The sequence below is a fragment of the Triturus cristatus genome, chromosome 10 (genome assembly GCF_964204655.1).
Source record: "Triturus cristatus chromosome 10, aTriCri1.1, whole genome shotgun sequence".
Taxonomy (NCBI): domain Eukaryota; kingdom Metazoa; phylum Chordata; class Amphibia; order Caudata; family Salamandridae; genus Triturus; species Triturus cristatus.
This window is the reverse complement of record NC_140593.1, coordinates 219,149,820-219,438,177: the sequence shown is the minus strand read 5'-3', so window position 1 is coordinate 219,438,177 and position 288,358 is coordinate 219,149,820.

Sequence of the window (288,358 nt, the reverse complement as noted above, 5' to 3'; positions counted from 1 at the left end):
ATGCAGCACACATGGAAAGATAAAATAAGGAGGAGACATAATTAGATTTCTTCTTGTTCAGCCTTTGTTGGTAGGCGCACCATTTTGGCACAAAATCAAGTTTACAAGTCTTTTTAAATCTGGGTTAGCGTCAAAATACATCGGTGGATGCATGGGAACATCCATGCTTCAACTATGTCATGCCTACCCTATGTAGAGTATTGCAAGACATCACTTTGTGCTGCTTTGTGTTACTTTTTCTATACTAAACCACGCAAAGTGGCTTTACATGGCTCAGTAAATGGCAAAAATGATTTTGAAGGCTGTGACACAAAGGTGACGCAACCGCAAGCCAAAATCTTAGTAAATATGGGCCAAGGTTTTATTATGGAAGCATGCCTGGGGCGAAAAATACTTGGAAATGCATTAAAATCACTCTTTCACAAAAAAGAGAAAAGGATCCACCACCCTTCCTACATACACCTCTTCCAAAATCTTTCTTTGGCAATGTAATGCTATGCTGGGACACACCTTTGATTTTTAGCGTGGAGAAGGTAGTTTATTAAATTGGCTAGTATGTGAAACCCATCTCTGAAACCATAATAAAGAGTTTGAGGGTCCTGTGTCTTGTAATATCCCCCCAAATGGCGTGTCAGGACATGTAAACAGATGGAAGATACTGCTCTGGTTATCAAAGGCTGCATCATAATCTGGTTTTGCTGACTATTCTCTCGCGAGACCAGTCTCCTGAAATCTTAATCTGGTTGTTCAGTGGGTGAACAGGATTTCTGGGCTGCTGGTGTTAAACTAATGAGGTTTTGCCTGATTGTTGGACTTCCCAAATTTCTTTAGACATTTATCTTCGGAGTGCCTTTACCCACTGCGGAGGCAGCAGATGTGCTTGAATTTACAAGAGGCCCTTTTGTACATTCTTTCTCGTTGGATTACCAACATGTACTTTTCTTCTCTCCCCTGTCTATCAGTCCAAGGTTCGATTTTTCAATGTATATACTTATGTTATTCTATGTTTGTAGCGTCACATGCTCAGTTGGTGTAGGGCACTATCTTCGGTGCCTTTGCTTACATGCATATAGCACTATTTTTTTTTTTTTTTTTTGCAGAGTTTTTTATAGCGCAAACTTGACCCGAATCCAATCAGGTATCAGATCGCTTTACATAGCACCAGTTACGTTACATGAGGACACACATTCATTTATTTTTGTTAGGCACAGGGAGATTAAGGTGCCGATCACGATCCGGTAAAAACCGGGTACGATCCTTCGGACGGAGCATATTCTCCGTCCGACGCGTACCCGGTCGTCAAAATATACAAAATGGAATTACGATTCGCACGGAAACACCATTTCCGTACGAATCGTACAAAACCCCGACCGACGAAAATAAACATACAAATGTGATCCGGGAAAGCGCCGACGTGACGTCGGGACGCACGCCTGCCATTCACGAACCAGGAATCACGATTCGCACCGACGTCATCCCGCACGGTGAATATTTTCCGGCTGCCAAAAACTGCTGGGAAATCAGGGCGACGCGAACAAGGAGTACCTGTACGCGACGGACAGACATGGACCCGAACCTACGTGTCATCCCGGCCCTCATAGCAGTCGACCTCCTCTACAGGTTCCGACGCAGACGCCGCAGAAGGTCAGAACAACAAAGGGAGGGGGGAAAGGGGGGGGGCAGGATCAGGGGCAGGCCACAAAACCCCACCAAAGTCACACAGCACACATGCCCTGGACATACCTGACCCCCAGGCCCTGGTCACTACGAGGGGGTGGGGCGTGTCCAGCAAAGCCAGCGTCCGCCACAACTGAAGTGCTTGACGACGCAAACCGGCAACACAACAATACAGGTACGTCCTGTACCCACGCCTTAAGAGCGTGGGTACGAGTCGTACCACGCCCACACCTACGTCATCCCAACAATGGCGGGACGGCTGTACCCACGTGGCAAAGGCCTGGGTACGGCCCGCACAAGCATCACATAGCGTGGGGACGGATATGTACGGACCGTACCCTCACCCCCGTATGCATGGAGTGTACCCCCAACCCCAACAGTGTAAGTACGACCCGTACCCTCACCCGCGTACGTATGGAGCGTACCCCCACCCCAACAGTGTAAGTACGACCCGTACCCTCACCCGCGTATGTATGGAGCGTACCCCCCACCCCAACAGTGTAAGTACGACCCGTACCCTCACCCGCGTACGTATGGAGCATATCCCCTACCCCAACAGTGTAAGTACGACCCGTACCCTCACCCGCATACGTATGGAGCGTACCCCCCACCCCAACAGTGTAAGTACGACCCGTACCCTTACCCGCGTACGTATGGAGCGTACCCTCACCCCAACAGTGTAAGTACGACCCGTACCCTCACCCGCGTACGTATGGAGCGTACCCCCACCCCAACAGTGTATGTACGGACCCTACCCCCACCCCAACCGTGTAAGTACAACCCGTACCCTCACCCGCGTACGTATGGATCGCACCCCCACCCCAACAGTGTATGTACGGACCGTACCCCCAACCGTGTATGTACGGACCCTACCCCCACCTCGTATGCATGGAGCGAACCCACACCCGTGTATGTTCTAAGCGTACATATCCTGAAATAGGAGGGGTGTGTGCAGAGTCCTCCCAGCAGTGCCCAGACGCAGGAGGGGTGGGTGCAGAGTCCTCCCAGCAGTGCCCAGAGACAGGAGGGGTGTGTGCCTATCACTCCCAGCAGTGCCCAGAGACAGGAGAGGTGGGTGCAGAGTCCTCCCAGCAGTGCCCAGAGACAGGAGGGGTGGGTGCAGAGTCCTCCCAGCAGTGCCCAGAGACAGGAGGGGTGGGTGCCTATCACTCCCAGCAGTGTCCAGAGACAGGAGGGGTGGGTGCAGAGTCCTCCCAGCAGTGCCCATAGACAGGAGGGGTGTGTGCCTATCACTCCCAGCAGTGCCCAGAGACAGGAGGGGTGGGTGCAGAGTCCTCCCAGCAGTGCCCAGAGACAGGAGGGGTGGGTGCCTATCACTCCCAGCAGTGCCCAGAGACAGGGGGGTGGGTGCAGAGTCCTCCCAGCAGTGCCCAGAGACAGGAGGGGTGGGTGCAGAGTCCTCCCAGCAGTGCCCATAGACAGGAGGGGTGGATGCAGAGTCCTCCCAGCATTGCCCATGGAAAAAAATAAGGGTGGAGTACCCACAGATCAAATTGCCACAATTGTCAGTCAGGTGCACAAAGACCCTGCAGTACATGTAACACATGTGTGCGAGGCTGGGAGTACACACATGCATACAGCCTAAAAGGGGACATGTCCACATGAAGTCATGTCAACAGACTACATACACAAGTACAGTGATCACCAAGGATGCCACGAATGATGCAGGTGGAGACATCGCTCTGCATGCATGGCCAAAGTTGAAGGGGTCCGTCACACACCCAGCTAATGTAGACACAGCTCAGCGCTAAATATTGGGAACACCCTGCAGGGAAGATGTCAGGGTACACAGAGGAAGGAATACACCTTGGGACAATTTCACCATGCAGTAACTGCTTACATGAACAGAGAAACCTAGCTAACTCCTTGTGCTGGCACACAGATACCAGGGTCCCCCCTATGACCAGCACACTACTACATTTCCCACACACCCAACACATGATCACCACCCAAAATCATGTAGCAGCCCCACCAACAGCAACACCACAAAAGCAGTAGTGTTCTAAGGAAAAAAAAGGCTTTATTCAGCATTTCCAAATAATGTGTGTGTGGATCAAGTTCAATATTTACAAAGTCCATAGGGCAGTCCATGAGTCACAGCTGGATGGGGGACACAGTGGGACGCGTGTCCCCTAGCTTGCCTGCACAGTCAGACTCCTTCGTCTTCCACAGCGGGGAGGGCATCATGTGGGAGGGAAGGACCAGGCACCGCAGGGACATGAAGGCGAAGGATAGGCGTTGTGGGTGCAGGGATGGAGGACTCTTCCACAGGGGGTGGGGCAGGGCCAAAGGCGGAGGCCAGGATGTCGCTGCACACCTTAGCAAGGTCCTCCAGCGTCTCCCCTGCACCCGAAGGAACCACAGGCCCCAAGGAGGAGGGTGGGCGGAGGGATGGGTCACAGCGTCACTGGGGGAGGGTGTGGACAGGGGGGGGGGGACTCAACCACCCTGACCGGGGACTCCCTTGACTGCTTGCGGGGTGGTGTCACAGTGGGGCTCAGGGACAGAGCGGCCATGAAGGAGTACTTGCCGGATATGTGGCCAGGAGAGCTGAGGGGAGGGGATTTGGAGGGAGTGGATTGGGTGGAATGCGGACTCCCACTCTGACTGCATGACTTACGTTTGCCCCCCGACCCAGTGGGTGTGCCTACTTCACCCTGTGTCTGCGTGCCAGGAGGTGTGCGTATGACCTTCCCTGCTGGTGTGGTGCCTGTGTCTGTTGTGGTGGGTGCATGCTGACGTCTGGGTGTACCTGGGACAGGCATGGGAGTGGGAAGTGTGGATGGGGCAGGGGTAGGGGGTGGGATGTAGCGCTGCAGGATACCCACTGCTGCAGTCAGTGTCGAGTCTATGGACCTCAGCAACTGGCGTTGGTCAGCCTGCGATGAAAAAATGCCCTCCAAGTATGCCTCCATGTTGTGCAGCACTTGGCTGTGGCCATGGAGGACATTAAGGATCGCAGCCTGACCAACCTGCAACTGCCGCTGGATGTCCACAGACTCGGCATTGGCGGCAGCAGTGGAGACAGGGGCAGGGGGTGCGGTGCCTGGCAGGAAGGAGACATGTGGTGACCGGGCACTCTGGGAAGGGACACGAACAAGTGGGAGGCGGCGGGGTGCGATGTTGTGCCACCGTCAGCTGCTGGTGCAGCCTCCGCCCACTCGGAGAGATCATCCTCGGACCCGTCAGCTTCATATTCAGTCGTGCCAGTGGACAGGTCCTCGGCCTCACTCTCCTCCGCCTCAGTACCACTCAATGTGCCAGCCACGATGTCAACGCTGGCACTGGTGCTCGGTCCCTCCGCTCCGTCTGTTCTCATGTCTCCCTCCGTGTCCCCCGACGATGCTGTGGGCAAGGTGAAGAGACAGCAATTAATCACACACCTGTATACATATGTCACATGAGTCCAATCTACATAGGTTACAGTGCATAGCCTGCAAAGAAAGATCAGGAACATCTACAAAACAAGGTACAGATGTAGGGCATGCAACACACAGTTGGTTGACCCACCATGCCAATGAAAATCCATGGAGAGCATGACACAATAGCAAATGACATGAAATGGAGTTTTATATCAAAAAAGAGTGGATCACTTGAACCTGTTATCCAGGGTTTGGTGGTTATTCGGCCGTTCCTTAAAAAACCCTCATTCACGTTTTTAGGTGGATTGTCTGGCGGTATATCTTGGTTCTCCGCCTCGATAACGTGACTGCATCATCATCGGGTTTAGTGTTGTGCTACCTCCACCTGGAGGAAAACCACTGGATATTACAGTAGCGATCAGAGATCAAAAATGGACAGAGTGCTCATGTGTCGTGAAGTAGTGAAAGTTAAAAAAGGATGTTTTCTCATGCTACCTAGACTTTAGTCTTTATTGTTGTCTGGTGCGTGGAAAAAGAATAAAAATAGGGGAAATTGTACAGAAAGGGCAGTTAATGTGTCCGCTGTACAATCAGTCCAATAGGTGGGTCGACATGTTTCAGCTCTTTCGTGCCCAGCAGGGTCAGGTGAGCTTTCATCAGGACCAGGGGGTGTTATCTTAAAGAAGGATATTGTCCACTTTAAAAGTGAGGAGTTCGGAATATTTTTCACTGATCTCCTAATAAAAGGTTAGTACCTTAAAAGCTCCGATTTAGGGCTTGTATCAAGCAGGAAGACAGCGTCAGCACAAGTCGTGCAGAGCGGAAATCCCGCCCGACTACGCTGCCATTCTTCCTGAGAAGCCCTAAATCGGAGCTACAGGCGTGTGTACGGTCCGTACCACTATGAGTAAGAATACGCGAGAACACCCATAGTGATAGTGAGCGTACAGGCGTGTGTACGGTCCGTCTCACTATGGGTGTTCTGGCGTATGCGTACTCATAGTGATAGTGAGCGTACAGGCGTGTGTACGGTCCGTACCACTGTGAGTACGCATACGCGAGAACACCCATAGTGAGACGGACCGTACACACGCCTGTACGCTCACTATCACTATGGGTGTTCTCGCGTATGCGTACTCATAGTGGTACGGACCGTACACACGCCTGTACGCTCACTATCACTATGAGTACGCATACGCCAGTACACCCATAATGAGACGGACCGTACACACGCCTGTACGCTCACTACCACTATGGGTGTTCTCGCGTATGCGTACTCATAGTGGTACGGACCGTACACACGCCTGTACGCTCACTATCACTATGAGTACGCATACGCCAGAACACCCATAGTGAGACGGACCGTACACACGCCTGTACGCTCACTATCACTATGGGTGTTCTCGCGTATGCGTACTCATAGTGGTACGGACCGTACACACGCCTGTACGCTCACTATCACTATGAGTACGCATACGCCAGAACACCCATAGTGAGACGGACCGTACACACGCCTGTACGCTCACTATCACTATGGGTGTTCTCGCGTATGCGTACTCATAGTGGTACGGACCGTACACACGCCTGTACGCTCACTATCACTATGGGTACACATAAGGCAGCATTCCCATAGTGATAGGGAACGTACACAGGCCCTCTTAGCGAATGTACAGTGCCTTTCACACATCACAGTGGTGACAGGCAGCACACAGGAAGGAATAGGGCTGACATACTTGTCCATGGATGGACATCAAGGCATTGTCTGGGCAGTACTACATGTGTGGGGCACAGGTGTGAAAGGCTGTGATGTGGCACATTACTCCTGAGTGGAGAAGGCACCAGATGTATGATGAGATGTGTACAGATGTTATGTGTGACGGTGCAATGTGTGCCAGGCATGCCCTTAACTCCCTTGACATGTGTGCATGTCGTACTGCACACTTCGGATGAGCGTCACTGGCATGGCACGGTCAACAACACACGCAAGTGTCCCCTGATGCCCGGTACAGGGGTTACCACACCAGACATGTCACTACCCACGGTGCACGATGTGACTATGTCATGTATGTGTGGGGGGTTCCCATTAGGTTGATGTTGGAGCTCCCTCAAAAGCAGCAGCTGTTGCAGCAACCAACATGTGTCTGTGTGTAGATGGACATGGCACACTGTTCCGCACACCAGGCCACATATGGTATCGGATGTGAGGTGCACATGTATGCATGGGACACGGAGTAGCGTAACAAGGACATGTCTGCATCCTCTCTATGAATGTGTGGTGAGTCATCACATGTACACCTTCATGGCAAGGTGTGTGGGCTGTCCTAGTGTAATGTCATGTGACCTGTGGATCTAGTGTTCCACTACCAGTCTCTACAATCGACATCCTGCTTCTGCAGATGTGTGGATGTATGTCACTCCTGTGTTGCGTCTGGCTGTTCACTTACACTGGGACACAGCTAATCCCATGCCATGGCATGTGGAGGTTCACAATCTCCGTGTGTAGCTGGGTCTTGGTAGGAGTGTCACCTGGCAGCCATACGTGTCCAGGGCATGTGGCACATACCTGACTCCATATGTCGCATATGTGTATTGACAGATTAACATGTGCTCAGCACCAAAAAATTGTTGTTGTAGTGCACTCACTCTTCCTTGTCACTTCCAAATTACTGCAGAGCGCCGCCTCTTCCCCGAGCAATTCCGGACTTGGCTGCCATGCGGGAGAATGACTGTATCCGGTGCTACCGCTTCCCCCAACCGTTGATTCTGGAGTTGACGGCGAGGCTGGCACCACACCTGCAACCGCTGCACAGGTATCCTACGGCACTGACACCCAAGCTGAAGGTAATGGCAGCCCTACATTTTCTTGCCACGGGTACCTTTCAAAATACCATAGCTCATGTTGGTGGCATGTCCCAGAGCATGTTTTGCCGTGTGCTGCATGATTTCTTAGAGGCCATGTTGCTTCACCTGGATGAATTCATCCATTTCCCAACCCCTGAAATGTTGACTGGTGTCAAGCGTGGATTCTATGCCCTGGGAGGGATGCCCCATGTCATTGGGTCCATAGATGGGACACATGTGGCTTTGGTACCACCACAGGCACAGGAGGTAGCGTACAGGAATCGCAAGCACTACCACTCCATCAATGCCCTTGTGGTGTGTCTGTCCAACATGGTGATTTCACATGTCTGTGCTCGTTTTCCAGGATCAGCACACGATGCCTACATCATGAGGCGTAGCAGGGTGCCTGAAATGATGACGCAGCTGCGCAACGAACGAGCATGTGTTGTTGGTGGGTACACTCTGTCTGTCCTGTATTTTGCGTAGACTTCCAGCACGACCACTTCTCCTGTCCTACTTATGTCCATGTGCTTTCCATGTAGGGGACGCTGGCTATCCCAACATGCCATGGCTGATCACACCTCTCCGCAACCCCATCACGCCGGCCCAGCTCTGCTACAACACCGCCCATGGCCGGACAAGGCGAGTGATAGAGAGGACATTTGGCCTCCTGAAGAGCCGATTCCAATGCCTCCACAAGACCGGCGGCGCCCTCCCATATGCCCCGGCAAAGGTCTGCAAAATCTTCATGGTCTGCTGCATGCTGCACAACATGGCAGTTGAGAAAGCTGTGCCACTCATCCTGGATCAAGATGATCAGGACCATCCACCCGTGGAGGAGGAAGGGCTTTGCAATGGGGCTAGTGATGTGGAGGATGTGGAGCCGCAAGAGGACATCCGGAGTCGGCTCATACGCGACTTCTTTGCTTAGTGGTGAGTACCAGTGTCTGTGTGTGCACGCATTGGTCCCCGTGTGGCATGTGTTGCGATGTGTGTGTCCATCTGCATGTATGGCACGTGAGTCAGAGGTGTGTGTGGATGTGTCACTGGAGTGATGGTGCCAGTGATGAGTGTATTTCCCCAGTCATAATTGTGACCTGGCATGCTGTCATCCTTACATGTGTCGAGTACATGCACATGCAAGTGGCTGTGCTTTTTGTGGCTGACTTCTTGTGTGTCTCTCGTCCCCAGGTGCTTGCGCATGCCGTCTGCTGGTTGCATTGTTGTGGCACTGCTATTCCTTATGGACACGTCATCGTGTGCTGACTCAGCGTAACACGCACGGACAAGTTTGGAAGTCTCCTTAGGGTAAGGGATGCATCAGGGGTGTATTGGGTGTGGCAGTTGTTTACGATGTATGCACACTGCCCCTGTCGATGTTTGGTTCCTCTGCAGACATGTCGCATCACCATGGTACACATGACATGCAGCTGGGTACACCTGAATAGATGGTCAGACTTGTTGACAGTCATCAGTGATGGGATTGTGGAATGTGATGATGGCATCAATGTGTGTTACACTGCCCTCGGACACATACGGTTTGCATTGGCTTGACATGGTGTGGGACTTCCACATCAGCGGATCAATGGTGTATGGCAGGCTCTCCGTGAGCAGCAGGGGGTGTTTAGCTGTTAGCCGACACTTGTGTGCCAGTTCCATGGCTATCACGCATTTGTGCTGCAGAAGGGGATTGCCAGTGTTGGACCCACATGTTACTCCACTTGACCTGTTCATGTGTACTCCGAGTTGCCTCTGCAATCCCGAATACATGACTAATAAAGGTGTCCCTATGCCTCCAAGGTGCCTCTTCTCAGTCAATGCTGGTGTGTTGCCACGGTGCATCCGGCATGTCTGGCATGGTTTTCCGTGATAGTGGCTATGTGTCTATGTGTCGAGTAGCAAGATGCAAGCTGTTTGTGTGGGATTAGACTGTGTATTGTGCATGATGTCCATGACTGTGTGGGTATTGTGACATGTGCCATCCCCATGCATCCAACGTTGGCCAGGCCACCATTCTCTGCATCCACCTGACTCAAGCTTGCAGGACATGGTTCTGCCACCTGTCCACACATACCTGGGTGCCCCCAGGACACTCCACATGATCCCTGACCTCTGCGCATGGCTGTCGCTGTACTCAATATGTCTGTCGGCACGGTTGTGCGGCCCCCCCCTCAGCTGGTTGGGCCCATCACGGGTGTGTATGGTGCTCCATGTCTGTCTTGCCTAATACAATGTGACCCATGTGTGTCCGGTGCCAGACTCAGGCCCCAGGGTGTGGATGGTTGAAGTCAAATGAGAACTCAGGCATGGTTAGACTTTACAAGACACATGTAAGGTAATAATGCAATCAGTAGGCATCTTCTCTTCATGGTGTGACTTTTTATTTTGGTTGGGGTGGGGGGGGTGTTTGACATGAGGGGCTTTCCGGGTGTGTGGAATCCAAAGTTCACTAGGGGAGTTGGTGTCCTAGCCATTTGAAATCCTCAGAGTCCATGCCACAGTCTTTGTCAACATTGGTCAGACAGTGACCAGCAAGTCCATGTGGCAGAGAATGTCTTTTGATGCTGTGCTGCTGTTGCTCCAGTGGGCCAGGTGCCAGGCCAGGTGTCCTGGGAGATGGTGCTGTTGTGCCGACCCTCACGGTCTTTTCCGTGGACGACCCGCCCTCCTGCGGGGACCCTCAGAAGCAGGCCGTGACGATGTTTGGGATGCTCCAACGGATGTCTCCTCCTCCTCCTCCTGATCCCTCCCTGTGGGTGGTGATGTTCTACGCCTGATGGCACAGGGAGGGTTGCCCATGTTGTCGGCCATCCGACGGAGTGTACTGTGAATTCCCGTGAACACCGTCATGAGCTCAGCCTGTCTGTCCTCCATCCGCCGTTGGTGTTGCAGTAGACAGGCATGTTGCGCCGCATGTTGCTGGGCCTGCTGGGTCTTGATCTCCTCGAGGATGGACACAACCTGGGCCATGCCCGTGGTGTCCTGCCGGTATGTGTCCAGGATGTTTCGGACATGGGAATATACCGGTTCCCCAGCCAACTGGTCAGGCTCGCGCCTCCGCCGTCCTCCACTCCCACCACCCCTGCCCACTTGCACCTGGCCTGCCCTTGTGGGCACATCGGGTCTCCGGGACCCCTGAGGGGTGGCATTGGCATTGTCGCCTGCCTCCTCCTGGGTGCCCGGGACACCGTGTCCCTCCTGGCCAGTCTGGCTGCATTGTGGTGGTGGGGCAGGGATCCTGGGTGTCTCCTGGGATGTGGCAGGAGTGGGGGTGGTGGTTGGCCTAGTTGTACCTGACGCAGGTGCTGCAGGTCGTTGGACACCAGAGGGGCCAGGTTGGTCGGGGTCGGGTTCGTCCACAGAGCGGTGAGAGTCGTCCGTGCCGGTGGCTCTGTCATCCCGCCGAGCCGGGTCCTGTGAGTCTTCCCCCCCAGTGTTGGGGGGTGATCCACGACATTGACCTGTGTGTGAGAGAGACAATGTTAATTTTGTTCCATGCAACATCCATGTTTCATTGGTTTCAAAGTTGGCACATTTCCTCTGGGAATTTGGATATGTCTTGCATTCCACTCACAGTGCACTTGTGCATGGGTATGTCCCTTGGGCACAGCTTTTGCGACTTTACCTATGTGTGGCACAGTCTTACTTGCTGCGTCAATTGTGACTGCAGTCAGCAGTGGAGTGGGCAGGTGTGGCGAGCCATGCATTGGCGCCTTCCGTGTAGCACTGTACGTGGGCACATGGAGTTGTTCCACACACTTATATGATGCAGGTAGCTGTCGTTGTGCTCGTGCACAGGTTGTGACATGGCCCTGTGTTTTGCCATGGTGAAGAGGGGGGGTTCTGGGACTGGCCACCCTTGTCTACATGCACGCAGTCCACCTGCTGACGAGCAGACATTCCCACACACCACAAGGCTGATTTGCTCTCCCTGTGTGTCCCTTTCTCGCTCCCTCTCTGTCCCCCTCTCCCTCCATCTGTGTGTCAGCCTCCTCCCTCTGTCCGTCTCCCTGTGTCTCCCTCCCTCTCTGTCCCCCTCTCCCTCCCTCTGTGTGTCAGCCTCCTCCCTCTGTCCGTCTCCCTGTGTCTCCCTCCCTCTCTGTCCCCCTCTCCCTCCCTCTGTGTGTCAGCCTCCTCCCATTGTCCGTCTCCCTGTGTCTCCCTCCCTCTCTGTCCCCCTCTCCCTCCCTCTGTGTGTCAGCCTCCTCCCTCTGTTCGTCTCCCTGTGTCTCCCTCCCTCTCTGTCCCCCTCTCCCTCCCTCTGTGTGTCACCCTCTGTCACCTCAGCCCAGCTTCCTGGGCTCACACTGTTAGCAGAACTTTGAATGGCCCTTGGATTGTTGATGTGAGTTTGTTTCTGATCTCCAGGCACCCATTGGGTGTAGTGTCTGTGTCTGCACTGCTGCTGTGGTGGTGTGTGCTGCCACTCTTTCACAGTGTTGGCTGTTCATTAGCTGCTGTCATGTGCAAGAACGTGCCGTCACCCCCATGTGTTGATGCAAGGCGTCCGCCATTTGCTGGCAAGTCATTCCTGTGTTGGGACACACTGTTTGTCTGGCTGTGACCTAGGCCATATGGGCAGGGGGCATTGTTGTCTGCTTCTGAGTTGCACTATGTGATTTTTTGGGCCCACCCTCCCGCCATCCGGCTTACCGTGTCATGTGTTGGTGTTTTCTGTGGCCTGTGACTTGACATTGTCCAGCTGGGTGCATGGGGCATGGTGGCGCCAGTGGCATGTGCGTGTTCATGGAGTGTGGTTGAGTCATGCGATAGCTTGGGGTGGTTGCGTGCCTGTTTGTGAGTTTGGTTGTGGATGACGTTCTCCCCATGTGAGGTGAGTTGTTTGTGTACTCACCCGGCTCTCGGAGTCCATCTACTCCATCCACAGCCACCACTGGCAGTATGGCCATCACCCTCTCCTCCCAGGGATGGTAGTGTACGGTTCTGCGGGGCGGCCCTCCTCCAGTGACGTTGGCCTGGTTGTGGTCGTCGGTCATTTTGGCTCGGACCCTCCTCCGCAGATCGTACCACCTGGCTTGGCATTCATGCTTGGTCCTTCTGGTGTCCGCAACAGCATTCACAGCATCGACGATCGTCTGCCACATGGCTGTTTTTGCTGAAATGCTGGTCTGTCTGACCAATGTTCCAAAGAGGTGTGGCTCGACTCTGAGGATTTCATCGACAAGGACCTCCAACTCTCGGCTAGTGAACTTTGGATTCTTGTTAGTGGGCATGGTGAGGGGTGTGGGTGTGGATGGTGGGGGGGGTGTGTGGATGGTTGTGGGTGTGGTTGTGCAGGTGTGTGTGTGAATGTGATGGGGGGTGTTTGTGAAGGTGTGTGTGTGAAGGTGTGCAAGTTTAAGGTGTAGTAAAGGTTCTAGTATGGTGCTGTAGGTTGTCTGTGGGGTCTGGCAGCAGTGAGTCTGTTGCAAAGGCTCATGGTTTGTGTGTGTGGGCCCTTTTTATTGGTCCATTGGTGGGTGTGGCTGTGTTTGAACTTTGGGTGGGTGTGTTATAAGGAGTGGTTGTGTTTTGGGCCTCTGTTTTGGTTTTTGGCAGTTGCAGGTCAGTGAATGTGTTGTTTTAGTGGTTGTTGGACATGTTTTGTGGCTTTGTGCCATTCAAATGGTGTATTCTTGTGTTGTTTTGCTTTGTCCTGGTTGTGTACGTGCGTTTTTAGCGTGTGTACGGTGTGTACATGGGCCATTTTGTTGTACAGTGCTGTCCTTGTGTCTGGCTTGGTACGACTCGTACATGCGCGATGTTGTGTGAAGGTGGTGATGTTGGGGCCTGGGGTGCGCTCCGTACTTAGAATGTTGGGGTGGGGGTACGCTCCATGCATACGCGGGTGGGGGTACGACTCGAATGTACACGGGTGTACATACACGGGGGCACGACACGTACACGGGTGTACATACACGGGGGTACGAGACGTACACGGGTGTATATACACGGGTGGGGGTACGACACGTACACGGGTGTACATACACGGGTGGGGGTACGACTCGAACGTACATGGGTGTATATACACGGGTGGGGGTATGACTCTAACGTACACGGGTGTACATACACGGGGGTACGACACGTACACGGGTGTACATACACGGGTGGGGGTATGACTCGAACGTACACGGGTGTACATACACGGGGGTACGACACGTACTCGGGTGTACATACACGGGGGTACGACACGTACACGGGTGTACATACACGGGGGTCAAGACGTACACGGGTGTACATACACGGGTGGGGGTACGACACATACACGGGTGTACATACACGGGGGTACGACACGTACACGGGTGTACATACACGGGGGGTACGAGACGTACACGGGTGTACATACACGGGTGGGGGTACGACACGTACACGGGTGTACATGCACGGTGGGTGTACGACTCGAACGTACACGGGTGTACATACACGGGGGTACGACACATACACGGGTGTACATACACGGATGGGGGTACGACTTGAACGTACACGGGTGTACATACACGGGTGGGGGTACGACTCTAACGTACACGGGTGTACATACACAGGGGGTACGACACGTACACGGGTGTACATACACGGGTGGGGGTACGACTCGAACGTACACCGGTGTACATACACGGGGGTACGACACGTACACAGGTGTACATACACGGGTAGGGGTGTACATACAGGGGGGTTCGACTCGTACGTACACGGGTGTACATACACGGGTGGGGGTGTACATACACGGGGGTACGACTCGAATGTACGGGGGCTGGGGGGGGGGTCGGCGCGTATGCAGGCACATGTCTCCATGGTTGCTATGGGTGTTCGGTGCGGATGGTGTTTTTTCCATACGGTTGTAACATCGGACGCACGGGATGGATCGTGATTCCGCGGTCGGACTTCACTTTTCACATTTGTACGGTAAATCGTCCGGGGACGTGTCGGACACATTTTCCGACCCGAGGACGTTTGGGGAATGATTCCCAATGCGATTCGTATGGTCTTTTTCCCATGCGAATCGTAATTGGCAGCTTGTACGGCACTTGTACGATTTGTACGGTAAAAAGACCGGATACGAGTCGTGCGGGGAATTTTTTTACCGGATCGTAATCGGCACCTATGTGATTTGCCCAGAATCACAGGATGTTTAGCGTCATTACCGAGACTCCAACCCAGTTCCCCAGGTCCGAGGTCGAGCGCCCTAGCCCTTAGGCCAACTCCTCTCCCTGTCTACGGTTTATTTGTCTATTGATGGATTCCCCAATTCTCTGTATATTAGAAACACCTTGGGTGTAAGACACGTACCCATGACTCCTTGAGAGTCATAGGAAGGGAATGCCACCTTTGTTCGAATGGCATGCTGGTCTTTGTTTCCACAGGGTGTTGGTAGTCGGAATACTCGTTCTTAATAAATACGATTACATTTTTTTACATGAGCCTTCTCCTATTTTTAGACATTGCAAACAGATTATGGTGCCGATTCGGATCCTGGAGAAACCGGGTACGAACCGTCGGTCGGAATGTTTTCTCCGTCCGACTCGTACCCGGGGAAAAAACATTACAAACATGCAAGTACGATTCGCATGGAAACACCATTTCCGTACGAACCGTAAAAAACACCGACCGACGAAAATATCCATACAAATGTGATCCGGGAAAGCGCCGACGTGACGTCGGGACGCATTCCGGCTGCGTTTCACGAACCAGGAAGTACGATTCGAACCGACAGCAGTCCGGACGGCAATATTTTTACGGCACCCAAAAAGTGCCGGAAAAGCTAAGTACGCCGCGATGCCAGCGGAATAGGGGGCCCGGTACGCGCCATACCCCCCCCAGCCCCCGTATGTACGCCCCGAACAACCCTCCCAGCCCCCGCATGTACGCGCCGTACCCCCCCGCCCCCGTATGTACGCCCCGAACACCCCCCCAGCCCCCGCATGTACGCGCCGTACCCCCCCGCTGGGGGTTTGTGCCGTATATACACGGGTGGGGGTACGGTCCGAACCTACACTGGTGTACATACATGGGTGGGGGTACGGTGCGTACCTACACTGGTGTACATACACGGGTGGGGGTACGGTCCGTACCTACACTGGTGTACATACACGGGTGGGGGTACGGTGCGTACCTACACTGGTGTACATACACGGGTGGGGATACGGTCCGTACCTACACTGGTGTACATACACGGGTGGGGGTACAGTGCGTACGTACACGGGTGGGGGTTCGGGGCGTACATGCGGGGGGGGGGGGGTACGGCACGTACATGCGGGGGCTGGGGGGGTACGGCGCGTACATACGGGGGCTGGGGGGGGGGTTTGGCGCGTATGCAGGCATATGTCTTCATGGTTGCTATTGGAGTTCGGTCCGGACGGTGTTTCTTCCATACGGTTGTAAAATCGAAAGGACGGGACTGATCGTACTTGCGCGGTCGGACTTCATTTTTCCGATTCGTACGGTAAATCGTCCGGGGATGTGTCGGACACTTTTTCCGACCCGAGGACGTGTGGGGGAATTTTCCCAATGCGATTCGTATGGACTTTTTCCCATGCGAATCGTACTTGCCAGTTTGTACGGTACTTGTACGATTCGGACGGAAAAAAATCAGGATACGATTCGTACGGGGAAAATTTTTCCAGGATCCGAATCGGCACCTATGTATGGTCCCTGTCTTCCCGCTGTTTTTGGTGTCTTACATTGTTTGGTCTGTTCTGTAGTGCCTTGAAGAAGGTGGTCCGTATTACGGTGTTTAATCGAAACGCGTGTTGGCGCCCCTATAACCTCACTAAACGAGAAGGAAAGATCATTATCCCTATGATGAAATAATTGGAAAACCTTAAACTGTGCTGTATAATTTACTTTTGAATTGTCTTCCAGGCAAATTAACACTATTGTAGTATATTAAAAAAATTATGTGATTATTCGCCCTGCATTTTAGTGTATAGTCTGGTTCCACAAGTCATATTGTTTTTAATGGTTTGTAGTTTTAATGAGTCAGAATGAATGAAGTATGACTGATTGAAGTATGAATGTGATTCCCAAATTTTAGAATGAGTGGAGTGTCGGGTGTCTTGTTATAAAGTACAAATTTGTTTTTCGCATCTTGTATTATGTTCTGGAAATTTAATTGTGCTTTGAATTTTCTAACGATAAAGGATGACAATGATACTGTATACGATAAAATACAGAGGTGCCGATTACGATCCGGTAGAAAAAATCCCCGTGCGACTCGTATCCGGTCTTTTTACCGTACGAATCGTACAAGTTCCGTACGAACTGGCAATCACGATTCGCATGGTAAAAAGTCCATACGAACCGCATTTGGAATCATTCCCCACACGTCCTCGGGTCGGAAAATGTGTCCGACACGTCCTCGGACGATTTACCGTACAAACGTGAAAAGTCAAGTCCGACCGAGGAATCACGATCCCACCCGTGCGTCCGAACTCACAACCGTATGGTAAAAACACCGTCCGCACCGAACTCCCATTGCAACCATGGAGATATGTCCCCGCATACGCGCCAAACACTCCCCCCAGCACCCTTACGTTCGAGTCGTACTCCCCGTTAATGTACACCCCCCCCGTATGTACACCCGTGTACGTGTCGAACCCCCACCCGTGTATGTACACCCCAGTACGTTCGAGTCGTACCCCCACCCCTGTACGTGTCGTACCACCGTGTACCCACACCCCAGTACGTTCGAGTCGTACCCCCACCCCAGTACATGTCGTACCACCGTCTAAGTACACCCCAGTACGTTCGAGTCGTACCCCCACCCCTGTACGTGTCGTACCACCGTGTACCCACACCCCAGTACGTTCGAGTCGTACCCCCACCCCTGTACGTGTCACACCCCCGTGTACCCACACCCCAGTACGTTCGAGACGTACCCCCACCCCTGTACGTGTCGTACCCCCGTGTACCCACACCCCAGTACGTTCGAGTCGTACCCCCACCCCTGTACGTGTCGTACCACCGTCTAAGTACACCCCAGTACGTTCGAGTCGCACCCCCACCCCTGTACGTGTCGTACCACCATGTACCCACACCCCAGTACGTTCGAGTCGTACCCCCACCCCTGTACGTGTCGTACCACCGTCTAAGTACACCCCAGTACGTTCGAGTCGCACCCCCACCCCTGTACGTGTCGTACCACCGTGTACCCACACCCCAGTACGTTCGAGTCGTACCCCCACCCCTGTACGTGTCGTACCCCCGTGTACCCACACCCCAGTACGTTTGAGTCGTACCCCCACCCCTGTACGTGTCGTACCACCGTCTAAGTACACCCCAGTACGTTCGAGTCGCACCCCCACCCCTGTACGTGTCGTACCACCGTGTACCCACACCCCAGTACGTTCGAGTCGTACCCCCACCCCTGTACGTGTCGTACCACCGTCTAAGTACACCCCAGTACGTTTGAGTCGCACCCCCACCCCTGTACGTGTCGTACCACCGTGTACCCACACCCCAGTACGTTCGAGTCGTACCCCCACCCCTGTACGTGTCGTACCCCCGTGTACCCACACCCCAGTACGTTCGAGTCGTACCCCCACCCCTGTACGTGTCGTACCACCGTCTAAGTACACCCCAGTACGTTTGAGTCGCACCCCCACCCCTGTACGTGTTGTACCACCATGTACCCACACCCCAGTACGTTTGAGTCGTACCCCCACCCCTGTACGTGTCGTACCACCGTCTAAGTACACCCCAGTACGTTCGAGTCGCACCCCCACCCCTGTACGTGTCGTACCACCGTGTACCCACACCCCAGTACGTTCGAGTCGTACCCCCACCCCTGTACGTGTCGTACCCCCGTGTACCCACACCCCAGTATGTTCGAGTCGTACCCCCACCCCTGTACGTGTCGTACCACCGTCTAAGTACACCCCAGTACGTTCGAGTCGCACCCCCACCCCTGTACGTGTCGTACCCCCGTGTACCAACACCCCAGTACGTTCGAGTCGTACCCCCACCCTTGTACGTGTCGTACCACCGTCTAAGTACACCCCAGTACGTTCCAGTTGCACCCCCACCACAACCTCCTAAGTACGGAGCGCACCCCATGCCCCAACATCACAACCGCATGTACGAGTCGTGCCAAGCCACACACAAGGACAGCACCGTACAACCAAATGGCCCATCTACACACCGTACACACGCTCAAAACGCACGTACACAACCAGGACAAAACAAAACAACACAAGAATACACTATTCGAATGGCACAAAGCCACTAAACATGGCCAACAAACACTCATAAAACGCACATTCACTGACCTGCAACTGCCAAAAACAAACAGAGGCCCTAAACACCACCACTCCTTATAACACACCCACCCAAACTTCAAACACAGCCACACCCACCAATGGACCAATAAAAAGGGCCCACACACACAAACCATGAGCCTTTGCAACAGACTCACTGCTGCCAGACACCACAGACAACTTACAGCACCTTACTACAAGCTTCACCACACCTTACACTTGCACATCTCCACACAACCACCTTCACAAACACACCCTCATCACATTCACACACACACCTGCACAACCACACCCACACACCCACAACCATCCACACACCCCCCCCCACCATCCACACCCCCCCCACCATCCACACCCACACCCCTCACCATGCCCACTACCAAGAATCCAAAGTTCAGTAACCGAGAGTTGGAGGTTCTTGTCGATGAAATCCTCAGAGTCGAGCCACAGCTCTTTGGAACATTGGTCAGAAACACCAGCATGGCAGCTAAAACAGCCATGTGGCAGACCATCGTCGATGCTGTGAATGCTGTTGCGGACACCAGAAGGACCAGGCAGGAATGCCACAACAGGTGGTACGATCTGCGGAGGAGGGTCCGAGCCAAGAGGCAGGAGGAACACGACCAGGCCAACACCACCGGAGGAGGGCCCTCCCGCAGACCCGTACACTACCAGCCCTGGGAGGAGAGGGTGATGGCCATACTGCCGGTGGAGGCAGTTGAAGGATTAGAAGGACTCCGAGACCCGGGTGAGTACACAAACAACGCACCTCACATGGGGGGAACGGCATCCACAACCAAAATCACTAACAGGCACGCAACCACCCCAAGCCATCGCATGACACAACCACACTCCATGAGCACGCACATGCCACTGCTGCCACCATGCCCCATGCACCCAGCTGGACAATGTCAAGTCACAGGCCACAGAAGACACCAACACATGACACGGTAACCCGGATGGCGGGAGGGTGGGCCCCAAAAATCACATAGTGCAACTCAGAAGCAGACAACAATGCCCTCTGCCCATATGGCCCAGGTCACAGCCAGACAAACAGTGTGTCCCCACACAGGAAAGACTCGCCAGCAAATGGCGGACGCCTTGCATCAACACATGGGGGTGAAGGCACTGTTTTGCACATGACAGCAGCTAATGAACAGCCAACATTGTGAAAGAGTGGCAGCACACACCACCACAGCAGCAGCGCACAGACACACATCACACCCAATGGGTGCCTGGAGATCAGAAACAAACTCACATCAACAAGCCAAGGGCCACTCAAAGATCTGCTAACAGTGTGTGCCCAGGAAGCTGGGCAGTGGTGACAGAGGGTGACACACAGAGGGAGGGAGAGGGGGACAGAGAGGGAGGGAGACGGACAGAGGGAGGAGGCTGACACACGGAGGGAGGGAGAGGGGGACAGAGAGGGAGGGAGAGGGGGACAGAGAGGGAGGGAGAGGGGGACAGAGAGGGGGGCAGAGAGGGAGGGAGAGGGGGACAGAGAGGGAGGGAGAGAGGGACAGAGAGGGAGCGAGACACAGGGAGAGCAAATCAGCCGTGTGGCGTGTGCGAATGTCTGCTCGTCAGCAGGTAGACTGCGTGCATGTAGACAAGGGTGGCCAGTCCCAGAACCCCCCCTCTTCACCATGGCAAGACACAGGGCCATGTCATAACCTGTTCACGAGCACAACGACAGCTACCTGGATCATATAAGTGTGTGGATCCACTCCATGTGCACATGTACAGTGCTACACGGAAGGCGCCAATGCATGGCTCGCCACACCTGCCCACTCCACTGCTGACTGCAGTCACACTTGACGCAGCAAGTAAGACCGTGCCACACATAGTTAAAGGGGCCAAAGTGGTGCCCAAGGGACACACCCATGCACAAGTGCACTGTGAGTGGAATGCAAGACAGATCCCAATTCCAAGAGGAAATGTGCCAACTTTGAAACCAATGAAACATGGATGTTGCATGGACCAAAATTAACATTGTCTCTCTCACACACAGGTCAACGTCGTGGTTCACCCCCCAACACTGGGGGGGAAGACTCACAGGACCCGGATCTGCGGGAGCCCGATCCTACCGGCAGCGACCACTCTCACCACTCTGTGGACGACCCCGACCGGCCTGGCCCCTCTGGTGTCCAACCACCTGCAGCACCTGCGTCAGGTACAACTGTGCCAACCACCACCCCCACTCCTGCCACATCCCAGGAGACACCCAGGATCCCTGCCCCAACACCACAATGCAGCCAGGCTGGCCAGGAGGGACACGGTGTCCCGGGCACCCAGGAGGAGGCAGGCGACAACGCCAATGCCACCCCTCAGGGGTCCCGGAGACCCGATGTACCCACAAGGGCAGGCCAGGTGCAAGTGGGCAGGGGTGTTGGGAGTGGAGGACGGCGGAGGCGCGAGCCTGACCAGTTGGCTGGGGAACCGATATTTGCCCATGTCCGCAACATCATGGACACATACCGGCAGGACACCACGGGCATGGCCCAGGTTGTGGCCACCCTCAATGAGATCAAGGGGACCCTCGATGAGATAAAGACCCAGCAGGCCCAGCAACATGCCTGTCTACTGCAACACCAACGGAGGATGGAGGCCAGACAGGCTGAGCAAGTGACGGCGTTCCAGGGGATTCACGATACACTCCGTCGGATGGCCGACAACATGGCCGACCCTCCCTGTGCCAGAAGGCGGAGAACATCACCACCCACAGGGAGGGATCAGGAGGAGGAGGAGGAAACATCCGATGGAGCATCCCAGACGTCGTCACGGCCTGCTGCTGAGGGTCCCCGCAGGAGGCTGGGTCGTCCACGGAAAGGACCGTGAGGGTCGGCGCTACATCACCAACTCCCAGGACACTGGAGCAACAGCATCACAGCATCAAGAGACATTATCTGCTACATGGCCCTGCTGGTCACTGGCTGACCAATGTTGACAAAGACTGTGAGGATTTCAAATGGCAAGGACACCAACTCCCCTACTGAACTTTGGATTCCAAACTCCCGGAAAGCCCCTCACTTTGTCCCCCCCCCCCCCCATAATAAATCACACTATGAAGAGTAGATGCCTGCTGGTTGCATTATTACCTAACATGTGTCATGTAAAGTCTAAACATGCCTGAGTCATCTTTTGTCTTCAACCATCCACACCCTGGGGCCTGAGTCTGGCACAGGACACATGGGTCACAGTGTATTAGGCAAGACAGACATGGAGCACCATACACACCCGTGATGGGCCCAACCAGCTGAGGGGGTGACCGAACAACCGTGCTGACAGACACATTGAGTACAGCAACAGTCATGCGCAGAGGTCAGGGATCCAGTCCAGTGTCCTGGGGGGCATCCAGGTATGTGTAGACAGGTGGCAGAACCATGTCCTGCAAGCTTGAGTCCGGTGGATGCAGAGAATGGGGTCCTGGACAACGTTGGATGCATGGGGATGGCACATGTCACAATACCCACACAGTCATGGACATCATGCCCAATACACAGTCTCAGCCCACACACACAGCTTGCATCTTGCTACTCGACACATTGACACATAGCCACAATCAGGGAATACCATGCCAGACATGCTGGATGCACCGTGGCAACACACCAGCATTGACTGAGAAGAGGCACCTTGGAGGCATAGGGACACCTTTATTAGTCATGTTTTCGGGATTGCAGAGGCAACTTGAAGTACACATGAACACATCATGTGGAGTAACATGTGGGTCCAACACTGGCACCCCCCTTCTGCAGCACAAATGCGTGTTCGCCATGGAACTGGCACACAAGCGTCGGCTAACAGCTAAACACCCACAGCTGCTCACGGAGAGCCTGCCATACACCATAGATCCGCTGATGTGGAAGTCCCACACCATGTCAAGCCAATGCTAACCGTATGTGTCCGAGGGCAGTGTCACACACATTGATGCCATCATCACAATCCCCTATCCCATCACTGATGACTGTCAACCAGGCAGACCATCTATTCAGGTGTACACAGCTGCATGTCGTGTCCCATGGTGATGCTACATGGCTGCAGAGGAACCAAACATCGACAGGGGCAGTGTGCATACATCGTGAACAACTGCCACACCCAATACACCCCAGATGCATCCCTTACCCTATGGAGACTTCCAAACGTGTCCGTGCCTGTAACGCTGAGTCAGCCCACGATGTCATGTCCATGAGGAATAGCAGTGCCACAACAATGCAAGCAGCAGACGGCATGCACAAGTACCTGGGGAAGTTAGACACACAAATAGTCAGCCACAAAAAGCACAGCCACTTGCATGTGCATTTACTCGACACATGTATGGATGACAACATGCTAGGTCACAATTATGACAGGGGAAATACAACCATCACTGCCACCATCACTCCAGTGACACACCCACACACACCTCTGACTCACGTGCCATACATGCAGGTGGACACACACATCACAACACATGCCACACGGGGACCAATGCGTGCACACTCAGACACTGGTACTCACCACTAAGCAAAGAAGTCGCGTATGAGCCGAGTCCGGATGTCCTCTTGCGGCTCCACATCCTCCACATCACTAGCCCCATTGCCAAGCCCTTCGTCCTCCATGGGTGGATGGTCCTCGTCATGTTGATTCAGGATGAGTGGCACAGCTCTTTCAACTGCCATGTTGTGCAGCATGCAGCAGACCATGAAGATCTTGCAGACCTTCGCCAGGGCATATGGGAGTGCGCCGCCGGTCTTGTGTAGGCACCTGAAACGGCTCTTCAGCAGGCCAAACGTCCTCTCGATCACTCGCCTTGTCCGGCCATGGGCGGTGTTGTAGCGGAGCTGGGCCGGCGTGATGGGGTTGCGGAGAGGTGTGAGCAGCCAAGGCATGTTGGGATAGCCAGCGTCCCCTACATGGGAAGCACATGGACATCGTTAGAAGTGGTGCAGCGGTCGTGCTGGTAGGTTATGCAAAATACAGGACAGACAGACTGTACCCACCAACAACACATGCCCGTTCGTTGCGCAGCTGCATCATCATTTCAGGCATCCTGCTACGCCTCATGATGTAGGCATCGTGTGCTGATCCTGGAAAACGAGCACAGACATGTGAAATCACCATGTTGGCCTGACACACCACAAGGGCATTAATGGAGTGGTAGTGCTTTCGATTGCGGTACGCCACCTCCCGTGCGTGTGGTGGTACCAAAGCTACATGTGTCCCATCTATGGACCCAATGACATGGGGCATCCCTCCCAGGGCATAGAATCCACGCTTGACCGAAGTCATCTGTTCAGGGGTTGGGAACTTGATGAAGTCATCCAGGTGAATCAACATGGCCTCTAAGAAATCATGCAGCACACGGCAGAACATGCTCTGGGACATGCCACCAACATTAGCTATGGTATATTGAAAGGTACCCGTGGCAAGAAAATGTAGGGCAGCCATTACCTTCAGCTGGGGTGTCAGTGCCGTAGGATACCTGTGCTGCGGTTGCAGGTGTGGTGCCAGTCTCGCCGTCAACTCCAGAATCAACGGTTGGGTGAAGCGGTAGAGCCGGATGCTGTCATTCTCCTGCATGGCAGCCAAGTCCAGAATTGGTCGGGCAAGAGGCGGCGCTCTGCAGTAATTTGGAAGTGACAAGGAAGAGTGAGTGCACTACGACAACAAATCATATGTACTGAGCACATGTTAAGCTGTCAATACACATATGCTACATAGGGAGTCAGGTATGTGCTACATGCCCAGGACACGTATGGATGCAAGGTGACACTCCTACCAAGACCCAGCTACACACGGAGATTGAGAACCTCCCCATGCCACGCCATGGGAATAGCTGTGTCCCAGTGCAAGTGAACAGCCAGACGCAAGACAGGAGTGACATACGCCCACACATCAGCAGAAGTAGGATGCCGATTGCAGAGACTGGTAGCGGAACACTAGAGCCACAGGTCACATGACATCACACTAGGACAGCCCACACACCTTGCCATGAAGGTGCACATGTTATGACTCACCACACATTCATTGTGAGGATGCAGACATGTCCTTGTCACGCTACTCCGTGTCCCATGCATACATGTGCACCTCACATCCGATACCACATGTGGCATGGTGTGCAGAACAGTGTGCAATGTCAATCTACACACAGACACATGTTGGTTGCTGCAACGGCTGCAGCTTTTGAGGGTGCTCCAACATCAACCTGATGGGAAGCCCCCACACATACATGACATAGTCACATTGTGCACCGTGGGTAGTGACAAGTCAGGTGTGGTAACCCCTGTACCGGGCATCAGGGGACACTTCCGTGTGTTGGTGTCCGTGCCATGCCAGTGACGCTCACCCCAAGTGTGCAGTACGACATGCACACATGTCAAATGAGTCAAGGGCATGCCTGGCACACATTGCACCATCACACAGTACATCTGTAGACATCTCATCATACATCTGGTGCCTTCTCGACTCAGGAGTCATGTTCCACATCACAGGCCGTCACACCTGTGCCCCACACATGTAGTAATGCACAGACGATGCCTCGATGTCATTTAATGGACAAGTATGTCCATTCATGGACAAGTATGTCCATCCATGGACAAGTATGTCCATCCATGGACAAGTATGTCCGCCCTATCCCTACCTGTGTGCCGCCTGTCACCACTGTGATGTGTGAAAACCACTGTACTGCTGCGAAGAGGGCCTGTTTACGTTACCATTTCACTATGGGAGTGCTGCCGTATGTGTACCCATTGTGATGGCGAGCGTACAGGCATGTGTACGGCCCGTACCACTACGAGTACGCATACGCAAGAACACCCATAGTGGTAGTGCCGTACACACGCCTGTACGCTCCCTATCACTATGGGTGTCCTCGCGTATGCGTACTCGTAGTGGTACGGGCCGTACACACGCCTGTACGCTCCCTATCACTATGGGTGGCGTCGCGTATGCGTACTCCTAGTGGTACGGGCCGTACACACGCCTGTACGCTCCCTATCACTATGGGTGGCGTCGCGTATGCGTACTCCTAGTGGTACGGGCCGTACACACGCCTGTACGCTCCCTATCACTATGGGTGTCCTCGCGTATGCGTACTCGTAGTGGTACGGGCCGTACACACGCCTGTACGCTCCCTATCACTATGGGTGGCGTCGCGTATGCGTACTCCTAGTGGTACGGGCCGTACACACGCCTGTACGCTCCCTATCACTATGGGTGGCGTCGCGTATGCGTACTCCTAGTGGTACGGGCCGTACACACGCCTGTACGCTCCCTATCACTATGGGTGGCGTCGCGTATGCGTACTCCTAGTGGTACGGGCCGTACACACGCCTGTACGCTCCCTATCACTATGGGTGGCGTCGCGTATGCGTACTCCTAGTGGTACGGGCCGTACACACGCCTGTACGCTCCCTATCACTATGGGTGTCCTCGCGTATGCGTACTCGTAGTGGTACGGGCCGTACACACGCCTGTACGCTCCCTATCACTATGGGTGTCCTCGCGTATGCGTACTCGTAGTGGTACGGGCCGTACGCTCCCTATCACTATGGGTGGCGTCGCGTATGCGTACTCCTAGTGGTACGGGCCGTACACACGCCTGTACGCTCCCTATCACTATGGGTGGCGTCGCGTATGCGTACTCCTAGTGGTACGGGCCGTACACACGCCTGTACGCTCCCTATCACTATGGGTGTCCTCGCGTATGCGTACTCGTAGTGGTACGGGCCGTACACACGCCTGTACGCTCACTATCACAACGTGTAGGCATACGCGAGGCCACCCATAGTGATAGGGAGCGTACAGGCGTGTGTACGGCCCGTACCACTACGAGTACGCATACGCGAGGACACCCATAGTGATAGGGAGCATACAGGCGTGTGTACGGCCCGTACCACTAGGAGTACGCATACGCGAGGCCACCCATAGTGATAGGGAGCGTACAGGCGTGTGTACGGCCCGTACCACTAGGAGTACGCATACGCGACGCCACCCATAGTGATAGGGAGCGTACAGGCGTGTGTACGGCCCGTACCACTAGGAGTACGCATACGCGAGGCCACCCATAGTGATAGGGAGCGTACAGGCGTGTGTACGGCCCGTACCACTATGAGTACGCATACGCGAGGCCACCCATAGTGATAGTGAACGTAGGCACGCGTGTACGGGCCGTTGCAATGCATTTGGGGTGCCCTAGGGCCCCGGAACGCACCGTACCTGTGTGTGAAGCTCCAAGTTACATAGGGGACACATGAGGGACAAGTATTAAGGCCTACATGCATGCTGGTTGTCATGGAGACCAAGTTCAAATTTTGAATTTGTTCTGGAAGGTGCACAGCAGAAGTCAGTTGGAATTAATCTACTTTGTTGCAATGTGTTTGGGGGGCTGACATCATGCAGGAGAATGAAACCGATAGAGTACACACAGACTGCTAGGTTTGAAGGGATTGGTGGAAACATAGGATGCAAATGTGAGTGACCAATCACTCTGTACTCCTGTGCATGAGACAGGGCAGAAAGGCAGATATAAGGCAGCCAGGTCCCATGAGGGAGAACTTGCCTGCACATCTTTCAATTCGTCGACCCAGCTGCTGCTACTGATTCCCTGGAACCATGTCAAAGGCTGTGGAGAGGACACAGCCATTCACCCTGGAGGAGAACCTGGCATTGCTGGATGTGATCCTCCCACAGTACCCCCTTCTGTATGGGCGACCAGGGTATCAGGTGAGTGCATAGGCCACTGGCACAGACTGTCCCTTTGTTGTGACTGTGACTTCTGGCATTGTGTCCTGGTGTGACACACATGCTATGTACTGTAGGGGAGGTCCCAGGGGGGGATGCCTGATGTCTCCCAGCCAGAGCATGCTGTGGTGCATGTCTGCTCTCCTCACTTGCATTGTGTTTACTGTGACATTCACTGCATGTGGCATTACACATTGTGCCTGTCCAATCCTCCAGGGTATGGAGCTACTACAGTCCTCCTGTGATTCTGTGGTTACCCCAGTGTGACAGGTGACTGTACCTACAGATGTGTGTTTGTCCACTGTACCTATGCTGAGAGTGTCCACATGATGTGTTCGTCCCCTGGACATATGTGTGTGTAAGTCCAATGTCATTTGTGTGGGTGCATATGTGTAGTGGACCACCCCAGATGCATGAGGCCTGGATATGCCCTGCACATCTCATGTGAGCAGGGAGCAGTGCTGTGTGTCTGACGTGCAGTGCCAGCCCCACACCTGTGAGCCCCCCCGATCTAGTGGCACATGTGCAGTGAGGTTTGTATCTGCATTTGGCAATGGCAGGTGAATGTCCTGTGTCTGTGTACTCTCCTGAGGTGGCGTCAGTGGCCTGTGGCATGTGACTGCTTTGAGGTGCTTGCCAGACACAGGAGGTGTGTGTGCAGAGTCCTCCCAGCAGTGCCCTGAGACAGGAGGGGTGGGTGCAGAGTCCTCCCAGCAGTGCCCTGAGACAGGAGGGGTGGGTGCAGAGTCCTCCCAGCAGTGCCCTGAGACAGGAGGTGTGGGTGCAGAGTCCTCCCAGCAGTACCCTGAGACAGGAGGGGTGGGTGCAGAGTCCTCCCAGCAGTGCCCTGAGACAGGAGGGGTGGGTGCAGAGTCCTCCCAGCAGTGCCCTGAGACAGGAGGTGTGGGTGCAGAGTCCTCCCAGCAGTACCCTGAGACAGGAGGGGTGGGTGCAGAGTCCTCCCAGCAGTGCCCTGAGACAGGAGGTGTGGGTGCAGAGTCCTCCCAGCAGTACCCTGAGACAGGAGGGGTGGGTGCAGAGTCCTCCCAGCAGTACCCTGAGACAGGAGGTGTGGGTGCAGAGTCCTCCCAGCAGTGCCCTGAGACAGGAGGGGTGGGTGCAGAGTCCACCCAGCAGTGCCCTGAGCCAGGAGGGGTGGGTGTGATGCACAGTGTGAGCCTTGATCATTGATTGTGACATTGCCATCATTCCACCTGTGTACCTACAATGGCACGTACTGCTTCTTCCCTCCCCAGAGGATCATGTCCCTATGACAAAGGTGCAATGTGTTGGCTGCATGACATGCCTTGTTGTAACCAGCTAATTTGTTCTCATATGTCTCTCTGTGACATGTGGCTGGTGTATTGATGTGGTGTCACTTGTTCTTCCTCACAGGTAGGCGCCACTGCCAAGGAGCAGATCTGGCTGACCGCCGTCAGTGCCGTGAGGGGTGTGGATGGTCGGAGGCGGAGCCTGTCCCAGGTGAGGAAACGCTGGCAGGATATCCGGTGCTGGACGCGGAGGATCGCACGGGTCCTGCTGGGGGACTCACCTGTGAGCCACAAGAACCGCGGGCGCCGCCGTCTGAGCCACCTCCACAGGCGTGTGCTGCCGGTGGTCTTTCCAGACTTGGAGAGGCGCTTACAGGAGATGCAGCAGCCGGAAGGGGGTAGGTACATGTGTGTTTGTTGTGTGTCACCGGCATTTGTAAGGGCACAGTAGCATGAATTCACTGCCAGGGTTTAAAGGTGCTGTGCAGATCCAGTTTGCCCCAGTATAGCGCTGCGCTCCTGCCACCCTTCCCCTCCTTGCAATGTGTTCCCTGGTCTGTGTGTAGTCACTCCTTCACAAGGTAATGTAGGCTGGCGCTTTGTCCACGAGAACTATGCCTGTAGCATCATGTGTGGGGGTGGTGTGTAACAGGTTTTGGGACCTTGCCTGTGCCCTGTCCAGTTCACTGCATGTGGGTTCCATGTCAGATGGCACTGATGCTGAGTCCAGACATGGGAGTTAGTCTCTCAAGTGTCATGCCTTACAGCGCGCATGTCCTATGTAGTGGCCTGTGACAGGATGTGCATGAGTGTGCGATACGCATAGTGCAGGGATGGTGGCGTGTGTTGCAGTCATTACCATTCAGGAGCATGGAGTTGTGTGGCCACTACTGTCCCCTGGGGCACCTTTTCCTCGGTGTTGTATGTGTCATCCCAAAACGTGGACACTCTCAGTGTCTACAGCGTAGGTTGTGCTCTGTGCCATTGTCCCCTGGCACCATGTATATAGACGTGAAATTTAGTACAGGTGTCCACTGTGCAGCCTGACCTGAATGTCCTTCTTCATACTCACAGTTGCCAGTGCCTGTGTGTCTTGTTATACTCATCTGAGGATGGGCACTGGTACCTCATTATTTGTACAGGCGCACCTTGGGTGTTTGGCGTCCAATCTTGCATTTTGCCTGCCCCTGTGTTTATCACCCAGACTATGAGATGTTGGTGCCACCTGTGTCTCAACAATTTGCCTCGTGTAGGGGGTGGTTGGGGCGGGCAAAGCCCATATATCAAATCCTGATTTCTACTTGCTGGGTCTGGGCAGTGTGTGATGTTTGTCTGGACATACACTCAAGGTGCAGTGACCCAGTCATGTTGGGCATGTTTTCAGCATTACCTATGCAGCATGTGTCTCAAGTTCATGGATATGGTCCCAGGTCATCCCTATTTTCGCCAACGCTGTGTGGTGCAGATGCAGTGCTGGATTGTCCCCAGGGCCTGGGTGCTATGTCAGACTCCGTTTCCTGTCATTTGCTATTGTCTCATGCTCTCCATGGTATTTCAGTGGCATGGTGGCTCAACCAACTGTGTGTTTCATGCCCTACATCGGTACCTTGTTTAGTGGATGTTAGGGATCTTCCTTTTCAGGCTATGCAATGTAACCTATGTAGATTGGACTCATGTGACAGATGTGTACAGGTGTCTGATTAATTTCTGTCTCTCCACCCTGCCCACAGCATCGTCGGGGGACACAGAGGGAGACATGGACACAGACCAGGCGGAGGGACCGAGCGCCAGTGCCAGCCGTGACATCGTGGCTGGCACATTGAGTGGGACAGAGGCGGAGGAGAGTGCGGCCGAGGACCTGTCGACTGGCACGTCAGAATACGAAGCTGACAGGTCCGAGGAGGATGTCTCCGAGTGGGCGGAGGCTGCACCAGCAGCTGACAGCGGAACAACACCTCGCACTGCCCCCTCCGTTCCCATCAGCCGCCTCCCACTTGCTCGTGTCCCTTCCCAGCGTGCCCGGTCACCGCATGTCTCCTTCATGCCAGGCACCGCACCCCCTGCCCCTGTCTCCACTGCTGCCGCCTATGCCGAGTCTGTGGACATCCAGCGGCAGCTGCAGGTTGGTCAGGCTGCGATCCTTAATGTCCTCCATGCCCACGGCCAGACCCTCAACAACATCGAGGCATACTTGGAGGGCATTCATTCATCGCAGGCTGACCAACGCAGCTTGCTGAGGTCGATAGACTCGACACTGACTGCAGCAGTGGGTCTCCTGCAGCGCGACCTCCCACCACCTACCCCTGCCCCATCCACACTTCCCACTCCCATGCCTGTCCCACGTACACCCAGACGTCGGCATGCACCCACATCAACAGACACAGGCACCACACCAGCAGGGAAGGTCCACCGCACTCCTCCTGACACGCACACACAGGGTGAGGTAGGCACACCCACTGGGTCGGGGGGCAAACGTGTGACACGCAGCCAGAGTGGGAGTCCGCATTCCACCCAGTCCACTCCCTCCAAATCCCCTCCCCTCAGCTCTCCTGGCCACCTCTCCCCCAAAGACTCCTTCATGGCCGCTCTGTCCCTGAGCCCCACAGTGACACCACCCCGCAAGCGGTCAAGGAGGTCCCCGGTCAGGGTGCTTGATTCCCCCCCCCTGTCTACACCCTCCCACAGTGGCGCTGCGACCCATCCCTCTGACCCCCCCCCCTCCTTTATTTATTTATTTATTTATGTAGTTTGTAGAGCGCACAGCTACCCCCGAAGGGGTGTCCCGGCGCTAGAACCTGAACCTCCAAAGGAGAGGAGAGGAGCAAGAAGGGGGAATAGCGTAGTAAATCAGAGTCCAGAGAAGAGCCAAGTTTTGAGTCTGGCCCGGAAGATGGATTCGGAGGGACAGAATCTAAGATCGACTGGCAGCGCGTTCCATAGTTTTGCCGCAATGACACTGAACCCTCTGCCACCCATTCTGGATAGTCTGAAGCGGGGAGAAATCAGAAGGCGTAGGTCATTGGATCTCAAAGATCTGATGGAACGGGATATTGAGACACGTTTTTTCAAGTAGTTTGGTCCACGATCGTTGATGGCTCGGTGAGTCAGAGTGAGGATCTTGAACTGGATACGGCTGGCCACAGGTAGCCAGTGCAGTTCCTTACGATATGCGGTTACTGATTGACGGTAGGGAATATTGCCAATCAGTCTGGCCGCCGCATTCTGAACAATCTGCAACCGGTCAATCAGGTATTGGGGAGCACCAGCATAGAGGCTATTAGCATAGTCCAGGTGGGACGTGATGAGGGCATGGGTAACTGTACGGCGGGAGTCCAGAGGGAGATAGGGAAGTATTTTTCTAATCATGCGCAACTTCAGGAAGCAGGCAGAGGTCACTTTATTAATCTGAGTCTTGCATGAGAGGGAGTCGTCAAACTGGAAACCCAGGTTGCGGGCCGAGTGGACGGGAGAGGGAGCGGGATCAAGTGCCGCGGGCCACCACCAGGAGGATGGAATGGAGTTTTTCTGGTTAAAAAACAGCACCTCTGTCTTGTCTGCATTGAGTCTTAGATGGTTTTCAGACATCCAACCACTGATGTTATTGAGGCACAGGCGGAAGTTGGAGAACGCGGAGTCAGAGTGGTCTCTGAAGGAAAACACTAGCTGGGTATCATCAGCATAGGAGACCACCCTGACTCCGTGGGACTCCACCAGGCCGGCCAGTGGGGCAAGATAGATGTTAAAAAACAGAGGGCTGAGGGCAGAGCCCTGTGGCACACCGCAAGACAGGGGTTTTTCCTCCGATTTAAAAGGCCGCAACAATACCCTCTGACTTCTACCTGAGAGGAAGGACTCAATCCAGCTAAAGGCAGTGCCGCCAATGCCAATCTGTTTTAGTCGGTCAAGGAGGATGGGGTGAGAGACCGTATCGAATGCAGCGGACAGGTCGAGGAGGACTAGCATGGCCTCCTCGCCCCTGTCCACGCACTCCCGGATTGTCTCCGATACCTCCAGCAGAGCCGTCTCTGTGCTGTATCCCGCCCGAAATCCAGATTGTGAGTCGTGCAGTAGTGAGTTGCTTTCCAAGTACTCCGTGAGTTGCAACTGCACGGCTTTTTCCAAGACCTTTGCGGGTTTGGGGAGAAGGGAAATGGGGCGGTAGTTGGAGAAGACAGTGGGATCAGCATCTGCCTTTTTTAGAATGGGGATCACCAAGGCTTCCTTCCAAGTGGTAGGGAAAAAGCCATGGTGCAGGGAGGCGTTCCAGATGGTGAGGAGAGAGTCGGCTAACGAGGGGGCCAGCTCACCCATGAGTTTGGCAGGGACAGGGTCAGAGGGTGCACCAGACTTGCAATGAATGAGTAGTCTGATGGCATCCTCCTGGGTGAGTTTATTAAAAGCGAGAAAGGACGGTAAAGCAGGGGGACTTGTGGACGGAGGTCGGGATATTGGCCCTTTAGGGAAGGAGATGCATAGCTTGTTGATTTTTTCAAAGAAGAAGTCCGACAGTCCTTCGCACAGGGTCTGACTAGCTGAGTTCTGAGTGGCCCTGGCCGGAGGATTGATGAAATATTTAACGATGTTGAAGAGGGTTTTTGAAGAGTTTTTGGCCTTGGCAATTTGAAGCGAGAAATAATCTTTCATGGTGATTTTTTTATGTTTGAGAAATTTTTTCAGGGCAGCTTTGTAGGCAAGCTTAGCTTCGGGGTCGTAATTTAGTCTCCACATCCGTTCGAGTGCTTTGCATCTGCTTTTTTCCTCACGGAGAGAGGTGGAGAACCAAGGAGCAGAGGGGCGAGATCTAGTAGAGGCAATGATTTTCTGGGGAGCAATGTGGTCGATAGCATTGATGAGGGCGGTATTAAGCCTGGCGATATTTCCGTCGATATCAGAGGATAGATGATCCATCTGGAAGTGGAATACCGGGTCCAGGGTGGCGCATGTTACTTTGTGCCACTTCCTTCCCAGCTCCTTCCTGGGTGCAGGAGGAACAGATTTCCGGTCTAAGGCCAAAGAAAAGGGGATGAGGTAGTGGTCGGACCACGTAAGGGGGAGGGGAGGGGAGACAGTGATAGAGGAGAATTTGGCGAAAATAAGATCTAAAGTGTGACCAGCCACATGAGTAGGACCGGTGACTAGTTGAGTGAGGTTAAGACTACCCATGATTTCCAGCATATTATTCGCTTTCGCGCACATAGGGTTGTCAACGTGGAGGTTAAAATCACCTAAAACTAAAAAGCATTGATGTTTAAGGGATAGATCAGCCAGCTGGTGGGTGAGAGCGGTAAGAGAAAGGGAAGCAGCAGTGGGGGGGTTGTAGATTAGTGAACCAGCCAGTATAACTGCCGCAGAATCGGATACAGAGAAGTATAGGGCTTCAATTATACCAATGTTGGTAAGTTTGGTGGTGGTCAGCTGAAGATGAGATTTGCAAATGACTGCTAGTCCGCCTCCCGATTGGGGCCTGTGGATCCTTCGGGTGCAGGGGAATCCCTGGAGGACCTTGCAAAGGTGTGTAGTGCCATCCTGGCCTCCGCCTTTGGCCCTGCCCCACCCCCTGTGGTGGAGTCCTCCATCCCTGCACCCACAACGCATACCCTTTGCCCTGATGTCCCTGCGGTGCCTGGTGCTTCCATCCCCCTGATGCCCTCACCCCTGTGGAAGACGACGGCATGTAACTGTGCAGACAAGCTAGGGGACACGCATCCCACTGTGTCCCCCATCCAGCTGAGACTTATTGACTGCCCTATGGGCTTTGTGAATATTTAACTGCCTGCGATCCACGGACACTGTGATCATGCTGAATAAAGCTTTACTTTTTTTTCATTCTGACACTACTGCTATGCTGGTATTGGTGTTGGTGGGGCTGCTACATGGTTTTGGGTGGTGTTTATGTGTTGGGTGTGTGGGAAATGTAGTAGTGGGCTGCTCATTGGGGGGACCCTGGGATCTGTGTGCCATCACAAGGTGTTAGCTAACTTTCTTTGTTCATGTAAGCAGTTACTGCATGGTGCAATTGTCCCAGGGTGTATTCCTCCCTCTGTGTACCCTGATATCTTCCCTGCAGGGTGTTCCCAATATTTAGCGCAGAGCTGTGTCTACATGAGCTGTGTGTGTGACGGAGCCCTTCTACTTTGGCCATGCATGCAGGGCCATGTCTCCACCTGCAACATTCGTGGCATCCTTGGTGATCACTGTACATGTGTATGGAGTCTGTTGACATGAGTTCATGGGGACATGTTCCCTTGTAGGCAGTATGCATGTGTGTACTTCCAGCCTCACACACATGTGTTACACCACTCCTGTCTCAGGGCACTGCTGGGAGGACTCTGCACCCACCCCTCCTGTCTCAGGGCACTGCTGGGAGTGTTAGGCACCCACCCCTCCTGTCTCAGGGCACTGCTGGGAGGACTCTGCACCCACCCCTCCTGTCTCAGGGCACTGCTGGGAGTGTTAGGCACCCACCCCTCCTGTCTCAGGGCACTGCTGGGAGGACTCTGCACCCACCCCTCCTGTCTCAGGGCACTGCTGGGAGGACTCTGCACCCACCCCTCCTGTCTCAGGGCACTGCTGGGAGGACTCAGCACCCACCCCTCCTGTCTCAGGGCACTGCTGGGAGTTTTAGGCACCCACCCCTCCTGTCTCAGGGCACTGCTGGGAGGACTCTGCACCCACCCCTCCTGTCTCAGGGCACTGCTGGGAGTGTTAGGCACCCACCCCTCCTGTCTCAGGGCACTGCTGGGAGGACTCTGCACCCACCCCTCCTGTCTCAGGGCACTGCTGGGAGGACTCTGCACCCACCCCTCCTGTCTCAGGGCACTGCTGGGAGTGTTAGGCACCCACCCCTCCTGTCTCAGGGCACTGCTGGGAGGACTCTGCACCCACCCCTCCTGTCTCAGGGCACTGCTGGGAGTGTTAGGCACCCACCCCTCCTGTCTCAGGGCTCTGCTGGGAGGACTCAGCACCCACCCCTCCTGTCTCAGGGCACTGCTGGGAGGACTCTGCACACACACCTCCTATTTCTGGATATGTACGCTTGGAACATACACGGTGGGGGTACGCTCCATGCATACGCGGGTGAGTGTACGAGTCGTACTTACACTGGTGGGGTGGGGGTGGGCTCCATGCATACGGGGCTGGGGGTACGTGTCCTCCTTACACTGGTGGGGGTGGGGGTACGGTCCGTATGTCCACGGGTGAGGGTACGAGTCGTACTTACACTGTTGGGGTGGGGGTACGCTCCATGCATACGGGGGTGGGGGTACGTGTCGTACTTACACTGGTGGGGGTGGGGGTATGCTCCATGCATACGGGGTGAGGGTACGAGTCGTACTTACACTGTTGGGGTGGGGGTACGCTCCATGCATACGGGGGTGGGGGTACGTGTCGTACTTACACTGTTGGGGTGGGGGTAGGCTCCATGCATACGGGGGTGGGGGTATGTGTTGTACTTACACTGGTGGGGGTGGGGGTACGGTCCGTACGTCCGCGGGTGAGTGTACGAGTCGTACTTACACTGGTGGGGTGGGGGTACGCTCCATGCATACGGGGTGAGGGTACGAGTCGTACTTACACTGTTGGGGTGGGGGTACGCTCCATGCATACGGGGTGAGGGTACGAGTCGTACTTACACTGTTGGGGTGGGGGTAGGCTCCATGCCTACGGGGGTGGGGGTACGTGTCGTACTTACACTGGTGGGGGTGGGGGTACGGTCCGTACGTCCGCGGGTGAGTGTACGAGTCGTACTTACACTGGTGGGGTGGGGGTACGCTCCATGCATACGGGGTGAGGGTACGAGTCGTACTTACACTGTTGGGGTGGGGGTACGCTCCATGCATACGGGGTGAGGGTACGAGTCGTACTTACACTGGTGGGGTGGGGGTAGGCTCCATGCCTACGGGGGTGGGGGTACGTGTCGTACTTACACTGGTGGGGGTGGGGGTACGGTCCGTACGTCCGCGGGTGAGTGTACGAGTCGTACTTACACTGGTGGGGTGGGGGTACGCTCCATGCATACGGGGTGAGGGTACGAGTCGTACCTACACTGTTGGGGTGGGGGTACGCTCCATGCATACGGGGTGAGGGTACGAGTCGTACTTACACTGTTGGGGTGGGGGTACGCTCCATGCATACGGGGTGAGGGTACGAGTCGTACTTACACTGGTGGGGTGGGGGTAGGCTCCATGCCTACGGGGGTGGGGGTACGTGTCGTACTTACACTGGTGGGGGTGGGGGTACGGTCCGTACGTCCGCGGGTGAGTGTACGAGTCGTACTTACACTGGTGGGGTGGGGGTATGCTCCATGCATACGGGGTGAGGGTACGAGTCGTACTTACACTGGTGGGGTGGGGGTGAGCTCCATGCCTACGGGGGTGGGGGTACGGTCCGTACGTCCGCGGGTGAGGGTACGAGTCGTACTTACAGTGGTGGGGTGGGGGTACGCTCCATACGTACGCGGGTGGGGGTAGGGTCCGTACATATCCGTCCCCACGCTATGTGATGCTTGTGCGGGCCGTACCCAGGCCTTTGGCACGTGGGTACGATCCGTCCCGCCATTGTTGGGGTGACGTGGGTGTGGGCGTGGTACGTCTCGTACCCACGCTCTTCAGGCGTGAGTACGGGACGTACCGGTCTGGTTGTGTTGCCGGTTCGCGTGGTGACGGACTTCCGTTGTGGCGGTCGCTGGCTTAGCTGGACACGCCCCCACCCCCTCGTAGTGACCAGGGCATGGGAGTCAGGTATGTCCTGGGCATGTGTGCTGTGTGACTTTGGTGGGGGTTTTGTGGCCTGCCCTGGTCCTGCCACCCCCACCCCACCCCACTTTCCCCCCTCCCTTAGTTATTCTGACCTTCTGCGGCGTCTGCGTCCGAACCTGTAGAGGAGGTCGACTGCTATGAGGGCTGGGATGACACGTAGGTTCGGGTCCATGTCTGTCCGTCGCGTACGGGTCCTCCTTGTTCATGTCGTCCTGTCTGTCCGTCGCGTACTGGTCCTCCTTGATCGCGTCGTCCTGTCTGTCCGTCGCGTACTAGTACTCCTTGATCGCATCGTCCTGTCGCGTACTGGTCCTCCTTGTTCACGTCGTCCTGTCTGTCCGTCGCGTACTGGTGGTCCTTGTTCGCGTCGTCCTGATTTCCCGGCAGTTTTTGGCAGCCGGAAAATATTCACCGTGCGGGATGACGTCGGTGCGAATCGTAATTCCTGGTTCGTGAATGGCAGGCTGCGCGCGTCCCGACGTCACGTCGGCGCTTTCCCGGATCGCATTTGTAGGTTTATTTTGTTCGGTCGGGCTTTTTTACGATTCGTATGGAAATGGTGTTCCCGTGCGAATCGTAATTCCTTGTTTGTAAATTTTGACGACCGGGTACGCGTCGGACGGAGAATATGCTCCGTCCGACGGTTCGTACCCGGTTTTTACCGGATCGTGATCGGCGCCAGAGTGTTACAAAAAGAAAAATTCTCTTCAGTAATAAATGAGTTCATTGTGAAGGTTTTGGCTCGAGTGTGGATTACTATATTTAGTAATAAGAGTTATACCAATATTAATATGTGGAGTGGGCAGCTTTCATTGTGTGTATAGTTAATTAACATGTTCCCAGCCGCAAAAATGTAGTTCAAGTATTTTTGCAGATCCCACACAGCATATGGAACATGAAATCACAAAAAAATCCCCAAAATTTAGCAAAAAGAAGAAAAACATAATTATTAAAAATTCTTCAAAACAACAAACATTGTTTCAGGGAATCAGGGACTACATTTTTTTTAAGGAAAATGCCCAAAAATTCTCATAAAGAGCAGTTCAGTGCAACTGTTGTGCTCCACTAGGGTATCATATACCTTTTAGTCTGTGTTCCCTTGGTACCCTACAACTTGCTCTTTGAATCTCAGGGCAGGACACACTTTAAGACGCCTAACATAAAAGTAGTGACTGTACCCTTTTCTGTTTAACTGTGTTGAATCATGTTATACACAAGGTATTATATGAATAACAAATGCACGGATGGCGGCAGCACTGTCAAATAGTTATGCTAAGTATATCCTCATGATGCCATAATCCTGGTTTTGCTTATTGTAGTTCAGGGACTAAAACATACATTTTGAAGCTCACTGTGCGTGTTTGTTTAGGGAAGCATTTCCTTCAGTCCCGGGGCAGTAACTCGGTACATGGACAGCTGCGATGTCTGCATAAAAACTGCAATTAACATCTTTATTACATTTCAAACGCCAGCAAAATGGCTCTTAAAGCGAAGAAACCAGTGCTGTCAAGTGGTATTACTTATTGGCCACAACTGTGGATTCCAGTAGGGCCAGATCAGCCTTTAACCTTCCAGGTGTCAATAATTTCAGGAGCTGTAAATAATGTAATAGAAACACGTTTTTACCACAACCAGAACATGCAAAGCTTCATTGGGAAACACTAAAACAAATACAAATAATTACTTCAGATCTGCTATAAGGTATTGCGCTGCAGTTCAACCAACAGAATTCGTATTGCACAATCAAGTAATCAATCAATCAATCAATGTACCAATCAGGGTTTGTAAAGCACAGCTACTCACCAGTGAGGGTCTCAAGGCTCAAGGTGTGCTTGCTCCTTATTTGCGGTATTTAAACAAAATATCAAGTTAGAAAAGTCGATTCACACAAATATGGAGTTGTAAATATCGACACACACAAATATCGACAGCAAGTATATTGTGGTCAAGAATATCGGTTTTAAGCTAAGAAATATTGTTAAAAAAAATATAGAAGTCATTAATATCCTTTGCAAAAATATAGTTTTTTAAAATATCGATTTTTAAATTAGTGTTATGTATTTTAGTATATATTTTAAATGTATATGATGTATTTTTTTTGTATACATATAGTTTATGTTTTTAATATATGTGTTACATTTTTTGTAGTTATCAATTTTATTTTATATTAATTGAATTTTGCGTTTTTATTTCTGTAGCAGGTTGTGGATTTATAGGGGAATAGGGTGAGAAGTAATTTAATTATAATAAATTAATGATTATTTTTTATTTATTCAAATTTATTTGAGATTTAATAGTGTTAATTGTATTATTAATTAATTATAAAATGGTCGTTAATTAATATTAAATAATTAATCAGTAATTAATTATAGTAATTGTGTTAAACAAATAGGTGCAGGTTGTGGGGTTTATAGTGGTAAAGGGTGGGAAGTTTTTTTTTTTTTATTAATTAATTAATTAATTGAAAATTAAATATGGTAATCGTGTAATTAATTTTAGGTGCAGGTTGTGGGGTTTATGAGTAAAGGGTGGGAAGTAATTTATGTTTAATTAATTAATAATTCGTTGTTAATTAATATTAATTGGAAATTAAATATGAAAGTTGTGTAATTAATTTTAGGTATGGATTATTGGGATTATGGGGTTTATAGGGGTAAAGGGTGGGAAGTAATTTATGTTTAATTAATAATTAGTTGATCATTAATATTAATTAATTAATCAATAATTAATTAGGGTAATTGTTTATTTTTTGTGTTACTATATAATTAGTTGCTAAAGACTTTGTTTTTTAATTGAAAATACATTTTTATTATGTACTTATTATTTTTACAGTTTAATTTTTGATGTGGGTTGTGGGGATTTTAGGGGTAAAGGATGAGAATTTAATCGATTTTGTATATGTTTTAATTAGTTTTTTAATTAATAATATTTCTTGAATTGATAATTAATCATGTTAATTATGAAAGTAATTTTATTTTAAATTTAAATGTGGGTTGTGAATTGTGTGGTGTTCTAGGATAGGAAATAAAAAAACTAAATATATGCAAAAAATAATGTTTTTGTTTCTAAATAAATTCTAATTAAAAATATTTAGGGCCCCATTACGATGTCCGCCCGCCACCGTAATGGAAAACTGTACTGACCGACAGAGGTGCTGCGGTCCCGCGGGGCCAAATGAAATTATTCTTTTCTCCCCTAAAAACAATTCACTCCCTATCCAATCATGGATCTCTGACTTTAATTCCCTCAATTGCCCACTCTCCTTATCCAAATCAGTTAAATCTCTGGGCATAACCATTGACAACAAGCTAACTCTCAATTCCCATATAAAAAACTCAGCTAAGGGAGCACTTTTCATGCTCCGTCAGCTCAAAAAACATAAAACCCTTCATTCCTGCTGAAGATTTCAAATCAGTAGTCCAATCTCTAGTCCTTTCAAAAATTGGCTACTGCAACGCTATCCTCTCCGGAGCCCCCAAAGTCCACCTTGCCCCCTTCAAAACTATACTCAACCTTCCAGCCAGGCTTATAACAGACTGTAAGCGCTTTGCCGCATCTCTCCTGCCCTTAAAGTCCTTAAATGGCTTCCTCTCGAAGGCAGATTTGCCTACAAAATTGCCTGCATTACACACAAAGCCCTTCATCTAAAGTCGCCGATCTACCTCTCAAGTAAACTTAAAATAGCGGGCTGCTCCCGTCCGTTGAGAAGCACCAACACTCTCCTCCTCGTCCCCCCTCTGCTAAAAAAGAAAGCCTCACAATCTCGTTCCTTCTCTGGTAATGCTCCTAACATCTGGAATGCCCTCCCTACAGATTTCGGCTGTAATCCCTCTTACGTCAGCTTCAAAAAAGATCTCAAACTACACCTGCTTAACAAATATTGGGGCCCTTAAATCTTCTCTTATCTCACGTGCTATACTCTCTCCTTTCTCCCGCCCTCCTAGCTACCCCGCCACACTCTTTGACTTTTCTTGCCCTTCTTCTTCCTTACCCTTTCTCCCCCTTCTCCTCTTCCTTACCTCACCCCTCCAATCCTACATCCCTCCTTTCACACCTAACCTACTCCCTATATACCCTGACCACTGAGCTTACCTCCTGTTGCTGTAAAAAACTTGTAAATTCCTCTGCCACTTTAGTTTGCAATTAATGCTCCTGTTACTTATTTACCAGGGCAAACTATATTTTTAATGTGTTCTCTATATTGATTTTGTCTGAATGCTGCATTTTTTACTGTATTTATTTACTAAACTATGTGCATTTCTTCGAATACCTTGTACAGTATTATCTTCAAACTTATGTAAAGCCCTCTGAAACCCATGGGTGGAGCCAGCGCAATATAAAACCTTTTTAAATAAATATAAAAAAAATTAGGAAGTGACTGTCACCCTGGCGGTCGCATCCCGCATCTGTTAGATTGAGGCTTGCGATGCTGTAAGCAGCACCCACCGCAATGTAAAAGTTGCATGTTGTGCATTGGCATGCACAACGTGACAGGCACCCCACGGTGCCTGCCCCCTTGTGCGTGCCAATGAAGGGGGGGACCATGGGTACCCCCCAAGTGCAGCCACCCACCCCCTCAGGGGCCCGCAACGGGCCCCAAAAGCCATTTACCGGATGCCTTTCCATGGCAGAGTCCCCACCATGGAAAGGCATACGCACCGCATACATCATAATATGGATGGGCACCGCCACCATATTGTGTGCTTTTTCTCATCGGCCGGCAATCCGACCGTCAGAAAAGCGGCGGATGGACTTTCTGTCCGCTGGGGTACTCCTCACCATAGTAATATGGCGGGGGGTAAATTGTGGTGTGATGGCAGGCGGATCGCCACTGCCGGGCCGGCGGTGGCCACCGCCGAACCCAGCGGTGGCGATTTGCCCGCAATACTAATAAGCCCCTTAGTTGTTTGAAAATAATTTTTTATTTTATTCAATATAATATTTGTAGGTATTTGTCATATGTATTTAACATTATAATATGTTTATATTTTTATTAACTTTTTAACATATGTTTTTATTTTATTTTTAATTTGTTTTTTAAATATTTTGTTGTTGTTGATGTTTTGTTTGTTTTTAATTTTGAACTGACTGGAGTCGGAATACTACTTTTTACCCCCCTGCAAGCCAACACTTTCTCTTCTGTGACACTGACTGGAGCAGGAATAGTAATTTTTACCCCTCTGCTATCCAACACTTTCCCTACTGGTGCACTCATCGGAGTGGAAATAGTAATTTTACCCCCGCCGCTATCCAACACTATCCCTACTGTTGCACTCACTGGAGTGGGAATAGTAACTTTTTCCACTCCACTATCCAACACTTTCTCTACTGTTGCACTCATTGGAGTAGGAAAAGTAATTTTTACCCCTCCGCTATCCAACACTTTCCCTACTGTTGCACTCACTGGAGTGGGAATAGTCATTTTTACCCCTCCTCTATCCAACACTTTCCCTACTGTTGCACTGAATGGAGGGGGACTAGTACATTTGAACCCTCCACAATCCAACACTTTCCCCACTGTTTCACTCATTGGAGTCTGAATAGTAATTTTTCCCCCTCCGCTATCCAACACTTTCCCTACTGTTGCACTGACTGGAGTGGGAAATTTAAGTTTAAAGATTTTAACATAGTTTAATGTTTTAGTTTATAATGTTTTTTACTATATTTTATGTTATTTGTGTGTGTGTATATATATATATATATATATATATTTGTTTCATTTTATATAAATTAAAAATTATAAAATTAAATTAAATTAATAGTTTATTAATTTAATTGTCTTGAAGTAAGTATGTATATATAATTATAATTATATATGTGAGTTTAACTTTTTAAAATAAGGTTATTTGTTATATGTGTTTAATGTATATTAAATCTAATGTTTTTTAAATTAATTGTATTATGTAATATATTTAATATTTATTATTTTATTTTATATATATATATTCACTGAAAAAAACATAGGTTTCATGCACGTTCTAGTTAGGAATTGGCATTTAAAAAACCTTAGTAATTCACTGAAAAAACCATAGGTTTCAGGGGCGTTATAGTTAGCTGGACATTTCCCTCCTACAAAACCCTAGAAATTCCCCGTTATAGTTAGTTCAGCTAACTATAACTCGCGCCCCGCAATGCACTGCTGATGACGTCACATATTACATCACTCATGACATGGTCAGTGACATCACTGATGACATCTGAAATGACATCACTGATGACATCACTGATGACGTCATCCATGTGAAAAATTAGTGCATCTTCTCACACCCTTTGATATACTCAATCAAAATTTCAAACGTCCATTCTCAAAATCATAGATACTCCAATACCAATAACTACATATCCACTCATTGACTCTTAGATCTACACACACATCCACTCACTCACCTGTACAGTCACTCATACTTACAGTCACTCAGTACAGGACTATCATATGCATTTATACACCTACATAGACACTCACACACCACCAATCATCCATAGAGGTACTCTCACACCTAGTCAGTAATGCAAATAATTAATCACACTCCCATTTACTCACCTATGCAGTTATACACACACAAGTTCACTTACTCATAAAAATAGTACCACATTTTTACGCTCTTATACAATCACTGATACAAGCACACACTCATCCATACAGCCACTCTCACAATCACACACTCTCACATATACCCACTTATATACTCTTACACACATATATACTGCCTTTCACATATGTAGTTACTCACACATGTACCACTAAGATATATATTCAATCACGAACACACCCATACATACACTCACCCAACCATACAGTCTATCGCAGATGCACTCTTAAAACCATGCACCCATAGATTCACCCACTTACACATGTATGCACAGAGTCACACACACCCCACCCACACAAACACTCAGGCACCCATACAGATACTCAGACAACCAATCAATAACCCATAGAGACACTCATATAGCTATTCACAAAACCATGCAGCCGCTTATACACCAACAGACAGACAGATACAGACATTCACACAGTTTAGTCACTAGTCTGCAGTAAGATACATTTAATGACTCACTTATAGAGTCAATCACGCACCTACTAAATCATCCATTCACACACTTATACACCCACTCATTCTTCCATAGGTTTTTCCCTATATATATATTAAACATATTTAAAATGTACAGAAACACACACTCACTGGATGACGTCATCAGTGATGTCATTTTAGATGTCATCAGTGATGTCATTTTAGATGTCATCAGTGATGTCACTGACCATGTCATGAGTGATGTAATATGTGATGTCATCAGCAGTGCATTGCGGGGGCGCGAGTTCTCGTTAGCTGAACTAACTATAACGGGGGAATTTCTAGGGTTTTGTACGAGGGAAATGTCCAGCTAACTATAACGCCCCTGAAACCTGTGGTTTATTCAGTGAATTACTAAGGTTTTTTAAATGCCAATTCCTAACTATAACGTGCATGAAACCTATGTTTTTTTCAGTGAATTTCAAAGGTTTTTTAAATGCTAATTCCTATCTTTAACTTATCTCTGAAGATTTGGGGCCCGATTCACAGAACTAACTTAAGACAAAATCCTAAACTTACTACCATTTTGGTATTCACAGAAGGCACTTACTCATTTTGGTATTCACAGAAGGCACTTACTCATTTCGGTATTCACAGAAGTTAGGAGTCCTAACTTTAGGACTCCTAAATGCCTTCTGTGAATACCGAAAGTCTTAAAATTAGGATTTTTCTCAGTTTAGTAGTAGTATAGTTAGGACTCCTAACTTTAGGACTCCTAAATACCTTCTGTGAATACCGAAAGTCTTAAAATTAGGATTTTTCTCAATTTAGTAGTCCTAAGTCTAAACTTAGGGCTACTAAATTGAGAAAAATCCTAATTTTAAGACTTTCGGTATTCACAGAAGGCATTTAGGAGTCCTAAAGTTAGGAGTCCTAACTATACTACTACTAAACTGAGAAAAATCCTAATTTTAAGGCTTTCGGTATTCACAGAAGGCATTTAGGAGTCCTAAAGTTAGGAGTCCTAAATTTAGGACTACTAAATTGAGAAAAATCCTAATTTTAAGACTTTCGGTATTCACAGAAGGCATTTAGGAGTCCTAAAGTTAGGAGTCCTAACTATACTACTACTAAACTGAGAAAAATCCTAATTTTAAGACTTTCGGTATTCACAGAAGGCATTTAGGAGTCCTAAAGTTAGGACTCCTAACTTCTGTGAATACCGAAATGAGTAAGTGCCTTCTGTGAATACCAAAATGAGTAAGTGCCTTCTGTGAATACCAAAATGGTAGTAAGTTTAGGATTTTGTCTTAAGTTAGTTCTGTGAATCGGGCCCATCATGTTTAATGATTTTGATTGGATTTCTATATTTTTCAAATTCAGTGTGTCAATTTCATTTTTTTTTTTTAAATACTTTTTTATCATCATTTTTTAAACTTATTTTTTCAATTAATTCTTTTAAAAATTAAAAAATATTATTTGAATTTAACCCCTTCGCTGCCAGGCCTTTTACCCCTCCTGTGCCAAGCCTTTTTTTGGCTATTTGGGGTAATGCACGCTTAGGCCCCTGTAACTTTTTGACCACATTAGGTATCCACGCCAAATTTGCGTCCTTTTCTTCCAACATCATGGGGATTCTAAAGGTACTCAGGGTTTGTGGATTCCCCTGGAGGGGTCACAGAAATGAGCCAAAATACAGCAAAATGTTGGTTTTTTTCGGGAAAATTGGAAAAACGGGCTGCAAATGAAAGCATCTGGGTTTCTCCCTGCAAATGTTATCAAAAAAGGGTTTGTGGGGTTGAATTCACCATTTTCCCAGCTTTTTGGGGATACCAGACTTTTGTCAGAAACCCAACATTTTTTACACAGTTTTGGCATTTTTCTGGAACATAGCCTATTTTTGCTATTTTTTGTGCTTTTGACCTCCTTCCAGTTAATGGCAGAAATGGGTACAAAAGCGATAATGGATCCTGGAAAGCTATACATTTTCGGGAAGAAGACAAAAGTCTGAATTCAGCAAGGGGTCATTTGTGTAGATCCATCAAGGTTTTTTTATAGAAACAAACAGTTAAATATAGGATAAATTGAAAATTAGTTGAAAAAAACAGCCTTTTGTGTCAACGTTTTCACCTATAACTTCTTCTAATTATGACAGCTCTTTGAAAGCAATATACCGTTGCATCTGCTGGACATTACTGGTTGTGGGGATATATAGGACTTGTAGGTTCACCAAGAACCCGACAAGCCCAGAGCCAAAAACTGAGCAGCAACTTGCAATGGTTTTTTATTATGTACCGGGTATATAGTAATTATTCTGTAAAAATGTGTACATGGAAAAATCGGTATGAAAGACACCTAGGTATTTCTGAAATGGGAACAGAATATAGAGTTTAGAAACAGTAGATATTTGCACATTTCTGAAATTGGGAATACTCATACTAGCATGAGAATTATCAGTCATTTTTTAGAATGACTTATTTTTTACACAATGTCTTTCATTTGGAAGGCAGAAATGCATCAAAAGTCAATAGATAATAACAGTTCCTTTACAAATCTGAATTACCCTAAGTCTCCCGATAAAAATGGAAATGGTACCTCACTTGTGTGGGTAGGCATAGTGCCCGCGACAGGAAACGGCGCAAAACGCAACGTGGTCACAACTCAATATCGCAGTGAAAATTTACCCTTTTTTGGCAAAGTGCCTAGCTCTAGTTTTTTAACCCTAGCTCTGCGGGCACCTTGGGAAACCTAGCAAACCTATTCATTTTTTAAAACTAGACACCCAGGGGAATCCAGGATGGGGTGACTTGACTGCCTCCCACCAGGGTCTGTTACCCAGAATCCCTTCCAAACCTAAAAAATTGTCAAAAAAAGCCCATTTTCCCCACATTTCTGTGGTGGAAAGTTCCGGAATCTGTGTGGATCCACAAATTTCCACCCACCCCGCGTTCCCCAAAGTCTTACGAGAAAAACGGTACCTCACTTGTGTGGGTCGGCCTAGTGCCCGCGACAGGAAACAGCGCAAAACGCAACCTGGTCACACCTCAATTTCGCAGTGAAAAATGACCCTTTTTTGGCAAAATGACTAGCTGTAGTTTTTGAACCCTAGCTCTGCGGGCACCTTGGGAAACCTAGCAAACCTATACATTTTTGAAAACTAGACACCCAGGGGAATCTAAGATGGGGTGACTTGACTGCCTCCAACCAGGGTCTGTTACCCAGAATCCCTTGCAAACCTAAAAAATTGTCCAAAAAAACACATCTTCCCCACATTTCTGTCGTGGAAAGTTCTGGAATCTGCGTGGATCCACAAATGTCCACCCACCCTGCGTTCCCCAAAGTCTTACAAGAAAAACGGTACCTCACTTGTGTGGGTCGGCCTAGTGCCCGCGACAGGAAATGGCGCAAAACGCAACGTGGTCACACCACAATTTCGCAATGAAAAATGACCCTTTTATGGCAAAATGTCTAGCTGTAGTTTTTGAACCCTAGCTCTGCGGGCACCTTGGGAAACCTAGCAAACCTATAAATTTTTGAAAACTAGACACCCAGGGGAATCCAGGATGGGGTGACTTGACTGCCTCCCACCAGGGTCTGTTACCCAGAATCCCTTGCAAACCTAAAAAATTGTCAAAAAAACACATTTTCCCCACATTTCTGTAATGGAAAGTTCCGGAATCAGCGTGGATCCACGAATTTCCACCCACCCCGCGTTCCCCAAAGTCTTACGAGAAAAACGGTACCTCACTTGTGTTGGTCGGCCTAGTGCCCGCGACAGGAAACGGCGCAAAACGCAACGTGGTCACACCTCAATTTCGCAGTGAAAAATGACCCTTTTTTGGCAAAATGTCTAGCTGTAGTTTTTGAACCCTAGCTCTGCGGGCACCTTAGGAAACATAGCAAACCTATACATTTTTGAAAACTAGACAGCCAGGGGAATCCAGGATGGGGTAACTTGACTGCCTCCCACCAGGGTCCGTTACCCAGAATCCCTTGCAAACCTAAATTTTTTTTTTTTTAAAAACACATTTTCCCCACATTTCTGTCGTGGAAAGTTCCGGAATCTGCGTGGATCCACGAATTTCCACCCCCCCGCATTCCCCTAAGTCTTACGAGAAAAACGGTACCTCACTTGTGTGGGTCGGCCTAGTGCCCGCGACAGGAAACGGCGCAAAGCGCAACGTGGTCACACCTCAATTTCGCAGGGAAAAATGACCCTTTTTTGGCAAAATGTCTAGCTGTAGTTTTTGAACCCTAGCTCTGCGGGCACCTTAGGAAACATAGCAAACCTATACATTTTTTAAAACTAGACACCCAGGGGAATCCAGGATGGGGTGACTTGACTGCCTCCCACCAGGGTCCGTTATCCAGAATCCCTTGCAAACCTAAAAAATTGTCAAAAAAACCACATTTTCCCCACATTTCTGTCGTGGAAAGTTCCGTAATCTGCGTGGATCCACAAATTTCCACCCACCCCACGTTCCCCAAAGTCTTACGAGAAAAACGGTACCTCACTTGTGTGGGTCGGCCTAGTGCCCGCGACTGGAAACGGCGCAAAACGCAACGTGGTCACACCTCATTTTCGCAGTGAAAAATGACCCTTTTTTGGCAAAATGACTAGCTGTTGTTTTTGAACCCTAGCTCTGCGGGCATCTTGGGAAACCGAGCAAACCTATACATTTTTGAAAACTAGACACCCAGGGGAATCCAGGATGGGGTGACTTCACTGCCTCCCACCAGGGTCTGTTACCCAGAATCCCTTGCAAACCTAAAAAATTGTCCAAAAAAACACATTTTCCCCACATTTCTGTAGTGGAAGGTTCCGGAATCTGTGTGGATCCACAAATTTCCACCCACCCCGCGTTCCCCAAAGTCTTACGAGAAAAACGGTACCTCACTTGTGGGGGTCGGCCTAGTGCCCGCGACAGGAAACGGCGCAAAACGCATCGTGGTCACACCTCAATTTCGCAGTGAAAAATGACCTTTTTTTGGCAAAATGACTAGCTGTAGTTTTTGAACCCTAGCTCTGCGGGCACCTTGGGAAACCTAGCAACCCTATACATTTTTGAAAACTAGACACCCAGGGGAATCCAGGATGGGGTGACTTGACTGCCTCCCACCAGGGTCTGTTACCCAGAATCCCTTGCAAACCTAAAACATAGTAAAAGAAAACACATTTTCCCCACATTTCTGTGGTGGAAAGTTCCGGAATCTGCGTGGATCCACAAATTTCCACCCCCCCACGTTCCCCAAAGTCTTACGAGAAAAGCGGTATCTCACTTGTGTGGTTCGGCCTAGTGCCCGCGACAGGAAACGTCGCAAAACGCATCGTGGTCACACCTCAATTTCGCAGTGAAAAATGACCCTTTTTTGGCAAAATGACTAGCTGTAGTTTTTGAACCCTAGCTCTGAGGGCACCTTGGGAAACCTAGCAAACCTATACATTTTTGAAAACTAGACACCCAGGGCAATCCAGGATGGGGTGACTTGACTGCCTCCCACCAGGGTCTGATACCCAGAATCACTTGCAAACCTAAAAAATTGTCAAAAAAATCACATTTTCCCACATTTCTGTGGTGGAAAGTTCCGGAATCTGCGTGGATCCACACATTTCCACCCACCCCGCATTCCCCAAAGTCTTACGAGAAAAACAGTACCTCACTTGTGTGGGTCGGCCTAGTGCCCGCGACAGGAAACGGCGCAAAACGTAGTGAGGTAACATCAAAATTGCCTATCTCAAAACCACCTGGTTTTGCAAGGGGGGTCACTTGGGTTTTTGGCCCGGTGCTCGGCGGCCATCTATGGAAACATACCAAACCCATACATTTCTGAAAACTAGACACCCGGGGGCTTCCAGGGAGGTCTGGCTTGCGTGGATCCCCCAACGTTTCCTTACCCAGAATCCCCTGCAAACCTCAATTTTAGCTGAAAAAAATCACTTTTTTCACACATTTTTGTGTGGGAAAGTTGTGGCATCACCGGGAGCACTCAAATTTGCCACCTCCCAGCATTCCCCTGGGTCTCCCGGTAAAAATGGTGCCTCACTTGTGTGGGAGGCCCAAGTACCCGCGACAGCCAAGGGCCCAAAACGTAGTGAGGTGACATCAAAATTGCCTATCTCAAAACCACCTGGTTTTCCAAGGGGGGTCACCAGGGTTTTTGGCCCGGTGCTCGGCGGCCATCTAGGGAAACCTACCAAACCCATACATTTCTGAAAACTAGACACCCGGCGGCTTCCAGGGAGGTATGGCTTGCGTTGATCCCCCAACGTTTCCTTACCCAGAATCCCCTGCAAACCTCAATTTTAGCTGAAAAAATCCCTTTTTTCACACATTTTTGTGTGGGAAAGTTATGGCATCACCGGGCTCACTCAAATTTCCCACCACCCAGCATTCCCCTGGGTCTCCCGGTAAAAATGGTGCCTCACTTGTGTGGGAGGCCCAAGTACCCGCGACAGCCAAGGGCCCAAAACGTAGTGAGGTGACATCAAAATTGCCTATCTCAAAACCACCTGGTTTTCCAAGGGGGGTCACCAGGGTTTTTGGCCCGGTGCTGTGCGGCCATCTAGGGAAACCTACCAAACCCATACATTTCTGAAAACTAGACACCCGGGGGCTTCCAGGGAGGTATGGCTTGCGTGGATCCCCCAACGTTTCCTTACCCAGAATGCCCTGCACACCTCAATTTTAGCTGAAAAAATCATTTTTTCACACATTTTTGTGTGGGAAAGTTGTGGCATCACTGGGCTCACTCAAATTTCCCACCTCCCAGCGTTCCCCTGGGTCTCCCGGTAAAAATGGTGCCTCACTTGTGTGGGAGGCGGAAGTACCCGCGACAGGCAAGGGCCCAAACTTTTTTTTGGATAGGCAATGTTGATGTCGCATCACTACGTTTTGGGTCCTTGCCTGTCGCGGGTACTTGGGCCTCCCACACAAGTGAGGCACCATCTTTACCGGGAGACCCAGGGGAATGCTGGGAGGTGGGAAATTTGAGTGAGCCCGGTGATGCCACAACTTTCCCACACAAAAATGTGTGAAAAAAGTGATTTTTTCAGCTAAAATTGAGGTTTGCAGGGGATTCTGGGTAAGGAAACGTTGGGGGATCCACGCAAGCCATACCTCCCTGGAAGCCCCCGGGTGTCTAGTTTTCAGAAATGTATGGGTTTGGTAGGTTTCCCTAGATGGCCGCCGAACACCGGGCCAAAAACGCAGGTGACCCCCCTTGCAAAACCAGGTGGTTTTGAGATAGGCAATTTTGATGTCACCTCACTGCGTTTTGGGCCCTTGCCTGTCGCAGGTACTTGGGCCTCCCACACAAGTGAGGCACCATTTTTATCGGGAGACCCAGGGGATCGCTGGGAGGTGGGAAATTTGAGTGAGCCCAGTGATGCCACAACTTTCCCACACAAAAATGTGTGAAAAAAGTGATTTTTTCAGCTAAAATTGAGGTTTGCAGGGGATTCTGGGTAAGGAAACGTTGGGGGATCCACGCAAGTCATACCTCCCTGGAAGCCCCAGGGTGTCTAGTTTTCAGAAATGTATGGGTTTGGTAGGTTTCCCTTGATGGCCACAGAGCACCGGGCCAAAAACCCAGGTGACCCCCCTTGCAAACCAGGTGGTTTTGAGATAGGCAAAAATGAAGTCACCTCACTACGTTTTGGGCCCTTGCCTGTCGCGGGAACTTGGGCCTCCCACACAAGTGAGGCACGATTTTTACTGGGAGACACAGGGGAACGCTGGGAGTCAGGAAATTTGAGTGAGCCCGGTTATGCCACAACTTTCCCACACAAAAATGTGTGAAAAAGTGATTTTTTCAGCTAAAATTGAGGTTTGCAGGAGATTCTGGGTAAGGAAACGTTGGGGGATCCACGCAAGCCATACCTCCCTGGAAGCCCCCGGGTGTCTAGTTTTTAGAAATGTATGGGTTTGGTAGGTTTCCCTAGATGACCGCAGAGCACCGGGCCAAAAACCCAGGTGACCCCCCTTGCAAAACCAGGTGGTTTTGAGATGGGCAAATTTGATGTCACCTCACTACGTTTTGGGCCCTTGCCTGTCGCGGGAACTTGGGCCTCCCACACAAGTGAGGCACGATTTTTACTGGGAGACACAGGGGAACGCTGGGAGTCAGGAAATTTGAGTGAGCCCGGTGATGCCACAACTTTCCCACACAAAAATGTGTGAAAAAGTGATTTTTTCAGCTAAAATTGAGGTTTGCAGGAGATTCTGGGTAAGGAAACGTTGGGGGATCCACGCAAGCCATACCTCCCTGGAAGCCCCCGGGTGTCTAGTTTTTAGAAATGTATGGGTTTGGTAGGTTTCCCTAGATGACCGCAGAGCACCGGGCCAAAAACCCAGGTGACCCCCCTTGCAAAACCAGGTGGTTTTGAGATGGGCAAATTTGATGTCACCTCACTACGTTTTGGGCCCTAGCCTGTTGCGGGAACTTGGGCCTCCCACACAAGTGAGGCACCATTTTTACCGGGAGACCCAGGGGAACGCTGGGAGGTGGGAAATTTGAGTGAGCCCGGTGATACCACAACTTTCCCACACAAAAATGTGTGAAAAAAGTGATTTTTTCAGCTAAAATTGAGGTTTGCAGGGGATTCTGGGTAAGGAAACTTTGGGGGATCCACACAAGCCATACCTCCCTGGAAGCCCCCAGGTGTCTAGTTTTCAGAAATGTATGGGTTTGGTAGGTTTCCCTGGATGGCCGCAGAGCACCGGGCCAAAAACCCAGGTGACCCCCCTTGCAAAACCAGGTGGTTTTGAGATAGGCAAATTTGAAGTCACCTCACTAAGTTTTGGGCCCTTGCCTGTCACGGGAACTTGGGCCTCCCACACAAGTGAGGCACCATTTTTACCGGGAGACCCAGGGGAACACTGGGAGGTGGGAAATTTGAGTGAGCCCGGTGATGCCACAACTTTCCCTCACAAAAGTGTGTGAAAAAAGTGATTTTTTCAGCTAAAATTGAGGTTTGCAGGGGATTCTGGGTAAAGAAACGTTGGGGGATCCACGCAAGCCATACCTCCCTGGAAGACCCCGGGTGTCTAGTTTTTAGAAATGTATGGGTTTGGTAGGTTTCCCTAGGTGGCCGCAGAGCACCGGGCCAAAAACCCAGGTGACCCCCCTTGCAAAACCAGGTGATTTTGAGATAGGCAAATTTGAAGTCACCTCACTACGTTTTGGGCCCTTGCCTTTTGCGGGAACGTGGGCCTCCCACACAAGTGAGGCACCATTTTTACCGGGAAACCCAGGGGAACGCTGGGAGGTGGGAAATTTGAGTGAGACCGGTGATGCCACAACTTTCCCACACAAAAATGTGTGAAAAAAGTGATTTTTTCAGCTAAAATTGAGGTTTGTAGGGGATTCTGGGTAAGGAAACGGGGGATCCACGCAAGCCATACCTCCCTGGAAGCCCCCGGGTGTCTAGTTTTCAGAAATGTATGGGTTTTGTAGGTTTCCCTAGATGGCCGCAGAGCACCGGGCCAAAAACCCAGGTGACCCCCCTTGCAAAACCAGGTGGTTTTGAGATCGGCAAATTTGAAGTCACCTCACTACGTTTTGGGCCCTTGCCTATCGCGGGAACTTGGGCCTCCCACACAAGTGAGGCACCATTTTTACCGGGAGACCCAGGGGAATGCTGGGAGGTGTGAAATTTGAGTGAGCCCGGTGATGCCACAACTTTCCCACACAAAAATGTGTGAAAAAAGTGATTGTTTCAGCTAAAATTGAGGTTTGCAGGGGATTCTGGGTAAGGAAACGTTGGGGGATCCACGCAAGCCATACCTCCCTGGAAGCCCCCGGGCGTCTAGTTTTTAGAAATGTATGGGTTTGGTAGGTTTCCCTAGATGGCCGCAGAGCACCGGGCCAAAAACCCAGGTGACCCCCCTTGCAAAACCAGGTGGTTTTGAGATAGGCAAATTTGAAGTCACCTCACTACGTTTTGGGCCCTTGCCTGTCGCGGGAACTTGGGCCTCCCACACAAGTGAGGCACCATTTTTACCGGGAGACCCAGGGGAACGCTGGGAGGTGGGAAATTTGAGTGAGCCCAGTGATGCCACAACTTTCCCACACAAAAATGTATGAAAAAAGTGATTTTTTCAGCTAAAATTGAGGTTTGCAGGGGATTCTGGGTAGGGAAACGTTGGGGGATCCACGCAAGCCATACCTCCCTGGAAGCCCCCGGGCGTCTAGTTTTTAGAAATGTATGGGTTTGGTAGGTTTCCCTAGATGGCCGCAGAGCACCGGGCCAAAAACCCAGGTGACCCCCCTTGCAAAACCAGGTGGTCTTGAGATAGGCAAATTTGAAGTCACCTCACTACGTTTTGGGCCCTTGCCTGTCGCGGGAACTTGGGCCTCCCACACAAGTGAGGCACCATTTTTACCGGGAGACCCAGGGGAACGCTGGGAGGTGGGAAATTTGAGTGAGCCCGGTGATGCCACAACTTTCCCACACACAAATGTGTAAAAAAAAAGTAATTTTTTTCAGCTAAAATTGAGGTTTGCAGGGGATTCTGGGTAAGGAAACGTTGGGGGATCCATGCAAGCCATACCTCCCTGGAAGCCCCCGGGTGTCTAGTTTTCAGAAATGTATGGGTTTGGTAGGTTTCCCTAGATGGCCGCCGAGCACAGGCCAAAAAGACAGTTGACCCCCTTGCAAAACCAGATCGTTTTGACATAGTTTGTTTCTACAGCGTGAGAATTTCGGCACAATATTGCAAGGAAAATGTGACAGACATTTTGAGGTTTGCAGGACATTGTGGATAAAATAACTTTTTGGGATTCACAAGAGAGACATCACCATGAACTCCCGTGGGTTTACGACAATATCTACAGTTGGTGGGTTATTCTTACATGGAACATACACCTTGGCAGAGAAACTAAAAAGACAAAGATTCCTGCACAGCCATCTATTCCTTAAACGCACACACATACTGGTTGGATTTGGCACGAGGGCGAGTGATGGTTCAGTATATTAAATTTTATTAACAAGAGATTTCACAAAAATGAAATGCACTGTCAATAATTAAATGGAGAAAAAACTGAACCAATGACTCGCAGCTCGTGAGCTGTAAATCCATGGCAAGGCACCAGCCGCTTTACAGTCCATTCACACACCTTTCATACGTGATACACACAAGACCATTCGCACCACCAGGCACAAAAGCAACACATTACAAAATTCACAAAAGGGACAAGGTACACCCTGCTTCAGAAAGGCAAATATTACTTCACAGCCATCTATTCCTCAAACGCACACACATACTGGTTGGATTTGGCACGAGGGTGAGTGATGGTTCAGTATATACAATTGTATTAGCAAGTGAATTCACAAAAATGAAATGCACTGTTAATAATTGAAAGGGCGAGAAACTGAACCATTGACTCACAGCTCGTGAGCTGTAAAGCCACGACGAGGCACCAACCTCTTTACAGACCATTCATACACCTTTCATACGTGTGAGACATACAAAACCATTCACACCGGCTGCCGCGGGCCCATCACATAACAAAACTCACACCAGCACACAGCGCTATTCAAGGGCCCATCACTTTCACACGCCCACATTCCTGACACAGCAACTACACAAGCTGATGGATTGCGTGGAGTGGCACTCAGCTAGCAGTGTGTGTAGTGACCAGCAGCAAGTCATTACTCACACACCGCCAGCCAAGCACCATTCCACGCACACCGCCAACCAAGTGTCAGTCCACACACACCGCCAACACATTTAGGATTTTTTTTAGACAAAACTAAAAACACAAACAAATCGCAAATCGATACAAATCTACAGACACAAAATCAGAAACTAAATACATTGCACTAATGCCAACCTTGAAACAGAATCAAATTTTTCAAAGAATACAGACCAGGCAGTTCACTTTACCACTCATGAATGCTCCCAAAAATTATTTTGCGTGTGGTATGCTCTAAAACAAGCAGGGACACACAGCCCAGGTTTAGAAGGACAGTCGGGGCAGTACATACGAATCTCCTTCCGCGTACCTCTTCGCCAACAGACTCTGCATCTCCTAGTGGGAAAATCTTTTGCCGGTGTGGGAGGGATGAAATCAGGAAAGTGGCGATCTTTCAATCGAACCACATCCTCCACCACTCCAAATCTAGGAACACTTGAATGTTCCACAACAACAAGGCTAGCTATCACAGAGTGCTGAAACTGAAGAAATGTCAAGTTTGACGCAGGAGAACACTCCTTGAACACAATAAAAGCATTGAAATTTGCTAATTCGAAGAAATGGATGGCCAACTTCTGATACCAAACATAAGCCTTCCGAATAGCAGAGTAAGGTTCCAACCTCTGATCTACTCTGTCAACACCACCCATGTGCTTATTGTAGTCTAGAATGCACACAGGTTTGCGCACTTCAGCAACCTGACCCCAAATAGCCACAGGTGAAGTACTCTCATCATGGATGGTAGTCAGCATGTACACATCCCTCCTGTCCACAAATTTTACAGCTAGTAGTTCATCACTACGCAAGGAACTGCACTGCCCCCTCTGAAGTTTTTTGCAAACAAGCTCTTTCGGATAACCTTTACGCTTAGAGCGGATTGTGCCACATGCAAAAGTGTCCACTTTATACAATTCCTTAAATAATTGCACAGCAGTATAGAAGTTATCAAGGTACAAATGGTGGCCTCTGTTAAACAGTCTTCTAGCAAGATCCCACACAATTTTCTCTGAAACTCCAAAAGTGGACGGACAACCTGGGGGGTCAATAGTAGAATCTCTACCAGTGTACACACGAAAATTAAAAACATATGCTGTCCTACTCTCAGACAACATATACAGCTTAATTCCATAGCGTGCCCTCTTGCTAGGGATGTACTGCCTAAAAACCAAACGGCCCTTGAACAAGACCAAAGACTCATCAATAGATATTTCTTTCCCTGGAGTATTGATCTCAGAAAATCGATCTACAAAGTGATCAAGAACGGGCCGAATCTTAAAAAGACGGTCACAGTCAGGGTGATCTCGTGGCAACGCCATAGAATTATCAACAAAATGCAGCATACGTAGCAAAAGTAAATACCGATTACGAGTCATAACTGCAGGAAATATGGCAGTTGCCAACAAGGGGCTAGTAGACCAATATGAAGCCAAGGTTGGCTTCCTTACCACACCCATCAATAAAGTCAAACCCAAAAACTTCTTAATCTCTTCCAGATATGTGGGAGTCCACCGGGTAGCTCTAGACTGGGGCCTAAGTTTGTCGCTGCTGTCCCTCAAAAACTGTTCAGCATACAAATTTGTCTGCTCAACAATCTCACCCAAAAATACATCATCCATAAACAACTGAAAAAACTGTATAGGCAAAAAGTGTTCACAATCCACAGTACACCCTGCATCACCGCTAAAGGCAGGCAACACCGGCTGCACCATGTTTGGATCAACCCAAAGTCCAGCACTTCCAGTAGGAAGCCTAGCAGCCTCAGACTGCAATCCAGATGCCTCTTGCACCTTCGGCACAGCAGTTTCCTCCTCTAAGACAGGCACTTCATCTGCACTGAGAGTTGCTTCATCCACACCAAGAGTACCTTCATCTGCACTGAGAGTACCTTCATCATCTGATGATTCCATGCTGAGAGAAAACTCACTGCCAGAATCTTCCCCTCCCTCCTCTCCCTCAGACGCACTGTCAGTCTCATAATCATGCTGAGAGGAAGATTCAAGAAGCATACCAACCACCTGTTGAGCAGTCATTCTACGGCTAGCTGTATTGCTTACTAATAAAGGTAACTTGTCAAACAAGTCAACAACAACAAACACTTTGTAAAATAAGTAATAAACAAAAAGCACCATTATCAAAAACTCATATACACTCCAAAACAATACCACTCACTTGCCAGAGGCAGCTAAACTACTCACCACCACCTACTCTGTACAGACACAGTATGGATCAACAATATCCCACTAAAAAAGAAAGAGAAAAGCAATTACACATAAGACTATGCAAAACACATTGCAAAGAATTTCATGCTCAAACCACTAACTAAATATGCCGCCATTATGACATCACTTAAAAAAAAATTCATTCAGACATTACAATATTACTCATTTGGAGTAAATACAACAAAAAAAAATTCTTACCAAAACAATGCAACTACACAAAACTGCAGGAACAACCACTGTCGAAACTGGAATCAGGAATCAAAAGCTTTAGACTAGAATAAAAAGGAGAAAAAAACTTTATTGTCACATATGCATATAATGCTCTAGACCATCACGTACTGCGCAAAATGTGTTACTTGAACCTCCCACTTTCAAGAAGGAAAGATCGATGGCCCAATCCTTTACAAGCAACGCGGCGAGAATCTGGAACTCAGCCTCAGCTCCGGACCACCCCCTCCCTCTTCCCAGTCCTTCAAAACTGACCTCAAAATTCTCCTCCTGCAAAGACACTTCCAAACTTAATTCACACCCTCTCTATTGTCTGAAGGAAGTCTTTACATTATAGGAAATTCTGTTCTCCATCCCCGTAGAAATGCCTTCCCGATGTGTTCCTGTGTTTTGAGTGTCTGCCATTTATTGCACTTTTATACCTCTACTTGTACTTTGTACTCTTTTGTAACTTGCACACATGTCACTTTTCCTCTTGTAACGTATTGTTTGATACCTCTTGTATTTTGTTTGCTTTTGATACATGCACAATTACCACCATTGCCTCATGTAACATAACGTTTGCTCTTGTTTTCAGAGTGTCTGCCATTTATTGCAGTATTTTACCTCATGTGACATCCATCAGAGAGCTGCGTGAATAATTACCTGGTAATCCCCTCAGCACAATGCAAACACCCACCCAATATAGGTACCCAGTGAGGTCACACCGTTCGCATCGCCCTAACCTGCTCAAGGTTCATGTGACCTCAGTGACAGTCACAGTGACTGGATCACTGTTGCTCTAGGGTGTGCTGCTTCGTAGGCCTGCCCGCAAGACTGGAGATGAACTTCAGTATGGATTGTGGTGGACAGGCCTTTAAGGTTAACCCACAATTGACACCACTAGGGTACACCTGCTTGTGCTAAGACATCAAGCCTTCTAAGGTCTAGTGGGGCCTTCTACGGTCTAGCATGGGAATGTGCTCCCTCAGTACAGTGGTGTGGTGGACTGGTCATGAATGCGGAACCCGATTCCCCAGTTCCAAATTCCACAGCTCTGGCCATAGTGCCACATTCCCACTGAACACCATACTTGCCCACTGAGAGAAACTCGCACTGCCTTCAGCTATAACCTAATTGTGCCCGCTATAAACACTTGGATGTGGCTCAATTCAAATTATGCACTTGATAAGAAAAAAAAAAGCACCCACTCATAGGGAATGCAAAGCATGTGAAATGTAAGCAGAAACAACATGGTTACCTAAACGATCTCTTACTAACTATTCAGAAATCAGCGAGTAGTTTCACCTGAAAAGTTATGGACATGACTAGAGGGCCCTGAAGGGAACAGTTTCACTGTCCATTGCTTACATCCTTACAAAACGTAAGCAGTATGGTATAAAAAGACCACATCCATAAACACAGAGCCATGGTACACATTGTGTTTTCCAATCCACCCATCAACCAGGTATTGCAGTACCTCCAGGAATGGTACACTCTCCCAACCTGGAAACAACAATGTTCTTCAAAGAAAGACGAGAAAATGAAAGTAGCACTTCACTGGCAAACTCTGTAAAGTGATGCTGGTGTATTTGGATGTAAAAAAAAACAATCTGGCCACTTTGCAACCCCTCTATCTTGCTATTAGTTAGGTATTTAATTCTCATATAAGAAATTCTATTTCTCTGCATGCTGCTGCACTTTGGATTTGAAAAATTAAAAAGAAGGGCATTTCTTGGCATTTTTGGATCCATTTCACATGGAAGCAACAACAGGCACACACGAACGAAGCCGAGCCTTGTGGCATGCCTGGACATACCAAAGTGCCCCCACCCTAACCCAAACCCACCGATGCAAAAATCATGCTGCCGCACTTTGGATTTGAAAAATTAAAAAGAAGGGCATTTCTCGGCATTTTTGGATCCATTTCACAGGGAAGCAACTAGAAAGACAAGCGTTTTTCAAATTTGGATCCATTTCACAGGGAAGCAACAACAGGCACACACGAACGAAGCCGAGCCTTGTGGCATGCCTGGGCATACCAAAGTGCCCCCACCCTAACCCAAACCCACCGATGCAAAAAAAACCCTCCCCAGCCCCAAAACTTACCTTTACTCTCCGACGCGCAGGAAGCAAATGGCTTCCTGCGCCTCGGAGAGCAAAGGGGAAACCTCCAATGACGTCAGCGCGGCTCGCGCACTGACATCATTGATGACGCGGGGGGAGGCAGGGGAAGGTCTTCCCCTGCCTTCCCAGTAAAAAAAAACCAAAATCGACCAATCACGGGGGGAGCGCCAGCGCTTCCCCCGTGGGTGGGTGCCATGACGAGCTGGACTCGTCATGGGCACAGCGCGACTGTGCTCCATGACGAGTCCAGCTCGTCATGGGCACAGAAGGGGTTAATGGGTTTTTCAAACATATTTGTTTATATTTTTCAAAATATTTTTTTAACTATATGTTCAAAACGTTATTTTATATATTTTGTTTCCATGTTTTTGGATCCGCGCACCCTAAGCGCACCGTTCCCGATCCCTACGCGATAGCATCCACGCATGGTATGCGTTTGGTACGCATCTAGTGCGCGATCGCAATGCGACAGGTACGCGACTCCCAGCCTATACGCGACACGTTTGATGTACGTAACACGACGTTTACGTGCTTCCGCGATGCGTCATCTGCGTCTATGATGCGGTAGGTGCGCAGATCCCGCGAAATATTTAACATTTAAAAAAACATATATATATGTATTTCATGTGAATATTAATTGAAGACAAACTCTAAACTAGTCTTAAAACTAATATATTTTTACATCTAATCCTATAATTTTTTTTAATTCAATTACGCGGATGCGCGCTGGGTGCGTGCTGCGTAAGCGCAGGGTGCGCGGATCCCATGTGACCTGCAAAAAAAGAGATTTGATTGGTTCATTACACTTCCTATTCTAACTATTGAAAGACCCCTCCCATTTCAATCATTCTTTGAGCTTCTTTGGAGGAACATCTCACACCTTAGAACTAGAAGAAACTTTTTGGGGAAGATTTCCACAGCTGCAATTTTTCTGAAGACAATGGCTTCTGCACAGCAGCCACCATCAGAATCAGACCATTCGTCCAATGAGGAATTTGTTGTGGAACCTTCACGCCCAGAAAGATACACCTCTGTGGTGTGGAAATTTTTTTCCTTCCCAGAAGGACAAAATAAAACTAACTCAACTAAAGTGACATGTAAAATATGTCAAAGAGTGCTTTCCAGAGGAGATCCATCAAAACAATACTCTTGTGGGACTGCAAGTATGTTAAAACACCTGAAGACTCTGCATCCCGTGAACCTGGCCAAGCAGGAATGCAGAAGACTCCGACAGCAGCCTCAGCCAGCAGTGGAATGCACTTCTGCAGCATCACCATCAAGCACTCACCCGGACATACGTCCAGAATTTGGAAAACTAAAAATTAGTTGCATTAAATGCAACAAACTACTATGTTACGGCGAGCAGTCAATTGAACTAATCTGCAGAGCGCAGCAAAACCACAAGTGCTAAACTTGTGTTTATTTTTTTTTTGCAGAAGTTGACTGTTTTGTTCCTCCTGTTGTCTTTTTTTTCCTTTTGAAAAAAACAAAAAAATAATTGTTCCAAAAAGTAAAAAAAAATTAAAAACCACAAAAGAAGAAATAAAAAAGTTCTTCTAAGTACTAACTTTCCTGGTTTAAAAAAAGAGCTAAATTTCTTTGTTAGTGTGTGAAAGTTTAGATGAATGTATGTGTAGTACGTAATTGACTGAATTAATGCATTAGTAGCGTATGGTGAATGTATAAGTGCAGAACTATGAGGAAGTGCTGCAGCATCACACAGTAACCTCTTTGACTGCTGTGTGCTGTAGTACTTCCGAAGCACAGGGATGCAACATATGTACATAAATATGTTGCAAATCTATGCTTCTCTCTGCATGGCTGCTTAAACTGCAGCCATGTGGTGACACAGGCACCCTTGCACTATAGTGCAAGGATATCTGTGTCATGTGCTGTTTGTTTTTCTACAGGAAGACACACCTTCCTGCACAAAAACAATAAGAGAATGCATTTTTCTCCTTCAATGTATGCTGAAGATTTCAGCATACATTAAAGATATAAAAATGTGGAGAAATTAAAACAATTCTCCTTGTTGTGCTTTCCTACATCAATTTTTGAATGGTGCAGCATTCACACACATTGACATTTATGATTTCTGATAAATCTAGACATGTGTCTTGTTCTATCAGTATTAAGTGCAATCATGCACAACAACACTTATAGAACACCCTTTCAACACAAAGGTGCCGATTACGATCCGTTAAAAGAAATAACCGTACGACTCGTATCCGTATTTTTTTACGTACGAATTGTACGAGTCCCGTACAACCGGAGAAGTACGATTAGTATGTGAAAAATACATACGAATCACTTCGGGAAAAGTCTATGAGACGTACCCGGACAGTTTTACATACAAATCGTAAAACTGAAGTCCGAGCGCGCAAGTACAATCTGTACCGCCCTTCCGAAATCACAAGCGTATGGAAAACGTTCTGTACGGAGCGAACTTTGTACGAGCCCTACCCTGGGTACACTTGTGCCCGTGGTACGAGTCGTACGGCCCCCCCCAGCCTCCCCCCACCCGTGTATGTCCGTACCATACCCCCCCACCCACGCATGTCTGCACCGTACCCCAGGCGTACCCCAATTCTCGCGTATGTACGGACCGTACATATGCGAGGATTGGGGTACGCCTGGGGTACGGTGCGGACATACGCGGGTGGGGGTACGGTGCAGACATACGCGGGTGGGGGGGTACAGTGCGGACATACGCACCATACATACGCACTGTTGGCCTATGTACGGTGCGTACCCCAACAGCGCGTATGTACGCACCTTACATATGCAATGCTGGGGTACGCACCATACATGATGACACGTACGATGTGGTTGATGGCATATACGTCGCGTACCGGGCCCCCTTTTCATCGTGCATCGCAGCGTACTTAGCTTTTCCAGCACTTTTTGGCTCCCGTAAAAAAATAGCCGTGCGGAGTGCTGTAGGTACGAATCGTACTTGCTGGTCCATAAAACGCTGCCTGACTCCATGCGGACGTCGCGTACGCGCTGTCCAGGATCAGAATAGTAGGTATTTTTTAGCCGTACGGTGTTTTTTACGATTCGTACGGAAATGGTATTTCTGTACGAATCGTACTTGCTGGTTTGTACGGTGGATTTCCCGGGTACGAGTCGTACGGAGCGTATTCGTACCTGGGTTTTACAGGATCGGAATCGGCACCAAAGTGGTGTGCATGCTGAGGTTGAATTTACATGGAGTATAAAAAGTGCACAGAGTGCCTTTTCCTTTCTTTGTAAATATGAAAGAGTATCTTGCACAATAACAATGTTACAAAAAGTGACATATTTCGGTTTTTAAAATTCCTTGCGAATGATAGAAGGTAAGCACAGAGTTTTGTCTGCAAAGATGTTCAAAGAAGAATGATTGAAATAATTGCGGTCCTTCAATAGCTAAAATGGGAAATATTATGAACCCCTCAAATCTCTTTTTTTGCAGGTCACATGATATCTGATTATGGTCAGATTTCAAAACTACATAGGTATAAACAGAGTGTTTTTAGAAACGTGTTTCAACTTTGTAGCTTCTTGCAGACCTCCTCATTCTGCATATTGAGACTTAGTTAAACTTACCTTCACAGTAATAGGAATAAAAAATGGTATACATTTTTTTCAGAATTTCATTCCAATCTAAATTCATATAAATTGCTTATTTTAAAATTTGGATCTGTGAAAGAAAAGGAAAAAAAAATTATAACATGTAATAATACATTTTTTACAACACATCATAATTTCCACAAAGTAATTTGTTTGCCTTTTTTGCTGTTCTCAGAATATATTAAATTTCACTAAAAATAGTGATTTCAATCGTACTCATCACTTAACAGCGGGCAAAAAAAAATCAATCACAAAGATTGTTAAAAAAAAACAACATGCTATTCTCAACAAAATACCACACAAGATACAAATCACAGATATATAAAATGCTTACAGCTAACAACATTTTATAAGTTTAACTTACAAAAACTGTAAATGTTGTCGCTTTAAAATATTCACCAAATCTAAGGATGAATTTTTGGAGGACGCACCACACCCACAACGTTTTCCTTCAGTGGTGTGGAAATTTTTTACTGTTCCAGAGGGTCAAACAAGGACCAATGCCACCTTGGTCACGTGCAAGATTTGCAAAAGAGTTCTGTTGCAAGGGGATCCTAACAAGAAATACTCGTACGGCACGGCAAGTATTATGAAACACCGAAGGACCCTTCATCCAAACAATCTTGCACGAGAAGAGTGCAAACAGATGAGAAACACTCTTGTTCTGTATCTGTAAAAAAGAATCACAAATTAATGTATAATAATACCTTTCACATTTATACTATTCCATTAATGTCCAAACACATTTTATATAAAAACTGAATAAGAAACTATAGCCCTGAACAAGTGTGACGATCGTTAAAACACTACATACTACTTTGAAGCAGTTCATGCCCTAAAGCCTACCTCACTAAAAGACTACATGCTAACTGACTGAATGATTACAGTACTAGAAGGAGACACACTGGGTGAGTGACAGGGTGTTTGCTAGAAGTGTATGAATACTGACAGGGGAATTGAAGGTGTGAAAGACAACTGTGTACGTGATTAGAGGCCTGCATGCATAGTGAATAGGCATTTGAAGCAGTCCATGTGCTAAGGCCTGGCTCACTGCATGAGTACTTGGGTACTGGCTGAATGATTAGAGTACAGCAAGGAGAGTGCCTGGGTGAATTTATAAGTGGTAGGCTTTTGGTGCAGGGAATGGATTAGTACTTGGTACTGAATGGGTCACTAGAGGAGTGCAAATGGAGTGACAGGATGTTTGCTGGACTGTATGGATACTGACTAGGGAATTGAAAGTGTGAAAGACAAGTGTCTAGGTGGTTAGAAGACTGCATGCATAATGGATAGGGGTTTGAAGCAGTCAATGTGCTAAGGCCTGGCTCAGTGCATGAATACTTAGGCACTGACTGAATGATTAGAGTACTGCAAAGAGAGTGTCTTGGTGAATTTATAAGTGTTTGGGTTTTCGCACAGTGAATGGATTAGTACATGGTGCTGAATGGGTCACTAGAGGACTGCAAAGGGAGTTACAGGGTGTTTCCTGGAAGTGTATGGATACTGACTAGGGAATTGAAAATGTGAAAGACAAGTGTATAGTATGTTAGAAGACTGCATGCATACTGCATAGACATTTGAAGCAATCTATGTGGTAATGTATGGTTCACAACATGAGTACTTGGAAACTGACTAAATTATCAGACTACTGCTAGGACAGTGCCTGGGTAAAACTTTTAAATTTTCAGTTCTGGCACAGTGAAGAGAATAGTACATGGTACTGCACGTAAGTGTCAAACCCTGACTCATTTTATCAATGCAAAAGCAAAGAATAGCTTCTAAAGCTACTAAAACTTGACAACATGACGATTTTAAAACAGTTATCTGTCAGCAAATACACTATGTTACCAAATGCTTCTCTCACAATGGTTCCCAAATGCACACAGACTCACAGTGTGATTCTAGACAAGCAACACTATCCCTAGTAGCTTACCAAAACTCATTCACTACTGTGGAAGGGGTAAGGGGACTGCACACAATCTACATATTTCAGTACTGCACTTTAGTGTCAAAGCATGAGTCATTTTATCAATGCATAACCAAATACTGGCTTCTAATGCTACTAAAATTTGACAACATGACAGGTTTTAAAAAAGTTATCTGTCAGAAAATACACAATGTTACCAAATGCTTCTCTCACAGTGGTTCCCAAATGTACACAGACTCACAGTGTGATTCTAGACAACAACCACTATACCTAGGAGTTTACCAAAAATCATTAACTACTGTGGAAGTGGTAAGGGAACTGCACACAATCTACATATTTCAGGACTGCACTTTTGTGTCAAAGCCTAACTCATTTAATCAACGCATAAGCAAAGACTGGCTTCTAATGCTACTAAAACTTGACAACATGACAGGTTTTACAAAAGTTATCTGTCAGAAAATACACGATGTTACCAAATGCTTCTCTACCAGTGGTTCCCAAATACACACTAACTCACAGTGTGATTCTAGACAAGCAGCACTATCCCTAGGAGTTTACCAAAACTCATTCACTACAATGGAAGTGGTAAAGGAACTGCACACAATCTACATATTTCAGGACTGCACTTTTGTGTCAAAGCCTGACTCATTTAATCAAAGCATAAGCAAAAACTATCTTCTAATGCTACTAAAACTTGACAACAAGACAGGTTTTAAAAGAGTTATCTGTCAGCAAATACACGATATTACCACATACTTCTCTCACAGTGGTTCCCAATGCACACAGACTCACAGTGTGATTCTAGACAAGCAACACTATCCCTAGCAGCTTACCAAAACTCATTCACTACTGTGCAAGGAGTAAGGAGACTACACACAATCTACATATTAAAGTACAGAACATTAGTGTCAAAGCATGACTTATTTTATCAATGCATAAGCAAAGACTGGCTTCTAATGCTACTAAAACTTGACAACATGACAGGTTTTAAAACAGTTATCTGTCAGCAAATACACGATGTTACCAAATGCTTCTCTCACAGTGGTTCCCAAATGCACACATACTCATTGTGTGATTCTAGACAAGCAACACTATCCCTTGCACTATACCAAAACACATTTCTTCATCTAGAAGGAGTACTACATTTTAATATAGAAACATAACTCATTTCACAAATTCATAAACAATGACTTATTTCTAATTCTACCAAAATATAAAAACAGCACAGTTATCTGTCTGCAAACACATGAAAAACACAAATGCTTATCACAGAATGGCTTCTACATGCACACACACTGTCAATAAGATTGTAGAGAAAAAAAGTACCCCCTACACTTTAGCAGGAGAAATACATTAGTCTGATTAAAATCAAAATAGTCTACATACATCCCCTCACAATTAAATAACTCACCTTTCAAGTTGTTTTGTAGATTAAGAAGTATATCAGTCACACACCAGATTTTCTTTTACAGAATCTCTGCACTGTGCACCTCTCAGCAAAAACAAAGAATGGAAAAGTTTCCCTTTCATTTTCTACACATATACATGTAAACGTCAAATCACAATCCTTCAAACATAAACTCAAAAGCAAACACACATTTCTGTTGGTTAAACATTTCAACCCATTCCAACTGAAATACATTTCAACCCTTCCCCCAATCTGCCTTCTGCCTGTTACCATAGAAACAGGTCATGGAACACTGCAATGAGCACACAGGTCACAAGTTCAGCACACAATGTTACTAAACAAGACAGCAAGTGTGCTTGACGTTTCAACATATCAGCTTATCATATATAATGTTCCTTACAATCTGTTTTTGTTAACCAATAAGAATCATACCTTTAAAAAACAGAAATATACACCCTACCTTTCAGTGTAGAAAGTAGTCATACAACCAATGATTTCTTGTCTTTTTTCAATTTTTTTTCCCGTGGATCCGCGCACCCAACGCGAGAGAATCCGAGCACCCAACGCGATAGGATGCGCGCACCATGCGTGCATTTTGCCGTTTAAAAAAAAAAAAGGGGGGCCCCAGGGGGTCCTTCTGGGACCCCCTAAGCAGGTCTAGAGCATCAGAGTATTTCCACTCTACCCCCTTTATATGTTTTACACACTTATTCCCCTTGCTTCTTCAGCCTCGCTTCTACCGAGGCAGAAAATGGCCGCCAACAGTTCCTGGTTTCGAATGTAGAAAGACACTCGACAGCCAATTAGCATTCAGTGCGCAATCGGGAGGGTAGGCGCTCGGTTCGGGGAGGATGCGCTTACGGTGCGGGTAGGGTCCACGGATCTTCCCCGGCCATAGATATATTTGTACTTTTAACTCTAATTTTCTCAGAAACGACTGAACTGATTAACACCATTTAAGCACAATCCATGAGTCTGAACTGAGGACTACCTCTTTGCCAAATTTGGTGTCATTCAGTTCAGCGGTTCGGGCTGTAGCTGCAACAACAGATCCTATGGGAAATTGCATGGGGAAAACGCGTTTTGGGACCCCCCTTCTTTCTCGGCCCCCGCTTGACAAATCACCACAAAACTTTCAGGGTAGGAGCGGAGCGGAGCTGGCCAAAAGTTTGGAAAATTTCGCAAGGATACATCAACCGGCGCCAGACTTATTGGGAATAGAATGTTGCAGATTTTCTATGGAAAATAGGTCCTAACTATAACTACCTACTGGCGACCGCCAGTAGATAATACATATATATATATATATATATATATATATATATATATATATATATATATATGTATATATATGTATATATATATATATATATATATATATATATATATATATATATATATATATATATATATATATAAATATATATATATGAGAAACAATATTTTGTACAACTTTATTTTTGACATCGATATTTTTTGTTGTTGATATTTTTGTACTTACCATTATAAATATAGGATGTCGATATTTTTGACATCGATTTTTAAAACTCGATATTGTGGTATGGGGTTATTTTAGGTGTCAATATTCTGTCAGAGAACCCTTTTTTGTAGTGCAGGAGCATGTGTTGTTTATACAGGGCAATATAGTGGTTACCTAGCGCTGGAGCACGCGTGCGCTTCTCGCTCTGCGAGGCTTATTGTGATCGATACACTTTCAGAAGGGGACTTGAAGTCACGCCCCTTCTTCCCATTGGCTTGCGTCATAGTTCAGGCTAAACGCTGGCTTGCTATTGTAAAGGAGGCTTCTTAGTCCCTCCTTGTTATCGCCCTGTCCACTTTTGGCCCCACCCATCCAGACTGGATCCTTTACTTGCGGCATGATACTGTCTCCTTTCCTTTAACTACTGGGTGAGCACTTTCTTTTTGTCATTCCGGCTGCGAAGCGTGAACGCTCTCCGTTGTTCATGCATTTTTGCACCTCCTTTCCCCCGCCCGCAATCTGATGTCCGTGAATTTTCACACCTCCCTACCCCCCGCCCGCACTCAGTGGATTTTCGCACCTCCCGCCTGCACTCCGCAGTCCGTGCATTGTGGTTTGAGTGTCCTTTCAGTGTTTGTGCTTTTTGCACCGTTAAGGTGTAGTTAAAAAAACAGAAAACAACAATGAAGATCACCTTCACAGCTCTTCCAAGCCGTCAATGTCTCACAAATATGCCCAGTGCTAGAGTGAGAAACTGTTTTACTAAAAGGAACGAATATTGGTGTTCAGGCCATATTTATAACAATAAACGATTGCCTGAAAGGAAGCTGGGGGGGCGGTTATTTTCGGAGAAATGCAAATTTGGACAGCCTATTTCAACCACAGGAGGGCCATGTGGAGGATGTCCAGAGCTAACGACTAGAGCGGCCCACTCTGGAGCTGGAGAACCAGGCTTGTCTCGGCGTCGGATCAACATCCTGTGATTCTGGGCAAATCACTTAATCTTCCCTGCCTACCCAAAACACGAATGCGTCCTTGTGTAATGCATCTGGTGCTCATGTAAAGTTCTCAAATACCTTTGGGTCAAGTTAGCTCTGTATAAAACTGCAAAAAAATCTAATAAATGGTGTGTGCACCAATTCCCTGCGCACCTAGTACCAGTTTCTCCTTCTTTTGGAATTTTCACGATTACACGACTATCATGAGTCTTTGTATGGCCTCCAGGGAGCTGTACTATAATAGAACTGTTGCACCATGGCATAGGACAGTTAACACAATTTCAGAATCCTTTCATATTGGGCGTTTAGAATAACCTCAGGGTTGTTTCGTGGTCATTTCTGGCGTTATGAGTGAGGCGGGCAGTAAAATGTATTTTGGGGCAAATCGGGGTGATGTTTGCAGTATATCATACTGTGGTGAAGTAACATTCATTTTTCTGTGAATCAGGGTTGTTTTCGGGGTTGGTGCAGTTACGCTCTTGTCAGAGTATTTTGAGATAAAAGTGGTAGTGTAGTGCAGATAAACTTAGGGTTTGTTTTGGACTATTTTTGACCTTCCAGGGTGCCGTGGTGCAGTTAAATTGATATCAGGACCGTTTTCGGCCATTTTACGTGTTAAAATGTGGTGTGATTTAATTAGATGTATCCCAGTGTGAGGTGGAATCATTTTGTTAGCTTCAAATGGTGCTGTGGGTCAGTTGACATCATTTAATGGATTTGGGGTAAGGTTTGAGGCCAAACTGAGGTATATTGCATCTCAATTAATTTTCAGGTAGTCCAAAGTAATTTTCAGCATTAAAGATGATGGTGTGGAGTTAACTTAATTTCAGGACAATATTGGGTCATTGTAGGTGTACAATTGTGGTGCCACGGGGCTACATTGTTTCTGTTTAATTCGAGGTAGGGTTAGTTGTTAAGGTACAGTGCGGTGCAGCTGCGTTCATTATGTGGTGACTTGGAGCAATTTCAGGCGTAAACTGGCGCTGCTGCGCCGTTGACTCAGTGTCAGGGTGTTTGGGTGTAATGTTAGTTGTTACATGAGTAGTGGGAGCACTTAGATGAAGTGCAAGTTGACTTGTGGCCATCTTAGGCGTTAAAGTGTGGTGTGTTCAATCCAGTTATTACCTGAGAGCTCCCTGGTAATTTTAGGCACCAGGGAGGTGGGCGCTGCAGTTAAATAACTCAAACTGTACTTATGCAAGACATTGTCATTTACAACGCCAATAGCTCTAACATAAGCAAATGCAAGATCTATTGCATTTCCAATGCTTGTCTCTCTTCTTGGCAAAATTACAATAAAAGGTACATTTTGTAGCTGCATTAGAGACATAAAATCAAGAAAATCATATCCTTTGAAATATTATAGAACTGCAATAGCTAGATTTGGAAACAAATGTAGCCTAAACAGAAATTACATACGAACACTGTGTTGCAGTGCACAAAGTGATTGACTCTCACCTTCACAGGAAAGATAATTTTTTCTGGCCTGACTTGACGGTGCAGCTGTCATCAGACAATGATGTGAGCATCCATAGAGAGGGCATTTGGCTTTGTCGACATTTTGGGAGTCAGGAGTGCATGTTTTGATTGGGTAGAAGTTGTGTGCTACCACATAAAAAGTGCTTATCTAAACACAGCTGTGATCATTTTGTTTATTTATCCAGCTGCCTAAGCTTGAATTTTCAGGGACACACACAAGTGATCGTGATGCTATTAAAGGGTCTTAGATAACTATATAATGTATGGTGTTTTTTCTCTAGAAACATCACAGAGGGGAGGAGGGCAGTCAATAACTAGGGAGAGGATGTGGTCTCAAGGTTAGGCTGCAACCTTTGGAACTGGGAAACCAACGTTCGAGCCTCGGGGTCGACTCCACATCCTGTGATTCTGGGCAAATCACTTAGGGCCAGATGTAGGTAATTCCGAAATACCGAGTCCTTAATAGCGAATTTTACCAACTCGATATTAAGAAGTCGGTATTTCCGATGTAGGTAATAAATCGCAAAAAATTACCGAATCAGTAAAAATCGGTAATATTTAGTGATGACGTAAAAATCGCAAAAAAAAAATAGCGATTCCCCATTACTGAATCGGTATCACCGATTCCTTCATACAAATTCGGTAATTAGCGATTCGGTATTTTTAAAAAATCGGAAAATGTTGAATCAGCCAATCCTGTGCTTCCTCTTTACCTCAACCAGGAAGTGGCCACACCCATGCACCTGCACTGATCCTGAAGCTGTGGGAGAGGCAGGGAGCACAGCAAACAACCCAGGAGCTACCCTTCCAAGTTTTGCTGACATCACAGCCAAGATATGGGCAAACAGGAGAGGGAAAAGGAGGCAGGTGAACGCGAGAGGAAACACAAATTTAGGGGTCCATTAGGATGTAGGGCGGTGGGACCACCGCTGCACTGGCGGTGCAGAAAAAATGCCTTTTTCCGCCCGCCTGCAGCGGACATCACGCCCGCCATACTAGTATGGTCAAACATAGGCCGATTTCTGATGGCCGCGGTGCGACGCGCACCGCCATCAAAGTGCGCCCGCCACCGTGGCGGTGGGAGCCAAAGGAGACCCTCCGCCGTGAGGAATGACGTCCGCCCGCTCCACAAATTAGGATGACTCAAGCAAGCAGATGCACCACAGCGGAGACACCGCCCAACCAGAGACGGCGGAAACTCAACAGCGGAGCGCGAAACCAGAGTCCCGATCCACACCACCCGGACACGACCGCAATGGACCCAGCACTACACATCTCTCCGGTGCTGTACCTGCTACATCACCAGGAACTCATGGACCGCCGCAGATGACACAGTAGGTACACAATAACACAACACAACACACAACCCACGGCCTGATACAAGGTCCAAATCCACATCAGACACCCTAGGGGGGACAGGGACACATCTACAAGGGCACTCACACATCACCCACCTGCCACAAAGTCACCCCGCTGCATCCTGGACACACAGCTACCGCCATCATGCAGCAATGTCCTGGTCACGTCACCGCAGCGGCAAACACAAGCAAATACATGCGCACAATGCAGAAGGCAGGGCCAGTGCCAGGCATGGGCAGGGCACAAAGACCACAGGGTCACACCCACTCCCACCACACACTAGCACACCCCATGAAGGCACATGCCATGTGCCCCCCTGTGCACCCCATGCACAGCAACAAGCCAGGGCAATACATACCCTGCACCACACAACAAACAATCATGGAGACACACAATGCAGGAGTGTCTGCACAGGAACACACAACACACAGCACAGTAGCACAGGGCCAGGGAAACACACACTACACCACACTCAGGGAAAAAGCAATGAGGACAAGCAACAAATGAACACACACAAGGAATCAACATCCAAATGGACACACAGCCTGCACAGTCACACATACATATCACAGACTGACACACACACACACACACACACACCACACATGCCAACAGCAATGGAGCACAATAAATAGGGAAACCAAAGTGGGCTGCACTAAAATGGAAGGCCATGGAGACACACAACAAGCATGTGTACATCACATCAACACAAGGAACAGAGCACAACACCCTCACACCATCAAACACACATGGCTGGCACAGTCAGTGAAATCAAACCACAGACAGCTCAGTGCACAACACAAGGAGACAGCAAGGCAAACCATGTATAGGCAAAAGGATGAAAGGATGAAAGGAAGGCCCTGAAGTCAAACTGGTAACAGCCACACATCCATACAACTACTTCACAGGAGTACACCAGCAGCACTACACACAGGGACCATCTACACACCTCAGGACTGACAAACACCAGTAAGAATCTATACACATACCCCCCTCACACCAGTAGCACACAACACCAATGCCAAACACACTGAAGGCTGGCAAAACTTGACAGGCAATACACACACAAACAACCACACACCCTGGGATCAGCCACAAACATCACACACACACACACAGGGATGCCACCACAAATGTGGAAACAAATACAACAGACAAATACATAACCCAACAGAAACACACACACATCCACAACAACAACAACAGACATGCCCTGTGCAGCTAAACTGGGGAAAGGCAATGGGAGCACAGGCACAACAGGAGTGCACAACCTCATCACTCAGGAACAATGCACAACATACCACAACACACACAAGAAGTGCACCATCACAGAACAACACAGCCACAGCAAACAAACAACAGATGCACAGGCAGAACAATCACATTGCAAACATAGCACGACATCAGGGGATGCACACCATTCAATCACAAGGCAACATACACACACTGCACTGCATGCACAACAAGCTGTGTGTGAACACCAAGCATGCCAGACACACACAGACATCAGTGACAGAACAGCAACCCACACAACACCATACAGCACAGCACAAAGACAACAGCACACCCAGGAAGTGAAGCAATAACACAAAAAACACACATACATCCAACACAACACCCAATAGATGCACAAGCCTGGGACACAAAGGTGGAAACAACTTGACCACAGGACTAGTCAGCACACACAGTTGAACTGCATAGCAGCAACCATGACTGACAAACAGCACCAGAACATCACACATGACCCATTTGGGAAATGCACTGAGTGACACATGACCCTGGACAAAGAACTGCACCACAAAGCAAAGTGGCACAAATGAAGTCATGGGGAGGCACACACACATACAAACCAAGGGGACAGCTCACACCAAAGTGAAGTGTACTGCATGTCAGTAGGGGACATGGCAGGAGTGTACAATACACAAAGAGAGGGAGTGCAGGCCCACAATGGGTAGGCAGCTGAAGCACAGATAGGGGATGGCATGACAAAACACACAACATGCCACACTGGAGGAAATAAGGCACCATGGGACAGCAAGTCATGAGAAAACACAACCACAATGGCAGTGTGGAGCAGCAGGTCTGCACAGACCCCACAAACAGCCACCAGACACATGGATGTGCAACAAAACACAACACTGAATTGCCAGTAACACCCTCTGCATACTCACAAGTGACAAAAACAACAAGTAGGAGTCAGACAGAACTGCAAGGACACACCAACACACTGCACAGTGCACATCATACAACTCACACATGGGCATACAACCACATCCACAGGGATGAACAATCAAAACAACAGGCACACAACTCCTGGGTGACACATGTGTGTAGTTGACATTGCATAGGCATGCACACATCAACACTCCCCACGAACTCACCCCTTCACACTGCACACTACCTAGCTATCCAAGAGCACACATGGAAAGTAAGCCATGGGACTAGGATGACTAGCCATCACAAGATGACCACACACATACACCACTGGGCACACATATAGGAAGAACACACACATGATGACCCTGGACAGCCTGCCTGCAATACTGTGTGCAGAAACCCAGCCTGTGCTGGCAGTGCCCCCCAACCTGACATGTGTACAATAGAGCCAACATGAACTAATCAAGTAAATGACTACTGCTAACCATTCGAAATTGACACCATTGCTACCACAAGTATCTAGGCCAAGAAGAACTGAAGACCCTGTCATCCCTGAAAGAAAGAGAGCAAGTGAGCCCAACCATTGACCATGTTGAAGTGCCACACAGACCATGTGGCACAGTAAACCATTTACACACAGCAAAATAACTTTATTCAGTAAGGACACTGACAAAATAGACAACTTGAGCAACTGTCTTTATTCACACATTGCACAGATAGGCACCATGAGAAGAGAAGAGTAAGGCACAAAATGCAGAGCATGTCCATGAGAAGCTGCACAGGCAAGGGCAAAACAGCAAGGCCAGTGGCCAGTGGCCAGGGCAGAGTGCAGAGCATGTCCATGAGAACCTGCACAGGCAAGGGCAAAACAGCAAGGCCAGTGGCCAGGGCAGAGTGCAGGGTATGTCCATGAAAAACTGCACAGACAAGGGCAAAACAGCAAGGCCAGTGGTCAGGACAGAGTGCAGAGCATGTCCATGAGAAGCTGCACAGGCAAGGGCAAAACAGCAGTGAACAACAAGGCCAGTGGCCAGGGCAGAGTGCAGAGCATGTCCATGAGAAGCTGCACAGGCAAGGGCAAAACAGCAGTGAACAACAAGGCCCGTGGGCAGGGCAGAGTGCAGAGCATGTCCATGAGAAGCTGCACAGGCAAGGGCAAAACAGCAAGGCCCGTGGCCAGGGTAGAGTGCAGAGTATGTCCATGAGAAGCTGCACAGGGAAGGGTGCAAAACAGCAGTGAACAACAAGGCCAGTGGGCATGACAAACTGCTGACTGAGTCCATGAGAAGCTGCACAGGGAAGGGTCCAACACAGCAGTGAATGGCAAGGTCAGTGGGCATGACAAACTGCAGACTGAGTCCATGAGAAGCTGCACAGGGAATGTGTGCGACTGTACCTTTCCATGGTCAGCAACACAGTCAGGGGGCACCAATGTGCAGTACAGGCCCACCTGTGTGAGACAGAGGTATGTGAGGGTGACTACCACTCAGACTTGGCTGTCAGGAGGATTGGGAGCAGGCTGTGCCTCGGGGACTGTCGGGGCACTTGACGGAGGAGAGAGCGGAACAGCTGAGGTACACCGATCAGTGTCTTGGCAAGCTGGAGGGCTGCTTGGACCAGGTGGTGTAGTGGCACGTGGAGGTGGAGTCATGTAGACGGGAGTCACGGTGTGGCTGGGAGATTGAGGAGGGGTGCCCTTCCACTTCTTGGGGATCCTAAATGGCTTGACTGACTGTGGATCAATGGGAAGTGGTGTGGCCACAACAGGCACACTCACCACCACTGCTACAGCAGGTGCAGGCGCTGGCAGCCCCTCTGGTGATGTGCTGGACCCAGCAGAATGCTTTGCCTTGCTTTGCCTCTGCCCCCCCTTCCCCTGTTTACTAGGTGTCACCCCTACAGTGCCCTCCGGCCCCTGCTTCACTGGGCTTGGAATGGGAGTCGAGGTGGTTGGTGATACTGCCTTTGAGCCCTTCCTAGGTGTACCCTTGGCATGCACCACCTCCTTGGTGGGCACAGACACTGTACGATTATCTTTGCGCTATGCTTTAGGGGCAGGAGAGTCCTTGGATGGGGATGCCACTGAGGCATGTGTGCCTGAGGTCTGCTGCTTTGCTAATTGTCCACTGGTGTCGCCTGACGGGATTTTCTCCCTGTGCCCTTGAGTGCCTTTGGTCTTCTGTGGGGATGGTGTCTGCGCCCGGGACCGCTTGGGTTGCTGCTGCTGTGTGCTCTGTGTGCTGTATCATGACTTTGATGTATGTGGACCGTGGTCACTATCGTCAGATGTGGCCACTGCCTGGGTGGTGGACAAAGGGACTGGAGCTGGACTATGAGAATGTGCCTGTTGCAGGGCAGACGTCACTGTTGATGACAAAGCCTGGACTCTCCGGTGCAGCCCACCCCGGTCGGAATGTATGCCCTCCATGAAAGCAACCACGTGGGCCAATTTCTTGTCGTGGTCAATGAAGGCATTTAGGAGAGCTGTGTGGCCTACACACAGCTGGCGCAAAAGCTCCACAGACTCAGCACTGATGGCAGCAGGGGGGACAGGTGCAGCGGTGCCAGGGGTGAAGGACACTTCCCCTCTTACTGAGGCGGACACGGGCAGCACCAGAGGAAGTGGCTGGGAGGGTGGGCAATGGCCGCTGTGTGGTGGAAGTCGATGCAGAGTCCCCGTTCCCTGTACCCTCCAACATGGATGCATCCCCGCTGGCATCGGATGATGCGGTGCTTTGCGTCTCAGGCTGGGACTCCTCCAGCAGACTCCTGTCTCCCTCTGAGGCGCTGGTGACATCTGTGTCACTGGGCTCCTGGGCAGCTGTGGTGCTAGTTTCACCCCCACTGGTGTCCGTCTCCTGTCCCTCCGTAACCACAGGTGATGCTGCATGGGAGAGAGAGATGTAGGGTCAAGTCAGTGGCAAAAACAGAACAAACATATGCAAGCAATGCATGACAAAAGTTGAGCAAATCTACATGTTGCACACCACCCTGTGCAATCACATTGTGCAGACTCACTACATAGACTCAAGCAGTGCGTGGAAACTGGAAACTTAGGCATGAGTGAGCCATGTGATGACCACACAGCACAACAACCTGCTTGTGACTCTGTTCAAACAGACACACAACTAGTTCTGAGCACACATAGGGACATGATGGGGGCACACTACTTGTTGCCAAGGACAGAACTGGATGGAACAGAAGGGGACAACACAGACCCAGACTACAACATGACAGTCCACAATGGACATTAGCCCATGCCACCCACCATGTTGTACCTTGGGGACAATAGAACGCTGCACATCGCTGTAAGATATCTAGCCCTCCCCAATATGGGTGCATGCAATGTACGCACAGTCAGATTGGGCACACTGCCGTTCCCTCCCATGGGATTCCCAAGACTAGACCAATGCAGAAGAAACCTGAAGAGCACAACTCAGAATGTAATGTGAAGGCACAGCATCTAAATGAACTTTGTAAGTACAGGTAGGGCAAATGCATGCCACAGGTACCCAGGCCAGCAGCCACTTACATGCCACAGCATCACACTACCAACATCACAGAGGCCAGCGCTGGCACAGGATCTGTACACATGCAGCCACTCCCAGCCAAAGTCAGACTCCCCAAATGCTCACCCCTGACTTGCTGCTGATGCTCCTTCAAATGTGCATCCAGCTCAGGCTGTGTCACCGCCAAGATGCACCCCATTAGTGGTGTCATGCTGCACCGTGCCAGATGCCCAGTGCGAGGAAGCAGTCCCAGGGTCATCTCCGCCACATTCTTTACCAGCCGGCTGATATCGTTCCATCTCTTGTGGCAGTGGGTGCACCATTGGTTTGAGACCCCCAGGGCTTGCACCTTTGCTGCAATGGCCCTCCACACGGCCTTACGCTGGTGTACCTTGAGCTGCAGGCACAGGAGACAAGAGGGAGAAATGATCAGGGACACAGTGCCGTGTACCGACATCTATCAGTGTAGCAGCAAGCTACAACATCATCACATATCCAACGATTGGTCAATCAGAGACTATAGTACAGCCAACATGGTACCCCTGCATGGGAAAAGCTGATGTTAAAGCATTCAGGTGTGAGGGAAAACACAGTACCTGCACATCTCACACACACATGCAGGATGCCAGCGCTGAAACACCCATATAGCCTGTCCACATCTCCAGTCCATTGTTTGCTTGAGCAACACATACATCACATGTCAACCTGTGTTTGTGGGTGGATTCACTGTGTGCAAGACTGCGCAGCCATCAATGTCCCTGTCCTTGAATATTTGAATGTGTCATGGTGGTCACATGGAAGGACATGATATCACAAATACAAAATGCCAATCACAAGGGCAGTTGTGTGCAAACCACAGTGCTGTGATGGACCATAGCTGGAGTGCTATGTGACAAGACTGATGTCATACTCTGTAAGTTGAGTGAGTTGTCCTTGTCTTTGTAGGCGGGGACTGTGCAGGCCAGCTGGACTTACACTGAGATGGCCTGCAGGGGCACACACAGCCATCCAGCCAAGCAATTACTGTCCTGACTACAGCATGAACGACCTTCTGTGTCACTGTATGGCTGACAACACAACACAGGTCACTCATACATACATGTGCAGGGAGGGAAAGCTGTGGCATTGGGTACACACACCCTCCCACTGGAGACAGCATGTCAGGCAGTGCATGACACTACCCCACACTCCCAGGCACATACTGCATCAGTCCACTACATGTGTGGCCCCCCTGCCCTACCACACCACTGTTGAAGACTTACCATGACATTTGGGGCACCATATAGCCTTGGGTACTGTGTGAGCAACTCGTTCACCAGGACCTCCAGCTCCTCGCTCGTGAAGAGACTGGCACAGATCTTCTCTGTCCTTGCCATCACTGTGGACGTGAGACAACAGCAGGGAATTTTGGTGGCGAGGGTTCCCAGGCAGCAGTCCCTGGAGGCAGCAGCAGGTGAGGGGTCTCAGGCAGCAGTCCCTGGAGGCAGCAGCAGGTGAGGGGTCTCAGGCAGCAGTCCCTGGAGGCAGTAGCAGGTGGGGGGTCTCAGGCAGCAGGCTCTGTGAGCAGTGGCAATGTGAGGCTCACTCCCACATATATAGCCACCTGGGGTCGTTTCACAGGTGCCAAGCTGCAGCAATTGGTGGTCCAGGTCTGCCTTTTTCAAATGCATCCAATGACCGCCTCCGCGGTGGAGGAGCACGCCTACCGCGATCTTCAAAATTGCATTATGTCACCACAATCATGGTTCCCATTGGCTGTAAGGGCATGCTCCATGGCGGTGATACAACGCTGGGGCCCGGGGTGCGCTACCGAGATGGTGCATCTTTCAAATCCAGCCAATGTCCGCCTCCGCGGTAGAGTAGCACGCCTCCCGCGATCTTCAAAATTGCATCATGCCACCGCTATCGAGCTTCACATTAGCTCTAGGGCGAGCTCCATGGCGGTGAAACACCGCATGGGCCTGGTGTGCGCTACGGCGATTTTAGTGGCGTTTCATGCCAACCGCCATTTCCACATGTCTCCATGTCTATGACTACCGCACTTGTGTGAATGGGGGTGCTGGTGACACACCGCCGGTGCCAGGCGGTAGCTGCCACGATATGGGAGCCATGCATTGACACGAGGCACCGCCATTCTGGCGGCGGAGCATTCCAACCGCCATGTCCACATGTCTCCATGCCTATGACTACAGCACTTGTGTGAATGGGGGTGCTGGTGACACACCGCCGGTGCCAGGCGGTAGCTACCGCAATATGGGTGCCATGCATTGACACGAGGCACTGCCATTCTGGCGGCGGAGCATGCCAACTGCCATGTCCACATGTCTCCATGCCTATGACTACAGCACTTGTGTGAATGGGGGTGCTGGTGACACACCGCCGTTGCCAGGCAGTAGCTACCGCGATATGGGTGCCATGCATTGACACGAGGCACCGCCATTCTGGTGGCAGAGCATGCCAACCGCCATTTCCACATGTCTCCATGCCTATGACTACCGCACTTGTGTGAATGGGGGTGCTGGTGACAAACTGCCAGTGCCAGGCAGTAGCTACCGCGATATGGGTGCCATACAATGGCCATCTGTCAAACATAAACAGTGCCAACAAGTTCAATGGCACATCAGTGTGCACACAATGCCAATGTTCAATTTACTCCACTGATGGCTACACATGCCATGTTTGTGTGTGTGTAACTTAGATTTACCTGTACCCACTCACATGTCACTTAAGGATTTGATGTTGGTGTAGGCAGGACAGTGTAGTCCTGGACTGTACAATGTGTACACATGTCAATGTGTTGAGGTCCCGTGACAATCATGGCAATGCCTGTCTCGATGAATGTTGATCTATTTAGCATTGCCTCTCATGTCTGCTCATGAACACATTCGTCATTCCAGCGCCGACTGTGGTCATTGTGTGGTAGATGTGTGCCAGGTTGTAATGACGCATTAAGCTGTGACCGGTACAGCAGCTAGGTATGAGACAGTGGTTTTGATTAGTTACACATCTGCTGGATGCTAGACTCCCAGGCGTGCACATGTGTACTGTGGCCATATCCCTATGTGCATTCACATTGCCAAAGGTGGTGTTTGAGGTATGTGTCTTGTGTAAGTTGACACGTGTGCCCTTTGTGTAGCTGAAGGTTTCCCTCCATGTAAGCTGGACTGTTAGTCACCATAGATGTCAGTCATTGTTGTCGTTGTGTCATCCAGAACGTGATATGCTGTGCACATATCATGATGTATTGCATTGACATGTGTCCACTATCATCTCCAATAGGAGGAGGCCAAATTTGACTCGTCACTTGACGGTGCAGGAGGACATGGAGGATGTTGCGATCATACGGAAATGCACTGGACAGAGCCATCATGAAAACCCTTTGTGATCTGTTGGAGCCCCACCTGCAGTCATGCAGTACATAGCCAACAGCTTTCACCCCTACTTATAAGGTGATGGCAGCCCTGCATTTTTTTGCCACTGGATCGTTCCAGGAGACTGTGGCCAGCGCTGGTGGGATGTCACAACCGATGTTCAGCATGGTGCTGCATGATGTACTGTCCGCCATGATGCTATACAAGGACAAATACATCCATTTCCCCAGGGGTGCTGAATTGCCAGCTGTGAAGGGAGACTTCTATCCCCTTGGACACATCCCCAATGTTGTTGGGGCCATTGATTGCACCCATGTTGCTCTTGTGCCACCACAGGCAAGTGAGCACATTTAACGCAATTGCAAGCATTACCACACCATCAATGTGCAGGTGGTGTGCCTGGCAGATATGACCATCTCGCAGGTGTGTGCCAAATTCCCAGGCTCGGCCCACGACTCCTACATCCTGCGGAACAGCATAGTGCCCCAGCTGATGGCTAATCTTCTTCCAGAGCGTGCATGTATTGTGGGTGATTATGCCTAGTTGTGTGGCGTACTGTGTGTGTGACCTGCTGCCCTGAGACTCTGCGACGTTGCAATGTCTATTTGTCTATAGACCTAGGTATAGACATTTGTGTTTGTCATACCTAGGTGACTCTGCATATCCCAACCGTCCCTGGTTGCTGAGCCCACTGTGGATCCCAGGTCCCCGGCTGAAGTCCGCTACAATGAGGCCCATGGGAGGATACATTGTGTGGTGGAGCGTACTTTTGGCCTGCGTTTCTGGTGCCTGGACAAGACCGGAGGTGCACTGGCATACTCGCCCGGAAAGGTGTGTCAGATTGTTGTGGCATGCTGCATGCTCCACAACCTAGCCATTCGTAAGGAGATTCCCCTGCTCCTGGAGGATGGTGAGGACCCAAGGCCCCAGCCTGCAAACCAAGCCATGTCCAGTGATGAGGACAGTGGAGAGGAGGAAGGTGTTGACCTGCGTGAACAGCTCATCACCTGCTACTTCATTTGACGGTGGGTGTCAATATGCAACATACCATTGTCTGATGATATTGCTGTTGTCGTGAAGGGGCATGTGAGAATTGTAGCATCAGCCAGTTGTAGACTCAGTGGTGGTTGGAAATGTTTCTAGGACATGTCATTTGGGATCATCAACAGGACGTGTATGTTGACGCTTGGTGGCCATTGTGACATGTGCATGTTGGGTTATCCTGGTTTTAGGGCTTGTGTGATGTCTGTGATGACACACCCAGACCAGTGACAGTTGTTCTATTGTGTTTCCCTAAGTGCCTTCGGCTTCTCCTTGCCTACATACAGCCCATGCTCCTGGTACATTGTGATCGTGTTGAAGACTGCACACCCTGCAATAAAGACGGAGCAGACACAACAACATGTGTGTGAGGATATTTTATTTACTATGGTGAGATGTGAGGGGTGTACATTTCCATTGGGGGGAGCAGTGAGTTGACAGTCGTGTTAGATGAGATAGTCGAGTAGTCACCACATTGCTGTGGTGACCCAGTCCAACAGACAGATGCCATTCACAAGGCAGTGTGGGGAAGGACAGTCCAAAGAGTCAATGCAGTGGTGGAGAGGGTTGCCATCATGGCAGGCTCCGTGACTGGCGTCTGGCAGGTGCTTAGCCTTCAGATCCTCCCAGGGCCTTCATCGTTTGGCAGGGGGGGCCCTGCTGCAGGGCCAGTGGGGTCTGAGGACTCACCCCTCTCTGTGGGCGCAGGGGAGGATGGTGAACTGTCATTGTGCAGCCCACCAGAGGGAGGTGGAGGTGTTGTCTTTGGCGCATGCCTGTCCCTCAGTACCGCCACTTGCTGGCCCAAGAGGTCCACGATTTGTCCCATGCGGGTGTCGATGGACCTTATCAGCAGGATGAGCTCGTGCAACAGATCGTCCGACCGGCCCGTTCGTCCCTGGGCCTGTTCGTATGCACCCAGGACTCTGGTGATGTGTTCCCGGGAGTGGGTCCCAGCTCATCGTCCATGGAATCCTGGGAGTCAACATTCGAGAGTCCTTGTACTGGGGGTGGAGACTGGCTCTGCAGGTTGCTGGTGTTGTCCTCGGCAGTGAGTTCTTGGTCACCTGTGGGTCAGAAGTGAAATGGTCATTGCAGTGCACCCGACAAGCTTTGTGTTAGCTGTGTGTCATTCACTTTTTGTACACTGCACAATTGACATATCATCACATTGTTGACTATGTGCAGTCCTGTGCTTCCTGACATGATGCAGTGGTACAAGCATTACTTGTCCATGGTATGAGGTGTCAAAGCATACCATGCGAACAGTGCACAATTGAGGTTTACAGGGACTTGTTGCCATCTAGGGCCTGGCACAACATGTTTTTAATTGAGGACTCATAGTTTATTTGTCTGACCTAGCAGACTTCACCTCTGGCCATGGACTGTCCATTGTCATCTCCTGCATCCCTTTGTCCTGTCATGTGCATATCTTGATTTGTGCCACAACACATGCTTTCATATTTTTTGAATGGTCCTTGTTGCACTTGCCCCATGGTGATGCACATGTAACTAGTTGCTGTGCATGATTGTGCCCTGACTTTCTTCTACTTGTGCATTGTTGTGTCACACTTTGGTGGTTGTGACAGTTTCATTAGCTTACCTGTTTGCACACTGTGCTTGGCAATGGGACAGGTATGCCTCTTTGTGCAATTAGAGGGCTGGTGTTGTCATATGGCACCATTTAATTTGTGACAAATGGGTGGGTGCACGTACTGGCTACCTACCTGTAAGTTTGTTTGGTGTACTGCAATGGCTTCCAGCTGCTCCTGAGTGGAGTGGGACAGGGCTCCATCTTGCTAGGCTGTGGGACAGGGGGCATGGTGGGAGTAGTGGTGCAGGCCCCCCACCCCCAGACACCCTCATTGTGAAGATGGATACCTACCTGTAAGTTTGTTTGGTGTACTGCAATGGCTTCCAACTGCTCCTGGGTGGGGGAGGGATCCATCCTGCTGAGGTGTGGGACACAGGGAATGTTGGGAGTAGTAGTGCAGCCCTCGCAGACACAAACACCCTCCCAGGGAAGATGCTACCTACCTGTAAGTTTGATGAGGGTTGTGTAATGGCTGACACATGCTTCTGGGTGGGGTGGGGGGAGGGATCCATCTTGGTAGGCTGTGGGACAGGGGACATGGTGGGAGTAGTGGTGCTGGCCCCCCACCCCCAGTCACCCTCATTGTGAAGATGGCTACCTAACTGTAAGTATGTTTGGTGTACTGCAATGGCTTCCAACTGCTCCTGGGTGGGGAGGGGGAGGGATCCATCCTGCTCAGGTGTATGCCAGGGAGCCTCGTAGTTGTGGTAGTGCTGAATGCCTGTACATATGCCCCCATGGTTATGTTGTTAGCTATGTTTGGGGTGAATGGGAGTGGGTGAATGTTGGATCTGTGAGCCATGTTTTTGTGAGTGTTTGGTGCAGATGGATGGTATCTGTCCTAGGTGGTGTAGCTTTGTAGTTGTGCAAGGCCATACATTGCAGAGTGGCGGTAGTCATTTGTTTGTACTTACCAGCCTCCACTCCCCTGGCTACTCCTGTGAGACTCTCTGGATGCAGGATGGCAAGCACCTTCTCCTCCCATTGTGTGAATGGTTTTTGTGGAATGGGAGGGCCACCGCCAGTCCTCTGAGTCAGCTCACGCTTCTTACTCCTCCTCTCCTTGACCACCCTCTTCAGATCATGCCAACGCTTCATGATCTCCTTTTTTGATCTTGGGTTGGTCCTTACTGCATTGACCCTTTGGACTATCCTAGCCCACATTCGTGTCCTTGTGGCTAATGGTGTCTGTTGCACCAGGGTAACAAAAAGCTGTGGTTCTATCTCATCTACCATGACCTTCAACTCTCTCTCAGTGAATTTGGGCATTTTCTGTGTGGCCATGGTGTGTGGTGTGCAAAGTGATTGTGGGTGCAGGAGTGTGAGTGGTGGTTGTGGTTGTGCTGTGTATGGTGTGGGTTGAGCAGGGGGTTAGTTGTGCTGGCGTGGAGGTGGTGGTGGTGCTGAGTGTGGTGTGGTTGGTGATGTTGTGTCCTTTGCCTCTCCTGTCAGCTGGGGTATGTGTCCCTTCTCTCCTGGAGTTTTGCAGGGGATTGTGGTCAGGGAAGGAGCTGGATTTATACTCAGCTATGTGGGTGTGTCTAATTGGGGTGTTGCTGACAGGTGTGTTGTCCTGGGATTTGTATTTTTCGTTTTGCCATGTGGTTGTGTCATTGGGTGTGTTTTGTGTATTTGGGAGACATGTCTAGTTTTCTTTGTGCACTTTTTGGCCTTCTTGTGGGGTTTTGGCATCATCCGCCATATTTTTGATAGTACGTACCGCGGGGATATACTAATTTCCGGTGCGGTGTCTCCGTTATACTTTCGGCGGGTTGTTGTTTTTGCGCCGCGATTCCGACCGCCGGGCACGGATCTTGGCCATCTCCGCCCGCTACGGGCGGTTTTTCTTGGCCTCGTACCGCCGCGGTCGGATTTGTTTGGTGGTTAATCCTAATTTGACCATCAGTTTTCCCACGGTGCCGGCGGGCGGTTGTTTTCTGCTTCCATGGCGGTCGGGGTGTTTTTCCACCTGCCATCCTAATGGACCTCTATGTGAGAGGGAGCTGGAGGTCCTTATTGAGGAGGTTACTAAGGACCATGACAAACTGTTTGGAAAGAACTCCCTGCACGTGGCTGAATCTCAGAAGAGGCAGATATGGCTGGTCATCCAGGAAAGGAGTAATGCCATCGGAGTGACCCAGCGCTGCATTGAAGAACTTAAAAAACGCTGGTATGACATCAGGAAGCGTGCAAAGGAGAGGCAAGCAGAGAGAAGGAAGCAAGCCAACCAGACAGGTGAAGGGAGAAACACAGCACCTGCACCAACTGCACTGGATCTCCTGGTGGAGTCCACCCTCCAGCCGGAGAGTGTGAGTGGAATTGGGGATGCAGACAGCTCAGCCAGAGCTGGCAACAGGCAAGGTAAGATGCATGCACAGCATGCTGTGCCCCCCCCCTAACCCCAAACCCCAATCCCCAATACCAAGGAGGCAGTATGAATCCCACTCCAGTACATGTTTTACAATAAACCTGCAATGCATTATGGGAGATGTAGTCAGAAGTAACACATATCATAACAGACAGTCCACTGAACCCAAAGGCAATTTATTATTACGCAAATGCTGCCAGACAAGTGAGCAAATGTACATTCTGTCTCCACAGGAGAGCCATCGTGCAGGGCTGCAGCAGGGGACACAGGAAAGGCACCCAGGAGAGAGAGAACACAGGAGGAGGAGGTCTTGTCACCTGCAGAACACACCACCACCACCACCACCATCACCACCCCCACCACCATCACCAACACCACCATCACCAGCATCACCACCACCACCATCACCACCACCACCACCGAGAGCCAGGAGGCATACTGTGGCTAGCCTCCAGCAGATGGAGGTGCCCGAGGATGACAGCATGGGAGGCCAACAGTCCACGGTGGCAGAGGATGCCAACAGTGCAGGCACACAGTCCTCCACCGAACGCGCCCACACAGGTGCCAGATGCCGCAGAGCAAGGGCAGCCAGTCCAGTTTCACAGGGCGATGAACAAAGTGTATTTGCCAGCCTTGAGGGGAACATGCTCAAGGTGCAGCTCCTGCAAAGCAAAGCAATAAGATCAGTCCAACGTCAGATGGTACACATGAATGGACACATGCTGCAAATCGAGAAGGGCATCAGCAGCATGAACAATACTGTGGCTAAGGGCATGAGGGACATGTCCGAGGCAGTGAAGCTGCTGTGCAGCAAAATGGATGAGGACCGTTTGGCAAGGCGCAGGGATAGGCAGAAACTTGACAACTACACTAAGGCGGTGAACCGCCTCTCCACTGCCACCTCTCTGCTCTGTAGGTGCTCGGTGGCCATGCAGGAGGAGTGGCCCACTGCAGCCGTGACATGGCAAGGGGGCTGGTCACAATGACCAGTGCACTGGAAGTGCTACAGACAAACAAGATAGCCACTACAGGTGCAGGTGATGGGGGGATAGTGAAGAGGCTACTAGCCGCAATAGCATCATACCACCTATAACTGAGTCCAGGAGGCACAGCGAACGGCACAGCACTGCCACAGGACAGACTGCCAGTGAGGACAGTGTGCCCAGGGAAAGCAGCAGTGCTGCACGTGGGCGCAGGAAGTAATGCCAGCCATCACATGGTATAGCGAAATGAGTGATGTAACCCGTTTCGCCTTTGTAATCTGCATTGCATATTGACCTGGCATGTTAAGCCCTTCATGTTGTGGCGGTGTGCTATGCTAATAAAACACCGTCACACAATTACAGTAACTGGCTGTGTCTCCTTACTTACTTAGAAATAGTTGCGTGTGATCTCAGCCCGTCTGTGTCTCCCATCTGCTGCTGCTGCCACTCCTGCTGCGCTGTGCTCTGGCTGTGGACAATCCTCACCCTCGTCCTCGGAGACCATTAGTTCCACTGCTGTTCCTTTCTTTGTGGCAAGGTTATGCAGCATAGCACATGTTGCTATTATTTTACAGCAGATGATGGGGCGGTACTGACGTGCACCTCCACTTTTGTGGAGGCAGCGGAACCTGCTTTTTAAGAGTCCAAATGTGCGCTCCACAATGTTGCGTGTAGTTCTATGTGCCACATTGTATCTTCTCTCACTTGGGGTGGATGGGTTGAGGTATGGAGTCAGGATAAATGTCCACACGGCATATGTGCTATCACCTGAGTGAGAAAGGAAGTGCCATTAATAACAGTCACCAACACATTCATCAAAGGTATACATCAGGGTGTGTCACATTGATTTACCTAGCAGGTATCCTTCTCCAAATTTGCCCCCAGCCAGACGTGTGTAGATCCCACTGTTCCTGAATATGTAGGGGTCATGGGTACTCCCTGGAAATTTGGCTATTATGTCAGTGATGATGTGGTCCGCATCACATATTACCTACACGTTGATAGAATGTGTAGATTTGCGGTTCCGATATATGTACTCTGTAGCTGCAGGTGGGCAGATTGGTATGTGTGTCCCATCAATGCACCCTATTACATGTGGGAACTGTGCCTTTTGGTAAAAATCCATCTTTGTTTTCTGCAGTTCCGCCTGTGTGCTGGGGAAGCGTATGTAGTGATGCATTCTTTACATCATGGCATCCAGGAAAGTGTTGAAGAAACGGGACAGGCAACTCTGTGACACACCACCTGCCACAGCTATCACCCCCTGGTAACTACCTGATGCAAGTAGGTTCAGGCTACAGAGCACCTGAACATGTGTTGGTATAGCGTGCGCCCTTGGTGTCTGATGCTCCAGGAGTGGGTGCAGGTCCCGTATCAGGTCTAGGATGGTTTGGGGGTCTAGCCTGTACCTCTCATGGATTTCAGCCTCAGTCAGTTGGAACAGTGTAACGCGCAGTCTGTACACGCGCTCCTCCCGTCTTCACATCCTCAGTCCTGCTGCTTGCATACGTAGCCGCCTTGCAATGACGTAGAGGGCTGCCATTGTGTTCACACTGTTGAATTTTGGGGCTGTTTAAATGCAGTGCACCTGATTACCACCTGCTTTGAGTCAGTGGTAATTAGCGACTCCTAAATACCGAAAAATGGACAAATCGGTATTAACGATTTTTGGTATATCGATTTGCGAGTTTTTAAGGATTTCTTATTTATCAAATCGGTATTTGGGGGTTTTGGTGTCTGCTAATCGCAAATTAAGGAATCGGTAACTGGTTTCCCTTATTTTTACCGATTCCTTATTTGCGATGGCGTTTGGTGTTACATTGTACATGGCTAAATACCGGTCGGTAACGCAGAAATTTGCAGATTTTCTGCATTACCGACCAGTATTTAGCCACCTACATCGGGCCCTAAATCTCCTTGTGCCTACCAAAAAAATGAATGTGTCCTTCTGTAAGGTAACTGGTGCTCATATAAAGCGCTCCAATACCTTTGGGTCGAGTTCGCACCGTATAAATCTGCAACAACAAAAAAAATAACCTACATGGATTTTTGAAGTCTGGCTTGGCAGTGCAACTGTCTGACCATTTAACCTACACCTTATTTTCTATAGTTCTTTGGTTCCACACAAATACATATCCATTCCCATGCCGTCTACTCATAATGCTTCATGTTACCATACGTCATTTCTGTCGTCCCTAATTATAGCTGGTACTGAAGTATAGAACTGTTCAATGAGAAAGTATTCTCTTTTCAAGAAGAAACGAAAAAGAAAGATCGTCGAATTTATGCCCATGGCATGTTCAATTTCTATCAGCCTCATAGCCTTATACTGTAACCTTACTTTAAGTTTTAAAGCATTTTGAAGCAACTCATTTTAAAACATGGGGAAGCTCCGATTCATAGAATAAAGTGAAGGATTAGTGTACATTCCCTGGCACTGTCACGAGTTTGTACAGTGTGTGTTCACCTCAAGGACAAAGAATCTCTTCTTAGAACTAATAACGAGTTAGTGTGAAATTTGACTACCACCACCATGATTTCTAGAGCACATAAAATCTCACTTTGCTTCAGAGGTTTACATTTGAAAACTCTGGTATTCTAAGTACATTATGAATCAGATATATAGCCAGGATAGAATAACCTTTTAAATCAGTAACAATGTTTAGTTGCACTTTTACTATTTATTTTTCTGCTGTGATTTGATTATCCAGAAGTAAACTCAATGATTCCCGACAAAATAAGGTATTCATTTTGTAGGGTCCTTACTGAGAGCCATTAACTTTAACCTAGTCTTCAAAACCCAGATATTCTCTGCTCTGACGTCAGAGCAGTGAAACACTTACCTTCCAAGCTGGTGCTTTTGCTAATACTGATCTACCTCAACTCCTGGGGCTCCACAGACCTGAGAAAGGTGGGGAATGTGGGTAGCACTCTTTCACCACCAAACAACGGGGCATATTTACAAGCCCCATTCGCCACCGGCGTATCACTTTTTTGACGCTCCAGTGGCGTAGTGCCATTTCCCATATTTGCAAGGTGGCATTAAGCCACTTATGTATCTTGTAAATATGCCCCTATCCTCCAAAGTCCTCTGCAACGAGGAGGCGTGCAATGGGTGGGTGTTGCAGTGGGGGTTCCACCTCAACACCTATTGCCTTTTGATGCTGCCCCAGATTTACAAGGCTGAGGTAGCACCAAAAACGAATGTCAAGGAATACCTGGTCTTAGCGTGGCAATACGAGTGTTGCTCTTTCTATGTGTGCTGCATTCTGCAGTACACATACAAAGAGAAAATCGCCATTTTTGATTGTTTATGTGCAGGAAGGTGTCCCTTCCTGCATATAAACAATCAGTCCTGCACTGCAGGCACCCTTGCAACATGGCATCAGGGTGTCTGCTCTGGCACCAGGCAGCTTTTTTTGTGCCAACACTAGAGGAAATACAAGGTTGCACGGTAATCTTGTGAATACGGCGCACTCCTGCATATAAAAAATGTCGGAGTGCAGCATTGCCAAATTTGGCGTACCACCACGCTTCGACATTTTTTTTATATATATGCCCCAATGTCTCCCATAACAGCTGTGTCTCCTTTGCAAGTGTTTTCTTTTTTTCTCTTTGTAGCGGAGAGCTAGATTGAAAAGTGTGAATAGTGTCGGGTATGTTTTTATTTTTACTTTGGGTGGGGATAAGATAATGCAGAGTTTGGTGAAGGGGGTTGTCAGGATGCCAAGTAGGATTTGTAATGGAGTATGGGACATTTCCAAGCATTTTGGTGGTATTTTGTTTATGTTTTTTTGCATTGAGATCGACTGGTGGGGGCGGCTGACAGAACATCAGGAATGTTTAAAAAACAGCCCACGAGGTGTGCTGAGGGAAGTCTTCTCAATGGCTCTTCCAAGACTTCTCCAGACCTGTTCTGTTAATGCGAGCAAGGGGAAGGAAGCTTGCCTATCCATGTTGAATGTAAATGTATAGCCAGAAGGAAGCTTGCGTAACCATGTAGAATGTACATGTATAGCCATATAGTGGAGCGTCCACCTTGGGGTTCCAAGTATACAACTTGAGCCAGGGACATAATGCAAACCCCTGCAGCTGTTGCAGCACAGTATGAACCCCACACTTCATGGACCCCTCAACCTTTGAGGGGGACCTCCATTCAACCCAAGGCCATGAATAGCTGTGGTGAGATATGGGAGACACTGGGGCCACGCTTCACATTGTGCAAGGGGGTCCCATTTCTTGTTGTTACGCCACTAACTTGAACCTCACTCAAGTCTATCTGAATTTATTTGGGACCTAATCCTGGAAGACAATGCCATTACTGAAAGTTGCATATATGTTACGCGCTGCAACGACCGGAGCCAACCATTCACATCCTTCAATCTCCTCAATTATTCCACAATTGCTTAACTTCTCAATTTCTTTTTTCATATCCTCTCTGACAGACAGAGGAACATTTCTTGCCTTACAACATACAGTAGAAGCATCTCTTTTTAGAAGAATCTTATGTTGATATCCTTTTAAACAACCTAGATTTTCCTTAAACACATTAGGAAACTCTATTTTTAAATCATGTACATACTTGTCATCAACTACCTTGTCCACAGATTGAACTCTGTCCCTTAACTGTATTGGAGGATTAGCATTGGGATCAAGAAATGTTCCTAGATCTCCCTGATGAATCCAGCTAATAATGCTATCTCCACGCTTAGAAACATAAATTTTATCAGATATCAATCTTTCTTTATATTCTATCAACCCTATAAAATAACCATGTAGTTTTATGGGTTCTCCTCCATATGCTAAGGGAATTATGTCAGGTTTCATTAACGTAATTTTTCCCTTCAGCTTGGAGTTATAAAATTCATTGGATACAATGGTTATTTTTGCCCCCGAATCAAACAGAACCCTGGTAAGCTCTCCTTCAACCAGGATATTATCATATGGACAGGTTTTTTTGTTACACTTATCTTCAACTTGTATGACAATCTGCCCGCACACATTCTCCTCAGAATTGGCTTCACCACCTTCCCCTTGACATATTTCAATTTCTTTCACCTTAGGTCTACGTTTTGTTTTGCAGAAAGCTGTAAAATGCCCTTTTAACTTGCACTTAGAACATGTCTGGTTGAGGGCTGGACATTTTTTGTCATTAGCAAGGTGATTTGACTTACCACATCTATAGCATTTCCTATCTGCCCATCCTTTCTCAGGCACGTTTTTATCTCCTAATTTACTACTTTCAGATCTAACATTAACCGCTTCAATCTTGTTTCCCTTTTCTGAATCCTTTTTAATCACCGCAACACATTTTAAAGAATGCTCAATGCGTTTAGCAACTGTAAGTACCTCATCTAGAGTTGGTTCATCCCTTAGCCAAAGTTCCTCTCTAATTTTCTCAATAGTACAACCGAACATAAATTGATCTCTTATGCGTTCGTCAGTTAACTCTTCAAATCTACAAGAGGAAGCTAATTTTCTTAATTGAGTGATATAATCTTCAATGGTCTCATCCGCAGCTTGCATCCTTTTTGCAAACTGGTATCTTTCAAGAATTGTACTGATTTTAGGGAGGTAATGTTTGTCTAGTTTCTTAATGCACACCTCATAGTCATTTAATCTACCAGCCTCAGCAGTTGAAAGCTCGGGCAAATGGTCAAACACATCCTGACCTTCCAACCCCAAACAGTGCAATAATAAAGCTGATTTTCTTTCCGCACTCAAAGAGGGACCGCAAACTCTAGCGTACCTCTCAAAGACAACTTTCCACTTTTTCATTTTGATAGGAGGAGACCTGGGGCAAGACAAGAAAAATGGAGCCACTGTGACTTTCTGCATGGTTGTTGATTATCACACCATCCACACTCAATATATAATCTCTAACGTGTACTCATGTTAATTCTGCAGCTAAAGAAAAGAAGTGCCTGAAGAATACTGTTGCAGATTACACAATTGCATATACTGCTTCCTAGCTTATAGATAGCATTAAAACTACCACATCAAAATACATACAATTTAAATTAGAAATGAACAATTTAACTCAGTTTACTTGGAGTAAACTAAAAGTTTTCGCTAACATAAGAGTTTAAACAGAGTTTAAACTGTGACTCCAATAGCTTTCCTTTCCTTTAAATGTACTCCGACTTATCCAAGCGCGTTTAACTTGCAGAGGAAATTGACAGAGTTTACTTGCAAAACGTATGATGTCCTCCTCTACGTACGCCTGATTACAACCAAAGTCTATCTTTTTTTTCTTTCATAGAAGCGAGATATCCATCATGTTCCGACGCGACACAGTGTGTGCGTTATAACACTGCGTGGTAACCTGGCAACCCCAAGATGTCTGCCACGCACGATCGTCACAACGCGTGCGTATTGCCGCACCGTGGTAACCTGGCAACCACAAGATGTTTGTCACGTACGTTCGCTCCTTGACCACAGATGTTTATTTTCAAAATTTGAACGATGGCAGCGATTCAATGAGGCAAATGTTTAAAAAAATATTGCATGCGCAAAGCGATATTAAATCGATGCCGCAACAGTATAACGAGTAGATATGTGAAGCTCTGCTCACGCAGACGCTGCGACCATATCAAAACTTTTCATGAAGCCCCAATAAATAACCATGCAAAATACACTTCCTTTGACACTTCGGAGGGAAGAAACGTTAAAAGTTCAGCAAAACATCGACAGGAACAACAGGATCGTGAAGCTGCTTTTCACTGTATCATGAAGTTGCTTTTACAGTGCACACATCCAGCGCAAAAAGAGTAGGGTTCACCACAGGGAAACCAACGAGTAACTGTAGACACATCCAAACTCGTATAAGCTCTTTCCTTTTCAAGCGCAATAACAAGTATTTGCAGGATTACAGTCTCAAAATTCAATTAGCCTCACTGAAAATATCAAAGTCTTTCCTTGAAAGTATCAAATCTTTTGCCTTTTCGTTTTTTGAAGAATATGAATAAAATTTTCACCATGGCATCTTGTTGAGATCTTCTTCTTATGCTTCCTGTGCCGACTACGCCAGTGTAAGATTCCTCATAGTTATTACAGAGACAGATGGAAGTTGAAGATAAATGTAGTTTATTCCATAACAGAAGATCCCATCCAACAGCCAGTCAGCCAATCCTGCAACTGGTCATTTACAGAACTTCCCCACATACAACAATCCATGACATAGATAGAATTCTATACAAAGCTTTCAGCAACATACTTCAATGTAAAATGCCACAGTGAGTTTAAATTTTCTGTAGTGGATGTAACAAAATAGCTGAAAAACATGATTCTGCAAAAACTTGCAGTGGATATCACTTGTCAACTTCCTGTTACATTGTCATTATTTATTAACGATTTAAAAGGTGCTTATTAGTATATTCATTAATGGATTTTCATCATATTTCCACTCTGGGTGCAACACTTTAAAAACATCTTTTTTAAAGCTATGCTTTCTGTGTTCCACTTTTCAGTTCATGAGAGGATGTTTCTACAGCGATGGTAATAAATACTCTTGTTACTGGAAAACATTTGGCTGCGGAAGAATGTTTTCAGAGGATACAGGGTAAAACACCTGGACCTGTTAATCAAAGACAAGTTCTGAACACCAATTGCTAGACTGGGTAGTGACCCTTCATATCTACCAGGGATAATGATAGCTAGCAGATGAAATATAGCTCATTAGAGTCACTACCAACATATCACCATGGCCAGGTTCCACCACATCTGACTGGAGATAATGAATAACAACAGCATTAACTTGAGTGGCAGAGTGTGCCAGCCCTGCAAGTCAAGCTGACGACCCAAACAGCGTCCAAACTCCTCCCTTTCCTGTGCAGTGTGCTCACTATAAAGGAAAACGCGCTCTCCTGTGGGCTACTCTTGCCCTTTAGAACCCCCAAATTCACTTTATCCTGCCATCTTGAAGGCAATTATATTTAAAACAGTTTTAAAACTGTGGAAATCATTAGGGTATTGTTTATTGTTTTTGGTATATGCCTGCCCTATTGATCGCATGAACACATTTAGGAAGAGTTTGTGGGTCCAATAATCCGATTATTTTTTGTATGTTAATGCATATTTCACTTTGCTTGTCTGAATTCCTGAGAAATGTTGCAACTGGCAGAAGATATTATGATATCCATGCACTTGCAATGTGTTTAAATCTGAAACATTTGTTGCAAACACACAAGCACGCATTTCTTTGTTACTTAGTTTATATGTTTACAACCATGCATTTACTAAACACTGCATAACACAGTACCAGAGAGCCTAAGTAATAGAACAAAATCACATCCCTGGTTGGTCTGCAGAAAACTATATAGCTCACTCATGTACCCCTCAGTTAAGGCATACAGATTTTCCCACTCTTGTGGTGAGGTTAACATAGTTCTAAAAAGTTTTCGGTCCGTCGTTTAATATGCTAACATCACCTGCAGGAGTGAAGGGCAAGGGACGAACTGTCATCAGGAAAGCTGCACGCCCTTTAACCACAAGGATGATGGGATGAATAGTTTCGGGCCTTGCACATATTTAGTCCTTGATGGATGGCCAGGGTGTTTTACCCTCCTGCCACATGGGCATTCTTCTCAGCTTCTGGTTAGATATGAAAATATGCTTAGTGTTGATGGTTGAGTGTTGGGGCAGGAATGTAACCTGAATGGAGTACAGTCATGAGTGCCTGACTGTGAGATTTGGCATACTGTTTTTTTTATTTTGGCCCCAGTCTATTGCTAATTTAGTGCATGTGTAAAGGCCGCCGCCAGTTATTTGGCACAAGGGAGGTCTTGGACCTGCCCTATGACTTGAAGCGGCTCACCAAAAGTGTCTTCATTTGAATGAAAATGGATTATTGTCCCTGTTATGAGTTTAGTCTGTGCAGTGGTGGTGGCAGCGTAGAGTGGTTTGTGAATTAAGGTTATGACCAGAACATTTTATCTGTGTCGCTTGAGTAGAAGCCCAGTGGCACGCTCATGTAAAGATCCACTTCTGTCGTCTAGCTCAGAACCTACAGCTAACACCCCAAATGTAGAGCACAGTGCCCTCATACACTCCACGTGACAGTCTCCTGTGCTTCAGACATCGAACACCTCAAACAGTGTCTGTACGTTATCCAGACCTGGATGTTCAATGCCTTTCTGAAGCTCAACACAATCAAGACAGAATTCCTGTTATTTGCCAAGAAGAGAAAACACTAAACAGTGCAAATCTGGCTAAATGAAATAAGCATTGACTGGTTTGAACTCCAACTTTCACTGAATGCCAAGTCATTTGGATTAACCCTGTACACCAACCTCACCCTCAAGGAGCATGCTCCTGAAAAAGAACAAAAACAGTTTGATACCAGCACTTTCTTCTAAAGGAAATGAAACAGTTTGTTCCAGAAAGAAATTAGATAACTGCTGTTCAAACCCATGCACTATCACATCTGGATAGTGGTAATGCCCTCCTCCATAGCCCCCCACACTCTCATTGTCACCCGTAAAGGGAACCCTACATGCTCTGCCAAGTCTGATCCAGGGCCTGAAGAATTATGATCACTACACCTCCATTGCGATGAAATTTAATTGGCTCCCCTTGCAGGCTCACACCATCTTCAAAACCAGTTGCATCATTTACCAAGCCATGATGATCAGCACCTCAACTTATCTTGCAGTGAAGCTCAACATCTCTGGTAGTTCTTGGTACATCTGAAGCTAGGATATTACCAGACTGGAGACTTACAAGTGTAAAAAAGAAAAAAACAAGGCAGCACACCTTTTCTATCTATGCAACCAGAATCTGGAACAATACCATCATATCCATCAGAGCCACCCCAACGCTGCTTCAATTTAGAAAAGAGTTGAAGAGCACCTTTTTCAAGAACACTACATCACAACGCATTAACAGCCCACAAACCAGCTTCCTCATCTATCACTCATAGACGTTTTGCTAGTCTTTGGCCCCGTACAACTCTCTACTGCCTGTTTGGTAGATTCACTTTATAGAAATATCACCTTCATACATACAAACGTTCATACATACAAGTGTATGTTGTTGATATGCATATGTGGCAGGTGTGGTACATACATTGTGTGTATTACAGAACCAAAGTAATGGAGGTCTGTCAGTTCCATTTTAGAATACCCTGGCTTGTTAATGTGCACAAGATGGAGGAGAGGTTGTTTTCCGAAAACAAGGGAAGTGTATTGCTAACATTCATGAACCTGGAGATAGGAGACTTAAATATTGGAGTGGGGAAATAGGAGACAGATCTCCCTTTAGAAATTTGATTAGATCATTTGGAACTGTTGATTAGTCTTCCTCAGAACTGTGATTTGGTAGTTGGTAAGTGTAGTGCTTTGTGTATGTTTTCATGGTAGTAACCTATTTTCTGCCTTACAGCCAGGTAATCAGAGTTGATGGGACATCACTTGGAGTCTAACCTGGAGGGAAGAAGCCTTTCATCTGTCCGGAAACACCAGTTGGCCAACCTTCCCACTGGGAGGATAAAGGAGTATGCCAACCCTGCAGGAGGTGGGATTATCTAGGGTGGGCCAGAAGCAGCTGAACCCAGTGCCTGAGGATCAATTCACTTAGGAAGATGAAGGACGGTGATCTGAATGCTCCAGGGAACAGAGCGCAGTATTTCCCAAAAAGCACCTGGCAACGCACGATATTGTAACGCGGCTGAGCAGACCATACAGCTGCTATATTATGAAGCTGTGCATGAATGTACAGTGATGGTGCAGAATAGTGAAGTTGTATCCAAGTGGACTGTGGTACTGCAACATCAAAAAGCTGTGCCTGAATGGACTCTGCTCATGAGACATCGTGATGTTGTGCCTGAGAGGTCTGTGCTGCTGCACCATTGTGAAACTGTGCCCTTGCAGGGTGGGCCGCTGTGACTTTGAACAGAACCAGAGCAGACCATGCTGTAAACACAGCAATGCATGTTCGGCAGGGTAGTGTTTCCAGAAAAAGAGTGTTTTGAAGCAGACCCATAACCCTAAACCTTTCAGCCCCCACCCCAACACACTTGAAGACCAGATTAGGCTTGCAACCACTTTGATATCTGCAATCATGCTGGAGCCGACAAGTCTGCCCAGACTCTGGTGGAGGCCTCTAAGGTTGCCTTCTGTGTTATGTTATGTTAGAGGGATTTGTATAGCGCAACGTATTACCTTTGAGGGTATCCAGGCACTGAAGCAGGAGCCGGGCGGAGCTCCTAGTTGAACACCCAGGTCTTCAGCTTCTTGCGGAAGTTGAGCAGGGGTGTATCAGTTCTGATGTGTAAAGGGAGTTTGTTCCAGTTTTTGGCGAGGATTAGGAACAAGGTGCATCCTCCTGTCAGGCTTCTGCGGATGCCCAAGATTTGTGTGACTGATCAAGAGGTGGAGCATAGGTGTCTAGTGGGACGGTAGAGTTGGAGTCGGTCATTGAGGTAAGCGGGACCTGTGTTGTGGAGAGCCTTCAGTGGAGTTCAGTGTGGTAGAGAATGATGTGGGCGTTTCTGGGGACATCAAAGATGAGTCTGGCGGCAGTGATTTGGATGGTCTGAAGTCTTTGTGTGAGATGGCTGGAAATACCTGTCCTGTTTGAGGGGAAGGAGGTGATCCACCTCAGTGCCTCAGGCCCTCGGATGCCTTAGTCCTGGAGTATGGAGATGAGAGTGCCATAGGAGACGGTGTCAAACTCCCCCAAGAGGTTGAGTAGGATGAGGGCAGAGGTTTCTCCTCTGTCCGTGATGGGTTGGATGTCATTCTTAGCTGCCAGTACGGTGGTTTCTGTGCTGTGGTTGCTGTGGGAACCTGACTGGGTGGGATCCAGGAGGTGGTGCTGTTCAAGAGGGGCAGAGAGTTGCGTGTTGATTTATTTCTCCACTAATTTATTTAGGAAGGGCAGGAATGAGATGGGCCTGGCTTTGCTGAGGTCCTTTCCATTGGCCAAGGGTTTCTTCAGGAAATCTGTGACCTCTGCCTGTTTCCAGCAGTTTCAGAAGATTTTGCTGAGGATGGATGAGTTCTTGATGGTCGTGAGGCTGGTGCTGATCAGAGTGTTTCCCAGATTGTACCTGTGGTGTGGTCAGAGGTCTGTGTGGGACCCAGAGTGGATGTGTGCATGGTTCTGGCAGTGTCCTCTGTGGTAAGGGGGTTCTAGTTAGTTTGGAGGTAGGAGCAAGAGCTTAGAGGTGGTGGGCGATTTCATGATGATGTCCTACACGGTGACTTGAAGTGCAAAGTTGGTGTAGATCTTGAATACTTTGTTGTGGAAAAAGTAAGAAAGGTCATCGCAGAGAGTCTGTGAGGGGGTGATGGTGTTGGGGGCTGAATCAGGCCCTCTGTGTGTTTTAATCCAAACTGTAATAGAAAGAAAACACCATAATGATGTGGCACCCTGTGCTACAACAACATGGAAGCTGGGATTAGGGTCCCATTGGTGAACATATTTAATAAGCAGAGTTTTACTTACCCTCAAAGGTGAGTGTCATGAAATGTAGTAAGAATATAAACATTGTGTTGTGAGTAGTGTCATGAAAAGGTATAGACAGCAAAATGTTGCGTATTACAGACTTTTGTTAAAAAGGGTGAGTGTTTTGTTGCATTCCTGAGAAAGGCTATGTGCATTCATGTCTTGACTTTGTGAACAAAAAAGCTGTGAAAACAACATTGTATTTCCAGTAAGGTAAAACAAATGATTTAAGAAGAGTGATTGGTGAACCGCTCTGTGATCTTATAACAGACAGAGGTATTTAAACAGCAATGACTCCATAAATGAGAAGCCATAATGCAGTAATAAAATTTCTACCATGCTACTGAAGTAAATAAATAAAGAACACAGACTGACTATCAATTAAAAGCAAGAATTCTTTTGTATATACAGCCTAACAAAGGGACTACTTGTTCTCCATCACCAAAACCTAATGGGACAATCTAACTGTCCAGAAAATACCATTAAATTGATGGACAGCCCATCCACGCAATGGTAAAGAATGAAAAACATACAAAGGCTGAAGACTGAAGTGAGCTAACACAAAACTTTCTCTAACTCTACTTCATCTTGCAAAAGTTTTTAAACAGTTGATGACATGGGGCAATCCTAATAGCGCCAGCTGTCTGCAGCCAGACCTGAAAGCATCTGACTCAAGTTAATGAAACAGGCCATATCAATTGTTGCTCCTTTCATTCTTTACTGGCAATAATGAGCCTTGTGCAAAATGTGACGCTTTTTGGAACAGCTCAGCAACCCATTTGTTGTATCCTGTGTATTTGGCAATGCATTGTTCCCTAGTGCCCTGCTTCTTGCTGATTAGCCAGTGTGTGAGGTCATTTAGAAGGTTGAGTGTGTTTGTGCTTGGATGACTGAACAGTTGGAGTGAGTGGGCTGAGCTGCAGGGATGCTGCTTCTGTTGGGGCTAACAGCTTACCTACCATCTTACCAGTTACCTGGAACTGACTGTCATTGAGTCTTAATAAACATCTTCTTATAACTTACACTACTGGCTACTGGATTACCTGTCCACAGGCACTTCACTCTGTTTACAACACTGGCGATGATCAAGGAAAGAAACCACGCATACAGAACAAGAAACTAAGGAGAAACTTGGGGAACTGTAGAAGAAACTAAGAGGATTACCAAGAAAAAGAGTTTGACGCCTGCAAGGAAGAATTGCACCTGACTGCCTCACCAGTGTTGATTACACCAGACAGCCTGTAGTCTAGGGCATTCGAACAGGCCAGCATAAGGTGTGCAGCAGACTGTGAGGGTGCTGTGTATTTGTAATTTTCAACCACATAACATCAACAATGAACACTGTTCAAGTGGAGTGAACTTGCAGTGTATAGCTGTTATGAACTGGCAGCATTACATTAGAATACATTTAAAGTGAACCGGCAGCAGTGTTCAATTGAGATGAACTGACAGCCTATTTAGAACATTTTAACACCAGCATTTAATTGGACGGATTTATGCTGCATCATACCGGTGATGAGTGCACATGGGCCCAGTTTTGCTGTATGCCAGCTGCCACTAGAATTGACTTTAGATGCCTGAAATTTGTCCCAAACTCATGTGTAATGGGTTCTAGTCACAAGCAAGTTGTGGTCACAGTGGTTGGTGCTTTGGTTTAAAGCAACTTTGTGGGACTGTGAGGGAGCCGCTATATTTCCAGTGTTGGATCCCCTGCCCCTACTCCCCATTTTTATCCTGAACATACACTTGCTCCTGTTCTGAAATGGAATGCATGTGTTTGTGTTTCCAGCATGGGAAATTACCAGCACAAAAGAGGCTAATGCTTTGAGGTATGATGAAAGCTATATCCACTCAGAAATGGCCAAATCCCACTAAACCTGATTGTGGGTGCATCAATACCGGTTGAATTCCATCAGCCCAGATTTGTTCTGCATAAACTCGCAAAATGTTTGAAATGTACTCATATATTTTTCCTTGTATGGTTGAAGTAAATCTAAGACTTTTGGAAATTCACAGAGGTTTCCAAGATTACATCTAGAAAGCTGAGGCCATTGTGTGTTCCCAGAAGTTTTCCAGGAAAACAATTGAGAATGGCCAGTTGCTGAGCATTTCCTGGGTGATATTGGACCATGGAAAAGAAGGGGACAAACAAACTTCTAAAGATTGTTTGGGCACTCTTGTGGAGCAATTTGTGCTGCGCCTATTGGCCTTTTAATGGTAAGCAAATCAACATACTGATTTGTGCCACTTTCTGCCAAAGGAGTGCCTGTTCAAAACATTAGTAAATAACCTGTGAATGTTCAAGGGTTCTAATCACAAAGCACATAGCTGACCAGTGATACATTTACACTGTTGGGTTTACTCTTTCAGAAGTTGCATACATTGTTGAAAGTCCTGGAATTCTCACTGCATTCTAGGATTAGAAACATGCGTAAACATTTCCTCATGTACAAATGCAGCAAGTTTACATCTTTTCACATGTGCAATGAAACAAAAAAGTGGCAGTGCCTTCTTAAGCTTTTGTTTATTTCTACACTTAAAAAAATGCTCATTGGAGAATTCCTCCATTTTTTGTGGTGTTGCCTCACAATCAATCTGGACTTCTATAGCGCAGCTAATCACTAATCAGCGACCAGCGCCAGCCCAAATGTTGGCCTTACTAGTAAAGCAGCAACACGGCAGACATACTCAAGCTCTCAGCTGCATGATCTTAACCGTAAGTCTCACAACACTGGTTGTATTGGTCTATTCCCAAACACACTCCCAGGAATAGACCAGATATCATGCCCTAACTGTAACGGAAGGATTCTACTATACCACCAAGGCGTGTCAATGAAGACACAGATCAGCCATAAAATAATTAGGGGAGCGCACGAAAACAAAACATTTAAATGCCTGCTGCTAAATACTAGATCACTAGTCAAACACAGTCTGGAGTGCGCGCAGTTTATAGAAAATGAAAAAATTAAAATAGCTTTTTTTACGGAGACCTGGATGAATGAGGCTTCAGGGCCAGATCTGGTCAAAGCCACTCCACCCGGATATAGTTGTCATTCCCTTAACAGGGCGAATAAGAAAGGAGGGGGGCTTGCAGTAATTTTTCATGAGTCATTGAAGGCCATGTTTAAGGGTTCAATAACACCAGACTGTGAAGCAATGGACTTCTGTTTCTATCTTTCTCAACGCGATACGTTCAAAGGGACTCTGGTATACAGGCCCCCTGGCCCTAAATTTCAGTTTTTCTCGCATGCCTCCAGTTGGATCGAAAATGAACTTGGTTCAAAGTCCTATACGATTTTAGGGGATTTCAACTTTCATTTAGAAAAAGAAGGAGACCCAGATACTAATATTTTAATCGACCTAATGAATTCAATTGATTTGAAACAGATGGTCCAGGGGCCCACACCCAAAGCAGGGCACACCCTAGATGGAATTTTTTCTAACAATGAACAACTCACGTTCTTGGACACTTTTCCCGTGATCTGGTCTGATCATAATGCAGTAGTATTCTCTGTCACTTCTCCCTCTCCTGACCCAGCTCTAGGTAAAACCTCATTTCGGCGATATCGCTCCTGGGGGAAGGTAAACGGACAGGAATTAAACAACTTATTAGGTGCCACCATTCCTACCCTCCCCTCTAATCTAGAAGACGCCGCCAGATGCTACCATAGTTGGGTGGAAGCCGCCAGTAATAAGCTGGCCCCACAAAAAATATGCAAGAACACGAGGAAACGACCAACGTCCCCATTGTATTCACCAGAATTTAAAGAAAAAAAACTCAGATGCAAATTACTTGAAAGAAACTGGAGGAGGAATTATGATGAAGCAGAAAAATCACTATACAAAGAGTGCATTAAGGAATACAAAAACTTGGTGCTCACAACGAAACAAGAATTCTTTGCCCTCAAATTCAATGAGAATATAAACTCATCTAAAGAACTATTTAAAACAGTTATGATGTTGGCTCACCCTGTTCCCCCTCCTCTAATCTCCTCCCAAGAACTCTGCGACAGGATAGCCAATCACTTGTTTGATAAGGTAAATGCGATATTTTCAACCTTCTCACAACTACCTCAAAAACCCCAACCAAGCACGTCTAATCAGAATAACCCTAATCCCCCACTAAACCAGCTACTCCAGTTTGCCCCTATTTCAGTACCAGAACTAGGGAAACTAATGACTAAAATAAAATCAGGATCTCCACTGGATCCATGTCCGGCATCTGTACTCAAACTCGCCCCCGAGCCAGTGACAAAATTTCTATCATCCATAATTAATGCGATGTTTACAAAAGGATACTTCCCTTTAGCTTGGAAAACAGCATCTATCCTACCGCTCCTAAAAAAACCTCAACTGAATAATAATGACCCTAACAACTTTAGGCCCATATCCAGGCTTCCGTTTCCGGCTAAAATCGTTGAAAAAACTATGAATATTCAACTTAGCAACTTTTTGGAGACAGGTCAGCTGCTGGATCCTACTCAATATGGCTTTCGAGCGGGTCACAGCACAGAAACGGCACTCCTCAAATCGACGGAAGAGATCAGGGCCACCCTCGATAAAGGAGGAAAAGCGGCACTGATCATGTTGGATCTATCAGCAGCCTTTGATACGGTTCATCACGGGCTGCTGATGGACCGACTAGAGGAGATCGGTGTTCGTAGTTTGGCTTGGAATTTGATTAAATCCTTTCTGGAAAATAGAGTGCAAACAGTCACTCTGGGAGATTTCTCAGCCAAACCTTTCTCCTTCCCCTGTGGAGTCCCACAGGGCTCGTCCATTAGCCCAACTCTCTTTAATGTATATGTAAAACAGCTAGCCCCTCTGGTGGAATCCTTCGGATTCTCTCTCACCTCCTACGCCGATGATACCCAGATCGTGGTGTCCCTGCAACCGGGTGGTCAGCGGAACACTACCTCTGGGTTTAGGGACTGCATGACAGAGATTGGCAAATGGATGGCTCAAAACTGCCTCAAGTTGAACTCTAGTAAAACGGAGGTGGTCCTCTTTGGGAATGACTTAAATTTTTGGACTCCAGAATGGTGGCCAGACTCAATGGGGCCACTTCCGACAGCCAGCAGGAAAGTTAAAAATCTAGGGATAATGATAGACAATCAGTTATCCCACAAAGATCAAGTCAATGCGGTGGCCTCGGCCACCTCATTTACTATAAAATCCTGCAAAAAGATCTTGCCCCTTCTTCCCAAAGAGAGTCTAAGAACTGTGATATCAGCACTTGTGCTCTCAAAACTAGACTACTGCAATAGCCTGTATTTAAATATGCGGGAAGGGCTTTTGAATAAACTTCAACTGCTTCAAAACGCAGCAGCTCGACTTATCACAGGGATTCCCAAGTATGCTGCCATTTCACCCGAAATTAAAAAATTACACTGGCTTCCAGTAAAAAAACGCATTTTGTTTAAAGCCATGTGCATAGTACATAGGTCACTCCAGGGCAAGGGGCTCTCATACCTTATGAAGCACATTCACTGGTATAAACCCAGGAGAACATTACGCTCTTCAGAGGCCAAACTGGCCAAAACTGCACCAGCAAAAAAAGCCAACTGGGGTGGTTGGCGCTTCTTGGTTGGAGCCACTACGGCCTGGAATACCTTACCACGACACCTAAGAGGCATTCTGGATCAACTCAGCTTTAGGAAGGCATTACAAACCTGGCTTTTTGTGCACTAACAGGCAATTAGGCTATCTCACTCACCTGAAGGAGGACTTCCAAACAGCGCCAGGACACCCACGGGTAACAGTTGCGCTATACAAAATTTATAACATAACACAACATAACATAATGAGGATATCCAGGTGCTGGGAACCCTGTAGCAGAGTGGGTTCTATTAAAAAGCCAGGTCTTGAGTCGTTTCCTGAATACCAACAGCGAGGATGATGTCTGGAGGTGAAGGGGGAGGTCGTTCTAGGACTTCACTGTGAGGTAGATGAAGGAGTGTCCTCCACTATTGCTTCAGTGGATGCAGGGGAAGGGTGAGCGAGCAAGAGGGATGCAGAGTACAGGTGCCTCAAGGGTTCGTAGAAGTTCAGGCAGTGGTTGAAGTATGCTAGTCCTTGGTTGAGTATGTCTTTTTAGATGTGGATTGACATCTCTTCTGAAAGAGGAGCTAGCGGATCTTCTTGAGGTGGGGGTGATGTGAATTCTTATTGATCTGCAGTCTCTTCAGGAAGTGGGAGGGGATCTCTATGTGGAGTGCTTTGCCACAGCCAAGCCAGCTGGTGACTAGGAATTGAGTGATGGTACATCTGGTGTTGACGGAGAGCTAGTTGAAGATCTTGCAGAGCATGCAGAGAATGAAAAAGCAGGCGAAGGAGTCTGCATTGATCTGGCTTCTCCTGGTGAGCTTACTGTCTAGGATAATGCCAAGGTTGTGGATGTGATCTGTTGGATTGAGTGCTAGTCTCAGTTTGGATGGCTACCAGGCACTGCTCCAAGAGGAGGTGTTGTTCCTGAAGATCAATACTTCTCTCTTTTCTGTGCTGAGTTTTATGCAGTTGTCCTTCATTCAGTTGGTGATTTTCATCATGCACCCGTGGAAGTTGGTCATTGTGGTAGAGGGATCTTAAGATTGCAAGAGGAAGAGCTGGGTGGAGGCAAGACAGGATATGATATTAATTCCATGGGTTCTGATGATGTTGGCCAGGGGAGTTATGTAGGTGTTGAATGAACAGTGTAGAGCTGAGGGACGAGCCTTGAGGGATGCCACAGATGATGTTCTTAGATTTTGAGGTGAAAGTTGATAGGCATATTCTCTTAGGTCTACCGGTGAGGAAGGAGGTAATCCATTTGAGGGCGTCTACCTGGATTCCAATGTGGTGAAGACTCTTGATAAGGGTGTAGAGGGATATGGTGTCAAACACTACTACGAGGTTGAATAGGATCAGGGATGGCGTTTCTTCCCGGCCGAGGAGGTTTGTGATGTCGTCATTGGCAGCAATCAGGGTGGTTTTGGTGCGTGCTGTAGCTGGTGCAAAATTCGTATGTGGAGGTGTCCACAAGATTGTAGTATCCAGGTGATCCATGCGTTGATGGTGTTTTTGAGGACTTTGGTAGGAAAGGGGAGCAGGGAAAGGGGTCAGTAGTTCTTGAGTTCACAGGGGTTTCTTAAGCAGGGGATTTACCACTGCATGTTTCCATTCTTCGGGTAAGGTGGCTGTGGTGATGGATGCATTGAGGATTGTGGTGAGCTTGTAATACATTGTCTTGCTCGCGAGGTTGAACATGTAATGGGAAGCTCCTGAGTGGATGGAGTCCATGAAGGATGTGGTGTTCTGAGCAGTGAGCTGATCACAGGAAGTGAGCAGGCTGTCTGGGTTAGGATCTGTGGGGGCAGGGAGGCTGAGGATGTCAACTGGGTGGTGCATTGGGGATCAAAGTTTTTGTAGATGGTGGAGATCTTGTCATGTAAGAAGCCTGCCATGGTGTCGCAGAGATCCTGGGGGGACATGATGGTGTTCTCGGCAGCTGTTGGGTTGGAGAACTCTCTGACGATGTTGAAGAGTTCTTCACTGTGGTTAGAACTTGCTTTGATGTGGTTGGCAGGTGTGCTCCTTTTCATTTCTTTCTGGAGATGTCGGGTATTGGCTGATGGAAGTCTTGAATGTGGTTCAGTCTGTGTGCTCTTGCTGGTCCACCATTTCCTTTCGAGTCATTTGCAGTTGAATTTTGAGTTTCTAAGTTCAGCGGTGTACCAGCTGACCTATTTGGAGGAACTGTTGTGTTTTGTGGGTTTGAAGTGGGCCACTCTGTTGGTGTAATCGGTGATCCAGGTGTATAAGTTCTTGAATGCCTATTCTAGGATGGTTGCGGTCTCAGGGTGGGAGGTGTTGAGGGCGTCAGTCCACTGGTTCCCTGATACTTTGTTCCAGCTGTGGTGAGAGGAGCATTGTGGCTTTGTGGTAGCATTGGGGGATCCTGAGATGGTGAAGTAGATGATGGCATGGTCTGTCCAAGTAAGTTTGGTGACTTGGCTAGACATGACTATGTCACTGGCCATCAAGATGGGCTTGAGCGTGTGTCCTGTTATGTGTGTGGGGTTGGTTACCCATTGGGTGAGGCTGATGTTGTTCATGTTCCAGAGGACATTGGCGGTGTTGGTGTCATTGAGGTCACCGCGGTGCAAATTGAGGTCTCCATGGAAGATGTAGTGTTTGGAGTCAATGGTGAATGGGGTGATAAATTTGGGGATGGTGTCACAGAAACTGGGGCGTGGTACTGGAGATCTGTAGAAGTGGGAGCTTCTGGTGGTGATTTTGCCATTGATTTGGAGTTGGAAGTTGAGGTGTTCCATGATAGGGGTGGTGGCGTCAGTGGTAGTGGTGCAGTGGATGGTCTCTTTGTGGAGGATGACGATTCTACCTGTGTGGTTGCTGGTGCAGTCTCTGTGTTATATCTTGTAGCGGTTGGACATTGCTGAGGTGATGTGATGTTGGGTGCGGATGCAGGGTTAAGTCAGGTCTCTATGAAGAAAATGACGTTTGTGGGCGAGGAAGGTGATGGTGTCCCAGATCTCGATGGCGTGCTTGCAGAGAGATCATGCGATGAGTAGAAGGCAGTCGAGTTGTCCTAATGTGGTCATGGTAGGCATATTGTTGCATGTTGTGCATGCAGGTGCTCCGTTGTTGCAGGAGAAAAAGGCAGTGCCAGCAGGAGAAAGGTCCTACCATTGATCATGGAGGGGTGCAGCAGCAGATTTTGATGCAGAATCTTGAGTCCAGGGCTCAGAGCTCAGTGGCAGAGTAGCTGAGTGTTGCCGGAGAGCCTGGGTTCCTGGCTCTGGACGTGGTCCATGTGCAGACAGGCGCAGATGGTCACAGACGGGCTTGCCTTTGGCGCACCAGCAGCACACCGGCAGTGCGACTACACTGCAGCTTCCATTAAGTAGGTCCTGGAAAGGGGAGGGGTGCAGGAAGGCAGTGGGCAAGGAAATGGGAGGCGGGAAGCGGGGGGGAAACGGCCGGAGGGATGGGCAGAAGAGCTGCACACAGCAAAAGAAGGTCGGAAGAAACAATATGGCAATCTGACAATGAGGGAACAAAATAATGTGGAGGAAAAGCAATGACAGGATGTAACGCAGAGGAACAGCAAAACAGCAACAATAGAACATGGAGGAAAAGCTCACGACCAAAACAAGGAGGAAATGCAATAAAAACAGAGACAGAAATCCTACTACATAAACTGAGGGGTACTGCAAAGTAAAGCAACAATTTTACATTGATACACAATGGACAACAATATACGATCAAAGTTTTTAAATGCCCACATACTCGTAATTGTTCTTCTACTTTTGCAGGGGTCCCCAATCTGGAATACCTACAATATGATCCCTTGTCAAATTTACTTACTCAGAAAAGAACACAATTGTAGTGTAATCGTATGTGTGTGTATATTCATTTCAAAACGGAAATTTGTGTTTGTTAATCACTTAAATAAATGTCGTCATGTACGTTTGCAAACGTCTTTGTAAAATTTGTCCTAAATAATTTGGGTGAGATTATTGTAACAAGAGAGACCCTTTTTAGGCATGTCAATGGAATATGTGACGTTACAACGCAATCAAAATGGTTAGAGCGTCATCCAGCGCAAGTCGTTGTAATGACTTGCGTTGTATTACCCGCAATGTAAAGGCATTGTGATGCAATGCCCATGTGGTAATGGATGTTTCCCATCTCAATGACTTGTTACCTTTTGCTGAGTGTGCTATGTTGCATTTATGATATAAGGTGCTTGCGCATATTTATGTTTATGTTGTTCATTTCGAATTCTCTTCCATATAGATACCTAGAACGAAGTGGTCTCCAACCGTTTGTGTAATAAGAGCTTCTTATGTTCAATTAAAATCATTGTGAGCTACTAATAATATTAGTGTTTTAACAGTGATTACATCAGACAAGATTACATTAGTGGTCACCACATGCATCATTACCAGCAGTGATCACCTCCGTGCATCAGATACGGTTGCCAGCAGTAATGTACAATGAATGCATCTACATAGGTAATACATACAGGGCACAAGTTGAAGGTACATGCTTGTAGATGGCGTCAACCCACACTTTTCACAGGGTGGGTGCTGTCTACCCTGCCAAGAGGTTGGGCCGCACAGAAATATGGTAAACTTGTCCCATTGTAATCTGTGGACACCTGGAGGTATTCAACAGCACCTGCATGTTGTCTGCTACACTTCTGAGCAGCAGCATGCAGACGGGGAGGGGGCTCATCAGTTTCCAGCTGGGCCCATAACAAAGGCTGAAGTTAAGGGCCATCAGGCTTCCTTTTGTTGGAGTATCCTTTCTGAGCTTTTAGGAGCCTCACACCTAAGCACAATGGAGAGAGGAGAAACAAAGGCTCACAGGTCACAGATACTTAAGAGAGGCATGTGTTTGACTTTGCTCATTCCCTGTATATAAGAGCTATGCATGCACTGTAAGAATACCAGATGTGTTGGTCTGTCACGGCATTTCCACAAATATCAATTTAAATACTGCTTTTTTGTTTTATTTCTTTTATAGCGCGATCGCACTACTCATCCCAATGCAGGGTGTCACACCATTTTTTCATCATACGTACACATTATAGATTGACAATAAATCATGTGTGCAAATAAATGTACAGAATGTGTTACAAGGTGTAGGAGCCACGTGCTATACTGTGCTATATTAGAAGTATTACAATTTATAAACTGCATGTCACAAAAGTATCTCCGTGTTAAAAGCAGTAACCAACTTACCCATCTTCGTGTTACATAATGTGCTTTGCAGGAGACATATTAACCCTTTATGCTACTTTGATTCAAAACTAGGACTAGACAAAACACAAATCGCTGCAGCACATATGCTAACCTCCATAGGTATTTTTTCAGATATAATCTTTATTGTCATATCAACATTCAAAAACTGTAGAAACCAGGCATGTTAACAAAAATGTGTACAGTCTCCCCAATCCCACTCCCTACACTCACTCTACCTCTGTGTACTGAACATGGTCACTGTAAGCATGCCATGTAACAGTTCTACCTCTGTGTACTGAACATGGTCAGTGGAATAATACCATATCACAGGGAAATATTTAAAAGTTCAAGATCATAACTTCATTTAGATGGAATTGTCTTCGGTAGGCATCCCGGGGTCTTGTGCTCCAGACCAACCACAAAATCCAGATATCATAATACCCATACTCTAGCACATTACAACATCACAGTATCAGCTCCCAAATCACAAAATCAAGGTTGGTCTGGCATTGGGTATGTCAAGTAAATCTGCTAACATAGAAGCATATGGCCATAGATCATTCTCCAATTTTGTATCCCTCCTGCATTTACGCATTCCCCCTCATTGACCACAGTCACATCTCTCAACCACGCTTATACCATGGGGGGGAGACGGGGACAGCCAAAAAATAATGATTCTTCGTTTTGCCAGGACTAACCCCAGTACTAGGAATTTCCTAGTCAGAACCTTTTTTTTATGGAGAGGAAGTAGGCCCAACAGGCATTGCTTAGGATCCCTGGGAACCACCCAACCAGTGGGCACATTCAGTTGGTTCATCACAATCTGCCAGGATGTATGTTATAAAGCCCGACATCTCCATTAAATAATGAAGAAAGTCTGCCTGCTCCACGGAGCAGTGGGGACAAGAAGAGGTCCTTTCTTGGCATATTACATGCAATATAGCTGAAGTCAGATATACCTGGTGAATGATGTTGTACTGGATCAATTTAAACCTCACATTAGTTGTGGTTTTATGCATCACCACATACATTGAAACCCATTACTGTTCTATTAACTGTTCTTCCAACAAATCCTGCCATTTAACCTGTGCCGGTAACCTTCCAGTGGGAATGTCCTTGCAGAGTACCCTGCATAAGAAGGAGATTAGGCGCCTGCCTCCCACCATACTCAACATCTTGACAAGTGTTGTAGACTCTGTTCGAGCCTCAGGAAAAGTGGGCCATATGCCACGAGCAGCGTCCGCCATCTTAGTGAACTACAATAATTGTCCATGACCCATTTAAAATGATCTCCATTGTATCCTGCAGCGTTATAAATCTATTATTTGTATACAGATCTCAGAGTGTGGCAGAGCTCCCCGCCCTCCATGTATCCATCGTCATTGTCCTCATTATTTGGAGAAAGGGCTACAGGGGCCATATGGCCATATCTGGTGCATAAGGGGCACGTTGAATCACTCATTTCACAGCCCACACCCACTCCCTACAGACCTGGCCAATCGGTTAACGTTGTGGTTTTCAGGGATCTCATCCACAAAATTAAGAGTTCCGGAAGAGGAGTATCCCCATAAGTATCCTGAAGCAAATGTTTTTCTCAATTGTCCACCTTGTCAAACCAATGCACAGCATGTTATAGCAGGTCCGCAAAGTAGTACATTTCCAGATTGGGTAGTTTCAACCCACTTGGTTCCAAGGCAGTTTTAGGGTAGACAAATCCAATCTTTTTCTCCCAGAGGGCCAAAGTAACTCACCTATAAACTTGTTAAGTTTCAGGAAATACTTTCTGGTAATATCAAACAACGCACTGTGGAACACGTACAGGCAGCAGGGCAGCACCAAAATTTTAACTAGCGCCACCTTACCCATTAAGGACAAGCGTAGCGTGTTGCAAAATGTAATGGATGGCCGGAGTCCGTCCAAGACTCTCCCTATATTCAGGGTTATAAACGTCTCCACCTGTCATGCAATCCAAAAGTCTAAATACCAAATCCTCTCCATCTCCCATGGAAGCGGCCAGGGAGGGAGCAGACCTCTAGAAACCTCTCGCAGAGCACCCACTGGAAACAATTTTGATATAAGAGGTTAACACAGAGCCCTGAAACCTCCAGAGTTATCTTCCCATTATTATAATTCCATGAGATTTAGTTAGCACACAATGATCTTTGCAGCAAGTGCCTTAACACCATAAGATTATTTAAAATGCAGACTTTGCAACCAATTATGCAGAACAGATTCACTGCCATGTTTCTACTTGTTCCCAATTTCTTTGTGGCTGGGTTTTAAAAAATAAATGTAGAAGTTGAGGCCCAGATTTTGCGTCTGGGTTGCATCACTTTTTTGGCACAACTATGATGCAAAATCTAATTTGTTAAATATTGTAATGCACTCATATGTACTCATGATAGACCTGCTAAACATATGTGAGAAGTCTTAAGATCTGATGTCACTTCTTGTGATGTCACTTCCTGTGGGGTCATGGGTTGTGATGTCGCTTTCTGTGATGCCATGTGCGATGTCACGCACCATGATGTCACGCAGTGTGATTTCACGCGCCATGATGTCACTTGCATAGTGCCTCACTTGGTTAGTCCCCCCACTTCTGTTTTTTTAGGAATTGTTCCCTGAATATATGCCAGCCACAGTGCTGCAGAGGCCATGGCATGAAAGTAATAATATTTGTAAAAAGTCTACCCACGGGATTTATCACTGAAAAATCAGCTTTAAATATATTTTGAAAGTCAGCCAATTTTCTCAAACATCAGCTTATGAGTTCTGAAAATACACACATATTTGTCTTGAATACACATTTTTGGCACATACATCTTAATTGAACAAAGCAAAAGGTTTACATTTAGTAGCCTGGGATCCAAACAGGAGAGCTACTTATAGGTAGCTGAAGAGCTACTCGTAGCTCACAAGCTACATTGTTGGAGAAGCCTACTATAAAGTAACCTGTCCACTGAAATATTCTGATTACTCCAAATTGGTCTTCCCTAATTATTCTACTAAGTTACGACTGATGGTCTTTAATTTGCTGACTAAAAGTGGTAGAGGGGAGTAAAACAAGTCATGGTTATACTTTCAAATTTAGTCATTCTCTAAAGGACTACAGACTCCCAATTCCAATTTTGTGGATTTATTATAAGGCCAAAAATAATTGTATATAGACACACCTGAGTATAAGAGTATACAGATACATGAAAATCAATACAGCCAATTTTACGAATATAGTTCATCAAAACACAGCAAAGTATAGAGGCTGCGTCGAGTTCTCTTTTCATCTGGGAGGAAAGCAAAACAAAGAAAAATATCTTTCCCTACACTGCTCTAAATGAGGGTCCTACCTATTTTTCTTATATCATTTCCCAAAGGTGTCAGCACGTGTTGACTTCCTAAGAAGTGCTCACGTCAAATGGGTTTCCTAGCTTAAGGCTATGGAGCTCACTCTAAGATGCTCCTTCTCCTCCAAGAATCAGCAGAAGTCTCCAGTCTCTGTCCCTGCGCATCATATTAAAACAGACAAATTTCAGCCCCCAATGAATCATGTGGTGAACTTCTCTATTGTATCATTTCAGTAACTTTCCAGTAGCTTTAATTAATTCTTCTTCATCTTCCAGTGGCCTTGGTTCCCATACAGGCCAGGCACGAAAGGAGTCCTCCCTCCTCGCCTTCCAGTCTTCTTCAAAGACATTCCGGGTATATCCTTAAATCTAAGAATAACGAGGCTTAATTCCTGCACCTGCAGTGGGATGAGAACACGCTACTTTCGAATACAAAAGAGATTAATTAAATTAATGTTTTGAGCAGCCAAGGAGAATCGAAACTGTCAACAACTTTACAAATTGAGCCTACGATTCAGACACCTTAAACTAAATGTGGTTACATTGCACAAATATAATTTAATCCTGCACATTACATATAAAATCCTACTTGAATGTATACACTACAATTCCGGTGCTACTAGAACGTGAATAAATGCATCTTAATAATTATAAAGCACTGCAAACAACAAAATACATGTGAGTGCGTTTCAACCATAAGTGTAGTGCACCCATACAATTTAGAGTGCTGTAAGCGCTCTATCAGTTCTATAATGTTCATTATATAACCTCTCTGTTAACATTATCAGTTTCAATCATTCTATTGGCAGACTGACTCACCACGGCCTTAGTAGCCAATTGGCCTTTCCACAAATGTAATTAGTTTCAAATTGCTTTCATGTGCTTGAAGCAGAAATGGAAAGAAATTTAATGAAGAAGATTTTCGAAAACTGGTATTTCTTAATGATAATTATTATTAAAACAGAAATACACATGGTGTGCTGGAGTCACAAAGATACTTGCATCTCTAAGTATAACTTGTGGTTGTAAATTCATGTCTGTGGTTCATAAAACATACATTTGTGCATGCAGAGTAGAGTTTCTTCTAGGTGATCTATCCTGTGGCTTTTTGGATTGTTGGATTATTCCTAATAACAAATGTAGTCGTCCTCATCTCTTTATCATGAATATTTTCAAGCTCACAATGAAGTGGTGTTGCTATTCAGTCATGGGCAACACCGATCAAGCCTCTGTCCTGTCCTTCACAAAATGAAATGTGGGCCGCCCACATATTACCTAGAAAAAAAACTCTACTCTGGCACCTATATCATCCTTTTCCTTTATTTCCTTTATTACTGTTAGAGGAGTAAGAAATAGTTTGGAGTCATACGCCTTGAAAAAGTCCCATTGGGGATGAAACACGTGTTGGCTGGTGATCATGAACTTGGTTGGAACTGTGTAAACACCATAAAGATGATGAAAATATATCACATGACCTTGGACCTATGTACTGACTTTTCTGGCTATTTGTCCACAAACAGCGTTATTTGAACACATTTTGGGAGTGCTCCAGTATATTGTTTTATAATTCTAGAACTATCTCTGGAAATAAGTAACTGTAACTGGTTCCACGGAGAAGTCCTAGAATCCTCTCTGAATTCCATGATCACTGAGTAGGTCCTCCAAACAAAGGTAGCATAAATTATCTACTGTGTTTTGTAAATTAAGATGTCATTGATTTAAGCCTTTGAATCACTTCGCAGACCTGGTATGTCTGCACCGGGAAATCGGAAGAACACTTTTTTATTCAAGTATGGAGGCTTGCCAATGAGCACAAGGCGCGATCTGTTGGAAAAGACAAATAATAAGAATAATGATAAATACATTGGAAGCCTGTAACAATCTGTTTCATTGCAAGAAGCATGCTTCTGGTGTTAACTGGAAGCCTTTCATAAAGAAAAAAAATAACATAAGAAAAGGATGATTAGCTCAGAGAGCAGGAAGTGGTAGTAAAGCGAACAAGCATTGGAATAGTCAATAGATCTCGCCTTTGGGAACTTATAAGTGTTTAGTCATAGAGCACATTCTCCTGGCATCAATGTTTGTGGTAAATCATTTATGATGTACTGGCCCTATTACTAACAGGCATTAATTAAAGTCATTTGACAATGTTCGCAGGTGTATTGGTTTGAGAGGAAAGACCGGAACTAACTTGAAGAACAAGCTAACAATATTTACAATATTTGAGCCTTTAGAGAAAAAGGTTCCACGCACAGAAAGGACCCCCTGGTTGTGCAGCTTCATGCCATCACTATGTACAATGTAACTTTTATTTCAGCAGCACTGCGGCACTTATGCCATGTTAGCACCAAAGGGTTCCTACACCGGCACCAGAAGTCGGATGGCTGTTTATTGGTGGCAAATAAGAACCAGATAACCTTGATAATCACAGGCTGTGTGAATATTTAGGGACCATCTGTTACATACCTCGGTTGGATGTATGAATTCTACACTTATTTTTATTGTTTTAAACTGGATAAAATGACCTTGTGTAACCAGAGGAACGTAGAGGTCAAATAATTAAAACCACCCCCACTCAACACCTGTGATAATGATGAAGGGATTCACTTCTCAGACTAGGAGTGAAACAAGCCCCCTCCTTGTTTCAATTCACACGAAAGGGGCAGAGGAATGCTGGAGAGTGCTGTTTTAGGGGAGGAAAGAACCCGGCTGCCCTTTGGCGGCTTTAGAACTAAATACTCAACTGAGATGTAATTAGGGGTAGGTTTCTATCTCCTTAGCAGCTTCAGGCACCCCGATGAGGACCAAGAACTGGAGGGAGACCTGCAGGAGGATCCAGGTGAGATGCTGCACTGGACGTATTGTGCAGTTGTGAGAAGAGTGGCGATTAAGAGCCTTGGGATGGGTGAAGCGTGCAGATGAAAGCAGGGGGAGAGTAGTGTGCAGACAGAGAGCCTACCAGGGAAAGGGTGGGGATGAGATGTGGCCTGAGGGCTGTAGCTTCCACTTTTGGAACCGGGGATCGGGTTGGTGACCCAGCGTCGATTCAACTCCCTGTGATTCTGGGCAAATAATTTAATCTTCCCTTGCTTAAAAACAAAATGAAAGTAACATTGTATAATCTTGTGTGCTCTTGTAAAGCACACCTATACCTTCCGGTGAAGATCAGGCTTTGTAGAAAACTGCGAAAAACAAGAAACCATGACATGAAAATGGACACAGAATAGTTTAACATACTGACAGCATATAGTGGGAGAAAACAGTTCAGTTGCCTTTAGAACTATAAATGCAAAAAAGATAAACTACATATTTAATATTGGTACTTGGAAGATGGGATGTCTAAAAGTGTCTACCATAAATGCTTGTGCTACTGACCATCTCTTTTCAGTGGCGCAAACAGTTGGAATTTCACAGGCTGGAATGCCATGTTTTTTTTTCATTTTTCATCAAAGACACTTTTTCACTTAGCGATCAGATCTCACTTGCCTCGAAACGCCAGTCCTCTAGTCCGGTACTCATTAAACCTTACCTCTAATCAAAAAAACCCTCGCTTGATATAAAAGACCTGAGCAGTTATCTCCCCATTTACTGTCTTCCCCTGCATGCAAAGATTATCGAAAACATTATGAACACATGATACGTACATACCAACAACCTTTTGGATGTCACTCAATTTGGTTTCTGCGCTGGTCACAGCATGGAGATCACCCTCATTAAGGCCACAGAGGGGATCAGGATTCCTTTAGATCAGAGATGCCAAGCCGCCCTGATCCTGCTTAATCTATCAGCAGCCTTTGATACTGTGAATCATGGGCTGCTGATGGAGCAACTGAGAGGGATTGCGGGGACCGGAACAGTTGAGTAGCTGATGAACTTCTTCCTCCTTGGCCGCGAGCAATCTGTACGACTGGGGATTTCACCTCGCCATCTTACTCTCTTTCCTACATGGTCCCATAGGGGTCCTGATTGAGTCCAACACTTTTCAACATATATGTTCCACCCCTGGTGGAACTGATCAGAACTTTTGGTTTCGCCCTGACTTCCTATGCTTACAGCTCGCAAATTGTCATTTCACTGGCCTCGGAGGACATGGGGGCTGCTGCTAGATTTTGCAACTGTATGAAGGCAGTTAGTCTGTGGATGTTGTTGAACTGCCTCAAACATAACTCTAGGAAGACGGAGGTGCTGCTGTTTGTGCCCAGCCTTCCTTTTGGTCGCCTGAATGGTGGCCGACTGAAGTGAGAGTGCTTCCCGCATCAGTGAGATCCACTAAGAATTTGGGTGTTCTCCTAAATGGTAAATTGTCCCATGCATACCAGGTCAATTCAGCCACTTTATTTACCCTTAAAAAGATTAGGAAGCTTTTTCCATTAATTCCAGTTCAACTGCAGAAAACAATAGTCGCATCCCTGGTTTTATGGAGGATTGACTACTGTAAAGGCTTTTATCTGAATGATCATCAGCCCATTCTCAAAAGGCTGGAAACTTTGAAAAAGATGCAGCTCATGTCCTGTCCGATGCTTCTAAATTCCATTCTGCCACTAAGTCCATTAAAAAACTCCACTGGCTCCCTGTTTGACAGCAGGTAATTTTCAAAGCACTGTGTATGGTGTGCAAAGCAATGCAAGGGCTAGGATCTGATTTTTTGAGGCAGAGCTTCACCTGTTATTCAGCAGGCAGGTCCTTGCCCTCAGCCTTGGCCAAACAGTTGGTGATCCCTAGATTCATGCTATAAGATTGAAAGGGTTGAGATGCACACTTGGTCATCCATTTTACACCAAACTTACTCCATTCAAACTTTTTCGGTGTGCAAAACTTGCTCCGCGCTTCAGTGCAGCTTGGTGGATCCAACGATAGTTCCCTCATGTTCTATATCCCTAGATTCAGGCATGCCAACTGGGGTGGAAGAAGCTTTGTGCTCGGGCAGCCAAAGCTTGGAATGCCCTCCCCATGTACATCAAAGCTTTGCTCACCCTCCTGGCTTTCAGGAATGCCCTTAAAACATTGCTCTTCTCTTCTTGCAAATTTTCTTTTCCTTGGGTCATTTCCTTTGCTAACTCAGCTAGTGTCAAGATGCCTTTTGGTATTCAAGCACTCTAGAAAAATATTTACCATAACATACCCTACCTTATGTATGTGACTTAGAAGTTGACTTTGGAAGCATGCAGAACCAGTCACTCCAGCTCTAGGACAGCAATAAAATACAACTATGATCCAATTTTGAGAACCCCTCAACATTTTCTGCACTCCTGCTGATAATGAATAAACGGCTGGCGAGGCGCCCCCCACAGTGTGTTTGTATGCGGCTGATGACTCCTTCGGCCAGGCTGGAGTAAATGTGGTCTGTGGCTCTTTGGGCACCCTTTTCACAGTGCATTTTTGTGGTTACATTAAGGCAGCTGCTCTTAGCATGTTTACCTGGGCTGGAGCTGCAGAGGTCCAGGATGAGGAGGAGAGCACCAGAGAATCTAAAATCCATTCAAGTTTCTGAAGGAAGAACTAACTCCAGTGCCAGGGGACTCTGAATGCTCAAACTCTGGAGTCAGGACTTCACCAGGTGCTGGTGCACTTTCCTGGGCGGTGTTTTTGTGTGTGGTTTGGATGGGCGTTTATCTTTTGTTGCCTGCGGGTCCAGGTGGGGAGGAGAGACCGGGTGGGATGGGGTGCCAAGCGACTGACCACCTCCTTCATGTTCAGTGGTTACAGTGTGTGGGCGGGGTCTCTGCATCAGCTCTTCCCGTGTATTTATTGTTAATAAAAATGAAATGTGAATGACGTGTGTGTTTAAAAATAGTGCTGTCAGCAGAGTGTATTTGTTTCAGAGGCAAGGCAAAGTAACCAGTGTGTTTCAAGCAAAAAAATTGAATTTGAATGCGGTGTGTGTTAAAAAAATAATAATGTTGTCAGCATAAGGTGTTTTTTTCCAAGCCAAGGCAATCAAAGTAGGCAGTGTGGACAAAGGACGACATCATCTAACTGCGAGCCGCTGCAAACAAACAAATTAGTGGTGGCCATGCAGTGGCTCATGCTGAACAAAGGAAGCAGACGGAAACTTCGAGCTGAGCGCAAGTCATTGTAAACAAAAAAAAGAGTGCGCTGACACAAACATAAATGGCCAGAAGTAAAAGCCTAAAATTAAAAGTCCAGTAGCCATGGACGGTAACGACACACCAAGAGGAGGGTCAAACGTAAGTGATTAAACACAGAAAAGCAGGGATTTTTGAAGGGCACAGAAACCAAGCAAAAAACGATGGCGTACCAAAGGTTCATAGAGCAGATACAGCATGTCTCAAACAAGGTGAGACCTAAAAAGTTAAAACACTGTTTGATAAAATACAGAGATAATTCAAAAATGCAAATTACAATGAACTAATTTCAAATATTTATTGTTCTCTATCAGTGAAGAAAAGAAATGAAAAATCATAATATTCACTTAATAATCTTTTGATTCCTGTCCTACATTCCTTTACAATGTGGTATGTTCCCACTTAATTAGTGATATTAGTGAAAGGTGCCTTAATACTTTTGGAAATATGATTCCAATTTAACAATAGCTTAAATAATGAGCGTGGTAGGTTTTACTTGATTCCTTTAGATTTGTACAGTGAATAAGAGCCACAACGCATTAAGCAATTGTTTGCTTTAATTGCATAAAAATTGCACCACTAAACCTGTAGATATGTTTTGTTTAGTTCACAGTACCAATATTAATTGTAGACACGTAGAAAAGGTTGGTGCATTAGTAAGTCAAAATCGCAAGTAATTCATTTCTAATGCACGTTTTTAGGCTGCAACATTTTTTCACTATAACCTGACCGCAATCATGCTTGTTATTCCTTTTTGGTTCAAATTGTGCTACCACAGGTTTTTACCCATGACATGTGATTTGCAATTTCTTAAACCTGTAGCAAATCATTGGGGCACACAATTCGCCAGCCTCAGGTGCCATATATGGAATAAGGTGGAAATTAGGCACCCTCTAATTACTGTTCCTAAGCAAGTGGTAATTAACATGCAAGACCATGTATAAACCTTACCAGGCTTTTAGAGAACATGTGTGTGTCTCTAATACACTAAGAGAACACATAAAGTGTGTCAGAAACACTTCCATGTGGGCAATGGTGCCGTAAATCCCGTATTGGAAATGAGCACCCAATACATTCATGTGGTAGCAGCAATTTCACCATGCGGCAGAATAATGAAATTACTGCCACTATGTTTTTCCACCAATGTTGGTGGAAGCCAACTCAGGGGCAATAGGCTAGTAGCCATGGTGGATTGCACGGCATTGTGAATGCAAGCCTTCTTCTGCCTGTATGGTGAAGAAGTGTCCGCTGCCGCTCTGAATGACAAATCTGCCATTTGAAACTAAAAAAAGCCCTCATTAAAAAAATTCAAAGATTTTTATTTAAAAAAAAAAAAGAATAATCTTTTAAAGCTCACGCTTTACTGATAGGCCATTCCGTTTGTAAGACCTAAGGGTGCATTGAGATTTCCCAATTTGAAACTAATTACATCAGATTTTTTTTAAAGTTTAAGAAGCCACAACCTAGATTTTTCTTTGTTAGCCTGAGAAGTTTAGCGAAGGAGAGAGTTACTTTGCTGAATAGAGAGCCAAAGTCTTGTTTGGAAGTTAGTTGCAGGAGAAAACATTTTCACCAGCGCCTTTTGACTTTTGAGCCATAGACCAAATCCTTAAAAGAATTATGTTAATCAATGTTTGTGAAGACTAGTAAAGGCTTAAAAAGTTTTCACAGTTCAAATGGTTGATTTGAATAATGCCGTAAACTCACCCACCATTGTAGCTCATAGACAGCAGTTGCCTGACAAGACCAATGCTAATTTAATGTGGTCGATATATATTGTAGACTAGTCCAATTATATTCAGACAAGATAAACATTTGTGCACCCTACTTGTTTGAGTTTTGGTTTATGTTTTGATGCTAAAACACATAGCATTGTAAAACCTAGAACAAATAAGACAGCATTCAGGGGTGTAACTTAGTGATATTCACGGGGTGTGGATCTGAAATTTCCCAGCTAAATAAGCAGTGGACTGCAGGCTGGAGGGGTGAAATGACCAATGTTTGTGATGGACTGTTTCCATGAGATCACTTCTGATTTGCATTAGGTGGGCCTCTGTCTAGAGTGGCAGAGTGATTGTCTGTGGTTAGACTATTTGCAAGCATTCATCCCATCGCCATTTGGGTGTTTGACTGGCGGTAGTGTGCCTGGAATCTTAAGGCTGGTGCAGCTTTCCAAGCCTGCAACTGCCAATGTTTGTGAATTCCAATAAGAGGTACATTTTCACTCAGTCAAGGAGTACTTCTATAGGTGTAGATTTACGACTTTTTGGTAAACCTGTCACTATGCATCATTAAGATCTCGATCCAAATAAATAAACAAGTTAAAATCTCTTACCAAGATGAGAAATACATGTAAAACTGACACAAACATAGCAGATGTGTCTCAGGGCCCCAGACCTAACTGCTGAAGAAAATGCATTTGAGGGGTGTCACACTCTAAACCCCCCAACTGAAACTACTCCCCTGCCCCTCCCATCTGGATGGAAGTTGTCCTAAGGCACTTCTGATTACACTCACATACAATGCAAAGCCCTGGAGTCCCTGCCCTAGGATCCCTTATTTTAAATGTTTTTTTCACAGCAGGTGCTTTTCTATGTCTCTGCTAAAGGAAGTCTTCATGGTAGGTCATGAGAATGGTTTGGCTCCAAGACTTCATGCACGAGCCGAGCCATGAAAACGTTTTCCATGTATATTGTGCAACAAGCCGAATGTAAAAATTAGATACAAGATTTTTAAAGTTAAAAAATTTGTATTTCTTTAACATACGAGAGCGTGTCACCTTAGTCCATCAGATTATATCACTGCATAGACATTAATTAAAAGGGATAGTTTTAAGAAACATTCCTGTCTCGCCCACTATGACCATGCCATTAGTGAGCTAAGAGCCAAGTCAGTAGTCATGAAAACACTAATTTTGTCCTAGATTCTTATTAGGTGAACCAACATTACCGTCTATTAAATCAAATATAAGAGATGGTCGTACAGCACACATCCTAAACTGAAGTATTTGTAGTGTGCTCATATGTGATGAAAACGAAAAAGGAGGCTCTGTGAAAGACATTTATTTGTCTAGGATGGTTTCACATTTTGAAGCCTCAAGATTGGTCTCTCTCTCTCTCTCTCTCTCTCTCTCTCTCTCTTTCTCTTTCCCTCTCTTTTCATTTTGATTCTTGACTCGCAGTGAGAAAAACGGATGCAGCGAAAGCAGCACAAGCCAGGGTCCCCAGACCCAACAAGGAAGCCAAGCTTGCATTTATTTGAAGGGTGTCACACCCCCTGACAGCCTTATTTGTAGGCAAACACTGCATTCGGTCAGAACTCGCCAAAGTTAGGTCCAAATGTACTAAAGTATTTTCTTGTTGCGAAGCCTATGGTTCACAAAATCACAAGCCTTCTAACGAAAAATTCAGAGTTACAGTGTACAAAAGGTACTTTGCAGGTAAGGCATGTTGTTCTGACTCCCTAAGTTCATTGTGCGACTTATTGAGATGCAGAAGCTGTATGGAGCATCATAGGAAGTTCCCCCTCCTCCTTGTATAACACAAACAAATGTAAACATGGTTGGCCACCATAAATGCAGTCCCAGACCATTGGTCAGGTACTGACTTGTACCAAAGTTGGGCCCAGGGCAAAAATGCACACTGCCCCACATTTCTTTTTGCAGCATTCCCTTTCATTTTTACGGTCTGGCTCGACGGCTCACCTTTCGCAAGGCAATTATGTGCTAGTCACCAGGAGAAAGCCTTGGCTCTGGCCACGTGTTGGACACCTGGGCACCTGGGGTACATGGTTTGATTGGGCAAACGTTGTGTGGTTTCATAAAAAAAATGCTTGCTCACACTGCTGTGATAATTCTATTTATTTATCCAGCTGCCTGAGCTTGAACTTTCAGGAGCAAACGCATGACACTGTGATGCTATTAAAGTGTCTTTTAAACTAGATAATTTATGGCATTTTTCTCGGCCTACATGGATTTTTAGGTCTAGCGTGACAGCGCGACAGTCATCTGACGTTCTAACCTGCACCAATATTATTCTACAGTTCGCTGCTTCTACACAAATACATATCCATATCTATGCTATCTACTTCACATTTAAAATTCTCTAAGTCCGAAAGTAAGCACTGACCGGGCCCAATCAACTTCTTGTGTCCGACTCGCCTTTCACATTTCCATGCAACATTTCTTTAAAGCCTGACCTATTGGCATTGCCATTGCTTGTTTCTGACTGTTGCCCTTTTCCATTGAAGGCACAGGGCCAGCATTCTGAACAAAAATTTACATTTTGTTGTTGTGAATACAGTGATGGAGGTTGATGTTGCAGACCTTCTTTCATGCATTCACATGTATAAAAAAAACAGAATGCTACCTCATTAATGTTAATGTGGCTAGTTCTCTAAATCTAACTGAATTGGCATTTTGCTCTGACAAGGATATGTAAAACCATTGCAGCACCAAGTGAAAATCAGGAATCCAAGTAGATGATGTGAACAAGCACAGACTGACTGTGCTTCGACCTGACAGTAAGTACATCAGGACCTTAGTTCTTTCTGTTTTGAGGAAGATTCATACACAGCAAAGAATGTTCTCTCAGGAGGCTGCTGTTCATCTTCTCTTGAGTTAACAGACACAAAGTAAGACCTGAGCCAACATAAACATCCAACTCAAGTTATGTAACAATCTTTAGCAAAAGTGGCACACATACGTTTAAAAGATCTTTCTTGTAGTTAAGAACTGGCATTAGCAAAAGATGAAAATGCTGGACACATCCTTGTGCATTTTGGTATATAGCTTAATCTCCATTAAATAGAAGGGCTTTGGGTCAGGTCACTTTATCCATTCATCAATTCAGCTGTCATTCACATTTTGCTTTAGGCTACTGCTGCATGTAGCATGGGGAAAAGGATCAGCCCACTTCAGCCATTGGCTTCTTGAACTGTGAGTGACAGCAAATTTCTGAACATATGTTCACATCCATCTAAAAAGAAGTGGAATTTATTGGCTGGGATGATGGGCCATAGGTTAAATTTCCAATGCTTTTCTTCTGTCTAATTGCTTTTTAAAACATTTTGTCAGGCTTGTGGGTTTAAACTATGTCTTCATGATACAGTAATTCAAAGCCAATAGTACACCTTCATTTACCATAAGGAGCCATGTTATTCTGTGGTGTGAATTAAATCTAAATAAAGTTTCTATAAATGGTCTAGGTACGCCTGTCTGTTACAAGGCACCCATTCTATTCTATTGACTTAATATGCAAGGGTTATTTTTTTTAATTTCAAATTTTTGTTGCAAGCATTTGGTCAGCACTTTTTTCTTTTTAAGTCACATCAGGCTTCCAATAAAAACTGAAAAAACTGCCCATTACACCTACTTGCCAATGGCAAACCTTTTACCTTTGCCAATGTTACTTTCACTTGTTGGTATATTGTAGGGTGGAAAGAAATATTAGGGTCAATATTTTCCATAGAAGTGGTATGATCTTGGGAAAGCACTAGTAATGGATACGAAAATTATAAGCCTGAAACTACTGCTTGCTTCCTGGAATTTTCTGCTAAGAGAAACATGATGCTGTATGAGAGAAATATTGGCTGCAAAACCTGGTACATTTGGTCAGCCTCAAAAATAAGGTCCAGACCCAGATATTTGGTGATATGTCTGAATCAGTTTCAGACTTCTACAGGACTGACTTAATGAGACTGAATACCCTGCCATTGAACTTACCTGACCACTGCCGTGAGGGGAACGGCCAGCAAGGGCAGCAGCAGTTCTTCCACCGCCATCAGCCTTCAGCGGTCCGCCGTGAGGGGAACAGCCAGCGGGAACTACATTGCCCAGAAGCCCCATACTCACCCCAGGCGCTTGCCATTGACGTCACTAGGCAGCGCCGGGGGAGCTTAAATCCGCCGCAGGTGCCCCGCGGCGCGGGACGCACAAGAGACTGAATACCCTGCCATTGAACTTACCTGACCACTGCCGTGGGGGGAACGGTCAGCAAGGGCAGCAGCAGTTCTTCCACCGCCATCAGCCTTCAGCGGTCCGCTGTGAGGGGAATGGCCAGCGGGAACTACATTGCCCAGAAGCCCCATGCTCACCCCAGGCGCTTGCCTTTGACGTCACTAGGCAGCGCCGGAGGAGCTTAAATCCGCCGTAGGTGCCCCGCGGCGCAGGACGCGCGCGGGCAGTGCCCGGGCCAAGGGCGGGGCTGTCTAAGGCCGTCATAGGCCGAAGGAGGCCGGGCTGGGCCACCCCTCTAAGCTCGTTAACAGATGCCTTGGCTCCAGGAGACCGTGATTATGGTGGGAGTGGTCATGAAGGTAAAGACATTGGGACATTAAAAAGCAGGTGGTGTTCAAAGGGGGTGTTGAAGGCCCTTACGGGTGGTACGGTAAACCTTGTAGGGGTTTCGTAGAGTGTGTGGTGGGAGTACAAGCTGCCGAATATTGTTTGAAAGTACGAGGCTAAACTATAGATAGAATGGCGGGCAAAGTTAGAACACGCTCAACCAAAACCAAGCCTAGACTGCTCACCCCGCTAAAGCTGCTTACACAGGAAAATGGTATACTGCCCCCACAAATTATTCAACCCACGGCAATCGATCGTATGCTACAAAAAGCAATTGGGGCAGTCTCCAGAGAAATTGAACGAACAGAGAGACGCCTTTCTCTTACCCCATTAACCGAGCCATTGAACCCAACCCAGGTGCTAGACTGTTAGATTGTGGATACTTCCCCTTCTTGCTCGCAAGAGCTTAGCACCCTGGACTTACATTGTGCCCAGCAGATTTCTGAGGGGGAAACGGGGGACTTCATAATGGGTACACCAATAGAGGTATGTAGGAAAGGCAAAGCCGGACCAATGAAATCTAGATCAAAGAAATTCAGAACCGGCAGCGCCCCGTCTAACACGAGAATTAAACCAGGGGAAGGGAGGGAGGCCGAGCCAAAACAATACCCAGTCCCACCAATCTGGCTATCGCAAACAGTGGCTGACCTACAAACACATTTGGAAGCTTTTATTGTAGGCCAGATTAAACCACTTCTAAATAGATTGGACAAAATAATTAATGAAATGAAAAATAGGGATAGGGCATATAGGTCAGCGGTGGATACGACTAACACCACAAATGTAACTGGCCCCAATCTAGCCCCTGCAATAGAGAGGCAAACTTGCAGACCAGAGGAGGGACAAGCTTTAGGCATGCAGATGCCAATACGAGAGGCCCATATAATGCAGCAGACCGAGATTATCAGATCAAATGAGAGGGATCAGAATAAAGGAGGGAGAGGACAGGGTTTATATACAACATCGAGGGATCACTCAAGTTCCCTGAATATAACTCAGACAAATCAGGCGACTTATCAGTTAGTGAGTGTGCCGAGGATAGTACTCACTGCCCCTCTACCAACGATTAATCTACCCCCAGAGGCGTGCCCATTAGTGGTGATTCTTGCGGGGGTCCCAGAATTAAAGAGCGAACAGAAGGAGTCTCACCAGGAATTAAAAAATAAGATTATACATTGGTTGAGTCACAACAAACCGCTGCCAGAGGGGAAAGATGGGGAGATCCTCTTGGTCAGAAGGGTGAACTGGCTTGGAAATAGGCATAAAGATTTTGTAGGAAATTGTATTATTATCAATTTCAGGGACAGCAGTGTAGTCAAACATATTCTCAGTAAAGACATAGTAAATTACACTGGGAATATAAAACCTCTGCCCCTGGATTATTTCTATCCTCGTCAGTTTGCCCCTACTGAGGAAACACGCCATCAGGAAGGACGAAGGGAGAGAATCTACACAAGCTCCCACATGAACCAGAGTCATCATGGAGAAAGGCTAGGGATGCGGGAAGGAGGTTCGGCTAGCTGGAGAAACAGGTTTACCCCCCTGATGTCCTTAGGGGACAATGACTGACTAATTCTCTGTCCCGTTTCATTGTCACCGCAAAGAAATGAGGGAAAGTTAAAAAATGCGGTGGCTCTGAGGGAAGGACGGATGAGCCCTCTACAGGATCGCTTTCCTCTAGTTAATCGGCCCACGGACAACCCCGAATCACTAGTGACACTGAGGGGAGTAAGAATGGAAGAGATCGCTGACCAGGTAATTCCATCTACCGGAGAAACATCGCATCCTATTAGGGTGGAAAGGGAGATAGAGATAGGTGAAACCCCCCAGGGTCGCGAGGGAATGAATAGGGTGTTAGGGTCTATGGGAGGGTTAAACGGGGCACAACAAAATATTCAAAGCCTGGGTCAGGCAAGGAAGGTAGAGGGAGGCTTAAGTATTATCTCCTGGAAAACGGCTGGCTTAGCAAGCAAGTTTAATAACCAGGAGTGGAGGGAAAACATCGAACAATTTCAGGTAATTAGCCTCCAGGAAACTTGGGTGACCGATAATAGCTCCTTCCACATGCAGGGTTATAAATGTTTTTTTACCCCGGCTCTAAAATCTAGTTCAGGCAGAGCTATGGGAGGTTTGTCCCTGTATGTGGATCAAAGGGTGCAAGGTAAATGGTCCAACATAGTAAGCCCATCCCGCAATGTACAAGTTGTAAGGTTTGAGGGTAAGGGACTTGGACTGATTTTATACAACGTTTATAATCTGGGAGAAGGTAGGGAGGAAAATTACACCCTGGGGGTATTAGACTCTAAATTGAGTGAGGAATACCCACATACAAATGGGGCAATGAACCCATTTAATATAATCATGGGGGATTTAAACATTCACTTATGATTATTCCTGCTCCCAACAAATCCAGATTGGTCACGTTGCCCTGCCAAAAAAGGCCCTCATTTTGCCCATACCCCAGAAGGAAGGGACCTGAGTAAGATTTTGTTTAGCCATGATATGGAACACGCGATAAATATGATGGCCACGGAGAGTGATGGCACCCTCCCCCCGACTTTTAAGGGGAGAGGGTGTTCGTCAATGATTGATTACATTTTAGTCTCTAGGCCCCTCAAACACAGGATTGTAGCAGTTGGGATTGAGTGGAGCCCATTTAGTGATCATAACCCCCTAACAATGGAACTCCAGTATCAGGTTTTACCTAGGATACGTTCAGTGGGGGGCATTGTTGAGAGGGTGACAGATCAAGGAAGGCGACTCAAGTGGGCAAAAATAGAGAGTGCCACATTCTATAGAGCCCTGATGGAGCAAGGGAAGCAGCCCATTGAAGAATGCCAAGAACTTGAAACTGATGGGCCACAATTACTAAATGCATTTGGGCAGATAACCAGTCTGGTCGAAGGGCTTTTGACAACACGCACCTCAAAAAAAGCCTTTAACCAACCAAGATGGTTCGATAGGGATTGTTCACGGGCCCTCAGGGAGTTAAAAAGCTGCCTTAAACAGAAGCCCCGGGACATAAATAGGGTAATTCAGTGCAGAGCAAAATACAAGGTCGGGGTCAAAAGGAGAAAATTAGCACTACAGGGGGAAGTGTGGGCAGACTTAAGGGAGGCAGCGGAAAGAAGGGATATCACCAAATTTTGGAGCATAATTAATAAACCCTGCTTTGATGATAGCAGCGCCCCGGAGGTTGGTGCAAACATCCTACCGGAGCAGTGGGTCTCCCATTTTAAGAGCCTGTATAATCATGGCAAGGAGACCGCTGCTCCGGAGGAGGGTGCTGCCCCTCAGGAGCAGCCGGTCGAGTTCACCTTAGCAGAAATTACTGAGGGCATTGAGGGACTAACTAAAAATAAAGCACCCGGTCCAGACGGGTCCCCACCTGACCTGTTCGTTAGTAATGTGGAGTTGTGGGCCCCGATTATGACTAGGGTGATAAACGCAGCCATCATGTTTGGTCTGCCCCGATCTTGGTCAACTACCATCATTGTCACTATTTTCAAGAAGGGTAACAGGGACAACCCTCAGTGCTATCGGCCCATTTCGCTGATTGATGTCTCTGTTAAGATATTGGGAAGGGTAATTCTTAACAGATTAATTGAATGGACCGAGGAAAAAAACATCATATCGGACATTCAATATGGTTTCAGATCAGGGAGGTCAACTAGTGATCAATGTTTGAACCTTTATATGCTAGTCGTCAAGTACATCAAAACAAGCAATGAAACCATCCATCTAGGGTTCATGGACTTGGCGGCTGCTTTCGATCATGTAAATAGGGACAAACTCTGGCTAATGATGAGCCAGCTTGGCATTGACCAGGGCCTGATCACCATACTCAGGGAATTACACAGGGACACCACAGCCAGGGTAAGTTATTACACCGAGGTGGGCCTTACTGATCCCTTTGTGTGTACTAGTGGGGTGAGACAGGGCTGCATTCTTGCGCCCTTCTTATTCTCACTATACATTAACAATTTAGAGCAGACCCTAATTAATCTAAATGTTGATTGCCCAAAAGATGGTACACGCCACATCCCAGTTCTGCTCCACGCAGACGATGCGTTTCTGTTAGCCCGCACCCCGAAAAGCTTACAGATCTTAATCAATGGTTTTGTCAAGTTTATGGGAACTTTAGATCTTTCCGTCAATCTTGGCAAATCATTTGTAATGACGGCAGGCAATAAACCTCGGTCAAAGTTCACGCACAGAATTGGGAGTCACATACTGGAAAAGGTGCAGACCTTCTCCTACTTGGGCCTACTGTTCGACGAGATGTTAAAATTCACCCCCTTGGTAGAGGAGCAATGTGGGAAATTAATATCATCAAATGGTGCAATAACCAGTTATGGGCGGAGGCTAGGGCGATGGTCTCCAGAACAAGCAATTAATTTGTACAGCTCCATTTGCTGTTCTAAAGGCATGTATGGTGCTGAAGTCTGGGGATTTGTAGATATAGAACAATTGCAGCGGGAGGAAAATAAAATTGTACGGTCAGTGTTAAAAATCCCCCAGAGTATTCCAGCTGTCATCGCCCACAGAGAGCTGGGGAGGCCATATATTGAAGATATGGTCAAGTACAGACCTATTCTATCGTGGCTCAATATCTGGACAAATCCAGAAGCAGCCATAAGTAGGCAAATATTGAGAGACTGTTTAGGAAGAGAAAGAAGCATGAACATACCTTGGCTTAAGTATGTGAAGACCAATTTGGAGAACCTCGGCTATAAAGATCTTTTTGTTAATCCATCAGTAATTAGAGCCCAGGATAAACCCAAGTTAAAAAGATTGTTCCTGGCCCAAAGAAATATAAGTAGAATGATAGAAGAAGGGACCAAGGGAACAGTGAATGCCCATAGCTCCGTTAAGACAACCGAGGGAATGGAACCTTATCTCTACCTCATGCATAATGCACAGGATAGATTTTTAATATCCCGTTTTAGGCTCAATCTTTTACCACATTTATTAGCTGACCCACTAGGTTACACTGTTTCGATTGAGCAGAAGGGTGCCTGCGGCTGCGGCAACAGGTCTCCGCAGGACACCCTTCATTTTGTACTTTTATGTTCTTTTTATTCAATGCCGAGGCGGAGATTTTTAATTGATATCATTAAAAGGGCCAAACTGACTCAAACTAAACCTGCGCTACTTTTCTTACAAAGGGTGGCTGATCCACTGACTCTGTGTTGTATATTGAATTTTATCAAAGTCGCATTGAGATTAAGAGCAACTAGAGGATAGGCGTAAATTGGGATTGTTATGAATTTATGTACCTCTCTTGTGAATACGTATTCTTTTCTACCAGAGTTCTCATGATGTTGATTTAATTGTTCTTTTTAACCCCTTCCATGCTGCGCAGATTCCGCCGCTGTGCTGACGGAATCTTGCGCGGGCGTGGTCATGACGGAACGGTTCCGTCATGAGCACAGCTCAACCGTGGCTCATGACGGAACCGTTCCGTCATGAGCACCGAAGGGGTTAAAGAAAAAGTATTGTGTACATATATCTTTCTATGGTGTTTTTAACATCCGAATAAAGAACTACTGAACTGAACTGATTCATGCCCAGTCAAATATTTTTGATAACGCTATGCAATGCAACCTTTATATTTTTACATATGTATATTCTTTCAATTGGTTTCATTGGGGTCAGCCATATTTTTTTACTTTAACCCAGTCTCACACCACTAGATGTTTGAAGTTGGCAGTTTGATTTTTTAGGAGCTAGTTTTTACTAAAAACTTTTAAAAATTCATAACTTCGGTTTTGGGGGGGTCAATGAATTTTACAATTTACTCTATTTTCTTAAATTGGTGTGGGATTTTTCTTGTGTTTTCACTTTGTTGCTGTTTTTGTGCTGCATAAATACTTTACACATTGCCTTTAAGTTAAACCTGACTACTTTTGTGCCAAGCTACCAGAAGATTCAGCACAGGTTAATTTAGTAAATTTTGTGGTTTTCACCCTGCTGGGGATTGTGGCTGTTCCTCGAACAGTGGTCATTCCTTCCCCTCCCCTCCTTAACCAACAACCCAATTTCTTTCATTAATACTTTTATCTTGAGTGACTCCAGTTACCATGACAAATAAATAACATGATAAGAATGACAGCTGCAGGTTTATAGGTTTGGGGGATCAGCATTTTCACTTGCACTACAGTGAAGACAATTCCGAGTAACTTTCTCTATTTAAATCCATGTAGTCTGTCATGGCTGTATCCTCAACTGGCTCTACGTGTACTAGGTGTTCAATATTGATTGAATACATGAGATGTGGGGTATCCAAGAATGGATCACCCCTATATGTTATGCAACCACAAAGCTTGTAGAACTCTTTATATATTTAGGAATGGTAGGATATTTGCTGGCTCCCTTGCCTTGTACACCACACTGAGTTGATCCACTTCCCACCACTGCTGTAATACAATAATTCTAAGCCAAAGCAGGTTTTTTAGTTGTATTTACATGACCTCAAATAGAGGAGGGAGGTTTATATATGTCCAACCTCACTAGATCAACCAAGCACTGAGGCATGAGACACCTATATAAAGAAAGAAATTAGCAGTAATATTTGTAGCTCAAGTGAACAAGGAGGAGAATAGTGTGCTCCTAACCCAACGATTGCACACTGTTTTTAATAAATCTCAAATGTTCAGAAGAAAGAGTGTAGAGTATTGCTGAGACAATTGTAAAGCTTTTTCCTAATCAAATGATGACCTTACACCAATGTGTTTTCATGACTTCAACACTGGGGCAGCCCTTCTATGAAGAGGAAGATATACGAGAAGACAAATAAGGCTCTACACTGCATTAAGGCACAGGTTTCAAAGATGCCAGACCCTAAACATTATTGAGAAATCACAAGGCTAATGGACAAGTGCTTTTTTTGCTAGTTTCAAGTAGGGTACTATTGACTAGTCGTTTTGCATGTCACATGCTCAATAGGGTCACTAAACTGATCCTCATCTGTTACTCCAGATAGGCTTGTGAACAAGCTCAGTGATGCAGCCAAGCTGAGCACCTTTGTCTTGACCTTTGTCCTGAGCAGTTCATAAGAGCAGCTCTTGCTTATCCCTTGAAAAAATGAGAAAATTACTTCTGGGATGTTACTGGTTCTGAGTAGTGCCAACTGGTGTCGCGATTACTCGACGAGGGCCTAGAAACTACAACACCCAGAACACTCGGGGGCAAGAAGGAGGAACCTGCGTCCTACCAGGAAGTAGAAAAGGCCGCCTCGCCCACTAGGAGGCGCTTGACAATCTTTTCCTTGTGTTGCTGAGCTTCGTCCAAGAAGCTCGTTTCCCGGACGCCGCAGTATTCCCGTGTAGAATCACCAGGAGAACTCTTCAGGAAGACGTCCTTCCTCTTGGATTCTTTCCCGACGAAAAGAAGCAGGCGGAGGCAACGGACCAGTCGTCGGACTTCTCCCTCCCCCTGTCTCCAGGTATCAACCAGCGCAGAGGCGCGTAACCTCGGAGCAGAGCCTTGCTCCTTTCACCGTTCCCGTTGTGAAGAAACAACGGGCGAGCGATACGCATCAGTCGAGATGCGAAACGCGCCTCCCGTGTGAGGTGTGATGCTACCTTTTGTTTTACCGGAGTTCACCCTTTTACAACCCCGGTAGAGCTGTGACGGAAACAGCTTGCTTAACTGTGTTTCATTCCGCTCCTCTGGACTCACTTATTTTACTTCTCAGAGGTGCGAGACAAGACGCTGGATTGTAGGGGGTTAAAGAACCCTCCCTTGTTCTCGCTCCTCATCTACACCTCAGAGCCATACCCAATCAAAGGGCACAGGAGCCGCGCAACTTCCACGCCCTGGTGAACCCGAAATTGGCAGAAACGGAAGCCGCACGATCTTTGAGGAATCACAGTGAGTCCATGGGCAGAGGGTTGGGGCAGGAGGAGGTTAGGCTGAGACTCTCACCTCTTAACACCTTTCCCTTTCTCCTTCCTAGGGCTCTTCCTGGGACACCCGTGTAGGACTGTTGAGTGCCCTCCCTGTCAATCCTCCCTCCGTCTCCACTTCCTTTTCCCCCTGTTTTCCCCCGTTGGTTCCCGTGCACTGCGTGGGCCTAATCGCGCAGTGGGCGGGAGCTGAAGAGGGAAGGAAGGGACTCGCAACGATATATCCTCGTTCCTGCTGGCTGGCTCAGGTTAGTGGGTTGTGTACATACTCCCTCTGACACTCGGACCTGCCGTGACAACTGGCCTGAATACCTGTCACTTTCTAATGGTTGGTGAATGGCACTCTTCTTTGCTTGGGCAGCTTATGTATCACCTACTTGAGCAACACACCAGTCTTAAGTGCTAGCTAAAAGTACCCTCTGAACAACTGAGGAGAGTTCTGTAGGCCTTGCCAAGATCAAAGTAGATTATCAAAGAACCACAGTGGCAGATTGGGCATAGTGTGGTAATCACTCTTTGGCATCAAGTAAGCATAGGGAAGTTCCAGTCTATAGTATCTAAACTCCAAGCTGTACTGGAATAGGATGTTCCTGGCACTACTGATATTTTGTGGATATCAACAGGCCAATATTTACTGCTGTGCCGGCCCTGTCCTTTAAGGATGTAGCCCAAAAAAGTCAATTGGACCCTGTGGCTGCACAAGTCCCTTGGTATGCTTATTACACCACCCATATTTTGATGAGCATCTCTTTTACTCCTCCTCTGTTGGCACAAGCTGTTATGGATCACTGTGAAGTATCATGCCACAACCACGAATACTAGCTCACTTCTTTTGTTTTAGGTAATATTTTACATTACTGGCTGAATTTAAAAAGATTTGCAAGGCACATATGGGATGAGTAAATAATAACGGAAAGTGGAAAAGGAGGTGGAGGGTTCTTGAATCAATGTGTATACTATCCTGCCAATGCCAAACGATGGCACTCACCCCTGACTCCTGTAACTCTAAAATGGTCGTTGTTGTTGCCATTTCCAACATCGGCTGACCACAGCTCCTCACAACTGACATACATACCAAAGATGGGCAGACAGAATAATAACTGATCACATCATATGTGTGCTCCCAAAACAATGTGAGACAATTGTGTGAATACCTTTTTCTGAACCAGACAATGCACTTAGGCAGATCACTACTGTAGCTCAGCATTGGCAAACGCCATTCACTTGCTGATAGAATGAGGTAGTGTTTATATTCTACTAACCTAGGTTTGGATTTGAAACAGGAATAATCCTAATTGAAATTACCATCCTACTAAGTTACTTAACAGTGATGATATCTTACTTCTTTAAATGTAAGATATAACACTGTTTAGACAACTAATGTGAGTTATACATATACTATCTCAGTTTACCATTCATTCAGATAGTCCACCTTCACAAGTAACCCTTGATTGTTTAGGCACTCTACCCCCTGTCCCCAGAAAGACAAAGCCTAACAAGGAGGGAATTGGAAATTCAGTGAGCTTGCTGTAGTACCTGATCCTTTAATTCTGTGGATAATGGCAATACTTGTTACAAGAATACTATGGATACCATGGACTCTAGAGAACTGGTCTAACATATCCCAGATTGAGAAATAAAGACTGCCACTTGTATGAAATGGGTACCACCGTAAAAAACTGTCAATACTTGAAAGTATGGATGTTGCAACCCATACCATGGGGTTTAGACAACACGGCCTTCTCTATGATATGTGTACAAAGTAGAGAGACTTGGAGAACAGGCTTGTCTATAGTATACGTCAAGATCATAGAAGACAATCAATCTTAAAGCAGCACATCCAGGAATGACAAAGGCATCTAGAAAATTATTTAATTCAGTTTGTCTAACACTAGTCCCATAGCCAAGGAATTACACTAACAAATGCAAAGTAGAAGAAAATAAAATCTATTTCTTATTTAGACTAAATAAATATACACATAATAATTTCCAATATTTTTAAACATAAAAATATGAAATTCAAATGTATATACACTAGACAGAATTGATATAAAAATATAAGTAATCAAACTGAACAGAAATTACCAATTAAAAGATGAAATAAAATAAAATGTTGGATTAATTCTTGAAGGTATATGATTGAATTGAGAAGGTCTGAGGGTTAGAAGGAAGAAGTAAGAGGCAGACAGACCAAAGTCAATTCTGCCTGTTTCGTGATTGCTTGGTAGAAATGTCAATATATACCCATGAATTAGACCAGCTTGCCCTCTCAATCACTAGTGTAGTTGATTACAAATTACATGAGAGACATCTGTGAAATCTATTGGAACATCACTGGGGCACCTTCCTGCATTTGTGTCAATTATGGTTTGTACCATAGAGAAAATATGTAGCATGAATAATAACAATTACTACACAATACATTGCAGATAACTCCAAACATCTAAAGAACAGGTGTGTGATATATGCAGAGTTTCTGTTTTTCAGTTAAAACTGAAAACAACCAAACACCAATAAAGGTAATGGGGTTTTTCAGCAGAAACTAAAAAACACCAGATTTTGCTGCATGTTTACTGGTTTGGTGCCTTATTTTGGCAAAGCAGTACAAGTGGCTCCCACCTTGTTGGACTTGACCATTTTTGCAGGGTCATCCCTGAACTTTCTGCCTTCCTCCTGGTATTTCTTCTGAGCTGGTGCTGGTGGTTTTAGGACTCCGGGCACTTCGTCACTGCTGTCCAGTGTAGGGTGCATGAGCTTTCTATGGTAAAACGTGGTAAGATTGGTCTACACCTGTTTGGCTAATTTAATTTACCTGTCAGTCCCTTGTAAAGCGGTATCCCAGATGGCCAGGGCCAGTAAATTAAATGCTGCTGGTGGGCTTGCAGCGCTGATTGCGTCATCCACCAAAGTAGCCTTTCAAACCTGTCTCCGGCCTCTGCCATGGCAGGACCAGTGCACACAGTTTACTGCCGCTGTGACGTGGTACATTAAATGGGTGCCACGTCTGTGACTCCCCTTTTACTACATATCAGACAACCCTAAGGTAGGCCCTAGCTATCCCTATGGGCAGCGTGCAATGTAGGTAAAAGGTAGGACATGTGCCTTAACTGTGTGGCCTGTCCTGGTAGTGACAAACAGCCATTTTGGTTTCTCACTTCTGTGAGGCTACCCTCTCATAGGAATGCATTAGGGATTCCCTGATATATGTGTCAGTGGTAATTCCTGATATGAGAGGAGAAGCATGAACAAGTTTGGTATGTTTGGAATAATGGTAATAAATGCTGCGTAATGGTGCGCGCAGATTTATTATCACTATTTTAGAAATGCCACTTTTAGAAGTGGACATTTCTGTGTGCTATGAGTCTTTGTGCCTGCATGATGTGTATTGCATGTCTGGCTCTGGAGTGACAGGGGTTGGTGAGGTGCAGTGGCTCCAGAGGGGCTGGGTGAGTCAGCACTAGGCTGAATCGGCAGATCAGCATTTGGAGTAGTGGGAGGAGTAGCCCCTGACCCTGAATAGGTCTGTGCCTGCCTTGTACAATGCTGACTCCGCCCCCCTGTGGTGTGTCTGGGGCCAGATCCTAACCTAACAATGAGGGGGTGTGAGCACTGTAAAGAAATGCTTGAGTACCCGCCAGAGCTGGTTTGGACTAGGTCCAGTGCCCTGTGCGAGGCCAGAACAAAGACTAAACATGATATAAATATTGGAGCTGTGACCCCCATGTGTTGGTGTGCTGTTGGACCATCTTGGAGATGTGAAGCTGAAGGACTGCTGGGCAAAGAGGAACCACCGTGGGACCCAGCTGCTGCTTCCTGGGGGTCCCTTTGTGCTGGCCTGCATGTGCCCAGCTCTGCCCCTCTGATCTTGAGTCCTAGCGCCTCGTGGGCGCTGTGTTCTTTTATTGACCATGGGAGCCAGAGGAGGGGGCTCCAACTTAGAAGCAGGGAAGGCGCCGTTGTGCCGTGGCCGAAGTGCTACAGACCAGGAAGGCAGGCAGCTGTTGCCTGGTTGCGTGCGGGTCTCCCGTGATGGTGAGGATAGCCCCGTGTACTTCTACGAGCCTGAGGAGGGGGCTCCAACTTTGCTCTGCAGAGTGCATGATGGGCACTCCGTAATTGCCCTTTTTTTCTCCAGAAACCCAATAAAAAGGACACCAGCTCTGCTCGCTCTGAGCAAAACCAGAAGTCAGGCGCCCGTTGCCTGACCAGAAGCGAGGCTGACTAAAGGGGAGAAGCCAATCGGGATGTACGGCCGGAGTGGTAGACAGGCAAAGACTGCCTGGTCCAAGGCGGGGCTCCCGGAGTACTGAGGAGAGCCCCACGTGCAGTCCAGAGGCCGAATGAGATTTCCAGGCTCCCAGCCGAGCACCCGTCCTGTTCTGCTGAGTGACGGCGAGAAGAAAGGAAGCCCACTGCTGGTGCCTGATTCCTGCCACCACTCTGAGCCGGTTGCCAGAAGGAAGAGAAGCCCCGGTGAGAGGGGTGGGGAAGGCACACTGTTGGTGCTTGTCTTGATCTTCAGCTACACCGCCAGATCGCGGGTAGCTGCAGTGACCAGAGGAAAGCCCAGGTGAGTGGGGCTCGAAAGGCACTCTTGGTGGCAGGTTTTTTTTTACAGCCGCGCCGCCAGATTGCGGGCAGCTGCAATGACGGGGGCATTTCTTTTACATAAGAGAGACAAGGGTGAGTTGCACCTTCGCCCCATTGGAGTATGGACCGGTGGAGGCCTCGTGAGGGGAAAGCCATGACTTTGTGGACAGAGGGCATTGCAGGGACGCCCAAGGCGGGCCCCCGAGGAAGGCCAGTCTGCCTGGGGTTCATCCAGCATTTTGGTGGGGCGTAAGGCCCTAACGTGAGTTGTGCTAATGATTTGGTGCACAGTTGCAAATTAGGAGGTATGCATAATGCGGTGATGTTCATGCCTAATGCTTTGCGCTAGGTTCAGTTACAGTAATGATAGGACCTACTGATAATGTGCAGTGATGGTGCATTGGCACTCAGATGTATTGGCATAATATGCTATACGGTGTCATTTATTTATTTAAGAGTTTTATATGGCGCTAGCCAGACCCGAAGGTATCAGAGCACTTTACAACATATATCGTGATGCAATCAGTTATACAGTATTACAATAAACAGCATTCACTTGTGTCAAATGTTTTTCAGGCGGTCTTGGGAGCAAGTCAAAAAGCAGGCGATGTAAAACCTTCTTATTGACGTGTCTTTGTTCTGCGCTGCGCAGGATTTCTTTGGTGGTGTAGCTTTGACACATTGTGAGGCAACTCTCCATTCAGAAGAGGACGGTTGAGGAGAAGGTCTTTGAGCTGGCTTTTGAAGTTTACATGGGAGGGAATAGTCCTGATGTGGACTGGTACGGAGTTCCAAATTTTGGGCGCATTTCCCCGGAAGGAGCGGGACTGGGTTTTTTGTTTGCAAATTTTCGGTGGAATGAGAAGAAGAGTGTTGGGGTTCCTCGTTTGTCCTGCCTTTTTGTGTTTGGAAGCCAGGTAGGCTGGTTTACCGGTGTGAAGAACTTTTTTGTGTGCAACAAGCAGTTCTGAAGTTTGTTCACAATTTGATTGGGAGCCATTTTAGCTCTCTTAGAGAGGGAGAAATGCGGTTGTATTTCTTTACTCCAGTGATCATCCTGGCAGCTGCATTTAGAGTTGTTCGGAGGGGAGCTAAGCGAGATTTTGCCGTGCCCATGAGTGTTGCGTTCCCGTAGTCCAACATGGACAGAACCAAGGATTGTGTGGCCAATTTAAGGTCATTTGGGGGGATGAAGGGTTTTATTTTGTTGAGTAATTTTAGGTTCAGAAATATGCTCTTTGCTGAGCTCTTGATGTGTTTGTCCATGTTTAGGCTTGGGTCAAGAGTGAGTCCCAGGGATTTTACAGAGTCTGCCAGGGTAAGATTGCAATTAAGAGTGCCAATGGATTTTAGCAATTCTGTGATTATAGGGGTCTGCTCATTGTTGGATATGAAAAGGATTTCCGTTTTGTCTTGGTTGAGCTTTAGGTGGTTGTGGGATAGTCAGTGTTGGACTTCTCACAGTGTTATTTAATTTCTGAATGTCTCCAATTGAGGAAGTTACTAGGTAGATCTGGGTATCGTCTGCATAGAGGTGGAAGGGGATGTTGACTTTTTTGAGTATGGGGGTGAGGGGCTCCATGTAGATGTTAACAAGTGATGGGGAGACAACTTATCCTTGTGGGACTCCCCTAGTTATGGGGAGTAAATCGGATGTGAAGTAGTTAATTTTTATTCTTTGTGAGCGGTTCTGGAGGAAGGAGGTAAACCATTGTAAGACCACTTCATCTGCACCAATTTTCTCTCGGAGTGCATTTATGAGCAGGCTGTGATCAACTGTATCAAAGGCTGCCAATAGGTCAAGGAGTGTGAGTAGGCAGCCACTGTCTGCATCAAGTGAATTGTAGACATCATCTATGACCTTAAGGTTCGCTGTCTCTGTGCTGCAACCTTTTCTGAAGCCTGATTGGTGAGTATCTAGAAGGTTGTGGCTGTCAATGTGTTGGTTGAGTTGGAGGAGAACACATCTTTCCAGGATTTTGGATAGGAGAGGGAGATCAGAGACCGGCCTGAAGTTGTTGGGGTTGTTTGGGTCCCCGTCTGTTTTTTTTAAGAATGGTGTGCCTTGTCCGATATTTAGACAGTCTGGCATGATTCCAGTACTCAAGGAGCTATTTATAATCTTGGCCCAAAGGGGGGCTAGGGTGAGGTTAAGCTTTTTAGCCAGTTGGGTGGGAATAGGGTCAGCTGTGTGTGAAGAAGGTTTGAACCTGATAATCATTTCCATGATGACTGCTTCGGAGATGGGGTTGAATGACTTCCAGCTGCACGGAGGTTGCCGAGGGGGGTTGTTTCCCTCGTTGCAAGGAGGCGGGTTATCGTTGTATGACAAGAGGTGGTCATCGAGGGAGTGTTCAATCTTGGTGATTTTGTCATGAAAGAACTTGGCAAAGGTGTCACATAGTTCTTTGGAAGCCTGCATGGTTGATGCGGGAGGTTTAGTTGTTTGTTGTTTGATGATGTTAAAGAGTTCTTTGGGAAGATTTTTGGCATTGTCTAGAGCACTACGGAAGAAGGTAGACTTTTCGTTCTTGATATGCATTTTATATTTCCCACATTCTGATTTGAGTTGATCAAGGTGGGTTGAGGACGGGTTGTTCCGCCAGAGTCTTTCTGCAGCTCTGAGACGTCTTCTTTCAGCGTTTAGGTCTGTATTGAACCAGGCTCTTGAGGGTTGTTCCTGACTCTTTTTTGCTTATGGGGGTCTAGTATGGTTGTCATTGTTGGACTGTAGTGTGTAGTGAGCTCAGTTGTAGATAGGTCATTCGTGTTGAGGGGAAGTAGTGTTCTTACCCCTTTCTTCCAGGTCATCAAGGGGAATCTGTTTTAGATTTCTCGCCCAGTGAAGGGCATCCTGTGGATGGGGAAGTCAGTAGATGGTTGATGTGAAATAGGATGGTGTGGTGGTCTGACCAGTCGACAGGAAGGATGTGGTCGATAGTGACTGTATCTTCCTGAGCTATAATGGCGTCTAGGATTGAGCCTCTGTTATGCGTTTGCTCTGTGCAGTGTTGGATAAGGTTATTGTTGAGAAGAGGTTTGTTTAGGGATTGGATCAGGGTATTATTTTCATCATTCCAATGTAGGTTGAGATCTCCTAGTATTATGTTGTTGGAGTCTAAGAGTGAGCAGTGTGCTATCAGGTTGGAAGGGTGTTCTCCGAAAGAGTGAGTGTTGCCTGGCGGATGGTAGAGGAGATGGCAGTGTATCATTTTGTTGTCTTTCGCCCTAATGGTGGAGGAAAGATATTCAAATGTATTGTAGGAGAAGGAGTCTATTTCGGTTATGGAGATGTTGCTCATGTGGATGATTGCAATACCCCCGCCATGATGGTTCTTTCTGTCTTTGTTTATGATTGAGAACCCGAGGGGCACAAGCATGTCAAAGATTGATAAGGAGGATTCGTTCAGCCAAGTTTCTGTGATGAACGCGATATCGATGTTGTGAGTTAAGATGGTTTCCGCCAGTTCTGTTGCATGTTTGGTCGCAGATCTGCAGTTTATAAGCATGCAATAGGTCGTTGTCTTGTTGTCAGGTTTCTTCAGAAGTGGGGCCATGGGTATGTTCTTGAGGAGGGCTGGTGGTCTCTCCATTCTTGGTCTGATGTGGTCCCTCCCAAATCCCGTGATTACCAGGATCTTGGAGCTGGTATGCTGGTTGTAGAGGAGTCGTAAGAGTTGGCAAGATCGGTCGTTTCTTTCATGGACATTGCGGCCCTTGTTTTTTGGGTCTCTGAGGCTGGTTAATGAGGGGGGTTGAATTCCATTTGTGTGGCTGTGGCTTTTGAAGGCTTGGGTGTTGTTTGTTGGAGTCAGAAGGGAGGCAATGTAAGAGTTGGATAGGCTCCAGATGTGTGATGATGTTCGATAATATTTTACTTATGTGAAGATTTGGTCATGTGGTGATGTTCATGCCTAAGGCTTTGCGCTAGGTGCAGTTATGATTATGCCTAGGAGGGGCATGATGTCTTATGGGTCTGATGCACTGCCAAGGATATTGTATGTCTAATGCATTTGTGCTAAGTGTACCTTTACCAGTTGTTACTGGTTGTTTTCTTACTTACCTGTGACAGTGGCCGATTGGCCCTGTAATGTTTATAATCCCGTGTGAAGTAATACCTAGTGCCAGATGGCACAGTGTATATTTGTAATTATGCTCTGATGTGTTCTATGGATAATACAAAGGCTATTTTTGATATAACCTTGTGTGGAGTTTCTTTTCTGGTGTGCCTAGTGTGTTGCTGCTGTGTGAGTGTGTTGTGCAAACGCTTTACACATTGCCTCTGGGATAAGCCTGACTGCTCTGCCAAGCTACCAAGGGGGTGAGCAGGGGTTATCTTCTTTGTGTAACTCCCTTGCCCTGACTAGAGTGGTGATTTCTGCCTGGCTTAGACGCTTGCCCTAGCCAACCAGAAATCCCATTTCTAACACACCTCTAAGGGATTCAAGTTCCCGCTATGATGTACTCAGTCATCTAAGCTACCGCTTCCTAATTCTCATTCTCATTCTGGGAGCAGGGCTCATGAAATGAAATGTGGCTTTGGCTCACTCATCATAGCACATTGCTGTGTAGTGGCTGACAGGTTTTCAGGTGAACTCTGAGAAGGGGTTCAATCCAGAGTAAGGAGCACCGTCATAATGACATCCTCCTTCATTAAGAGTGAGACAGAGTTTTGCTTTTAGAAAACCCAGGTATCAGGATTGTGCCAACAAAGATTAATGTACATACAGATGCCTCCATAATTCATGTCCTGCTGTAAAGCTTGTCATCTGACACAGAGTCCTGTTTTTAGTTTTACATCTTGATGGTCTAAAAAGCATGCATATATGAACCACATACCCTCCAACAGAAGAATCAGTGGCCAGGTTCTGAATATATTCAGCACAAATGTGCATACCCTGAAGTGGTCCAACAGCCATGTGACACTGGCGTACAATAGCAAAGAACTGAGCAGCCCACAATAGTTATATCTTAAGTCCTATGCAGAAATTCCCTTAGTAACCTTTTGCCTTCTGCGATCAAATCCTAACTAGGTGCAGCAATATCATCAACCATGCACATTCTTCACATGTGGTGGGACTGAACAGCAGGAAAGAGGATTTTGAGTGCTGGCTTGGATAAGAAAGAAATAATGAAATGCTATTTGAAAGAGTACAAATCAAAATAAGGATTCAAAGACGGAAGTGAGGCACAAGATAGAAGGAAGGTAGAACTGACAATAGGAATGAACAAGGGAAAGAAGAAAATAAATTCTAATTTTTTCTTAAACAGAAGGAAAAACATTCCCATAATTTATTGTGGAGCAAAAACGAAAAAGCATTCATAACCACAAATTTTTGTTCACCTCTTTGCTGCGAGGACTCTCCCCACCCCGCTCCATGGCATGGTATGAGAGTTAATGAAAGGCTTGAAATGTACATTTTATTATGAAGAGATTTCACAAAAATGAAATACACTGTTATTAAATAAAGTTTTAAAAAACTGAACCAATGAGTCACAGTTTGTGAGCTGTAAAGCCGCAACAAGGCACCAACTGCTTTACAGGCCAGTCACCCACCTTTCATGCGTGACACACACAAATAAATTCACACCGCCAGCCATGGGCCCAGCACATTACAACACTAACATCAACAGACAGCACCATTCAAGGGCCCATTGCTTATATTCTCCACATGACTGACACAGCAATCACACCTCCAGCCAAGCGCCATCCACACACACCACCAGCCAAGCATCATCCACGCACAATGCCAGTGAATCGCTATCCAAGTACACCACCAGCCAAACACCAGCCCACTCACACTGTTAGTCAAGTGCCAGTCCTAACAGACCGCCAGTCAAGCACCATCCACACACACCGCTAGCGGGAGCCAGTTCATGCACACCGCCAGCCAAGCACCAGACCACAAACGCATTATTTTAGCAAAAAAAACACAAACCAATTTGAAGGAGAGAGAAAATCAACTATGACCTCAAACACAACAGGTCTAACTAAATACATCAAAGTACTACCAAAAGTGAAACTGAACAAAAATATAAAATGATTGAACAGTCAGTTGACTTTTATGCTCATGGTTGCTCTCAAACAATCTGTTGTGTGTGGTACAGTTTAAAACATGTGGGCACACATTGCCCAAGCTTAGAAGGACGACTCACATTCTGGACGCCTGTTTGGACACAGTCTCTACATCTCCTACAGGGAAAGTCTTTTATGGGTGTGGGAGGAATGTAATCAGGAAAGTGGCAAACTTTGTGCTTAGTTAATATGGGTTGCATGTAAGATTCTTGTGTATTTTACACTCACAGATTTGGTGTTTGTTTTATCTGGTTAAGTTGTCTAGTGGTAGGCTAAACGGGTGTTAACATGCACACTGTTTATGTTTATTGTTGAAATTATGGTGACTGTTAGGAATGTGGGATTCTGGGTAATGTAGTTTGCGGTTTTCTTAGGCACTTCATAATTATTCTGTATAGCACGGGATGATGGTAACTAGCATGGAATTTTTGAGTACATTGTAATGGTCAATAGACAGCACTGATTGGTGTTTTTTAGTAAGGGTTGGCAGAAATTGCATAATCGCGTTATACAAACCTTCGTGAAAACACAAAAAATCTTCGCGACCACGCGGAAATATCGCGAAGACGCAGAAGTTTTTGTCCCGCCCGTTCGCGATGTTTTTTGCGTGATCGCGTTGGAAATGTGTCGCCTACTTGCCCATGCGGTCGCTAATGGGCGCAGCCATCTTGTTTTCACTTGTGCCGCCCGCTCGCGATGCTATTTCCTGTTCCGGGTCACGCAATGCATGCTCGCGCTTGTTCGCGATAGGTATTTCCTGTTCAGGAACGCGTATTGCGTGTTCGCGATGCTTTTTGCATGCTCAGGGGGAAAATATCTCGCGAACTTGCCCATGCGGTTGCAATGGGCGCGACCATCTTGTTTTTCACTCTATGCTATGGTTCTGGGGCCTGCTTTTCAATCCTCCCTCTATCTTTTCAATCCTTTGTTTCTGAAAACTTTTTTTTGATCTTTTTTATTATCTCTCTCTCTATTTTCCTGACTCTATATTTTTAGTTTTTGTCTACTTTTTGTGTGTTTTTTAACTACTTTTTCACTCTTTTTCTATTACCTGCTTTTATCATTTCTTTTTCTTACTTTTTTAATTTTAACTTTTCTTTTCCGCCCCCTGCCTACCCCAGAACCATGGCAAAGGGCCACAGGGGGCATCGTAGCCTGAGCCACGACCGCCTTCCTTGCGGAAGGCGGCGCCCACAAGGGGTGCAGGCACGGGCCTTATTTGGGGAGGTGGAGTTGGCCGCACTGGGGTTTTTTGTGCAGCGCCACCTCCCCTTAACCCTGGCAGCAGGCGGCAGGCCTGGGTCCGGGTACGGGCTCCGGGAGCGTTGGCAGCGGTGGGGAAAGGTGCACCGGGCAGTGTTTCGCTGCTCGGGTGTCCGGCGCAGCCAGAACCAGCTGACGCACCAGTGGTCCGATATCCTGGACCGGGAGCAGGACCTGCTGGGCCTGCTAGGAGTGGAGGTCCCGGGTCTTGGTGAGTAGCTATTTGATTATTACTACTTTGTGTTTGTTCTTCTGCTCTGTGTCATATATTGCGAATATATTTTTTTTCCGACCAGCTAGAATGCTGCTGCTTACATACATTACAGGTAATTTATGTTTAAAAGTCTTCGGTGATTGTTATGACACAGGTGCTCTGCACTACTAATCTTGTTCTTTGCAACTTTGCGCTCGTTTTGCGTGATTATGTAAGAGTTTATTTTAGAAAACTTAAGTTAGGTAATGCTAGAGTGACTCTAGTCCTTCCTTTGTCCTGTCACTAAGAGATAGGGGTGGTTTTTCCCCAGCTGCCTACCTGGTTTTTGCTTGCTCTCCTGCTGCCTCGCTGCTCCTGTGGCCGGGCTTGGCTCCGCCCTCCCCTGCCAGCACCGTCAGCGGGACGAGGGTCCGGCCGGGCTTGGCTCCGCCGGTCCTTGGAACTACTACACCCAGGATCCCCTGGGCCAGGTCGCCAGTTGATCACGCGCCAGGAGGCGCATAGAGGCCAGCCTGGTGCAGAGCCCCCTGTTTTCCCCGGCTGCCTACCTGGTTTTTGCTTGCTCTCCTGCTGCCTCGCTGCTCCTGTGGCCGGGCTTGGCTCCGACCTCCCCTGCCAGCACCGTCAGCGGGACGAGGGTCCGGCCGGGCTTGGCTCCGCCGGTCCTTGGAACTACTACACCCAGGATCCCCTGGCCAGGTTGCCAGTTGATCACGCGCCAGGAGGCACATAAAGGCCAGTCTGGTCCCTCGCCCCGCGAGGACGCGCGTGGGACGCGCCGGGAGAAGCCCGGGACAAGGGCAGGGCCGTTTGTGGCCGTTCGAGGCCGGATGAGGCTGGGCTGGGCCACATCATTTACTTCTTCTATTATCTTGTTTGGCTGGCACCTGAGATAGGAGTGCCATAGTTTCACTTTTGTTTGCCCTGCTTCTTGCTGTAGTAGGTGCATTGTGGGTTGTATAGCACCCTTACAATGAACAAACGAAAAACGGGCGACAGGGTGGTTGGTACCCTGGACACTTTCCTAAAAAGAGCGGAATCCGTCCTAATCCATGAAATTGAGGCCACTGAACGAAGACTTTCTTTAGACCCCAGGATTCTAGGGGAGGGGGCCACGCCATGTGCGCTTTTACATACCATCCGGTCTTCACCTGAAGCAGCTGCTCCGGCCACTTGTACTCAGTCTAGGCTGCCTAGTCCACTTACTACTAACATTGAGCACCACTTGCCGCCTCCACCAAGTCTCCCGTGCCTTCCCGCTGGAGTAACAACTAGAGGAATGAAAGTGGTGGGGAGTTCTAATAAGGCGCCGCAGAAAAAAGCAAGGAAGGGGCGTAGTATTACAAAACAAAATCCTCTTTTTCCATCTACTGCCACGAATGGGGTGTTTGTTTTTGGTAGTTCAAGTTCTGTATCTTCTGACAACCCTTCTAAAGCTCCTACAGACCCAAATTACCCCGTGAGTGAAAACGACCCCTCTTTTGCTTTTAAGGAGCAATTAGTCGATTTACTTGAGCCACTCATCAAAAGACTGGACTCTGTTGACCATAGGCTAGCTAGGATCGAGGATGCCTTCGCACGTTTACCACATGAGGACCAGGCTCTGTACTCTAGGGCAGCCACTACTGGTAACATCCAGGCCTTGGTGGGGGATATCCATAAGGACCAGAGTGGTGTCAAGGTACAAGCTAAACCATATGTGGCTGGGGTAGATACAGTTGGAAGTGTAAGGAGCATCCTCCCAATTGGGCTAAGCAATGTTGAGACATCCTCTAGCCAAGGTCCTTCTGTACCAAAGTGCCCTCGGAGGTCGAATATTAATAGTGCCGTTGGTCATAAATCGAGGCATTCTTATCTTCACCTGCCCCCTGAAGCGATCCCCTAGACAATCATCTTGGCGAATGTTCCCCCCCTTCCCCTGGGCACACAAGAACACTGGTCCTCTCTTAAAAATAAGGCCCTACACTATCTGAACAAAGTGACAGACATTGGGGACGGCTTATTTGAGGATATCAAAATGGCTAGGCGGATTGAATGGGTTGGGCAATCCGCTAAAACCTTACAAGGGGATTGTGTAGTTTTGAGTTTCAGGTCCCCGGGTTTGGTCCGTCATATTCTAGAGATGGTTGGTCATACGCCAGTTGAGGGGGCACCTATTGGCATACTCCCCCTTAGTTTCTTTTACCAATAGAGACACAGGGATGTCCGATCAGCCCAACGTAATTATCCTAGGCCAGACTTCTCTATTCAGCTCAATAACCGCTTTAATGCCATCTCTTCACTTGAAGATATAGATTGACAGCGGGTGGGTGTCCTTGGGGGAGCAGTGATAGGAGGTCCTGGGACAGGAGGAGCGCTATCTACTACCAGTCATCCTAATCCAGTAGACCTTATGGTCCAAACCTTGGCTCCCTCCACTGCTGTAACGATCACGGTTAGTCGTTTTTTGGCCCCAGATGTTGTTACTGGGTGCCTGTTTCCTATTCCACAGAAAGAACTTATGATTATCTCTTCGTGGAATATAGCGGGTCTGGAATCAAAAGTTGGGTCATTAGATTGGTCATCCTTCATTAACAGAGTGGACATATGGGCGTTCCAGGAAACCTGGTCAGTGGACAACGTGTTCCATGCGGGTTACTTAAATTTTTAGAAACCGGCTATTAAGGGCATAAGGGGGAGACCGGTAGGTGGCCTAACATGTTGGGTAAGGCAAATCGAGGGGATAACCGTGGCTAAGATTCCCTCCGACAATCCCGATATCCTTGCTATAAGAGTAAGATCTTCAGGAGGCCTTGATCTACTCCTGTTTAACGTTTACGTTAGAGGTCAACTGGGGGGCAGGAGTTCTCAGGTGATTGTAGCCCTCGAGACCCTTTTAGCGGTGGGTGCTCATAACACCAACTTGATTATCACTGGAGATTTTAATACTTGTTTTGAGGCGTTGGACTGTGACAATGGAAGGCTTAGCGAGGAGGTGGATTCTCTTTGGGGTGTGCCTCAGCTGGACCTCCAACCCATTAAAAAATGGACCGAGGCTGCACTCCAGGTTAAAGGGTTGTGCCTGGAATGGGGTCTCAGGGCAGCGAACGGCAGGACAAAGTCTGATGCCTTGGGGATGGCGACCTTTGATAACGGCCGCCACAAAAACAGGATAGATTACATCCTTGTAAAAGTTGTGTTTTGGGTTCATGTCCTAGATATAGAAGTACAATCTCGCCCCGAAAGCGACCATAATCCCCTGGTACTAACTCTAAAAGGTTTGAGCTTTGGCCCTACTGCCACTTTGGAGTCCGACAGCAGTTCTAACCATGTAATACTGGGAAATGATCTGAGAAGGGTTCGTTGGGATAAGGTGGCTCTCAATGAAAAGAGTGTGCTAAAAATTAGGGCATTAGTGACAGGATCAATGAGGAAAATTAACGACTGCGGCTCGCAGGAGTCACTCAAAGCTTTACTGCCAACAATCCATACTGAGCTTTTTAGTAGGCTGAAAAGTATTTTATAAACACCAAGCCGTCTAGAGCGAATCGTAAGTTGGAACCCATCTCTTGGTATAACGACCTATGTAGGTCTACTCACAAGGCCCTTGTGAAAGCCATTAAATCTAGGAACCACACTTCCATCCAGCAGTCCAGGGCACTTTACAAATCCACCTTAAAAACTGCAAAAAGAGACTGGGATGAGGAGCGTTGGAAGGATCTGTTGTTGGCATGTAAAGGGAGGAATATGACCCAGTTTTGGGACTTTATAAAATGGGGGAACGGGCAAAGGATGATCACCCCAAACAACAATGTGGATCCACACCACTGGGTTGCCTTTTTTGAAGCTCAATATCACCAGGGCACAGAGAGGGAAATCACCTCCCCAGCTATAAGTATAGATACTCCCTTGACGTTTAGTACCAAGGAGGTTGAGGTGGTACTAAGGAATATCCCAAGCGGTAAGGCACCTGGGCCCGATTGCATTCCCCCAGATTTATTTAAACAGCATGGTGATCTCTGGGTTCCCTACATTATGACCTTGATCAATTCTCTGGCGGGGGAACTCCTTTTCCATCTTCTTGGTCCGGGGCGGAAATCATCCTGAGATACAAGAAGTGGGACCGTTCCGCTCCGGCCAATTATAGGCCCATCAGCCTTATTGATGCTCTACAAAAAGTCATCGCCCGGGTCCTGTTGGGTAGGATTCTAAATTGGATGACTAATGAAAACATTTTATCTCCCTTACAAGTAGGGTTTCGGGCTCACATGGGGACTCTAGACCAAGTGTTTAGATTTGTCATGCTTTACTGGAGGGAGGTCATTTTAGGTAAGGGCCTGATTATCGCAGCTTTCGTAGATTTAAAATCTGCGTTTGATCTTGTTCCTAGATCTAAACTGTGGGATGTTCTGTTGGGACTGGGGATGCCCAGGGAATTGGTGGATTTTGTGGTTAAACTCCACAACTCTAACTATGCACAGGTTAGGTGGGGGAAACCAGGTGAGGTGACCGAGAAATTTAGTGTGGGGAAGGGCGTTCGTCAGGGGTGCGTCCTGGCCCCAACACTTTTCTCACTGTTTATTAATGGGGTGGTACAGTACTTTGATAATTTCCCCACAGACGCGCCCATGCTGGATGGCCAAAGGGTACCTTTGCTCATGTTCGCTGACGACACTCTGATTTTATCAAAAACAAGGCAGGGCCTTCAGTTGGCACTGTCTCGTTTTGAGGAGTTTTGTAGCAACCATGAGCTAGCGATTAATGTGGGTAAGACCAAATTTATGGTACACCATGGGGCGCGGCCTGTTACCGCAAGAGTTTATATGAGCGGGAAGCTCCTGGAACAGGCCAACGTATTCACCTATTTGGGTATCACCATAGGAGAAAAATTGAGCTGGTCCCCTCAGGTGAAGTTACTTGCATTGAAACATTCCCAGCTAGCTGGGGCGCTGATAAAGGAACACAGGCTCTCCCAGACCAAGCCTATAGCTCCTGTTGTAAAAATGTACAACCTGAAAATCATACCAGCTATTCTCTATGACGCTCGATATGGGGTTATAGTAATTTATCCGATTTAACACTGGCCCAAAATAAGTTTTTAAGATCTATTATGGGCCTTCCCCGATCGACCCCCCGTATTCCCCTCCTTCTTGACCTGGGTTGCAATGCAATCGAGGATATTGTTCATTTTAGAATGCTGGCTTTCTGGAGAAGGCTTTGGACGGTCCCAGAATTACTCCTTTTTGCCAACGCTTTACTTGAAATAAGGGGTCTGGACCGTTCAAACAAGATTTTATGGCTCTGCAGAATTAAAATCCTTCTTATTGAGATGGGGATGAGGGACTTATGGGTGTCTCCTGAGTCTGCTGTTTTTCCAATGAAAGTATCATATAAAGCAGCCTTCTGGGACCTGATCAAAAAACGGAGGCACTCCACCACGGGTGGTTTCCTACTGACAAGAGCTTTTTTGGACTTCAAAGATGTCCCCCGGATGGAATGCTACTGGGATTTGATCACGAAACCTAGAGATCGCAGGTTGTTTCACCAGTTTCGAGTAGAAACTATTCTGCTTAGGAAATTCACCCGCAACTGGTCAACCGGTAAAGGTGACAAGTGTCCATTCTGCCCAGACCTAGTTGAAAATATTGACCACCTTTTATATGTTTGCCCTGCTTACCATTTACCCAGAAGCGTGTGGCTTAAACCCCTGTGTAGAAATTTGGGTACGAGCTCAGCAATGATTGCTAAAAGTCTACTGAAAAACGGTGGCGACTCCACTATTATAATGGGGTCGCCAAGTTTCTGAGTTGGTCCTGGGCAATTCGTGAAAAAGAAGGACGGTGATGTTCGTCAAGTCAAGGTCATTTCCAGGATTGTATTTCCGCGTGTCTAAAACCATATGTATGTATATATGCAAAGTCCTTGGAACTATGAGTTCACTCCCTTGCACTCTGCACTTTATTTCCATGCACTACATGCACTTTAGATCGTGACCTCCTGGCCCGTTATTGTGAATGCCCCTTTTTTTTTTTTTTTTTTGTTTTGTACCCGCTTCAGCCGTCATTCCGTGCCTTGCGCTTTATAAATGTTTTGTACCTTATAACATATTAGGTCCTAGCTTATTGGTTTGTGACCAGAAACACTCTTACAGGGACTTTGCTCTTTTGCACATCGTTTTTTAGAATGTCTTTGTTTTATATCGCTGTACTTTTAGATTATGGTCACAGGGACTGTCATCAGGAATACTTTAGCTTCTTTTTTAAACTGTGTAACTGAATGTATTGTTGTATAATATGATCACTTTTAAGGCATTAAGTTGTTGAATAAAGTATTCTTGAATTGATAGGGGTGGATTGATTCTTAGGTTTAGTTACTTATTATAAGTTTGTAATTTTTTAGTGGTCTGCGACGCCCCCTCTATTACGTCAGGTGCTGCTGAGTGCTGCTAGTGCTTACCCCAGTCCTTAGTAGAACCTTTTGTAGTTTGTTCAGTGAGTACTAATAGGCTTAGCACTAGCAGAACATCTGCATCAACCAACCAACAATATTGTGTATGCAAAAATACAGGCATATGTCCTCCATTTACGCATTTTTGAGGACTAAAAGAAGTGGAAATGCTTACTTAATGTACAATTGGCACGCCTGGAATAGGTGGGCTCGGTCAGGTGGTACGTACTACTTAGGCTTAGTTAGTATTCTGGAATCAGAATGGAACACTGGATTAGTGTAGATAAGTAATAACTAGTTGGTCCGCGAAACCCCTGATACTACTTGTCGACCAGATTAGATAGGTCAATTTTATTGCAATTGTTGTTTACACAAATGTTTTTTTGACAGTCTTATAAAAATATTTTATTTGTTTCACACCAATCATAAATGTTTGTCTCTTTCTTTCTTATATCTTTCATGATCAGCACCCGGGGGCAGAGTCAGCGGGAGCAGTTCCAGTCGGACAGGAGGACCAGAACGAGGGCTCTTCTGCTGGCCCCAGTAAGTCTTCCTGTTTTTAGTATTAATTCTTATTCACTAACTTTTACTGCACCGTATTTTTTTTCCCGAACTATTGTTTCCGTTTCCTAATGCTATTTTTTACCAACAATTACCCTTCGATCTAGACTATCTGTTTCTAGATTCTTGTTATCCCTGCCTGTAACTGCCTCTGCTATGACTCTCTGTACTACAACTATTAGTTTGTCTGTAGCTAAGCATGCCCAGTTGGCCACTCTTTATTTAAAAGGTATTAAATGAAACTCAGATTCCCCAGTAGCTCTAGCCATTGATGAGTCCAGTCCTTTGGGTTGTCCTCTTGCACTCCTTCTATTCTTCTTAATCTTTGAGGCTTTATTAATCTTGATGTTTTTTGACAATTCCCACCAACAAAATGCCCAACCAGATTTTACTATTTTGATAGGATAGGACATACTACTACTGTTGTAGGGATTTTCCACATACAGAACATTGCACAAGAAAATAGGATGTTGGCGATGGGAGGTTGGACCTTCCTCACACTCACACCTCAATCAGAACAGAACCCACCACAATCCCCTGCCCGACTAGTTATAATAGTGTTTCATTACTATTAGCTCTCCGAACACCCCCCAAGATACCCAATGAGTAGACAACCCAGAACATAACACTCCCGACCTCTCAGTCGTGGAAGCAATGCACATGCACAGTTTGCACACCCTTCCTTTCGCTCGCTCACTCGTGTAAGTCCATCCACATCAAATACCACCGAGTCTATGTAAGTTCAAAAATTTTATTTGCAACTGACAAGCTCTATACGTTGTTCTATAATGCAGCACCAACAGCAAAATGCATAAGATTAAAACTATAAACATTGTTGAACTTAGTTACACTTACAACAACTACAATTCCATAGAACGAAGAAAAAAAAAGCAAATTCATGATTGATAATAAGTGAACAGTGGTGGAAGCACCACCATCCCCTTTGTAGGAATAGGAATATAGTTTATATAAAATTATAAATGAAGATCTCTGAGCGAATTCTGTGGACCCCTCACCTTAGAAGAAGCTAGTACCGGTTACATCATAAGCTCTGCAAAGCTCTGGTTCGTAGAAAGGAATCTTCCGTCTGTTAGGAGAACAATGGTGCGCATTAGTATATTGCAAGCATTTCTCAGTCGTGGCAAAAAATGTAGCATTTTGGATAAGCAATATGGACTAACACCAGAACTCCATAACAAAGTGGCTTGTTTTGATTGACCTTGTACGCAGCGCTTAGACAGTAGCAGTATGAGCTCATGTAGGCTCAAAGGCATCACTCTTTATGCAACAAGCTGCAAGGTAACGACGCGTGTGCTAAAATAAAAGACACAAAGGTAAAATGGTAGCATGGCTCGGGCTAACTAAGCAAAGACTAGAATGACACTAGGGACCATATAACTACTAGTGTCTACACTACTACTACCTGATTTGTACTAGTGATGTATGTTGTATATGTATGTATTACTATTAACTCATTTTTCAATCTTGCTAGTGAAAAATAGGGGGAGGTATATGAAACCTAAAAAATGTGTAATGTTTTTTCAAGGCGCACTACCAACCACCAGTGCCAGGGCCATAGGCGAAGGCGACGCGGCTGCTGACGGAGGAGAGGAGGAGGCGGCAGTTGCAGGAGGAGCTGCAGGGGGTGAGCCAGCAGCAGTGGCGGGCGGTGGTAAGTTAGATTCATAATCCTTACTTATTGACATTACACTCACTGCAAGGGTGTACTGTATAATACTGTACAGTTGACTTACTAAGTAAGAAGTTGTTGTGAACCGTTGAAGACACCCTTTTCTTAGCATTAGTAAAAGCATTAGTGGCTGGAGTGTTGAGTAACCAATGGCCTCTTCTATCTGATTTCAACTCAGCTGTGAAAGTTTTATGGAGAAGACTAAAAGTCAGATCAGATGACCTTGATGGATGGGTTGAACGAAAAGGGAAAGAAGAGTGGAAGGAAGTAGGACGGGCGAGATTTAAGATTTATGACTGACAGAGGAGGATTCGTGGGATGCATGCAGCATGCATAGGTGGCTGATAGGAATCAGATGCATGGTTGGTTGAATGCCTGAAACTCCCACAAATGTTAAAGTCCAAGAAAGTGGGAGGATAGATAGTACATACCACAAATGTTATGTGCTTGCTAGTGCTACTGTGACACTATGTGTAGCAATATTTGTCTTACTGCTTTGCTAAGAGTATATTTTACAATAGTCTTGTTTTTTCTTCTTCATATATAGCTACTCCTTCCAAGGGGAAACCTGACTGGAAGGAGTTGGCAGCCAAGGCCCAGCGCCGGAAACTGGAGGCCATACAGACCGAATATCATCGGCTGGTGGTCCTGAAAGAGGAGGAGGAGGAGGCGGCGGCAGCAGCTGCAGCCTCCTCTAATGCCCCGGGCCCCAGCCACTGCCCTCCAGTGGTACGGCGCCACCGTCTGGCAGCCGCCCGCCGCCCCCCTCCATCAGTGCTGCCCCCCCTGTAGATGAAACTGCCGCGCATTGAAGCGCCGTGTCGCCCGCATGGAGGAGCAAGTTCGTGTCCTCCTGAAAAAAGCCCGCGGAACTTAGACCCTGTTATTATTGCCCCTTTTTAAATTATTCTTAGGGTGGGTGGGAATCGGGCGTTGGGTTTTCTCTTTTGGACAATTGGACATTTTCTTTACGGACATTGTTTGGGGTTAGGGAGAGGGGTAGGTCAGGTGTGGGATTTTTTTTACACAGTTTATTTTTATTAGGGTATTAAATAATATATTTCGACTTAAGTTTACATACGATGTTGTTAATGTTTTCTGGGTGGGGTTACTGTTTTACATCACATTGTATCCTTCTTTCCTTGCTGGTGCAGGGCCGCCCACAGCCAGTGTTTGATTTTAATAATTGGATGACTTTGTAAGACAGAAACAGATAGATGCAGCACCCCTCACTGAGTGACTTGTCCTACTAGTACTGTCAGTCTCTTCTACTCTAGGCACTCTGCAACTGGACTCAAAGGGTTGTGTGAAATTGAATTAATGAAAACATGTCCATTACTAATTATGCCTCCCCCAAACTTCTCTTACCTTTGCTTGATGTTTAACTTAGGCACAGCGATGGCTGCATGGTGATGATGGTTTTCTTTCCTAACATGCCATGGTTGTGGTGGTGGTAGTAGTAGTAGTAGACACTGGCAGCAGCATTTGCAAAAAAAGAAAATGAGACAGTCAGTAGCCTGAGAGAGACTCTTCGAGTAGTAGTAGAATGAAGTACAGTACAGAACTTACTGTCAAACAATAATATGCCCAAATACAGCAAAACATAATGGTGGTGGGGATAGCCTAGTAGTATACAGAGTTATAAACTCTAGTTGTGTCGAGTCACTTGACTAGGCCTACAGTACACTGGACACAAGCGTAACTGTTAGTGCTGTCTAGGAGGATGACAACAAATGAAATCCATTAATACAATCAATGCTGGGAATTAATGCTGATGTATTAGCTGGTTCCTTTGGTAAAAAAATGACCTCACAAATATACTGCTCATGGGTGGGCAAGCAGAAGAAGATCCCCGCCCTGCCTTGAAATTGAAGTACTGTTGCTTTTGCCACATCAGCCCCAGCAAGCGTGTGATAAATTATTGGTGTACATTTAATGTAGTCATACCTCAATAAGTCACACAGCCCGGGGGAAGAGGGTTATGGTTTGTTGAATGGTTGGGAAGGGGGGTTTGGGGAAAGGTTTGAAAAAGAAAAACAGTATGGACAAACATCAAACGACAGAATCTTTGTAGACTACCATATCCATATCAATATGTTAAGGGATAAAAAGGGAATGCATGCATGATGATTGATGATAAGGAGAGACCCGGATTACATACAGTTTGTGTTCAGTGTTACCGGGCTTACTTTTACAGATAGCAAAGAAAATTTTCAAATATCTGTAGGGATGAATTATAGACAGAGAGCAAACCTAATGATAATAATAGTAATAACAACAAGAACACACTTTTGTAATGATTGTAGACACAAAAATGAATCAAATTATTTAAAAGAGGATGAAAGTTGATACTGTTACTGTGTTATCCTGGTCAAATGGTGAGTTGAATCTCGGCATTCCTCTTGGTCCTCCCTTCCATGGATGCTCCGTTAATCAATCTTGGGTGATGCCTCTGCCTGCCTGGCAGATGTAGATTCATTGGTAAGGTAAGTGTGCATTGTTTTCCCAAGTATAGCACAGGGTAAGGCCCGGCCTGTAATTGTAGATGCAAAAACAAAAGGGATATTGAGATTGAAACCAATTTGAAAAAAATGGACAAGTTAATGGTGTAGTGCAACATGAACACTTTCTGAGGCGGCATGGATGCATCATCTCTACTCTAGTCTGTTTCCAGCATTAACCTACAACACCAACAAGACAGAGCAGGCCCACGGTGACAGCACCCTTTGCACATCCTCCATTTAACGTACATTTTTTGAAAGACTTGGACAAAGCACATATCCAGCAACATAGCATTTTACAATTTACCGCAGTCATACTACCGCTACACTTGACTCCACTGCTACACAGACATTTAGGTCTGCTGTGGTTGCTGTTTACTTGTTTACCTTATATGCCACTCATGAAACGGCCTTACTTATTCCATCAATCATCGCCGATCCGTGTACTGAGTGACTGTGAAGATACTATGTCACTGTGGTCATCATGATGGTGTTGTTCAACTCAGTCTGGGTGTACCGAGTGAGTCCCCTTCCTATATTCAAAATGCAATGTATCAGCCTGGAGTAGAAGTACAAATTTGTTATTAAAAATACAAGAAGGGAAAAGGGACTTGAGTTACTTTTAGTGTGTAGATTATTACATAAAGTACACAATGAAGTAACTTCATGCACAACAAACAACAACAAAATCACTCAGTCAGCGTCCAATGTATGGCATCATTTAGTACCTCTTCCTTCTCATCTTCAGTTAATGGACAGTCTCTCTCGGATCACAAAAGAGGATAGCTGTAGTAGTCATCATCAATCATGTTCCACTTATTTTGGAGGGACTTGGAAATATTGTTTCTTTTTTCTTCTATTTTGCATCATCCAATCATCATCTGACTTCTTGAGGGCAATGGATTTAGGGAGATTCAGGAGGATGGAGGAGCAGGATTCGGAGGAGTGTACTGTGATATGCAGCCAGCCGAAACTTGTATATGGCAATAAAACAATTAGAACACGGTGGTGATGGAATTGTTGTGATTCAAAGTTTCTAACCAGAAAGACAGACACACCAATAAAAGAAAATAAGAGAGGAAGACAATAAGAACTCGAAGTCCAAGCCTAATTGTCAGGGAAGAATAGCTCGTCCTCAAACTCTGAGGGTTCAACCAGAAGTAGGTAATCATCATCTAACACACCAGATCCGTCACCTGAGCCGCTGTCCTCATCTTCCTCCCTTGATTCATGTATTGTGTAATTCGGTGGTATAAAGTGCTGATTCATTTTGATCATTGTTAACCTCTCCACGTTTTTGGGTGAGAGACTGGTCCTTCTCACTGTTACAATAGAACCAGCAGCACTGAAAACACGTTACGAAGAGAAACTTGCAACAGGGCAAGCCAGATAGTTTATCACCAGCCTGCTGAGCACTGGCCATTGGGCCCTTTTCCCATGCCAATACCTCAATGGGTTTTAATCAATGTACACCTCTGTTGGGTCGCCCAGATAGGCCTGGACCATCCGCTCAATGTTCAGGGGTGCAAAACTTTTTTGGGGCTCTTTTCTTGTTGCATCAGCACTGGACTTACCAATGTCTTCCTGTAAATACCAATCCTGTAATGATTTTACTGGGCCTGAAGATCCAGTTCTTGCTGTTGTAGATATTGTTGGTGAGTGTTCTGTGCCAAACGCACTGCCCTCAGGCTCCGAAGTTGAACTTGACGCCGGATGCCCTGCTGCAATACTTGTTGTGGGTTTATCTAGCGGGTTTTTAATTAGCAGCCGTTCATTTTCCAACTTACTCGCTGACTCAGCTATCCAAGTTTTGTACTGGGCAACATCCATTTCTGAAAAAGGAATTAATGTCTTCAGTGCCCATTTTGTCCGTGTATACAGAATTGTGGCACAAATGTAATGTTTTTGTGACAAAATCTTATTTTGCACCCTTGTATTGTCAGCTAAGCAACGGACTAAGCTCTCCACCAACTCATATGCTTCTTTTTTTCCCTCTACATCTTTGTATGCTTCAGACACCTCCTTCAGCTGATGCTCTAGCATTTGCAACAATGGGATAGCTTGGCCCAGAGTACAGTCCTCCATGCTGACTTCACGTGTGAAGACCTCGCAAGGAAGGAGCAACTCAGTCAGGCATTTAACTAGGCACCATTGGTCCATTTGAAGGCTCATGCCTTTCACAGTAACATCCCATCTTCGCATGACATATTCACTGATTGGCCTGTACTGCTCAAACAGACGGTCAAGCATGTAATAAGTTGAGTTTCAACGTGTTGCCACCTCCTGGACGAGTGCTTTGACTGGCATTCTATAGTCACGTTGAATGATCCTCAGCTGCTTCCGAGCTTTAAAAGAATGGCTGAAATGAGTGCATATTCTTCTGCAGGTAGTCAATAAGTTGCTGACTATGGCTTCTTTTTTCAGAAAGTCTTGAACAATAATGTTAATGCAGTGCGCCAAACACGGGACCCTGAAATAGGAACGAAGCTCCATGGCCTTAAGTACATTACTGCCATTATCTGTGGAAACAAAACCAATCTTAAGCCCTCTTGGGCGCAGCCATTCAAAAACCTTGCTGTGAAACTCTTCCAATATGTTTACAGCAGTATGAGATTTCTCCATGGCGAACATGGATACAGTTGCATGTTTCTGAGTAGCTTTAAAAATCTCAGCTGTGTTAACAGCACCTTCAGATAGCTTATCTCTAACCCCCACAAATGTCCAACCAATTCCAGCACATCATGATGTAGTGCTGGAACAGCAACTCTTGCTAAATAGGACCGGCTGGGAACCTTCCATTTAGGGCAGATGGTTGACACAAATTGAAGGAAACCCACCCCTTCCACAAATGAAAAAGGGAGAAGGTCCAGCGCTAACATTTTAGCCAGATTCGCATTGTTCAACCGTGCCGTTGGGTGGTTGCCTTGGTACTGCCCCTCCAACCTAAGCATGCTGTCAATGGTAGTCTGGATTATTTGCCTTTGTGGTGCAGTTTTCTTTAACCCAGTTAGGCTCAACGACGCACTTTGTTTCATAATCATTGCAGTACTACTTGGTCGCCTTGGTGTCTCAGCCTGACTCAGACTCTTACTGCGGTGCCACTGACATGTTGCTGAGGAGGATGTGGGCGGTACTACTACACTACTGGGGACAGGGCTAGAAATGTCTCCCTCTTGTTCACCTTCCACCGTGATAATATCGTCCCCTGATTCTTCATGCCCAACAACAATGGGTTGAGTTTTACTTTGTTCTAAGCGAAGTAGGTGAGCCTCCCACACGATAGTGTGGTGTATTTTGAGATTACTTGTTTGGCCTCCGGTACCATAGTTTGTACCAAGCTTACCCCGCCTAACAGAATGTTGACAAATTGAGAATATAGCAATGTTCTCCTTCCTTGCTGCTAACCGAAAAGAAGTCCCAAACTGGGGAGGGGAACTTTCTGGTGTTGCTGGATGTGCCACTTTCAATACCAGATGAACTGGAGGGTGTGCTTGGAATGTGACTCTGAGCAGCTACACTGCGACTTCTACCACTACCTACTGAGGTGGTGGTTGAGCTGGATGTAGGTCCCTGCCTTTCCTTTGCAAATGAAAATATGGAAGCTGGAGGTCGTGGTGGTGTTACCTGTGATGGTGGTATCCGTGCTACATCCCTTGCAGCCATTTTGGATAGGGTAATAATGTTGGTCTCCATATCCTTTGGGCCGGGAGTGGTGTCCGTGATGATTGGCTCGTTATCATCATTATCCCCCTGTTGTACATCTACCTTCATAACTCTAAGGCTTTCTGGAACCTTCCTTTTCACTAGCCTTGTCTTGTGGCATGCATCACTCTCAGACTGAGCTGATGGCTTCCAAGTGGCATCAAGATCATCAGAAGCGGGGCTTTAAGAAGAAGATGATGGAATAACCCTCCTTTTCCTTGCTGGGGGTCTTGAAGATAATGGATCTTCTGAAACAGTGGCTTGCCCCTCTTTGTCTGCAGGAAGCTCGATTTCCTGAAATGCCCCTACTTCAGGAGGAACAACTACTATTGTGGGCTGTTGTTGTGGCTGTTCTTGCGGTTGTTCTTGCGGCTGCTGCTGTTCTTGCGGCTGCGCCTGCTGCTGCTGTTCTTGCAGCTGCGCCTGCTGCTGCAGACTTATCTGCTGAGTTTCCACCTGCATTGATTGTGTACTACTTTGCGATACTGACATTTCAACATCGCTGCTCGTTAGTAGACTGGCTACCTCTGCGACACTCATGGGCTTGGGCCTAGGTTGGTGGGGTTGGCCCACTGGTGCGGATGTGCTGCTCCCAGCTTGGTTCCCGCTGGACAACGATGCTGCAGGCGTGTGTTTTTTGGTCCCAAAAAACACATTTGCTGGAACACCAGTCGTGGTTAGTGCCTCTTGCCTTTTCTGTTCCTTCTTCTCACCGGCAACTTTCTTGGTACTGGAGGACCTGGTACCTTTCTTTGGGCCCATTTTCTTCAGAGGTCAGACAGGACGCAGGTGTACAAGTTGCAGAGATGTCTGTGGTCACAGTTGGACGTGATGTGGTGCGCAGCAGGACTTCTGTCTGGCAGTACAACGGATGATGTTGATAGTTACCTCCTCCTCTGTCTTTTTGTGCACCTAAAAGCAAATAAGCCAGGAGAAGAACATCAGTGAAATGTTGCATTTGTTGTTGTGGTTCAATTACTACTTTAGTAAAAACAAGAAAATAGAATATATAGTGTAGCCATTTGTGAGACTTTGGCAACAAGGGCTATGGTATACTACTTACTGTGTACAGTATACACACACTACACTCTCAGGAAGGATAGGAAAGAATAAGAACAACCACAAAAATACAAATGTAATGGAAGGGAGCTGCTGCTGGCAAACGGGATGGATGGAAGCAGTAAGCCAATAGGAAAACCATGCAGGCCCATATTAACTCCCACCAGAAAAGGACACAAGCCACATGGACACTCCCAAGCAACAAGCAGGAGGCCTGGGAAACAATGAACTGCTAAAAGGCCTATAAAAGAAGCCAGGCAAAATATGCATGTTAAACCACACTGCTGTGCCTTTTTGTGCAATAAAATGCAAAACCGAAAATCCACAGGGCAAAGCAAGGTCTGCAGGGTGCACCGTAGGCACACACAACAAAGGCATTTCTTTAACACTCCCCCAAAAACAGAAATACCCCCCAAAAAACACATTTTCCAACTCAATCCAATGCCATCCATGCCCTAAATGATGTTTAAATTCAACAGAACACACAGATAAACACTTGTTTAATGCACTTCTGGCTACCTACTCTGAGCCTACTGGTTGAAGGTAGGCCTGGACTAAAATTGCGCTCCGCTCGCAGAAATTGCGATAATTTGACATTTTCGCGTTCCGAGGAGAGCGCGAAAATGTCAAAATTTCCTCAATCCGCATTTTACCGGAAATTTTTTGCTTGCTCACGCTGTAAAATAATACATTCTCGCGCACGCCTTACCTGAATCCCCGCGTTCGTCGACAAGTTTTCCCGATCCGGTCGCGTTCTCCACGAGATGTTGGATTGTTGGTAGCCATGTGCGCTGTCTCGCGACAGTTCGCGCCCGCAGTAACGTCATTCGTCGCGCAATCACGTCTTTCTTCTCACGATCATGCACCGCGAGACAAGTGAAAACAAGATGGCCGCGCCCGCGAGCAACCGCATGGGTAAGTTGGTGAGCCGCGACCACGCAGAAAATACCGCGAACGGGCGGGAAAAAAACTTCTGCATCTTTGCGATATTTTCGCGTGTTTGCGGAGATTTTTAACATTTTCGCGATAATTTGCGAAAGTGAATTTTGCAAATTCCGCCCACCCCTAGTTGAAGGCAGGCCCGTGGGCAGACAAGGCCACACAAGCTTGCAGGCCTATGCTTCAAAATGGGCGCCAGCCACATGGCCAGGCCCACCCAACTACAAGAAACAGAAGACAGACAATGCAGGCCTGTTGCAAAGAACACACTGCCTGCCTTCACAATGGCCGCCAGCCTCATGGCCAGGCCCACAACAAGAAGCCTAGGCCACAAAGGAATACCATGCAGGCCTATATATGGCAAAAGCAGCACACTAATAACTCCCACCAGAAAAGGCCCGCAGCCACATGGACACTCGCAAATCACAAACAACAAGCTGGAGGCCTGGGAAACAATTAACTGCCAAAAGGCCTATAAAGAAGCCAGGCGAAAGATGCATGGTAAACCACACTGCTGTGCCTTTTTAATGCAATAAAATGCAAAAACGAAAATCCACAGGGCAAAACAAGGTCTGTAGGGTGCACACCAACACCCTAGGCACACACAACAAAGGCATTTCTTTAACACACCCCCAAAAACAGAAATACCCCCCAAAAAACATGTTTTCCAACTCAATCCAATGCCATCAATGCCCTAAGTGATGTTTAAAGTCAAAAGAACACACAGATAAACACTTGTTTAATACACTTGTGGCTACCTTTTCTGAGCCTACTGGATGAAGGCAGGCCGGTGGGCACACAAGGCCACACAAGCTTGCAGGCCTAGGCTTCAAAATGGCCGCCAGCCACATGGCCAGGCCCAACCAACTACAAGAACAGAAGACAGACAATGCAGGCCTGTTGCAAAAAACACACTGCCTGCCTTCAAAATGGCCGCCAGCCTCATTGCCAGGCCCACAAGAAGAAGCCTAGGCCACAAAGGAATACCATGCAGGCTTATATATGGCAAAAGCAACACACTAATAACTCCCACCAGAAAAGGCCCACAGCCACATGGACTCTCGCACATCACAAGCAACAAGCTGGAGGCCTGGGAAACAATGAACTGCCAGAAGGCCTATAAAGAAGCCAGGCAAAAGATGCATGCTAAACCACACTGCTGTGCCTTTTGAATGCAATAAAATGCAAAAACAAAAGTCCACAGGGCAAAACAAGGTCTGCAGGGTGCACACCAACACCCTAGGCACACACAACAAAGGCATTTCTTTAACACACCCCCAAAAACAGAAATACCCCCCAAAAAACACATTTTCCAACTCAATCCAATGCCATCCATGCCCTAAATGATATTTAAATTCAAAAGAACACACAGGTAAACACTTGTTTAATGCACTTGTGGCTACCTGCTCTGAACCTACTGGATGAAGGCAGGCCAGTGGGCAGACAAGGCCACACAAGCTTGCAGGCCTAGGCTTCAAAATGGCCGCCAGCCACATGGCCAGGCCCAACCAACTACAAGAACAGAAGACAGACAATGCAGGCCTGTTGCAAAAAACACACTGCCTGCCTTCAAAATGGCCGCCAGCCTCATTGCCAGGTCCACAAGAAGAAGCCTAGGCCACAAAGGAATACCATGCAGGCTTATATATGGCAAAAGCAACACACTAATAACTCCCACCAGAAAAGGCCCACAGCCACATGGACTCTCGCACATCACAAGCAACATGCTGGAGGCCTGGGAAACAATGAACTGCCAGAAGGCCTATAAAGAAGCCAGGCAAAAGATGCATGCTAAACCACACTGCTGTGCCTTTTGAATGCAATAAAATGCAAAAACAAAAGTCCACAGGGCAAAACAAGGTCTGCAGGGTGCACACCAACACCCTAGGCACACACAACAAAGGCATTTCTTTAACACACCCCCAAAAACAGAAATACCCCCCAAAAACACATTTTCCAACTCAATCCAATGCCATCCATGCCCTAAATGATATTTAAATTCAAAAGAACACACAGGTAAACACTTGTTTAATGCACTTGTGGCTACCTGCTCTGAACCTACTGGATGAAGGCAGGCCAGTGGGCAGACAAGGCCACACAAGCTTGCAGGCCTAGGCTTCAAAATGGCCGCCAGCCACATGGCCAGGCCCAACCAACTACAAGAACAGAAGACAGACAATGCAGGCCTGTTGCAAAAAACACACTGCCTGCCTTCAAAATGGCCGCCAGCCTCATTGCCAGGCCCACAAGAAGAAGCCTAGGCCACAAAGGAATACCATGCAAGCTTATATATGGCAAAAGCAACACACTAATAACTCCCACCAGAAACGGCCCACAGCCACATGGACACTCGCAAATCACAAGCAACAAGCTGGAGGCCTGGGAAACAATGAACTGCCAGAAGGCCTATAAAGAAGCCAGGCAAAAGATGCATGCTAAACCACACTGCTGTGCCTTTTGAATGCAATAAAATGCAAAAACAAAAGTCCACAGGGCAAAACAAGGTCTGCAGGGTGCACACCAACACCCTAGGCACACACAACAAAGGCATTTCTTTAACACACCCCCAAAAACAGAAATACCCCCTAAAAAACACATTTTCCAACTCAATCCAATGCCATCCATGCCCTAAATGATATTTAAATTCAAAAGAACACACAGGTAAACACTTGTTTAATGCACTTGTGGCTACCTGCTCTGAACCTACTGGATGAAGGCAGGCCCGTGGGCAGACAAGGCCACACAAGCTTGCAGGCCTAGGCTTCAAAATGGCCGCCAGCCACATGGCCAGGCCCAACCAACTACAAGAACAGAAGACAGACAATGCAGGCCTGTTGCAAAAAACACACTGCCTGCCTTCAAAATGGCCGCCAGCCTCATTGCCAGGCCCACAAGAAGAAGCCTAGGCCACAAAGGAATACCATGCAGGCTTATATATGGCAAAAGCAACACACTAATAACTCCCACCAGAAAAGGCCCACAGCCACATGGACACTCGCAAATCACAAGCAACAAGCTGGAGGCCTGGGAAACAATGAACTGCCAAAAGGTCTATAAAGAACCCAGGTAAAAGATGTATGCTAAACCACACTGCTGTGCCTTTTTAATGCAATAAAGTGCAACAACGAAAATCCACAGGGCAAAACAAGGTCTGCAGGGTGCACACCAACACCCTAGGCACACACAACAAAGGCATTTCTTTAACACCCCCCCAAAAACAGAAATACCCCCCCAAAACACATTTTCCTACCCAATCCAATGCCATCCATGCCCTAAATGATGTTTAAATTCAAAAGAACACACAGATAAACACTTGTTTAATGCACTTGTGGCTACCTGCTCTGAGCCTACTGGATGATGGCAGGCCTGTGGGCAGACAAGCCCACACAAACTTGCAGGCCTAGGCTTCAAAATGGCCGCCAGCCGCATGGCCAGGCCCACCCAACTACAAGAAACAGAAGACAGACAATGCAGGCCTGTTGCAAAAAACACACTGCCTGCCTTCAAAATGGCCACCAGCCTCATGGCCAGGCCCACAACAAGAAGCCTAGGCCACAAAGGAATACCATGCAGGCCTATATATGGCAAAAGTAGCACACTAATAACTCCCACCAGAAAAGGCCCACAGCCACATGGACACTCGCAAATCACAAGCAACAAGCTGGAGGCCTGGGAAACAATGAACTGCCAAAAGGCCTATAAAGAAGCCAGGCGAAAGATGCATGCTAAACCACACTGCTGTGCCTTTTTAATGCAATAAAATGCAAAAACGAAAATCCACAGGGCAAAACAAGGTCTGTAGGGTGCACACCAACACCCTAGGCACACACAACAAAGGCATTTCTTTAACACACCCCCAAAAACAGAAATACCCCCCAAAAAACATGTTTTCCAACTCAATCCAATGCCATCAATGCCCTAAGTGATGTTTAAAGTCAAAAGAACACACAGATAAACACTTGTTTAATACACTTGTGGCTACCTTTTCTGAGCCTACTGGATGAAGGCAGGCCGGTGGGCACACAAGGCCACACAAGCTTGCAGGCCTAGGCTTCAAAATGGCCGCCAGCCACATGGCCAGGCCCAACCAACTACAAGAACAGAAGACAGACAATGCAGGCCTGTTGCAAAAAACACACTGCCTGCCTTCAAAATGGCCGCCAGCCTCATTGCCAGGCCCACAAGAAGAAGCCTAGGCCACAAAGGAATACCATGCAGGCTTATATATGGCAAAAGCAACACACTAATAACTCCCACCAGAAAAGGCCCACAGCCACATGGACACTCACAAATCACAAGCAACAAGCTGGAGGCCTGGGAAACAATGAACTGCCAGAAGGCCTATAAAGAAGCCAGGCAAAAGATGCATGCTAAACCACACTGCTGTGCCTTTTGAATGCAATAAAATGCAAAAACAAAAGTCCACAGGGCAAAACAAGGTCTGCAGGGTGCACACCAACACCCTAGGCACACACAACAAAGGCATTTCTTTAACACACCCCCAAAAACAGAAATACCCCCCAAAAAACACATTTTCCAACTCAATCCAATGCCATCCATGCCCTAAATGATATTTAAATTCAAAAGAACACACAGGTAAACACTTGTTTAATGCACTTGTGGCTACCTGCTCTGAACCTACTGGATGAAGGCAGGCCCGTGGGCAGACAAGGCCACACAAGCTTGCAGGCCTAGGCTTCAAAATGGCCGCCAGCCACATGGCCAGGCCCAACCAACTACAAGAACAGAAGACAGACAATGCAGGCCTGTTGCAAAAAACACACTGCCTGCCTTCAAAATGGCCGCCAGCCTCATTGCCAGGCCCACAAGAAGAAGCCTAGGCCACAAAGGAATACCATGCAAGCTTATATATGGCAAAAGCAACACACTAATAACTCCCACCAGAAAAGGCCCACAGCCACATGGACACTCGCAAATCACAAGCAACAAGCTGGAGGCCTGGGAAACAATGAACTGCCAGAAGGCCTATAAAGAAGCCAGGCAAAAGATGCATGCTAAACCACACTGCTGTGCCTTTTGAATGCAATAAAATGCAAAAACAAAAGTCCACAGGGCAAAACAAGGTCTGCAGGGTGCACACCAACACCCTAGGCACACACTACAAAGGCATTTCTTTAACACACCCCCAAAAACAGAAATACCCCCTAAAAAACACATTTTCCAACTCAATCCAATGCCATCCATGCCGTAATATGATGTTTAAATTCAAAAGAACACACAGGTAAACACTTGTTTAATGCACTTGTGGCTACCTGCTCTGAACCTACTGGATGAAGGCAGGCCCGTGGGCAGACAAGGCCACACAAGCTTGCAGGCCTAGGCTTCAAAATGGCCGCCAGCCACATGGCCAGGCCCAACCAACTACAAGAACAGAAGACAGACAATGCAGGCCTGTTGCAAAAAACACACTGCCTGCCTTCAAAATGGCCGCCAGCCTCATTGCCAGGCCCACAAGAAGAAGCCTAGGCCACAAAGGAATACCATGCAGGCTTATATATGGCAAAAGCAACACACTAATAACTCCCACCAGAAAAGGCCCACAGCCACATGGACACTCGCAAATCACAAGCAACAAGCTGGAGGCCTTGGAAACAATGAACTGCCAAAAGGTCTATAAAGAACCCAGGTAAAAGATGTATGCTAAACCACCCTGCTGTGCCTTTTTAATGCAATAAAGTGCAAAAACGAAAATCCACAGGGCAAAACAAGGTCTGCAGGGTGCACACCAACACCCTAGGCACACACAACAAAGGCATTTCTTTAACACCCCCCCAAAAACAGAAATACCCCCCCAAAAACACATTTTCCTACCCAATCCAATGCCATCCATGCCCTAAATGATGTTTAAATTCAAAAGAACACACAGATAAACACTTGTTTAATGCACTTGTGGCTACCTGCTCTGAGCCTACTGGATGAAGGCAGGCCTGTGGGCAGACAAGCCCACACAAACTTGCAGGCCTAGGCTTCAAAATGGCCGCCAGCCGCATGGCCAGGCCCACCCAACTACAAGAAACAGAAGACAGACAATGCAGGCCTGTTGCAAAAAACACACTGCCTGCCTTCAAAATGGCCACCAGCCTCATGGCCAGGCCCACAACAAGAAGCCTAGGCCACAAAGGAATACCATGCAGGCCTATATATGGCAAAAGTAGCACACTAATAACTCCCACCAGAAAAGGCCCACAGCCACATGGACACTCGCAAATCACAAGCAACAAGCTGGAGGCCTGGGAAACAATGAACTGCCAAAAGGCCTATAAAGAAGCCAGGTAAAAGATGCATGCTAAATCTCACTGCTGTGCCTTTTTAATGCAATAAAATGCAAAAACGAAAATCCACAGGGCAAAACAAGGTCTGCAGGGTGCATACCAAAACCCTAGGCACACACAACAAAGACATTTCTTTAACACACCCCCAAAAACAGAAATACCCCCCAAAAACCACATTTTCCAACTCAATCCAATGCCATCTATGCCCTAAATGATGTTTGAAAAACATTCAACACACACCAAAGGAACAGTTGCTTCATCATGCACCCACCCATGACTAGCTCTGGGCCTACTGGCTACCCCCAACAATTAAAAAAAAAAAAATGATAAGTACCAAAATTGTAGTTGCTACAACTGCAATTCCCCCAATCAAACAGACACAGCACCAACTTACTTGTAAAATATCAAATTCAAAAGTCCTCAAATCCAATGATAATGATGCAGCAGACACAAAGAGTGATCCTTCCAGCTGAAATCCAAAGGCAGAATGAACATGAGATGGACAAAGCACTGGGAGGAGCCTGATGGACAGGAACAGGAAGTTGGAGACTCTGTGGCACTTCCTCCCTCTCCCTCCCAAAAGTTTTTTTTTTTAAAGGACTCCTTGCACAAAAAAGGACAGCCAAATGTCAATCAGAGGAGTTTTTTCCATCCAAATCATCATTTAGAGAAGGTTTTATGCAGCTGGAATTAATATTCTTCTCCAAATCGAAAATTTGGCGTGTTCGCGATCGCGACCTTCACCACACTTCCGCCGGATGTCGATGGCGCGTCCAAAATGACGTGTTCGCGAACTCATGCTCTTTGTCGCGGTGGAGATTGACGTGTTTGCGACCTCACGCTCTCTCTCGCTGTGGAAAATGACGTGTTCGCGATCGCAGACTCTCGCGGTGTCTGATGGCGAGGAGAATGACGTGATCGCGAACTCTCATGGGTTAGCGCGACCGGCTATCAACATCTCGTCAAGCACGCAAACAGATTGGAAAACTCATCGGCGAATGCAGGGATCCCGGTAAGGCGATCGCATGCGCGAGAACGCATTTTCAAAGCGCGAACATGAAAGAAATCTTCGCAACGCAGCAAATAGAGGAAATTTTGGCATTTTCGCGCTCTCTGCGGAACACGAAAATGTCAAAATATCGCAATTCCGGGAGCGGAAAGGAATTTGACGCCCACCCTTATTTTTTAGCCATTTTACATTGTAGTTACCCCTGAGGAAGGAAAAGATCCCGAAATGCATTGGGTATTATGTAAGGAGGAAGCTTCATGAAGAATATTGACCTCTCTAGTGCTGCTACGAAAAAGCCCTATGAGGCACCAGTGAAAATATTGATGAAGAAATGAATGAAATAGTAAAAATGAAGAAAAACTATTGGATTAAACATGGAATACTAGTGGAATGCAAACATAATAAAAGTATTGAAAACTTGTGCATATTGCTGGCTGTGCATCTTGTTGAGGAACCTGACGAAGTTCCTTTAGGTGAAACCTACACTACGGCGCACACAGACGAAGCACAAAACAAGATTGCACGCCTTCTATGCCGTTGATCATGATAAACGTTGAAATATAACTGCTGAGTGCACTTTCCCATTTTTCATGTGCAATCTTTCAATCTAGCCACATCCTCCAACTCTAGGAACACTTGCCTGCTCCACTACAACAAGACTGCCTATCACAGCCTGCTGAAACTGAACAAAAGTCATCTTTGAATCTGGAGAACAATGCTTGAATACAACAAAAGCATTGAAGGTTGCCAAATAAAACAGATGGACAGTCAACTTCTTATACCAAATGTAGGACTTACGAACAGCACTGTAAGTCTCCAACCTCTGATCTACTCTATCTACACCACCCATGTGATTATTGTAGTCTAAAATGCACACAGGTTTGTGCACTTCGGCAACCTGGCCCAAACAGTCACAGGTGCATTACTTTCATCATGAATGGTAGTCAGCATGTAGACATCTCTCCTGTCTGAAAATTTCACAGCTAGAAGTTCATCACTAAGCAAGGCACTGAACTGTCCCCTCTGAAATTGTTTAAAAGCAAGCTCTTTAGGGTAACCTTTACAGTTAGAGAAGATTGTGTCACATGCATCAATGTCCACTTTGAACAATTCCTTGAACAATTGAACACTAAGTGTATAAGTTATCTATGTATCAATGGCAACTTTTGTTGAAAAGTCCTCTACCAAGTTCCCACACAATTTTCTCACTGACTCCAAAAGTGGACGGACAACCAGGGGGGTCAATTGCGGAATTCCTACCAGTGTACACCCTGAAATGATATCAGAAATATACGCCCTGAAATCATAGACACATCCAGTACTACTCTCAGACAGCATATACATCTTAATTCTATAATGTTACCTTTTGCTATGAATGTACTGCCTAAAAACCAAATGGTCCTTGAACAGAACCAAAGGGTCATCTACAGCTATTTCTTTCCCTGGAACATAGATTTCTGAAAAGCAATCTACAAAATGATCAAAGACAAGCCAATTCTTGAAGAGACGGTCTTAATCAGGGTGATCCCATGGGAATGCTGTGGCATTGTCAATAAAATGCAGCATCCGAACCAGAAGCAAATACTAATCATGACCCATGGTTGCAGGAAATATAGCAGTTGCCATAAAGAGACTTGTAGACCAATATGAATCAAGCAATGGCTTCCTTATCAATCCCATTAAAAAAATTAAACCCAGACTTATTCAGCTCAACAAGATTTGTGGGAGTCCACCGGATAACTCTAGAGCGAGGCTTAAGTCTGTCACTGTTATCCCTCAAATACTGTTCAGCATACAAATTAGTCTGCTCAACAATCTCAGCTAAAAATACATCATCCATAAACAAGTGAAAGAAATGTATATGCAAAAAGATTTCACTATTCACTCTACAACCTGCGACACCAGTAAAGGCAGCAATACCAGCTGCACCATGTTTGGGGTAACCCAGTGTTCAGCACTTCCAATGGGTAGCTTTGCAGCCCCAGACTGATCAGTGTCCTCCTCTAACAGAGGCACTTCCTCTACACTAAGAGTGGCTTTATACTGTGGACAAGATGGCGTCTGAGTGAGATCTCTATCTGATCCTTCTCCTTTGGCCCCTTCCAGCAAACATTGTGGCTTGATAGTATGCAGAGTGGATGTTGTCCCAGCGCTAGGACCCTGGAAGTTGAATGCAGTGGTCGAATCTGTGGCTGGAAGATTGGAGATGGCTGTGGGGGATGGAAAGTGCTCGAACGGCTAACATTGTCATTGGCGGTGGTGTCTGCTGTTAATCATGTGCGCTTTTTAACTTCGGTAACTGGAAGGTGCTTCCGTTTTGGCTGGTGTGCTGGAGAGATTCTACAACTGAAGTCATGAGAGCGCATACCGTTAAAAGTGGTAGGCAATGACCCGTGCCTTCGGCGTTGCCTGCTCCGATGGTTTCCCAGCCACGTCGAGAGGAAGCTGCACAAAATAGAACCAGAGGAATGAAAGAGGATCTTCAACCCAGTCAGGGTACATCAGACCCGGCCAAGAAAGTACCCCAACAGGATGTCCGGGACACGGGGGATTGCAGCCTCTAATTGTTAATCTATTTTCTCCTTCGAGAGCTGGGACCCCGTGTATTGACTATGATAAAGTGAAAGTAGAAGCTCAGATTGCCCTGGGTGTCAGCCACATTGATCAGGGCCAAAATAACTCTCCATCTATCACCCCCTCGAGAGAAAGTAGAGACATGGAGAAACTCAAGAAGCTGATGGTGGTCCCTTGCTATTGCATAATGAGGTGACTATTCTGGAAGTACCTCCAACAGTGGATTCATCAGGCAAAGGCATAGAGATGGCACTCGGGTAAGTCTCCCAAACCAGGGATGTAGTGGTGTGCAAGGCAATCGGGGAAGGGAGAGACTTAATATCTAAAGACCTCAGTGCTTGGAGGGACAAAAACCCAGAGGATAAGATGGGAAAAAGCTATGAGGAAATGTGTTTGACCCTAGATACGATGGCAACGTTTTTTTCACTAACAGATGAGTCTCAGACACAAGCATTTCGGTGACAAGTGGGGAAGGGGCCTTGCAGGTGAGTAGTAGTCAAGAAGCAGGTAGCCTGGGAGAATTAAGGGAAAACTACTCTGCTATACAGTTAATGCATCATGAGGAGGAAAGAGGGCAGAAAGAGACAGCTGACAAAGGCTACAAGGTGCTGGGAAACCTGGGGAACACTCACTGGCAATGATTTTTCAATCGTTAAAACACTTTCAGGAGGAAGTGAAGAGTGATAATCGGTAAGCGCGCCTGTCTGCCAAAAAACTACAAGTTACTTTTAGAGAAATACGTAAAACTTGCACTGATATCGCTGAGAGAATTAGCATGGTGGAAAGCCTGGCAGAAGTCCTTGAAACTGAAGTAGCCACTTTGAAGACCCTGGTCTCTTCACAGGAGGGGTCCTGACTAATGTTTTGTGGAAGTTGGAAGACCACGAAAATAGACAATGTTGATATAACCTAAGATTGCTGGGGGTATCCGAAGGGGTAGAGGGATCTGATACAAGAAAAAGGTGCCTTTACTGAGCTGTCTTCATGGGACTGAGATAAGTAAGTCCAACGTGCCCATCAATTTCCAATGATTTTGTCAAAGAAATCTGTCAGCGAGCCTGTTAGATCACGTGCAATTTTGGTGTACTTCGGAATTTTTTAAAAAGACCAATCTGTTTATGACTTGGCCCGTTCAAATGCTAAAAGAGATTATGACAGAGTATCTTTTGTTTCCAAGCCTGACTTTGCTCAGGCCACAGAGAAAAGAAGATGGCGATTAAGACAGCTTTTTGTTCCCTTCCAGAAAGTTGAGGCAGAGGTTTATTTACAGAGTCCTGCATGGTTAAAGATCGTTTTTAAGGGGCGGATCTGTGGTTTTACCTCAGAGATCCAGCCCAGAAATGTTTATAAGAAATTTCAGGCGGGGTCCGGTAGTATTTAATCCGTGAGGAATCCAATACAGTATAGTCAATATCATTTTCAAATGTATATTGTAGTTGGAGGGTCAAGCGGGGCAGGGGGGAAGGGCAGAGACTGGATAGCATCAGATGTCCTCACTCAGGCTCAGGCTGGGGCCTGATTGTCTCTGTTTTGTTTGGTTGGCACTTGAGGGGGAGTGTGGAAGGGGGAATCACATGCGGGTGGGTGAGAAAATGTCTAAAGTATTTGATAATCAGGTTTGGTGGGATGTGTTTGCGGCAATATAGACTGTTTTATATGATTAGGTGTATAGGTACTGGGGCAACATTTCAGATTTGGAATGGGTAAATTGCATATCATCACTATCTATATTTGTGGGCTTAACGATTTTAAGAAAAGACAGAAGTAGCAGCTTGTCTGCAATTGTTAGCGGCAGATATTATTTGTATGCAAGAGACCCATATTGAATGAGCACAACAACATTTGTTAAAATCTCTGGATTATAAACTGATTAGTGGGACAACACAAAGTGCACGGATTCACCCAGACGTGGGCTGACAAATTGGTCACTGGGTTATTACTGAGTGTTAAACATGCTCTGGGGTACAATTTCCATATATTTTAAATGTAGGGGAGCAATGTGGATGATCCGGGAGTAATCAAATGGGCCTGTGGCCTCTTCGTATTATATTATGTGGGGATTTTAATATTCATCTACAGAGTAATTGGTCTTTGGAAGAAGACTGGCATTATTTGGGGAGGAAACCAAAGGTATTTCAGGCATTGAGGGGCTTATGTTGAGATCATAGTTTGGTAGACATATGGAATATTTAAAGGACTTTTTTCCGCTCCGCATTTATTGCACTATGTGTTTGTGTCTAGCTACTTAATCCACAATTTTATTATTGAAAAAGCACCACGTATTCTTTTGGATCATTATCCGTTAGTGGTAGAACTAAAGGGGGCATACCTTAAACCAAAGGAGATGGCTTGGAATTTTGAATGTGCCCTTTTGCTAAATGAAAAATATAGTACCCATATGATAAAGTGGATAATCTATAACATTGGGGGATAATTTGGGGAACACTTCAATGGATATATTCTGGGATGCCTTAAAGTGAGAATCTGAGGGGAAACACTGAGGTTCTCTTTGAAATATGATAAGCAAGGTAGACAAATATTACAGGACCTTCAGGCCATTTTAGCCTCAGCAAAAGCAGGTTTTGTCACTGCCACACAACAAGGGGGTCATTTGGGTGATGTTCAATTAACCCCTTCGATGCGCATGACGGAGCGGTTCTGTCATGCGCATCGGTTGCGCTGTGCGTATGACGGAACCGCTCCGTCATGGCCCCGCCCGCGCATTAAAACCTTCAGCACAGAGCGGTAATCCGCGCCGCGCCGCGGCTTTTGTATTTTGGAATTTGTGTTGGCCAACTTAGATTTCTATGTGATTCATATATAAATTGCAATATATATAGGCAGGTAATGAGGAGAATGTTCTCTATCTGAATTGATTTGAACGGCACATCGTACTAAAGGTACCTTAAGTGCTACTTTGATTATAATACTGCATATTCTGCACTATTTTTGGCATGCCTGTTTTCAGCACACTTCGTAGGATGTGTTGCTTTTGTAGTGGTACCAATTTGAGACTCGATGAAGCACAACCGGCCCCCCCAGAGGGGACACCTAATAGGGATATGTATATTAAGTATGGTCTTTCTTCTATAATGTACAGCACGTTATGGAATAAATACACTCGTAAGGATCCTGAGTTGCGTTGGCCTATGCATGGGTCATTTGATTTACGAAAGATTGAGTATGTGGAACAATGTATGTTTAAGCGAAAGACTAGGCAAGATATGTTTGACTGTGTACGAATGTGGGAGAAAGAAGTGTGTGAACGAATGAAGCGTGAGCAAGCCTCGATTGAAAAAGAACAGCGAAAGAACATTTATGCGAAAGCATTAGAGTTGAAAAGCAAAGAAATAAAAGAGTTTAAAGAGAGAGAAGATAGGGAGCGCAATTTACAGGTAACTGGCCAATACGCTGTTCGGCGGTCCCTTTATCCTATACTTAATAAACCGCAAGATGATTTCTTATTATTAGATCGTCCTCCACCTCCGTATACTGTTCCTTCTGCCCCTCATGAGTCAGATGAGGACTCCAGTTCAGAGCACCAGAAGGCACGAGAAACTCGTTCTATGTTGACCGCTGAGCGTGCGTCCCAGCTTAGATCTGCTGCTCGTAAATCAACTCGTAGCACTGCCCCCGCCTCTGACCTTCTAGATAGTATGAAAGGGTGGCAGGAAAGGGAGCAGCTGTATTTTACTGAGGTGTTTGCCGCAGAGGTCCTTGAGCTGTTTAAGAAATATTCTGAGGAGGTAGAGCCCGACGATGTAGCAGTTAATTGTAAGCAAATGCGTGATGGTCTTTTTGTTTTCCCTCAGGTGAATGATACAATCAGGCGTTTGGTTAAACTGCGTGTTGATGCAGTCCGTTTGCGAGAGGAGAAAAAGGCTGCATACGTAGCTGCACAGACATCTTAGACCGGCATGGCACAAGCTTCTATCTCCGGAACAGATAAGACTATGATAGTTCATGCTAAACCTATGCGGGAGGCCGCTCCTTTGTATGTTCCTCCTAAAGGTCAGGGTACAAGTGATGATAAGGCCTCTATCGATGCAAAGGGTTATTTTATTTATAATTGGGTTTACACTCCTTGGAATAGGACAGATGTCATGGAACTTAAAACTGCATTGCCAGATCCGCGGAAAAATCCAGCCGCTTTTTATGAGGAAGTTGAGGGTGCTATTAGCTCTTGTACTATGACTTTGCCTGATATTGATTTATTTTTCAGGTTGATATTACCGCCTGATATGTGGAGAACTGTTCATAAAATTGATGATCGTGCAGCTGTTGGGGCGCTATGGAAAGACTTAGAACAAATGGATGTAGAAAGGGAACCCGCACAGAAGCCATGTCAGTTTATTTTAGATCTTCCCGCAGCTATATTAGTTGAAAACGATTATTCCCCCTCAAAAGATAGATTAGACTGTTTTAGCGTCTTGTAAGCAAAAGGCAGATGAATCGGTCTCTGATTTCTTTACACGCTTTGAAGAAGCATTCCACGATTTTAGTGGCCAGTCATTGACAGATGACAGGGGCAGACATCTGTTTGTCGATAAATATGTCGCAAACCTGTTGCCAGGAATAGCTAGTCGCTTAAAAGCCAGTGAGAGTTCATGGACTACCTCTTCTCCGGTTTCTCTCTTGACTATTGCTCAGTATTTTGAACGCCAGGAATTAGAAGCAAAGGGTAATGAGGATAAGAAGGCTAACGAATTAAAAACTAAGGTTATGTTGGCTCAGGCTTATGGTCCGCCTTTTAGAGGTAGTGATAGAGGTGGACGTGGATCTTATGGTTCGTCTTTACCTTCTTATACTCGTTCGAATTTGTCTGCTGACCAGTGCGCGTACTGTAAGAAATTTGGGCATTGGGCTTCCGATTGTCCAGCACTGCGTGCTCAGCAGTGTCCACGTGGTCGGGGACAAAAGAGAAATCGTTCCGGATATTCAGGGCCTAGAGGAAGCACAGGTGATCGTGCTAGGTTTGATGCTAATATATGTGGGCAGGATGGGTTTAACACTTTTGATAGAAGGAACCAAAATCAAATGTCCGACTATGTGCCGTCTGATTGTCAAGATTCTGCTTATGCATAGGATTGCCTAAGATGGGGTAAGGCATCAGTTGAAGTTCCAGTAGATCAGAGGGGTCCCTATGTTACAGCACATGTTTTGGGTTCTACTGATCAGTTTCTGGTTGATACAGGAGCTACTCGTAGCGCCTTGTCTAAACAATTGGTTCCAAGGGCTCCCCTGTCTGGCTTAACCATTACATCGATAGGTTTCGATGGAACCCCTTCCCTTAGCCCACTGTCACAACCACTTGCATTCTATGTGGATAAATGTACTGCTCCATGTCCATTTTTGCTTTCCCCGAATACACCAGACAATATTGTGGGTCTTGATATGCTCAAGTATTTCAGGGCTACAATAGGATGTTCTCCAGAAGGTGCATGTGTTATCTTGAATGACAACCATCCTGTGAAGGAGAGAGCTTGTCTTGTTAAAGAGGATATTGCATTAGCTTCACTCCCTAGTAATTTGTGGGCTACTTCAGACACTGATGTAGGGCAAATGGTTATTCCACCAGTACATATTAGTGTCAAGGAGGGCGCTGTGCTGCCACGTTTGCCTCAATACAATATTTCACAGGAAGGTGAAGAAGCACTCATACGTATTGTCCATGATCTCATTGAAGTGGGGGTTGTTGAGGAAGTTCCTTACAATGTTTGTAACAGTCTGATTCTTCCTATTCTGAAAAAAGATACTGACACTAGGATTTACCGATTCATTATTGATTTGCGAGAAGTTAACAAGATTGTAGTACCACAATACCACGTGGTTTCTGACATAACGACACTTCTTACTTTGGTTCCTCCGACAGCAACTACATTCTCTGTGATAGACTTGAAGAATGCTTTCTTTTCGATCCCTATTCATCCTGATAGCCGATATTTGTTCTGTTTCACTTTGAATAATCAATCGTTTTGTAGAGTTCCTCAAGGATATACTGAGAGTCCTATACAGTCAAGCATTAAAAAGACAACTTGATTCTTTCGTTTTGCCTGAAGGTGTGGCTCTCATACAATATGTCGATGACATCTTGTTGGCAGCCGTAACCCTGAACAGTGTGAAAAATTTACTTTGTCCTTGCTTTCTTTTCTTGCTTCCCATCATCACAAAGTGTCACAAAAGAAATTGCAATATTGTAGACCGGAGGTAACCTACTTAGGTCACCTTCTGTCTAAGGAGGGCCGTGCACTCACACCAGATCGCATTCAAGCTATTTGAGACACACCAGTGCCCCGTACTCAGAAAGATGTCCGTGCATTCATTGGTCTTACTTCTTTTTGTAGGCAATGGATATTAGGGTTTTCACACATTGTTAAACCCTTGCTAGCACTTTTGACTAAAGATACTCCAATGCCCCTCCCATGGACAGATGAATGTGAGACTGCTTTCCGACAGTTACGACAAGCTCTTTGTTCAGCACCAGTGTTAGGTACTCCAGATTATACGAAGCCTTTTACACTCTATGTACATGAGAAAGATGGATGCGCATTGTCAGTTTTAGTGCAGACACACGGTGACAAACAGCGTCCCTGTGCATATTTTTCAGCAGTACTTGATCCTGTTGCTCGTGCGTTACCTGGATGCTTCCGTTCAGTTGCAGCAACAGCTGTGTCAATATGTCAGAGTGAAGGGATAGTTTTGTCACATAAGCTGTTGGTGCTAGTACCCCATGCGGTTGATGCCCTTTTAAATCAGACGAAGACGCAGCATTTAACTAGTGCTCGTCTGACAGGATACGAATTGACATTGTTGGCCCCTCACATTACACTAAAGAGATGTGCTACACTAAACCCAGCCACTTTGTTGCCATACCCGGTGACTCAGTCTCAGTCACAGGAGTCTCATGATTGTATATTCCTTACTGAGGAACAGACAAGGGTCGTGTCGATTTGCAAGACACGCCCCTTTCAAGTGTTGATGGGGAACTATGGGTTGATGGGTCCTGTTTGAAGTTACCAGATGGTACAACGTCAGCTGAATATGCAATTACAACACTTCAGACGGTAGTTGAGACAGCTCGTATTCCACAGAAGTCAGCTCAGGCAGCTGAGCTAATAGCTTTAACACGAGCGTGTGAACTTAGTACTGACTTATCTGTGAACATTTATACAGATAGCCGCAATGCTTTCGGAGTGGCTCATGATTTTGGGCTACTCTGGAAGGAGAGGGGCTTTCTTACATCCCACGGGATGCAAATAATGCATGGAGAATTAGTACATAATCTCTTGACTGCTTTAACATACCCGAAGAGAATAGCAATTGTTAAATGTAGCGCACATAAGAAAGTAACTGATAAGATAGGACAAGGCAATGCTTTTGCAGACCAAACAGCCCGTGAAACTGCCATGCAGCGAAGCACCACGTCTATGTACGTAGTGAAGTCACAGGCTGAACGCTGGCATGATACCAGACAGGAAGTGCTAGATATGCAGAGATCTGCTTCTGCAGAAGAAATTTAGCAATGGTCTAAGGAGGGAACATTGGACGATGAGGGCTGTTGGAGGAATAAAGAGATGAGCAAGTGGAGATTGCCTACAGCCTATTTACAACCTGTGATTCATATGGCACGTGGGCCGGCACATGTTGGAGCCTCCTCGATAACGAAATTGCTCACGCAAGTTTGGGAGCATCCAGAAATTGCCGGCACAGCTAAAAAGATGGTGCAGTCTTGTCTGATTTGTCTTCAGCATAATCCTGGTAAAGGGACACAAACTCCTACAGGAGGGTTTGCTACGCCAACCGCACCTTTTGAAGTTTTGAAAATGGATTACATCCAGCTTGAGTGCTGTATCAACTTAAAGTATGTTTTGGTAGTAGTATGTGCCTTCAGTAAATGGATAGAGGCATACCCTACGAAGGACAATACAGCTCTCACTACAGCAAAGGTACTTTTGAAGGAATTCTTCCCTAGATTTGGTGTGTGTAAACTTTTATGGAGTGATAATGGACCCCATTTTATTGGGCAAGTTGTCGAATATGTCCTGAAGGGACTGGGAAATAAGCAAAAATGTCACGCTGCTTTCCATCCACAATCATCAGGGCTAGTGGAAAGGTATAATGCCACCATTAAACTAAAACTAGCAAAAATACTGGCTTCCACATCCTTGAGTTGGCCAGACGCATTACCTTTGGCACTGTTGTCCGTTAGATCAGTGCCACATTCGCGATCTGGTCTTACACCATATGAGGTGGTGTTTGGAAGGCCTATGAACATTTGGGGAATTCCTAAACCATGTCCCATACATGATGTACCATGTGTTTTGATGAGTGACTACCTATCACAATTGACTGACAGTTTGATTTCTATTCATCAACAGGTTCGAGAAGCCCTTCCTGATAGGTCTGCAGGTGAAGGCCATGGACTTCGACCTGGAGACCAGGTGATGATCCGATCATTCCAGAGGTCGAGCAGCTTGGAACCGAGGTGGTGCGGCCCGGAGCAGGTGCTCCTTTCAACGAGAACTGCGGTCTGAGTGACGAACAGGAGGAACTGGGTGCACTCCACCCACTGCAAGAAAGTGCCATCTACCTTGGTGGATCCTGCTGCTTTGATCGACCATCGGGATATCCTGTATACAGAGAGAGGCCAAGCCATATCACCTGACGAACCTGAGGAAGTCTTCCCGGACCACACGATTCCTGGAGTATCCCGATACCAACTAAGACCACGGAAAGAGCCTGCATCGTCGAAATAGACTGGTTGAGCAACCGCCCTGGGTTAGTGAAACAGAATGCCGATGTGGCAAGGGGGGGGGATCAGTCCTGTATAGTGTAGCAACACCCGTCTTGACCCTCGGTGAAGAAACCAACGGCTGCCCAGGGATAAGAGCTCCAACGATTGTTTCCAACGACAAGCTGATCATGTCCACAATGAGATCAACTGTTGCTAAGAGAAAGATTATGTGCTATAGGGTTTGTTGTTGCTATGGTGGCTGTAGCAGTAATAACTTGGTTTGTTGAGAAAGTGGCTCCTGCTCGAGAGCTTTTGATCGCCACTACTCCAGTATCAGTTGAACACCACTACTTTACGCTTCCCTACCATGAGCAGAAGCATCGACAATCTTATTTAAATAATACCTTTACCCAGATGTTGCATCATACTCATAATGCCACAAATACTACCATCTGTTGGGTGTGTGGGATGATACCTGCACATCAAATGAAAGGAGGAACACCTTTTATTCCTCTTCCCTTTTCTCATAATGTTTCTTGTCAAGATTGGTATGCGCTTTTGTTTGCATTTGGAAGACGTACAGTAGGCGGGCTTCTTTTTCGCCTAAATAAAGTATGCTACCAAGATAAAGATGGTTATCCTCAAGTCAAAGGGACCAAATGGGAATGGGAAGAGTATCAGCCGGACAATATTTCAACACCATATGTCTTCACAAATATGAGAACTTTTACCAGTAATGAACAATTTGTGATTTCTGTTACTAGAGCTAAAGCAGATCTATGTGTAAGCAGTATTGGAAGAATTCCAGTGGGGAAAAGCGAATGTACTGTAATTCTGACTATTGAAGGTGTAAACAACAGTAGTTTTATAGGCTCACATAATACCTACTTTATCTGTGGTAGCCATGGGTATTATCAACTACCTGCTGGGTGGTCAGGTGTGTGGTATGTGTCCTTTCTATTGCCCCCTGTGTTTCTGGCACCTGCATCATACCACCGGGACCTTAAATTATTCAACGATATCTCTAGAAATAGATATAAAAGGACAATAAATGCTGACGAAGTAGACCAAACTGATACCACTCTGCAACAATATGTCGATTTTAATTTAGGTTTGTTCTTCTTTGTGGGTGCTGCATTAAACAGTAGGAAAATAAGACGATTGACTAGAGTTGTGGAAGCTGTTACCAATCAGACAGCTATGGCACTTGGGAACATTACGGAGGAGCTGCAAATTGCAAAGATTGTAGCTCTCCAGAACCGAATGGTTCTAGATGTGGTTCTGACTGATCGAGGTGGTGCATGTCGCATCATCGGTAGCAGCTGTTGCGTTTTCATACCGGATCACTCACCTTCAGTATCAATATCAAAACTGCATAAAATTGCTGCAGAAATTCATCCACAGACTGGTACTTGGACTTTTGCTGGATGGTTTTGGACTCTTGTTTCTGCTTGGGGCTGGAAGCTCCTGACTATCCTGTGTGTAATGATTACGATACTTTTTACATGCTCTGTATGTATCCAATGTGGTCCAATTCTTTGCTCCATTTGCATCTCTGTCTGTATACCTGTCAAAAGGAATGTTGCAGAAACAAAGGCCCAGCAAATGTTGAATAAAGAGGTGGCCGAAATAATGCTAATAGATGTACGGAATGCATATTTAGATTACCCCAAAGGAACGAATGTCTTCAGCTAATGCTAAAAGGGCCGTCTGTTGTAAATTGGCAGCAATTGGATTAGCATTAGCGGAATCCATCTTGTATTTAGAGGCTATCTTGTCCATTGTGTGGAATCCATTTTGTATTTCTGGCAGCCATTTTGTTTGCCATGTGCTGTCACGTGCTCACCAATGTGCTTTGTCCTCCCTCAGTGTTGACTGCTCTTGTAATCTGCCTAGAAACGAACTATATTTAGCATCTTCCACCTTTGCACATGCCCAGTGAGTTTTCAGCTGTCCTTGCAGCTGTTAGTAGTATGTAACTGTCAGGATGTGTTTACTAGCATTGGCAAACTGTTAACTCCTCCTACTTGTCGACTGTGCATTTCTATATGACCTTATATGTACATAAAACCTTCTCCTGTACTTGTACCGCCCTCTTTTAAGCCCCTGTGTGGGTATAAAAGGACCATGCTCCTTCTGTTTGGTGTGCTACTTCATTCAATACCGAAGGGTGCTGTGTGAATGTAGTTCCACCTCATGAGGTTTATTAAACTTTGTATTTTCTATTCCAGTTTCTGTGCCAACTTCTTCCTATTGGTCTGAGGACGCTGTGCAGAGAAGGGCGAACCCCTTGCACTGGTAGGCCTAGCTGAGATCACCTTCTACATATGGGCTGTGTGTAATTCCAAAGTGGGATGAGAAGAAAATGTAAGGGGATTGAGAGGGAGGCTCTACTTTGTTTCCAAAGGATCAGTATCAATAGAAAGCTATCATTGGTCCGTGAACCGATCCGATAGTCCAACACAAGGCTAAATACTGAACAAAGTGTAATGCAGTGTCTTTATAAAGGAAACTTTATTGGCAGAGTAGTGGAGTTAAGTAAGTATAAGTGATAGTAATGTCAGAGCGGGGTATCATGACATAATTTTTCCAGAGACAAACACTATAATTGTTATATATCACTGGGAGATAGTGAGAGGTAATCAAGTTGCAGCCAAGTATTCGTAAAAGAGCTGGTGAGGACACGCAAAGCCCTTATATATTGGGGTGTATCCCCGACTACAGTACACACTAGTAGTGAGACAAATATTGTTATGTGCTGGCATTTGTCGAGCTTGTCCATGTGTTATTGCACCAGTATAATAGTACTGACCCTTCATCATGAGTTGATTAAACTACAGTGGGTACTAAGAGACATGAAGAGGGGTATGAGATGCACTAGTTGTGTCTGTGGTCTTCAGAAAAGGACTTCAAACCTTGTAAAAAACAGTCAGCTGGTCATTGACATTGTGAGTCACAATTTCACATGATGCAAGAGGTCCTTTTTATTATACCATCACTGATGGAGCAATCTGATGTGTCTGGTCACAGAGAATACTGACTTTAGCAACTGCTTTGGTCAAAGTGGTGATAGTAGCCTTCTATGGCTGTGTGTAGGAATAGTTTTAATATTGTTTGTGTCATTTCCTGTTCAAAGTCTGTTATTATTTTTTTAGACATGAGTTGTTAGTTTTTACTTTGATGCAACGTAAAATCTCATAATATGTTGCAATTTGCTTGACAGTAAAGAGTACATATAAAAGGATTATGTGATTGTTATGATGACCACATATGGTATATGTTGTGAATAACTGCCAGAACGCGCAGTAAGTAGAACAGGCGTTTATTCAACGGATCCTTCAGCCTCTAACTGACGCTATCGCCAACATTCTATAACGAGCTTCAGCCCCAACATTCTAAGGTTGGGCTGATCCACTGGCGAGGGAAAGGAGGGGGGGGGGAAAAGGGAAAGGAACACAGGTACAGATTATAACACATCTCCCTGCGGAGCAGAGAAAAATATAAAACGGTTAGGTACCCATATAGCGTTATTCCAAAGTATACGGGCAGATGGGGTTTAACAACATACATACATTGTCTGCAGAACAAAAGTACAAATGAGTACACTATACTCTAAAACTGCGGGTGGATAGAGAAATGCCCCACTTAACCCCCCACTTCCCAAAGCTAGGCAATCTCTAAACATGAGAAAGGGAATGGGAGGCAAGATGGCAGGATCAGGATCCCATTTTGTAGTCGGATTGCCAACTAGGGGGTTTACGTACTCTAGCCACCTTGGGTTCACCTCCACTGGGTGTTTCAAGACTACGATCATTCTCGTAAATTGGTTTGGAACCAGTAGTGCTAGGACAGCTAGCTATATTGTCCATACTCCACATGCCACCGTCTTCCAGCACTACTGAATTGTTGTTGACTCTAGTTATCCTTAGTGGTTTGGAAAATGAGGATATCTTGGATTTGGACAGGGACGGCCTCTTAACAACCACCCACTGGCCTTCTCTCCACTCTTTTCCTGAGGCTCCCCAACGACTGTCGTACCTGAGCTTGTACTCTTGTTGATGTTTCTTAGTTCTCTCCGACACCGCATCTCTGTCCACCCACACGGGAGTTCCACCATTTAGCCAGTTAGGAGTAAGTTTGGAACCCGGGTTCCTGCCTTTGAGAGAAACAAATGGTGACACCCCAGAGACAGCATTGGGCGATGTATGATATGACCACAGCATTTTCCTTATGGCGTCTTCCACCGGAACCTGGGAGTTCAATGCGAGCTGGATGGTGTCCTTTATCATCCTGTTCGCCCTTTCCACCAGACCATTGGCTTTGGGACAATACAGTGGGGATTTGAGATGTGTGATGGACAGCGTGGACATAAACTGCTTCATTTCCTCAGAAGCGAATTGAACACCATTGTCCGTTATTATAACCCCTGGAATACCTTCTTTAGAAAAGGTGTCTCTCAAGAAGCTCAATAGCGACGCGGTGGTGATGGAAGATACCATTCTTGTTACAATCCAATGGGAGTGATAGTCTATCAGAACAAACATGAATCTATTAGATTGGTTTAGTAGGTTTAAGGGACCAATTATGTCCAAATCCAGCTTTTCCCAAGGTACGGTGGGGACCTCTACCGGGAATAGCGGTGACTTACGGACAACTTTGGTTTTGTCGCAGGAGCTGCAGGCTGCACAATTCTTTACTTGTTCCTCGACACGAGAATCCATCCCGACAAACCAATAGTGTTGCCTGATTTTGCTTTTCGTCATGTTCCTCCCTGGGTGGCCCTCATGGGCAATCTGTATTATCCTTTCGTACATGTTTTTCGGAGGAATGATCTTACTTCCTCTACAAATATGGTTCTCAACGATGGATAATTCGTCTTGCACAGGCCAAAAAAGCCGAATGGACTCTGGCACCTCCTGCTTGTTAACAGGCCAACCACTGCGAATCACATTCCTTAATGTTGCTAAATCCCCATCATCACTTATGGATTTCTCCCACTCCTCACGATTGATGGCCGGAATTTCAACCAAAAGAATCGTCTCCTCCGGTGGGTTGTGCATCGGGTTCTCATCCGCCATTGGTAGTCTGGAAAGACAGTCCGCTACCCAATTCTCACTTCCTGGGACATGAATCATGGTGTAGTTGAACCCTTGCAGACTCAGCACCCATTTAGAAATACGAGGTGTGGTATTTTCCAGGCGTTTAGTGGAGAATAATGGTATTAACGGTTTGTGGTCCGTTCTCAGCACGAACGGGATGCCCCACAAGAAATACTTAAAGTGGTTTATTGCCCAGTAGCACGCCAAAGCTTCTTTTTCTATCGTCGAGTAGTTCAGCTCGGCATCTTTCAAAGTTCTCGAAGCGAAGGCAATCACAGTTTCTTGACCCTCCATCTTCTGCATAAGTGAGGCTCCCAAGCCCTTTGCGCTGGCGTCAGTAGTAAGGATGGTTTTTGCATTGGGGTCGAAAATATATATCCTTGTGGGTGGTGGAGGTCACATTTTAAAAGTACCAACCATCAAAGAGTTTCACTTTGGCTTTGTCTTGGGAGGTTATTTTGAGTTGCATGTATGATTATTCTCCACTCATTATGGTGCTTGTCTTCTAGGAGCAGTGCTTTATTGTTATGTGTAGTGGTTAGGTGTTCTGGATTCTGTATGTTTTGATATTGTCTAGGAGCAGGGGTTTGACTCATGGCTTTTTTAGTATGTGGTATTTGTCTTTTTAAACTAGAACTTGGTGGTAGCTGACCTGTAGTTTGCTCAGGCACGTTAGGGAAAATATTTTTTTCAATGTTAGCAGTGGGCTCTTGAGAGCTAGTGCTTGCTTATTTTAAATCTTGAAGAATACACCTTACTTCACTCTGTGTTACTTTTGGGGGATGGTTGTGTTCTCTGACGTTAATAACATAATTTTTCATTGTAGCCCTTCGATAACAAGCATTACCACTATATTTAGTACATTTCCAATTCACATTCTCAATGTTTATGCTCTCCTGGATGTATGAGTATCCCATGTGCAATAAGAATTGTTTGGCTTTCTGTGGGACGATATAAGAGGCTCTTTCAGCCACTCTCTGAAAGTGGTTTAATTTTAGAATGAATACTTTATTGAAAATAGTTATCATATTTCATAATAATTTTTAAGCATGCATTTTTATATTTTACATTTCATACTTACAAATGTGCCGCTGCTTTAAGTTGCTCTGGATTTTCTCCCATTTCTGTTTGACGTACACAAGATTTGATTTGGGTGGGGTGTCCTTTTCTATTATTGAAAAAATATGTGTTTTAGTCTAATTTTTAAGAAATAGGTTTGGTTATTTTTGGGTGGTGGTGAGCTTTTTGGTATAAGGTTAAAATTTAGGAGCTCTTTCACTTCTCCAAATCTATTTTTTTAAACGTATTTAAACAAAATTGGACCTTTGTTTAAAAGTATGGAGTTGGCCTTCTTGGTGAGCAGGCCATCATTTTTCTTTGATGTATTTAAATGTTAGCTAAAGAATTAGACAGAGAATAAAAGAGAGGTGTTAGAACATTGTTAAAATATTTGTGTTTTAGACGTTGTTAACCTACATTTCAGTTAGGTAATTTTCAAAAATACTTGCAGAGGTGGCATTGTTAGTTTGCTGAAGTCTTTCTTCTGCTCTTGTTTGCACGGAATAGAGGAATGTTGCTTTCTTGCAGTTTTTTAATTTTTGCTTTGAAACTTAGTGGGGGGGTTGGGATCTTTTTACATTGTTTACATAGTTAGATACTTTTATTGTTAGTTTGTTTTACAACAATTTTTATTTGTTACTTTGTGTCTTTTTTGGGTGGACGCTAAATAAGGTGTCTTGTTTAATTTAAATGGGTGCATTTGGTGAAATATGCATTTATTTGTAATCTTTATTTAATCAGTACCTTCTAATCGGTGACGTAACATTTATTCATATTGTTTTCACACATGCATTTTATTACATTTGTTCAATTGAATAATAAATTTAATCAGTGACGATTATGTTTTGTATATGAATGATGTTATGTTTCTGTTTTGAAACTATAAAATATTTTTGGGGGATACTCCATTTGTGTTTTGCTTTTGTTGCATTTGTATTTATAGTAAACATCAATTTAGCTTGATTAGTATATTTTTCATTTATTTTTTGCAATGTTATTGTAATTGATATTGTGTAAATCAATATTATTTACATTGTCTATATGTAAAAAATATACAATATTGTTGTGTTTGATACTTTTGAATTTAGATATTTTTACATCAATATTTTGCAATATATGTTTATGTTTTTCTTGTTTAAGTATAGGATGACTGTATTTGTGTAATCAATTTTATTTTGACCATATATTTTGGCCCGGATTTTTACATCTACATTGATTAATATTATTGGGCAGTAAGAACGACACTCTAGGGAGACATTCCCTTCCTTGGGATTTGATCAGTACATCTAAGAGCTATCTAGCTTCATGGAAAAGGGGTGGATAAGAGAAGTGCCCTAGGTTGTAATTCCTCCACAGCTGTCATGTCCAGTGCATCAGAGCTGTACAGAGACTCATACTGTATGGCAATGGCCACAGAATTTTATTTAGGTGGGTCAGCTGCCTGATGACTATGTGGTCTCAGAAATTGGAACGGTTAACTAATTTATCCAATTTAATACATCACCTTGTTCTTGGTGAGTGGTTCAAGTGCTGTTTGAATCTTCAAGATGGCTTGTGCATTCCTTGCAATGGATTGTCAGCAGAATCCATAATGGGGAAGATAGGTGGCCTGAGAAACTGTCAAGATTTAAGGATAATAGTGTTAAATCTAGCAGACAATTCCAATTTTCTGCCTGTTCCAACCAAGATACTGAAAAATAATGCATTTGTTAGACACCCTGGGGAAAATGGTAGCAGGGAAAAGACACTGGAGACACTGTTTAAGAATGGCACCAATAGTAACCTAGGTTATTCTCAGAACCGCTGGTCAAGTATCTTTTAGAAAGAGAGAGAGAGAGACAAAGAAATAATATGAGATTTTGTAAATCAATAAACACTCAATATGTCCCATCAACAGTGTCTCTTACTCCCATTCAGTGGTCAACCCCTAAACTTTTTGCCTCCTTACCTCCATATTTGGGCTGAAATTTGTTTTGTTGGCCTTAGGACTCTGCATGTTGCCACTGCTAACCAGTGCTAATGTGCTTGTGCTCACTCCCCTAAACATGGTTTGATTGACGTCCACCTGATTGGCATATTTAGTTTACTTGTAAGTACCTTGTATGGTGGTCTACCATATATCTAGGACCTGTAAATTAAATGCTATCAATGGGCCTGCAGCACTTACTGTGACACCCACCAAAGTAGCATTTAAAACTTGTCCCAGGCCTGCCATTGCAGTCTGAATGTAGTTTTTAACTACCAATTTGACTTTCCAATATAACCCTCTTGTCAAGCTGTAAACTCCCTTTCTATTGCATATAAGTTACCACTAAGGTAGGCCCTAGGTAACCTGTAGGGCAGGGTGCATTGTAATCAAAAGGTTGGACATGTACTCTTAAGTTCTATATGTCCTAAAATCCTAAATTAATTTTTCACTACTGTGATACCTACCTGTCCCATTGGATTGTATTGGGTTGCCTATTACATTTAATAAGTGCTAACTTTTGATTGGGGTCAGGTATCCAGTTCATGCTTGGTATCTATGAAATTGTGATGAAAAATCCTCTTTAATGGTAAAGTCAGATTTTTAATTATAATTTTGAAAATGCCACATTTAGAAGGTTAGTGTGATCAAGCAAGGCTTGGGTCCGTAACTCCCTGGACTGGACTGGACCACCCATATATTGGAAAAACAAAAAAGGTATCCAGGGAGGTTATTTGATTAGAATCCGATAGACCTTAGACCATTCATTCTAAATTTTCTAAGCTTTATTCAGCTTAATTTACTTTTTTCAAAAAGACATTCAAAAGTCAATTAAACATGTCTTTTAAAAGGAATGACACATTAGTACATCACACAATAACATTACGTTTAAATACATAATTTGAAAGTGAAAAATACATACAACACATAAATGATAACAAACAAACATCAGTACCTCATATGTACAAGGCTAAAATGTAACCAGTCCTAATGTTAGAATGATACACTAGGCGGACACTAACTCATTTTTGAATACATTTCTACTGTCCTGCCTGTGAGAGAATGGGGATACAGATGTCACTACCAGGTGTTGTCAACACTAGGAGGGGATGTTATTTAACCAATTCCCTCGTGGCACACCCTATCGCCGGTCCCCCATGCTCAAATGCTAATGCGTTTTGAATCCCTTGTGGTTCTGGGATTCTCTTCAGGGCTCAGACTCGGTCTTGGGCTCTATAAAATTAAAAAACAAACAATACTATAAGACCTACCCCGCCGTGTTCCCCCAGTGTTTAAGGGTTGAAAAAATGTTGTCTATACCTTAGTTGAGATGTGGAATTTAATCAAAGGAGGCTGCTGTCCGGTGTCTGTTCTTCTACACTTATTCGTTAGTGAAGCTATAAAGAGTTAGACATTGGGGCATTAGATCTACGATATATTAGAATGAAAGGCACTAATCACAATGAGCGTATGACAGAAGGGCAGGTATCCCTACCTTAAAATCATCGAGTTAGAACTTTTTGGAATAGTCTGGTGCGTGTCCGATTTCTAAAGCCAACAAGTGAAATAATTGTCAGGGTTCTATGTGCGATTAGAATCATGCGCGCGTTGTTGGGCGCGGCGCTAAAATGCTGACATTAGATACAATGTTACCTTTTAATCGGCAGACGCCGTCAGTGAATGCAACTGTTCTTTTGTCGAATCTGCATGTAAGAATTCCTGTCTGTATCCTACACGAAGCAAAGCATGCACTCAGTACAGGTTGGTACATCCACTTATTCTGACACCGTATCTAACAAAGGGGCAGGAAATAACTTGCCTCTAGTTGACGATTTGAAAAAAGGGGCCTCTCACTCCATCGCGCTCATCTCATTTCAGCAAGCAGGGTCGAGACAATCTCAGTGACAGTTGTTAAGGCTACCTGGAAGAGGAAGTCAAAGATCATGCACCCAAGGGACATTTAGAATGTTGGCATTTTCCTACCCTAACCCCTTTTGTGCTTGCAGTCTCTCTTGTTTCACTTGACTGGATGTTACTGACAGTTTTAGACTTTGTGAATTCCTCCCAAACAGTCACACAATAGAGGGATTAGGTGTACCTGAATGGGCCATCTACTGGCAAGCACAGCCCAACTTGCAACTGAATAGGGTGTGCTCTGCCATCACACCAAGAACCTATCACCTCTGCATTGTGGAGTCAGGAAATTTCATGCACTCAAAGAACCTCTCTAGAAGCTTACCCCACCTTCCAGAGGAAGAGCATCAGGTTATAAAAATAGGACCTTCAGACCCCTTCTTCAGTTCACAACCGGCCTTGAAGAAGGACTCTGAGAGGACTGCCTACTGCTGCGACCTGCTGTGCACTCTGCAAGATTGCTTTGCTGTACCTAGAAGGGCTGCTTTGCTGTCTGGAGCCTACCTTGAACCCTCAGAGGCCAGCCCTACCGTTGAGCCTTACATCTTTACCTGAACTAGCAACAACCAGAGTGCCTCCCAGGAAGAATTTGCTGAACTGTTGTTAACATTCAAAGGGGCACAAAAAGCTCCCACCACCTTGAACCTACACCAGGACCCAGCCTGAGGGAGTATTAAACCCACATGTGGTGTGCCACAAGTCCTGGACCCTTGGTTGTGGTGCAAAAGTTGGCCAGAATGGCCAAATTCCCAACATGAGGACATAGAAACATTTTGGCCCAAAACTGCTCTGAGAACCAGGAAGAGACCCGGACCAACCTGCTCGCCTATCAGCCCAAGATGCATCGCTGATTGGATTGACTATGTGGTTTCTTTCACTACTTTCTTCGCCACAGCAGGTAAACCTTTTTAGTGATCTTTTGCCAAAGGACCTCATGGAAAGGGCTTTGGCTACAGCACGCTGCCTCATCCCTCTGGAGATGCTCACATGACATAGACAGTGATGCAGCAGCCACTGGAGCCAGGACTGTTATGGTGCCTTCCTCCTAGACCATTAGCAGCTATCAGCCAGCACTCTGCCACCACAGAACACCAAGAAAGCAGGTCTTTGGGCTTAGCAGTAGGAGGCATGAAGAGTGGGATGGGATGGCTGGTAAGTGTTGCTCACCAGGAGGTTCATGGAACTGTGGCCATTATCAGGAACAGTGTTCTGACTAAGTGTGGGAGGTGAACTCAGCTCTCGGAGTTTGCAGAATTTTCTGCACTCCATGTTATGCAGAGTTTGTGGATTTCCCAAAAAATCCACAACATACGTTGCATTCCTGTCCTTCTCTCCTGCGCTGGTGCACAAATAGCAGCTGTGCGCCAATGCAAACACCCTTGCGTCATGTTGCAAGGGGGACTGCGTTGTCCGGATGATTGTTTTGGAGCAGGAAGCTAAACCTTCCTGCAAAAAAATAATCATTGATGGCATTTTCCTCTTTCTATGGGTGCTGCAAAATGCAGCACACATAGAAAGAGAAAATAAATGTGGAGAAATGAAAGTATTCCTCCCCGTTGCCCCACTCCTATGCCTCCCCTGGGAAGGTGTCGGAATCTGACGCATTCCCAGGTTTACAATTCCGTGTAAATCTGAAAATACTTCAGATTCCATGATTGTTGCGTGGGAACACCCACAGCAACATTCATGGAACACGCCTTTCATGCAGTGTTCTGTGTGAAAGGGGCACAAACTTTACAAGGCCATGAAAGGCCATGTAAAGTAGCTTTGCATGGCTGTTATACCTGGCCCTTTTTGTCTGGCTTATCCCCAAACGTTTTCCCTTTTGCCTCCTATTTTTCTGATCCTGTTTTTGTTGGCTATAGGATTCTTGGCTCTTTACCACTGCTGATCAGTGCTAAAGTGCATATGCTATCTTTGTAAATTGGGATTATGAATAGTTATCTATGATTGGCATATCTGATTTACTGGTAAGTCCATAGTAAAGTGCCCTGAGTGTGCCAGGGCCTGTAAATCAAGTGCTACTAGTGGGCTTGCAGCGCTAGTTGTGCCACCCACATGAGTAGCCCTGTAAATGTGACTCAGACCCACCACTAAAGTTTTAAACTGTCCTGTCAACCTGGCCAGAGCACCCCTTGCCAGGCCCTTACCTTCCCATTTCTTACAAGTAAGGCACCCCTCAGGTAGGCCCAAGGTACCCCCATGAGCAGGGTACAGTGTATGTGAAAGGTAGGACATTACTATAAAATTTCATGAGTTCCCCTTCAGTATCTGTGGTATCTTAGATGAGGTATATGAAACTTGTGCTCCACAATGCACACCATTTGGCCCCCTTTTGAATATTTTTGTCCTCAGGAGGATAACCTGTTTTTCCCAAACTCCCTCTAGAGGAACTCAAGCGTGCTTGCTTTGCTTGCTCGCTCATTGCAATTGAGGTTAAATATTTCCTTCACACCATTACATAGTTCACTCGCCACCGAGGTTGCACTTTAGGTCTCATTAGCCGGCTTTAAGAGACCACCACAAGGAATGTCGCTGTACCGGGCCCTTTTCCTTTCATACTTTCGCAGGCTGCATGTTTTCATTGTTGTGCTATATATTGTCCTGTGCAGTTCTTTAAATGGGCAAACTCACTGGCACTTCTCACTGTTCTCTCCTTGAGTACCAGAACTTCTCTTTGTGTCAAGAGAGTACCGGTACTCCTAGAGGCAAGCTGGGGTCGGACTCTCAGGTATGGGTATATAGTTTAAAGGTTTGTAGCCCTAGGGTCCCATACTGTAATAAGTCGCACACAGACACACTAGTATGGTATCTAGAACTGGCCCAGGGCACTTGCACCCAGCCCCTTTTATTAGCAGGGTCAGATGTCCTGTGACACCTGTGATGGATGGGTGTGGGGTGGTAATGCAAGCCAGCCCTCTGGGAAAGGCTGGTACAAGAAACACTACCACAGTGACCAGCCGGTCACTACTTACCTCCCAACCTTTATTAAAAATGGCACAACAAATCCAACCTGTAGGAGAGAACAAAACAACAACAGAAAACTCCACAGAGTCTATTCTTCTGCTTTCCGGACAGGATGAGTATACAATTGCAGCTGTGATCACCAGTTCTAATTGGCACAGCTCAGCGGTGCACTGTAGATCCTGTCCTACCTGGACCCAATGCGTGGAAGTCTATAACCAAAGCCTATATACACAGTTTACTGTGTCGCTGCATGTGGAGCGATAGTGAAGTCTGTGGATGTTGCATTTTCAAAATATATCCTGGCTCCATGAACAACAAGCCTCCTAAGACGGATAACATCCTGGTCATTGTTGACGAGTCTTCCTCTGATGCCGCAGTGCTTCCAGCTGCATGATGGTGGAGTAATTTTCCACATCCTTCTCTCACCAGGATTCCCCTCTCATACCAGGATTCCCCTCTCACGAGATTCTCCTGAGGTCATCTTCACCAGGCTTCCATAGGACTGCGCTGACTTTGCCGTGTCGCTCCAGTGCCATACTATTGGCCCCTGGAGGAATCGCTATGAGTCCTACCTTCAATTCACTTGATCTGACTTGAGGGTAGTTGTTTCCAGATCGGATTACTCCTGCCATCCAGACTCTGGTGCACCGGCATTGACAGGACAGTATTTGGAGGAGCCAAATTTTGACAAGAGAGCTTCTTGTTTCTTGGGACCTGCAGGGGAGCTGCTGCAGACGTATCTCGCGTGTTGGGATTCATCTCACACTGGTAGTTCCTGAGGTCCTTGCCCCTGGACCACTACGGTCTGATCTGGATTGGTCAGATCCTCTTCTAGACCCCACGATGGAGGTCCCTTAGGACATCCGAGCAGGACCACAATCCAGTCTCATGTGCCACCCAAAAGGTAGATGGTACAATTGGTCCAGCTTGCTCACTTCCGCAGGCTTCGGGTTTGCTTGGTGTAACCGAAGACTTCTGGACAGCCAGCCTCTTATGGTGTCACAGATTCTTCACTGACCTCTGGGTGTTACATAGGTACAGTGCTTCACTCACGATGTTCAAAACTCCTGCGATGTTCTTGCGCTCACAGTCATGTTCTGTACATTGTGGTGTGCCAGATGTCTATTACACCCACTTCTCTATTTCTTTCTTCAATTCTTCCTCTGATTTAAACTTGTGGCCTCGAGCCACCTCTACACTTTCATCTTCTTCCTCTTGATTTACTCTTGTGGCATCATGCCATTTCTCCACTTTCATCTTCATCCTCTTCACGACATGGTCCTGTTCCATCTTGCCTTATTCTCTTTCTTCTTCTGACCAGGCCTCTCCATGTGACATGCACTTCACATCGGTCTCCCTGGCCTATCCTACCCCTAGGACAATGCTTTCTCCTCATCCAATGACCACACCTCTCGTCGTGACCTTCTCCATTTCATGACCTCTCCTAGGTCCTCTTCCTTTGACTTCTCGCAAATCTTCTCTCTGACCTCTCACAGCTCTTCTTCTCTAAACTGTCACAGGTCTTCTTCTCTGACTTCTCACAGGTCTTCTTTTCTGACCTCACACAGGTCCTCTTCTCTGACCTTTCACAAGTCATCTTCTCCAACCTCTCGCAGATCATCCTCTCCAACCTCTCGCAGGTCACTTCTTCAACCTCTCGCAGGTCACTTCTTCAGCATCTCGCAGGTTACTTCTTCAACCTTTCGCAGGTCTCCTCTTCACTTGAAGATGCAATCCTTGTGCCTTAAGGCTACACCATCATCGTGGTACTCTTCAGCATCTCCTCAGGTAGACTTTTCATGGTCTGTCACTCCCTGTGACAACTTGGGCCCTCTTCCTCACAGGGCTCTCACCCGCAAGATTCTGCCCATACCGTCAGTTCCTCTGACACAGTCTCCAGCACACTTCTGACTTTTGAGCCCTATGTTCCTCACTGGAGGGTGCTCCTTTTTCTAGCGCCTAGCGGGCTCAGTTCCTCAACTTGCATTGGCATCCTTTGTCCACTTGGGACACGCCTTCTTCTGTCATGTGGACTTGCTGAATGAGGCCTTGCTGCTTGACTGTCTTCGCCATCAGTCGACTCCTGTCAGCTTCCTGAACTGACAACCTGCTGGAGCTTCTTGGAGTTCTTGATGGGGAATAGACTCCCCCCTCTTTCACAGTTCATGTGTCTTGGGTGCTTTCCCCCACTTCAGACTAGGTACTAGGCAGCCTCTTCAGTGCTGAAGGACTTTCCTCATTAAAGTGTTCTTATGAATCCATTTCAGCAACCACCTATGGCCATTAGGGGGCACTGTGACATCACTTAGAGTCCCCAACAGCTGTGCCCTGCACATTGATCTTTTTCTATCCACTACCTTGGAGCATGGCAGTGCTACCCCGTCTTCTTGTGAGCTAACTCTCCCAAATACGCCATTTCAACCTGGGCAGTTTCATTTCTCCGGGGACCTTCACCCAGACCGCGCACTCATGCAGCAATCTCCCACGGCCTCAATTCTCTATGGTGAGTGTCCTCTAGCTGCAGCCACCACTTCGCAGTACATTATCCTTTTTCTCTGTTTTTTTTCAGCAGATTGCAGTGCCTCATGCGACCTCTAGGTGGCGCTGATGCCACTGTCTTCACACATATACAACTACGGCGAACGCACAACCCTGGGGGCAGCGTTTCTTATTTTTTCATTTCCCCATAGCAGCAAGTCACTCTCTCGGTCCACCACTGTCCCGTCCACTCTGGCAGTCTCTTGTTCACCCTTGGCGCAAGGGTGCCTCCACTGTGTCAGATTGCATTGCCTCATGTGACCTCTAGGTGGTGCTGCTGCCACTGTTTTCACTCATATGCAGCTGCAGGAAATGCACAACCCCGGTGCGTCAGGACAGGCTCCCTCTGTCAGGCCTACCAGTCATGCAGGTAAGCCTTGTTGCTACCTCAAGTGCGGGGGCCACTATAACTATGTTCCTGGGGCGTTGTTTCTTATTTTTTCCTTTCCCCATAGCAACAAGCCACTTTCTCGCTCCACCACTGTCCCTTCCACTCTGGCAGTCTCTCGTTCACCCCTGGCGCACAGGTGCCTCCACCGTGTAGGCACGGCCTCGCCTCCAGCCATGCCCCACCTACCTGCAGGGAAACACGTGCGTAGGCAGGCATCAACTTCCTCACCTACCTCTTGCAGCTTGTTGGTGGGATAGCCATTAAACAGGCTACACTCCCCCCCACACCAAACTTCAAGGCTGCTGCACGCACGGGTACAACCTGCTTGCTGCCAATGTAAAGGGTTGGGGCCCTAGGCCCCCATACAGTAATAAGTAGCCCACAGATACACTAGCATGGTATCTAGAACTGGCCCAGGGCAAGTGTGCCCGTCCCCTTTTATTAGCAGGGTCACATGTCCTGTGACACCTGTGATGGATGGGTGTGGGGTGGTAATGTAAGCCAGCCCGTGGGGAGTGACTGGTACAAGAAACACTAGTACAGTGACCAGCTGGGCACTACATATGGGTACATGCAGCTCAGGTGTTGCTGAATTTGACGCTTTCAGAGGGAGCCTACACAACAGTGAGTGTATTCCATTGGTAGGTTGCTGCAGCAGCCTTACCCTCTAACTGACATCGTGACAGGAATAAGGAGATATGGCTGATGGCTAGAGTTCCTGACATTGAGTGTAAGGCTGCAGTGCTGGAATGCACTCTCCATTGCAGTGGCCTAGCAAGGTCAGGTAGTACCAGGTGCGGAACATTTCTTGTCACCCCCGGCTTGACAAAATGGCAAAAATATGTGTTTAAAACACATATTTTTGCCATTTTGTCACCCCGCTCAGTGATGACACCCGGGGCGGCCCGCACCCCCATTCCTACCCCACTGCTCCATTGACTCTCAGAGCTCAAATTGCCTGATTCCTTTCAGCCAAGTGTGGTTCTTGTGTACAGTGCACAATTGGTACACTTATGCAGTGATGCATAGCGCACACTTGACACGCCGGCATTAAAGCACTTTAAATGAGAAGCCCAAGCTCTACATGAAAGCTTACTTTATTTTATTTTTATGGCACAGGAAGACATGGCACGGGTAGGTTACATCCCAGAGTCCGCTCAAAAACCTGTGGTTCTGGGCAAGTAACTTAATCTCCATGTGCCATAAAAACAAAAAAGTATGCTCTCATGAAAAACTTCTACTTCTCAGGAAAAAAGCTTTAATGCCCTCTGGCCAAGTTAACCTATATAAAACTACAAAAATTATCAATTACGCCCTGCAAATATGAGCTGAACTTAGCCAAAGGACACCAGGGTGCTTTGCAGGCACATCGATGTGCGCGTGCTCACACTGCTCACTTCTCACTAGAGGAGAAGTCATGGCATGACGTCATGCCAGGTGAGCATTGCAGGGGAAGGGAAATCCTTTAAAGAGTTATTTTCTGTCTGGATTTCCCTTTTCTGTTTTGAAACTCAGGAGCAGCAACATTGTTGTGCTGTCACCAGGGCTTGAAGTGGAAGCTTTTTCACTATTATATACAAGCCATAGTTGTTGCTTATTTATCTTATGCAACTAACAACCATTGACAAAGCCAATAGTCCTGTCTTGTAGGTATGATGTTACTTTTTGTATCATATCTCTGAATGCAATGACAGAAACAGCAAAACTACAAGTCGGGCGGCACACTATGCTAAGCACAGATTTTTAGCTTACGTGTTTTAAAGCCACGCGCTTAACTACATCGGCCACGCCCCTTTGAGAGACCCCCCCAGTTTTTTCACCCCACGGTTAATTGATGCACTCTTTTCTCTTTTGCACCATGATCTGTGTAGTACACCAAGGAAGACAACACGAAGAACCCAATAAAAATATCCAGAAGGAATGAAAAGACGGGAAAAAATGACTTAATGGACCAAAATGTTTGGTAACTTGGCCCACACTAGTGCACTGGTAAAAGCTGGAATGAGGAAACTGGAGTCTACATTGAAGTAAACACCGATCACTCCACATGATGCTGCCCTCTCGGGAGGGAGAGTGAGCGTCAGTCATCTCTTCTGAGGTCAGACTGTCGGCGGTCACTTTGTCAGCTGTTTGTACATCACTGATGGACGGCCGGTCAGATAAGATCCGCCCGGCGTAGATATCACTGATGCAGACCAGACTGCGCGGGAACCTTCTGAGCACAGAGACAAACTGCCACGCATCTCCGAGCGCGCGTCACGTGCGCAGAGACTCAGCCCAGCCAAGCTACCTTCGCCACTTCTTTCTGTGCCTGGGCTGGAGGGAGCAGCTCTGTTCTCCTTAAAAGACACATTCAGCAGCGGAGGCGGCAGCCTGTGTGATACCAGGAATCTCCGCTCCCATCAGCGCGCCTCCTGCCTCCTCCTGTTGCTCCTGCCGAAGCAAAGGCAGCGGCTGGAACCCAGCGGCACAGACGAGCATCCAGCATGGCACGCGCGCAGCCCAGGCGAGGGTGAAATAAACAGGGGTCTCCTTGCTTTTCCAGGACTGTCACTGAAAGGCTTCCCTCCCTTCCTCCTCCAGCTGTCTTCAATCCATCAGTTTATCCAATGGTCCACAACATGATGCTGTCCAAAACGCCTTCCACTTCCCAGGATATTCAGATGGACACCCTGGAGAACCCCAGCACGCAGGTACAGTGCCTTTAGCTTTTATTCCGCGGTGCTTTGCAGCCGAGCCGCGCTCCCCAAGCCTGCATTTTGTCGCATTTCCTCGACTGCAATTTCGTATTTCCTTAGCAACTGTATTTGACGGCTGTTGCTTGTGAGCCCGAGCTGGGTGCGCGTGCTGCTTGGACCCGCGCTGTTAAGGGCGGAATGGGGAGTAGAACCACCTGTTGTGTGCAGCTGCACTTGTCATTAGTGTCATGCGGGGTGACCCCCACCCCCTTTCACTTTTCTCCAGAGCCCTTTTTTCTGCAGATCGGCACAAACGCTCATTCAAGCACCCAGTACTTCAACTCTGTAATGTAAAAAAAAAAACAGTACCTTTTACTGGGAGAGCTCCTGTCGCCGTCCTTTGGCGACTAAGCTCGCTCACACTTGCCGTGACCCAGCAGCCTCTAAGGCTGAGAGGAATATGCCTCCTTTGGGATTACAGTAGCAGGGTGGACCCTCGACTGCGAAAGAGTAAACAAGGAACGAGAAGTTTATTTGACTGAAAACAGATCGTGTCAGCGCGGCCAGGGTATCCCAGCCTTTTTGTTTTTTTTCAACAGATCCTCGATGTTCTCCGTGCCTTCCTAAAAGTTTTATGGGATGGGGATTTCAGACGTCAAGCCTTACATGGACTGATGTAAACTGCAGAGCTGCAGCGCGAGATAGCGCGCTCACAGCCCCGAGCCCCACACTGCAGGCAGGTTCCCGCTCTGTTCCCTGGTCATTCCCTAGGAATCCCTGGGCTATATGACGCACATATCTGTGTGATGAAGTAAAAATCCTACCAGTGTTTGAAAGGGAACCATTCGGGCTGTTCACCTTTGTTTACACAAAGATTCAGGTGCAATACAAAGCGCAGGATTTTAACTTTAGATTTTGCAGAATTTAGTAGTGAAGTTTTATCCAACTTTATACATGGATTCCCGAAAGTGGTCTACGGGAGCAACACGCCTTTCCATCGGGTGTCTTCTGCCGTCGGGTGTGTTCTGAAGCTCAGAAAGACAGCAGATGCGAGCACACCCGCTTCTTTTAAGTTCAAAAGATTTTTATTGAACAAATAAAGGTGTCAATACATAAGAGAACCTAGAACAATAGCATGAATATAAAAGGTGGATCAAAACATGACTATAAAAGTAAACATTAAGTTAGAGGATAACAAATAAATGAGGCTATATAACAAAAAACAATATTGGAAATAATATGCAATAAAAATGGAATATAAAAAATACAAAGGAACAAAAAGGCCAATCAAGGAGGCTTAGAAACATCCTGCTGAAAGGGAGGCAAATGGGACGAGCGTTTAGCACAAATATCAAGGTATAAAGTCACAGGAAGCCAAAGATCATGCCGCTTTTTGGCCAGCTTAAGGGGGTAAACAAAGACAGTATCCAGCCTGTGATTATGGCATACATTGTACCACCATGCTCTGAAAGAAATATTAGCGGAATTTTTCCAGTTAACAGTAATTTGCTGGAATGCAACAGCCAACAACAAGTCAACAATTTGTATATTAAAACTCATATCTGCCCAACAAGGAGAAATACTTCCTAGAAAAATATGAATAAAGGAGAAGGGGAATGTAGTATGAAATATGGCATTAATTTGGTCCCAAACTAGTTTCCAAAAATTATGCGTAATAGTACAAGAAAAAAGCATGTGAAAAAGAGTCGCCTTAGGTGTCAGGCAAGACCAGCAAAGATCGGGTACTGAAGAAAACCTCTTATTTAGCACATGGGGTGAAAAGAGGAGTCTGTTATAAATAAAGAAAAGGGTCTGTGTGAGAGATGCAGCCCTAGAGGACTTGCGGAGCTTGGTCCACACTTTATCCCAAAGAGAGGTGGGCCAAGAAGTGCCAAAGTCGGACTCCCATTGTTCCTCTACCAAGGATTTTGGCCTAGGTGTGAGAATATTGTGGAATGAGTGGTAAATTGAGGAAGCCGTGGGATGAGAACGTAGCAAGGAGTGGAGGTGCAAAGTAGGATTGGGAGGAGGAGGCTGGATGGGAGAACGAGAAAGTTGGGTATAAGTAGACATAACTGCAGTCTTAAGCGCGAGATATTTACGGGCATGGGAAGGAGGGAGAGTGAAATTGTGACTAAGAGCGGAAAAAGATAAGAAAATGGAGCCAGAAAAAAGATGGGATACCCATATCAAACCCTTCTGTCTCCAGGATTTCCAATAAAAGGGTTTGTGATTGATGAGGATACTGTTGTTATACCAAATGGCGGTATTAAGAAATTCGGTGGCAGAAGTAGGAGGACCCGGGGAAGTGGAGAGAAGAAGTTTGGAGGTGTGCTTATGGATGGGGGTAGAGATAAACTGGGGCTTACGGGAAAATGAGAGATATTCAGCAAAAGTAAAAGGGGATAAAGAAAGACGCTCAATAAGAAGCCATAAGGGGGAAGATTCGGCGGGGTCTCGCAACCAAAAGGAAGCTTGTCGCAAGAGGAATGCTTTGTGATAAGAGGGAAAATCTGGAAAGTTGACCCCACCCTCTGATTTGGAAAGTCGCAATCTAGACAAGGACATACGCGCTTTTTTGCCGGACCAGAGGAATGAAGAGAGAGTAGTATTAATTTTCCTAAAAAATTTAGTAGGAATAGGAACTGGAATGTTAGAGATAGTGTAAAGAACTATTGCAGAAGGCATCATTTTAATCGTGTCGAGGCGACCCCACCAAGAGAGGTAGAACGGGTGCCATCTAGAAGTGAGGTCAGACAATTTCTGGGTACACTTATTAAGACATAACGATACAGTATCGGGAAGGGAAGGAGTAATGTGCAAACCAAGATATTTGATGTGTGAAGGACTCCAAGTAAAGTTGGACGCAGCAAAATCAGGTTTGAAGGTAAACTTTGTAAGGGGTAAGATTTCACATTTGTCGTTGTTCAACTTATAGCCGGAAATTTGGGAGTATTCATGAACTTCAGAGAGAAATGCAGGAATGGAAATGGTGGGGTTGGACATAAAGAGTAGGATATCATCTGCATAGGCAGCAAGTTTGATGTTAGTTTGGGAGATTTGGAAACCATGTAAATTAGGATTTTGACAAAGTTTAGAAAGAAAGGGTTCTAAGGCCAAATTAAAAAGAAAGGGGGAAAGTGGACAACCCTGACGAACTCCTCCACCCAAGTTGAAAAAAGAGGAGACTAGGCCATTAGCGCAAACCGCCGCTCTGGGATCAGAGTACAGGAAGGAGATGAGGGAGATAAAATTAGGACCAAATCCAAACCATTTGAGGGCGGAAAAAAGAAAAGTCCACTCTACTCTATCAAACGCTTTTTCTGCGTCTAAAGCAATTGCTGCTAACGAATCCTAGAACCGTGAGGATTTAGATCGGACATTAAACAAAAGTCTAGTGTTATCTGTGATGAAACGGCCTTTAACGAATCCGGATTGTTCTGGACCCAACAATTCAGGAAGAAAAGGGTCTAATCTGAGGGCAAGGGATTTAGCATATATCTTGTAATCAATATTGACCAAGGAGATTGGTCTATAGTTCTTACAGTGTTGGGTGTCTTTCCCTTCTTTGGGTATAATACATATGTGGGCATCTGAGAAAGTGCCAGAGTAGGTGCCACTGAGTATAAAAGAGTCAATAAGAGAGTGCAATCTGGGCAGTAATAATTTAGAGAAATGCAGATAAAATTAGACTGTAAAACCGTCTGGACCCGGGGCTTTGTCCTTCTTGAGTGACAGAAGTGCAGTTTGAAGTTCGCAGCTAGAGATGGGCGTTTCAAGGATGGATAAATCTTTGGGAAAATTGGGAGGCGCCTGAATGCTGGAAAAGAAAGTAGCGAGAGATTGGGCAGTAGGGTGAGTTTCAGAAGAATAAAGTGAAGAATAGAAACGGGAAAATTCCTCTAAAATATCCACGTCCGTGTGCTTTAAAACAGAGTTAACGTCATAGACAGACTCGATGTTTAATTTATTGTGCTTGATTTTTAAATAATTGGCTAAGACCTTCCCTGCCTTGTTCTTAGCCCCGTAAAATTTCGAGCTAGATTTCAATAAATATAACGAAGCATCTTCAGTGGATTGTTTGTTAAATTGCATCTTAGCATCAGTAAGAGCATTCAAACTGTCTTGTGAGTGGGAAGTATAAAAAGAGTGCTCCGGTTTTTTATTCATGAGAAGAAGGTCACTGGTACGTTTACGAGCAATTTTACGCTGCCTAGCCACATAACCGATGATGAAACTTCTGGCTGCAGCCTTAAAAGCGTCCCAAATAACGTGTGTGGGTAAGGTAGGTGTGTCATTGATGGCAAAAAGCTCTGTGGTAAATTCAACAAAGGAAGAGGAAAATTTGGGATCAAGAAGTAAAGTGTTATTAAAGCGCCATCGTTTTGGCCCAGTGGGCTTGGGTAAAACATCAATATTAACCAAAACAGGGGCATGATCAGAAAACAAAATAGGGCCAATGTCGGCCTGGGTAAGGGATTGAGAAAGGTGATGGGAAAGAAAGATGTAATCGATGCGTGATTGTGACTGGTGGGACGGGGAGTAAAAGGTAAACTCTTTAGTGGTAGGATTACAGAGGCGCCACGCATCAACGAGTTTGTGTTGGGATACAGCTTGAGCAAAGAGCTTGTGAGATTTATTAGGGATATAAGATACTTTGGAGTGTCTGTCTAGGAAGGGATCAAAGGGTAGATTACAATTTCCTGCCAAAATAAAATTGTCATCAATATATTCAGTTATGCGGGAGGCCGTTGCACGCCAAAAGACGGGGTCACCGCCAGTAGGCGCGTAAACGTTGGGGAGGGAGATGGGAATACCCCTCATGGAAAGTTTGACATACAACCATGTACCCTCGGGATCTGATTCGGAAGTCAAAGGCAAATGAAAGAGAGACTTTCGTCAAGAAACCGCCGGTATACGTGCGCTTTAAAAGTGCTTTTAAACTCAAACTCAAACTCAGACTTGCGGACTAGCACCGCCACACCGTTTCTCTTACCATCGCCAGGAGCAGAGAACACATCACCTACCCATCCCCTCTTAAGCTTAGCCGCTTCAATATCAGACAAATGGGTTTCTTGCAAGAAGGCAATGTCTACATTCAATTTGGCTAGATGAGAGAGAATTGTTTGCCTCTTAATATGTGAATGGAGGCCTTTAACGTTCCAGGAAACAATACGCACCGACATTAAGGATTATTAAAAGGACAATGCAAGGAAAAAGTAAAACATCTAGAAAAAGCCTCATAAAAAGTAAGAGCGTAGTAAAAAGGAGGAAAGAAATAAGAATAGGGAAGAAGTACAATGAGTAGGAGAAAGAGGAACAGAAAAAGACTAAGAACTGTCATAAAGATAGAAAAAAGCCAAAGTATTACTGAGATCGATAAAAAAAGACAACGAAGTCCAAGAAGGTTATTCAGTAAGGTCCAATGAAAGAGAGAAAAGGATATACGTAGAAAGACAAAAAAGCAAACAGGGCGAGAGAAGAGATTCCAAAAGGAGGAGAGATGCAAGTATGAGTTAAAGGAAAAGTGGAATAGCAGGGAGATTAAATATATAAAGAGAAAGAAGCAAGACCAAAAGAACGCGAAAGCTGTGAGGAGATAGAAGGAGAGAAAGAGAAAAGAGAAAAATGGTCGTAAGACAGGTAATGACACCAATAAACCTGAAAATATGAGGGGGAAGGTCAAAGTAAGGAGATACAATACAAGGATAGACATATCAAAAAAGGGATGAGGAATACTTACAGAGGGCAATGTAGGTAAGGTACAATCAGGAACAGGGACAAGCAAGGACAAACGTGGAGGCAAGGGGAGGGAGGTAGGGCCAACTGGAGAAGGCAGGACACTCGGGAGCAGTAAAACGTCCAACCAGAGGAACAGGACGGAAAGCAAAACAATGATCTGTGAAGGAATAAAGGTAGCAAGGTTAGGCGATGGCAAACAACAAGGGCACAAAAACAAACAATGAGTAGGACAAAACAAAGGGTCATAGCGTCAATAACAAAATCAACCACAAAAAGCATTAACATATCAAGAGAACAAGCAAATATAAGATCAATTGAATTCGAAAAATTCAGCAAACATAGGAAACTAAAATATCATAATACAACTTCAGAAAAAGTCATGGTGGGAAGGAAGAGGAAGGACCAGAAAGCTCCATAGCAGCCTTGCCACAGAAATTCAGGAAACTCCGAAGGCGCGTTGGGTCCTCATAAGTCGTAGTCTTATTGTTATAGGTGACTTTAAATAAACAAGGATGGAAAAGACCATATCTGGCACCAATGGAGCCAAGGTCAGGTCGCATGTCTAAAAAGGCCTTGCGACGATTTGCAGTGTTTCTGGCGTAATCCTGTGCGAAGAACAAAGTGGAGCCCAACCATGTAAGACGAGGAGAGGCTCTGGCTGCTGATAGAACTTTCAACAGGTCTGTGTATTCTAGAAAATACACTATTACACCTCTAGGCTTCGTTGGCGCGGAAGGAGAGGAGGAAACTCGTCCAAGTCTGTGGGCACGTTGAATGTTTAGTGAGGTATCCTCGGGCAGGTGCAGGAGCTTGGGAAGAAAAGACTTGAAAAAATTGATGGGATCATTCCCCTCACATCCTTCCACCAGGCCATAAAGGCGAAGATTATTGCGCCTGTTTCGATTTTCAAGCTCCTCTACCTGTTTCTGGAGAGAAGAAATCTGCGCATGCATATGGGTGACCTTGGACGCAGAATCCTGAAGGGAGGAGACATCACGTTCCACCGATGACATTCTTTCATCCATCAAAGTCCAATTGTCGGTGAGAATTTGCAACTTAGCATTGGTTTCTTCCATGAAGGGGCGCAAGGCCCGGATCTCCTCAAGGAGTAACTCTATCGAAATGGTCGAAGAGGACTTAGGAGGTGAAGGTGGATCTTTTTTTAACCTCTTAGGAGTTGGTTTTGTTGAAGGCTGTGAGGAGGCTTCCATAGTCGGCGTCGACTCACTAGGAAGGAGAGAATGGGATGCTTCTAAACGCGCCAATTCCGCGAAAAGCTTGGAGTTCTTGATGTAATTATGTTTTGGGACCTTGCTGGAGCAATCAGCCATCAATAGGTCCGTGAAGTACAGACACACTGAAAACACACTGCCAGGTTAAAGACAAAAACAAGTGCTTTGCGGAATTCAGGAGATGTGGAGGATGAAAGGAAAGCGCTTAAAAAAAGTTTGGCAGGGAGGTATGTTAGGCCAAAAAAAAAAAGAAAAAGGGTCGTGAATAGCAATGGGCCAGGAGATATATGCTGCAGTCTTAAAATGGCCGCCAGGTGTGAGGAGAACAAAAAAAGATAAATAAGTCCATGGAAAATATCATTATATTTGGTAAAAGTCACCTAAAAATGTGGTTGAGCTTCATCTATGCTGCTGGAGATGCTGGAAGCATTGCAGGTTCAGCGAGGTTTTCAGGGAGCCGATGCGTGGTGAGAACGCGCTGTCAGGGAAACTGCAAGCTGAGACGGACAAAATGGAGGTCGCGGCTGAAGCAGAGCCGCGACCGGGAGTTAGAGAGGCAGCAAGATGGGAGATAAGACAGCCGTAGCCCCAGAAATGCCCTCAGGACATTCCCGACATGTTCCGGTGACGGAGGCTTCCTTTCACTGCATACGGGAAAGGCGCGAACCGCCGGTAAGCTCTGGAAGGGACGGAGCCGCTACTCCAACGCCGCCATCCTCCTCGGGTGCCTAGCCACGCCCCCACACCCGCTTCTGTAATACTGATCTTGTGGGCGCACAATTTGCCTTTTGCATAAAGTGACCTCGAGCAAATGAGGAAACACCGCGCACCTGAGCCCTATTACTGATGTGGGAGCAAACAGGCTGTGGGGAGGCACACTATCTGTGCTCCACTGAGGATGTGACACACAGTTAATGCACCCACAAACAAGGGTACCTTTTGGGAGGGGGCGTGGTGGTCCCCAGAGCACCCAGGCACTTCCACAAAGGTAAGTGAATGCACTCACTGCACTCCTGCTTCCTTCAAAATGAGGCCTGCTGACTGCAGTGAAAGACAGAGCTGCAGTTCGAAAATGCTGCTCTGGTTTTCACAGCGACTCTGCACACCTGCAGGCACAAGATTGACCCTGGGCACCTGCCGGCACAGGATTGACCCTGGGCACCTGCAGGCACAAGATTGACCCTGGGCACCTGCAGGCACAAGATTGACCCTGGGCACCTGCAGGCACAAGATTGACCCTGGGCACCTGCAGGCACAAGATTGACCCTGGGCACCTGCAGGCACAAGATTGACCCTGGGCACCTGCAGGCACAAGATTGACCCTGGGCACCTGCAGGCACAAGATTGACCCTGGGCACCTGCAGGCACAGGATTGACCCTGGGCACCTGCAGGCACAAGATTGACCCTGGGCACCTGCAGGCACAAGATTGACCCTGGGCTGAGTAGAGCACTTTTTCTATTTTAACTGCAGCACATGGCCAAAGTGCATCCTGGACCCATGCACCATTTTACATAATAAAACACTGAGTACGTGTCTATAAATATTCCTCCATATTCAATGGCAAAAGATTGTTTTTCACAGTGTCGATGTATCTAGTACTGGACTGACAGACTGAATTACAGTTTATCTAAAAGCCTTTCCAGGTACGATTGTAGCAATATCTCCTACCACGGTCGAGATGAGGGTAGAACATTTACAATTTTAACAATGCTCTGTTCTGGTGGCAGAGGTTTCTCCATCAAAGTGGCAGTGCACACTATGATGGGAGCCACTTTGAGGGAGAAATCCTCCCTGGGAAAAATGCACTAATGCTTGTCACTGCTCACAGGATTTGCCCTAGCTTATCTGGGAAAAGTAGGTGTACATCATTGGTGCACATCTGTCTTTTTTCACTGACAAGCTGAGCTGATTTCTGGCGATTTAGGGATGCCATCCTTACCTTCACGTGAAAGCCCATGACGATTTCCATAGCAATCGTTCACAGCACTAATTCAGCCAACTATGGTGGTGGGTTAACCTCCGTAAATTGTGTGGCTGCTGTGCTGACACAACCCAGGGTGTGAGCTCTCTCCACCGGTGTTCTGTTCCTCATCAGTGGTGCACTCCACTAGGGCAGTATTGCTGTTGCAGGTGCAAATGAAAAATCTGAGAATTTTTGGTGAAATCTCCATTACCGACCTGTTGTAAGTGAAGCCTAAAGTGTGCACATTGTCAAAGCTGCGGAATATGTTTTGCATGGATACAGCACAGAATGTTAGATCACGCTCTTTGAGAATTGGTTGAATTTTAAAAGTGCACTGCAAAAATATTGCTCAGAGGGTATCTTCTGTTGCTATTGATGTCATTTGTAAACTTCGGCTTCTTCACTCAAAGGTCTTTTGTGTATATTGTCGTGCTATTTGCCAATTTGATCCTGTTGTGTTTGAATTTTTTTTTCTGAAAACAGAAATTCCACAAAATGCTGTGTAAGAACAAAACTAAAGACGTACTTCATTGTGAGGCTTATTATGTTGATCAAATTGACTGACTGAAACATTTATCTAGGGTTGAAAGAGTTATTTAATGCAAAATGTACAGCATACTCTTGCAACATTTTAATTTCTCTTTTTATATAGGTCACGGCTACCTAGGCAGAACTATTGTTTACCAGCATAACATATACTTAAAATAGCTTGGTGTCAGCTTCTCGCTCAAGATTGATTTTTTTGTCTATCTCACTTGTCTTCTCTTTTTTCAATAGCTTTCCTCCTCATTATTGTAAGTGTCAACTCAAGACTATTTCGGCCTTACAGTTTTCTGATTGGATGAGTTGTGCCTTTCCACAGCGTACCTGTATAATCTTTTTCGGATCAGGAGATAGCTGAAAGCTTTTTATTTTGCTTAAGTTGTATACTTATTATATACTTGCTCGCACAGGTTTTCAGACAGCCCCCTTGTACCTTAGTCTACTGTTGAGTCATTGACATTTTTCATCCACCCACTACAAAATACATCATGGGGCAGTAGGCCAGTCAACTTTAGCCATTGACTACTTCACTATGAGTGATGCATTCTGCTCTTTCACAAAGAGCACATGCACTCACAGAGCAGTCCCCGTAAGTGCCAAGGACTATCCTGGCAATGTTTGCTTTCTGAGACCTAAAAATATTTTTGCTTTTAGCCTATGATTTTTATATTAGTGAGTGGCCAGCAACTCCACCCACAGTAATCTTTTTTACAGAAACCATGACAAAACAAAACGCGTTTTGACAAAGTCAAAAGACTGGCAACCAATGCCAGACTTATTGACTTTGCCAATGATTGTTCATTTTATAACTTTGGTATTCAGCAGTTCATGGGAGCACTGTTTGCTTCAACGCTCCTCCTGCTTTCTCCAACTCCTCACCATACCCTCAGGGATTTATTTTCAATCCTCAACGTCCAGCTTCTCTTTTCGCCACCCCTATCCCTTTCCCGCTTCCCTTCTCACATCTTTTTTAAAATCATTTTTTCATTTCGCAAGCGCCTGGCAGTTGAAAAGTGCTACTGGGCCGCTTGCTTTCCTTTTTGTGTTTTACATTAACGTTTTTTTAATTTTTTAAAGAATTTTAATATATTATGTCAACATGGCTATCTGCCATATTGAAACAAAAAAAAAAATGGCCATCATGCCAACACAACCACGCATGCATGTCACAATGCATGCATCAAAATGTATGTGTGCTCATGGGGGGCCATCTTTGAAAGGGATTTCTTAATAGTAAATCCATTTTACGATCACCCAAGCACTGGTAAAGTCAATAGCTTGGCATTTTCAAACTGAAAACTATTGTCTTTGCCAGTGCTTTTTAATCAACTTAGTACACTTTTATAGCTGTGTGTTAATTTGCTTATATCACTTAATGCCGTATATTATGTTTTACTTTATGGTTGCATTATTTTTCTAATAAATGTTCTTACTTTTTTTAATATAACTATTTATATTTGTTTCTCTATCACTTTAGTAGGCCTTATGAACCAATGCACATCAACTCCGTTTTTAGTTTAGAATAATGTAATGTTTCAACAAATGTTCCTCATGGAAGATCGATAGGCAGAAACACAGGCACTGCCAACTCCCAATTTCCACTCCTCTTCTCTCTACTCCTTGGGCAAGCACAGCTACACAGTTGCAGATGCATGATGTGAGCAGCCACTGTGGTACACGCATGACACCAACACACTTCCCACTTAGGTTATGCTGCATTCACACATGTTTTTTATCCACACCCTAGTGTATTAAAAGATGAAGAGTCAGATTGGTCAATCGCGGCTGCTGTCAGGGCAAAGTGCAGGGGCAGCGGGTCTTGGGGGGTGGGGACAAAAAACAAATAAAAAAGAAACTTACCTCAATCCCGCCGCATTGACGCTCTTCTGGCTACACTGCAGGCAGGCTTCCAGCCTGCCCTGCGGCCAATCATGACGCTGCTCTCACAGCATGAGGCCAGCATCAGGATTGGCCTGAGTGCCCTCGATATGCGCTCCCAGGGAGACTGGTAGCCTGTACCTGCTCTCTCCACCCTGCAACGCAGCTCGGGTTGGAGACAGCTTCAGTGCACAAGACAGTCTGGCCGGCCTCAGACGGCCAGCTAAACCGTCATGCGTCCCCAAGACGACACACTAAGAGAAAAATAAAACAATAGTAAACATGGTTTATTATTGTTAGAAATGGGATTTCTGTTTGGCTAGGGCTTGGGCCTAAGCCAGGCAGAAACCACCACTTTTGTAAGGGCTAGGGAGTTACACGCTGAAGATAACCCCTGCTCACCCCCTTGGTAGCTTGGCACAAGCAGTCAGGCTTATCCCAGAGGCAGTGTGTAAAGCGTTTGCGCAACACACACACACAGCAGCGACACACTAGGCACACCACAAAAGAAACTCCACACAAGGTTATATACAAAACTTGCCTTTGTATTACTCATAAACACATTAGATAATTATCACAAATATACACTGTGCCAACTGGCACTAGGTAGTATGTTACAGGGGATTATATACAGGACAGGGCCAATTGAGCCACAGTCTGAACCATTAGACTTGGTAAGTAAAAGACAAAGCAACCAGTAACTACTGGTAAAATACTGTACTTATCGGAAACCTATTATGCATAAACACATTAGGCCTAAATCACATTTAGGAGTGTACCGTAGTAACACTCCCTAGGTGCATACATCACCTCAGGCATAAACCACATTGTGCATCATCTTAGGGCCTTGCACCCTCCCATACCTAAGGTGCTCATAGGCCAACTGGCCTTCCTCTGGGGCCCGTCTTTGGTTGTCCCAACCGCCCTCTGTCCATCAAAAGTAAGGGCTCTAAATGGGGCGAGGGTGCAACTCACCCTTGTTCCTCTGTTGCCAAAAAGAAACGCCCCATCGTTGCAGCTGCCCGCAACTTGTGAAAACCGGCCCCCACAGTGCCTTGGGAGCTCTACTTCATTCCCCATTTTGTATTCCTTCAGAGTGCAATCACATTTTCAAGCTAATACATTTCATCCAAACTCGACCACTGGAACAGGACTCGTGTTTCTTGCCTGTTTTCCTATTCATTCTGTTTTGGAATCGTTTTGCACAATGTTTCCCTGCCAGTTTATATTCCATGGGGCTTTTCTATGCAATACTATGAGTATAAAGGGTTTCATGAAAACCTTGGCAATGAGGCTGCCAGAGTGCTGTTGTAGGAGAGGCAGTGCTTACAGTACTCTTTGCTGACAGTGCCTGAGCTGGAACATTTAAGGTTTTACGCTATTGTTGCAAGAATCCCGGGAGCTGCTTCGGAGCAATAATCGTATGTGGAGGCAGGTTTACCTCACCAAGCTGCCATGCCAGAATTGTCGTACGTATGTAATAGCGGGAGCTAAATGCCCACAGCAAGGTCTCTTTCCCAGAACACACTAGCTAAGGTCCACCAATCACTGGGATTTTTCCTCCAGTGTGTGTGGGGGATTTTCAAGGGATTTTCTGTCTGTGGCCACCATGATTTACATTGCACTCTTGGGTAGACTAATCACAAACTCAATAGTTGTGAAACGTGTGTTTCAACAAGAATCATTGTTATTTCACAGATATGACATAATTGCAAATACATATAACACCCACTGAGATTCTTAGCCTCAGGCTGTTGCCTCCCCTGCAGCTGTTTAGTTTCTGAGCATGACAGTGCTTCAAAATCAAACAACTCTGCGAAGCCTCGAGAATCAAGGGGGAAGGGAAGGCAGGCCATAGGCACGATTCAAGTCATTCAGAAGCAAATGCTGCTATGGAGAGGTGGGTTTCTGTTGCTCTGGAATCTTACAAACAGCAGCACAAAGAACATGATTTCTAAAGGCAGAATGCATTGTTCAACAACTCAAAGCTTGTTTTCTATAACTCTATATTCTGGACTATACAATTATATATTTGTCTTTTCTTTTAATTATATTCACCCAAAAATAACCCCAAATAAAAAGAGTACAACATATTATTCCAAATTAAATCAAACAAAAAATGCACTTTGCAAGTTGTAGCTAGGAGCACAACAGCCATGCAAACTATAACTTGCAAACCAAATGCAACGCCTATAACCTCACTTTTAATGAAAAAGATGCAATTACAAATGATTTAAACCATTTTACAGATGAGATTACATATCACAGTAGACTTACTACTTTGATAGAGATGGCTATGAATGTTGCATCAATACTCGGTTTGATTAGGAGTTGTTTAAATACATTTCACATTTAGGTCTTGTTATTTATTGGTATAAACATTGTGAGGTCATAAGCATTGTATTTGGTGCGTGATTTATGGCTTCCATGCCTTTTGTGTAAGTTACGGATTGTACTTCTAACATTCCTCACACATTTCAGTTTTTTAAAGTTTTTGTTCATAACTGCATCTGTACTTAACCTGTGTTTTGTTTAGGTGAGTTTCTGAATTGTTCTAAACATACCCAACAGAATAGTTTCTTTGAAGGCTAGCCAATCAGAGCACAGCAGAGCCAAGCATGCACCACAGGAGAAGCTCCCTGGTCCACTGTGCCGCCTTTATGTTTTTAACTGGATTCCCAAGTTCTCCTTGTATTCATGAATATGAAGAGGATTTGCTAAGTAACTGTTCAGTTAGCTCTAAAATATAACCTCCTCATTCTCAGACTAGAGCAATATTAATGCTAATTCCTGGAAAAATACTGTACAGATTTAGACCAAACCAAGCATGCATACTTTCTCGAGTAAAGCTCTATTTACATGTCAAGCTTGGTGTAATTCCATTCAGATATTTTTGTTTCTGCAACAAGAAGCAAAGAATACAATGGTTGAAAGGAGAAATGTCACTTTTGGAACCCCCCCCCCCCTTATTTGTAGGTCCACTTTTAAGGAATTTGCTTGAAACGTCACATGAAAACAGAAGGAAAATGCACTTTGTTTTGGAAATTTGCAAATTTGTTGAACAGGGAGAGGAGGGCGGGATAGTGACAGGCCCACACAGGAAGGCGAGCGGTTAGCGCTCTAGCTTCCAATTCTTCGAGGGCTACTTAGGCTGCGAGGAGGCTCCGATTTTTGCGGTAAGGGCATAGGTGGCAGCTAGTTCCGACCCCGCTTGACGCCAGTTCTGCAGCGGAATTAATTGAATGCCTGATGTATATCTTATTTTGATACAAGGAAACGTTTTTAAAACAAAAATAATTTTACCATTTAAACTGTAACTTAAAAATTGTAAATTGGTGTTGTAGGGACCCTCTGTTGTTAGACATTTAGTGTCACGCTGTTCTAAAACTACATACAAGCACGCATTGAGGGATCAGACGTAGTTAAAGTTTGGAAAGATCTTACTCGCCCGGGCCGATCCATCAGCCAATCACGGGAGAGGAGGGCGGGATAGTGACAGGCCCACACAGGAAGGCGAGCGGTTAGCGCTCTAGCTTCCAATTCTTCGAGGGCTACTTAGGCTGCGAGGAGGCTCCGATTTTTGCGGTAAGGGCATAGGTGGCAGCTAGTCCCGACCCCGCTTGACGCCAGTTCTGCAGTGGAATTAATTGAATGCCTGATGTATATCTTATTTTGATACAAGGAAACGTTTTTAAAACAAAAATAATTTTATCATTTAAACTGTAACTTTTAAATTGTAGATTGGTGTTGTAGGGACCCTCTGTTGTTAGACATTTAGTGTCACGCTGTTCTAAAACTACATACAAGCACGCATTGAGGGATCAGACGTAGTTAAAGTTTGGAAAGATCTTACTCGCCCGGGCCGATCCATCAGCCAATCACGGGAGAGGAGGGCGGGATAGTGACAGGCCCACACAGGAAGGCGAGCGGTTAGCGCTCTAGCTTCCAATTCTTCGAGGGCTACTTAGGCTGCGAGGAGGCTCCGATTTTTGCGGTAAGGGCATAGGTGGCAGCTAGTCCCGACCCCGCTTGACGCCAGTTCTGCAGCGGAATTAATTGAATGCCTGATGTATATCTTATTTTGATACAAGGAAACGTTTTTAAAACAAAAATAATTTTACCATTTTAACTGTAACTTTTAAATTGTAAATTGGTGTTGTAGGGACCCTCTGTTGTTAGACATTTAGTGTCACGCTGTTCTAAAACTACATACAAGCACGCATTGAGGGATCAGACGTAGTTAAAGTTTGGAAAGATCTTACTCGCCCGGGCCGATCCATCAGCCAATCACGGGAGAGGAGGGCGGGATAGTGACAGGCCCACACAGGAAGGCGAGCGGTTAGCGCTCTAGCTTCCAATTCTTCGAGGGCTACTTAGCCTCTCGTCGTCCTTAGCGCGCAGCGTGTGCGCGCAGCTTGGCGCCTACTCCTGCGCCTAAGACGAGCCAAAGACTGGCCCGTCTGCGCCCGTCCGTGACCAGACGAGGCCAGGGCCAGGGGGCTATGGAGGAATACGTATATAGGCCAGAGACCATGCTCGGTCACCGGAGAACCTACAGCTCCCAGGTACTGAGATATATGAGTAAGCATCTTCCGGAGATATGTAATGCTGCTGCTATAGAACGTATTGTAGAAGGCCCATTCACTTGTCAGGTATGCCATACACATTTTGGAGAGGAATGTAACCAATTGGACAAACCAGATGACTTACACTCTAAGGTGCAAAGAATTGCCCCGGTGATTCATAAAACAGACTGTTTTCCCCAGGGGAGTAAAAATTTGCTCTGTAATATTCGCTCATTAGCGAAGCATGCCACCCATGTGTGGGACCTTATATCCACCGAAAAACCAGATATCTGTTTCCTAACAGAAACATGGCTTAAGCCACACTCAGTCCCAGCTATTACCTTGGGCATCCCGGTGGGGTATAAAATAGTCAGGTTGGACCGTCCTAAGAAAATAGGAGGATGAGTGGCAATTGTTCATAAGGAGGAACTAAACATTACCATCCTTGATGAAATTTGTACACCAGTGATGGAAGTATTAATCTTTAAAATTATTTCCTCACCCAGAGAACAGAGGAAGGGAGCTTTGGTATATCGTCCACCAGGCCCAAGTGGGAATTTCTCTGTCACACTTATAGAGGCCTTAGCACCTTATATACAAGAAAACCAGGACTTCCTATTGGTGGGGGATTTTAACGTACATAGTGAGTCCGAGACATGTACAGAGGCTAAAACTCTCCTATTGGATTTAGATTCCCTGGGACTTAAAAAGATAAACCATGGGCCCACTCATGAGGCAGGCCACACTCTGGATTTAGTTCTGTCAAACTCATCCTTCATTAAATGCATGACACCTACACAAGTAGAGTGGACAGATCACTTTATTTTAAAATTCTATACTGCTTTTAGGTATAAGCCACGAGTACAGACTTCCTTAGCTAGTAAGAGGAGACCTTGGCATAAACTTACTATGGAAGCTTTTAGAGAGAAATTTAAAACCTTCCCGTCTGAGAACTCTACAGGAGATGTAATAACTGCCCTTGGCAGATTTGAGGAGACGGTTAGAGCAGTAATTAACACCATTATCCCGGAAAAAATATATAAACCACGCATGGCACATAAACAAGAAGTTTGGTTCTCTGAAGAACTCAGATCTCTGAAACAAAAAACCAGAAAAAGGAAAAAATATGGAGACAGTCCCAAAAACCACAGGACAAAGAACAGCATAGAACCTCTCTCAAGATATACCATAAGGCCATTAGAATGGCCCGAAAAAACCATATTGCAGCGCAATTATCAGCGGCTGGGAAAGACTCTAGGGCAGAGGTCTTCAAACTTTTGGATGCCGAGACCCCCCTGTCAAAATTTTCAGGCGTAAGGACCCCCTCCTGACAAAAATTTCAGCCTTGGTACTCTTCATCATCGACAACCATAAACATCCCCGGTTCCCATGGCAAATCATTTTTACTGTGGGGAAATATGAAACGGGTTTAGCAAATCAAAGGTTTGTGGGTGACTTTGGTTCAGAGTCGGAGGCTTACTACACAGTTCAAAGAAAAAGTTTCCAAAAAGAATTACCCAAAAACGCACAACGGTACATTATTTTTCCCAAACACAACATAATTTGGCACAGCTTATTTGGAGAATAACACATTTCTGAACTATTGTGTTTGTGTGTTCCTGTTTTTCTCCAGAGAAACTGTCAATTTGTGGATGTAATCTGTGCTCCACCTCAAGTCTTGAACTGTACTTCGTCTTTCATACTGCCAATGCTGAGAACCCAATCTCACATAAATGATGGCTAGTAGGCAGAAGAGCCTGGACTGCAATTTTTGACAAACATTAATGTTCTTCACAAATTGAGGCTAATCTATAGCTGTGTGAAACGAGCTGTGTGGAACGTGCATCACCAAATCTATAGCTATGCAGAATACACAGCAGCAGCAAAATTGCATAATTCTAGTGTCCCTCCCTGCCTATAACCAGGGCAGTCTGAGCCTAACCGCCACTGCTCAACCAGGCCCATTCACTGTTACCTACCAAGCCTGCATGGCACTCTGCCCTCTGGACACTGCACTGCTCTCCATCCTTTGGACCCTGCACTCCTCTCCACTCCTTTAAATGAAGCCCCAATTACTCTATGCTGCGAACAACTTTTCAAAATATATAAACATCAAAACAACTATAATTGAAAATGCTTGTTTTCGTAGTGGCGGTATTTGGTTTTTCTGCCTGCAGCAACACCCACATACTGAGTAAAAGTCTGTTTTGGTGTCAGGACAAATCTTTTTAACAATGCTGTGTTTTTTTAAAGAATGTTATGTGAAACTGGTTTCTGGTCCAGACTTTCTAAAGAGAAGGAAAAGGACAAGTATTCGGGCAAAATATTTAAAAAGAGAGCGTGTTAGATAAAGATTGACGACAGTCACAAGAGAGTGGTATGTAAGAGTCCACTGATTAAGAGAGAGAGGCACGCTGAACTAAGACAGAACACAAACGCACACTCAACCATGGGAAGGGGCGAGACGCACCAAGCACCTCTCTTGTTTCCGCTGGCATCAATGTCCACGCCAAAAAAGAAATCCTGAGACGGGGTCACCCGGTGACCCAGAGGTGCTGCAGATTTACACTTTTGAGAATAAATATCCGAAACTCACCTGGTCCTGGTTTGGGAGCAGCAGGGGTCCCCCTTAAAACCCTGGCGGTTCTGTGATGAGTTCAGCAGTTCACTCATGCCTCTTTCCTCTCATCCCCATCCCTCTCACCTCTCCCAACCCTGGATCCCTTTGCAGACCATTTTCTTTCACCCCTTTTTTACATCTTCTGAACTCTCCCCATTCCTCTCACTTCTCCTTTAACCACCTCTTGCATTCTGACTTTTCACTCTTCTCATCTCTAACAGTCTCTCGCATTTATCTCCTGGCCGCTCTGGCCCGTCACCTCTTTCACCCCTCAGCACTTCTCATTCATCTTAAATCTCTGCCTTCAAATTTCTATCTATTTGTATCTTACACCTCTCCAGTCTACCAATTCATCTTTCATATCTCCCCTTTGATCTCCCACACCTTGGTGAACCAGCACCCACCACAGTATTCCCTCTCTTCCCCTATCGCTGCTCTCCCTCACCTATGTTGCATCAAATTTTCTTTTTTAGCTCATAGATCACCTCTCATCTATCTTCTCTCACCCTTCAACAGTAGCCCTCCTCTCTGCCCTCACCTCTCCTCTTGCCATTCCGCACTTCCTTTGCCACTTCACAATTCTCCTCATCCCTGACCTCTTAAATAGAATTCTGTCCCTCCCTTGCCGAACTCTCAGCTGTCTCCTCTCACCCTCTCACACTTTCACGTCTCTCACCCTGCATCTGCTCACTTCACTCACATCATCCGCCCCCTCTCTCCAGTCCCCTCTCATACCCGCATCCTGCCTCTCGCTCTGTACCTCTCTCCTTGCCTTCCATTCGGCCTCGCATTGACCCATCTCCCATCTGCATTCATAACATATTATGTTATTATGGTACGCGTTGTGCACTAATATTTCTTCTGTATGTATAGGCACAGTATGTTTGGTTTTCTATTTTATTTGTCTGTTTATTCCTATTTCATCGTTCTACATCATCTTCCAAGTATTTGCCCTTATTTTTCACTACCTCCTTATGCAAAGTTTGAGGAGCATTAGCAAGTTTGGGGTAAAGTAACCCTTTAATCCAGATTGTCCTCAAGCTTTTTTGTTGTTATGGTTCATAGGATTAAATATAAGCAAAAAAGCAGAATCTAAATTACAAAGTCTGTCTCCATGATTGACTGTGTGTGTCTCCTCGTGCAGCGCTTTGACACTCTTCGGAACCTTAACTGCGCTCCAAAACAATATACAAAATAATATGAGAGGCCTTGAAATTTAGCAACCAAAACAGGCCTGAGGCTAATATACACATGCCTTATTAAAACAGCCCTTTTTGCCTGGCCTACGTAATATTCTACCTAATCAAAAAAGCATCAATGAGAGAATCGTCAAGTAGGAAGAAAGTATTGTGGGAAACAGTTTCAGGCAGGAAAATTCTTGTAGCTAAGAATGAGTGTGCGTGGATGTTTGTGTGTATGTCTGCGGGATGAAAAGCCAGGGCATGGTGGATGAGGCAGCTAACTTACAAGTTCTACGAAGCTTCGGTTGCCTTGGCAACATGGAAACAGCTTAGAGAGGATTGCAAAGGCCAATAAAAGAAAGAAGCACCAAAAGGACACCAGCTGAAAAAACACAGCAGCAGCAACGAGAAAGACCGGGATAGGCAACAGGACAGAGTGCAAGGAAGCGGGGACAAAATAATATCGAAGCACTTCAGCGCATTCCACAGTTGCATATTTCTGGCCTCAGTTCCCGGCCCGGCATTTCCTGATGTTCATCCTGCAGTCTCTGATTGGAGGACAGTCATGGATTACGTTGCATTCTTTTACGATGTCCTCCAATCAGAGAGCCTATTGAAATGCACTATTCTGAATCCAAAACAAAGAGCAAACGTTTTGGATTCCGGATCCAGGCAGTTCCATGCAGGAGTGCGATCAGGAATGCGCGACCCCCTTTGTATGTCTTCACGCCGCCCCTGGGGGTCGCGCCCCACAGATTGAAGACGCCTGCTCTAGGGTATTATATAATATTTTGCAGTCTTTTTCCAAGCCAGTGGCCTGTGAGACCGCAGAGGTCACGTCCCAGGATCTCTGCGATGAGATCTCTATATTTTTTATGAAGAAAATAGACGGGATCTATGACAGGATTATGGCCTCAAATATGAGTGCTGTAGGAGGAAACAACATTATCCCTCACGAGATTACACGACAGGTACAATCTACTCAGTGCCTCATAAGTTTTCCCCCTATCTCCTTAGAAGAGGTAATCTCTCGGATTGCTCAAATTAAGAGTGGCAGCCCTTTAGACTCCATCCCAGCACGAATTATGCCTATGCTTGCAGACGTTCTGGGACCCCAAATTCAGAACTTGATTAATATCTCTCTGAGTACAGGGAAGGTTCCTTTAGATTGGAAAAGGGCTTTGGTAAGACCATTGAGGAAAAACACTGCAATCCCCTGGATGGAACTGTCTAATCTAAGACCCATTTCACTTCTCCCCTTTTTGGGTAAAATAATAGAAAAATTTGTAAACCGACATCTGTCAAATTATATTGAAACAACAGACGGGTTGGACCCCTCCCAGTCAGGTTTTAGACCTAGACACAGCACAGAGACCACCTTGCTGTCTGTCGCGGACGATCTCCACATGTTCCAGGATAAAGGCTATTCTGTTATCCTGGTCCTGCTGGATCTGTCCGCGGCGTTTGACACAGTGTCACATAACATCATGACCACCAGGCTAGCTAACATCGGCTTGAAAGATAAGGCTTTAGCCTGGCTGAGGAGTTTCCTGACAGACCGCACACAAAGGGTCATTTTGGGTACATATCGATCTGAGGAGAGGGAGATCTCCAAGGGGGTGCCACAGGGCTCTTGTTTGAGCCCTACTCTTTTTAACATCTATGCGGCTCCCCTAGCAGACATCATGAGATCTTATGGTTTTACCCCAGTGTCATACGCGGATGACACCCAACTCCTCTTCCCTTTTAAAACCCTCACGGCCAAAGTTAGAAATGACTTCGCCCAGGGGATGAAAGCAGTGGCTCACTGGATGGCATCTAACTTCCTGCAATGTAATGTGGCAAAGACGGAAGTGATGCTGTTCGGGGAGGCCAAACTCCTGTGGACTCCTGACTGGTGGCCTCAAGACCTTGGCCCAGTCCCTGAACCTAGACAGGTTGTAAAAAATCTAGGGGTCCGATTGGACCAGGAGCTTTCCCTAAAACACCACGGCAATCAAGTGGTGGGCTCTTGTTTCCACATTATTGGTTTGTTACGGAGAGTCTTTCCTCTGCTGCCAGACTCAACTAGAAAAACTCTGATACAGGCTTTGGTACTAAGTAGGCTGGATTATTGTAATGGACTACTGCTGGCGGCAAATGAAGGAGTTACTTCCAGATTACAAGTGGTCCAGAACACTGCTGCCCGCCTTGTCCTAAACCGGCCTCCCCGCGCTCCCTCTAAACCCTTACTCAATAAGCTACATTGGTTATCTATCAAACAGAGGGTGAAGTTTAGAATCTTCTGTACTATACATAAATGCCTACATGTGAGAGGCCCTGTATATCTATCTAAGAAATTCTGCCCCTATGTACCCAGCCGCTCTCTGAGATCCAGTGAGCAGGCTCTGTTATGTGTACCAAGGGCAAAAAAGGCAAGACAGGGAGACAGAGCCCTATCAATTGCTGGTCCTACTTTATGGAATAGCCTCCCTACATCTTTGCGACTATGCGACGATCATTTTCCCTTCAGGAGACAGTTAAAAACCTTCCTATTTCAGAACTAATAAGATATATTGTCCGATTCTCCTCTTCTGTTGCAATATGGTAGTCCAATGGCGCGGAGATACTCCTTCGGGAGTCGAGTCCAGCGCGATACAAACCCATAAATAAATAAATAAAATAAATAAACAGTTGTCAAAATTAGTAAAACATGCTTATATTATATTATGTCATCTAATAATATATTACATTATAATATATTAGACACACACACACATATATATATTCACTGAAAAACCAAAGGTTACACGGACGTTATACTTAGCCTCAGATGTCACTCATACACAACCAGTAGAATTCAGCAGTTATGTTTACCTGAGCCAATTATGATTTACGCCCCCACAATGCACTGCTTATGACTTCACATATTACATCACTCATGACATGGTCAGTGATATCACTGATTAAATCACTGATGACATCTCAAAATGTCATATCAAAATTTGTATATCTAGGGGCATGGATCCTCGGCGGATCCAACAAATCTCATGCTGAGATCTGATAAATGCCAAAGCTTCAAGCAGGAAGTTTTGCAAGCCATTTTGGAACTTGGACTCGGTAGGAATGCCCTGACCCACTAGATCTGGCTGTGGGGTCCCCCAGGGACCCCCCATGACCAATGAGCATTTAAAAAAAGAAAAGAATTCCTGTGAAAATCCTGGAGGGTCCGTGAATCTTGGGACAAAACACAAGTGTGGTGTCCTGCGCTTGTTAATAGATGAGCCCCAGGGTGGGCCCGGTTCTGGGGGCACATTTGAGTAGTAATTTTGAGAAGGGGCGAATGCAGCCTCCCCCCTCCCTATGGCCAATATCGGCCTCACAGACAGGCAACTAACAGCAAATGAGGGCTGCCACTGGAAGATTAAGTGATTTGCCTAAGTTTACGGTGTCTTCATGAAAAATAACTGGTGCGATCCAATTTCATCGGGTGCTTCTGGTGGTATATAAAACTTCACAAAAAAAGTAACTGGTGCTAATGTATAAAACACTCCAATACCTTGGGTGGTGTTGGCGCAATACAAAACTGCACAAAACAATTAAAAGCAGATTTGGTGAAGGAGGGGATCTGTGCAATGAAGTTCAGTGGGGGCAAGCAATGACAGACGGGCGGTGGATGGGCTACCAACAGGAAATGCGGGCACCCAGGGGGAGATTAAGTGATTTGCCTGTAATCACAAAATGTGGAACTGAGGCCAAGTATAGGGAGACTATGTGGCGTGCTCTTGGTAAATGATGCCGTGTAAGGGACAGAGCTGCCGACTATGGAGGTGGGAAACCGTGTTCGAGTTTCGGCATTGGCGTAACATCCTTGATTCTTGGCAAATCACTTTATCTCCCTGTGCCTACAAAAATGAATGTGTCCTTGTGTAAAGTAACTGGTGCTTATGTAAACCCCTCTAGTACCTTTGGGTGGTGTTGACACTACATAAACCTGCACACAAAAACCCAAATGTGAAAAGCAGAGTAGGGGGAGGAGAGGATCTGGGAGAAGAGGGGATTAGTGCAATGGTAGTTCAGTGTGAGAAAGCAGCGATAGGTGGGAGTTTGGCAGGCAACCAACAGTAAATGTGGGCTGCCACTTGGAGATTAAGTGATTTGCCTAACTTTACAGTGTCCTCATGAAAAGTAACTGGTGCTAATGTAGAACGCTCCAAAACCTTTGGGTGGTGTTGTCACTATATAAAACTGCACAACGTAAATAACTGGTGCTAATGTAAAGTGCTCCAATACCTTCAGGTGGTGTTGGTGCTGCATAAAACTACACACAAAAATGTGAAAAGCAGAGTACGGGTGGAAGGGATCTGTGAAACGGAGTTCAGCAGGGCAAGCAGTGATGACCAGTAGGTGGACAGGTAACCAACAGCAAATGCGGGCTGCCATGGGGAGATTAAGTGATTTGGCTATAATCATAAAATGTGGAACTAAGGCCAAGGCTAAGGAGATGATGTGGCATCCTCTTGGGAGAGGATTTCGCATAAGGGCCACAGCTGCTGAATAGGGAGCTGGGGAACCGGGTTTGAGTTTCGACATAGGCTTAACATCCTTGATTCTGGGCAAGCCACATAATATCCCGGTGCCTACAAAAATTAATGTGCCCTTGTGTAAAGGAGCTGGTGGTAGTGAAAAGCACTTGAATACATTCCAGTGGTGTTGGCGCTATACAAAACTGTTAAAAAAAAGTAACTGGTGCTAATTCAAAGTGCTTCACTACCTTTGAGTGGTGTTGGTGCTATATAAAACTGCACAAAAAAATAGAAAGAATCACAGTGTAAGGCTGGTTTACAGTAGTGAACATGAGGAAATACATTGCATCAGCAACTAAATTAAATGGACTACTTTTGCAATGGACACTGGGGGGCAGACAGACCCTGATAACATCAAGACTCAGCCTGGCTCCTCTGAAGAGAATTCAAGTTAAGCAACAATGGTGCACTATCGAAAAATTGAGTTCTGTTGTAGTACCCCCCCACCCACTTTTTGCCTGACTCTGGTTGCAACTTTGACTGAATGTGCACTGGGTCCCTGCTAAGCAGTTTCCCAGTGCCTGTATTCTTTTCCCCAAACTGCACCTTTGATTGCACAATTGGCGCATCTCTGGCACACATATAAGTCCCTTGCTAAAGGTACCACAGGTACCGAGGGCCTTGTGACCAGAGAGGGTCTCTATGGGCTTCAGCATGTATTGTGCCACCCTCAGAGACCCCTCACCAAACACATACCACACTGCCATTGCAGAATGTGTGTTTAGGTGCAGCTAAAACTGAAGAGTCGACATGGCACACAACTCTGTGTGCCATGCCTACAAACCACTGCCTGTGGTATAGGTAAGTCACCCCTCTAGCAGGCCTCACAGCCCTAAGGCAGGGTGCACTATACTACAGGCAAGGGCATAGTTGTATGAGCAATATGCCCCTACAGTGTCTAAGTCCATTCTTAGACATTGTAAGTGCAGTGAAGCCATATTGAGTACATGGGCTGGGAGTTTGTCATTGCAAACTCCACAGCTCCATGATGGCTTTACCGAATGCTAGGAAGTTTGATATCAAACGTCTCAGCATAAAAAATCCACACTGATGTGAGTGTTGGATGTATTGTAAAATGCTCTCAGAGGGCACCAGCCTGCTAATTCCCAACATGATTCTGACCCACTGTGGTGAGAGCCTTGTGCTCTTGTGGGACAGAAACAAAGCCTACTTGGGGTGGAGGTGCTTCTCATCTATCCCAAGCAAGAACAGCATTCAGAGCGGTGAGCTCAAAGGCTTCTTGCCCTTTGTTATGCTAGCCAGGAGTTCTCCAGACAGTGGAGATGCCCAACGCCCTAACCAAGCCCCACTTTTGGCAGCAAGGTCGGCGGGAAAATTAGCAAGCTGGAGAGGTGTGTCCCCTATGTACCGAGCTGAAGTGACCCTCTCCTTAGAAAATTCTCCATGTTGAATGGAAGGATTTTAGCCAATAGGATTAGGGATGCCCCCTCACCAAAGGGAGGCGACATACAAAGGGTGTAGTCACCCTAAAGGTAAACAGCCCATTAGCTTCTAACTTCCAGTACCTGTGACCCCCCTAAATTGAGTATTAGGGGCAACCTCGATCCTCAGATTCCTGCGACCGAAGAAGAAAGACGAAGAAGATGCCATGCAGCCGAGCCTGAAGACGACTACTAATTTGGCCCCAGCCCTATCAGCCTGCCTCCCGCTTAAAGACTCTGGAAAGAAGTTGTTGACTGTCCTGCAACCACAGACTTCCTGAAACCCGAGGACGACTGCCTGCACTTAAACAAAGACCAGATCTTCCGAGGACAGCGGCCCTGTCCACAAGAAACCCACTCAAAGAACTCCAGATCCAGCAGGAAATGCGACACTTTCCACAAAAGAGAGTAAGATATTATATTCTTTAACCTCTGTAAAGCCTCTGGGGAGCTACTGGACTATGCACACTATACCTTACTTTGGTATACGGCCAGCTTCCTACACACACGGACACACTTCACAGGTGAATCTGGGAAAAGTAAAAAAAGTGTCCAGATGGAAGGTGCGTGAAGAAATAGAGTACCACCCTATGATATGAGAAGCGACAAGGTGAGACAAGAACAGTTCAATCATCTCGCACAGGAGAAACATGGCTATACTATTACAGCAGACACAGGTACTTTAGAAGGTCTGACATGCCCTGGGATAATGCATGCCTGATTCACTTGAGGTCTGATTTTCCAGCTATAAACATCATTGCCTAATGATGACCACATACCGTGTAAACATGCACACACAGCTAGTACCCACACGCATCGAAACTAAACAGAGACTACACGTGTGACAAGTAATAGCAGCAATGCACACATGCTCCAATCAGCACGTCATCAATGATGGGTTATTTTGGGGACGGGGCAAGAACCGGAAGCTGTGAGAGAGCAAGCAGATATGGGAGGGAGGAGGTGGGGGAAACGGAAAGCAGCAACTAAGGGAAAAGCAGGTTCAGAAGAGGGGATGCTCTGTGGATGGCCCACGAGGGTGGATGGAAGAAGACGGAGCTGGTAAAAGCACGAGCACTGTGCAGAGTGCTGAAAAAGAAACAAAAAAGTAGGTTCTAAAATGGTCGTAAAAACGGGTGCAATGGATGTTTATTAGTACTTGGTCCATGCTCTGCAGAGGGGGCTAAACATAAGAAGAGGCATGACCATGCATGCCAGGGACAAATGCTGACAAAGAAATTAGACAGACGATGGAGCGAGTAAATTGGAAGTCTGTGGGTGGGCTGAAGCCCAGAGATTGAAAATAACATGTCTCTTCAAGACAGTCCATGTGCTGTCTAGCCGAGACCTAAAATCAGAAGTCCTTGATGGTGGTGAATGCATTGTTGATTTATCGGCGCACAATCTGTAGTGACTGTGGCAACTGAGTTCTTTCTTGTCAGCTCCTGGTGAGAGCAGAGTCCATGGTTCTCCTTTTAAAATACCACAAGAATGCAAATGTACAAAATCGCCTGGAAGCTCAGATCGCGTGGCCCTGCCCCATCCACCTTAGTAGTATGCAAAGGTCTTCCTGCCTTTTCCCAGGTTGATGGACAGCTTACCAAAGTGCCCCCCAGCATGTTTCCCCTCTGATTTTGGTGACACATTTTTGATGCTGAGGAATATGAGGACATCTACACCAAACATTAAAGCACTTACTTCATATAGTTAAGATGAAGTTACACTTATTTGGTGGAGATTACCTCTTTGTAGTTTCTTGGTCTTCTCTATATGAGGATTTATGTGATCACAGAATTCTGGAAGAAGACGATCGAGGAACAATCACATTGCTTAAATTAAACACAGACCAGGTCACTGGAGACATTTCCTCGTGGTCCATTATGCAGCTGTAGTGTATAATACAGACTTGATATTTCCCCAACAAGTAGCACTTGCTAATTACCCAGCAGAAAGTACTGCAGTTAGGTAGACATTTTGTGCAAAACTGTGGACTCCTTTTGGATAACAGTCAGGTGATGTTTCGTTCTGATGCTCATTTCACAGAAATTAAACCTCAACAGCAATCACTTACAAATATAAATATAGCAGGTGCCCCAGTTGAAACTTCACTTCTGTAAAGGACAAATTATCCTAACTTCTTTGGCTTAGTGAAGGCAACGCAAGTGTGTTTTATTGGCAATTCCACATCGAAAAATGATCTGAAATCTTTTATGGAGGTGAATACATTGTTGATCTATCAGAGCGCAAAAAGTAGTGACTGTGATGAGTGGGTTCTTTCTTGTCGTTTCCAGGTGAGAGCAGAGTGCATGATTCTCCATTTATATTACTACTAGTATGCAAGTGTGCAAAATAACTTGCCAGCTCTGCCCATTTGGCTCCGCACCATCCTCCTTAGTAGTGGGCAAAGGTCTTCTTGCCTTTTCCCATGCTGATGGGCAGCTTATCAAAAGGACCCCAAGTGTGTTTTCCACCGATGTTTGTTATGCTTCCTCCATGCAGATATATATGAGGACATCTCCAGTAAAAAAAGAAGCACTTGCTTCATAAAGTTAAGAGGAAGTAGCATTGTTTGTATCCTCGTCAAATTCTCTATAGGAGGATTCATGTTATCACGGATTTCTGGAAGAAGAAGCTTGAGCGACAAGTACATTGCAGAAATTAAATGCCCCCAAGGTCACTGGAGGTGTTTCCTCCTGGTCCATTACACAGCTGTAGTATAGAATATGCACTAAACATTTAGCGAACAAGTTAGCACTTACTAATTAACCTGTAGAAAGTACTCCAGTTGGGTAGAGATTTTAGGCAAAACTGTGGACTCTTGTTGGATAAAGGGACAGGTGAGGTTTCATTCTGGCCCAGTTACTCACATAGCTACTGACACACCCACACAGCCCCTCAGACAACCACTCACACACCCAGTCTCACATCCACTCTCAGACCCACACAGCCATGAGACAATCATACAGTCACTCACACATCCACTCAAACACCCACAAAACCCCTCACACACCCACTCATACACCCACATTACCAATCATACCCACTCACAAACCCATACAGCCACTCACACACCCACTCACTGACTCATATAGCCACTCACAACCCACTCACACACCACACAGCTACTCAAAAACCTACTCACAGACTCATACAGCCACTGACACACCCACTCACTGACCCACAAAACCATCCACACACACACCATGGCAAGTACTAACAAACCCACTCCTACACCCATACAGTCACTCCCACTCCCAGACCCATATAGCAACTCACACACCCACTGATAAACCCATACAGACACACACACACCCACTCACAGACCCATACAGATACTCACGCAACCATGCACAGACCCAGCCACTCACACATCCACTCACTGAACCATAGAGCCACTCACACACCCACTCACAGACCCATACAGTGACTCACAGACCCATACACCTGCACACACACACCCACTCACTGACCTATACAGCCACTTAGAAATCCACTCTCAAAGGTTATAGGTTACAGTTAAAAAATACAATAAAAAAAATAGACATTCACTAAAAACAAAGGTTACAGGGACATTATAGTTACGAAATAACATTAAAAAAGGTAGAAATTCACTGAAAAAAAAAAGTTTACATGGACGATATAGACAGGAAATAGAGTTAAAAAAAACCTTCGAAATTCACTTAAAACATCAAAGGTTACAGGGATGTTACAATTAGGCTCAGATTTTACATGCACAAAACCATAAAAATTCGGCTTTTATAGTTACCTGAACTAATTATAACTTACGCCACCGCAATGCAAGGTTTATGACCTCGAATATTCATCACTCATGACATGGTCAGTAACATCACTGAAGACATCTCAAATGATTCACTGATGACATCACTAATGACATCATCCACAGACCCACTCACACACCCACACAACCACTTCGACACCCATGCAACCACTTACACACCCACTCACACAACCAATCAGACATCCACTCACAGATCAATGCAACCACTCACACACCCAGTCACATACCCATAAACCATTCACACACCCGCTTACAAACCCATAACAACCGCTCACACACCCACACAACCAAAAACACATACATACTCACAGACCCATACAACTACTCACACACCCACCATACATTCACACACCCACTCACACATCCATACAAGCACACACCCAGTCACATACTCATAAACCACTCACCCACCAACTTACAAACCCATAACAACCACTCATACACCAATGCAACCAATCACACACCAACTCACATACCCACACACCCACTCACAGACCCATACAACCACTCACATATGTTAGAAATACTATCACTCATTAATAGTACAGAAAGTATAGTAATTTAGCTGATGCAGCTGCTTAATATACATCTTTAAGACTCAGAAATGTTTACAAAACTTTTGCATTCACTGGATTATTTCATCAGTGATGTCATTTGAGATGTCATAAGTAAAGTCATTAGTGATCATACTGACCATGTCATGAGTGATGCAGTATGTGCGGTCATAAGAAGTGCATTGCGGGGGCATAAGTTATAGTTAGCCCAGGTGACTATAACTGCTGAATTTCCACGGTTTTGTGCATGTGAAATCTGGGCCTAACTATAACGTCACTGTAACCTTTGGTTTTTTTCAGTGAATATATATATATACACACACACACACACACACACACACACACACACACACACACACATGCACACACACACACACACACACATGCACACACACACACACATAAGGGCTTCATGCAAATAGTAAAATAAGTATTATGAATGTGCTTAATTGCATGTTGTAAGAAATTGGGTTGTTGGTTGACTGGGGTGTGAACCCTGGTCAAGCAGGAACCACAATTCTTGTTGGGGTGAGGGACAAGCCAACACAAAATTAACCTGTGTTCAACCCTCTGGTAACTTGTCACAGAGCAGTCAGACATAAATCAGAGGCAATGTGTGAACTGTTTGTGCAACACTTCAAACAGTAATAAAGTGAAAGACACCATGCAAAAAAGATCCGACACCAAGTTAGAAAAAGAGAGTTACTTTTAATGGCTAAAACAAGACCAATGCATCAACCAATCAATGGTTTCTAACGCGTGCTGCTGACCCGTGCGGGTGTCAAGGCTCTGGGTGGGGGGATGCAGCTCCGGATCAGTCGAAGAGCGAGGTCTTGAGGCACATCCTGAAGGTGTGCAAGGTGGGGGAGCATCTGATGCTGACTGGGAGCTCGTTCCAGGTCTTCGTTGCGACATAGGAGAAGGCTCTACCACCTGCTCTGGCTCTGAAAATGCATGGAGTCTCTGCTAGGGCAAGGTCAGTGAGCGGAGGTTCCTTTTGGGTACGTGGAATGAGACTCTTTCGTTGAGGTATTTGTGTCCGATGTTGTGGAGGGATTTGTAGGCATGTGTGAGCAGCTTGAAGGTCGCTTCTTCTCGATGGGGAGCCAGTGGAGGTCTCGTAGGGGATGGGTCATGTGCTCTTGTCGTGGGGTTCCAAGGACGAGTCTGGCTGCCGTGTTCTGGATGGTTTGGATCTTGTGTATAAGGGTTTTGTTGATTCTGGCGTAGAGGGCGTTGCCGTAGTCCAGTCTGCTTGTTATGAGTGCGTGGGTGACAGTCTTTCTGCATTCCACTTGAAGGTCTGGCAGAGGATGCGGAGGGAGTTGAAGCAGGTGGAGGCGATGGCATGGATATGGTGGGTCAGGGTGAGGGAGGAGTCTAGGATGATGCTGAGGTTCCGGGCATGGTCCATAGGGGTGGGTGGGCTTCTGAGGGCAGGGGGCCACCAGGAGCTGTCCCACGCCATGGGGTGGGTCTGAGAACGAGGACCTCTGTCTTCTCCAAGTTGAGCTTTAGGCAGCTGTTGCTCATCCAGGTCGTGACGTCGTTCATTTCTTCTTGGAAGCTGAGTCTGGTATCTTCCGGGTTCTTTGTGAGGGAGAGGATGAGCTGGGTGTCGGCATAAGATACGATGCTGAGCCCATGCTGTCTGACGATGGCGGCGAGGGGGGCCATGTAAATGTTGAAGAGCGTGGGGCTGAGCGAGGATCCTTGGGGTACTCCTGTAATGCCCTGAACGTCTCAGGATCGTTTAACAGACACGATAATGAGAACGCAACCACTTGTGAAGGTTTAGTTATTTTAATGAAGGCAAAAATAATACAAGGAATAAACAAAGGTTATAGTCACTGGAATCCTCCAGGCTAAGTACGTTACCAGCCCACAGCACGGATGGTCCTAACCGTCCTCTGCATATACGCCGATCCCGGCGTATGCCAACAGAGGGCAGAAATGAAATGGCCGACAATGCCAATCGGTAGGCTGTGAGGGGCACGAAGAGTGTTGGGGAGAATCGAGGAGTCAGGGAAACACCCAGCCGGGGTCTCTACCTGAAGGGAGCAGCCGCTCAACCTCTTCCTCAGACTGCACCGGGACGCGGAGTCACCTCCTGGTGATGCGTCACCGATACCCCAATCACAAGCAAAGAAGACTGAACCGAGAGCAGCCGCTCGATCGATCCCGTGGACTTCCGAGTCTGTAACGCGGCAAACACCTCCTGGTGTGCGTTACAGCTGGCAGTCCCTGTATCTCTGGTCGGGCTGGGAGCTACGACTCCAACCAGCAAAAGCGCCACTGCGCTTTGACTCAGCCGAGTCAAAAAGCGAAGCTCAATGGTTATCCGGTAGAGCTTCCGGGTCCTTCACAGGTGACGATGGGGCAAGACACGGCCCAGGGAGTAACGACTCGACCTACCTCCGTTCTTGCCTTACTGGAGCACCACTCCGGAACACTGCTCTTCACTAAGCAGGTACGTCGGTGTAAACACAATATCCGACAGCGTTGTACCTCCCGGTTCCTCCCTTTATAGGGCGTGTTTTCCTTGAGTTATGTAACAGCTCTCCTGTTTACATAAGGGCGTGTTTTCCTTGAGTTATGTAACAGCTCTCCTGTTTACATAAGGGCGTGTTTTCCTTGAGTTATGTAACAGCTCTCCTGTTTACATAACCTCTCAACCGCTAAGCATCCTGGGAGATGTAGTCCGTTTTCGCTGGTTACCGTTTTCCTCCCCTCGCATGACAGGAATTCTTGACAACTCCGCAGTTGATCTCAGTAGGTTCAGAGAGGAAGGGGGGGGTCTGATCCTTTGAGTTCTGCTGGAGAGGAAGGAGCGGATCCAGTCAAGGTCAGTTCCCCATATACCGGCATCGTGGAGTCTGGCTGCAAGAGTTCGATGGGAGACAGTGTCGAAGGCTGCGGAGAGGTCTAGTAGGATGAGGGCCGCAGTGTGGCCCTGGTCGAGTAGCATGCGGATGTCATTGGTGGCGGCAAGGAGGGTGGTCTCAGTGCTGTGGTTGCTGCGAAATCCAGACTGGGAGGGGTCGAGGATGGCGTTCTCTTCGATGACGAGCAGAACCAACACCATATCTCTTACCACCACCACACTGTAATTGTATACCCTTGTGAGGATCTAACATGATATGTGAGACATCAGTATCAAGTTGGCATGATATTTCCCCAATGGAGCGCTACTGGTACCAAGTCTGTACCCTGGAAGTAGCTGTCTGATGTGTAGCACAGCACAGTATTTCATTCAGAGGATCTAACCATATTGAAGAAGTCAACAACTCTGTTTCCTTGGTGTGATCTCCAGTGAAATAAATGAGCAGGCAACATGTTTACACATACTCCCACACTGTGACAGTCTGCAATATGAGCACTCGTCTCCACTCTCAGTTTAGCAAGGTCAAACAGAGAACGGTCACTTTACAAGCCGTACTCTATCAGTGATACGATGTATGTGGAAAATGGGCCAGAAAGTACCAGCAGTAGCCAGACTGGAGTCGCTGAAGTGTTGGACTGCATGAGACACAGGGAAAGTGTGTGAGAACCATATGTTACAAACCCTGTGGTCAAGAAGAGCATGAGCTTGATTGAGCATTGAGACAGATATTGGCCTTGACTGTATCAGATTGCAGGAGTGTTATGTGGATGTATGCATGTCGTATAGTCTTACAGTCTTGCATGCGCCTGCTGCACTCTACCTGACAAAAAACTGAACAGTCGCTGGAGATCAGCTATCAAATACTTTAGTCAGTTTGCCATTTGCATTGCTCCAAGTTACAAATATAAGTGTGTGGTGTTAAATACTATATGCAGATGCACAGACCACACCAAAGCATACACCACCCATGCCCATTTGTATCATATTGTCACACACAGTATCCCTTTTGGCACTCTATCCAGAACACTACCATTAACAACTTACCAGTTTTTTGCTTTTCCACAAAGCGATATTATATGAAAACGACCCTGTCCCCTTTATTGCAACCCAGTCTGCTTAGCTAAACATAATTTATACTCCCCTTGGAATCCCATCTTACTTGAACACCAATGACAGCCCAGTTCATAAAACTCAACTTGGAAGCTAGGGACCTAAACAACTCACACTCTACTACTTGTCTCATATTTCTCATGAAGGCCCTCAGTTCACCACATCCCAGTATGGGCCTAGCAATCAGATTTGTAATCGCATTACAGTACTTAAACCATAATCTTGATAAGAAACTTTCAGATTTCTCTTGGCTCCTGGTCCCCTTTGGCCTCTTAGCTGCTTTTGATAGCATCCACTAAAACGTTCTACTTAACTCCCTCTACAGTGGAATGACAGCTACCAACACTGTCCTTAATTGGTTCACCACATTCCTGACAAAAAGAGAAAAATACATTTGTAGGAAAGGACTTATTTTTGCATGATCATCCCCCATGTCTTTGGACTGATAATGCTGTTTTTTTTAACTCTGTAGTGCACTGGACCTGGCTTTTCAGGCCCCAGTACATGTGCTCTTACCCCTAAAGTGCAATTGGCTAATACCTGATTGGCTCATTTAACCTAATTTAAGGCCTTGGTATATGGTATATGTTAGAAATGGGGGTCTCTAGTTGGCAATGGTTTGCACCTTTGTCCAAGTAGGGACCCTTCTTCCTATTCAGGGTAAGGGGGATACACTTCTAAAATAACCCCTGCTCAGCCCCTTGGTAGCTTGGCACGAGCAGACAGGCTTATCTCAGAGGCAGTGTGTAAAGCATTTGTGCATTCATACAGTAACACAGTTAAAACAGTACAAATGGACACCACACCAGTTTATAACAATAGCAAATCTTTATCTAAACCAACAAGACCAACAAGACCAAAAACATCCAACATATAATACTGAAAAATAGGTACTTAGCAAGATAACCTTTATATTGCAGAAATATCCCCAAAACACAGTTCTACCGAGTCGGTAGCTCCGTCCGGAGCTACCGCAATGCTTAAAATGACAGAGTCTAATAGTTGCAGCCGACCGCGTCAGTACGGGTCAGCTGTAGCGTCGACAGACTCATAGACAGTACCTTTCTCGTTACGGTCTCCCGTTGGTGTGTCATTCAGGGCAGCCGTCGCAGTTGCGGGATGAAGTGGAAGCGGTGCAGCGTGCGGTGCCCTCACGGCACGGTGCAGGCAGCGGCTCAGTGACGGTTGGCCAACAGCGTCGGTGAGTCCACGGCTATGTGCGGAGTAAGGCAGTGCTCAGAGCGGTGCGTTTGTTTCGCCCTTCAGCCAACGTGGTCGGACGATTCTATAGAGCGGCAAACCATCGTACTTTCAAGTGTTTTTTAGTCGGAAGCACCAAAATGGAACTTTAAAACCATTCGTCGTTGGGCAGGCTTCAGTCTACGGAAACCATCTACCCAACATTATTTACACGAGACTGTCTTTCGCTTCAAAGATAGATGATATCTTAGAGCTTATTAACGCACTGTGTGGAATTCCTTCCATCTCCAGTCTGCGTTTACGAACATCTGCAATCTTCTACTTTGCCCGCAATATTATTCATTTCCAGACACATTGGATTCATCAACTATAGTCTATACGCTATCCTGTACATTTTCATCGTTCCAAGACTTCCTCAATGTCCAGGCCCCTTGGACTCCTGAAACATATGTGGTTTACGCCCTGAAGAAGGTGGTGCCCCAACAAAGGGGTGATAGCACCGAAAACGCGCGTTGGCGTGTCCTCTTGTATTTTTTGTTTTTCAAATCGATCCAAACTACGTGTACCAACCTTTGGTCGGGACGATCTTTTTGATATCGATTGAATGCTTTGGTGATGAATGTGTTGTATAGAATTAGGTTGTGAATGGATCTATCGTATTTGTGTTTTGTATGAATGAGATATGTCAGGCTGTCCATTTAAAATATCATTCTGATGGGGTTATTATTGATATTGCATATATCTCATTATATAATTATTATGAATTTGGATATTTCATTACTCTTTCGTACACATCAACAAAGACAAAAAGAAATGTTATTATAATTTGTTTGTCTATCTTTTCCGTGTCTCCCATATGGTCTAGCCTGAGTGACTTTTTGATGTAACGACTTATCAGCGTTTATATTATTCAGATAGGTAGAGCAAACTCTTTGCACTACCACACCAGTTTAGAACAATAGCAAATCTTTATCTAAACCAACAAGACCAACAAGACCAAAAACATCCAACATATAATACTGAAAAATAGGTACTTTGCAAGATAACCTTTATACTGCAGAAATATCCCCAAAACACAGTTCTACCGAGTCGGTAGCTCTGTCTGGGGCTACCGCAATCCTCAAAATGACAGAGTCTAATAGTTCCAGCCGACCGCGTCAGTACGGGTCAGCTGTAGAGTCGACAGACTCGTAGATAGTACCTTTCTCGTTACGGTCTCCCGTTGGTGTGAGTCATTCAGGGCAGCAGTTGCGGGGTGAAGTGGAAGCGGTGCAGCGTGCGGTGCCCTCACGGCATGGTGCAGGCAGCGGCTCAGTGACGGTTGGCCAACAGCGTCGGTGAGTCCAAGGCTATGTGCGGAGTGAGGCAGTGCTCAGAGCGGTTCTGACAGGTCAAGGTTCAGGCGACAGAGCCGGTCGATGTGTGGGCGGGTGGCGACAGTGTTGGTGAGGTCGGAGCTGAGTGAAGCGAGGCGGTGCAGAATGCGTTTCCCATAGGATGCAGTGCAAACAGCGGCTCGTAACGGTCATTCAGCGGTGTCGGTGAGACTTGGGATGTGGTGCGAAGTGCGGCGTTGCTTTCTGCGGTGCCTTCAGAACACGGAACCAGCATTGGACTCGGTGACAGAGTCGGCTGCTCTTGTCCTCCGCGGCGACTGAAACCAGCGGTTCCAGAGACGGTGCCCAGAGGTATGGTGAAGTCTGAGGCTTCTTGAACAGGGGAAAGATTTACCGCAAGCCCTTGGAGATACTTTTCAAGCAGGATATACACATAGTTCCTCTCCTTGTCAGAAACAGCCACTACAGGCCAAACCCAGACAGAACACAGCAGAGGGGCAGTACTTCTCCTTCAGCTTTTCCCAGCTCTTCTCCTTGGCAGAGTTTCCTCTTGAATTCCAGAAGTTATCTAAAAAACAGAGGTCTGGGCCCCACTTTTTATAGCACAAATTCCTTTGTTCTCTGGTGTCAGAGAAGCTCTTCGCCCAGCCAAAACCAGTTCTGTCCTCTCTGGTACGGCTGCCCGGCATGAGGTCCAGACAGCATTGTCCAAGGCAGACCAGGCCCATTCAAGGGTGAAAGAAATCTCCTCCCCCTACTCTGAATGGAGCCCAGATCTATTCAGCCTAGCCTTGACTCACACTGGAAAGGCAGAACACAACTTACCCCCCAAATGGCTGTCTGAACAGAATGCACATCCCCAACCCCTGTCACTCCAAAGTCAGTCAGTCAATACACAAACCTCGCAGAGGCTCACTGGATGGCTAAGGAAGAAAATACCCACTTTCTAAAAGTGGTTGTATTCAAACACACAATATAAAAATCATCTTTACTAAAAGATGCATTTTTATATTCTGAGTCCAGGCATACTAAACTCCATCTTCCTATCTTGTCCTGGTGGGAAGTTATATTTATATGATAAACTCCCATTCTATCCTATGGGACAGATAGCCTTTCAGTAGTGAAAAATGAAATACACTGTATTTCACTATCAGGAAATGTCACACACCTCAGTACATGTCCTACCTTTCACATACACTGCACCCTGCCCTTGGCTTACCTTAGGGGTGTCTTACACGTAAGAAAAGGGAAGGTTAGGGCCTGGCAAATGGGTGCACTTGCCAGGTCAACATGGCATTACCAAACTGCACACATACACTGCAGTGTCAGGTTTGAGTTACATCTACAGGCTGCTCATGTGGGTGGCACAATCAGAGCTGAAGGCCCACTAGCAGCATTTTATTAACATGCCCTGGGCACACACAGTACACTGTACTAGGGACTTACCAGGCAATCATATATGCCAATCATGGAATCACCAAACCATAAACACAATTTACAGGAAGTGCATATGCACTGTAGCACTTATCAGCAGTGGTTAAATGCCCTGAGTCATAAAATCAACAAAACAGGGTCCAAAACAGGAGGCCAAAAAGTAAAACGTTTGGGGATAAACCTGTTGGAAAAGCCAGGTCTAACAGTACAGTAAGTACCTAAGACAAGTAAATTAGATGTCACTGGTAGACTGCAGCACTTGGTTGTGCCACCACTACAATAACAATCTGAAAAAGTTTTAACCCTGCCAATTCCATATGCAAGATAAAACATTTTGCCAGGTTAGGGCAGGTTTCTTTTGTATTTAACATGCCCTGACAATGGAAACACAAAATTGCCCTTTTCACTGTAGCAATGCCAGTGGTTCGATTGGTTATCATGGAGTTTTACTAGCCACTGCAATAGGTGCTAACTTCCATTTCAGACCACCAAAGGTATTTACAGCAAGGTATTAAATTAACAGTTACATTGAATCCAACTCATTGCTGAGATCAGATTTAAGGTGACATTTAGGAGAAAGATGACTTTAGATAGTCAACACTTTGCTGCTCAAACCTTCAGCAGCCTTTCCTGTTTATCTGCTGCGTTTGTCACCCAAGACAACATGCTGCCTCTCTGCTAGGAAGTGTGAACCACTCCTAGGAACAGGGAACAAAGAGAATGGCTGATAGGAGGAGGTATTGCCTACTCCAGCAGGATGACTACCAAGCAATCGCACTAGAGGGCCCAACCTCAAAGAGGCTACAATCTCAGTTCAGTGAGGCAAATGGTGATCACACCTTTGACTGCCCACTTCTTTGTGTAGGCAGACAGGCAGGCATCTCTTCACAACCGGTTTACCAGGAGGAGTGGCTCATTATGCTGGGTTCATGCCAGGGGTGTGCCCAGGGATCCTACCAAGGAAAGAAGGCTTGCACCATTGTGATTTAGGGCTCTTAGGAGTATCAAGGGATTGAGGGTCGAACCCTCAGGAAGTGACATATAGTTGAAGGAGCAGCCTCATTGGCTAGTGAGTCCTCCCCTCCCCCAAATGAGAAGATAGCAAAAAAGTGGCACCCCATCCCCCAAATACCTGTTGCATTGGTAAGAAGACAGAAGAAGGAATGCCTTGCTGCTCCCTAGACGCTGCCAAGAGGGGCTGCACCGAGGAAGGACTACTCATGCTGAACTCAAGGGACTGGCAAAGAAGACCGTGTCTGAATTGACCACTTGTGAAAAAAGAATTCACTTGTGCCAGGACAGAAGTAGTGTCTCCAAAGGCTAAGTGGCTATCCCCCTGTTCAGCACCAGGGACAGAAAACTAAAGGAATCCTGCACTTGTGAGAGCCCAGCTGCCTAGGATCACCTGTCTGCCGCTGATGCCAAATTGCTGGGGATAATGGCCTGACCTGCCTGAGATGTCCCCAAGTCCATGGGAGCCGTGGCCATCGGTGAAATGGACACTGGTCCTCCTGCAAGAAAGAGATACTCACCTGTGGACAAACGCTAAATGTGGCTGTAAGTAGTTGACCACTGGCAATTGAACAAGCACTGGACCTCACAGGGGCATCATGAGAAATAGAGTTCTGAAGCTGTCACGTGGCCCATAGGGACATTGTCGTTTCTCATTAAGTTAGCATGAACACGTCGCAGCTTGCCTGCTGCTTTTGCGCACATTACTAAACGTCTTTATTTTTGCAATATTTCAATGACCGCTTTCACATGAGAAGTCATCACTGTGTTCACTCTCTGCATGTTCCTGGGATTTTGATTGAACATTATGTGCAAGGCCGAACAACAATTCCCCTTGTTATTTTGTTCTGGTCAGACCTTAGACCTTAGACAAAACATGCTGATGCAGCTGTTGTTTGGACAAATGTACTTGGGTTTTATTAGAATACACAAATAGGTAGCACGCACTTGGAGAGGGAACTTTCCAGAGAGAAGAGCGAGACAGCACCGATGATGTAGATCTATCATTAATAGGCTATGGGGTCTGCTAACAAAGCCCAGAGGTCTTCTATTATATAATAATACTTCTTCTTAGCAAGGGGAGGGAGGTTAGACACTATAGTCTTTTCTCCAATGTCTTTCTATGATGACATCTCCCTTCATGATATGTGTACTAACTGCTATGTTGATTATATGTGTACTATGCATTTTCCTGCTTCTTGTGGCACGTATACTACATGATAGGGCACGTTAGTTAAAATAAATATTTTAAACTGTTTTGTGTCTCTGTCAGATCTTATTGTGGATAAGTACAACAGTGTGAGAAAAAGGGGTGTCTTGTTACCGCGATTCCTGAGATATTTGGGAGTGTTGTGTTCTCGGGTGTCTAATCATTTGTTTCTCTGGGAGTGAGTTGGAGAGCAAGTGAGACACTATAGCTAGTCGGTCCTGGGCTCGTGGGTACTAAGGTGGTAAGAAGACCCAGTCCCTATACACCATAGTCCCATATTCCTGCGCATAGTTCTGTGTTTGTGCAGAATCCCTGCAACAAAGCCAGATGACCCCTGAAGTTCATGGACCGCAGGGTGGCAGAAGGAATACTCACCACATCTCTACATCATCATCCTTGGCATCTTCTCAGCATCCTCAGCATCCTGAGCCCCCATCATCACTACCACTTCTTAACTAGTACCAAAGCTGCTAGACCTTAAAGTAGCTGTTGCCTGGAATCTAAATGGTCTCCGTGACTCCCAACCCATTGTGGCCAGTCCAGTTGATGACTGGAAGTTAGCCCATTGGCTCAGGAACCCCAACCCCAATTACTATGATTTATTGGAACTTAAAAGAATTCACTTACATTTTAAAAATCGTATCTGTTTCCTCATGATAGATATTTGTTGTTTTGGTATCTAATTTAAGATAAAAATACACTCTATTATTATAAATTGGCACTGGATTTTTATTGTTTTGTGTTTCTTCCTTACCTGTTGTTTTTGGGTACTTCTAAATGCTTTACACTTGTTCCTTTGAGAAAGCTGGACTGCTCTGTGCCACAGCTACCCAGGACTGAGCTAAGAGTTTTGTTAAAGAAACCTAACTGGACCTGATAGAGATTGTGACATTATTACATGGTGAGGTCACACAACAACACCACATAATGATCTATGGGGCATATTATCAAGCCAGGCGATAAAATTATCGCTGCTTTAGCGGCAGAAAACTGCCGCTAAAACGGCGATAATGGGCTTGATAATATTCTCTATGGAATTCCAATCGAAGCCCATGTTAGACGTCCTTCACATTTAACATGGGCTTCAATTGGAATTCCATAGAGCATATTATCAAGCCCATTATCGCCGTTTTAGCGGCAGTTTTCTGCCGCTAAAGCGGCGGTAATTTTATCGCCTGGCTTGATAATATGCCCCCACATTCCTACAATCTTTTAATGCAACATGCCAGTTGCCTCCAATCCCAGTGAAGCAGTGCATTTTGCAAGGCCCCATACTTGCACTACCAATATTGAATCTATATATTGAATCCCTATGCTTATGGTCAAATAACATACTGTATTTCACAACAGCTGGATGACACACATTTATATCTCAAGGTGTTTGCCACAGACGACATCCTACATCGGAGAAACTGCCTCTGTATGGTTCAATCATGCAGAGACATCAGTCAGAAGGTCATCCTCACCAGCACATCAGATACAGAACTGGTTCAGCACAATACAGCGTGTTCTCTTTCTCAATTGCTATGTGTGAAAAGTCATTAGGATTTTGTTTTGATTGCACGGTTCAGAGCAGTTTCCTTTACAGGCAAAAGACCTTTTTCTTATCATCCAAGTTCTATTCTACCTCATAAGCCCTCACCCCCAGCAAGCGATAATTGAGCAATATCTAGCATATCAAGGTCCTGCACTACTCTCATACTGTGTAAGGTTGCCCTCCATGGCAGCTTGAACAATGGTCAACAGAAATGTGACCACATTGCCTTCCACATGCCCAGCACGTATCAAATTCTAATATGTGTAAAATTAACTCAAAGCTTGGACTGTAGTTTAGTTAATTGGACAAACACTAATGGTGTCAACTGTAGTGGCGGCTGGCACCTACTGCGATTGTGGGGGCAGGGAAATTACATTAACTAAATATATTAAATAAAAAGTTACTTACCATGCAGCAGCCGTCTTCCTCACTCCAGTCCTCTTCTTCTGTTAGCTAGCATGAGAGCAGTGGCAGGATTGGTGGGAGCAGCCTTTGCCGGCACTCCAGAGAGCACTGAAGGCCTACACTTGTTTTCAACACAGCTGTCTTAGGACAGCTGTGTCGAGAGGGCTAAAGTGTGCTTGTCTGACTGGACGTCGCAAGACGGCCGTCCAAAGGGACATGTGCACTGTAAACAGTGCACAGGCAGCTCTCTGGCCCCACTGCTACCTGCTGACACTCAGCAGGCCCCACCCCATCCTGACACTTGGTTCGGGACAGGATGATGAAAAATAAAATGGTAATGAATTAATTTCTTTACCATCTTATTTTTCGTCTTTGGGGGTGTTTAGTGGGGCAACACTCCTCTGCCATAATGGAGGATTACAAATAATAATTTCAGTTCCTTAAAACAGCAACTTGGCCTTTTGTCTTTCTGAGGTGTTAGGATTTTCTTCTTTGTCGAGCTAAACATTTGCCCATGTAAGCATGAACTTATGATCCCTTATTATTTTGCCACAAATGCAGATTACAGCCTGTTGATTGCCACATCGCAAGGGAGGAGAGTTAAGGAAATAACAGAAGTTTTCTGTCTCCAACCTGCATCTGCAATTTAACCATGCAAGACTATATTGACTTTGTATGGTCACAGTTTTCATCTGTTTCTGTTGTGGGTGCTAGGTCGAGCCACAAAAGTGAGGTACTGTTTTTATCAGAAGTTTGAGAACTATGGGTGGTAGAAGTTTTGTGCATCTGCACAGTTTCAAAGATTTTCACTAAAATGTTAGGATAATGCTCAATGTTAGCCAAAATCTGTGGTTTGCAGAGCATTTGAAGCAAGAAAAGGTATTGAGAGCAATACACATCACACTACCCTAATTTCTGCTTGGTGTCTAGCTTTAAAAAAATGTCTGAGTTTGGCAGGTTACTCTGTGTGCAAACTAAGCCTGGGGCTACATTTTACAGTTACCCACAAGGATAAAATGGATCACTTTTAATGCTGGACATTTGATGTTTTCCATGTTGCATTTTGGGGCGTTTCTTATTGGGGGCACCAGGCCGAGCCACACAAGTTGGTTACCCATTTTTCTGGGATAAGTTCAGCAACATTGGATGGTAGGAATTTTGTGGATCCCTATAGATCCTAGAACCTTTCCTCAAAGAAATGTGAGGGTACTGTGTAATTTTAGACAAAGTCTCAGGTTTTCAGGGTATTGTAGGTAAGAAAATCTCATGGAATCTAAGCAAGCCACATTACTCTGGGCTACCTTGGGTGTCTAATTCTCAGAAATGTATGGGTCTCATGATCTTTGAGAAAAAGGCACAGTAGTCAAAGGACTTGTAGCATGACCTTTTAACATCCTTACAATACACTTGGCCCTAGGGAGGTATTTTGCCCCCCTTCTTTATATTAAGATTGAGGGACTCTTGTGTCTGTTTCCAATTGTTGTACTCCCGCCCCTTTGGTAAACATAGGGGTATCTCCCTTCCTTTTGTTCTAAACATTTGATGTCTCCAGTTTGGGTTTTGAGGTCTAGCTTGTCGCGGGTACTAGAGCCTTCCACACAAGTAGGCTAACATTTGTACTGGGAGAAGTGTGGTAATGCTTGGTGCTAGGAATTTTATGAATCCCTATAGATTCCAGAACATGCTCTTACAAATATATGAGGAAAATGCTGGATTTTAGTATAGGTTTGTGGCATAAAAAATGTTTTGCAATGCTTCTTGTTTCAGAAAGTTGGGAAGATGATGATTTTACCACAGCTAACATTTTGTTGATGCTATTTTAAGGAAAGAAATATGTTTCCTTGCACAGCGCTTTCTTAACATTTTTCCCAAAAACAAAAATGTTCTTATAATTTGGTTCTTTTCTTGGTTCCCTCAAGGGAAATCTACAAACCCTCAGTAACATTAGTACCTTTTCAAAAATGCAGGCAAAAAGATTACACATTTGGCCTGGATACCTTTGTTGAATAAATGTTATGAGGACTTAAGCAGAGAGTGCCCCAAAAATAAAAAATAAAGCCTCAGCAAGTACTAGCAGCCAATAGCATGTCAAGCAATGAAAAAGCACATAAAAAGTAATGACTGAAGGGTGCTGACTCAAACCCCATTTATTTTCGTATGTCATTTAAATTTCACGTCACTTTTTGAAGAATTGATGATATGACATATTCCAGAATGCTAAAACTGTATATGAACAGAACTTGAAAAAGACATGTAAAGAAGATGCCAACATTATTACTGTTTAGTAGTTGGTGCATGATAATGTTCTAGAGGTTAACTTACCAACTCACAAACAAAACATATCTGAGAGAACAAACCAATGTATTACAATGCAATGGGCCCAAATAAGAGTCCTGCAGTGATCCTACAAAAGAAGAAGTGGCAGTAGCCACATTATTCACAGAATGATGTTTTCATTCAGACTTTAGTTAATAAAATTCCACTTCTCTTTATGTCTTGCCCGAGACAGTGCATGCGCTGTCACTTGTGAAACAATTAATTTACATACAGGGGACTTAGAGGCCCCAATTGCTTACCATTTATTGGTTGTATTGTCAGTCTTATTTGTTGGCTCCTGTTTGGGCAGCACATGCTGGCTTTACTTTTTGTTTCTGTGTTTCCCCTGTGCCTGGTGCATGGACAAAGTACTGCTTCTCTTTTACTGGGAGTGTCTGCCCACTGGTTCTACTTTCTGTAGCAACCTATTTTTTCTTCTACTTGCAGCACTTTGTAACACTGTATATGTTTTAGGTTGTCGTGCTTCGGATCGATCTATTTGCTGCTGCTGCTTTCATCACTTGTTTTGTTCTCTTGTACGTTTCATCCTCCCCATCTACTTTTTGGTGCAGCAAAACACCAGCATGCCACAGGTAGTTACTGTCACTTGTAACAATTATTTCACAATAAATAAAGGGCTTCACACTATTGATATTAATTAATCTCTTGTTTAGCTTGAGAGAATTGCTGTTTTGATACATCCATCATGATTTATAGGATATCTTGGGCATGATTAAAATGTTTTGCGCAACACATAGGGTGTGGTTTAAATTTGTTATGGTTACACAATTTGGGTTTTGATGGTGTGAAAATAACTTTATATTGTTAATCTCTTTTTGCTTGTTTGGCCACTCCTATTGCCCTTCTTCCCACAGCTTAAAAAAGTTTACCATACCATACCATGGTACACAATGACAGGCCATACCACAACATACCGTACCATACCATACTATAAAATGATAGACAATACCTTATGATACCATACCATATCATACCATACCACACCATACCATACAATGACAGGCCATATCATACCATACCATAGGAATATATAAAATGACAGGCCATGTCATACCATGCCATACCACACCACATCACACCATACCATACACAAGTTATCCTACAATCATAACATATTACACATATACTATATGTAGCAATAGAAACGCACGTTAGACAATAATACAGACTGGTTGTCTGTTCAAATATGCTTACTTTTAGAAAGAGGTGTAACCCAATTCGTGACTGGGAGTTTTCGCTAGAAAATTAGACGTTGTGGAGCTTAACTTGCTTACTTGTACTAGGCTGTATGGCACCCTGTGTTTGGAACTGCATGTAGGTTATATTTCCTCCCCTCTTGTCAAGAATTCCTGTCATGCGAGGGGAGGAAAACGGTAACCAGCGAAAACGGACTTCATCTCCCAGGATGCTTAGCGGTTGAGCGGTTATGTAAACAGGAGAGCTGTTACATAACTCAAGGAAAACACGCCCTTATGTAAACAGGAGAGCTGTTACATAACTCAAGGAAAACACGCCCTTATGTAAACAGGAGAGCTGTTACATAACTCAAGGAAAACACGCCCTTATGTAAACAGGAGAGCTGTTACATAACTCAAGGAAAACACGCCCTATAAAGGGAGGAACCGGGAGGTACAACGCTGTCGGATATTGTGTTTACACCGACGTACCTGCTTAGTGAAGAGCAGTGTTCCGGAGTGGTGCTCCAGTAAGGCAAGAACGGAGGTAGGTCGAGTCGTTACTCCCTGGGCCGTGTCTTGCCCCATCGTCACCTGTGAAGGACCCGGAAGCTCTACCGGATAACCATTGAGCTTCGCTTTTTGACTCGGCTGAGTCAAAGCGCAGTGGCGATTTTGCTGTTTGGAGTCGTAACTCCCAGCCCGACCAGAGATACAGGGACTGCCAGCTGTAACGCACACCAGGAGGTGTTTGCCGCGTTACAGACTCGGAAGTCCACAGGATCGATCGAGCGGCTGCTCTCGGTTCAGTCTTCTTTGCTTGTGATTGGGGTATCGGTGACGCATCACCAGGAGGTGACTCCGCGTCCCGGTACAGTCTGAGGAAGAGGTTGAGCGGCTGCTCCCTTCAGGTAGAGACCCTGGCTGGGTGTTTCCCTGACTCCTCGATTCTCCCCAACACTCTTCGTGCCCCTCACAGCCTACCGATTGGCATTGTCGGGCATTTCATTTCTGCCCTCTGTTGGCATACGCCGGGATCGGCGTATATGCAGAGGACGGTTAGGACCATCCGTGCTGTGGGCTGGTAACGTACTTAGCCTGGAGGATTCCAGTGACTATAACCTTTGTTTATTCCTTGTATTATTTTTTGCCTTCATTAAAATAACTAAACCTTCACAAGTGGTTGCGTTCTCATTATCGTGTCTGTTAAACGATCCTGAGACGTTCAGGGCGTTACACCTCTAATCAAAGAGGGAGGTAGAAGCTAATACCTGGGAACACCCCGCTTTCACACTTGAAACATAAAAATCACAAGGGGATACCCACAACCTACGGGAGACTCTTCATCAAGTACGCCCCCGACAAGCATATTACTTTAAGGACTTTCACCCACTGTGTTTTCACTCCAGTGGCATGCTTCATCATCGAGTTCTCGCCAGAGACATTCTAAACATATCTGGGTGGCCTCAACCTTGAGAATCCAAGGGAGCTCTTCTAGTGTTGCTTATCTTTTAGGGAGGTGGAAACTGCATATTAAAATTGTCTCAGGTTACCCTTGTAGTTTTAGTTTTCTAGGGCCCTAGATAAGGTTAAAAAAAAGTTTATTGATGTCTATTGAGTTTCTATTACGTGATCCACCTCAACTCTGGTCTAAATGTTTCAGCCCTAGTGTGCTCTCAACGGGTCACTTTGGCTTTCTTCAAGACCACCAATATATAGATCCCTGCTACTAGTTAAATCTATCCTATTATCATATTAATTAGGTCTATATCAATTTTGTATTCAAACATTCATCCTTGCATGAAACACTTACACAACCTTCTGAGGTATTTCCCCAGTCTGGTTTCTGTGGATAAAAAGTACATTTTTGCCAAGTGCCAATTATGAAAATTGATTCATTTATTTGTGGTTATATACTTGCTTATTCATTTAGAATGTGTTTATCCACCAGTCAGTCAGTGTTTATCAACCAGTCAGGTGGCTCAAAGAGAGGCATCACTTTGGGGCTTCTGTACAAAATTCTTTGAAAACTGTAGGATTATTTTACCTGGAAATCGTGATGCAGTTAGTCTTGAGATTATAGCAAGGCTCTGCAGTCCATACCATATCACACTATACATCAGGCCAGCCCGTACCATACCATACCATACTATGACAGGCCATTGACTGACCCACCCACCCGCACCAGGTTTCAGTATAAACAAAGAAATGGCAGAAATGCTCTCTTTTCTCAGACATACCAATCAATCAGCTATCACTGCATTCACCATTCTAATTACTATGTTGCATCCATGTCTCTCTTGAAATATATTACACTGTGCCCTTGTGTTGCATTATGCACACGGTGCCCTTTTGTTGCATTATAGCACACTGTGCCCTTTAGGAAGTACACATTTCAAAGTCTGCCAGGCATTTTAAAAAGAAACAGAATTTCAACACTCAGATATTCTGTGATTCTTATCTATGGAAAAGTAGTTCTTAGCAGGAAACTCACAAAATGTAAGATGAATATGAGACAAAAATGGACTTTGTGCTTCAACATTTGGCACAGCACACTACTCCTTTCTCTGTACGAATAGTAATGAAACTCAGTGACCTTGCAGTAAAACTGTTTCGTTCTATTTTTACAAGATACAAATAAGAGGTGAAATTTACTTAAAGTTGAAGTAGTAAAGCTTGTAATTTTCACTTTGTTAGACCTGAAATCCCTGACATGACCTTCCTCAAAACCTTTTGCCTTCACTTTTCTTTTCCTGAATTTGTTTTTGTTGACATTATGACTCTCTGCAGTTTATCACTGCTAACCAGTGCTAAAGTGTTTGGTTCTCTAAGACAAACACGGTAAAATTGGCTTACGCACAACTGGCATTTTTAATTTACTTATATGTCCCTAGTCAATGATACTGCATGTACCCAGGGTGTGTAAATTAAATGCTATTATTGGGCCTGCAGCACTCATTGTGGCCACACACTAAAGTAGCTGAGTAAAACGTGTCTCAGGCCTGCCATTTTAACCTAAAATGCAGTTTTAAACTGCCACTTAAACCTGGCAAAATAAACCTTTTGCCAGGCCTAAACTTTCCTTTTCTAAACTTATAAGTCACCTGTTAAGTAGTCTATAAACGTTCATGCAGCAGATTGCACTGTATTTAAAAAGTAGGACATGTAGGTTTAAATTTGACATGTCCTAGCAGTGAAAAAATAATTGTAAAGTCGAAATACAAATTACAATTCTGAAAATTCCACTTTTAGAAAATTAGATTTCCTTCTGCCAGTATTCTTGGTCCCATGACTATGAATTGTTCTGCTGTTGGGGTTTGTGTATTGCTTCAAGACTGTAACACAAATGGGGCTTAGGTGTCAACAAGATGGGCCCTCCTGGCAGGATGACTGGGAGGGGGTGTACCCAGCCCTGCTTAAATTTCAAAGGGCTTTGCCTTCTGCACATACAACGTAATATGACACCAGGCTTGCCCTGTCTTTTGCCACTGCACACATTTTGGAGCCTTGCCAGGGGGAGGGGAAGAACTTTCCCGAACCAGATGTAGGGGTAGGACAGAAAATCCTCCCATGCAAAGCCTGGTACCAGGTATCAATATTGGACCTCCAGAGTCACTCAGTATATCATTCCTGGACCTGTGGACATTACAGAAGATGGACTGCCCTGCTGCTTGAGGACTTCCTTTCTGTCTGAGGAGGAGGACTGGATCTGATTACTTTCATCCCAGGCTAATCCGAGTGACTCTAAGGGTCTGTTGGTAGACCTTCTGTTTGAGCTACCGGGCCAGAACAAGCTCCAGAGCCCTCTCTGCAAATGCTGTGCTGACCTGTTGCAACTGAAACTGCAACTGGACTTGCTCAAGACTTGCTAGCCTCTACTGGAGAGAATGCCTGATCCCCAAGAGGTTCTCCCCAGATACTGGCTCCTTGGCTGGTATCAGTCTGAGCTCATCTCAAGAAGAAAAGGTGAAATTGTAAAGATTGGGCTCTTTGCAACCAAAAATAGGCCCCTCCTCTTCGAGTCTCTGCCAACAGCGACAACCGCCAATGCAGAGCTCTGCTGTTTGTGCTACAGGACAACCAGCGATGACCAGCAATGCGAGATCAGAACTTTGCCTACATCAACAAAAGGCCACGGTGACCACCAATGCAAAGTTTCAGCAATTACTGTCTGCGATGCCCAACCGTCACTTCGCACTACAGTGAGAACAGCCTGCAATGCCTGGTCTGTTCTTTGTGCAATAATTACAGTCTAACCTGGTCCCTGTAACCAGCGCAAGCTCCATTGCGTGCGGCCTGAGCTAGTGACTTACCCCGGTCTCACACAACCAGATGACGGCGAGTGGCGCTTTGTGCTTCTAGGAACTTTAGTTACCTAAATGTTCTACTGATTGGATTATTGTCATTCTGGTACAATTGTATTTAATACCATTTAGTCTAGTTTTCTAGGTTGGTTTTGGATTCGTCTTTTGTTGTGTTTTCACTTTATTTCTGTTTGTGTGTTACATAAATATTTTACACATTGCCTCTAAGTTAAACCTAATTGTTTTTGTGCCATGCTACCACAGGGTTAATCACAGGTTTAATTTAGTTACTTTTGTGGTTCCCCTTGATAATGATTGTGGTTGTTGCTTGAGTTGGGCTTACATACCCCTCAATTAATTGCTCAATTTCTTCTAAAAGGGCCTAGATTTCAAGGCTAACTGGGCTTACCCAAGGACCATGGAAGAAGCTGTTAGGCATACAGTGGTTTGGGTGCTGAACTTTGCCAGACTAACTTGGCTGTTCATGGTCCGAGGGCATGTGCATCAGCTGTAGGCCTCAAAAAGTGTTGGGAATAGAAACTAGAAAAAGATAGGTGATGAATGTAACATGTAATAAAAAAAGCCAAAGGTTCACTAAAGGTTTTCTGATACGAGAAAGCTGTAGTTTATTTCATAAACCATTATCATATACTTAAATATTCTTAGTGCACTGAAATACACAGTAAAATTATAGATATGCAAGGGCTCCCTAAAACCACTAAATTATGCCAGTTATGATTACCTACACAAACCATAATTTATGCCCTCTCCATGTCCTTTTCATGACCCCACTCATAACATCACTGATGACATCACAAATGACATGTCAATGACATTACTAATAACTCTTTGAGTTACATTATTGAGGCCATCACTGATGAAGTCAGTTTATTGGAGGGAGGATTTGACTTTGTTCAGGGTGGGGCTGTGGTACAGTCCAGAGAAGTCTCGATTTGGTATTAAATTTCATGAGCATCATCAAAAAAGATGACAAGAAAATGGGGCTTAGAAATTGCCCAGGAACACCCTCACTCCAATCTACTCAAATAAATTAGGAGCCTGGCTTGATGGTGAGTCTTGTAGTAGGTCTCCAGTGAGAGGACAAGGACTATCCATATACTTTGTAGTTTATAAGTAGTCTTACATCTAGAGTCGTGTTTTATATGCACAATTGCGCCTCTGCATGTATGGGACTGTAAGTTGTTTGCTAATATCTGAAGCTTTGTTGTAACAGACTGCAAAACAGGACTTATAAGCCACAGGGGAAGTAAGTTAGTCTATAAATAGAGGCAACAGTGGCTATGACCACTGATAAGGTGTGTTTTGAAGCTTGTTACACCTACAAGTCAGTCAATACTCATGTGAATTCAATGCTCTACAGTCACATCAGTGCCAACAGGTTCTTGTTCCGATGAAGAAAACTTGTTTTCAAAATACTTAAAGGAAAATCCTCTGTCTGCCATATCCATTCCCTTCCTCAATTCATCTGCACTCCTCTAGGGAAACAAGAGTAGCACTTGCTTCACTTTGTTTGCACAGTTCCCTATTCATAAACTGAATAGTTTTGCATAATTCTTTTAAAAAGTAGTGACTGACACTTGGCAGTGATGAGCTGTAAAACCTTCCTTATCAGCGACTATCAAGGAGGTATTCAGTCTAAAATAGTAAGAAATGTGACAACATTGCAAAAGTATGGGTTCCTATTAGACCTGGCATCCTTGGTGCGGTTTTCCCCCTAACCTTTTGCCTTCAGACGTCCTGTTTTGTTGACATTGTTTCTGCTGATCTTAGGTCTCTGCACACTTTACCACTGCTAGTCAGTGCCAAAGTGCTTTGCTCTCTAGTTAAAACATGGTAAGATTGGCTTCTACCTAATTGGCATATTTTATTTAATTGTAAGTCCCTATCTACGTGCCACTAACTGTGCCCAGGGCCTGTAAATTAAATGCTACTAGTGGGCCTGCAGCACTGATTGCACCAACTACCTATGTAGCACTTTAAACATGTCTCAGGCCTGCCAATGTAGCCTGTGTGCGCAGTTTTAAACTGACATTTCTACCTGGCAAAATATACCCTTTGCCAACCCCAAACCTTCCTTTTCAGTAGATGTAAGTCACCCCTAGGATATGTCCTGGACAGCGCAGTTTGTTTAAAAAGTAGGACATGCTCTTTTAAGTTTTTCATGTCCTGGCAGTGAAAAACTCTCTTAAATTCGTGTTTCACTACTGCAACGCCTACCTCTCCTATAGGATAACATTGCAGTTTTACTTTATTACATTTAATAAGCTGTGATTTCAAAATGGGAATAGGTAACTCATTCATATTTGGTGTCTTTGGAACTGTAATGAAAAATTCTAACTTATTGTGTGGTCCAATTTTAAATTACAATTTTGAAAATTGCACATTTAGAACTTTGGCATTTTCCTGCCACAGCCATTTGGTGCATGCAGCCTGTCTCTGCGAGACATGACTGAGTGTAGTTGACAGTTGGGCTTTGCGTATTCCTCCTAAACAGCCACATACAATAGGGAGCTTAGGTGTGCCTGCATGGACCATCACTGGCACGATGGGAGGGAGGACCTGGGTACAGCCCCACTTACACTTGAATAGGATGTGTCCTGCCTCCACATAACGGGCTGCATACCCCTTATTGTTAGTCTGGAGCCAGGGCAAGAAACACAGGCCATCGGTGCACTTCAAAGGCATGGCTCTAGAAGCCTTCCCCAACTTCAAAGGCACAATTGAGCGTAAATATTGGACCTCAGGCCCCAACTCTTCAGTACACTTCTGGACCTGTGGAAGCACTGACAGGAATAAGGACTGCTGTGCTGCTGAAGGAAATGCTACTCTGCTGGACTGATGCTCTAAAGGACTGCTGCCCTGCTGTGCTCACCTGCTCCCTGCTGTCCTCGTGTATGGGGAAGAAGGACTGAATCTGCATCTTCTGAACAAAGAACACCAGAGTGACGCCAAGGGCTAATTGATTGGCCTCCTGACTTGAGCCTCAGGGACAGAAGGTTCTAACAACCTCGACCCCATCACCTGGACTGTGCTATCTGTGAGTTTACCCTGATATCTGGTGCCACTCCACTCCTCTATCCTTAGAAGTGGGCCTAAGGTTCTCTGCCAGACTCTGTGGATCCAGCAGAACCAATGCATCTCGACTGCTGTGCGGCGCAACCCCAAGCAGAACCGATGCATCACCGCTGCTGCATGGATCACCCCGTCGCAAATCCCCACATCGCAACCTGCAGCCTCATCAGAACGGCAGATGCTTGATGCATATTTGGCACAGGCCATCGCGTCCCTCATTGACGGCAGCCTTGACGCTGATGTAAGCCTTGCAGCTGCTTGGATCCAACTCATTGCTCTGACTGCATGACACATCCCCGACTCCAAACTTCACATCGCAAGCCCCATCAATGGGCTCCTCAATGACTACGCAGGCCCTCACATCACAGCCTCGCCGCATCTCGTAACCAACATATTGCTTTGGCTCCGTGATGAATCTCTGACACGGAACCTAGCAACACTCCCGCTAGACAGGATTTAAGATACTCTTTTCAGAGGCCTAACTGGGTCCCTGTGGTGGCCTCCACGCCATCGTGGTCTTCCTGGTCTGGTATGACTAGATATCCACACTTGGCACTTTGTGTTTTTTGGTACAATTTTCACTGAACTCTTTAAAATTGCATATCTATGGTTCTACGGATTGGATGTTTGTCATTTTGGCCTTGCTTTAGTTATTAAAAATAACTCTATTCCTTAAACTGGTGCTGCATCCTTTTTTTGTGTGGTGCTTTTCACTTTATTACTTTTTGAAGTGTTGCACAAACACTTTACACATTGCCTCTAAGTTAAACCTGACTGCTCTGTGCCAGGCTACCAGAGGATTGAGCACAGGTTAATTTAGGATTTTCGTGTGCCTCACCCTGATAAGGATTGTGGTTCACACCATAGTCAACCAATAACCCAGTTTCATACAGGTCCTCTCAGCAGAATTTCAGTGTATTTTAGGTTTTTAGATCATATCATAATTCCCTTAAACTGGATTGTTCTGATGAATTTATCTATATACGTAATGCCTTCGAACAAATTTTAATGTGAACAGTGGCGGCTGGTACTGAACTGGGGTGACAGGGCGGGGGGGGGTGAAAAAATAGAGAACATTTATCTTTGTAAGGCTGCCAACTCTCCTCCGTCATCGTCTCTTGTCCACTTCTCTTCCGGAATCAGGAAGCACACAGGCTCCCCTAAGCCAATCACAATGCTGCTGTCACATTGTGAATAAGCCCTCAGACAGGCTGTGGAAGCCTGTGCATGTACTCCACCCAAACTGTGCATTGCAGCCCAGTGGAGAACATACTAAGGGGCTGATTACGATGTCGTCGGAAAGGCACTGAATGGCAGTAGGATTCCTCTAAACCGTTTCTGAACCTATGTTTCCGACTCGGCCGGCAACATGCCCGACCAACCATTTATGAAGGTCTTGGTCGGAAAGCAAACTGTTCAGTCATTCTGAATCAGTTCAGACCGGTATTTGGAGACTCTGAGTCGGTCGAAGCCGAATTGTACAGCTCTACGGACCGCTTTTCTGACCAACATATTACGATGTTGATTCTGACAGCCTTTCTAACTCGGTCTGTCCAACACAAAAAGGATCTCGGAACTAACTTTGGGGGCTCTAGCCGCCCCCCTTCATCCTGAGGCCTCTGGTTGGGGGCTGTGGGGGTACCCAATGGACCCCCTTGTTAATGCACAGTGTGGCAGGGACCATGGGGCATCTGCCACAAGGTGCAAGGTTTTCTGCAACCACCCCTTTTTTCAATGGGAGCCTGTGTTGTCGGTCAGAACACAGGCTCTCATTAAAGTCAATGGGAGACTTTCCAAATGGTGTTCGGAAGCATCGTAATAGGTCAGTCAGACTCGCCGAACGCTAGTGAGTTGGAACCGATTCCGACAAGGAGTCAGTTGGGTTGGTTTTCGACCAACATCGTAATGAGGCCCAAAGTGCGCATGACTGTTAGGCCAGCCAAAGACGGCTGGCCGAAGTGTCATGCGCACTTAGGTGCGCATATTTATTTAGTTATCATTTTATTTTTTCTTCTTTCCACTGCTGAAAAGCAGTGGGGCGACGCTCCTCTGCCTAAGCGGAGGAGCTGCCAATGAAAGTGAAATGTATACCAATGCATAACCTGGAAAAGAAGATGTGTCATATCATTTGCATTTTGAAACGTGTTTATGATGGGGTAGTGTGATATCAAAATATAGTGCTTCTAAGAAGCTCCTAGATTTTTCCATAAAAGTTATTTGTTGCAAAAATGTTGGTATCGGTTTTGCCCTCTAATATGATAGTGAAAATGTGAATTATTAATTTGTCTTTAGGATTTTAGATTTGCCTTTGTAGCTGGTGCAACTTTAAATATTTTTCTTTATTACAGACATATGGCAAAGGAGCAAGGCGAAAAAATAGATTTAAAGGTTCTGATGGGAGCACATCTTCTGACACCACATCCAACAGTTTTGTACGCCAGGTAATGATTTGCAATTTTGTCTGCCACTCATATTGTGTAATATTTTATGACTGTATTAGCTGTAACTTAACAAGTAACACCTGTCACCGCTGAAAACTGAGACTGAATCGTCGGTCATTTAAATCAGCAACTCATCAGCAAAATCCTTCTTTTGTATCAATATTTCGCTTTTCCCTAGAACACTTGAATAGTTTTGGAGAAGTGCAATACTTAGTTCAGTTTGTTCTTAAAGGCAATTTTTTTTAAACATGGCATTGTTTATGTGTGACAAGTGTTAGAAAGCTGAATGCTTGTTTAAATCAAATTGCTGTATTCTTTTGCAAATAATTTATTACATTCCTTTGTGGTTATTTGATTGCTATAATTCAAACAGTGGGTTTAAAGTTCATTACATTCCGTTTTTATATTTTTCTAGTGATGATAGTGGTTTACTATGTGTTTTATGTGGAGAATCGTCGTGAATAAATCGGATTATACACAGTTTTTATTTACTTTCTTGGACGCCAAAGGTTAGAAGTAATTGAAGTGCTGTATTCTTCCATTGAAAATGTATTGTTTTCATTTCGGATTTTAGTGAAAATAATGCCTTTAATTTCCTAATATATGACAAATGTTACTTTTTCAAGAGCTAGAACAGGAATAGTGTATGTCTGAATTGTAGCCAAGTGGTTGTGGTATAAATAAATATGAATTCTGTGTATGCTATTCCTTTAGCAGCAATATTGAACTTAATTTCGACTTCATTCTTCTAAGTTTCAAAGTTGAGCAGTGAGAGAATCCGAGGAGGGTGTCATGGGGTGATTGTCACAGTGGGCGTCACCAGGGCTAAAACCGACACTGCTTCTGAAATTCATCAGTGTAAACTGAACACAATAAATGTCCCAGTAGTATTGTGTACTGGGGAGTATTGCTGTCCAGCATCACAGTTGGATGAGTTTGTTGAAATAGGACATTGGACCACCTTCTATGGAGTGCGAGGCATTTCTCTAATACAACACATTTAAAAATTGTTTTGGTTGTTTCTCTTGGTCAGGTACATTCTCTTTACATTTGTGTTGATAGTTTTTCAACGTTGATCATTATCTCTACTCCCCTAGGACAAGATGACACTGGTGAAAACATGTAGCAAACATTATTTGCCAAGATTTTATTGTTTGTACAATGCAAAATATTGACTTCAATAGATGCTATGGCTTTTCCTTATGGAGGAAAACATAGTAAACACAATCTGCTGTAATATTACTGTGTTTATTAAACAGAAAATGGAACATATACATATCCATCGAATTTTAAAATCAGAAGGGTGAATTTGGTTTGCAATATAATAATATAATTTGTTAGCACAATTGCCTTAGAAACAAGCAGCGGGAAAGGGGCAAAACAATCGCTTCATCTCCGCATCACTGCAGGGTTAACGAAACGTGGCCTGTACAATGTGTATTTTTGGGGCATTTTGTGATTGCTAAACATTTTCCAACATTGCTAATTTCCATAACTGATGCAATGTGTGACGCATCTGGAGTTAGCTTCAAGACGCACGATCATATCTGTGAAACAAGAACAAGTGACATTTATTTATTTTCTGGAATATGACTTTACAGATGTTATACATATGTGTGCCATAAATATATATTTCACATTACTTTAGGGGTCAATGCCAACGGTTTATTGTGTTTGCTTGCCTTTTGAATTGGCTGCTGTTGTTTTCGTTGTAGAGTAACACCTTAAACTCACGTTAAGGGCTACTTTTGTCAACACAAACATTGGTCCCTAACGGCACATGTTCAATCTGGCTTATATGTTACGGTTATTTGATGCTTATTATGATGAGGGTTTTACAAATAAAAAAAAAATATGTTGTCTTTTTCTCGGAATGTAGATTCAAAAAGATCGACGTTTGTTTTGTTTGAGTTTAATTCACTGTGTATCTATTTCCAGACCTAGGAGTATAGTTATAAGGCCCTAACCAGATATGTGATGCAATAATTGTGCATCGCAAATCGGCACTGTGACTTCAAATTACCTATGACCCTCATTCACAAACAGACAGGTAAGTGTTGTAAGCCATAATAGAGGGTCTGGTGGAGTTCTGGTACAGTGCTGCCCCACCTGTCGTTTATTCTAATTATTGAATGCATGCAAGATACAGAGCCCTTTGTTCCTGGCATCATAATGGCTAGAAACGAGAGTTCTGCTGACGTCAGCAGGTAGATCTACATGTCAGAGAAAGAAGTACAGGATGAGTTTATATAATTTTGCCATGTTTTTTTTTTATGGGCCTGCAATAATCTTGTGTCTGTGATATTAACTACCAACATCATAGTCAAGGTCAAATGCAGAGTTAAGCATGCTTCCCCATATGTGCGTACCTTAAGAATACATTAGTGATCTATATCTTGGATTCTATATGTATACCGATGTATTTATTACAGTTGTGTCACTTGTTATGATCACCCTTCACCCTCACTTGTTTTGCACCTTTTTTGACTGCTAAGTTTGAGCAGGGGATCACCTTTCTAGCTTTTGGTCACACTTGGCAGTTAGGAGCTGAATCTACTCAAATATGAAAATATATTATCATAACTTTAGATGCATTATTTGACTTTGTATGGCACAATAGGCCACTTGGCCACTATTGTTAACACCCCTGGATAGGCAATTAGACTTGGAACGTGGACACATGACCATTGGTATTTATTTGTATTTAGCTATGAACAATTTCAATTATTGATTATGCCACATGGCATTCTGTTCCACAATTATTGTCAGTCATGTGTCATCGTTTAATGCTACAGTGGATGTGATATGTTTTGATCTTTCTATCGACGTGCTGGCATTTGTGTGGTATGTGTACTGTGGTTCATTTTGTGACATCGGGTTTCCTGCTTGCACAACAGTATCCTTGCCATATTACGCCAATAGTTTCATGTAATTTTACATTATTTTTACTTTCAACATTTATCTAGGAAAATGATGCAAATTTCAATGTACGCAGATTGTATCATGTAAATAGTCTGTTTCCGCATTACTCCTAACACCAAGCAACATGGTGCTTTGTATGTATTGTTCACTTTCCATTACCGCTATGGTTTGTTTTTAAAGCTGGTTGGCCACTATTGCAAAAATGGCTGTGACAAAGAGCTTCTCAGGTCGAAATGCGTTGCCGCAATAATTTCACTTGACTTTTGAAAGACTGAGTGCGGTCGCACGCTTCATTTCATGCGGGGAGGCATACCTGCTTGGATTTAAACATGGATCTGTATCCGTGACAATGCACCAACCCCACTTGGAGGATGTGACCGGCTCCTTACGGACAACTCTCACATATATATAGATATATTACGTAAATAAATATGTGTCTCAACAAGAAAAGGAACATAGTAGCCAAATTTCCAACTAACAGTAATATACATATATATATATATATATAGATATAGATATAGATATAGATATAGATAAATATATATATATATATTCATTGAAAAAACCATAGGTTTCAGGGACATTATAGTTAGTTGGACATTTCACTTGTACAAAACCAGAGAAATTCCGCCATTATAGTTAGTTCAGCTAACTATAACTTGCACCCCCGTAATCCACTGCCGATGATGTCACATATTACATCATTCATGACATGGTCAGTGACATCACTGATGACATCTCAAATGACATCACTGATGACATCACTGATGACATCATCCACGTGTCAATCAGATACACCTAATCATACACTAGTATAACCTTTCATCACTCACTGTAAAATACAGAGTGACATATTTGAAACCATTGACACACCAATACAAGTTTCTAAACACCCACTCAGGGATTCCTAGATCTATACACACATCTAATCACTTACCTAAAAATTCACTCATACATGCTGTCAATGATCAATAGAACACTATCAAATATACTTATACACCTATATCGACATTACACACTAGCACACATCCTAATCACTTATGAAGTCATCCCACTCACTCATGCAGACAATGGATCATACTTACTTTTACTTAGCTACACACTTATAGAAACACCACTTCATCTATTCATATAGATAGAAACTCATACTTAGTGCATTATAAAATCACTATTACAAGTATATAGTTATCCATACAGTCACTCATACAATCACTGAGTCTTATGTATACTTATTTATATATAACAACTGACACACACACTGGCTTTTATTTTTCTAGTTTGTTGGATATGTACCATTGAGACATATATTTGCTCATTACCACACCCATAAAGAAATTCACTCCCCCAAACAACTGTTATAACATGTAGTTTTAACTTCATAGACCTACTGAATCAACTATTCACACATCTTTGGGCTGTCATACACCCCCCACCGAACCACACACACATTCACTCTCCCATACAAATACTCAGTTAACTAATCAATAACTAATATAGACTTTCACGTAGCTAGTAACCAACTGGTGCAGCAGTTTACACAACAACTGACAAAGTGATACAGATATTCACACAGTTTAGTCACTTTCCAATAATTTCCAATTTAGTAAGACACTATACATTAGTCAAGTAAACAGTCAATCACACTGCTACTAAATCCTCCATCCAGATATTTATATTTATATATCCACTCATTCTTCAATGCGAATTGCTATATATATATATAATACATATTTAAATAACGAACCAAACCACATTCACTGGATGATGTCATCAGTGATGTCATCAGTGATGTCATTTGAGATGTCATCAGTGATGTCACTGACCATGTCATGAATGCTGTAATATGTGACATCATCAGGAGTGGATTGCAGGCGCGCGAGATGTAGTTAGTACAACTAAATATCGGAGGAATTTCAATGGTTTTGTACGAGTGAAATGTCCAGCTAACTATAACACCCCTAAAACCTATGTTTTTTTCAGTGAATTTCTAAGGTTTTTTAAATGCTAATTCCTAACTATATCAGGCCTGAAACCTATGGTTTTTTTCAGTGAGTATATATATATATACATACATATTTAACCTCTTCAATGCCCATGACGAGCTGGTCTCGTCATGGGCCGCGGTTGCGCTGTGCCCATGACGAGACCAGCTCGTCATAAACCCCGCCCGCTAATGAAACGGCAGTCACAGGGCGGGGAAAGGGGCGGGCACTGAAGGGGATAAACATAGATATAATCTGCATATCTATATAAATACAATTATAAATGCATACATACATATACATATATGCATGCATATGCATGTTATGTACATGAAAGTTTGAAAAACACTAATAAAAGCAAAGCTAAAAAGTCTCCTAATTACAAACAGAATTGCTTTAATTTAAACGAGGGCGAGGCCTATTGCATTTTCAATGCTTGTTCCATCAAGAAGGCATTCAGATGTGTCACACATTTGCCATAAATTCTGAATGGTAGCACTCTAGTTGCTCATTAGATCACTGTAGTAAAGCTACTGCTCACCAGGGAAGTCTGCTGCTGGACTGGTATTCAAAGTGCATGTTTCAGTCTGCATGTCAGAATTTTTTAATGAAATAGAAGAGGATTTGAGAAGTCAAAATGTGCCCTAATTTTTCATTCTGCAGCACTAATCATAATTTCTATGGCAAAATGAACCCCCTCATTTTGTTCCTTTGCAATTTGAATGTTTTAAGTGTTACCACTTTATTCCAATCAAGATGGCTTCAGGTGTGCCATACATTTGTCATAAGTAAGACTATTGGCTCTCTAGTTGTTCTTTAGAACACTCTGGGACATTCTGTCATTGGGCTATACTTGGGCTACATCTGGGTGATATTTGTGCTACATTTGGGCTCTTTTGTCTCTGGTGGCCATCTTGGGAGACTTATTTGTTATGAAGTTTTCTAATTTCCTCATTTACTACAGTCTCCTCAGTAGGAATACTTTCAGTTTTTTAATTTGATTCCATCAAGAAGGCATTCAGATGTGTCACACATTTGCCATAAATTCAGAATGTTAGCACTCTAGTTGCTCATTAGATCACTGTTGTAAAGGTACTGCTCACCAGGGAATTCTGCTGCTGGTATTGAAAGTGCATGTTTCAGTCTGCATGTCAGAATTTTTTAATGAAATAGAAGAGGATTTGAGAAGTCACTCAAAATGTGCCCTAAGTTTTCTTTCTGGAGCAGTAATCTTACTTTCGATGGCAAAATGAACCCCCTCATTTTGTTCCTTTTTAAATTAAATGTTTTAAGAGTTACCACTTTATTCCAATCAAGATGGCTTCAGGTGTGCCATACGTTTATCATAAGTAGGACTGTTAGCGCTCTAATTGTTCTTTGGAACACTCTGGGAAGCTGCAGTAGAACACAAAGGAATCAACTGACAGTCTCTGCCCTTGTTGGATGTACATGTTTTACCGAGAATGCCAGACTTCATTCTCACATGACTGAGAAAGATAATGTGAATTTACAGAAAATATGCTCTCAGTTTAGCTTATAGATCACCTTCCAAACCTCATTGGGAAAAGCATGAGAAAATAGTTTTCTCTCAAACTTGATTCATGATATCCCAGCAGAAGGCTTTTTCACATGGTAAAATCACCTTAGAACATACCACAATTCCTAAAATGAGTATGGTACCATCAACAAATGATTTATAATGTAACTAAAGTCTTAAAACCTTCTATTAATTGCAATGCTTTTTAATGAGGTGCTATTATGTATATTGGTCCCAAGATGGCTGCCAACACTTCTTGGATGAATTGCTGACAGCCAATCAGATCTCACGATGAGATGTGTGGTTAGTCTCCGCCGAGATATATATGTGATTTTACTTTTTATTTTCTCAGGGACTACTGAACGGATTTACACCATTTAAGCAAAAGGCATGTGTCTGAACTGAGGACTACCTTTCTGCCAAATTTGGTGTAATTACGTTCAGCAGTTCGGGCTGTAGCTGCGGCTAAAGGTCCTATGGGAAATTGCATGGGGAAAACACGTTTTGGGACCCCCCTTTTTTCTCGGCCCCCGCTACACGAATCATCCCGCGACTTTCAGGATTTCAGGATTTTCCATAGGGACCTTTAGTCCAAGGTACAGCCCGAACGGCTGAACAGAATTACTTGAAATTTCGCAGAGAGGTAGTCCTCAGCTCAGGGATGTGCCTTTTGCATATATGGAGTCAATCTGTTCAGTAGTTCCTGAGAAAATTGCAGTTAAAAGCACATATATATCTATAGCCGCGCACGGTGCGCGCACTGTGCGAGCACCCTAACGTGCGGGAGCGTAATTCTGATTGGTGGTTACATGTTAGTCAACGTTCGAATCGGTCGAAATCAGGAAGTGTCGGCCGCCATTTTGTTTGTTATCAGTGCGAGAGTGAAAAAGGAAGGTGGCGAACGTGAAAATGGGGCAGGGTAGAGAGTTCCTGACCCCCTAGCCTTTGTCAGGGGGTCCCTGAAGGACCCCGAAGGCAGAAAAATACATTTAAATTTTTTTTTTTTAATCGCGCACGGTAAAAAAAAAAAATTTTAATACGTAGTTTATTGTAAAATAAATATATAAAAAAAATAATAATACATAAATAAATTAGCATTTAAAAACCGTACACATTCACTGAAAAAACCATAGGTTTCACACACGTTATAGTTAGGAATTAGCATTTAAAAAACCTTGCAAATTCACTTAAAAAACCATAGGTTTCACACATGTTATAGTTAAGTGGATATTTCACTCGTAAAAAAACAATGAAATTCCCCCGTTATAGTTAGTTCAGATAACTATAACTCGCGCGACCGCCACTCTATCACAAGGATGATGTCATCAGTGATGTCATGAGTGATGCCAATGACCATGTCATGAGTGATGTAATATGTGACGTCATGAGCAGTGGATTGCGGGCGCGCGAGTTATAGTTATCTGAACTAACTATAACGGGGGAATTTCAATGGTTTTTACGAGTGAAATATCCACCTAACTATAACATGTGTGAAACCTATGGTTTTTTAAGTCAATATATATATATATATATATATATACCACACAACCATATTTTGACATATATCTGCACAGGACCGATTTTAAATTTATTTAAATTTCATTTACAATTCATATACTCTGTATTTGTGCATTTGTTTTGTGTATCAGGGAAAGCTAATTTTGCAATGTGTACGTGCACACTGCACACTCATTTTGAAATATACTTTGTGACTGAGCTCAAGAATCTAATGAGGTGAATTTAGTTTTCTAAAATTATCGATATAACACTAAAAGACACTGTTCCCAAGATACCCCACAGTATATGCCATGATGGATTCTGCAAATATACTAAAATCCACTGCAGGCTTTGTAGAATCAAATTAGATTGCTCCATTATCAGATCAGTTTGACGAGCACGACAAACAGGCATTACACCTGGTTTAATCTATTCTTTTTCAGGTGTATTGTATATGTAGCAAGGATTTCTGATGGTTCACATTCACTGGGAACCGAAACTGGCCCTGGCAAACTGCTCGGCCAGCCCCCCTGGGGGGAAATGGTGGGTGCGGCTGAGCTGTTTGCTTGGGCTTGTTTTGGGCAATTTTGTTACAGGGGGCTGATATTGCTGGCCCCCAGTAACGAAAGCGGCCACCCAGGGACCCAAACCGGCCCCCACCCTGGCGGCCCCCAGGGAAACGCCTGGTGCGCGCTACAGCCAGTCCAGCCTTGATGAAAATTCTTTGGACATTTCAATTTCTTTCAGTTTAAACCAGTAGAAATTAACACTGATATTTTTTGCAATAGTTCATTTTAATGACTGAAAGCGTGTGCCATTTATAGACGTGTTGTACATTGTCAGCTATTGGAGACAGACAGTTGAATTGTTTAGATCCAGAGCTGGGATTTTTGTCCTTGTAGTGTGACTCATTTATAACACTGCAACGTTCTTGATTCAAACATTGTGCACTGACTGTTTTAGTTCAATTGTGAATTATTGTTTTTTATACATAATGCGCTGATTGGCAAAAATTATTGGTTTTTGCTATTCACTTGATATGACTTTGTAAATATTATTTGAATGCCAGATATTAACTGGCCATGGTTCAACCTTTTGCATTTACCAGTGGGACTGGTCAAGATGCAAGCTTTAACAAACAAGGCCTAAGGACTCTTTTCAGTTCCAGTGTGCAAGCAGGCTAACATTTGCTTTTTTGTAATTCAAATGGCTTTTGGTCCTAGCAGAGATTAGGAAAGTGATTTAACAGTAATAGTTGATCTACAGTGAAATGAAAATTCTGGAAGAATTTAGAAGAAAAAGGCTTAAGACAACAAAACTGTGATTTCTGATGATCTAATGTGGATATTTGTGATGGCTTAAGTCGTCATCAGAGGGGGGCTTGATGCAGCATAAAAGCTGTTCATGCTTTGCGTGACACATAAACTATCTTGATAATGAAGACATAAATGTACACTTTGCACACTTCTAGAAAAATGACACTGAAACTCAGAAAAGATGAGGTACCAGCACCTTAAAAGTGTGTTTGATTAGGTAGAATCAGTAGGATTAATCATATAGTGAAGTTAAGATGTTTTAAGTAACTGCCTTATATTCTTAATAAAGATGTCATGAAAAACTAATGATAAAACTTAGGATTTCCATTGATTTCATTGCAGAGTATCTTAAAAAACTCGACATTGGTGCAATTTGATTATGCAAAGAGTTACATGCCTGAGACTTTCAGTATGTGTCTAACATTATCATGATCATTTATGCATACAATTTTATTTTAATGATTTTTAGAAATTATTTACATGTTGCAACTTTTTGAAGTTGTAGTAGTGGGCCATAATTGAAGTTTAACATTTACTGACAACTTTATAAAATGCTTATATATGATATGTATGATTTATTTTGTTAAGCTTCAAATTGAGTGGGAGTTTTATTTTACTAGAAAAGAAATGTTATATTTAAAATACATTTGAGATGTATTCTTTCTTTAGGCTGCATTAGTTCATGGCCTTGTGCAATGGACTTTAAAGAATTTCATCAAATGTTGCTTTATTTGTTCTTGTTCGTGCGACATCCTTTTAAGCAACAAGAGTCTTTCTTACACCCCTTTGTGTACGAATGGTGGGAACTAAACCTTTAAACTATATCCATGGAGAGCAACAAAGTAAATCATCTCTTTGTTGACTAACCTGTGAAGATAGAATGGACAGTTGTTTCTCATGATGTGCATGGGTGTAGGAATATGTCTGTCTATATAGTGTATAAACCGAAGTACACTGTGCAAAGAGACCTTTGAGTCTCTTATTGGTTTACAGAGGCAAAAGTAGATAATCCTGAAGCTCGATTTGTGGTAGTGTGAGTGAGCAGTTAGGCTTATCAGCGGGTAGTGTTAAGGATTTGTTGTACTCACAAAGGCAATTAATGAGACACACACTCAAGAATAAATCCAAGACCAATTTGCAAAATTAATATCAATGTTTATATAATTTTTCAGACCAAGAGCTTAGTTCTACAGTGAGTACTTTTAAAGTGATGAATTTTAATAGTTCGCAAAATAGATCACTTTTGTGCCCAATTACGCACCAATGAAATTAATGGGGAAAAGGACAAAAAATGCGTATAAAATTGTACAGTCGACTTTCAAGGTTCACCTCTTGGATTCCGGGAGGTAGCAAGGCCAGGTCCAATAATCCACCAGCGGATTCTCTGGAGTGTCCCAGATTCGGCCAGGAGCAGGCTGCTGAAGTCATTGGTAGCTGGAGTGCTACGGGAGAGGGGGCCAGTTGAAAACACACTGCACAAAGGGAAATACAGGTATGTCCAAGGGGGCCCACTCAGGAGAGCAGGTTGCAAAGGCCTTAGGACCACAGGAGCAAATCTGGATCATCATTACCGGGCCCGGTAGGGCCGGGTACAGAGCAGATAGGTCATTCGGGCAGCATGCATCAAGATGTCCTCATGGTCAGGAGCAGGCAACTTGGAGAGGCGATTTCAGGAGAGCTGGGACACTCACAATGTGGGTCTCAGGGGTCTTGATGTCCCTCAATGGGTGCTTGCCTATTGGGCAGCTTGAGTCTGGAGGAGACTCTTCATCTGGGTGCCGGTTGCAGGACGTCCGGTGCCCTTGACATTGGTGCGGCATGGCTTTGGTAGAACCTAGTGTCCTCCAACTTGGCGGGTGGACATATCTAGCCCTTCGGAGCTGGTGTACCACTTTTGGTCAGGGTGCTGTTTTTGAGTCGCTTGGGATCAACAGCGTTTGGTGCCAATTTCTCCTTAGCAGAGCTTCAGTTCTCAGGCAGCAGCTCTTCTCAGTCTGTTTCTTCTTTATGTCCATTGAATCTAAGGGTCAAGGTCCAGGGGTGGCACTTAAATAATACATTTAGGGGCGTTAAACTGTGAGACAGATAGTAACCAATGGGCTATCTACCTTGAGGGTGTCTACACCCTCTAAGTAATCACTTCCTGTGAGAAGGGGCACAACCCAAGCACTGAAAGGTTATTTTCTCAACATCTCAAGATAGTGGATTTTCAAAAGAAGTGTCTACATCGCCTGCCACACTATAGGGGTAGTGATGGCTAAATGTGGGCATTCCTCCTCATCTAAGTAACTTTCCTGCCTGTCCTCCCACCAAATGTTGTGCAGAGAAGGGGGTTAACCTCCCCCACTCTCTGGAGAAGCCTGGGTTGCACTGTAAAGGTGGCACTACCTCTGAAGCTTCCTGCTCTGAAAGAACATTCCAGCCTGGAGGAGGTGTGAAGCACCTCTGCCAATCTTTGCTTTGGGCACCTGAAAGTGCAGGCTCTCACCTCAAAAGGCCAGAAACATGGCTGGTGGTTGCAGGCTGACTATGACTAGTCAAAGACCACACCAGTGCTTAGTAGGTTGGAAGGGTCTCCCGGGTGCATTTATTAATAAATCTAACACTGCCATCAGTGAAGATTTATTAAGACCAAACATCTTAGGGTACAGTGAAGCCATCATGGAGCTAGGAAATTCGTAATGACAGATGTCCAGCCCATGTACTTTCTGTGGCTTCCCTGTGCACTTACAATATCCAAGAATAGACTTGATATTGTAGGGTCATATTTTCTCATGCAGATATGTCCACACATGGGATATAGTACACGCTGCCTTAGGACTGTAAGGCCCGCAGTAGGGATGACTTACCTATACTTCATGCAATGTATGGGGACATGGCACACAGGGCTGTGTGCAATGTCGAATCTTCAGTTTTCTCTGCACCAAGACACGCAATCTGCAATTGCAGATTGCATATTCTTGGTGAGGAGTCTTTGGGGTTGCACAATTTGTGCAGCCCTGTGGACCCTCTTCAGCCCCAATGCCCTAGGTACCAGGACTACAATTTATTAGGGAACTAGCGACTTTGAGGGGTTGCTGAAGTTGTGCCAATTATGGTACAGTTTTGAGGCAAGAGATCTGGCACTGGGACCCAGTGCCCTTACAGTTTGAACTGTCATAAGGCATAAAGCAAAAAGTGGTGACTAGCCATTTTTAAAAAAAGGCACTTTCCTACAATGGGAAAATATGCTGGAGTATCAATTTGTATCTGGAGAACGGAAGAATGATCACATGACGAACAGACCATTGTGGACCAACCATTGATGTCATAATGACAAATATGAACTATATAAAGATGATTTTATTAGGAGGAGCCTAAGCTCAGGGGACCCTCTCTCATCACTTTTCCTTGTATCCTGCCTGCCTGTCGGACTTTCTCTTTAATGCCCCTTGCCTTTTTGCCATTGCTGATGATCTTGCCTGTTAGACGATTTGGAGCAGTTTGGTGAAAAACCAGACTTGAACTTTCCTGATTTATGGTCCATTCCCCTCGCCCATTCCCATGGACCTTTTCCCTTTTGGACTTTAACTTGATGTCTTTACCCATGCTAAGAGCACCTTAGTGAACCAACCTCCTGCTTTTGTTGGTGCTGGAAATTATTAATTCTAATCCATCCTCTTTCTGGATTCTTTTATTTAGGGACGATATACTTGACTAGATGTGTGGTTTTATATTTCAAACTGTTAGATTTAAGACTGAGCTTCTCAAAATGTTACTTGTGTGTACTGAAGATGAATATTTTATACAATATCCAAAGTATCTAAATTTGTCTGGGTTTTATTTGCAGAAACTGTGCTGATTTTAATATTTTATATCAGAGTGAGTCCTAGATTATTTTCAGAACATCAGGTTGTTTTTGCTCTTGTTCTGTACATCCACAGCAGAGCTCTTGATTTGCATGATTCTTGTCAGACTAAACCTCTTTAGGAGGTTGGGCCTACCAATTGCAATACTCTATTTCTAGAGCATGGTTTTGAGAGCAATATATTTTAACGTGATCACCGGTTTGTGAGTTGGCTACCTATGAATGGTCCTCATTAGGTGGCCCAGAGTTGGACGTCCTGATTTCTCACCCCTCACTACGACAGAGAAAGATCCATGGGCAGACAATCACCTCTAAAGGGTGGAATACGGTATATACAAAATAAAATAAGTGCTAGATTGAAGTGAGCAAAAAGGGCTTCCTCTGCAACAGTATGCAAGTTTGCATCAGGTGACAGAAACAAAGGAATGGATTTCTCTTTTCTCTCTCCGGATCACCCCAAACCGAGAGTTGGAACGTTGAGCGTAGTAGTTTGTAGGAGGAAGGAATGGGACTCATTTCAAAAGGTATACCCTGTGATGTGACAGCTGCAGTGCAGATGTCAATGTGCCCTCTACCTTGAAATTCAATGAGAAACATTTAGAATCATTTAGATCCCTCTGTGTGGCTAGATGATTGGAACTTCGCTTGTGTATAAAGTCACTAGTTTTACTTCCTGAAGTGCTTCTTCTTGAAATTAGCTGTCTTCACTCTCAGAACAATTGGCTGCCGTCCATGCTTAAAGATAGCAAGATATTGAACAGTTTTGACTCCTCAAGAGTGTTCTCTTAGTATTTATTTTCCTGACTGGAACATCTCATTGGTACTAAATAGCCTTCAATGATTTTAGTTTAATCCTTAGACTGAAAGCTTTTGGATGTCCTTCTCTCTCTATCTCTTACTAAGAGGCTTTTCATGGTGTTGATTATTTTAGTGAGCAGGTTGGTACATTTTACAGTCATGTTATGTCCTGAGCCATTCATGCAATCAATCTGAAAATCATTGGTTCTACATCTCTCCCCTCTTTGTGTTCTCAACATGAGACTGAAATTCCACCACAGTCAGGAGGTGAGTCTAATATTCCTGGTTCCCACAGCGATGTCTGAATGACTTAACTTCTTACATTAGCTTGATGTGTAGAAGATAATACTTGTCTCTGTAGATGAGAGTGCCTCTAGTAGTGGGAGGAACACTTGTTGTGACTAGATCAGGCTTCATGGACTCTAAACTGTCAACTGCCACCATGAACCAGTACAATTGACCAGGATGTCCTTGTCAAAATGCAGAAAGTTCTCCCATTGCTCCAGTTGATTATTGGAAGTGAGCCACCTGGTGACATTCTGGAGTGATGTCAGGTAGAAGCTTTCTTGGGGATCTGTAGAAAAGCTCCATTTTATACCTCTCTTGTTTATGACATACTACTTGGTAAGAATATTGAAACCTATTTTCAAAATTTGGCAGAGCAATTATGGACTTAGGTCCTGATTGTGAGTTTGCCAGACAGGTTACTTAATCAAAACGTAGCAAATATCGCACACATCTTATTACAAGTAAATTTATATCCTATGGCATTTGTAGTAGGGCAGCTGGGATATCCTTCACTATTGTGGTGGAATACCTGCCCGTCACACTCTATCTAAATCAGGCACCAAGTCTTTTGATACTTTCTGAATGTCTGTACACTTCATAATAAATATTGGTTTATTTACATGGATGATACCTGTAAGCCAGCCAGACTAGGTGCAACCTTATCGTGGGTGAGATGTGAAAGATGGGTCTTGTAGGTAAGTCCATATTACCTACCAGTAACATTTGTTGTTGCACTCCTACATTCTCCCTCTTCAGACCTTTCTCAAAGTATTTAAGCTTTATGAACTACTAGAAGTAATTATGAAGGAATCTATAGGGATAATCGTACCATCCTCTTGAGGATATGTGTTTCTATATTAAAGAGAGTTTCACTGCATGGTTTCTGTATTAGGGTGTCTTACCTCATTGGTAAAAGCCTGGGAGAAGAACTCAGTTAAATTAAGATACAGGAGCTGCATATTTCTTGTTTTTCACTTTTGTTCCTGTTGATCTTTTGTTTTGGGGTTTTTCAATGTATTTGTCATTCAGATCTATCACTGCTTTAGCTGATTATGCTTAAATTCTCCTAGAATGTCAATTTCTTTCAGTGCCTTTCTTTCTTCCATGCCTCCAGACCAATTTAATTATCTCACGCTTTCATCTTTATTCGCTTTTGCTTCACTTGCATCATTTTCATCTTCATTTCTTTCTTGATTCTCATAACCTCCTTCTGGTTTACCTTGAGTTAATCTTGTTCAGAGTTCAGTTTTTGGAGGCTAGGTTTTTTTTTTATTTCATTGTTCTTCTTGAACTCTTTGTTCTCCCTCTTCTGGATCCATGTAGCAAACATAATACCCCGTCAATTATCATTTGTATTACAAATTCTTCATCTACAGTCTTCACTCTTCATGCAAAATGCATAGACCCAATATGGCAAACCTCCACTCTTTACAGCAGTGTGTGTCACCAAGGTCACTTGGTATGGGGTTTTCCACTGAGGCTCCAAGCAAGTCTTCTTAACATGCTTCTTCACCATGACCCAATCTTGAGGCTCTAGGCCATGGAAGGGCTTTTCACTTTTTGAAGGTGTAGCAATCTTCAGCTGGTGATAAAAGAGAATGCCAAATCAGTCAAACCTTTGCAGTAATCTAGTACAGATAATCAGTAATATTCAAAAGAGCAGCTGAAGGAATACCAGGAATCATCAAGGTCCACCCCATCAGCACTTTGCGAGGACTTAATCCTGTGAGAACTTAATTAGGTGTGTTTCTCATGCTTAGTCAAGCCAAGAGTCAAGAATGCTTTATTCGACAACTTAATGTCATAAAAGTAAACATTACATTCAAACCTACATTTCATTTTAGAAAGAGGCCATGCTAATACAATATCAGCTGGGTAGCCAACTCATAACAATCCATGCGAAAAAGGAACTTAGTGAGCAGGATTCAAAAATGCAAATGTGCAGACAGTGTTAAAATACAAAACTACAATTATCTTTTCCTATGATCCATCTTATGATGCTAAAGCTTTGCTAAGCATACAGTACAAATTGTATATAAAGTGCAAAGTGCAGTTAAGCGTGCTCATAAATTAAAATAACACATGTTAGTCCTCAAGATAAAAATTCAAAGTGCAAAAGGGCAAACATATTAAAACACAAAACTTCACGTTTCTTTCCCTATAATTCATCTTAAAGTGCAAAAGGTTTTATACAGTACAAAGTGCTAAAAAAATATACTCCAAATGGGGTAAGCTACAGAAATTTCGTTCCTAATGGCCATGTAGGGTGCCAAGGGCTGCTCTAGTCAAGCCATTGGAAGGGCATCTGGCCATTTCAGTGATGTTGAGGCACAAACCTTTGTCAGTTTTTGCTTCAATAGTACTGTTAGCCTTTCCACTACACTTGATGCTTCTGGACGATTACTAAAATGAAATTATTAATTTTCTTCCCAACTGTCATGCAAAGTACTCTCATTACCTCATTTTTAAACTGAGTTCCTCTTCTGATTTCAATGAAGTTGGCAGGCGAAATCTAGGGATCAACTCCTTTAATAACAGCTTGGCTACAGAAAGTGCATCACAGGGCCTAGTTGGATGTGTCTCGATACATCTACTCAAAAGACAGATGATCACTAAAATATACCTAAAATAGTTGTGCAACAAAATCTATTTGTTATCTTGTGAAAGGACCTTCAGATTTTCCCATTTGACTCACGGTCACTTTTGTCTTTTTGACAATGTTTACCTGCTGAACAGATGATACATCTCTGACATAGATTATCAACAATCATCCTAATCTGAGGATTAATCCAACAGTTTTTAAAGATAGCTAGCATTCCATCACGGTCCACCTATGCAGGTCTGTGCACATATGTTACTATGTGCAGTATCATTGAATCTGGCAACCCAACCCTCCCATCAGTTAACTTCCACAATTCATTTGTGTCTGGATAACATCCTGCTTTTCCCAACTTTTTCTTTCATCTTCTGACACCTCACAAATAGCTCTTCAAATGTTTCAACTGTTTGAAATGACATTGAGAACATTTTTTTTTACTCTTCTCTGTTTCAGAATTTTCATTTAGCTTTAATGTATTAGATGCAAGAGCACAGCCTGTTGCTTCATCTGCAAAGTTGTTGTCTAATGAGACCATGTGATCTCACCTTTGGTGTGCAGCACATTTTACAACAGCAGTTTTCTTTGACATTTGCAATGCAGTAAGCAAATCTAGAATGTGCTCTTCATTTGTAATGGGAGTTGAACTAGTTGCCATGAAACACATTTGTGAACACAACTGCACCAAAATTATATTGGCTATCTGTGTAGATTGTGACACAGAGGTGCCGATCACGATCCGGCAAAAAATGTCCCCGTGCGACTCGTATCGGGTCTTTTTACCGTACGAATCGTACAAGTGCCGTACGAACTGGCAATCACGATTCGCATGGTAAAAAGTCCATACGAACCGCACTGGGAATCATTTCCCACACGTCCTCGGGTCGGAAAATGTGTCCGACACGTCCTCGGACGATTTACCTTACAAACGTGAAAAGCCAAGTCCGACCGAGGAATCACGATCCATCCCGTGCGTCCGAGCGTACAACCGTATGGAAAAAAACACCGTCCGCACCGAACTCCTATGGCAACCATGGAGACATGTGCCCGCATACGCGCCCAACACTCCCCCCAGCCCCCGTACGTCCGACACGTACCCCCCGTGTATGTATACCCCCACCCGACTAGGTACACCCCAGTACGTTCCAGTCGTACCCCCACCCCAGTACGTGTCATATCCCTCGTCTACCGACACCCCAGTACGTTCGAGTCGTACCCCCACCCCAGTACGTGTCGTACCACCGTCAATGTACACCCCCCCACCCCAGTACGTGTCGTACCACCGTCTATGTACACCCCAGTAGGTTCCGGTCCTACCCCCACCCCAGTACGCGTCATACCCCCCGTCTACCTACACCCCAGTACATTCCAGTCGTACCCCCACCCCAGTACGTGTCGTACCACCGTCAACCTACACCCCAGTACATTCCAGTCGTACCCCCACCCCAGTACGTGTCGTACCACCGTCAATGTACACCCCCCACCCCAGTACGTGTCGTACCCCCCGTGTACCCCCACCCCAGTACGTTCCAGTCGTACCCCCACCCCAGTACGTGTCATACCCCCGTCTACCGACACCCCAGTACGTTCGAGTCGTACCCCCACCCCAGTACGTGTCGTACCACCGTCAATGTACACCCCCCACCCCAGTACGTGTCGTACCCCCCGTGTACCCCCACCCCAGTACGTTCCAGTCGTACCCCCACCCCAGTACGTGTCATACCCCCGTCTACCTACACCCCAGTACGTTCCAGTCGTACCCCCACCCCAGTACGTGTCATATCCCTCGTCTACCGACACCCCAGTACGTTCGAGTCGTACCCCCACCCCAGTACGTGTCATACCCCCGTCTACCTACACCCCAGTACGTTCCAGTCGTACCCCCACCCCAGTACGTGTCATATCCCTCGTCTACCGACACCCCAGTACGTTCGAGTCGTACCCCCACCCCAGTACGTGTCGTACCACCGTCAACCTACACCCCAGTACGTTCCAGTCGTACCCCCACCCCAGTACGTGTCGTACCCCCCGTGTACCCCCACCCCAGTACGTTCCAGTCGTACCCCCACCCCAGTACGTGTCGTACCACCGTCAAGCCAAACCCCAGTACATTCCAGTCGTACCCCCACCCCAGTACGTGTCGTACCCCCCGTGTACCCCCACCCCAGTACGTTCCAGTCGTACCCCCACCCCAGTACGTGTCATACCCCCGTCTACCGACACCCCAGTACGTTCGAGTCGTACCCCCACCCCAGTACGTGTCGTACCACCGTCAACCTACACCCCAGTACGTTCCAGTCGTACCCCCACCCCAGTACGTGTCGTACCACCGTCAACCTACACCCCAGTACGTTCCAGTCGTACCCCCACCCCAGTACGTGTCATATCCCTCGTCTACCGACACCCCAGTACGTTCGAGTCGTACCCCCACCCCAGTACGTGTCGTACCACCGTCAACCTACACCCCAGTACGTTCCAGTCGTACCCCCACCCCAGTACGTGTCGTACCCCCCGTGTACCCCCACCCCAGTACGTTCCAGTCGTACCCCCACCCCAGTACGTGTCGTACCACCGTCAACCTACACCCCAGTACGTTCCAGTCGTACCCCCACCCCAGTACGTGTCATATCCCTCGTCTACCGACACCCCAGTACGTTCGAGTCGTACCCCCACCCCAGTACGTGTCGTACCACCGTCAATGTACACCCCCCCACCCCAGTACGTGTCGTACCACCGTCTATGTACACCCCAGTAGGTTCCGGTCCTACCCCCAACACAACCTCCTAAGTACGGAGCGCACCCCAGGCCCCAACATCACCACCGCATGTACGACTCGTACCAAGTCACATACAAGGACAGCACCGTACAACCAAATGGCCCATGTACACACCGTACACATGCTCAAAACGCACGTACACAACCAGGACAAAACAAAACTACACAAGAATACACCATTCGAAAGGCACAAAGCCACGAAACATGGCCAACAACCACTAAAATAACACAATCACTGACCTGCAACTGCCAAAAACAAACAGAGGCCCAATACACCACCACTCCTTATAACACACCCACCCAAACTTCAAACACTGCCACACCCACCCATGGACCAATAAAAAGGGCCCACACACACAAACCATGAGCCTTTGCAACAGACTCACTGCTGCCAGACACCACAGAACCAGACTACAAGCTACACCACACCTTACACTTGCACACCTTTACACAACCACCCTCACAAACACCCTCTCATCACATTCACACACACACACAACCATCCACACCCCCCCCCCAACATCCACACACCACCCGCACCCACACCATCCCCACCCACACCCCTCACCATGCCCACTACCAAGAATCCAAAGTTCAGTCACCGAGAGTTGGAGGTCCTTGTGGATCAAATCCTCAGAGTCGAGCCACAGATCTTTGGAACATTGGTCAGAAACACCAGCCAGGCTGCCAAAACAGCCATGTGGCAGACCATCGTCGATGCTGTGAATGCCGTTGCGGACACCAGGAGGACCAAGCAGGATTGCCAGAACAGGTGGTACGATCTGCGGAGGAGGGTCAGAGCCAAGAGGCAGGAGGAACTCGACCATGCCAACGCCACCGGAGGAGGGCCCTCCCGCAGACCCGTACAGTACCATCCCTGGGAGGAGAGGGTGATGGCCATACTGCCGGTGGAGGCAGTTGAAGGATTAGAAGGACTCCGAGACCCGGGTGAGTACACAAACAACGCACCTCACATGGGGGGAACTGCAACCACAACCAAAACTACTAACAGGCACGCAACTACCACAAGCCATCGCATGACTCAACCACACTCCATGAGCAGGCACATGCCACTGCTGCCACCATGCCCCATGCCCCCAGCTGGACAATGTCAAGTCACAGGCCACAGAAGACAACAACACATGACACGGTAACCCGGATGGCGGGAGGCTGGGCACCAACAATCACATAGTGCGACTCCAAAGCAGACAACAATGCCCTCTGCCCATATGGCCTAGGTCACAGCCAGACAAACAGTGTGTCCCAACACAGGAATGACTTGCCAGCAAATGGCGGACGCCTTGCATCAACACATGGGGGTGAAGGCACTGGTTTGCACATGACGGCAGCTAATGAACAGCCAACATTGTGAAAGAGTGGCAGCACACACCACCACAGCAGCAGCGCACAGACACACATCACACCAAATGGGTGCCTGGAGAGCAGAAACAAACTCACATCAACAAGCCAAGGGCCACTCAAAGATCTGCTAACAGTCTGTGCCCAGGAAGCTGGGCCGAGGTGACAGAGGGGGACACACAGAGGGAGGGAAAGGGGGACAGAGAAGGAGGGAGAGGGGGACAGAGAGGGAGGGAGACGGACAGAGGGAGGAGGCTGTCACACAGAGGGAGGGAGAGGGGGACAGAGAGGGAGGGAGAGGGGGACAGAGAAGGAGGGAGACACAGGGAGAGCAAATTAGTCCTTTGGTGTGTGGGAATGTCTGCTCGTAAGCAGGTGGACCGCGTGCATGTAGACATGGGTGGCCAGTGCAAGAACCCCCCCTCTTCATCAGGGCCAAACGCAGGGCCATGTCACAACCTGTACACGAGCACAAGGATAGCCACCTGCATCGTATAAGTGTGTGGATCCACTCCATGTGCACATGTACAGTGCTACAAGGAAGGCGCAAATGCATGGCTCGCCACACCTGCACACTCCACTGCTGACTGCAGTCACACTTGACACAGCAAGTAAGACTGTGCCACACATAGTGAAAGGGGCCAAAGTGGTGCCCAAGGGACACACCCATGCACAAGTGCACTGTGAGTGGAATGCAAGACAGATCCTAATTCCAAGAGGAAAAGTGCCAACTTTGAAACTGATGAAACATGGATGTTTCATGGACCAAAATTAACATTGTCTCTCTCACACACAGGTCAACGTCGTGCTGCACCCCCCAACACTGGGGGGGAACACTCACAGGACCCGGATCTGCAGGAGACCGATCCCACCGGCAGCGACCACTCTCACCACTCTGCGGACGACCTCGACCGACCTGGCCCCTCTGGTGTCCAACCACCTGCAGCACCTGCGTCAGGTACAACCGTGCCAACCACCACCCCCACTCCTGCCACATCCCAGGAGACACCCAGGATCCCTGCCCCAACACCACAATGCAGCCAGGCTCGCCAGGAGGGACACGGTGTCCCGGGCACCCAGGAGGAGGCAGGCGACAACGCAAATGCCACCCCTCAGGGGTCCCGGAGACCCGATGTGCCCACAAGTGCAGGCCAGGCGCAAGTGGGCAGGGGTGGTGGGAGTGGAGGACGGCGGAGGCGCGAGCCTGACCAGTTGGCTGGGGATCCGGTATTTTCACATGTCCGTAACATCCTGGACTCATACCGGCAGGACACCACGGGCATGGCCCAGGTTGTGTCCGTCCTCGAGGGGATCAAGGTCCAGCAGGCCCAGCAACATGCGGAGCTAATAGCCTGTCTACAGCTACACCAACGGAGGATGGAGGACAGACAGGCTGAGCAAGTGACGGCGTCCCAGGGGATTCACGCTGAACTCCGTCGGATGGCCGACACCATGGCCGACCCTCCCTGTGCCAGAAGGCGGAGAACATCACCACCCACAGGGAGGGATCATGAGGAGGAGGAGGAAACATCCGACGGAGCATCCCAGACGTCGTCACGGCCTGCTGCTGAGGTTCCCCGCAGGAAGCCGGGTCGTCCACGGAAAGGACCGTGAGGGTGGCTGCTACATCACCATCTCCCAGGACACCTGGCCTGGCACCTGGCCCACTGGAGCAACAGCATCACAGCATCAAGAGACATTCTCTGCCACATGGCCCTGCTGGTCACTGGCTGACCAATGTTGACAAAGACTGTGGCATGGACTCTGACGATTTCCAATGGCAAGGACACCAACTCCCCTACTGAACTTTGGATTCCCTAATCCCGGAAAGCCCCCCACTTTGTCCCCCCCCCCCCCCTAATAAATCACACTATTAAGAGTAGATGCCTGCTGGTAGCATTATTACCTAACATGTGTCTTGTACAGTCTAAACATGCCTGAGTCATCTGTTCACTTCAACCATCCACACCCTGGGGCCTGAGTCTGGCACAGGACACATGGGTCACAGTTTATTAGGCAAGACAGACATGGAGCACCATACACACCCGTGATGTGCAGAACCAGCTGAGGGGGTGGCCGAACAACCGTGCTGACAGACACATTGAGTACAGCAACAGTCATGCGCAGAGGTCAGGGAACCTGGCCCGTGTCCTGGGGGGCACCCAGGTACGTGTAGACAGGTGGCAGAACCATGTCCTGCAAGCTTGAGTCCGGTGGATGCAGAGAATGGGGGCCTGGACAACGTTGGATGCATGGGGATGGCACATGTCACACTACCCACACAGTCATGGACATCATGCCCAATACACAGTCTCAGCACACACACACAGCTTGCATCTTGCCACTCGACGCATTGACACATAGCCACAATCAGGGGATACCATGCCAGACATGCTGGATGCACCGTGCCAACACACCAGCATTGACTGAGAAGAGGCACCTTGGAGGCATAGGGACACCTTTATTAGTCATGTATTCGGGATTGCAGAGGCAACTTGAAGTACACAGGAACACTTCATGTGGAGTAACATGTGGGTCCAACACTGGCACCCCCCTTCTGCAGCACAAATGCGTGATAGCCATGGTACTGGCACACAAGCGTCGGCCAACAGCTAAATACCCACAGCTGCACACGGAGAGCCTAACATACACCACAGATCCGCTGATGTGGAAGTCCCACGCCATGTCAAGCAATTGTTAACCGTATGTGTCCGAGGGCAGTGTCACACACATTGATGGCATCATCACAATCCACTATCCCATCACTGATGACTGACAACCAGGCAGCACATCTATTCTGGTGTACCCAGCTGCATGTCGTGTCCCATGGGGATGCCCCATGTCTGCAGAGGAACCAAACCCCGACCGGGGCAGTGTGCACACATCGTGAACAACTGCCACACCCAATACACCCCTGATGCATCCCTTACCCCATGGAGACTTCCAAACGTGTCCGTGCCTGTAACGCTGAGTCAGCCCACGATGCCATGTCCATGAGGAATAGCAGTGCCACAACAATGCAACCAGCAGATGGCATGCGCAGGTACCTGGGGAAGAGAGACACACAAGAAGTCAGCCACAAAAAGCACAGCCACTTGCATGTGCATGTACTCGACACATGTTAGGATGACAACATGCTAGGTCACAATTATGAGTGGGGAAATACTGCCATCACTGCCACCATCACTCCAGTGACACACCCACACACACCTCTGACTCACGTGCCATACATGCAGGTGGAGACACACATCACAACGCATGCCACACGGGGACCAAGGCGTGCACACTCAAGACACTGGTACTCACCACTAAGCAAAGAAGTCGCGTATGAGCCGAGTCCGGATGTCCTCTTGCGGCTCCACATCCTCCACATCACTAGCCCCATTGCCAAGGCCTTCGTCCTCCACGGGTGGATGGTCCTCGTCATGTTGATTCAGGATGAGTGGCACAGCTCTTTCAACTGCCATGTTGTGCAGCATGCAGCAGACCATGAAGATCTTGCAAACCTTCGCCGGGGCATATGGGAGTGCGCCGCCGGTCTTGTGGAGGCACCGGAATCGGCTCTTCAGCATGCCAAACGTCCTCTCTATCACACGCCTTGTCCGGCCATGGGCGGTGTTGTAGCGGAGCTGGGCCGGCGTGATGGGGTTGCGGAGAGGTGTCAGCAGCCAAGGCATGTTGGGATAGCCAGCGTCCCCTACATGGAAAGCACATGGTTATCGTTAGAACTGGCGAAGCGGTCGTGCTGGTAGGCTATACAGAATACAGGACAGACAGACTGTACCCACCAACAACACATGCCCGTTCGTTGCGCAGCTGCATCATCATATCAGGCATCCCGCTACGCCTCATGATGTAGGCATCGTGTGCTGATCCTGGAAAACGAGCACAGACATGTGAAATCACCATGTTGGACAGACACACCACAAGGGCATTGATGGAGTGGTAGTGCTTCCGATTCCGGTACGCCACCTCCCGTGCGTGTGGTGGTACCAAACCTACATGTGTCCCATCTATGGACCCAATGACATGGGGCATCCCTCCCAGGGCATAGAATCCACGCTTGACCTCTGTCATCTGTTCAGGGGTTGGGAACTTTATGAAGTCATCCAGGTGAATCAACATGGCCTCCAAGAAATCATGCAGCACACCGCTGAACATGCTCTGGGACATGCCACCAACATGAGCTATGGTATTTTGGAAGGTACCCGTGGCTAGAAAATGTAGGGCAGCCATTACCTTCAGCTGGGGTGTCAGTGCCGTAGGATACCTGTGCTGCGGTTGCAGGTGTGGTGCCAGTCTCGCTGTCAGCTCCAGAATCAACGGTTGGGTGAAGCGGTAGAGCCGGATCCTGTCATTCTCCTGCATGGCAGCCAAGTCTGGAATTATTCGGGCAACAGGCGGCGCTCTGCAGTAATTTGGAAGTGACAAGGAAGAGTGAGTGCACTACGACAACAACTCATGTCTACTGAGCACATGTAAATCTGGCAATACACACATGCTACATAGGGAGTCACATATGTGCTACATGCCCAGGACACGTATGGATGCAAGGTGACACTCCTTCCAAGACCCAGCTACACACGGAGATTGAGAACCTCCCCATGCCACGCCATGGGAATAGCTGTGTCCCAGTGCAAGTGAACAGCCCGACGCAAGACAGAAGTGACATACACCCACACATCAGCAGAAGTAGGATGCCGATTGTAGAGACTGGTAGCGGAACACCGGAGCCACAGGTCACATGACATTACACTAGGCCTGCCCACACACCTTGCCATGAAGGTGCACATGTCATGACTCACCACACATTCCTTGTGAGGATGCTGACATGGCCTTGTCACGCTACTCCGTGTCCCATGCATACATGTGCACCTCACATCCGATACCACATGTGGCATGGTGTGCGGAACAGTGTGCAATGACAATCTACACACAGACACATGTTGGTTGCTGCAACGGCTGCAGCTTTTGAGGGTGCTACAACATCAACCTGATGTAAATCCCGGACACATAAATGACATAGTCACATTGTGCACTGTGGGTAGTGACAAGTCAGGTGTCATGACCCCTGTACCGGGCATCATGGGACACTTCCGTGTGTTGGTGTCCGTGCCATGCCAGTGACGCTCACCCCAAGTGCGCAGTACGACATGCACACATGTCAAAGGAGTCAAGGGCATGCCTGGCACACATTGCACCCTCACACAGTACACCTGTACACATCTCATCATACATCTGGTGCCTCCTCCACTCAGGAGGCATGTTCCACATCACAGCCTGTCACACCTGTGCCCCACACATGTAGTAATGCACAGACGATGCCTTGATGTCCATTCCTGGACAAGTATGTCCATCCATGGACAAGTATGTCCGCCCTATTCCTACCTGTGTGTCGACTATCACCACAGTGATGTGTACAAACCGGCGTACTGCTGCTAAGAGGGCCTGTGTATGTTCCCCAATCACTGTGGGAGTGCTGCCGTATGTGTACCCATCGTGATGGCGAGCGTACAGGCATTTGTACGGTCCGTACCACAACGAGTACGCATACGCGTGCAGAACCATAGTGAGAGGGACGTACACTCGCATGTACGCTCACTATCACTATGGGTCTGCACGCGTATGCGTACACGTAGTGGTACGGACCATACAAATGCCTGTACGCTCACTATCACTATGGGTCTGTGTACCCGTAGTGATAGTGAGCGTACATGCGAGTGTACGGTCCGTACCACTACGTGTACGCATACGCGTGCAGACCCATAGTGATAGTGAGCGTACATGCGAGTGTACGGTCCGTACCACTACGTGTACGCATACGCGTGCAGACCCATAGTGATAGTGAGCGTACATGCGAGTGTACGGCCCTCTCACTATGGGTCTGCACGCGTATGCGTACACGTAGTGGTACGGACCGTACACTCGCATGTACGCTCACTATCACTATGGGTCTGCACGCGTATGCGTACACGTAGTGGTACGGACCGTACACTCGCATGTACGCTCACTATCACTACGGGTACACAGACCCATAGTGATAGTGAGCGTACAGGCATTTGTACGGTCCGTACCACTACGTGTACGCATACGCGTGCAGACCCATAGTGATAGTGAGCGTACATGCGAGTGTACGGTCCGTACCACTACGTGTACGCATACGCGTGCAGACCCATAGTGGTTTTGAACGTAGGCATGCATGTACGGGCCGTTGCCATGCATTTGGGGTGCCCTAGGGCCCGGAAACGCACCGTACCTGTGTGTGATTCTCCTAATTACATAGGGGACAAGTATTAAGGCCTACATGCATGCTGGTTGTCATGGCGACCAGGTTCAAATTTCGATTTTGTTCTGGAAGGTGCACAGCAGAAGTCAGTTGGAATTCTTCTACTTTGTTGCAATGTGTTTGTGGGGCTGACATCATGCAGGAGGATGTAACCGATAGAGAACCCACAGACTGCTAGGTTTGAAGGGATTGGTGGAAACATAGGATGCAAATGTGAGTGACCAATCACTCTGTACTCCTGTGCATGAGACTGGGCAGAAGGCCACATATAAGGCAGCCAGGTCCCATGAGGGATTACTTGCCTGCACATCTTTGCATTTGTCGACCAAGCTGCTGCTACTGATTCCCTGGAACCATGTCAAGGGCTGTGGAGAGGACACAGCCATTCACCCTGGAGGAGAACATGGCTCTGCTGGATGTGATCCTCCCACAGTACCCCATGCTGTATGGGCGACCAGGGTATCAGGTGAGTGCATAGGCCACTGCCACAGACTGTCCCTATGTTGTGACTGTGTCTTCAGGCATTGTGTCCCGGTGTGACACACATGCCATGTACTGTCGGGGGGGTACCAGGGGGGGGGTGCCTGATGTCTCCCAGCAGTGCCCTGAGACAGGAGGGGTGTGTGCAGAGTCCTCCCAGCAGTGCCCTGAGACAGGAGGTGTGTGTGCAGAGTCCTCCCAGCAGTGCCCTGAGACAGGAGGGGTGGGTGTGGAGTCCTCCCAGCAGTGCCCTGAGACAGGAGGGGTGTGTGCAGATTCCTCCCAGCAGTGCCCTGAGACAGGAGGGGTGGGTGTGGAGTCCTCCCAGCAGTGCCCTGAGACAGGAGGGGTGTGTGCAGAGTCCTCCCAGCAGTGCCCTGAGACAGGAGGGGTGTGTGCAGAGTCCTCCCAGCAGTGCCCTGAGACAGGAGGGGTGTGTGCAGAGTCCTCCCAGCAGTGCCCTGAGACAGGAGGGGTGTGTGCAGAGTCCTCCCAGCAGTGCCCTGAGACAGGAGGTGTGTGTGCAGAGTCCTCCCAGCAGTGCCCTGAGACAGGAGGTGTGGGTGTGATGCACAGTGTGAGCCTTGATCATTGATTGTGACATTGCCATCATTCCACCTGAGTACCCACTATGGCACGTACTGCCTTTTCCCTCACCAGAGGATGATGTCCCTATGACAGAGGTGCAATGCGTTGGCTGCATTACATGCCATGTAGTAACCAGCTATTATGTTCACATATGTCCCTCTGTGACATGTGGCTGGTGTATTGATGTGGTGTCACTTGTTCTTCCTCACAGGTAGGCGCCACTGCCAAGGAGCAGATCTGGCTGACCGCCGTCAGTGCCGTGAGGCGTGTGGATGGTCGGAGGCGGAGCCTGTCCCAGGTGAGGAAACGCTGGCAGGATATCCGGTGCTGGACGCGGAGGATTGCACGGCTCCTGCTGGGGGACTCACCTGAGAGCCACAAGAACCGCGGCCGCCGCCGTCTGACCCACCTCCACAGGCGTGTGCTGCCGGTGGTCTTTCCAGACCTGGAGAGGCGCTTACAGGCGATGCAGCAGGCGGAAGGGGGTAGGTACATGTGCGTTTGTTGTGTGTCACCGGCATTTGTAAGGGCACAGTGGCATTAATTCACTGGCAGGGTTTAAAGGTGCTGTGCCCATCCAGTTTGCCCCAGTGTAGCGCTGCGCCCCTGCCACCCTTCCCCTCCTTGCAATGTGTTCCCTGGTCTGTGTGTAGTCACTCCTTCACAAGGTAATGTAGGCTGGCGCTTTGTCCACGAGAACAATGACTGTAGCATCATGGGTGGTGGTGGTGGGTAACAGGTTGTGGGACCTTGCCTGTGAACTGTCAAGTTCACTGCATGTGGGTTCCATGTCAGTTGGCACTGATGCTGGCTCCAGACATGGGAGTTGGTCTCTCATGTGTCATGCCTTACAGCGCGCATGTCCTATGTAGTGGCCTGTGACATGATGTGCATGAGTGTGCGCTACGCATAGTGCAGGGATGGTGACGTGTGTAGCAGTCATTCCCATTCAGTTGCATGTAGTTGCGTGCCCAATACTGTCCCCTGGGGCACCTTATCCTCAGTGTTGTTTGTGTCATCATCAACGTGGACACTCTCACTGTCTACAGCGTAGGTTGTGCTCTGTGCCATTGTCCCCTGTCACCATGTATATAGACGTGCTATTATGTACAGGTGTCCACTGTGCAGCCTGACCTGATTGTCCTTCTTCATACTCACAGTTGCCAGTGCCTGTGTGTCTTGTTATACTCATCTGAGGATGGGCACTGGTACCTCATTATTTGTACAGGCGCACCTTTGCTGTTTTGCGTCCAATCTTGCCTTTTGCCTGCCACTGTGTTTATCACCCAGACTATGAGATGTTGGTGCCACCTGTGTCTCAGCAATTTGCATCGTGTGGGGGTTGCTTGGGGCGGGCAATGCCTATGTGTCAAATCCTGATTCCTAATTGCTGGGTCTGGACAGTGTGTGATGTTACTGGACACACACGCAAGGTGCAGTGACCGAGTTATGTTGGGCATGTTTGCAGCATTACCTATGCAGCATGTGTCTCAAGTTCATGGATATTGTCCCTGGTCATAGGTATTTTCACATACGCTGTGTGGTGCAGAGGCAGTGCAGGATTGTCCCCAGGGCCTGGGTGCTATGTCAGACTCCGTTTCCTGTCATCAGCTATTGTCTCATGCTCTCCATGGTATTTCAGTGGCATGGTGGCTCAACCAACTGTGTTTCATGCCCTACATCGGTACCTTGTTTTGCAGATGTTAGGGATCTGCCTCTTCAGGCTATGCAATGTTGACTATGTAGATTGGACTCATGTGACAGATGTGTACAGGTGTCTGATTAATTTCTGTCTCTCCACCCTTCCCACAGCATCGTCGGGGGACACAGAGGGAGACATGGACACGGACCAGGCGGAGGGACCGAGCACCAGTGGCAGCCGTGACATCGGGGCTGGCACATCGAGTGGGACAGGGGCGGAGGATAGTGTGGCCGAGGACCTGTCGACTGGCACATCAGACTACGAAGCTGACAGGTCCGAGGAGGATGTCTCAGAGTTGGCGGAGGCTGCACCAGCAGCTGACAGTGGAACAACACCTGCCACCGCCCCCTCAGTTCCCACCAACCGCCTCCCACTTGCTCGTGTCCCTTCCCAGCGTGCCCGGTCACCGCATGTCTCCTTCCTGCCAGGCACCGCACCCCCTGCCCCTGTCTCCACTGCTGCCGCCAATGCTGAGTCTATGGACATCCAGCGGCAAATGCAGGTTGGTCAGGCTGCGATCCTGAATGTCCTCCATTCCCACGGGAAAACCCTCAGCAACATCGAGGCATTCTTGGAGGGCATTCATTCTTTGCAGGCTGACCAACGCAACTTGCTGAGGTCCCTAGACTCCACACTGACTGCAGCAGTGGGTCTCCTGCAGCGCGACCTCCCCCCACCTACCCCTGCCCCATCCACACTTCCCACTTCCATGCCTGTCCCACGTACACCCAGACGTCGGCATGCACCCACCACAACAGACACAGGCACCACACCAGCAGGGAAGGTCCACCGCACTCCTCCTGACACGCACACACAGGGTGAGATAGGCACACCCACTGGGTCGGGGGGCAAACGTGTGACACGCAGCCAGAGTGGGAGTCCGCATTCCACACAATCCACTCCCTCCAAATCCCCTCCCCTCAGCTCTCCTGGCCACATCTCCCCCAAGGACTCCTTCATGGCCGCTCTGTCCCTGAGCCCCACAGTTACGCCACCACGCAAGCGGTCAAGGAAGTCCTCGGTCAGGGTGGTTGAGTCTCCCCCCCTGTCTCCACCCTCCCCCGGTGGCGCTGCAACCCATCCCTCTGACCCCCCCCCCTCCTTGGGGCCTGAGGTCACTTCGGGTGCAGGGGAGTCCCTGGAGGACCTTGCTAAGGTGTGTAGTGCCATCCTGGCCTCCGCCTTTGGCCATGACACACCCCCTGTGGTTGAGTCCTCCATCCCTGCACCCACAACGCCGCCCCTTTGCCCTG